This window comes from Zophobas morio, unplaced genomic scaffold, assembly GCF_036711695.1.
Source record: "Zophobas morio isolate AGI-343-1 ecotype UQ-CSIRO unplaced genomic scaffold, CSIRO_AGI_Zmor_V1 ptg000023l, whole genome shotgun sequence".
NCBI classification, from domain to species: domain Eukaryota; kingdom Metazoa; phylum Arthropoda; class Insecta; order Coleoptera; family Tenebrionidae; genus Zophobas; species Zophobas morio.
This window is the reverse complement of record NW_026972128.1, coordinates 8798564-9043982: the sequence shown is the minus strand read 5'-3', so window position 1 is coordinate 9043982 and position 245419 is coordinate 8798564. Positions and strand designations below refer to the sequence as shown.

The 245419-nt window shown below is 33.3% G+C and overlaps 25 protein-coding genes, 1 non-coding gene and 1 pseudogene across 37 annotated transcripts; 9 read left to right on the top strand and 18 right to left on the bottom strand.

Moving 5' to 3' along the window:
- Nucleotides 1–27139: 27139 nt before the first annotated feature.
- LOC135133974 (pinin-like) lies at nt 27140–28625 on the bottom strand. Its single transcript, XM_064062541.1, has 3 exons — nt 28071–28625; nt 27724–28018; nt 27140–27671 (listed from the first exon to the last, which is right to left on the bottom strand). The coding sequence occupies exons 1-3, from the start codon at nt 28557–28559 to the stop codon at nt 27247–27249; spliced, it is 1209 nt and encodes a 402-aa protein (XP_063918611.1). The 5' UTR covers nt 28560–28625; the 3' UTR covers nt 27140–27246.
- A 193-nt stretch (nt 28626–28818) lies between these two features.
- Nucleotides 28819–30060, bottom strand: LOC135134184 (optic atrophy 3 protein homolog). The gene is made up of 4 exons (XM_064062810.1): nt 29819–30060; nt 29601–29769; nt 29282–29424; nt 28819–29227 (listed from the first exon to the last, which is right to left on the bottom strand). The coding sequence occupies exons 1-4, from the start codon at nt 29958–29960 to the stop codon at nt 28923–28925; spliced, it is 759 nt and encodes a 252-aa protein (XP_063918880.1). The 5' UTR covers nt 29961–30060; the 3' UTR covers nt 28819–28922.
- Nucleotides 30061–30216: 156 nt separating this feature from the next.
- On the bottom strand, nt 30217–48637 carry LOC135134747 (ral GTPase-activating protein subunit alpha-1). 4 transcript variants are annotated; one of them, XM_064063555.1, is made up of 20 exons: nt 48374–48637; nt 48165–48275; nt 47945–47962; nt 47304–47882; nt 47052–47261; nt 46485–46840; nt 46259–46419; nt 45974–46208; nt 45618–45917; nt 44526–45554; nt 44180–44479; nt 39887–40222; nt 39458–39835; nt 39153–39411; nt 32946–33118; nt 32628–32891; nt 32410–32568; nt 32232–32359; nt 31928–32181; nt 30217–31143 (listed from the first exon to the last, which is right to left on the bottom strand). In XM_064063555.1, exons 1-20 carry the CDS (start codon nt 48477–48479, stop codon nt 30938–30940), a joined length of 5562 nt encoding a protein of 1853 aa, XP_063919625.1. In that variant the 5' UTR covers nt 48480–48637; the 3' UTR covers nt 30217–30937. The 4 variants fall into 4 exon arrangements, with proteins under 4 accessions (XP_063919625.1, XP_063919626.1, XP_063919629.1 ...); XM_064063556.1 differs by having other exon boundaries at nt 30217–31137; XM_064063559.1 differs by having other exon boundaries at nt 30217–31071.
- Nucleotides 31342–31552, bottom strand: LOC135134764 (small nucleolar RNA U3). Its single transcript, XR_010281377.1, has one exon. It is a non-coding gene; the product is annotated as a small nucleolar RNA U3 (small nucleolar RNA).
- On the top strand, nt 40323–44155 carry LOC135134748 (uncharacterized protein). Its single transcript, XM_064063560.1, has 2 exons — nt 40323–40358; nt 42623–44155. The coding sequence occupies exon 2, from the start codon at nt 42640–42642 to the stop codon at nt 43993–43995; it is 1356 nt and encodes a 451-aa protein (XP_063919630.1). The 5' UTR covers nt 40323–40358; nt 42623–42639; the 3' UTR covers nt 43996–44155.
- A 521-nt stretch (nt 48638–49158) lies between the features above and the next one.
- On the bottom strand, nt 49159–54828 carry Yata (yata). The gene is made up of 9 exons (XM_064062788.1): nt 54626–54828; nt 54306–54569; nt 54034–54257; nt 53357–53984; nt 52886–53306; nt 52670–52834; nt 52467–52618; nt 50282–50425; nt 49159–50228 (listed from the first exon to the last, which is right to left on the bottom strand). The coding sequence occupies exons 1-9, from the start codon at nt 54737–54739 to the stop codon at nt 49938–49940; spliced, it is 2403 nt and encodes an 800-aa protein (XP_063918858.1). The 5' UTR covers nt 54740–54828; the 3' UTR covers nt 49159–49937.
- An 83-nt stretch (nt 54829–54911) lies between these two features.
- Nucleotides 54912–56974, top strand: LOC135134103 (DNA polymerase epsilon subunit 2-like). The gene is made up of 8 exons (XM_064062710.1): nt 54912–55058; nt 55115–55277; nt 55328–55719; nt 55771–56032; nt 56080–56315; nt 56365–56551; nt 56598–56774; nt 56823–56974. The coding sequence occupies exons 1-8, from the start codon at nt 54985–54987 to the stop codon at nt 56898–56900; spliced, it is 1569 nt and encodes a 522-aa protein (XP_063918780.1). The 5' UTR covers nt 54912–54984; the 3' UTR covers nt 56901–56974.
- On the bottom strand, nt 56895–67839 carry Hph (HIF prolyl hydroxylase). The gene is made up of 4 exons (XM_064062711.1): nt 66695–67839; nt 57693–57863; nt 57479–57641; nt 56895–57425 (listed from the first exon to the last, which is right to left on the bottom strand). The coding sequence occupies exons 1-4, from the start codon at nt 67436–67438 to the stop codon at nt 57415–57417; spliced, it is 1089 nt and encodes a 362-aa protein (XP_063918781.1). The 5' UTR covers nt 67439–67839; the 3' UTR covers nt 56895–57414.
- A 3475-nt stretch (nt 67840–71314) lies between these two features.
- On the bottom strand, nt 71315–72792 carry LOC135133979 (uncharacterized). Its single transcript, XM_064062547.1, has 4 exons — nt 72570–72792; nt 72119–72517; nt 71708–71886; nt 71315–71655 (listed from the first exon to the last, which is right to left on the bottom strand). Exons 1-4 carry the CDS (start codon nt 72705–72707, stop codon nt 71331–71333), a joined length of 1041 nt encoding a protein of 346 aa, XP_063918617.1. The 5' UTR covers nt 72708–72792; the 3' UTR covers nt 71315–71330.
- Trs33 (TRAPP subunit 33) lies at nt 72726–73442 on the top strand. The gene is made up of 3 exons (XM_064062548.1): nt 72726–72912; nt 72962–73023; nt 73079–73442. Exons 1-3 carry the CDS (start codon nt 72823–72825, stop codon nt 73404–73406), a joined length of 480 nt encoding a protein of 159 aa, XP_063918618.1. The 5' UTR covers nt 72726–72822; the 3' UTR covers nt 73407–73442.
- LOC135133978 (cystathionine beta-synthase) lies at nt 73424–77207 on the bottom strand. The gene is made up of 9 exons (XM_064062546.1): nt 76740–77207; nt 76582–76688; nt 74757–75106; nt 74621–74707; nt 74284–74569; nt 74052–74229; nt 73836–73970; nt 73599–73786; nt 73424–73548 (listed from the first exon to the last, which is right to left on the bottom strand). The coding sequence occupies exons 1-9, from the start codon at nt 76907–76909 to the stop codon at nt 73463–73465; spliced, it is 1587 nt and encodes a 528-aa protein (XP_063918616.1). The 5' UTR covers nt 76910–77207; the 3' UTR covers nt 73424–73462.
- A 4865-nt stretch (nt 77208–82072) lies between these two features.
- Nucleotides 82073–84857, bottom strand: LOC135133950 (microsomal glutathione S-transferase 1-like). Its single transcript, XM_064062517.1, has 3 exons — nt 84574–84857; nt 82483–82559; nt 82073–82430 (listed from the first exon to the last, which is right to left on the bottom strand). The coding sequence occupies exons 1-3, from the start codon at nt 84703–84705 to the stop codon at nt 82184–82186; spliced, it is 456 nt and encodes a 151-aa protein (XP_063918587.1). The 5' UTR covers nt 84706–84857; the 3' UTR covers nt 82073–82183.
- Nucleotides 84858–87559: 2702 nt separating this feature from the next.
- Nucleotides 87560–88425, bottom strand: LOC135133949 (microsomal glutathione S-transferase 1-like). Of its 2 annotated transcripts, XM_064062515.1 has the most exons (4): nt 88126–88425; nt 87986–88065; nt 87683–87932; nt 87560–87574 (listed from the first exon to the last, which is right to left on the bottom strand). In XM_064062515.1, the coding sequence occupies exons 1-3, from the start codon at nt 88255–88257 to the stop codon at nt 87686–87688; spliced, it is 459 nt and encodes a 152-aa protein (XP_063918585.1). In that variant the 5' UTR covers nt 88258–88425; the 3' UTR covers nt 87560–87574; nt 87683–87685. The 2 variants fall into 2 exon arrangements, with proteins under 2 accessions (XP_063918585.1, XP_063918584.1); XM_064062514.1 differs by lacking the exon at nt 87560–87574 and having other exon boundaries at nt 87592–87932; nt 88126–88424.
- A 3043-nt stretch (nt 88426–91468) lies between these two features.
- LOC135134014 (uncharacterized) lies at nt 91469–96715 on the bottom strand. Its single transcript, XM_064062581.1, has 5 exons — nt 96244–96715; nt 96104–96183; nt 95814–96054; nt 92307–92510; nt 91469–92001 (listed from the first exon to the last, which is right to left on the bottom strand). Exons 1-5 carry the CDS (start codon nt 96370–96372, stop codon nt 91666–91668), a joined length of 990 nt encoding a protein of 329 aa, XP_063918651.1. The 5' UTR covers nt 96373–96715; the 3' UTR covers nt 91469–91665.
- Nucleotides 96716–103003: 6288 nt separating this feature from the next.
- Nucleotides 103004–148804, bottom strand: LOC135134140 (lutropin-choriogonadotropic hormone receptor-like). Of its 4 annotated transcripts, none has more exons than XM_064062757.1 (15): nt 148643–148804; nt 141431–141747; nt 135777–135851; nt 135650–135727; nt 129189–129263; nt 128466–128531; nt 128348–128416; nt 111808–111882; nt 111396–111513; nt 111128–111330; nt 110814–111068; nt 110466–110761; nt 104298–104526; nt 103771–104142; nt 103004–103422 (listed from the first exon to the last, which is right to left on the bottom strand). In XM_064062757.1, the coding sequence occupies exons 1-15, from the start codon at nt 148655–148657 to the stop codon at nt 103284–103286; spliced, it is 2382 nt and encodes a 793-aa protein (XP_063918827.1). In that variant the 5' UTR covers nt 148658–148804; the 3' UTR covers nt 103004–103283. The 4 variants fall into 4 exon arrangements, with proteins under 4 accessions (XP_063918827.1, XP_063918826.1, XP_063918829.1 ...); XM_064062756.1 differs by lacking the exon at nt 148643–148804 and adding an exon at nt 148374–148507; XM_064062759.1 differs by lacking the exon at nt 148643–148804 and adding an exon at nt 143591–143766.
- A 3941-nt stretch (nt 148805–152745) lies between these two features.
- On the top strand, nt 152746–154353 carry LOC135133967 (NAD-dependent protein deacetylase sirtuin-2-like). Of its 2 annotated transcripts, none has more exons than XM_064062532.1 (6): nt 152746–152981; nt 153030–153278; nt 153327–153683; nt 153729–153927; nt 153978–154164; nt 154213–154353. In XM_064062532.1, exons 1-6 carry the CDS (start codon nt 152897–152899, stop codon nt 154297–154299), a joined length of 1164 nt encoding a protein of 387 aa, XP_063918602.1. In that variant the 5' UTR covers nt 152746–152896; the 3' UTR covers nt 154300–154353. The 2 variants fall into 2 exon arrangements, with proteins under 2 accessions (XP_063918602.1, XP_063918601.1); XM_064062531.1 differs by having other exon boundaries at nt 153027–153278.
- LOC135133961 (bifunctional glutamate/proline--tRNA ligase) lies at nt 154342–172428 on the bottom strand. Its single transcript, XM_064062527.1, has 19 exons — nt 172243–172428; nt 171847–172191; nt 171530–171797; nt 170645–170964; nt 170423–170594; nt 170140–170373; nt 169692–170084; nt 169433–169637; nt 169161–169376; nt 157250–157549; nt 156999–157202; nt 156485–156949; nt 156253–156432; nt 155754–156200; nt 155587–155704; nt 155261–155527; nt 154969–155210; nt 154611–154915; nt 154342–154560 (listed from the first exon to the last, which is right to left on the bottom strand). The coding sequence occupies exons 1-19, from the start codon at nt 172277–172279 to the stop codon at nt 154398–154400; spliced, it is 4881 nt and encodes a 1626-aa protein (XP_063918597.1). The 5' UTR covers nt 172280–172428; the 3' UTR covers nt 154342–154397.
- On the bottom strand, nt 157998–160220 carry LOC135133963 (heat shock protein 70 A1-like). The gene has a single exon (XM_064062529.1). It carries the CDS (start codon nt 160067–160069, stop codon nt 158135–158137), a length of 1935 nt encoding a protein of 644 aa, XP_063918599.1. The 5' UTR covers nt 160070–160220; the 3' UTR covers nt 157998–158134.
- Nucleotides 161971–164187, top strand: LOC135133965 (heat shock protein 70 A1-like). The gene has a single exon (XM_064062530.1). It carries the CDS (start codon nt 162119–162121, stop codon nt 164051–164053), a length of 1935 nt encoding a protein of 644 aa, XP_063918600.1. The 5' UTR covers nt 161971–162118; the 3' UTR covers nt 164054–164187.
- LOC135133966 (heat shock protein 70 A1-like) lies at nt 166414–168604 on the top strand (annotated as a pseudogene).
- Nucleotides 172429–172520: 92 nt separating the features above from the next.
- LOC135133962 (methionine--tRNA ligase, cytoplasmic) lies at nt 172521–176648 on the top strand. Its single transcript, XM_064062528.1, has 12 exons — nt 172521–172728; nt 172788–173065; nt 173118–173485; nt 173536–173856; nt 173912–174194; nt 174250–174634; nt 175052–175265; nt 175319–175555; nt 175612–175749; nt 175799–175991; nt 176043–176222; nt 176276–176648. The coding sequence occupies exons 1-12, from the start codon at nt 172626–172628 to the stop codon at nt 176423–176425; spliced, it is 2850 nt and encodes a 949-aa protein (XP_063918598.1). The 5' UTR covers nt 172521–172625; the 3' UTR covers nt 176426–176648.
- On the bottom strand, nt 176567–206993 carry LOC135133968 (uncharacterized). Its single transcript, XM_064062534.1, has 4 exons — nt 206975–206993; nt 199994–200203; nt 177234–177376; nt 176567–176918 (listed from the first exon to the last, which is right to left on the bottom strand). Exons 2-4 carry the CDS (start codon nt 200201–200203, stop codon nt 176759–176761), a joined length of 513 nt encoding a protein of 170 aa, XP_063918604.1. The 5' UTR covers nt 206975–206993; the 3' UTR covers nt 176567–176758.
- A 43-nt stretch (nt 206994–207036) lies between these two features.
- On the bottom strand, nt 207037–216199 carry LOC135133960 (leucine-rich repeat-containing protein 49). The gene is made up of 7 exons (XM_064062526.1): nt 216067–216199; nt 215515–216017; nt 215187–215465; nt 213744–214535; nt 213431–213693; nt 207398–207999; nt 207037–207345 (listed from the first exon to the last, which is right to left on the bottom strand). Exons 1-7 carry the CDS (start codon nt 216094–216096, stop codon nt 207151–207153), a joined length of 2664 nt encoding a protein of 887 aa, XP_063918596.1. The 5' UTR covers nt 216097–216199; the 3' UTR covers nt 207037–207150.
- Nucleotides 216200–216261: 62 nt separating this feature from the next.
- Nucleotides 216262–219954, bottom strand: LOC135134587 (KAT8 regulatory NSL complex subunit 2). 2 transcript variants are annotated; one of them, XM_064063293.1, is made up of 7 exons: nt 219924–219954; nt 217695–218200; nt 217476–217647; nt 217261–217424; nt 217076–217212; nt 216760–217026; nt 216262–216710 (listed from the first exon to the last, which is right to left on the bottom strand). In XM_064063293.1, the coding sequence occupies exons 2-7, from the start codon at nt 218197–218199 to the stop codon at nt 216336–216338; spliced, it is 1620 nt and encodes a 539-aa protein (XP_063919363.1). In that variant the 5' UTR covers nt 218200; nt 219924–219954; the 3' UTR covers nt 216262–216335. The 2 variants fall into 2 exon arrangements, with proteins under 2 accessions (XP_063919363.1, XP_063919362.1); XM_064063292.1 differs by lacking the exon at nt 219924–219954 and adding an exon at nt 218502–218587.
- Nucleotides 218912–231587, top strand: LOC135134586 (cyclin-T). Its single transcript, XM_064063291.1, has 6 exons — nt 218912–219060; nt 224459–224671; nt 224724–224891; nt 224943–225225; nt 225280–225355; nt 227318–231587. The coding sequence occupies exons 1-6, from the start codon at nt 218912–218914 to the stop codon at nt 229459–229461; spliced, it is 3033 nt and encodes a 1010-aa protein (XP_063919361.1). The 3' UTR covers nt 229462–231587.
- Nucleotides 231588–232816: 1229 nt separating this feature from the next.
- Nucleotides 232817–243893, top strand: LOC135134380 (angiotensin-converting enzyme-like). Its single transcript, XM_064063038.1, has 7 exons — nt 232817–233001; nt 241667–241963; nt 242014–242260; nt 242306–242612; nt 242708–243161; nt 243215–243498; nt 243551–243893. The coding sequence occupies exons 1-7, from the start codon at nt 232900–232902 to the stop codon at nt 243828–243830; spliced, it is 1971 nt and encodes a 656-aa protein (XP_063919108.1). The 5' UTR covers nt 232817–232899; the 3' UTR covers nt 243831–243893.
- On the bottom strand, nt 242640–245153 carry LOC135134381 (transcription initiation factor TFIID subunit 8-like). Of its 3 annotated transcripts, none has more exons than XM_064063041.1 (5): nt 244782–245153; nt 244441–244727; nt 244237–244387; nt 243895–244184; nt 242640–242796 (listed from the first exon to the last, which is right to left on the bottom strand). In XM_064063041.1, exons 1-4 carry the CDS (start codon nt 244918–244920, stop codon nt 243898–243900), a joined length of 864 nt encoding a protein of 287 aa, XP_063919111.1. In that variant the 5' UTR covers nt 244921–245153; the 3' UTR covers nt 242640–242796; nt 243895–243897. The 3 variants fall into 3 exon arrangements, with proteins under 3 accessions (XP_063919111.1, XP_063919112.1, XP_063919110.1); XM_064063042.1 differs by lacking the exon at nt 242640–242796 and adding an exon at nt 243710–243842; XM_064063040.1 differs by lacking the exon at nt 242640–242796 and having other exon boundaries at nt 243844–244184.
- Between the last annotated feature and the right edge of the window lie 266 nt (nt 245154–245419).

Sequence of the window (245419 nt, the reverse complement as noted above, 5' to 3'; positions counted from 1 at the left end):
CTTTTTTCAGGTACCTACTTATGTTGTTAAAAATAAGTAGCTACATAAAAAGGAAGTGCATAATTCGTTTAATATTTTGAGTAATAGAATAAGGCATACATGAAACAGAGTGAATAAAACTATGAATAACACGAAAAAAAACATTGACACGATGACACGGAACAACAACACAAGCTGTAAAAATTTGACCGTTCATTGACGATAAACCAAAAAGTATTCATTTCTCGTGGATGTTTTTGTAACTGTGTCCTGCACTTATCGCACATGTACTTATAGCGTTTTTGCTGTTATAGTAGTCTCCGAGATTGCATGAAATCTTACACATTTTTTACTGATCTGCTTCTACTGCTATTCATTTTCTAAGTTCTAAAATTTCAACTGAAATTTTCTGAGTAACTTTAGCGAAAGGAGTCTAAATTAAAATTTTCAATAAAAAAACAATAGCAATGTCTGCATTGTTTATTCATACTTAGGTATATAGTTTTTGCATTTATGTAGTTATATACTGAATGAACGCTTTTTTAGAGGTTCAATAATTATTTATATGGGCTTTCAGCAATGATATAAACAATAATAATAGCATCAGTTCAATCCATTTATGTAGCCACGGTTTTTCTAACGAATAATTCCATCCAAAAATTTGATGACGTCATCTCAAAACTCCCTTAACATAGATATATACTTACAGAAATATACCTACCGACTACCTACTTAACTTAACTTAAAAATGCATACAAATTTATTTGTTTTGAAAGTTGATAATGTTATCTCAAAAAATTAAATACTTAAATCTTTATTGCAAAATCACTACAGTGGTTGAAACGACCTTATGGGCCGTTAATTTTAGTGCTGAAGTTTGTAATTGTTTTACATTATTTCGAATGTGGCATTAAATTTTACAACTCATTTTAGAAACGTGGCAATTTTTGATATTTATTGCCATTTTTACGAATTACTTTTTTCTAATTTCTTATGGACCTTCGAACAGTTGTCAAATTATTTTTAGAAAATTAGAAGCTTAAAAATTAAACCTTTGTCGGACACGAAATTTTTGATAATCATTCTAAGTTTATAGTTAACATACACCTACGTGTGGTAATAAAAAATGACTGCTATGGGTACAAATTATTTATGTTACACATAAAAATATTGTAGTGATGTCTTGGTTAAAAGAGCTTATTTTAAGGTAAAAATTCTATAACCAGAGTAGAAGTTCAAAAAATCAACTACCTACTCTAAATGGAACATTCAAAGGCATCATACCTATATAGGTTTGGGCACAAGCTAAAAACAATGGCGTTTACAAAATTTCAATATTTCTATTCGTTCTCAATACATAAGAGACATCTTGTATATCAAAGTTAATATATTTCACAACTTCAAATTATTAAGTAAAGAGAAATTTTGCGTGAAAAGTAGAAGAAAGAAACTGAGGAAGATCACCGAAACGTCAATAAATCTAGATAAGATAAAGTTTTAACTTGGTGTTAACACTAATCTATCATTTATTTTCAATCCGAAGGACAATAATCTGGGTGTTTTGAAATAAGTAGTATATATAGTGAACCAAGACCTATAAGGTTATATGGCCATCATAAAAGTAGTTGATCGCAAATAAATACCCCCTTTGTGTGGTTCGCACTAAGCTTACCGGTTGGCAATAAATCATCTTCTAAACATTTCTTGCTCATATTTAACAGGGCCGGCTTTCAAAGCGAGTGGTTATTTCGGAACCCTCAGCGGCTGCAGGTAGTAAAGAAATAGTGGAGTGGTGGATTTTCATATTTAGTGAAAGCCGCCCCTGAACGAAACCACAAGAGCCGGTCGAGCTGCAGTGGACACGTTATTTACGACCCTAAAACCTTTTCTATTGTAAACAACTTAACTTCGACACAATGGGATGATTTTATGATGGCCATATAACCTTATAACTCTTGGTTCACTATACCTACTTTGCTTTCCAGTGTTCTTCACACATTTTATCACTGACTGCAATCGATTTTTACCTCTAGAGATTAGCTGTTATCTATATAATGACAGTCACTCATGTCATAAAAATCGTCACACTTAAGCACTTTGTGTGTATACGTTTGAAAATTTATATTACATTTTTGATACACTTTTACTTTTCTCAAGAGAATTACAGTTACTCACACCTTGTGGGTGAGACACCATGAAAATTGCTCGACTAAAATGACATTTTTTACATATTACTGTGGACAAAAACTATCCTTACCTAATATATTCAAACATGCCTGAATCATGTGTGTGCTTGTGAATGTAGGCGTGTCTGCTTCTTAAAGTATACTAAAAAAATATACAACAATATATACAATCCAGTATATGAAGTTGCACAGTCAATTTACTTTCGTTATGTTCAAATACAACAACTTTTTTTTCCTTATTTAAAACCTGGATCAGTTGTCGTGTTACTTACAGCAGTAACCAGATGTCATATTTTATCATATGTCATCTCATCAGTGTACATATCCAAACTGTTCGGTTCAATTTCACTGCTGACTTAAGCGATATAGGTAACTAGAGCAGAAATACAAAAAATCACCCGATATCATGTCAGTTCCCAACCTCAGATAAACTTAGCGTCAAGAAATACCCTTATTAGGTACATTAACCTCTGTAAGTGTCAATTAAACGACTAGCTCACTCTAACGAAGTTTTTAAAACGATCAAATGAGAACAAAATTAGTTTTCAAAACTAACACTTTAAATTATAAAAACTTATTAAAAATTAAGAAATATAGGTACACTGAGGCGAGGCTTCACTGGTACTATTTTAATAAATTAATTTCCAGTTTTTTCCTACTATATTTAAAAAATGGAAAAAACTTTAGACCAGCTTATTCTCCCTTATTAAAAAAAAAATCACAAGAAAACGAATTTATTTTTTTGTATACCTACCTATGTATTTTCAAAAGTTTTATAGTTATTCTGTAAAAATGGGGTAATCCGTTCTTGATTTGATCAACAAATCATTAATTTTTTTAAGTCACCCTGTATAATCAATTAAAAACATGTGAATGTATTAATAAACCGCGCAACTATAGACTCAATATTTTGGATTATTAAAACGGATAAATTTTGATTAATGATGTTGTCTTAAAAATTTGCAAAATTTCAAAGCGTTCCCTTTTTCAGTTTTAAAGTTAAATTGTAAAATGTTGTTAGGGATATACAGGGTGTTATTGAAAGGTACGTACAACAAAATTGACAGTTATTCGTGAAATATAAGAAGTCTGAAAAACTTTTATTTTGTGTTATCAAAATTATAAGGGGAAAATTATAACCCTTATCCAACCTTTTTAGACCCTACTGAAGGATAAATAGGTAAAATTAATTTGTTTTAGTAAATCCTAGCAACTGTAACAATAAAACTTTTGTCAAGACTAAATTTTGCTATAGAAATGGAAGATGATCTTTTTATCAGAGGGGTACGGTCGTGGACAGTGAATTTCGTCCACCCATTTTTTTTTTTTTAAGTCTATTTTTCTTTTTTTGTCATTTTGACATAAAGGGGCAAACATTTTTTTATACGATAACTAACACTAGTCCGCGGTAAGCCGAAAAGTGTAGCGACATCCCGTCTTGGAAAAGGGATATTAGTTTACCTTCATTAAAATAACTAATCGATGGGAGGTTCGAAGCTAAATTAAATTTGACAATACTTACGCCAGTCATCATGATAATAAAGCACCGACTACAGTGAATTTTTGTGAATTCGCGTGAACTGTGTGGAACTGTGGACGAAATTCACTGTCCGCGACTGTACAACGAATTTGGACATAAATTTTAATAACATTTATCTCTAAATGGAGAACACTTTTACCTGAACTCTTTTTTACTTTTAGCACACATACTTCGAGACCAATTGCCGATTTTATTTTTTACGTACTTTTCAGTAACACGCTGTGTTTTTTATTTATTTTTTTTTCAAAAAATGTTTATATTTTGGATAAACAAATTAAGACGGATTCATCTGAGGGAATATGTTATTAGATATTTTTTAAATTTTAATAATCTTTATTCTAAAGATTTTGATTTTTTAAATTCTGGTTAGCGTTTTACCATCTACACAAAATTCCTATAAAAAACACATACAAAACGGCAAACCTATTTTTTCGTACTCTAAACGTCATGAAACGTCAAGAAAACGTGAAAGTGGCGATTCATTAGATGTAAAAAGAAAAATTTACAATTTTTAGTTAACTACGATTCGGTCCAAGGTAGCCCACACCATTTTGAACAATTTTTTCCTAAATCATTTACATTTTTTTTTCCAATAAAATGAAGTTTGTTTTACATTTCATTCTACGTGAGCGTAAAGTTTAACTAAATGAAAATGAACAATCGGTATTATTGTTTTTGTTTATTAAATTTTCAGTAATTGTGTTACTTGCTACACGTAATATACAGGCTGACTCACAGCTTTGGAGACGTAGAAGAGTCACACACTGAAACGAATTTTAATTTAATATTCTGATACTCTCTTCAATACCTAATCTGCAAAACTTTTGACAAAACTTGCCACTATTAGCACTTTTATAAATAGGCATTGGCTTAAACAATTGAAATGATCTGATTATACAAAAATTATAGGTCAGCGGGTTCATGTGAGTCATCTCAGCTGTAATTATGGTCTAGAAATAAATTATTCAAAATATTCCCAGTGGTTTCATTAACTTTCAATGTCATTTTAACAGTTGCGATAGAAATAATGTAAATCCTATCTGTCATCTAACAAGAGTTGTTTCTAGACACCACTTTGAACTTTTCTAAACACAAATATTTTCAGTCTTTAATTATAGACAGTCCTCAAATCCTTTTAAAAATGTTTGAACTTAAGTTAACGGATATTCTAGTAGGTACAGCAGATAGAAATGAAAATATTTCCTTCCCTTTACCCAATCGAAGAACTTGTTTTTCATATTTTTTAAATCTGTTTCAGAAAGCTTAACTGCTCAAGGTATAAATCTAGAAAAATATAACTTAAATACCTAATCAGGACAATAAAAGTTCGTCCAGCATGTATTTTTCCACATTTAAAACTAATGAGTTATTCAATCTATTAAGCAATAAATTAAAGATTAAGAGATCTGCTTGCCCTGACGAAGTCCCGATATCTACTTACCTATTCTCAAAAGATCCCTTTCAACTATAACCAGCTAAATGACTTTTTTAGTAAATTGGTCTTTTGAAGTTGGAGATTTAACAAATTGCAGGATAGTACCTAAGATTATGCCGGTATTTAAAAAGAATACCTAATGGCAGTGGCGGCTCGTAACTGTCTGATGTGGTGAGGCGATGATAGAAATTTGACAATAATAACATTATTAATAATAACATTAATAATCAAATTAATTATATAAATTAATGTGATTAATGCATATTACTTGGTCTTACTAATTAGTAATGATAGAAGTCTTTTTTTCCGGGTCAGTGGTAGGTCCTAATAATAATAATAATATTAATAATAACACCTATAACACATTTAATCAGCAATGTTTTTACAAGTCAAAATTTTGTTCAAACTAGGACTTTCTTGGAGGGATTCGGGAATAGTTGTTGTGTTCCTTTGTAAAGGTTTTAGGCCCATGAAATTTTTAATGTGTACTTTGGAACTTTCATGTAACTTTGCACTTCGGATGAAATTATTTAAATCGTTATATCCCGGGACGTCAAATATTAGGGCAGAGCTATTTATATGTTTCGTACCAAGTTGATTTAAAAGACTTGGAGTACTGACGATTCTGTCGCTTATCAATGGAAGTTACATGAATTAACGGTTTTGACCGCTCGATATTTAGCAAAATTTGCCGACGTTCTAGCTCGGTTCGCCGTGAAAACGACGTTTCAAAAAGGAACATGACGATATTGGTACTCGGGATTCATTTTTCACTCACCTGTACCTATGAAAGAGACAAAAGCACGAAACATCAACACGCGGGCTTTTACTCACGTTCATGTTAATTACCCAGTACCCACGCACCCCGCAGCCCTTCCGTTCTGTAAAATAAATGGGAAAATGTTTTAATAAGTACTCCGAAAATGGCCGAGAAGCACCGAAGATATCGCCTCAGTTCCGAGCAAACGCATGTATAGGAGTATAGGAGCTGAGCCATGGAAATCCTTGTCTGTGATTGGGCTTTGTTGGTTCAACTGAACCGACGTTCTGGCCGCTTCAGTTAAAGAACTAGGAGCATAAATCGTACGGTATTCAACCGAAATTGTTAGCAGAAAGCGTAAAAAATAAAAAATCATCTACAGATTTGCCATTTCAACATATTTTTGTAACTGAAAATGCATTGAAAGCTCATTTTTAATTACAAATTAACTCAATCTGTTCTTAAGATATATGCTGTGAGGCGCCGCCTCACTTGCCTCATCTGACGAGCCGCCACTGCCTAATGGTATAAATATATACATATATACTTTCGATTTAATCTTCTTGATTCCATGAATAACACAGGAGCTTCCACCATCCTATTCCACTTTTCTCAGTCCTTGACTACGCTTTTTATTTCTCTTTCCAGCAGTTTCTATTTTGTCTGTTTTGTGATCTCAGTTTCCTCTTTTTTTCTCATTATCGCTTTCTCTGCAGGTTCTTGCTCTGTTTTTCTTCACAATTTGTCATGTGGTATTTTATCTAGCATCAACACATTTTGAATATTCGTCTTAGACACTTAGGTATTCAAAAATGCTTCAACCTTTCATAACCCCTTCTCTGATTTCTGTCTCAGATTGTCTTCAATGTATAAAATTTTATGTGTGCTTTATTTATTATTGATTTTCTTTCGTCTTTTATTCCTCCATTAGGTAAGTAGATATTATGATCTACTACGTGGCCCAGTTAAATGTTTCGATTTCTCCTCTAAATAAAACCCACTCCACTCTATAAACACAAGGAATAATTCTAAATTTGTAATTCCTTATCCTAAATTAATTTAATGAAAAACTCTCCTAGTTAAAAGACACATTGCGGGAATATTATTACTCGTGAATCACCTTGTACAAAAATAAACGACCTAAACAACATTCAAATACTTGATAAAACATCTAGCATCATAATAATGTTAATCTCAAAAACAACAGATTTTTTCACACCATTAATTCACGTCGTGTAACATGGCAAATTTAAATGTTTAAGCAACTAAAACTGACATACGCTGGTATTAAACCTACCCACTATATTTTACAAGAAACCAGGCAAGGCAGAACTAGTGATAGTGAGTGATTTCGTGCACGGAAGCACTCGTCAGGCGTATCTAACGATCTCCGTACTAGCATCATTTATATCGTGACGAAATGCGAGTATCACGAAACCGCGATCAACAAATATTTATGCCGTACTTTATGTATTTTGCATAAAACACTGCTAAAAGTGACAGAGTTGTTTATCAACAACCAAAACCCAACCTATTTTGATGCATCGGTTCTCTTACATCTGAACAATCGCTGATATTTTCTGCTCCACAGATGGTTTGTTCCAAGGTCGAATTAAAATAAAAAAAGTCTAACATAAGTATATAATTCTTGAGGCAGCCAAAACACTGAATAGGGTTGTTTACATTTTATTTTAACAAAGAATACTATTTTTCTTAATACTGAGAAAATAATAGTTTTTTTATAACTGCATTTCATGTAACTATAGTTAAAAATGTCATAATGCTCTGAACCGAAAACGCAACAGTGAAAATAAATCATGCCATGAAAATTCAGTAAAGGTGGCTAGGTATACGTTTTAATGACGATACCAAGCATCTCGAAGTTGCCTCGTAGGTGTGAATTCGAATGTTATTGTATTGTAACTAAATTTTAGATAACAAAACACAATATGTAAATATATGGTAAATTAAGTATTTATTATTATTAAATTGATAATTTGATACTTAAATCGATAATTGCAACACCTGCTTTGTAATGAATATTCCCTTCAGAACAGAATGGTTGTTTATATCTAAATGTGTAATAGTAGCTATATTACATAGCGAGACGGAAAGTATTTTATTCCTGTCACCGGGAGGTACAGCCTCTAGTTCTCGAGACACAGGAGTGGTACTTTTGCCGAGATTTGTCTACTATTTTATTCGCAATCATTTAACAATACAAGCAACAATACAATAATAAAAAAATCTGTCTCCATAATAATACATGTATACTTAGTAGTTTATTTTGGTAAAATATTAACACTTAGTAGGCGGTACACGATTAAGATTTTGTTAAATTAGTTAATACATACAAATCACACCATATTTGTAACCAAATTTGCATTTTCCCAGTTTTTTTAACAAATAAAATGTCTGATAGTTAATAAATATTTTCATTTCACATTTATAGTTCAAATCGACAGTTGTACCGTAATAGGTGGGAAAGTGGGTCATTTCTGATCGATTACGCGTCATTACTGACCGCTTTCAAGCTTTTTCGATTCGCTGAAAAATGTATCCGTGGAATCGCTCACTTTCTAACCTTTCCAGAATCAGAAAATCTGTATGTTACTGAGTGATTGTGATTATATTACGACTTCAACTTTTCGAAAAATTGCTGCAGGAATAAAAAAAGATATTAAGGTGGAACGCTAAACGACAGGCAAGTTTGAATTAGGCGCCATTTCTTGTCCTAAATGCAACCAGGAATTCTTCCTAAAATCTACCTGAGCTGAGATGAGTAAAAGGGATAGACAATTACAAAACATGGGTCATAAAAACATCGTAAGTTGGTATTGAAGAGGATTGATTTATGACAGTCTTTTTTTGACATATTAGAATTAAACTTAGATTAATATAAGTCTATTAATTATATTTATTTTGCAAGTATATGTATAGCTACCCAATTTATATATTTAAGGAAATTTAATATTTTTCTCTTATTGTTTCTTACTATTGGTTAAGAATGTGTCATTATTTTTTCTGTAGGTAAATACAATTATTCGGTTGGGCAAATAAATCATTATTTATTTTTATTTAAATATTTATTTATGCAAACTGTTGTTCTGTGTATTGCATTATATAAAAAAAGACACATCAGTGAAGTAAAATTCTGTATTAAAAAAAAATGCAAATTTCTACTAACTACTGTTGCAGACCGCGCGAACAAACTCGTCTCTAAAGGGGAGTAGGCAGACACCATATTATTGATTATATTATTAATTTTTTCAAAAAAAAAAAAAAATACTTATTTAATATTGTTCTGTTGTTCAAATGTGTAGTTCTAACAATGGGTCTTCCGTTTCCGTCTGTCTGTCCGTCTGTCTGCCGTCCCGGATTTTTATTAGACAAATAATCTCCGAAAATACTGGGCCGATTCTTGTCAAATATTGTATTAGGAATATCATGTAGATGGCAAAACGCTAACCACAATTTGTCTAATCATCTCCACCAATAATGTGATGACGTCACTTGAAAATTGTACATAGTAAATGGGTTTTAAATTATATGAAATAACATAGTCCTACACATGTACCTAAGTAGTTTATGACTCCATATTGACTTTTTTACCGAAACGTCCAAATTTTTGGAAAAAAAAATCAAAATTATAATTCAATATTTTGCAATTTAATTTTGAATCTGCCAAACCGAATGCTTTGAAATGTTGCAGATGTTTTGAAGTTATTGTAAGCATGGTAACTTTTTAATCAAAATGTATCTGTTTATCAACCCCAAAAAATTGATTACGTCTTCTCAAAATTTTTCCGAATATATCCTTTCGAAAATGTGCAAAATATGATCAGTCGATACTTCATTGCATTCATATTTTGTAGATTTACTTATACAGATGACCCAAAAAAATTAATGAATCAGTCAATTTATTATTGATCAAATTGAGAACGAGCCACCCAATCTTCTCGAAAAGATGAAAATACGCTCGACTTTACAGCAATAAAATAATGATAAGGTAAGAATTATAATATACCTATAACATTCAGGATATTTTGTTCAATTGAGGCTTATGATTAATTTTAGTCATCTGTTTTGATGCGATAAACTTATTCAAATCAAACAAATGTCTACGTGACATTCTTCCGATGTATAAACATCAATATTGTAAATACTACTCTTATTGCTCAGATACTACTATTCCCGTTGATAATGTGTTGTAAATTACTATTACAGACAATGTCCGTACTTTTACAGAGACGGTTTTATACGGATATGCTTGTGATGCTGGACCATCAGGCCCCCGAAGTTAAGAGACCCCGATAAGTACAATTTATTTGTTTTTAATTTGGTTATTACAAAATATGATTTCGTCTTCGACTGACCGTTTGTTAACACATATGATCTCGAGATTGTGCAAAATGCAAAATTGGCCGCTTTCGGGCGTTCCACTAATTTATGACTTGCAGCCAGGCAGTCACCTACACAAAGAGCTGCTGCCTGAATTGTGTTTGCAGTATTGTTTCTCATTCTTATTTTGCTTTGTTTTATCGTTCAATAAAGTATACCGCACACTTTTGAAATCATTGCATTTGCATTCATATTTTTTCGATTTGCTTATACAGGGTGATGCAAAAAAAAATAATGACTCAATTTATTTCATTGATTAAATCAAGAACTGCAAAACCAAATTTATAGAATAACATACACCTGCACTTGTGGTTTATAAATCTGTGATGAATTGTTATCGTAGACATCCAGATTTTTGGAAAAAAAATTAAAATTGTATAGCAACATTTTACGATTTAACTTTGAAATTGCAAAACTGAATGCTCTGAAATCTTAAAGGATTTTAAGGTAATCGGAAACATGATAAATTGTTCAAAATTTGAATAATAAAAAATCATGTTCGTCTATGAAACAAACTTGTTTGGAACAGAATATTCGTAAAAAAATGTACTGAGATTATGATTTAAATATTTCAGATAATCCTGACATGGAAACTTGAAGTTACTGGACGTATGGTTTTCAACTTCCTCAGTAGTCTCAGCTACCTACTAATACGTCTTAAACAATCACTATGTAGTTTTATTACTAACAACGGAAAATAAACATTAAAAATATTACAATGAATTTGTAGTAATAGTAAAATAGTGCATACATTCTTAATCTGCCATGGACCAGAAATATTAACAATTATAAATATAACTCCACATCTACCAGTTTCTAATATAATAATCGACACAATAGCATTCATTCTTCCGGACGACTTGTATAAAACCGAATTCGGTTCCTTTTGGCTGTTCAGTCCGCAAGTTTAAATATCGTCGCGCTCCTAGCGGGAGGACCTTGAACTAACCACTCAAATTGTGTTGAATTCTAATATTTTTCCATACCTTAATTGTCCGTTTTTGTTAAAAAATCTGACCGAATCACTAATTTTTCACTAATATTCCTGTTAGTCATTCGACGTATTTTCAATTAATTTATGGTATATTTTGATTTTAATAAAAACAACATTATTTAAATAAATTGTACTATCGTACTACTAATAAATATTTAATATGACAGGGGCCTCCAAAATATATTACTTTGTCAGTGTGAGGATTTTCAAGCGATTACATGATGTTTAAAACACAAAAAAGAGGAAGAAAGAGAAGACAATGGTGCTTTTTTACGATATTTCTCTGTCACATTTTTTTGATTGATTGAACTGTTTTCAGGGGCTTAGACCATGAAAAACATTGCAGTTTGATGTATTTATCATACATTTATATTAATATTATTTTATCATAGAAAATATTGGTCCTACGTTACTTCGACGGAACTTCTCCCGTCCTTGAAGTACAATAAAACTTTTCCAACTTCTTCGAAAAATTATATATAAATTTAATTTTCCGAATTTTGTTTTTTTAAACTTTTTAAGTTAAAATAAAGACATAAATGTAATGTTAAAGTAAATGCCAAGATACGTCCTACGCATGTGTTTCAAATGAGTTCTTCCTCAAAATTTTGTGATGACGTCCTTAATTAAGCAATAAAATAAACTGCAATAACAATTTTTTTGGGAGACAGACAAATATATTTTAATTAAACATTTACCATGATTACCGCAACTTTAAAACATCTGCGTGATTTCACTCGGTTTTACAGATTCAAGATTAAATTGCAAAATGCAGTTTTGATTTTTTTTTTTCAAAAATCTGGATATATCGGCCAAAAACCGAACACGGATTCATAAACTGCAAGTATAGGACTATGTTATTTGATACAATTTAAATCCCATTTACTATGTACCTACAATTTTGATGTGACGTCATGGCATTGTTGGTGGGGATGGTTAGATAAAGTTTTGTTAACGTTCTACCATCTACAGACAGACAGACAGACAGACAGACGGAAATCGGAGATGTTTTTGTGCTCTAGGGGTCATGATACATCGAGAAAATGTGAAAGCCAGTCGACCGATGGACTCGATTACAATACTTCCTTAGCTTACGCTCGGGAAGTAAAATGGAAAAAATTGTTATACCTCATCTAACGATTCCCCTTATTAAGTAGGTATATAACAACACTATTAAATATACTATTGCACTACAAGCAAAATTTTTTTCTCCCCAATTTACTTTTATACCTAATGGATTGTATAGGTAAGTAGATAATCCATGAGTATTTGCCATTCCACTTACCCTAGTAACATTTCCAATCTAGGGTTAACGGGAAGGTTACTTTTACTTTACTTTAACGTATTATTAAAACAACGTCAGATGAAAACCACCTCTTACAATTTCTCTTCACCTTTTCCACCGAGGTAATCTTCTCGACTCAATTAAGTTATACACCTTATTGAAATACATGGGGGCAAATCTGTTACGGGTAATTGGTTATAGTTGGGAGCTCGTAAAAGTTTTTTTTTTGCCTCAAAAGGCCCGTTTTTTAAAAAACCTCAAAGTTTAAGTGTTAAGTGCCTCTCAGGTTCTTTAATCCAATATCGCGCTCCAAGAAAAAGAAAGTTGCGTTTGCAATGGCGAGACGAGACGCGCAGTCTACATCATTAGCGAGTGAAATGGGCCGTTACAAATACTGAAGGATATCTCTGAGACGCCGCCGCCGTTTTCTGACAACATGCGCCTGACCCTCGAATGACAGATGAGGGGGTACACAGGCTCATAACGCAGACACACTATACAAATTAGCCGCAGATGATTATTATTACACGGAGTAGAGTACATGCACAATGTGTCTTCGCAACTTTCAGAGGTAATTCTGCCCCAAAAACAATGAAAATGTTGTTGTTATAATCTTGGAATCCAGAATGTTTAAACCAAATTAAAAGTTAAATTATAAGGGTGAATTTTTAAACCATGAGTAAAAAATCGTGTTTATTAGTTTATTATTCTTATAATCTTCTCAATATTGGAAAATGAGTTAGAAATCAAAAATCGAAGGATATTTCTTTTAATTTTTCACATCTTGATCGTAGTGAAACCAACCATCTCTTACGTGTTTCATTTTTACTACTCAAATAAGGAAGGTCGCACATTCGAACCACTCATGGGAATTTTTTACTTACGCTGTGACTGATGGTACTATCTAATTTGTGGGATTTGTCGGGCTGTTCTTATTTTTTAATAATAATCACCAGAAAATGGGTGTACCCATCACCTATTGGGAACAGTGACTGTATTCAATGAAACTATAGTTGTTTAGAGGAAATGCAGCCGAGAAGTGGTCGAAATTCGAATCCGTGTGAGTCAGTCACCTGCGAGTTCTGCAATCGAAGAAGTCCTAAACCATCTTATTCGACATTCATGTTAAGTCCATAATATGTAATCTTCTCAAATTCTTGCCTTGATTACCTTCCAATGACCCATTTTCAAACTGGTTAATTAATGCAAATTTGTGACTGTTTTATTTGATTGTAAACAAGTCGTTTGGTGCTAAGTATGTGACAAATTTAATTTGCAGTAGCGCAAAATCAATTTGTAATTGGCCTTTACACGATCTATGAATAAAAAAAGGTTAATAGTAACTCTGTAACTTCAGACTCATGCTTGCTTATGAACTTTATAACTTTCAATTATTCAGTAAAATAAATAATTAAGATAAAACAATCGGGATTAAAACAAAAAGCTCAAATTCTAGGACTATAGGTAACGTTGAAATTAGCTTCACCAAAACGTGAATGAGTTTCGTTACCAAAAGTGTTAAGAAAGAATTACATGACAGGAAAAACATATATGTAAAGGGTATTGAGATAATCATGTCTGATGGAACAAAAGCAAAGTTTGACATTTATGCGACATTTACATAGATGAAAACATCTCATTTTATTAGTTTTACAATTACATAGCAAAGCATAAAATGGTTGTCGTAGGCGACTCTAGTTATGACCATGAGGTTATACCGTGGTTGCTAACACCAATTTCAGATTCACAAGCAAACCACTACCATTAACATCGCAGTAGTACCTACACGTTATAATAAAAATATATAACGGTTGTCTTTAGTTCTAATGGGTACTCCGAACAAAATAGTGCATGTTGTGTATTTTTTAAGGATGGGTATGAATATGGGCAACTAGGGGACGAAATTGGAGGTCATGATGTAAATGGAACTGATTTAGGAATATCTCCTGCTGATGAATTTAGGTGTACCCATAGAAAATAAACTTAACAAGGTGCTCATTTTTTTTTGTGTATTTTGCAAAGAATGCAATATATAATTAGAAAAAAAAAATTGAATAATGGGGTTATCCAGACGTTATAAGATCGTGAAATTTACGCCTTTGTACTAATGCCATCTTTCTGTAAATGCTGGAAGCGTCTCTACTATTTGTCAGTTATGAAAACCACTTTTTCTACATACTAATAAAGATATGAAAACACCGAGCAGAAATTTAAATATTTGATTTTGTTTTTTGAAATAATGAAGTTAATAAACAAGTGATCGTTCATGAAGAGGTTTCTCAGCAACGAGTGTTGTGAATTAAAATAGGAAACAAATAAAATTCATTTCACCCAGTTGTCCAAAGTCATTCTCTACTTTGACATGCAATTATTTGATATTTATTGTGTAAATGGTACAGTTTACAAAAAAAAAACTCGTGTTATCAAGAATGTTTATTTTATATTAAAATAGATTTTTGAAAGTATAATGTAATAGCACATTTATAAAAAAAAGCGTGGTGCAATAGAAAATATGAATATGATCCAATAAGAGCAGAAGCATTTTTGACAAGACGACGTGAGTTTTTTGGCATACACTACCAAAAGTGCAGCCAACTGCTTTATGTTTATTGGCATAATGGAACGAATGGTGAAAATTATTAATGAAGTTAATTCGGAACACAGTTGAACACAGTGTCGGATTGTACCGACGGGACACCGGGAAATTTCCCCGAAATAGTCCTTTTTTTATACAATAATTATACAATACATATTTACATTTTTCACGTATGCAGGATGTTACAATTACAAATGCAATAAATCTTCCTAAAAATATAACAGACACATAAAAAACGAGATATGTAAATATCAAATAAAAGCATCTTTTTACTTTCAGAGCGTCTGTCTGTGTACCGTCTTTAGGGATTTTTATTAGACAGATAATCTCCGAAACTACTGAACTAGTTGTTAAATTTTACATGTGTACCTATTACCAATATCGTGTAGATGATCTAAATTCAGCTAATCATCCCTATCAACCATTTGTTGACATCATCTCCAAAATTTACGGTAGTAAATATTATTTAAATTTTATAAAATAAGATATTCCTGCACATATGGTTTATGAACCCCTGTTGAATTTTTATGCTAGACATCCAGATTTTTGGAGAAAAAAATCAAAATTACAACATCTTGCAATTTAACTTTGAAACTGCTCTCAATTTTGGAAACGTTTTAGGTTATCCTAAGCATGGTAACACGTTAATCAAATTGTTTTCGTTTATGCCCCTCTAAAACAATAATGACATGATTTTACAATTTTGCCAATTTAATCTATATTTACCACATATAATCTTTGGTGATTCCAAAAGCATCGTTTATTATTTCAAATCCAATTCTCATCTGAATGACTGGAATTTAAGGATTGGGTTATCGGACGTTTTAGATGATTTCTACACTGAAATCAGTAAAAAGTAAAATGGTACGTTTAACCCCACATTTTTTTTTTTCATCTAGGTATTTTATCACGTTTTTAGGCAAACATACTTTTTTATAAAATAAAAAAAGTCAATTTTTGTCGGTTTTTTGAATGCATTTTTTAACATTTCACTCTATTTTTAAGGTTTTTTTTAAATTGTGTATTTCTAAAAATTTTGACCATGATTCCAGCGGATCCATATAAAAACCGCTGACTTTAAGATTTTTATATAAATGAAAAAAAAAACACTTTTAAACATCTGAATTGGCCTGTTAAAAATGATAAAGCACCTTATAATAAATTAAAAAACAAAATGTGGTGTGAAACATACCATTTTACGTACTATTGCACCTCTTTTTTTGGTGTTATATTTAATTTTATAGAATTGCTTACTCCTGCATATATGATTCATGAATCCATGTCGAGTTTTCATCCTAGACATCCAGATTTTTGTGGAAAAAATCAAAATTGTTTAACATTTTGCAATTTAATTTTGAAATTATAAAACCGAATGCTGTAAAAGCTTACAAGTTTTTTAAGATTATCGTAAGAATAGTAAATCATTAATCAAAATTTTTTCGTTTAAGCCTCCTAAAATAAGAAATAATGACGTCATCTTAGAATTCTACCGAAATTTAAATTTTATAAAATAACATATTCCTGCAAGTGTGATTTATGAATCTATGCTGAGTTTTTACTCTTAGCATCCAGATTTTTGGTAAAAAATCAACATTGTATAACAACATTTTACAGTGTGACTTGAAATTGCAAAAACCGAGTGCGGTGAAATCGTGCAAATATTTTAAAATTATTTGATACATGGTAAATCGATAATTAAAATTTGTCCGCCATCTTACATTTTTGCCGAATTTCTTCAAATTTACGAGTGTTTTTAGGAAAAAAACAGAGTATGAATTAATCAATCAGTCCCTTCCTCTACGTTGAAGACACAAAATCAACTAAATTTCATTCAACATAAACAGTTAAACTTAAGCATATACTGAGAAATTGAAATTCCCTACATTTTTTCCCGTTAGTTATCTGCTTTAAACATATTTCATATTTAAAGACGTAGGGGTTGCGGGGATGTTAATTATGTAAAGCCATTTTATAGAGGTTAACAGTTATCACAAAATAACCTTCCACAATTTTTTTTACTAGCTTTGTCTTTCTTGGTAGCGTCATCAAAATTCCAAAAACTGAAAATAATAATAGTAATAATAATACCCAAACAACATCTGTATACAATACCACAGGGCCCCACTTTGTAAATTTCCTGGTGAACCCCCATGTCCTCAATCCGACATTAGTTGAACATGATATTTCATTATCTGCACATTGGGCCACATTTAAAAATTCTTCCAGGATGTGAACACCGAATGACGAAAAAATGTAGCCCAGGTTTTCATGTTAAAATATCCAATAGACTATTTATCCTCTGATACTCCAGAACACCATGAAATTTACATTCACACCAAAACCAAATTTTAGAACCTTTTGGAAACTACTTTTTCTTAAACTTCATGTTTACAAGGAAAACAAAATTCTTAATCGCTGCCTTCATGCCAAGTGAATTCTTCTGTAATTCCTCAATTCAGCCCTAATTGTCGCCTTCATTCCTACTCTGAGAAAGTCAGGAAACAGTTCTTTATTTTAAAACGCTTCTATAGTTACATCATTCACGTTTCATTGACATACCATAAATTTGCTGCCGCCGTTACGGAAGTGATGTTCTGACTTAAGTTGATTTCTGTTATGTCGGTACGATATTATAATTTATAATCTTACTGGATCACATCACAACATTTCACGTGCAACTAAATTGTACGTGTTCAAACTAATTTATTATGGTATGATAAACCAATGTAATTCTCATAAGGGCGTATACGCGGACAATAATATTCTTTATCAAGAAAAAATGAAAAATCAAAATTTTATAAAGTACACCATCATTAAAATTAAGTACCATATCACACATCACATAAATAATTTATTAAACAGTCAAAAAATCATTTACATTATATTATTGCAGGAAAATTACTTAATGGAGCAAAGTTGTTTAAAAACAGAATTTTTTCCCGTTGCTTAAGTTTTATTTCTTGTCTTCGACTAATTTAAATTTACGCTTAATTTAATTTGGAATTTAGATGGTTGTGATGCTATAAATAAGTTCGTTCTTGGGAACAAAACCATTAACTTAATGTGTCAACTAAATTATTTTTAAATTCACCTTTCACGTCAGCTGAAAATTTATGAAAATTGTAGATCAGCAATAGTGAAGTGCAACTCATTCATATCCGTGTTATTTTTTATATAATAAATGAATAAATAAAGGAAAACTGTAACTGTCATAAATATTTATTTAACAAGGGCACAAACACTGGTTCACATACTTCAAAGTAATTTCTTTCGAGGGATGGTGCGAGTATAATGATAAGAAACACTGAATTAAAGTATTTTTTAATATACCTATGTAGATAACTTAACTGTCGCTAGTTTTATCCACAGCATATTTTGGCACCATTTTCTGATGTACGGCCACATGGCAATATTTTTGTTTTGTTGACAGTTCCATACAATGTTTATTTCACACAATTGTTTATGCAACAAGTAGTCATTTTTTACTTCTTTACGTCTTATTATATTATTATAGTAGTTGGTCTTAACAGGCGTGGATTGAAAAAATTCAAATATAGAAACTGATAATACAAAAGTCAAAACAGTAATGACTATTAGATCCTAAAACCAACATTCGACGAATATTGCCGGTGATGATTGCAGGTAACTTTCCATCAGCTTTGAGAATATTAAACGTAGATCATATTTGATTTTTTACAATGTAATATGTAGGTATGGAAGATGTTAAGCTCAAATAAATTTAACAATGTACAATGGCAAATATTCTTTGAGGTTAAAAACAGTCTTTGTACGTCACAAATACAGGATTTTTGCTTCTAAATTCGCCTACTTGTCCAATAAAACACCGCTTGTCGAATTAGTATCATAAATAAGTATTGTATGATTACATTTGAAATAACCCATTCCAAATCAATCAACAACACAATAATAAAAAATTTAAAACCTGTGCAGGCAATAAATTTTGATAAGATGATCAATCATTTTACTTGGTATTTTCAGAAGATTTTTTAATCTTAACTAAAAAGGTTTCGAAAAATACTGTTAATAAGAGGTGTCAAAAACCCAGACTAAGTTTACTTATTTCTTTATATTTGTATAAGAATATAATTATAATAAGCTTCAGCTTATCACAGAAATATAGTGATGTGTTGAACAAACTTTTTAGTTCCCGAGCGTAATAAGCTGTGCATGCAGCTAATGGTTGCTTTCATATTTCTCGACGTGTCATCACCCCTAGAATATGAAAAATTAGGTCCCCCGTTTCTGTTTGTCGTCTTTGTCTGTCTGTAATATGTAGGTAATAATAATATATAACAACTTACGTATAACTTTAGCATCTTGATTATAAGATGCAACTTTTCCGCTTTACAATAAAGATCATTGTGGTTGCGGCATTCAAGCAATTCATTTCAAATTAACTCTGTAATCTAATAGTTACTGCTGGAAATTTGTAACGAAAGATACATAAGATTTATCACATAATGGGCGCAATATTAAAATGAAATCTTCCATGATTATGACTTTAGCATGTTGTTAATTTCTGTGTTCTATAAAATTCTGTCGATATTGGCCGTGCTGCTAGAAGATCAATAAGCAGTGAAATAAAATTGCTATAAATTTTGATGGCTGTTATTTCAATTTCGTAAATTTTAACTCCTATCACTAAAAAAAATTAATCAAAGCGCAATGATCCGCTAAGAAGCACTGAAGTAAAAACAGAATTGCATTACATTAAAAGTATTTTCTAAATGACTGCTTTACGGATGTGGATTACCCAGAGTAAAAACGGATTAATCAAATTTTGCAATTTATCTCAGAAATTACAAATAATGACTTAATTTTTAAATGTTAAATGTTCCTGCTTGGAGCTTTGTCATTTCATTTCTTAATATTTTATTTGCAGCACCCTTACATCCACTCTGTCTCAGTACACTAAAAGAAAAGATTTCTCAGAACCAATAAACAGTTTTTAATTTTTTACTTGCGAGTTTTATAAAAAAAAAATTAACAAAGCCACAGAGTTCAAAATTTGATAACCCAAGTTGAATATTTAAAACGAATTTTGATGCTGCTGTAAGAACATCAGAAAACCTTCCAAATAGTAACCAATAATGTCAATTTAAATCATTATTAAAAAAATGAAGAAACTGGTGTTGGCTTTCCGTTCAAAATTGCTGTTGGTATTTCTACTTTGTATAAATATCATCTTTTAAAACTAGCTAACGGTGTTCGACGTGATTAACGTACATGTCACTCATGAAGCAGAATTACCAACCCACAAGCGCTTAATAAAACAATCGAAGCATCCGACACTGGTGGACGGGAACAAAGCGTTTACGTCAAGAATCATACGACAGACTGGCAAATGATTTTAAATAAATGTAACCCACGTATGAAGGTTTTTAGTAAATCCGATTTTAGATACAGTAACATGTTAACACGACAGCCAAAAGACAGTTGTGTTTAAATTCAACACTTGTAACATTTTGTTTTCCAAAATTTCACGGTCAGATCGGCATTTGTAATATTTCTTGTAAATTTACGTAAAGTTCTGAAATAAAGTGTACCGTACAGAACAGTAATGAAAATTTCACAATGACAAAAACTTTATGACCGTCGTAAATAAAATGCATATCAAATACATTTGCTCGGAACGCCATTTTCAACATAGTTGACAGAGTTATTGGAGTTTGTTTGAATAAGTTGTTTTTTTTTATTTTATGGCACTGTTGGATAAATTCTAAACATTGTACTTCGTTTTGTCTTATCCTTTCCCATGGGAATTTGTTTTATCGTTTGTGCTGAATTGCTTTAAAAATATATGTGATTGTTTCCAACGAGCCATAAATTATGTTATTGTAAAGGATAAAAATGCTTTATGGCTTCAGCTTTGGCTGTAGCTAGAAAGAAAAAGTCAAGTCTTGTGTGTCATTTAATGGTTTATTTATTTATTATCTTTTTTATTGTTTAATAATATTGCTATCAATCACTAACCAAAAGTTCCGTATTTACCCGTGTGAAATTTTTTTACACAATATTAAATTCGTTCAAATTCTGTCAAAAACAAAACACCAGGAGCGCCAAAGTTCTTATCTCTTAAAAAAACCATAAACGGCCCCAATATTTCCTTAAGCAAAATTTCGACTCGTTCAGTATTTGTGGTGTTTTCGAGGCGAGGTATTACTCAAAAATTTTAAATTTGATTTTTGCAGTTGTTTTTCACGGAGTAAAATTTGCGATGGGTTATGTTTATTAAAATCTATAAAAGTCGGTAATTCTTGGAAAAAACCTCTTGGGGAATTTCTTGGAAATATCGAACTACTCTGTTCTTGGAATTCGCGGACTCGGAGATGAATCGCCGAGGGGTCGGGAGGGTGTGTAAGCTATTGAAACCAGTCTTAACAAGTGTACAGAATCGGAAGTATGTACGTCTTCGATTGTTAATTAATTCGATAAATTTTGAGTGATTTTAGAACAAAATTGTTTTGGTTTTTGGTGGATGACGGGTTAAAGTCATGTTTAAACAGTTTTTGAAAAGATATTTTTGTTTTCTGGTGGATAAAGTGTTAGTGTAGTTCGTGATAGAAAAGAGTACGTATACTTTGACCAGAACTCTTGTGCGGATAACCATCCACCGTTGTAAACTTGTCTACTTACCCTGAGTAAAATTTTCATTACGGTCCATCTTCACAAACCTCCTCCCAGCCATTTCGACTGCGGCAAGTTTATACTAAACGCAAACATTTAGTGCGTTTATGGCTTCACACCATTTTAACTAACATTATAATTCAGTAGGCCGTCACACCCGTATGTCTTAAATCCGCTTATTGATACCTACCTGAAAATACACAGGGCGATATTGGGTTTCGCACTTACCCACAACTGGATCTTTGGAATTTTATGACGAGTCGGCTGTAAAGTACTTTAAACGTCAAAGCCATAAACGCACTAAATGTTTGCGTCTAGTATACAAGAGTCTTTAGTTAAGTCCTCATAACAATTAGTGGAATAGACGCCTGAGGCAGACTGCGCACAAGAGTTCTGGTCAAAGTATACCTACCAGGATTTTTGGAGGTTCTGTTAGTGGTGAGTTTGTACCTACTGCCTGTGTTTTATTGCGGTTTCTAAAATTACGTCACATTAACAATTAAAAAGGGAAATTATATGGATTTCACCATGTTCAAACTTGTTTTCTTTTACTCTATCTGTTTTCCCGTATTTTTAATAGATATGACAAGTAAATGCTTTAATATATATCTCAATTGTCGTTTTTTAAATTGATTGACGTAAACTAATTATCTCATGTTTTGAATATTTTGACGATCCATTGCATATTTTGTCGGTTTGAGCATAGGGTGTATAATTGTCTATGTTTTACTTTATCGGTTGAAAAAAAAAAATCGAAACTATTTCTTTTCCTAAAATCCGAAGTTAAGCCTGCTGTTGTCATAGTCACCACTACTTATGATTTCCGTTTAGGGAAAATCTAAGAACATCTGAAGATCTATTAAAGTTTTTCTGGTATTTTTCTAAATAAATGTACCTGAAAATTTGTTTGAAACTGTGTACATTAGCCAGTTTGATTTATAAGGATGGTATGTCTTAAGTCATAAAAGTTTAACTAGGTACATGTCGACTGCGCATACAGTATTTCATATCTGATATTGGCAAGTATTTTAAGTAATTTATTCATAATTAGATATTGAACAAGACGGTGGTAGAAAGTTTTGTGAAAAATGTCCAAAATGAAAACAACTTTAATAAATTCATGGATAAAAGATTAACCTGAACTTATTTTAACTGACGAAAATATTTTCTGTAAAGCATGTGGGAAAACGATAAGTGTTTTTATCTTGAAATAAAAGAATACTAATTTTATTTTTAATCACAATATGTTTCAACGCAGCTTCACAAAAGGAAGTGTTAAATTCACTACAAATCAAAACCGCAAATTTCCTTTAAAAAATCTCTTGCCCTTACTTCAAAGAAAAACGAACAGCAAGTATTTAATTCAGATTTACCTAAAGCGATGCTTAAAAAGTTGCAAGATTTTTATTGTTTCAAAGCATCTTCAAAAAAATGTTGTAAAAATGTTGTACCGGATGAAAGTATTCTGAGTAAAAATTATGTACCAGGTATTTCCAATGAGATAATTTCTGACATTAAAGAAATAGTAAAAAAACAATTTATATACAGTTATTTATATAGTGGACAAAACTTCTGATGCTTGTGGGCTTATATTGCCATTCTACTGGTAGTTTATTTAAATGATAAAGGACTAGTAAATCTTATTTAATTGTGTACAAACAATTGAAAAAAAAAAAACATCTGACTGTATTAAGATTTATAAATGAAACTTTCATGAATTTCTTCTTCCTGATGTTTTCCAGCACAGAAGATTTTAGTTATGTTACAATTTAAACTTCTATATCCTAATTTGAATCACGTTACATTTTTGACTCACCGATTAAAATGACTTGCTCAATAAATTAGGCAATAATTTCCAACTGTAAATTATGTTAAAAGATATTTGTAATGTCACCTTTGAGGGTGCAAATATCTAAAGACAAGTTGCCACCACTTGAACAAATGCAAAATTTGATTTTAATTAGAATTTTCAAATGAGAACTGCAGTGCTATCCAATGTGTCATCAAATTTTCAAAAAACTTTTCTTTGCTGAACATATTAGCAGTGTCGGATTGTGCCGCCACGCAAGGACACCGGGAATTTTAATTAATTAATAATTATTCATATTTTTCACATTTGCAAGATATTCAATTACAAATGCAATAAAAAATATAACAGACACATAAAAACAATATAATATGTACTTAAATATTAAATAAGAACATCTTTTTACTTTCAGAGCGTATACTGAGTACGAAACAACAGGTCCCCCGTTTCCGTCTGTATGTCTGTCTGCCGTCTGTCCAGATTTTTATTAGAGAGATAATCTGAACAAGTTGTTAAATTTTATGTGTATTACGAATATCTTGTAGATGATCAAAATTTGGCTAATCATTCCTATCAACAATTTGTTGACGTCATCTTCAAAATTTACAATAGTAAATATTATTTAAATTTTACAAAATAAGATACTCCTGCACATGTGGTTTATGAACCCCTGTTGAATTTTTATCCTAAACATGCAGATTTTTGGAGAAAAAAAATCAAAATGACAACATCTTGCAATTTAACTTTGAAAGTGCTCTGAAATTTTGGAAACATTTTAGGTTATCGTAAGCATGGTAAATCGTTAATGATTTTTTTTCGTTTATGCCCCTCTAGAACAATAATGACATGATTTTACAATTTTGCCGATTTAATTTATATTTACCAAAAATAATTATTGGTGATTCCAAAAGCATTGTTCATTATTTCAAATCCAATTCGCATCTCAATGACTCAGGTTTAAGGATTGGATTATCGGACGTTTCAACCCACATTTTTTTTTCATTTATAAGCGTTTATTTACGTTATTTTAAGGTACTTTATCATGTTTTTAAGCAAACAGGCCAATTTTGGCGTTGAAGTTTTTTATTGCTTTTTTATAAAATAAAAAAGCCAATTTTCGTCATAAAGTTTTTTTAATGCATTTTTTTAACATTTCACTACATTTTTAAGGTTATTTTTTAAAAAATTGATTTCTAAAGATTTTGAAAAATGATAAAGCACCTTATAATAAATTAAAAAACAAAATGTGGGGTGATACGTAGAACCATTTTACTTACTACTAATTTGTCCCTGTTTTTTTTTTGATGTTATATATTTTTTAGGATTTCATAGGTACCTACTCCTGCATGTGTGATTTATGCATCCGTGTCGAGTTGTCACGGTAGACATCTCGATTTTTGGGGAAAAAATCAAAATTGTAACATTTTACAACTTAACTTTGAAATTGTAAAACCAAATATTTTAAAAACTTACAAGTTTTTTAAGATTATCGTCAGAATAGTAAATCGTTTATCAAAATTTTTTCGTTTATGGCCTCCTCAAAAATCTTAAATTAAAAAAAAAATTACATAATGCATGTACCCTAGACATCGAGCTTTTTGGGAAAAAATTCAAAATTTGATTTAACAATTTAATTTGAAAATTGCAAAAACGAATGTACCTACTGAAATATTACAAACGTTTCAGAGTTATATGAAAGATGATAAATCGTTAATCGAAATTTATTCGTTTAAAGCCTTCCCAAAAAAAAAATAACCATCTTAGTATTCTGGCGACCAAATGTTCTTTAAATTTTATAAAATAAAGTAATTTTGAAATTGCAAAAACCGAATGCTGTGAAATCGTGGAAATATTTATTTTAAGATCATTTGAAACATGGTAAATCGTTAGTCAAAATTTGTCCGTCATTTTACATTTTTGCTGAATTTACGAGTCTTTTTGGGAAAAAACTGAGCATGAATTAATCAATCAGTCCTTTCCTCTGCGTTGAGGACACAAAATCAACCAAATTCCATTTTCTTTTAATCGTTGATGTTTTTGTTAGGAGTCGAATTCGGTCGAACTATAAACATAAACAGTCGAAGTTAAGCATATTATACTGAGAAATTGAAATTGCCTACACTTTTTCCCGTTAGTTATCTGCTTTAAATATATTTCATATTTAAAGACGTAAGCGTTGCGGGGATGTTAATAATAATAATAATTTTATCATTTTTTAAAGAAGGGGAATTTATCGGACCATACTTCAAAAGCGAGGGAAACTCTGTCAAAATCACTTTTCACATTTTTTTAGGTTTGTAGTGACTTGGTAGTGTCATCAAAATTACAAAAACAACATAATTTTTCCAAAACGCCAATGTAGCCAACAAAACTGAAAATAATAATAGTAATAATAATACCCAAACAACATCTGTATGCAATATCACAAGGCCCCACTTTGTAAATTTCCCAGTGGACTCTCATGTCCTCATTTCGACACTGCATATTAGCATTTATTAATGCGAATTATCAATTTGTTTTGGCGACGATTACAAAACTAAAAACAGAATGCATACCCTTAACCAAGTCTGTGCATTTACCTAATTAAAAATTTTCAAAGCAATACTTCGAATATTTCAGGAAAAATAGGCGATTCTATAAATAAAAAATTAAAAGAGGTAATTAATAAAAATGCTGGTTGCATATGTGCATAAAACTGTGTATATTTAACAAAAATTGGGTATATTTCAAAGAAATTTTGTGCATATAAATCCGCTCTTTAAATAACTTTTAACTATAATTTTTTGTTTTATTTTTATACTTTGGCGCCTCTTCCAAATTTCACCCCTCGTCCTAGTCTCTCTTTGGAAAAAAACTGGTCAATTCTGGGATTTATTGAAGATTCGAAACACCTGAAAATTACCTGATATATTGATATAGATATTTAAATTAAAAAATATAATGGGCTGTGCGGGTGACCGATTTACTGTGGTCAAGAACAATCTACCTTTTTAAACGAATTTTTAGATGTAATCATTGCTCTACTGCCTTGACTGATTCTCTCTTTCTACATCTACGTATTTGTATCTTTTTCTAACAGGAGTCCCGAAAACTTTCGTGAAAATTGTTGTGTACTGACCAAGGATAAGGGTCTTGGGAGTTCTCTGGTAGGTACTATGTGTTTTGAAATGGGAGCGGCTCACTAATCTCGATGAACGACGGTACACAATAATATAAATTCCGTATCGGGCGTTTTATGACTGGATCTGGTTATAAAACAACACCGGCCTCTTTGAAGGAATCTGAGATCGTGTAATTATTTTTGTGGCATATAACACAGACGGATCGTTCTATATTCGTCACGGATTTGCATACACAGACGTAAAATTGAAATTGCATTTTGTATTAAAGGTAAACTTATCCGCAAGGTTAAAGTTTAATATAAAAGTTATTCTTATGTTATGTGCTTGTCGTCACGTTCATGAGTTATGGTCCTACACGCTTCAGGGATCATAATGGATAGCCAACCTTCCTTGGACACTTTTTTATTATTTCGGCCATTCGTTCATAACAAAGTTTGATACACCTATCTATTATACATTATACAATCTTAATTATATAAATAAAAATTTACAATCAAAGACACTCATCATCATCTACTTCCATTTTTGAATCTTCATTTACATTACTTTTTTCAGTTATGGGATCTGAAAGGTTTTCATCTTTATTTTCTTCTGGGATTGCTTCACCATCCCAGTTCTCTCCCTGAGTACTTTGTTCATCACTAACACGAACTTCCTCAGTTCCATTACTTGGTTCCTCTAAAATAGGATTCTTTTCTTCATTTGAAGCCTCATGGAACATGTCTGTGTCCCCATCTTCATGCTTTTCTTCTAACGTGGTATCTAAGTCACCGTTTTCCTCAGTTTTGTCAGTTTCCTCACGAATTTCGCCTTCATCTTTCGGTTCTTTGTTCTTTCTTAATTCAAAATTCTTTTTCATTCTTTCTTCTATATGTTGCAGCTCATCAAATACTTCCTGCCTCTTTTTATCAATCATTTCTAAAATAAAAATAGGTATTGCAAAAATAAATCACTTGAAACACAAACTTACTCTCAATGTCTGCTTTACACGTTTCCAGCAATGCTTTACTTGCATCATTCATTTTTCGTGGTAGAAAATGTATATGTGGTTTAGCCTTTGTCTGTATGAAATTCATCCTTGGTTTTTGCCTTTCCTCCCAAGCTGCATATTCCTTCATCCTCATCATTTTTAACTCTATCATTTTTATTTCCGCTTGTTTCTTTTTTCTGTTAAAGAATAGCTCTTGCCGCTCCTTTTTAATTTCCTCTTTTTCTTTGATTTCATGTTCTTCGATTTTTTTCTCCAGTTGCGCCCTTTTCTCTTCCTAACGAAACGCAGTTATAACCACGATAATCAAAATTTCATAAGACACTTACCTTCTGTTTTAGTTTAGTCTCCTCCTGTTGGAACTTCTGCAACGTACCCAACAACGCCCCAAACATTCTCCTGTTTCGTGCTTTTGATTTCTCATCCTTACTTTGTGCTGCTAGTGCTTCCTGTCGACTTGGTAACTCTTTAGGTGTAACAATAACCTTGCTGATCATTTGTTTTTGTGGTTGTTGGTGCAGATCTTCTTCATAGTGATTCGGTCGCTCTGACAAACGCTTAAATACAGAAACTCCGCTGGTCCTCCTTTTGTTGGGTGGTTCATCGTTTTCGTGGTTGAAGTTTCGGGTGCGTCCAACCCTTATACGGTTTCTGTCCTCTGGTTGTACCCCCCTTTTGAGGTTCGCTCGTGGAGGTAAATCTGACGGATCTCTGCCTATTAACCTCTTTATATTTTCGTCCACACCTTTCAAGCTGTTTTTCGCTTGTTCCAATTCGGATTGTAGAGTTCCAAACGATTTTAAAATTTCTGTGCCCATTTTTATTTAATAAATCGATTTGAAGTTACAAACACTAACCTGTCATGATGCTTACATCAAATGTCACCTGTCAATGCAGATGAATTGGTAGCATTGACGACGCCACTTTTGAAATGATGTTTACTCTTTTTGATACCAATAAAAATTTTCAAAGAATTATAGTGGGTCTTACAGTTTGTGTAATTAAGGAATCATTATTAGAATTTGGATTAAACAACATGCGGATTTAATTAATCCGTTCAATAGTACCAACATCACAAATACTTTAGCGCACTTTATTTTTAGATCAGCTTACAGTAAAAATGTTTAAACTTAAATATATTTTAAACTTAACAAACCAAAGACGATTAGAAATTAACTACATCAGAATGTCAACCTACTATGGTACACGTCTTTGTACAATAAGTTTAAAGCCGTCATTATTACACCAGGTTCTCTTTTTCCATGTGGATCAAACAACATTGTGTTTTCCACAGAGCTTATAGCTTTAAATATCACGCCTCGTAATGGTTTAAAATTAGAATTTACTAACAAGTCTGTATTTTCTACGTTTTCTTCAACTTCTTTTATTTTTCTAGATGGAGGAATTAATTGTGGAGGTCCCTGAGGTGGTTCTTTTTTGGGAGGAAATTCTTCAGGGTGTTTGACTTTCGTTGTTCCACCCCTGTCTAAACAAATAAAAACCATTTTAAAAAACTCAAATCTACTAATAAAATACATACTAGAATATCCTAGCTGTCTAGTCAATTCTCGAATATGAGCTCCTTGTTCCTCTGTTTGTATAAACAAATCCCTTAAAGAATCTTTCAAGTCCTGTATCTCTTTTAATCGAGCTTCTTCTTTTGCAGCTTCTTTTTTCGAACTCCTATAATTAACAAAAAGCAAACATAAACGCTCCATACTTTGTGAATACTGTACCAATTTATGTATTTTTATAACAGTTCTTTAGTTCCACTCCCAATATTATGGTTACAAACAAGTGAAAATATCTTAGACCTACATTTTGCTTTAGTTGAAAAAATTGGATGCAATTGTACAAACCTGTTATACTCTAATACTAAAATCCCTGCAGCAATGGCAAATATGACTGTTTCTCCTAATAAATTTGCACCTAATTCTATAGAAGCAGCTTCATTTAATACTGTAAGGTTCACCGGTTGTCCTAGATGCAAAAGCCACATTTTTGTCTTGGTTTCGCACCAGTTATAAACTAAAATATGCACTTGATTACTATTTTGTAAACTGGTTACCGAACTTACATTGTGCAGGAGGTAGACAGACATATTTTCTAAAAACTGGTGAACTCTTCGCCCCCTGTTTAACAGCGTTTGCGATGGGTTTACTTATTTGTTTTATTAGAAGGGCTCCGAGTTTTGCTACAGGAAATACGTGTACTACCATTTTTAACAACTACTTTATTCTATAAGAAAAAGGGACACCAAGGACACATCCAAACGTCAAATCAATCCGATCAGTCAGCTGTCATGATGTAACGTGTTAATAATTTGGGGTTATTAGGTGACATATTAATACCAACTCTGCAGATTGTAACTACGTCATTAAAAACAACTAAATTCAAATATTCAACTGCTTTTCATTTTTACGTTCATTTCGGTTGCTATATTTTAGCTTTGATGTATTTTACAATGATTACGAATAAAGTTTGTAAAGTTTATTAATAAAGCTTTAAATATAAGTACATTTTAAAAATATTATCTACAAGTTTACAAAAACCATTCCATGGTTTAAAAAAAATCTGTAAATGTAAAATAAAAATTAATACTGAATTAGCTCCAAACACAACATGTTTACAATCATTTTTTGTGTTTCACTTAAACAAATTAACAAAAATGGAAAATTTCTACAGACAGCAATACTGCTCAAATGGAACCTCGTGAAGCCTTTAAAAAATGATTGCAATACTGAAAAACCCAACAATAACACAACAAGGAATATTCACAGATTTATAAATGCAGAGATTATATTCAATTAGATAAAAATAAAATAAATAACGACGTTAATAAATATATCTTGTACATCTATCATAAATTAATACCGTTATTTTCACATTAATAAATAAACATAAAATTAATTTACACAAATGTCGAATTAATAAATAAAACCTGCAACTACTGAATATGTAACCTAAAACATTTTTCAGGCCTTATTCTCTCTTCCGCTTCCCTACCGTTTGTCACCACACTATTCAGTAGCTATAAAAAATATATCTGAGACTTAATTTTGGTGTTTGTCTTAATTCGAAATTAGAAACATCTAGTTATATTTTACACGACTAATTGCGGTGCTTTGCACGAACTAGTCATTTTTCCTTAATCAGCTAGTACAACATCAAGCATTTTATACAGCTAAAGAAATCTTTACTTCTTTCTTGTCGACTGCTGAGGACTTTCTGGGGGAGAGTCTTGCGCTTCTTGTCGAAGGGATCTACGTGGCACACTTTTCAAACTTGATGAGATTTTCTTTAAAGGACGAGGCGAAATACTGGTGGACTCTACATTTTGAGAGACGTCGGGATTATTATTAAACCAAACACCCCTGGCAGCATCAGATGCTGAAACTACTTCTACATGTTAATATTTTCACGTTTTCATTTTAGAACAAATTTCAATAAAATTAGTTGAAACATTATGATTTTGATTTTTCTAATGCATAATAAATTTGATCAGAGTTTAACCATTTTCAGAAAACATAAATCAGATCACAGTCATCCTTCCCACAGTATTTGATGATCTCTTTTTCTTTCATTTAATAAAAAAATACAACCACTCAGACTGCTCTGAATCCATCACACAAACAATTGTTTGTGCTGAACGATCATCGATGACTGAGTTTGACCTGATTAGATCAAAAATAGTCTGCCTCACGCTCAGGATACAAAGCTGTCCCACATCATCGTGGTTGCGTCAACTCCACAATTGAATGTGGAGTATGTGAAGATATACTACAGAAATGATCCTGTGAAGTATGATCTTGCCAGCACCAACAACCCTGATAACTTTTATTAAACGAGAACCGAACGACAGTCGTTACTTCTAACTTGCTGCGCCATCTACCAGATAAAGTACACACTATTTCCCTTGCCAAATATATTCATTGCGACTGTTTTTTTTATATTTTACCATTCAGTCATTTTTTTAAATAAAAACTTATTTTTAAACTTGACACATCTACGACAGTGGTGGGGATGAAACTCCCTCTGATGATGTCAGATCAAAATCAGAAACTGATGACTGTCCAGTGTGGATCAATTTCTAAATAAGCCAGTATCACGTTCAGGTTTTAAAAATGAAAAAAATATAAACATACCAATACTCACACCAACACAAAATTGTTTTTAATCAATTTACCTCTAAATTTCGAATCATTTCTTTGATTTGGTTTATGGGAGTGTCCATGAGAGTCCAGAAGCGCTGCTGCTAGCATTGATGGATTTCCTGTACACGCTGGACCATCTCCCGCTCCGCTGGAGGTTGAACCGCTTACACAAAACGGACTTGGGGTAGCTATGGGACTGTACACTCGCGATATGAAATCTTCATAAGTAGTATTATGTTTATGTTTTGTTACGACCGTCTCAAGTGATAATGCCCGTTCCTCATAGCTGCAACAACAAAAAATAATAAATATACATTACTTAAGTAATTTACTTACTATTGCTGATAAAACGTCAAAGTGGTTCTTTTGGCACGACTAGCGCAGATTGCAGTTGCTCTAACTAAACCAGCTAGAATGTTATTCTCAACGATAGCTTCGTGGAACAGGATTCCGAATTGCGGTACCTAAGATCCAAGAAATCAGTTATATCGTTGTACCTCTCTTCCATACTCACGTCAGGCTTGCAGTTAACTGTCACCCTATTTAAGTTATTTCCTAGTGGGTAGATTGTTATCAAAATATCACAGAACTCGGTGGGAATGATATCACGTCTATAATCCCGACAGTGCTCTGACCACACTATGTGAACCTCATCGTTCCCCAAATGTTTTGTCTACAAACACGTAATTTTAATAGATCAACTAAATTCTATAATTCACTGAATTCGCCTACTTTGTTTAGAACAGTTTCAGGTGTATCTCCTGGCATTCTTGTTGCAACATGAAAAATTGCCTCCGAAAAACTGGTTGCTACGTATGGAGCTGTTAAACCCGTAGATCCTTGGCGTTGTAGGCCACCTAAGAAACCCGTGTGTCCTTCTAATTCCACTTCCCATGCTAAAGCTGCGAGAAATTGTTCATAAGCAGCACTGCCGCCTTGGTTTGACAGAATGGAATTTTTGTCTTCTTGGCCAGGGGCGACGTAAATTACGGCAACCTAAAGAATTGCAAAATTATATTAAAAATTAAATTCGACATGTATTGGTACCACCTTGTGCGTTTCTCTACATCTCTGGCTATCCAAATTTCGCAGTTCTCTTAGTAGGCGCTCAGTCTTATTGAGAAGGTGCAGTTGTTGGCGCCGCTCCCATCCGGCCAGACCTAGTTGTGAAAACAATAGGCGACACTGTTGGAAAGCATTTTGCTCGATGATTCCACTAGAAGCTGTAAAACATAAAATTGTGCGTCAATGAAAAATCTGTTATGATTTATTACAAAATGGTTGTAGACGCAGATGGCTGTGAAAACTTTAAATAAGTTGGTAGTAGAAGTAAAGTAATTAAATATTTTTAGTTCCTGGACATAAACTAAGAAGTATTGTAATCAAGTCCATTGTTCGACAGGTTACTTTTTTCCGTCTCTCTGCCGTCTGTCCGATTTTTTATTAGACATAAAATCTGAAATTACTGGACCGACCGACTGTTGTCAAATTTTATATATATTAGGAATATCGTGTAGAGTGTAGATGGCAGAACGCTAACCAAAATTTGGCTAATCATCCCCACCAACAATACGATGACGTACGTCATCTCTAAAATTTTCATTAGTAAATATTATTCAAGTTGTTTAAAATCGAGTTTTTACACTAGAGATCCAAATTTATGAAAAAAAAAGCAAAATTGTATAACAATTTACAAATTAACTTTAAAATTGGAAACTCAAATGCTTTGAAATTTTGCAACGTTTAAGGCTATACATTAGGGTGATTCAAAAAAAAAAAATTATTTTTTTTTTCGTGTCAAAGAGGTTCAAAAGTTTCTTTTCAACGTAAAAAAATACCAGTTAAAAGTTGAGCTCTTAATATTAATATTAAGACCGTCCGCATCGCGTTTTTCTATTTCCCATAAGAATAACATGGGAAAATTTTTGTTTGCACCTTCTGATTTTTATTGCTAGCCCGTCGTGTGTCGTGAAAAAAATTCAATCACATATTTTTATAGAGAATTGAACGCTCTACAAAAAGTGTCTCCTATGATTTTGCGAGAAACCTGACTATGATTTTTTAACCCACTGATGCTGAAAATGTTCGGAAAGAGTTTTACTGGCCTTATTATAGCATAAAATTATAAACAATTACTGTTTAAAAAACTAAATTTAAAATGTGTATAAATTTTTGTGGTGATTTATTCCAATAAGACCATCAAATTTATTGTAATGCATCAAAAACGTCAAAATTTGGATAAATTTAACTTTAGCCTAAAATAACTCTTCAACTATCAGGTTTCTCGCACAATCATAGGAGACACTTTTTGTAGAGCGTTCAATTCTCTATAAAAATATGTGATTGAATTTTTTTCACGACACACGACGGGCTAGCAATAAAAATCAGAAGGTGCAAACAAAAATTTTCCCATGTTATTCTTATGGGAAATAGAAAAACGCGATGCGGACGGTCTTAATATTAATATTAAGAGCTCAAATTTTAACTGGTATTTTTTTACGTTGAAAAGAAACTTTTGAACCTCTTTGCACGAAAAAAAAAATTATTTTTTTTTTTTGAATCACCCTACTATACATATAGGAAGCAGGGTAAATCGTTAATCAAAACTTATCCGTGCATGCGTGCCCCTAGGAATTGATGACGTCATCTTACAATTTTGTCGAATAAATGTTACTTAAATGATAAAAAATAGCATAGTCCTGAACTTGTGGTTTATTAAACCGTTATTTTTGGAAAAAAACAAAATTGTAGACATAACAATTTTTGGAGTTTTCTTTCTCAATTTTTCGATATTTCAATTTTGAGATTTTTTAGGTTTTTTTATTTTTCAATGTTTCTTCCATTTTTCAGATTTTCGAGATTCTAGTTTACGGATTTTGAAATATTTCGATTCTTCGATTTTTCAATTTCTCGAGATTTTACTTTATGGATTTTTAAATTTTAGATTTTTCACTTCTTCGATACTTTAATATAATTAAAGTATCAATTTTTAAAATTTTAGATTTCTCGATTTCCCGAATTTTAGATTTTTCAGTTTTTCGATGTTTCGATTTCTCAATCTTTTGATTTTTCGCATTTTCGGTTTTAGATTTTGCGATTGACTTCAATTTCTAAATCTTTTGATGTTTCGATTTTAGTTTTTAAATATTTCGATGTTCCGATTTTCCAATTTCTCGGTTTTTCGACGTTTCGGTTTTCCAATTTTTCGATGTTTCGATTTTTCGATTATTCAGTTTTCCGATTTTTCAACTTTTCAATCATTCGATTTTTGAATTTTAGATTTGTGAATTCTTCAACTTTTCGATTTTTTTTTAAGTTTCGATTTCCCGATTTTTCAATTGTTCGTCAATTCAGTTTTGGGATTGTTTCTATTTCTCGATTTTTCTATTTTTCGATTTCTCGGTTTTTCGACTTTTCGGTTTTCCAATTTTTTGATTTTTCAATTTTACCGATTTTTTTAAGTCTTGGATTTTCGGTTTTTCGATTTTTCAACTTTCAATGTTTCTATTTTTAAATTTTGGATTTTCGATTTCTCGGTTTTTCGATTTTTCAGTTTTTTGATATTTCGATTTCTCAATTTTTTGATTTTTAAAATGTTTGATTCTTCGATTATCCAATTTCTCGATTCTTCAGTTTTTCGATTTTTCAGTTTTTCGATGTTTCCACTTCTCAATCTTTTGATTTTTCGCATTTTCGGTTTTAGATTTTACGATTTTTCAATTCTTCGTTTCTCGACTTTTCCATTCTTCAATTTCTAAATCTTTTGATGTTTCGATTTTAGTTTTTAAATATTTCCATGTTCCGATTTTCCGATTTCTCGGTTTTTCCACGTTTCGGTTTTCCAATTTTTCGATTTTTAAATTTTAGATTTGTGAATTCTTGAACTTTTCGATTTCTTTTTTAAGTTTTGATTTCCCGATTTTTCAATTGTTCGTCATTTCAGTTTGCGAATTTTTTCTATTTCTCGATTTTTCTGTTTTTCGATTTCTCGGTTTTTCGACTTTTCGGTTTTCCAATTTTTTGATTTTTCAATGTTAACAATTTTTTTAAATCTTGGATTTTCGGTTTTTCGATTTTTCAATGTTTCTATTTTTAAAATTTTGCATTTGCAATTTCTCAGTTATTCGATTTTTCAGTTTTTCGATGTTTCGATTTCTCAATCTTTTGATTTTTCGCATTTTCGGTTTTAGATTTTGCGATTTTTCAATTCTTCGATTCTCTACTTTTCCATTCTTCAATTTCTAAATCTTTTGATGTTTCGATTTTAAATTTTAAATATTTCCATGTTCCGATTTTCCGATTTCTCGGTTTTTTTCGACGTTTCAATTTTCCAATTTTTCGATGTTTCGATTGTTCAGTTTTCCGAATTTTCAACTTTTCAATTTTTCGATTTTTAAATTTTAGATTTGTGAATTCTTCAACTTTTCGATTTTTTTTTAAGTTTTGATTTCCCGATTTTTCAATTGTTCGTCATTTCAGTTTTGAGATTTTTTCTATTTCTCGATTTTTCTGTTTTTCGATTTCCCGGTTTTTCGACTTTTCGGTTTTCCAATTTTTCGATTCTTCAGTTTTTTGATTTTTCAATTTTACCGATTTTTTTAAATCTGGAATTGTCGGTTTTTCGGTTTTTCGATTTTTCAGTTTTTTGATATTTCAATTTTCCAATTTTTTGATTTTTAAAATGTTTGATTCTTCGATTATCCAATTTTTCGATTTCAGTTTTTAAATATGTCCGTGTTTCGATTTACCGATTTCTCGGTTTTTCGACTTTTTGGTTTTCCAATTTTTCGATTCTTCAGTTTTCCGATTATTCAATTTTAATGATTGATCTTGGATTTTCGGTTTTCCGAATTTTCAACTTTTCAATTTTTCGATTTTTAAATTTTAGATTTGTGAATTCTTCAACTTTTCGATTTTTTTTAAGTTTTGATTTCCCGATTTTTCAATTGTTCGTCATTTCAGTTTTGGGATTTTTTCTATTTCTCGATTTTTCTGTTTTTCGATTTCCCGGTTTTTCGACTTTTCGGTTTTCCAATTTTTCGATTCTTCAGTTTTTTGATTTTTCAATGTTTCTATTTTTAAATTTTGGATTTTCGATTTCTCAGTTTTTCGATTTTTCAGTTTTTTGATATTTCAATTTTCCAATTTTTTGATGTTTAAAATGTTTGATTCTTCGATTACCCAATTTTCGATTTCAGTTTTTAAATATTTCCGTGTTTCGATTTTCCGATTTCTCGGTTTTTCGACTTTTCGGTTTTCCAATTTTTCGATTCTTCAGTTTTCCGATTATTCAATTTTAATGATTGATCTTGGATTTTCGGTTTTTCAATTTTTCGATCTTTAAATTTTAGATTTGTGCATTCTTCATTTTTTCGATTTTTTTTAAATTTCGATTTCCCGGTTTTTCAATTTTTCGAAATTTTAATTTTTCAATCTTTTAAATTTTAGATTTTTCCATTTCCCAATTTTTCGTCATTTCAGTTTTGCGATTTTTTCTATTTCTCGATTTTTCTATTTCTCGATTTTTTTGTTTTTCGATTCTTAAATTTTCCGATTCTTTAATTTTAGCGATTTTTTTAATTTTGGATTTTCGATTTTTCAATTTTGGATGTTCCGATCTCTCAATAATTTGATCCTTTGACTTTTCGGTTTTAGAGTTTGCGATTTTTCAATTTTTCATTTTTTAAAATTTTTTATTCTTCGATTATGCAATTTTTCGGATCTTAAATTTTTCAATTTTTCGACTTCTCGACTTTTCCATTTTTCAATTTCTTGATCTTTTGATATTTCCATGTTTCGATTTTTCGATTCTTCAGTTTCTCGATTTTTCAATTTTAACATTTTTTTTAAATCTTGGATTTTCGGTTTTTAGATTTTCAACTTTTCAATTTTTCGATTTTTAAATTTTAGATGTGTGAATTCTTCAATTTTTTGATATTTTAATTTTTCAGTTTTTTAAATTCAAGATTTTTCAATTTCCCAATTTTTCGTCATTTCAGTTTTGGGATTTTTTTCTATTTCTCGATTTTTTGTTTTTCGATTCTTAAATATTACGATTTTTTAATTTTAGCGATTTTTTAAAATTTTAGATTTTCGATTTCTCGGTTTTTCGATTTTTCAACTTCTCAATTTTTGATTATTTTAATTTTTCGGTATTCCAGTTTTCAATTTTTAAAATTTTATATTTTTCGATTTTACTAAATTTTAAATTTTTGATGTTTCGATGTCTTACGATCACCGTTATTCGATTTGTAAAAATTTTCCACTTTTGATTTTGGATTTTTGGATTTTTCAAGTTTTCGATTTTTCAACTTTTCAATTTTTGATTATTTTAATTTTTCGAATTTTTTTGCTATGTCGATTTGTCAATTTTTTTATTTCTCAATTTTTCGATTTTTCAGCTCTTCGATATTTTTACTTCTCAATTTTTCAAAATTTTAAATTTTTGATGTTTCCATTTTTTTATTTTTCAATTTTACGATTTTTTGATGTTTCGATTTCTTACCATCTGGGTTATTCGATTCTTAAAAATTTTCGACTTTTGGTTTTAGATTTCTGGATTTTTCAAGTTTTCGTTTTCTCAATTATTCAATTTTTGGATATTTTAATTTTTTGATGTCTCAATTGCTCAATCTTTTAATTTTGCGGATTTCGATTTTTCGGTTTTTCAATTTTTCCATTTATCGATATTCCGATGTTTCAACTTTCTGTTTGTTCGATCTCTAGATATTTCGATTTTTCGAAAAGCGTTTTTTAATTTTTTCCAGTCCGCACTTGTACGGACCGCATCTCCTTGGAATTTGCGAGGGCTGCGGTGTATTTATGCCACTGGTCTTGCGGGATTTGTTTTGTTGCACTTCAGGGGCGAAGGGAGTTCTATCTAAATAACCTTCGACCAATTTTTTTGAGATTTCATTTATCTTGCAAGAAACACGTGTCAGTCCGTGGTGTATTTTTCGATGTTTTGAATTTGCTTATTTTACAATGTTTTATAATAAAACCAATCCTGCATTTAAATGAAAGGAATCACAAACTTCTTTTTTTTTGCGGTTTTCTGAAATCACAACCTCAAACTGATAAAATTGACAACTTGGTTACTTTTTTTGTCACTAAATTAATGTGGGTTTGCACAATCATGACCTGCTGCGTTGACAACTATTTGGAAAGACCTATTATATGCTCAGGGTTGCATCAGAAGCACTACTTTAAAGTAGACTCTAATTGCATAATTTTTTTCTCATTCTTTCTGAAACTTACCCTGCTGGATGCTGTTGTCGTAGGCTGGACTCGAAGCGCCCTCACTGCGACTACTAGGCCTAGAAATGGGTTGCCCCAGCATAGAATCAGCGAATTGCATAACCCTGTTTTCCTCCACTTCCAAATTCCTCTGATTTATAACAGACGCAATCGCCTCTTGTTCGATTTCAATCGACAAAGGTGGCGCTGCCGGTTCATTCAACTTCCGGTCAAAATTCTCCAAACATTCCGGACTCGTGTGTCCCAAATATTGCAACAACTGAAATAAAACCCCTGCAAAAATGAAATCCCAAAAAATCACTTACATCATCCAGCTGATCGAGGTCTTGAGCGGAATTAGTGATATCAGGCAAAACATTAGGAGATCGATGTCTCATAGCCCTCTGAGGTAAATTCGTTGAACTTCCGACCAGAAAACTCTCCGGTTGAATACTCATAGGCCCCCATTTAGTTTGATTTGAAGTAGTTTCAAAATCAACTTGTTGATTGTCATCAGAGCTGTCACTTTCGGGAGATCGATATAAAATCGACGCATCCCAGCAAGCTTTGCCTGACAGATCTCTCAGTAACACCCTCACTTGTTTGTCGGCTGTTGACAGTCCGGCGGTAACTCCGCCCCCTGGGAGATCCAGCACAGGCAACTCGATTAAGCTTGCTATGACATTTTCCGTAAACATAAAAAGCTAAAAAACACAGATTGTGAAAAAATCACGACTGAAATCAAAAATTCGCACTTGAATATTTGGTGCTGAAAAAATACTAGCGGACAATTCGTCCGAAGTTAGATTAGGAACATCGTCGTGTTCAACAACCATCGAACTAAGTCTAGCTGCCCCTATGGCCATTGGGAAGTGGCCTAGGTGTGTTACGAGGTGGGCTAAAACCGTTTTAGCACACAGGGTTATGGCCTTTTGGCACTGATGATTCTTGGATGGAGATAACGAAGGCGACGACCTGTCTGCTAAATCATCGGATAATATGTTGGGGTCGAAATCTTCATTCAAACTGGGTTGTGATAAACCTCCGGGGTTATCAGCAGAGGCTTTGCCCATCGCAATTTTGTACAAAACCTAAAATGTGAAAAATGGAATTGAATTTGGCGCGGTTTGTTGCTCAGCAACCAAAATATAAACAGCTGCGAATCACAACAGTGTGTTGATGTTGGAAACGCGTGACTGAAGGTCAATTATATCAAAAATAAAAAAGGTACTGTACTATACGAGGTATATTATACCGGGTGACTGGAAAATGGCGCATTAACTCTCCGGTACGCTCTTAACAATCAACTGGAAAAAATAGTAAAAAAAATCCTTTTCACGTTTTAGTGGAGTTATAATGATTTTAAAACTGGTTCTTTTGCTACGTAACAACCAAACAACATATTCATACTCACAATAACTAGTAATAAAACTTTTAGTTAATATTTCTCCCGCCCATGACTATGTTTAATTACCATTTCAGTTAGAATATACAAAGATATGGTTGTTTTGTTTTTGTAATAATTTGATAAAATTCTACTTGACAACAATGTTTGCCTGATATAAAGCGAAGGTACAAATCAGAAAAAATCGAATAAGCAGTTAAAAATGTTTGATTGATTTACAGGAATCTGGTGTTTTGTTGCTGGATGAACTTGAAAAAATCTTTTGAGTTTGTAGTGTTTTATTTTTTACGAATTTGAAAAAGTCGTGAGGGCCGCAGTGTCTTCTTTTTTAATTCGGGAGACTTTTGAGTACCCATGGTGATTATTTTGGGAGCCCATGGTTTTTTTTTTTTGTAAATTATTTAAAACAATTTTGGGGAACTTTGGTGTTCTATTTTTGGAAAATTCTGACTTGACCTGTTTTTGAGTTAATTTTGGGACCCCGTTTTTGTTTTTTTTTGAAAAATTTGAAAAAACCTTGAGATTCTAGGTATTCCTGTTTGGAAAGAATTTGAAAGTGCTTTGGAGCCTCTGGTGTCTTTTCTTATAATAATTTTATTAAATTTCTTAGAGGATACGTCATTTGATAAAATCAGTCTTATCTGCAGGTACTAGGTCCACCCGCCCGCCCTCTATTTTCTTAGAGAATATGTCATTTGCCAAAATCAGTCTTAACAGGTACTATTACCACCCACCCGCCCTCTCTTTTATTGGAGTGTATGACATTTGCCAAAATCGGTCTTATTTTAGCAGGTACTAACCCCCCACCCGCTCTCTATTTTGTTAGAGGGATCCCAGGTACCAGCCCAGTCCACTCGCCCTCTCGCTTCTTAGGGGGTATGTCATTTGCCAAAATCAGTTTTATCTTAGCTAGCCGCGCCCACCCTCCCTCTCTTTTCTTAGAAGGTATGTCATTTGCCAAAATCAGTTTTATCTTAGCAGCTACTAGCCCCGCCCACCCACCCTCTCTTTTCTTAGAGGGTATGTTATTTACCAAAATTAGTCTTATCTTAGCAGGTACTAGCCTCGCCCACCCGCCCTCTCTTTTCTTAGAGAGTATCTCATTTGCCAAAATCAGTTTTATCTTAGCAAGTACTGATGACTAACTTTTACAAAAAATGATCAAAATTTGAAAACATTACGAACTTCTTTATATGTACAAGGCAGGAATTTTGAACATCTTCTCTAGTGTTTAGTTGGTTATGCTTTGATGGATTTTTGTTTTGTTGGTTTGTTTATAATTTATATGTCTTATTAAATGTTTTTTTTATTTATTAATGAAAATAACAGCTTGTTTTATTAATAATAATGGACAACGATTAATGACTGCTGGTTGTTATGGTTATTGCCCTAAAAAAATACAAAGTGGATTTCAGTCAGCATCGTTACTAAGAAGTCAGAGAATAAGCTGTAGGTATTCACGCATTAGGTGCGTGCAGTGTTGCCAATTTTACTTTTTTTTAAATTAATACATCATAAAGATTTTTTTTATTATTTTACATAACGTACTGGAGAGTTAATCCGTCATTTTCCAGACACCCGGTATATCAATTATTTCAATAATTTTGGTGAAGTATAGCTAAACTATATTGTACAAAGAAAATTAAAAGCAAATGTTACAGTTTGCCAAAGTTTTTTGAAATTTTGACAAGATGTTAATAATGATTTAAAGATTCCAGAACAACGATTAATTTTTTTGCAATAATACCCTCTAGAAAGTTAGTTACGTCACCTTAAAAAATATATTAAAAATGTATTTCGACAAACTAACATTTTACAAAGATAGCAGTATTTTTTTATTTTAATATTTAGGCGTTTTCACACAAAAAAAGCAGAATCAGTTTTTATAATTTATGTAAGAAACCCGATTTCGCGAAATATTTTACCTGAAAAGTCATATAATATAATGTCAAAGTTACATCAAACCATTTTGACATCCTCTCCATTAGATTATACACATAGATGAAATAACAAACTAAAATTGATAAATTTCATAACAAATTATTTATATTACCATAATAAACCAGTATCTTTTTCACACCAACAGTTTAAACTACCTCAAAAATGTTGGAAGTCAGCTCTCCTCTTCGAAACAACTCAAAAACAACCGTCAACTACAGAGACACTCTCAAAAAAGAAGCCCAAGAACGCAAAAAGAACATTCTGCATTTAATACTGAAATATCTCCTCGATAACAACTTGAATTCAGTAGCTGAGGTGCTACAGACTGAAACTCAAACGGGGCTCTACCATCAAGTGTGTGAGAACATCGACTTGGACATAATTCTTCAAGAATACCAAAGTTATTATTACACAAAATTCCAAAAAAACCCGAAAATTCTGCGCAAGCTTGGGGAAAACGAACAACTAATAACGATAAAAAAAGAAAAAAAATCGGCACCCAAGGAAAAGCAGCCGGTACCGAAACCGGAAAAAAGCGAAGACGCTTTCCAATTTGAAATAGTAACTTTATCGAAAGAACCAAGTTCGAGTAGCATCAAATCAAAACCACTGAGTGATTTCGAAAATTATTCACCAGAATGGCGCGAGATGGCGGATCAAGTAGTCAAACAAATTGTTCCTAGAAATCTCGGAGTCACGTTTAAAGACTGCGTTAGCTTGAACACTACAATCGAAACACTAAAAGAAGCCATTATTTATCCTCTTACTTATCCTCAACTGTTCGAAAAAGCGTGCACGTGGAAAGGAGTTCTTCTCTATGGACCTCCCGGTACTGGTAAAACTTTACTAGCGAAAGCTTTGGCGTGTGAAACACCAACTACGTTCATAAACGTCACCAGCAGCGCTTTTGTTAGTAAATGGAGAGGAGACTCCGAAAAACTGGTCAAAGTCCTTTTTGACGTCGCCAAATTTTATTCTCCGACCACGATTTTCATCGATGAAATTGACGCCTTGGCATCTACAATGCACGATTCCAATCACGAGGCTTCACGGCGGTTTAAGAGCGAACTTTTAACACAAATCGACGGAATCGTCAAATCTGAAGAAGTTTTTATTTTAGCATCTACCAACACTCCGTGGGCGATAGATCAGGCGTTGTTACGGCGCTTTGAGAAAAGAATTTTAGTGCCTTTGCCCGATAAAGACTCGAGAAATGATATCCTACAATATTATTTTTCGAACAACGGGCACAACTTCAAAGACGAAGAAGTAGCAACGTTTGTTGAAAAGACGAATAATTTTTCTGGGTCTGATTTGAAAAATGTTTGCAAAGAAGTGGAAATGATCGTCGTTAGGGAAAAACTGCAGCAAATCAAGAAGGGTGGTAATAGGCAGAACGTCGGTAGGCATGTAAAAAGCACCGATGTTATAAATGCGTTGAAAAAAATAAAACCGGTCATTGAAGAAAAGGATTATAAAAAATATATTGAATGGGGAGCGAAACATGGTGCCGTGTGACCTGGAAGAACTAGATTACTTTTATGTGCACGTACTTGTTTTATTTTAAATACAATAACTTAAAGTGCTTGCGTTTTCTGTATATAGGAAAATAATTTGACAAGTTTTAAAAAGTGGCTCCCTCTTTGGGTTTAGCTGTTATACTTGGTAGAACAATAAAACAATTTTAAAATAAAATACTCACCGTAAAAACTTGCAGCAACAAACAGCTTCCTCTTTCTTCCCCATATTCTGATACCTCCAGAAGCCTCTTAGGTTCCAACTTCATGCACCATTCACCTAAACATAGTAGAAGAGCTGTTCCGAGTGCTTTATCGCTTTCGCCCGCAGTAGACCCCAAAGGTGCGTGAAGGAACAAAGCAGCACAGAGTGTATGAATCACAGCATTCCCAAGTCTTGGATACTGCGTCCAAAGTAGAGAGGCATGATCACACAGTAAAAACAAAATATTGCTCGCCAAGTGTGCAATAATTTTATTATTAAACTAAAAAAAACTATGAAATATATGTACCTACACCATATAAAATTACCTTAAGAGCCAGCAATAAAACATTAACTGCTTCAGAGACCTTTGGGTGGAAAGTTTGGTTTGTCAATTCCTTGTACACAAACATACCCAAGGCCGAGAGAGCTATACAACGAGCTTTACCTTTAGGCTCTCTTCTACCCGCTCGCAATAAAAAACTGACGACGTGTTCTTTAATGTCGGGGCAGAACATTACATGAATATTCTCTTCAAGTTGAAGCACAGACATGTTATTAAGATCATCAGGTAGGCTCAATAAATTCGCGATAATTGAGATAGCTTCCGTTCTCGGTGTTCCTTCGAGATTCTCCAAGGAGTTCAAAACGGTGTTACAGGCATGAATAAGATCAAACAACAACAGAGAAAACCCTGGTAGTTGCAAAGATAAAAATCTAGGTCCCAAAAACTTCAACGTTGTATTAAGGAACGGTTTAGAATTACCAACCAAAGCGACATGTAAAAACCTATAGAACTGAGGTAAATAGTTTCTATGTTTATGATCACAGTTTAAGGTGACAGTACAAAGTAGCCGCAACGCGCTCAACTTCCCAGACTCGAAATCATCTGGAAGCATCAAAGCTCCAAAGCACCACGGCAAAATTAGCGTCAGGGGCGGAATCAACTCTGGAGCTGGTGGCGTGCTTTGATTATCCACAGAAATTCCTTGATTTTGTTTGATTTTGATCAAGGTGTCTATTAGTTTGACTAAATATTCAAACACTTGTGAATGCAACTTTGGATCAGTTATTGTGTTAACGTCGCCTAGCGCCCCCAACATACGTCTCCACAAGATGACAGCGACGTCTGGCAGCCAGCCTCGAATGGTACCACCACAAACTACCCCTCTGTGTTCACCAGAGGATTCAGAAGTGGAATTTTCGGTAGAGAGAACATCCAGTTGAATGGGAGAGTCTTTAATAGAGTTACTTTCGAGGCCGCTGGATGGCGCTGGACTGGGTGAACGGGTTCTGTCCGTTGATTCGGTGTCTAATTGTGGGATATTATCCAAAGATAAAGAACGGCGGTGTTTGCTCTAAAATAAATTTTTTACCGAAGATGTACGTCATCAAATTTCTAATGAATGCGCTTAACTTACGTTTTTCTGCCTTTGTGACGACCTCCGTTTGACGTTTAGACTAGTTTCACTGTAACTTCTGGTTAATCCGTGTTTAGCTCTCTTTCTTAAGACATTTCCATCTGGCAGTGATGAATCTTGTCGACACACTGTGCTATGTACATGTTCACTAATATTACACTGAGTGTTGCTTTCAGGCCTGCTGACAAGTCGTCTTCCACGTTTCGATTTTTGTTCCATAAGACGATCCAATGGTAAATCCGTTAAATCTAAATTATATACATGACGAGCCAAAACTCTTGTCAAAGTTTCCATTGTTTTCTAAATCACAATCGCACATCAAACACGAAGAAAAAATTTTAAATTGTAGAACTTACCGCCCACTCCTTGATCAATTCTTCCCAGTTAGTTAAAGATGTGAGAACTAACAAAAATCGATCCCACAGTTCCCTTGAAATCATTACGTTCAAATTAGCTTTAATCCAGGTAACAATTAGCGTTTGAAAAATCGCAGGAGCAAGTTTGCCACCTAAAGAGCTCATTTTTTTTCTTGGGGGGTTTTCTCCCAGCACTAGTGAAGTTATCTGCAATAGTACCAACAGCAGCTGCTCCCTATAATCCACTTTTAGTATGCAACAAGATACATTTAATTTCAAGCAAACCATGTACTACTATCCATCCTCGTATTCATAACCATATACCTATAAATATTAAGTACTCTTTTACAAGCATCAGTCTGTTCTTCCAGCAATTTTGGAATGTGTGGGTTCACTTCTAGCAAAAATACGTTGGCAGCATGGGTCATAAACAACTGCAGCACGTTCTATCAAATGCAAATATTTTTGTTATTTTTGTAGTATAATCAACAAACACTTATTTGTGTCTCACCTGCATGCCAGCCTTAACCAATAAATTTTCCTTATGTATCGCTCCTAAGTAAGAGTCGTTTCGTAACCTTGGAGGCCGAGCACTTTCAGGATTCATGTCTTCCATGTATCTAGGACAGTCCTCTGGGGGTTCTAACATGTAAGAAGGTATCTCAGGTACGTTCAACTGAATCAAATCTTTGTAAACCGCTATAATCTTTCTGATTGCAATCACGTGACTAAAGTTAATTAGGAATGCCTGTCTGTAGATTTCGTGAACAAAATTTACGTTGTCTCTGGAGCTACAGAGGACTTCACGTACGATTTGGGCTGAGAGTTCCTCGTCGCTGGCTGTTTTGTTGGTTTGAAGGGATATTGCTGAAATGTAGAGGATTTGATTGGTTGGATAAAAGAATGACGGTTTATTTCTGCTATGGAACATGAGTATTGAGTGGTAAGGTGTTATAATTTCAAAACAATGTTTACTTTTAATATACGAAATTTAATAAGTTGTATTGGTTGCGCGCGCATTGTCATTAAGTAAACTGAGTGCTGAAACACCAATAAGTACAATAAAGAAAAAACTCACTTGATTCAAGGCTGGGGTGAGCAGACTCATGCTGGGTTTCATCCTCATGAGAGCCCACAGGGGCACTATTTGTGGAATGTGTCATTGAAGCAGGTCCGCCATCAATATTTTTCCTTGTCTGATGCAAGTAACTCGCTATCCACATAATCAAAGACACCCGACAGTAAATAAACTCACTTTCAGCTTCAGGTTTCCTTAAAACAGGTAAATCTAACCAGACACTAACATTCCTCACTTTAACATAACATTTACCTAAATTTGGCGTGTATAATGAAGTGTCATAACTAAAATTTGGAAAAATCTTCATCAAATAAAATGTCTTGAATTTCTCTAATAAAAAATGAAAGCACCTATGATGGTGGGCAGCTTTATCTTGCCACTCCAATTTAACCACTGTATGTACCATGTGCTCCAGTAGTGCTTCTAAAAAGAATTTACTTGGATGGTCTGGCGCCTTTTCGCCGCCTGAAGGTGGCAGCACTGCCAACAATTCTGTGGGAGTCACAGGATGCTGGGCGCTGGTGTCATGAAAAATGCTGCCACTGATTTGCGTGGCGACTGTAGCTGGATTGTGGAAACCTGGCACCAAAGTTTGAAACATGTTGTGGACATAGTCAGGGGCGTTGTCATTTAAAGCTTGGTACCACATTAGGAAAAAACGAATTGCTTGTCTGCGCAGTTTTATCGAATTGCCGGGGTGGAGAAGTTTTGACAGAATTCGACCAAGTGAGTGAAGTTGCCACCTTTTATGAATCAGCTCAGGGAGTAGACATAAAACCTGTTCCAGGATCCATAGCGTGCATTCTAATTCTTCTTTGTGGGCTTTATGAACTGAAATATGTATAGAAGTTTTATAAAAGTTAAGCTAAGTGTGATACCCCATCCAAACTTACCTAAATGAAAAGAAAGTTCTGAAGCAACAAAAAACAAGTAAAATTAGTACATACGGACACAACACTACATTTATTTACAGTTGAATCTGTTTGAGAAACACGTGAAAAATAATTTACAAGTGGGTTAATATAACAGAAAAACTGCCAGTACAAAACAACAGAGCACACAAGCAAACAGATTCAGGACAAGTTCGTACACTGTTAAAAGACAATGATTTACCTCGTTGTCGTAAGTTTCCTTCGGCTTGTATAAAACTGTCATAGAGGATGTTATAGACATGGCTAAAATTGGCTTCAAACAGCCCCTTCGCTTCCGCAATATCCACATTTTCTGCAAACATAAGCAAACGTCAAGTATGACAACTTAACCTAAATAAAACTGTCAAATGTAGACAGTTGTTTCAATCGTTTTTAATTAAAATAACCCACCTAAGATAACTTTCAGGTGTTTAATTCTTGTGGGCAGATCTTTTTTCGGATCCTGTACTTTGGAAGTGGATTTTTTAACATCAACGAGATTTCTTTTGCTAAACATTTTCGTGAACTATTAAAGCCATAACACCAAAGATTTGCACTTGTATTTATTGCTCAAGTGTTGCTGAACCATCGTACGCGAATACAATTAATTATAAAAGTAAATATCACATTTTTTAAAAGAAATTTCTGTGTTGACGTACATTGACATCTAAATGACGCACTGCCCCCTACTGGATGCAGATGAAATTAACTTGTAAATATACAGTGGCGGCGACTTCAAAATTTTATTTTATCAAGATGTAGAAATTAATTTAGTCGATAGTTTGTATTATCATTATTATCATCAGTCATCGCCAACTTGAGAGTTATCTAACGTGACTATGAGTCATTCAAAAACTTTGACCAACTGAGGTGGAAGGATAGTTCACAGAATACTTCCACGCACCTTCACTTGACAGGGTACTTTCAGTTTTACCAGGTTTTACGAGGGAGTTTGAATAATTACTGGGGTCTGTCGAAAATTTCTGATGACACCAATGGTTTCCTCTGTAAATTTTTTTTATTGTTAGTTATTTTAGCGATCTCAGCATTAAATTATTATTAAGGGACATCTGGCATAGTTTTACCAAGTGTAGGCACCATGAAATGCTCATTATGATAAAATTGATCTCGTTCCAAGCTAATATTTAGTTTCGCGCTGTGTTTTCTTAACTAAAAGAAGAAATATATGTCCTCCATTGCCACTTCAAATAAATTTATTTAAGACAATTCTAATAAATACATAGAAAAATATATATCAGGTATAATAACCAAAGTAAAATATTAACGGTAAAATATACTTACATCAAATATTTAATTAATTAAACTTGAAACAATATCATACATATTTTCATAACTATATAAAAATATTTACATAAATACAATTAGCATGCAACTATATATCATTTATAAAAGCTATAAAGGCCAGGGAAGAATCAAATATTCCAACTCTGCTTCCTGTCCACATGGAATATAAATATGCATGTAAATTTCCTTCAGTAGGTACTGACCACATAATTAGGCTTTAGTTCAAAATCTGTAAATTCGTAAGAAAAACTTTTCTCTGTCATATAAAAAGCGTAATCACTTATTAGTAGATAAAATCAACAAATATCATGACATCGTTGAATTAAGGTTTAAAATATTACCCAAATAATAAAATAAAATAAATCTTGTAAATCGTACCATACTACATACAAACACTAAATGGTTTTATTATTCATCATTAGTTTATAATATAGCCGCTAATGCTACACAAAATTGGGAATGAACGCTTAGGATATGTTTATATAGAATATTCATCTTTCTCAAATTTGGTGTATATTTTAGTCTGTGTAATTCCATTTATAATTCGAAGAAATGACTGAAGTAGGTACCTTCAACTTGTCATGATAACCTGTACATTTACACAGCGTTAATCATCCGAAAAAATTTCCACGTCATTGCCCTTTTTAATGCCAAAATTCCAACACTTTAATTATAATTTTTTAGCGCCTAGCTTCATGGGACCCCCTGTAGTTCTTGTAGCACGTCGTGCTTCTAACTCTTTCTGTCTCATCAACTTCCGTTCTTCCCGTTTCTTCTTAGCTTCTTCTAATTTATGATTTGTTGTGTTTGCTTGCTCATCCAAGGGTTCAAATTCCGTATCACCCCAATTGTTTACAGATCTCCTATTGCTAACACCATGTTCTTGCGTTTCTGATATAATTGGAGTCACTTCAGTTGGACTCCAAGCCTCTGAAGGACTAGTCATTTCAGCTTCCGCTTCCTTTCAACATATTTTAAACTCAAATAATGCGTCGATTTTAGGTGAAAACTTACCGGTTCTTCTTCTAAACTACCCCATTCTTCGTTGTCCCAACCATCTGTGATTTTATTGGTACCAGAACCAGACGGAGGGCTGGCAGCGTCACTAGTGCCACCTCCACCACCGCTGCCGCTACTACTGGCCATCTGACCGCCCGTCTTAAATGAAAATGTTGTGTTAAGTTTTTCATAAAAAAAAAATCATATATACAGTTAATAGTCGATAAAACTTAAGGAAAATTGAATATAATTTGAGGAATTTCTATTTTTCGTTTGCATTTAGTTAATTTGGACCCCCGAGAAGGTTTCACATTAAAAAAGATATTTGTGACTCCCGAGAAGGTTTTACATTTTTAAAAAAGACAATTGGTACCCCCGAGAAGGTTTCACATTAAAAAAAAAGATATTTGGGCCCCCCGAGAAGGTTTCACATTAAAAAAAAATATATATTTGGGGCCCCCGAGAAGTTTTTCAATTTTTAAAAACGACAGTTGGGACCCCCGAGAAGGTTTCACATTAAAATAAAATGATATTTGGGGCCCCCAAGAAGGTTTCACATTAAAAAAAATATATTTGGGGCCCCCGAGAAGGTTTCACATTAAAAAAAATATATTTGGGGCCCCCGAGAAGGTTTTAATTTTTAAAAAAGGCAGTTGAGACCCCCGAGAAGGTTTTACATTTTTAAAAAAACATATATTTGGGGCTCTCCAGGTTTTACATTAAAAAAAAAGACAGTTGGGACCCCCGAGAAGGTTTTACATCTTTAAAAAACACAGTTGGGACCCCCGAGAAAGTTTCACATGAAAAAAAGATATTTGGGCCCCCGAGAAGGTTTTACATTTTTAAAAAAGACAGTTGGGAGCTCCAAGAAGGTTTCACATTAAAAGGAAAGACATTTGGGACCCCCGAGAAGGTTTTACATTCTTAAAAAAAAAACATATTTGGGGCTCCCGAGAAGGTTTTACATTTGTAAAAAGGACAGTTGGGACCCCCGAGAAGGTTTTACATTTTTAACCAAAGAGGAGCGTATTCTCACCTTTAAGATAAAGTCGGGTAATTTCATCAATAAAAAATTTGTTACGACTTAATAAAAATAGATACTACACAATGCGAGAGAAAGAGAAAAAAAAAAAACGAAAAACCCAAATTTGGAATCGAACTGACTCCATACCACTAGACCACGACTAACGCTAATGATAAACTGTTATTATACCGTACATTATGTTTTTGCAAAAATTTGGGCAGTTAGTGAAAAAGTCAAAGCGGATTTGTACACCACACTTATAGGACTATATTTTTGTTAAATGGATACAGACATCAGACAGACAGACAGACAGCCAGACAGACAGACAGACAAACAGACGGAAATGGGAAACTACTTTTTTCGTACATTAGGGATCATGAAACGTCGAAAAAATAAAAAGTGGCCATTCGTCCGATGAACTAGATTCCTATACTTCCTTAACTTAGGCTCGGGAAGTACAAATTCCTAAATTTTTTAAAGTATACCTACAAAGTGATGTTTCTATCTTGATATTATAATTTTAAAAACTCTGCAGTCGCTGAATATTTAGTTCTTTGCGAGTAAGAAAGGGCTTTTCTTCGCCCAACTATTTACATTGTTCCTATGGTGACGCTCAAACGTCATCAAATTGATAAAATCATTACAATTTATAAATATAGCACATATATCACGACTGTCTCATAAAGTTCAGAACAACATTCAGGCGTATTTTTAAATACTGAACAAGCTTTCTTAATAAAATTTCTTCATATTTCCAATGCGAATCAAAATATGCAGATTTCATAGTAGTCGGGTGTTGAAGGCGAAATACTGTTGAAATATTTTCAAAAAAAAAAATTAAAAGACATCTACATGTCACAAAAATTTCAATGCACTTTGTTAACAAACAATGGGAATTAATGGGGTGTAGAACATTTTGTTTTTGAGTCTTAACATACAACTTTTTTTAACAGCGTATGTATTTTTAGAACAGTCTATATATTTTGACATAGTTAGTTTTTTGAATTCTAATGCGAGGTTGCCACATTATTCCAATTGTCTTGAAGTTATTAAAAAATCGCAATAGGGTTGTTTTTACCACCTGTGTGGCAATACTGTATAAACAATAAAAAACTGAGGAAGATGCCATAAAAATCTGAAATATCGATATTTTCGCTAATTTCGTAATAAACTTACCTCCATATCTCCCCAGTTGTCGTTATCACCCCAATGGTCATAATCATAATCAGAAACTGACTCATTTCCTCTACTTCCTTCTTCATGTTCTAAAGACGTCATTGAGGTAACACTCGACGTAGTTGTCGAAATGCTACTACTAGAAGGTTGCTCTAAATTTATCCAATTAGTAATCTCATTTAACTAGAAGACCGATACATTACCAAGGGAAGCAGGTTTAGTCAACATCTTACTAGCCATCGGATTCATTGACTTCACTGTGTCTGATTGACTTCGATAGAATTTCGCCGTAACTGCCGTAACAGCCCATCCAGCCCAAGTTGCTGCAGCATTGCTAAGACTTGGAGTCGCGGTGTTTACGTCGGCCTCTACGATTAATCCACCTGTTTACAACAGTCTGGACACACTTTTACTCTTACCCATACTCTCCCTAAGACTAGGATCCTCTGAAACTTTTTCTAATTTCCCTAAAAATCCCTTGATCGTTCTAAACACTGAATCTCTCACGGATTTCTCAGGATCCATTGTTAATTGACATAATGCCGGTAATATCCTTGAAGATACTTCATTTAAGAGGTAATACTGTTGCGTGGCTGCCAAAGCTAGAACTCCTGCATTTCGAGCCGGCGGAAATGGATCTCTCATTGCTCGTATAAAAGCTGATATTAGAACTTTTTGTCGAATTTGTGGGTGTAAATGCTGTGCTATCTTTCCTAAGCAAACTGTAGTATTAGTGCGGATGCCTCCTTGGTCATCTTTCGACTGAAGACGAGCAAAGTGACGCAAAACTTCGACATTTAGATTGTTATAATTTAATTTAGGTGCTAGATGTATCACAGACTGGAAAAATAACACATAATAAAGATTATTTTTTAAGGAGGAGAAAATACTTTAACAGTCTGTTCTCGAATTGTAGGGTTGGTATCCATAAACCCGTGAGCAATTTGGGGAAAGATTTGATCATTAACCGTTGCAGACTGCAGATGTCCAATGAAATATTCCAATTGTTGTAATAATCGCGATCTGGTAGCTCTGTCATTGCTAACAAACAATTTAACAACACAAGGTACTATCTTTTTTTGATATTCTGCTTCATCTAATAGTCTCCCTAATTTGAACATGGGAGCTAGAACAGCTGAACCAGCGTCGCCATAATCAAAAGCCGTGATTAATTGTGGTAATATTTTATGTTTACACACGTTATCTGGGAAGTTGTCTAGATGTGGTGTTAAATTTGAGAAAAATCGATTCTTCTCGTTTTTGTCCTTAATTTGAATTTCTTCTAAAAAGAGTAAGGTATCTACTAAATCGTTCTTAAAGTAGCCCCCAAGTTTTCGACATCTAGTTATTATATCGGCAGGATTAGGCCTTGATGACGGATTTGCCCCAACCAACTCACAATACAATGGACCCAACTGTTTAGGTATTTTATCTAAAACTTTCAAAGAAGACTGTTGATATAAAGGACCGTTGAAAACTTCCCATATTAAACAACCTAAACCCCACATATCTGAAGAGCTAAAATTCATGTAAATAAAAAATGTTTTGTAAAAATAACAAAACTGACCATTTTGTAATTGACCGTTGTTTACTAGGATCATTCTTTTCTGGAGGATCATACATTTCTAACGATGGTATAATTTTGATAGTAATATTAGTACTATCTTGAGCATTTAAAACATATTCAACACCACCTAATTTCCACTCACCAGAGGAATTAACAAAAACCGACCAAATATTAACATTGTTATGGCGAAGGTTGCCATCATTATTCAAAAACGACAACGCCCTCTAAAAAAACGAAATCCAAACAATATTCAAAATCATACACAAAAGTACCGTAATTTGAAAAATTCCCCATGCAATATACAATTCCTTTTGGGCCCCTTCTATCGTCAACTTCTCCAGATGACTAGCCAACGGTTCAATATACTCTGTAGCTAAATACAAAACCTTGTCCGACTCAAAACTATCTAAATACGTTAAAATACTAGGATGCCTCAAAGTTTTCAGCCGCTTCACTGCACCTTTGGCGATTTCTTGTTGAGTTTCTGATCCACTTTTAATGTCAAACACAAACACAGACACCTCCTCCCCAGTGCCCTTAAATACAAACACGCAACTTGCTATATTATTTTCAAAACCCGAGTTTACTGTACCTTTCTTTTGCCCTTATGAAGGGTCCATACACTCTTTTCATCGAGTCCCTTGACTAGTTCACCGATTTCAAAGTTGAAATCTTTGGAAGGATCACGAGAGAAAAATGACCACATGGCGCAAATTATTCGCACTAATTGCAGCTATTTTGTAGTAATAAATTTGTACAAACTTTTAAAAACCTAACCTAAACGTCTTGATTTGACGTACGTGAATTTTTGAAGATAATGCAGAAAATTGTTTTAGCAACCTGGTTTGCGTCAAAATCGTCAAAATAAAAGGCGGGAAAGTTGTGTAAGGTTATGTTAGAAATTCGACATTCGAAATAATTTCGCTTTTACGATTAATAAAAGGAAAAACCATGCCTCCGAATTATGAACAGATTAAGAAAAAATTACACACCGCTTTGAAGCTGGGTGGTTTCATGGTGCGCAGGTAATACTACTTGAAAAACAGTTATTTTTAAAACATGACAATATGTATCTTTTCAGAGAATTTTGTGCCTTAATTGTTGATAAATTTTTGGAACAACGCATAGATTTGGACAATAAACATTATCTGGACAATTGCATAAAAAACTTATGTACCAGTTTAGAGAACCAGTGCCTTATAGATCAAAGTATTGAGCGAGAGCACATCGAGCGAGCTTTAGAGGTAACTATTCATAATTGGCTCCTAAAAATTTGTAACTACTTCATATACAGGTATGTTTAAATTCTGGCTATGACAGGAACGAAACCGTGATCAATGTTATAAGTGCGTTTGAGTTTCCAAAATTCGCCTATAATGTTGACAGAAAACAGTATTTTTTAAGTGGCCATAAGCCCAAATTGTTGTCCTCGCCGACCTCAAAAACCCAGTTGTTTCTTGACAGATATACCGCAATTTTACAAAGAACGAAAAGGAATTTTCAGCAGAAAATCACTGAAGATAACTCAGTTAAATTAGAACTACAGACAGTGGATTATTTATTGACTCTGTCATACGTTTCTTTGAACCATACTTTAATATTAGGCTCACTACTACAGGTTTCTGAAGGCAAATATTATTTAGAGGATCCTACAGGAATCGTGCAGTTAGATTTAAGTCACGCTGTGTAAGTCTTCAAAAGCGTCTCAACCCACTTTCCAACTACCAATTGTTTTAGTTATTATGGCGGCCTATTTGTTGAAAACTCTTTTGTACTAGTGAATGGACATTATGAGGACAGGATAATCAAAGTGTCTACTATTATTCTCCCACCAGGGGAAGAATATCAAAATTCTAGACCTCTGTTCAATAAGTTAAATTATTTTGGTGGACAATCATTAACCCCTCTGAAAGACTCAATAAAATTAAAAGATCATTTACAAAGGAATAGAGGTGCATCATTAATGTTTTTCTCCAATGTGTGGCTGGACCACCCAGAAGTGAGTAAAACGCTAATTGTAGGCGGCAATTTCAATCGTTTTTTTAGACTTTTGAAAAACTGGAAACGCTGTTTAATGGTTTCAACCCAAATCCACCAGTGGCGTTCGTATTTATGGGAAACTTTATGTCTGAATGTTACAGTAGCGAGAAAATGGACACTCTGAGGAAACTGTTTAAACAATTGGCTGAATTAATTAATCAGTTTACTAATTTAGTCACCCATAGTCATTTTATTTTTGTACCTGGATTGGAAGATCCATGCACATCATATGTAGTTCCAAGGTACATTGTTAGAAGAAAGGAAATCATGTTAACAGTGACGATTTTTTAGGTTACCTATGCCAAGTGTAGTAACTGAAGAGATGACCAAAACCATACATGATAACGTGATTTTTACAACAAATCCGTGCAGAATTCAGTATTGTACAAAAGAAATCACCGTTTTTAGAGCAGATATACTCCCTAAATTATTACAAGCTTCATTGCACAAGCCATCTAAAGCTGAGTTAGCAGATAATGTGAGAATAAGGCTTGTTTTGATTGTTTTTTAGTTACTACTTTTAGTTGACAAGAACTATAATAAGCCAAGGACATCTTGCGCCACTACCTCTAAATGCTTTAACTGTACATTGGGACTTTGATCATGCTTTAAGCCTTTATCCTTTACCAGATCTGGTTGTCATAGGGGATAAAGCTGAATCCTACCAAGGGAAATACAAGGGATGCCAACTCATGAATCCTGTAAGTGGATTTTCAACTGTCAGTTCGTGTTGTAACACTCTTTTCCAGGGGTCCTTTTGTGAAAGTGGTTTTCAATTTAAAGCCTACACGCCCTTTTCCGACAAAATAGAAGACTGCATCTTATAAGATGAAAATATAATGTATATAAATTTATTAGTTAGGGCTCAAACATAATCCTAAATAAATTGTACACTTGAAAATTACTTTTACATTATATACAACTTTTGTATTAAATTGTAACTTAAAAGAAATAGCCTACCGGCAACAAAGCACCAACGCATGCCGTCTACTTTTTAGTCATATTAGTGTACCCATGAAGACCAACTAATATGCTAAGAAGTGTAGCCAACAGATCAGAGCTTCAAACTGAATTAAATAAACTTAACAGTTAATACCGCTAAGACAATACAATACGTATCAGTGAACTTCAGTAACGGTCATCAACATAAAACATAAATATCACACTGTCAAACTTAAATAATCATACAAAATTAGTTCCAAGAAAATACACAATATATACAGGGTACGCAACGATACTGTTACCAATTTTTAACAAACATATTAAATATCACATAGTTACTAGGTTTGTCTGTTTTAAAACGGACACAGTTGATCGTTCTGAACGTAAGCCAGTCGAACGCTATGAATGCCCTGAAACGAAAATAAGTAAAATCAGTACACCAAAAATCTTGCAAAATTCTTACGTCCGGTTTCATATCTCTGGCGTGCTTCTTTCCTTTCAATAGCATCAAAATACCACAACGTTATCGCGTATCTTGTGTCAAAGGCAGGTTGAACTTCGTGCGGATTTCTTCGATCTGACCAGAAAAATAAAAGTCTATCAAACACCGGCTCTATATCAGCCACCTAAAACGAAAACGATTTTAGTACCATAATTAAAAATCGAGCTGAGACTACCTTATCGCCTAGCCACCCTTCCGGGAAAATCCTAAGTAATCCTCCACTTTTTTTAACATTCCAATTTAAATTGAGGTAATATATTGCTGTTATGCACCGGCCGTCTCTATTCGGATTATCTACATGTTTGACGTAGTGAGAACCTAAACCGGGGTAGCACGCCACCATAGCCTGAAAATCAAAATCCATTGATCAAACTTTGACGATTTTTGGCATCGAGTCAGTCAAGCGATGTACTCATTCCGCTTATCGTCGATTTTATTTATAACTTTTGTTTTCCTTTCACACGAACTAAATGGACTACTATGTACTATGGCCGTCCTAATTCCCGCAACACAAGTCACTTCAACTTGTTCATAAAAAATGCAATCAACTTTATTTATTGACCATTTAGATAATGATTTAAACCCATTAAACATGTATTTATTGAGCGATAGCGTCCAAATGTTAAAGGTGATATACAGAAACGTCGATCTTTTCCACTTAAAAAGAAAAGGTCTTTCTATTCAACTTTTACATGAGTTCGCTGTTTCAACATACAGTTACGTATGGCGACGTTTTAATAGAGAAACCGAGATTTCGCCGCTTTCATTGATATTCTATGTTCAAAATTACCATAAATTCGTGACACCGTAATTTTTGACACGTCTTTCTACATGTGTGAGGGGCCTACGTGCGTATTCGCTTGTGCGAATACAAATTTAGGTCGCACGTTTTCACTTATAGATAAGAAAAAATTGCAATAATAGTAATAATAACAAGGTTAATGTTATCTAAAACTTTCCTGATTCATCGGAAGCTTTTCACCAAATTGTTTACTATAGAGTGCTGATTTTATGCATTTATCGTTTTAGGAATGTTATTATTTTATTAGTTATTTGTTTTGTTGTGTGGATTTAGAAAAAATTTCATCCACTTACTTCATTCGTCAGACGTCTGGAACGAAACCTTGACCTCCCTCCCTCACAGATGTTGAACACAACACAATGAAATCTTGTCAAATATTTATTACAACTTACTTTATTTACTTTATACCTGCACAAATTATTTTTTGGCAATTCAGAATCATCATATAGAGGTATCCTACAGTTTTTTTACATGCATACATTTTGAATAAACAACCCGTTCTTCTCAACATTCATCGATCATTATTTACATAGTGTTAAAATGTTATGCAAATAATTACATCAGCTTGGTACAACAAAGCGATAATCATTATTCTGTAAAATTAAGTAAATTACCATGAACAATTCAATTAGATTAAAGTGCAAGTGCATTGTTTAACAATGAAAACTTGTCTTTAAAAAGAACCCGGCGTTCTTGAATGCATCCAAATCAAGGGCATGTATGCAATGAAATCAACTTTGTGCGCGTATGTACATTACTTTATTGATTTTGACAATGTATCTAAGTGGGGATATTTGCGATAAAACTTGTTTTATGCAGAAATTTCACAGCTGAAAAAACGTTGCATAGGTACATACAAAAATGGCATATTTTGTTGCAGTCATCTCTTTTCGTCAAGGTTATTTAAATACTTAATAACTGCAGTGTACTTTAATGCACACTACCAATTATCTGTTTATCTTGTTCTAGGAATATAAATTAAATTAGTGGTCAAATATTTTTATGAATGATAATTTGTTTTGTACGTTATTATGTAACGACACATGTGACTGTTAATTTTTCCCAACGAAAATTTTACGAACTGATGCAGTTGGGAAAAACAGAATGATCCATTGAATAACTATTTGTTGTGTAGAGATATGCATAATTATGATTGACGTAAGTCGTAAGTCTTTGTTTTGACATATACATGAACATTAAGGGCCGGTTGCATAAACGCAAATCAAATTTAATCGCTGATTAACTCCATAGTAACGATTGTTATTATCATAGTTACAATTGTTCTTAATCAGAGATTAAATTTGATTTGCGTTTATGCAACCGGCCCTAATATTTTCAACAGTAGTACCAAGTGCATGTAAAACAACCAACATTTTTTTTTTTAATTATCTTTCCACGAAGTAATTCTCATAAGGAAAATAACATTAACGAGGATTCGGCCAGCTAATTTTGTTATGCAAAATATTGCAATGAATCTGTTTGTCTTGTCCAACTGATTAACATCAATTTATATATGAAGATTTATCGTTGAAACCACATTATAAAGATTAACAAACGGTAGAGCGGAATTTTTGGGTTTAGAATAGAACATAAAGTAAAACTGATTACGACGTCAACTGATGGAGTAATAAATGTCATTGTTTTTATTTATTACTTATTAATTAATGTTAACATCGCCATTTGACATAACTGCGAATTGCTATCTTCAATGAATATATTAAAAACTAAAAAAAAAAACTGCAGTTGCAACATAGCTAAAATTGACACTCATCGTTTCCGAAAAATGTAATAATCTGAAGATGGAAAAAAAAAACAATTCTTTAATCACCAAATTCGTGTTTCGCTTGATTATAATTTGGCATCGCCGCACTTACGAGTACAAAATACTTGGCATTTACAACGAAAACCGCAGGTGTTAATACAGTCTTCTTTTTAGAGTGTGTTGAAAATAAATAAATTACATTTATATTATACAGCAGTTTTAGCATGTAATTAATGCAAAGTGGAAAATTCTGATTTAATATAAAACATAAGAACTAATTGAAAACGGCAACAATGTTGACGGTGACACGGTGTTGCGTTTTTTTGACACGCAATGAAAGAAATTAGTCTCAGTCGATAAAAACGACCATTTCGAAACTGTAATTTAATAAAAAGCTTAATAAAGTTTGCATTTTATGCAATCGCTACTCTGAGTCTGCGTAAAGTAATATCAATGTCAGTGTTAAATTTGTCAAATCTTAGGAATCTTATGATAATATATGGTGTGTTTTTCCTGGTGATTATAGATCATTTCCCACTGGTTTTTACGGTATTTATTATTTCCTGTGCAAGATAATATTTTACTTTGGATCGAATTCCTTATTCAGAAATCATGTACACAATATAAATTTTAATATCCGAATGGTATTGGTCAATAGTAAATTATGTTTACATTTAAAATTTTAAACAAGCATCCAGCTAAAAAGGAGTAACATTGCAAATACAGACGTTCTCATTTCATTTAACCTAAATATTTTACAAACGATGCATGTATCATTTCTCAGCTCAAAATAAAACAACAATTTAGGGTATTTTGGATCATTTTCTAGCCAACAAGGTACTATAAATGTATTATCAGCATGCCGAATATTCGGATTCTAAATACATAAATAGATGGACAAGTATCGTAAGAAGCAATGAATTCATCCATAAAGTTGATATATTTATTGGGCTGTAAATCATTATTTATAATCATGACGCTATCATTATATTATTTCAGATCAAAACTGCAATATTTGTATTTCGTCATACTACAATTATAGGATCCGATACGCCAAGCTTGAGTTATGGAAGGCGGCAATACAATAATCAATAAAAGTGTAAAGTTATTAAATCCACTGCACATTTATGTTCTTGAAATTAACCAAATGCACAAGAAACCTAGGCTATTGTTGAAGTAAAAGTCAATATTTGTGAATTATGATAGATTCATAAATTAGTTAAGCATGCATGTTAATGGCTTAAATACTCTATGTGGGTTGGAACAAGAATAGCAATTAATAAGTTATCGATTCCGCACAGCTCATACATCATGTATAGACAATGACTTTCTAGCATCTTTTTTCTTTAGAAATCAAGAGTAAATTTAAAAACGTTATTGTTAGTTTTTTATTTTCGATGGACCAGAAAGTATGTATGTATGTATACAGGGTGTCTCAGAAATAAGTACATTAATTTTAACCAGTTATAGAGCTCATTGAACTCAACAACTTTTTTTAGTAGAGTTTTGTCAAGAACTTTTTAATTATCAAGTTAAAAATTGTTAAAGTTATACCCCAATTAAGGTTACCCGCCCATGGATCCTCAGTTACCCATGGACACTAATAATTATTATAATTAATAATTTATGGTCAAAAACAGTTACTAGGATACGTATTTTCCTAATCTTGTCAATGTGACAAACATTTAGAGAGAAATTGAAAATCCTGCTCCCTAATGGCGTACGGAATTTCATCGGCCCAAATGTGGGTGTTGAACACCTTCCCTCGTGTAACCGACCTCATCAGTTGATGGTATAAGTGATACAAAATTTGCTTGTTCGTTTATTTTTCTATTAACCCACTCACAAAAGTTTTGCCTACGTGGTAAGTCTTTTAGTTTCAATAACTGAACTTTCTGGTCCTGAAAGGGGTACATTTGTTCTCTGAGTATCCTCCAAATACTACTCTCCGAAACCTCACACTAGACAGTGTTGCATGCTAGTGCCCGGTCGAGCTACGACACTCTTCAAAACAGCCTCTTCAATATTAGCAATTCTATTACTACGTAACTTACCCCGATCAAGAGGTGCCGGATTAAAAGATCCGTACTCTCGAAAATGCTGCAACGTTCTTAAAACTGCGCACATTTGGCAGACGATTTGGGAGGTTTTCTGAAAAAATTCGTTGGGCGCGAGCGCCGTTTCCCCAAGCTTCACCGTACGTTAAAACGATATCGGTGCATTCCAGATTTGAAAACAAAGCCATTTCAACACATTTCGTCTATAAATTAGAAATCTGTGCCAAACAAACTTTAAAGAGACAACGTTTAATAAAAACATTGACATAAAAATGATTGTCAGTGTCAAAACGGTTGCTACGGTACCTTCTTCATTGTTGTAGTGTTGCTATTATTTAAGTTATTATTTAAGGTGAACATAGACGGCTCGTGAATATATGGGTGGGAAAATTCGAAATTCGACTTGAGTTTTCGAAAAAATGCTAGATAAAAAAGTTGTTCCGTTTCACGAGTTCTATTACTGGTTAAAATTAATGTACTTATTTCTGAGACACCCTGTATAATCGTTATACACATGAAATTCAAAATTATACTTAATCTACAGCATCTGCTTACTATTGATATAGTGGTAAAAATTACAATTAATGAATTTAAGTAGTAGTTAATTACAAAATTATCTTCATTTTAAGATTAAAATATGCTTTTATAAATGAAAATTGTTATCAGCAAATGTTTATATTTTGTATCTTTTAGTAACACTTATTTTCTTAATTACGCCTGACAACTTTCAGTTCATAAGCATTTTACAGCGGATCCCTCATAAATCCAATAAATATAAGCAGTGGCACGTTATACTGAGTGTCTGGAAAATAGCGGATTAACTCTTCAGTACATTATGTACGGGGGTTTCGGGAGTCCCAAAAAAAAACACGTAATTTTATAAAAGTAAAATTGCACGCACCTAATGCGTGAATACCTCTGGATTACTTTCTGATTTCTTAGCAATGATGGTGACTGAAATCCACCTTTTATTTTTTTAGGACCATAAACATAACAACCAGTAGTCCGTCATTAAACGTTGTGCATTATTATTGATAAAACAAGCTGTTATTTTTCCTTAATAAATAAAGCAAAAACAAAACATTTAATAAGACACTTATAAATTATAAACAAAAACAAAACCAACAAAAGAAAAATCCATTAAAGCATAACTAACTAAACACTAGAGAAGATGTTCAAAATTCCTGCCTTGTGTCAGTCATCAGTACTTGCTAAGATAAAACTGATTTTGACAAATGACATACCCTCTAAGAGAGGGTGGGTGGGCGGGCCTAGTACCTGCTAAAATATGATCGATTTTGGCAAATGAGATACTCTCTAAGAAAAAAGAGGGCGGGTGGACGGGGCTAGTACCTGCGAAGATAAGACTGATTTTGGCAAATGAGATCCCTCTAAGAAAATAGAGGGCCGGTGGGCGGGGTTAGTACCTGCCAAGATAAGAGTGATTTTGGCAAATGAGATTTCCTCAAAGACAAGAGAGGGCGGGTGGGTGGATCTAGTACTTGTTAAGATAAGACTGATTTTAGTAATAACGTATCCTCTAAGAAATGTAATTAAATTGTCATAAGAAAAGACACTAGAGGCTCCAAAGCACTTTCGAAGTCTTTCCAAACCGGAATACCTATAACCTCAAGATTGTTTTAAATTTTTCAAAAAAAATGTGGTCCCAAAATTAACTCAAAAATAGGTCAGGGGTCTGTTGCACAATACTTACAAGTCTAATAATATTATTAGACTTGTATTAGTCTTGTGAATTGTAATTTGTGTATATTTATTGCACAAATTACAAGTTATACAAACTAATATTATTAGACTTATAAGTATTGTGCAACAGACCCCAGGTCAGAATTTTCCAAAAATAGAACACCAAAGTCTCCCAAAATTGTTTTAAATAATTTTCAAAAAAAAAATTCCATGGGCTCTCAAAAATTATTTATACATCATGGGTATCCAAGAGTGGCCCGAAGTAAAAAAAAAACACTGCGACACTCAAGACTTTTTCAAATTTGTAAAAAATACTAAAAGCTCAAAAGATTTTTTCAAGTTCATCCAGCAATAAAACACCAGTTTCCTTTAAATTTAACCAAACATAAAACACCAGGGGACCTAAAATTAACTGCGAACATTTTAAACGTAGGGTTTTGAAAACTTTGACAATTTTTGATACGTCAAACATTTTTAACTGCTTACTCGATTTTTGCTAATACACTAAAACAACACAACCTTATTTTTGTATCTACAAATATATTCATATATATAACTGAAATTGTAATTTAATTAAACATGGTCTTAGGCTAGAAAAATATTAACTAAAAGTTTTATTATTAGTTATTGTGATAATGAATGTGTTGTTTAGTTGTTAAACGTAGCAAAAGAACCAATTTTAAAATCATAACTTCACTAAAAGGCGAAAAGGTCTTCCCGCGCATACGGATTTATTACCCCCGCGGAACTAAGGATTAACAAAAAATAATCCAATGGATTCAGGATTCGGTACTTCTTACTTTATTATAATATACATACAACTGAGGTATTAAGATACTAGTCTAAAATTTGTTACTGTGTCTCTTATTATTATTTGTTTCGCTAGGAGTGTCTTTTCATGTTTATGCCAAATACTATGAAGACCACAGTTAAATGGTTTCAAAATATGTATATGTATACAAAGATTTCAAAATCGCAAAATAATTTTATACCGAGAGAAAAAATAAATTAGTATCACATTTCGTGGTTTTATCAAATTTAATTGGCAGTATTTTTGCTATTTGAAACAGCGTTCAATGCTACGTAAGTACTGTTGATAAAATAGGAGCTCACACCTACTACAACCAACAAAAAGAAAAAAAAAAAAAACACAATCTAACACAGTTGAACTAATTATCAGCTCTGAACATAATTAAGGAATAAAGCTAGTCACCGACAAATTGTTATTGTAATAAAACAACAATCTACTTAAGTTATGTGATAAGCAGGCATTTACATTATACAAATAAAAAAATATTGATGAAAGTAAATTATGTACCGTTACCACAGAATGCACCACTATGTATTTAATACAGGATATGGAAAATTAGAGCAGTGCATGAGAGAAATTTCCAATGGATTTAAAAGTTCATTTATAAAAATTATTTACTTACAAGATATTTTACTCTTCCATGTTACTGTACAAAACTAAAATTATTCATTGATAACGTGTAAATGATATTTTTTTTACCAATAATTTACTTTTATTTATGAGCTATTACTTAACAATGTTCGTTGTAAATCTAACACTTCCGTGATTTTCATTCAGTTTGTATTCCTAACACTTATAAAACCGTATGAGGTGTGTCAGTTGGCCATCTGATAGACTTAAACATGTTTAACAATCATTATAAAACGCAAACACCACCCGATTTTAACATCACCGCCTGAATAAACAAAAAAAGAAACTGCGCATGTGCAGAGATTCCAAAGCCCGCGAAAATCTCACTGGAACTTGTTTACTTTCTAGATAACTCTCGTATATCGCTCATTTTTGAATCGAAATTAAAATCTAAATTTTAAAACTTAAATAACTTCTATCAATTATTCTGCACCTAAGAGAGGTTGTTGGCAAAAAACACCTCGTCATTTCAAAGTCGGCTTGCAAGTAACCTTTCATAACGCAAACAAATCCACATACTTCTCGGGTCACAGTCTTGCAATTAAGAAACTTGTACGTAATGCATACTTCAAACCTTTTACAGCATAATTCCCAATAAAATAGTAATTTGCACTCTGGATCTCCTTTTAAGATATATAATTTCTTGCGAATTGATTGTTGTTGTTTATGCATATTTGTAACAACAATACCGACTTGTGTGGTCTCGATAAACAAAGTTAAATCTTATTGTTATGACAGCAATGGTTAGTAGGAGGGTGTCAAGGGAACGTTTACCTCTCACCAAGCATAGAAAGTGATCAAGTTGCATAATTTTTGTGTATCACAGAAAGTGGGATTTTCACACTATGTTATAAACACTTTACAAAACGCATATTAATCACCACCACTAGCTGAGTAACAGTAGCATTACTTAAGCAATGTTCCCATTAGTCAGGCAACGATAATATGATTGGAGCACGATCATTCCTTCTTAAGACTCATAATTAATGATCACCTGTCGCCAGTCCTAATGTGTAAATAATGAGTATCGGTTGTCGTGGACAATGAAATCACCACCTCGGCGTTCCTTTAAAAACCGGCGCCGCAAAAGTCTTTAACACGACTTATCTAATCTATAAATATTTCGCATTTTGTGGAAACAATACTGCGAACGAAATTTTGCGTACGTGACCGTCCGCATGCCGCGACCTGTGTTATTTTAAAGAGACGGAATTCCCACGTGCTCCACGAGCTAGAAAGAGATAACAGGATTCTATGTTTACTTTCCGCGACAGTAGATTTGTTTATAAACATAATAGCGACATCGCGTAGGATCGATAATAAGGGATAAATGAATGAAAAGTTATTACTTGCGCCCACTTCCTATTAAACAGACTCTGAAGTGGTTCAAACTGGAGCCTTCCAAACTAACCTTAGTCCTGCTATCGATGTTGTACATCCCTAACTTGCCGCTACTCGCCATTGCCATTTTATTAGCCCTGACTACCACAGCATCGACTTGACTAATTAGTTGTTTGATATTATTACAATACTTTTCAGTCCCGTTAATCCAGGTGATCCTGTCGCCCCGAATAGTCTTCAAGTCACCAGACCCCTTCCTAGAAACCAACTGTCCATCTTTGAAAACACCCTTCGTGTTGTACATCCCTAGAACCTCCCCCAGCACAGCTTTACCCTTTTCCTCCCCTAGGAAATTATCAACAACACAAACTCCATACGCGTCCATATCTTGCACTAGATTCTGGCAGATCTCGTCGAGATCTTTCCTTTGTTCGAACACATTACTCCAAGAACTATGCTGCAGGGAAATGTCCGAATCTTTAACTCCGGAGTTCTTGGGGTGGACGATGTTTTCTCCGCTGATGGGCATTGCGGTTTTCGCGGACTTCAGAACCTTTTCCGTCGAGGTCTTGTCGAAGTCTAGATGGGGGCTCAGTTCCTGCGGCAAAGAGTTGAGGATATCGCTTTCGCTGCTGCCTTCTGCGGGCATGGAGTTTTTTTCTAGGGTTAGGGCTAGTTTGGCGCACTCTTTGCGGTGCTCTTTCCAGTCCTTCTTCTGGTGCTCGCGTGAACAGTAAAATTTTGATTTACAACGTGAACAACGTAACAACTTTTTTGTCGATCCGCACACCGAACAACTTGAATTCGCACTCATCCTAATCACCGGATCGACAGACAGCCGCCATGATTTTCGTCGCGATTTCACCTTGAGGATTCTTCACGGCAGGGGGCGGCACCTACCAACAGCTGATGGTGATGAGTCGAAGAGAGTTGAGTAAGTTGAGTTAATGCACGTTTGCTAATGTTACAACTACTACAACAAATTCACTGAAGTTATAGAACTGCTGAAGTCGTCGAAGATTCGAACATAAAAATGTGTTGTTGAATGTAGTGGTATACTGTGTGGGGGTGCACAGAAATCAGAAAAAATTCTCCCAGTTACTGGATTACTGCACACAATTGTAAAGTGATTTCGCTACTTCTGGTTGCACCATTGGCTAACAATTATGGTTTATTTGTTTGTGGAGTTTTTGAAAAATTTCTGTTGTACTGCCAAGGGTTATAATATAAAAAAATAATTTTGTGGACATATGGCTGACATGCACAGTAAACAGCGTAAAGAGAGGTTATATTGGTTGCCTAGAGATCGCGGATGGCGAGTCTACAGATAGACGGCACTTTTTACTTCCTAAGCGTAGACTGCCTGTCTGTGGTCTCTATCAATTTTAATCTCCAAAACTACAGGACCGCTTGTTGTTAAATTTTGTATCTATATTAGGAATACATGTAGATGGTAAAACGTTGACCAAAATTTGACAAATCATCCCCACCACCGATGAGACGACGTTATCTCCAAAATTTGCAATATATTTTTTTTTAATTTTATAAAATAAGATACTCCTGCACATGTGATGTATGCATGCGTGTTGAGTTTTCACCGTAGCCAACTAGATTTTTGGAAAAAATCAAAATTGTATAACATTTTGCAATTTAATTTAACTTAGAAAGTGCAAAAGCGAATGGTCTGAAATCTTGCGAACGTTTCAAGGTTATCGAAATCGTGGTAAATCGCTAATCAAAATTTATTCGCTTATCCCCTCCACAAAAATTGAGACGTCATCTCAAAATTTTGCCTAATAAATCCACTTGTAGTTTATCAATGCACTCATAGTTTCTAGAATTACTTATACAGGGTGACTCAAAAACATTAGTGAATGAGGCAATTTATTTTAATAATTAAATCAAAAGCGACTCCATTTTTCGGAAAATTTGAAAATTAAGTACTGTTATTATTTGTAGTTCACTGCATCCATTCAAATTGATATACGTGTCTTTGCAAAAATGTTGATGACCGATGACGTCTTCACAAAATTTTGTAATGGAAAAACTCACTTAAAACAAACGCTGAGCATGCTTCTCTACATCTTAAACATTACATATACCGGGTGTCTGGAAAATGGCGTATTAACTCTTACTTGCGTACGTTATGTACGGGTGTTTCGGGAGTCCCAAAAAATAATAAAAAAATTCTTTATAATGTAGATTACGAAAAAGACGTAAATTTATAAAATGCGGCTTACTTTCTGATTTCTTAGTAACGAGTAGTCATTACTTGTGCAATATTATTAATACAACAATCTGTTATTTTTCTTTAATAAATAAAAAAAACATTTAATAAGACATTTATAAATCATAAACAAAAACAAAATCAACAAAAGAAAAATCCATTAAAGCGTAACCAACCAAACACTAGAGAAGATGTTCAAAATTCCTGCTTGTGCATACATATCAACAAGCTCGTAATGTTTCCAAATTTTGATCATTTTTCGTAAAAGTTACTCATCAGTACTTGCTAAGATAAAACTGATTTTGGCAATGATATACCCTCTAAGAAAAGAGAGGGTCGGTGTGCGGGGCTAGTAGCTACCAAGGAAAGACTGATTAATTTGGCAAATGTGATACCCTCTAAGAGAAGAGAGGGCGGGTGGGCGGGGTTAGTACCTGATAAGATAAAACTGATTTTGGCAAATGACCCTACCCTCTAAGGAAAGAGAGGGTGGGTGGGCGGGCTAAAATAAGATCAATTTTGGTTAATGACATACCCTACAATCTGGATTTATTTACGCTATCGTATTTTCTTCGATTTTACAATTTTTTGATATCACAATTTTTCGTTTTTTCGTTTTCTTCCATTTTTTGATTTTGGATTTCATTAGTTTGCGTTTTTTCAACATTGATTTTTTCAATTTATTATTTTCCGGAGCTCCAAGTTTTTCAATTTTTCGTTTCTTCAGTTTTTCGATTTGCAATTTTTCGATATTACAATTTTTCTATTTTTCAGTTTTCCAATTTTTAATTTTTCTATTTTTGACAATTTTTCATTTTCTCAGTTTTTAAGTTCTTGATTTTTATTTTTCATTTTCCGAATTTTTTAATTTTCATTTTCTCGATTTTATATCATAGTGTTTCGTTTTTCATTTCTTTAATTTTTTTTAATGTTTCTTTCGATTTTATAATTTTTCGTTTCAAGTTTGCAATTTTTCTGTTATCCGATTTTCCGGTTTCTTTAATTTTCAATATTTCGATTTTACAATACATATTTCGTTTTGCGATTTTAAAATTTCTCTATCGGTTTTTGAATTTTTTATTTCTTCAATTTTTCGAGTTTTCAAAGTTTTCATTTTATACTTTTTCATTTTTAATTTTTCAGTGTGACAATTTTTCCATTTAGTTAGAAACTACAAATTGAAACGTTGAAAAACTAAAAATTGAGAAATTTAAAAATCGAAAAAAATTAATGAATCGAAAATTTTGAAAATAGGAATTGAATATCGGAAAATTATAGAATCGTCAAAATTGTAAAGTCGAAAAACTAACACTGAAACATCAAAAAATTGAAAAACTAAATATCGAGACTGAAAAATCGATAAAATGAAAAAATTTAAAAATCCAGTAATTGAAAAATACAAAAATGCTTAAAATCACAAAATTTAAAAAGTGAACTATTTTTAAAATTATTATTATTATTATTACATATTTAAAACGAACACTAGAAAAATTCCAAAAATCATGAAACCGAAAAATCTAATAAAATTGAAGAAAGGAAAAATTAAAAAATCTAAAAATTGCAAATCGAAAAATTTTAAAAAATTCTTATTAAAAAAAATCATAAAATCAGAACACTGAGAACCCGAAAAATTGAAAAAACAAAGAAACTAAAAAACCGAAACGACAAATTGCAAATCGAAAAATTGAAGACATGAAAAATTGAAAAAGTAAAAATCGAACACTCGTGAATTGCAAATCTAAAAACTAGAAAATCCAAAAGTTGGAAAATCGAAAAACTGAAAAATTTAAAAATCGCAGATGGCAAAAATTGAAAAAACAAAAAATTAAAAAAATCGAAAAATTGTAAAAATAAAGAGATTAAAAAACCGTAAAATTAGAAATTGAAAAAACCAAAAAATTATAAAGTCGAATAATTAATTGAAAAAATTAAGAAAATTAACCAAGAAAAAATTGCAAAACCTAAAAATTGAAAAATTCAAAAGTTGGAAACCCGAAAATCTGAAAATTTTAAACTTAAAGATTCAACTAATTGCAAATCAAAAACTGAAGAAACAAAAAAAAATGGAAAATTGAAGGTTCATGGAGGTTATCAGAACAAAAAACACGAACAATTTTTGTAATTTTTCAAGGATTTCTAGATTTCTTGAACCATACTTCACGGGCGAGGGAAGTTCTGTCGAAATAACGTTCGACCAATTTCTTTTTAAACTGGTCTTCAAAACTCGCAATAATTCAGAAATTATATCAAAGCTCAGACTATAAATGAAAAAAAAAAGAATGGAGTCTAAAAATGACAGACGGAAACGAAAAACCCACAATTTCGTATTCCACAACCTTTTGTAACTACATACTACATCATATAGAGGCTATAGTGTACAGGGTATTTCAGTGAAAAAAAGCCACTCAAAACTGTTGCTTAATTTTGAGAACCATGGAAGTTAAAAAAACATACACCAATGAATTTAGTTCCACTTTTTTTAATCTCGAAAACTCTGTGAAAACAACTGACTATCTTCATAACAACTGCTAAATGTTTTTTGTAGTTTTGATTTCCAAACGGACTTATGTCCCGAAATTATGTGCCTGAGAGGTTTCTCCACATGTACTATATTAGGTCCCAAAACTTCAACCACCTTCATCAATAATTTACCAAAATTCTTGTCCTTATCACGATCTTCCGCAATAGTTGACAGCATTTCAACAAATTTGTTCAGAGCTTCATATTCAACCTCATGATTGAGTAAAGTTCCTACTATCACTAAACAATTCTCATCCAGTTTTTCAACAGCAAGTATAAAATTTCTGGAAATTCGTTTTGCTAAAATGTGGGTTTACACATATTTTAAATACACACCTCACTAACGTAGCTTGGAACCTTGAATTTAGCTTTTTCATGTATTCTAAAAAAATTGCGATTTCGTCTTGAGATAAAGTTTTAAGAACCACGAGACATTCTTCTTCCAACACTGATGAATAATTTTGACTAAATTGTTCTAACAATATTAGTAATTTATCGCAAAACTCTTTCCTTATCTAAAATAAAAAAATCTGAAATTATTGTATACCTAGATTTATGAGGATTATTTAAACATAAGAAACCTGAAAAAAATTTAAAGCAACCATAAACATATATTTATTATTATTACTACTAGCTATAAAAGAATAAATAATCCATAAATAATAAATAGATTGAAAGATTTATGTATTACTGGTTGCGTTCAAAACTGTTTCAAGTTCATGATAAAATAATAAAGTAACAAATTACTTTTGGCATTAATAAATGATGACACAGAGGAATTACTAAAAGATTTGTAATTATGCCCTGCAAAGCAACTCCAAAATAATAAACTTCTTCATTAGTTAAAGTTTGATCCAACAGTTTAAACAGCAAGTCTAAATCATTGCTACAACACTTCCCAATATATTCTTTAGCTGTGTCTGACACGTCATTCTGCGTTTGCAGATTTTCTTTAATAACCAAAACTATATCACTTATGGAAGATTCACTACTGACACTTAAATTTATTTCTCCTTCATTTTCACTCTGTAATGGTACATCCGGTACATCTACATCTTGTGGTTGTGGTTCTTCATCAGAACACAAATCAATTATGGCCACTGGTGGAGTTTGAAATTCATTAACTTGTTTAATTAACGTCGGATCCTAAAGAACTCTTATTAAGGACTACATTAGCGCAATAACTGACAGCACTTACCAGTGGTAATAATTTTTTCCATACTTCGTAACTCTCCAAATTACAATTCTTGTGTGATTTTTGCTCTGTTGCAATTTTTAGAAACTGTAATAACTGTGGTTCTGCTTCTTTAGAAAATTTGTAACGCGGTAAATTCATTATGGGTGTTATTTAATTAACAATTTTCAAAACAAATGATGACATATGTCATATTTGACGTACATCATACGTCAACAATGTCAAACCTGCCACAACAACTAACTCTAACCTCAAAATGTCAGACGATGCTGTCTTCGAATTTCTACATTCCGAACTTATAAATTACATAATAAGTCAAAATGAAGGCAAAAGTAAAGAAGGAAAGGTAACAGTATCACGACTGCTAAAATCGATGATCATTTAGTTGTTCGTAGGATGAAGATTTATCCAACATCGAGTACATTGGGTTTTCAACAGGGTACAGGATAATAGAGAGGTACATATGAAATAACTGCGTGCGCTATAACATTCTAACGTTACAATTTGATTAGGTTAACAAAGGAGATGCCTCGCTTTAAAGACGAGCTTGATACGATGAAATTTATTTGCACTGATTTTTGGTCTGCTCTTTACAAAAAGCAGATTGATAATTTAAGAACAAATCACCAAGGGGTTTACGTGTTACAAGACAATAGCTTCAGGTTTCTAACAAAATTGTCAAGTGGGAAACAGTACTTAGAAGTAGCCCCCAGGTTTGTGGCGTTCACGTGTGGGATTATTAGAGGTAGCTTAGCAAATCTAGGGATTGGATGTCTGGTTACAGCTGAAGTGCAGAATATGCCCTCATGTAAATTTCATATACAAGTGCAAAGGACATAATTAGGGAAAAATAAATGTTTTCAATTTTATATAAAATGTATTTTTTGTTTATTTATTCATTTGCGTTTATCAGACACGTACTGTAACAGATCAACTGCTGTTATTATTCCAACAGGCTTTTCTATTGTTGATTGTTCTGTAGCTGAAATAAATATATTAATAAGTGATTATTTAATAACTGTATTGAGTTACTTTGTTTCTCCAGAACTATGAGATAATTTTCGCGTTCCAAAATTCTTGAAACCAGACCTAAGTTGGCAGTGATCATAACTTTAGGGAAGACAGTAACAGAAGCACGTTCTATTGAATCGCTGGGTTTAGCGTTACCACTGATGAGCACATTTAGTAGTTTTTGCATGGTCACAACACTCAAGATACCGCTGAAAAATTTAATTGATTTTATGGTAACTAGAAATTCGTAAGATTTACCCATTTTTATCTACTATGGGAACTTGGTCAAAACCTTGCTTTTTCATTATATGGAGAATTCTTTCACACGGCATACTCACAGTGGCTGTCACTAGGGGTTCAAAATTCAACATAGACACACTGTCATCCCACCACCTATAAAAGTTTCCATTAAATTAATTTATCAAACTAACCGTTAATAAAAAAATTATCACTTAAGTAAAATAAAATATATACCAGTGGTTGTTAACATTAACGCATTCTTTGAACCCTTTAGCTTCCATCCAGTGATCTGACACAAATTTCGTGAGATAATTTCTGATGCTGTCAGGAATAATAACAACGACTCTTTGCCCTTTTTTGTAGTTGCGGGCTGCTTTTATCGCAGCGACCATAACAGCACCAGCACTGCCACCTATAATCCAAATATGGTAAATATTAAATTAAAAAGTAGACAAGAAGAATTTACCGCACAATAATCCCTCCTCTTTTATAAGTCTTCTAGCCATGGTTAGTGATTCCTGATCAGCAACCTTCACCCACTTATCAACAATAGTGCGATCAAACCCTGTTGGGATAAAATCGTAACCTATACCCTCCACCTCATAAAAGTCCACATCAGTCTCATTCATCTTTTCTGGTTGCGCTAGAATTGATCCATATGGGTCAGATCCAACGATCACCGTGTTTGGAGACACTTCTTTGAATTTTTTGCCGATACCGGTAATGGTACCGCCTGTTCCAGCTCCAACAACCTAGAATCAACATTGTAAAAAATACAGACACCTGTAAACACAATAACGTACAATCATGTCGACTTGTCCGTCACACTGGTCCAAAATTTCTTCCGCTGTGGTGTCATAGTGCGCCAAGGGATTCCCCGGGTTGCTGTACTATTACAAAACCTATATATTTCACCTTTTCTTTTTTTTGGTTTCTTACCTGATCCAAAATAATCGAATTCGGGATTTCTTTCTTGAGCTTGTAACTGACTCCGAATAATCCATCTGGAGAATTCGAGTCGGCTGTGATGGGCGTGCGCACAATTTCAGCCCCAAGTGCTTTCAAAACATCAACTTTTTCATTGGACATTTTTTCAGACATTACTATAACACAGCGATATCCCTTAACCGCTGCGGCTAAAGCTAATCCTATTCCAGTATTTCCGGAAGTGGGTTCGATGATGGTAGAATCCGGTGTTAAGAGACCGGCTTTTTCAGCATCTTCCACCATGCGAAATCCAATACGGTCTTTTACCGAACCTCCAGGGTTGAAAAATTCGCACTTGGCAACTATGTGGAAGAAGGAAATTGTGAATGTATGCAAACTATCAAGTGATGCGTTCACTATAAGCGATGAATTTTTAAATACCTACAATCTTGTTTTTTTTTTTTTGATTCTATAAATGCTAATAATCTTATGAAGTATTGTTATGTTTTCCTTTTAATAACGACTCTTATATAAGATAAGATTTTTAAATGAACTTTTAAACACGATATGGTTTACTAGTGTCACATTCAAGTGTAAAATAAACAAATTCGTCATTTATGTTTGTTTAGTTTTCAAATCACATCTATCTTACTAGTTTTTTATGTAAAAATCTTGCTACTTCACATTGATACAACATTAAATGACAACTTTGACGTTAAAATTATTCATAATTGTCAATTTCTGTTAATTTTTCTCACGGCTTTTTCTGACAGTTGCTTTATACGCTGATTTTTCAAAAAGTACCAACATAATTTCGTTTGACATTAACAAATGTAAATGCTAACACGTATTTAGCACAAGATTCAATTTTTAGTCTTAAACGAACTCTTGTTAAAATTAATTGTCTGTCAATGTATGATTTATATGTAATTGATAGCACTTCTCAAACATTATTTTTAAGTGACCACCTTTTGACCCTATTATATCTAAAAAAAATGACACAGCCGACAGACAGACAGACAGACGGAAACGGGAAACCACTTTTTTCGTGTTCTAGGGGTCGTGGAACGTCGAGAAAACAGGAAAGTTGCACATCTCCCGATGGACTCGATTACAAAAAGTTTAAATATCGTATGCTAATACATCTTAAAATTGTTTTGTATTTTTTTTAGCAACCTCTGATAACTACAGCACACCTTTTTAGTATAATTAATATTTAAACCTCAATGTGGTTACAATAAACTGGCTAAAAAATACTCTTATCTTATCAATGTACACAAAAACCGCAAATTTCCGGTTATATGCGTAAAAAATCACGACATTGGACTTTTACGTTAATCTCATAATCAATAATTAGTTACTACATTTGACTTTTGACATTTAATTTAGAAAATAAAACGATAATTAATTTTAAACGCACTACACGAGGTTGATGCATTAAGTTGACGTAAGTTTTAGCATCTTGTGCTTCTTGTGGAATTTTGGCGCATTTTCTTTATCAAAAAATTTAAATTCGAACGAAATGTCTTTATCAGAACGAACTATGTATTTTCAAAACTAGAAGTACACTGACTTTAAAAATTAAACACGTGTCTAAAAATATAATATATATACAAGTAGGTATATATAGTGCAACTTGCGTTTAATTTTTTTTTAACGTAACTACTGGAATCTGTCTGTAAATTAATAAATAATTCAAAGAAGAGAGAAGTAAGTTTAATTAATTTAAAGTAGACTTTTGTTCTTTAAAACAGGACCAGATATTCAAAATATGACCAACTATATGTAGTAGTCTCAATTATTTATTACTCCTTATACTATTTTCTAATATACTTACACACATCACATTCCAATCCACAACTCTTCGGAATCTTAGTAAGCCTCACAAGGGGAGTATTCCCTACAGCCTTTGTAATATCAGGCAAAATTTTATCTGTCACCTTCCTGCAAAATAAAAAACACAATCATGACCATTTGCAATTTTTCACCCCATACCAATCAGCCCTTCGATGTGGAGACGCCTCCGGTAATGCATTTTTGTGCCACGTGCACTTTTTAGGTGCCTGATCAGGGGTAGAAAAATGGTCGTTGAGGGTAGAAACGAACTTCAATTCGGACTTCGTGCACTGGAGCTTTTTACTTTGTCCATTTATCACTTCAGCCATTGTTGATTGGTCTGTACTTCTTGGAGTTCCAGTAAAACACAGGTTTAGGTTAGGGTGAGACTGAGTTATTGCTTTTGTGACGAACGACTGTGTAGTGTAGTCTGTAAATTATTACGTCAATGGAATTCCAGCAGCGCAAGTGAACTATTGGTGAAGTGCAGCTGCGAATCTCGGCAAAGCGTGCTTGGTTAACTACCTGTTGGATACTGGTTTACACCTGTTGTGGTAATATTTTTTTTTTGGTCGGGATATTGTCGGCTCTCGAAGTAAACTGTAGGATAGGGCAAGAAACAGCGCGTTCAAGAGATAAAATGATGGCAATTATCGTTAAGACGCGATATTTTTTATTCAGGGTCATGCGAGATTGCTAAACGCGGATTTATTTATTTTAGTCTGGAAATAACATCGATTGCAGTGATTTACTTAAATTGGGTTATCAGTTATTTGCCATAATTTTATCTTTAAAAAGATAAAAATATTATTTAAATCAAGGGATAAATCATTTGTGGATTTTTTATTGTGAACTAAGTTAAGACTACGTATGTTCAGTAATAGTATAATCGAATATAGAGGGTGGTAATTTTTTTTGCCGTGATCTGTTGAGAGATGTCAGCATTTTTTTTATTTAGTTGGATAAATTGACGATTGCAATTTTTCACTTCGTATTAGGAATGATAGTTTCTTGTATTTTCAAAGATATTCTGAGACATCAGAATTTTGTCGTTTGATTAATTTAAAGATTTTTATTTATTCTTTTATTCAAGACAGTTTAAAGGGTTACTTGTGAGCGAACTCATTTATAAAAAGAGGACGTAAATAATTTGATTGTGCCCCGAAACTGTCTTTTTTTGATACAATTGTGGGGGCTGGCAAGTCCCACAAAATTGTATAGCATTTGTATATTTGTACTTAATCTGTTTTTAATTACTTCCCAGTATCACCCCGAAACTTTCTCTTCGTCCACCTGCATGTCGTAAAACCTATCTTTTGTTCACCCTTCTCAGTAATACGTATCCTTTCCCAGATTTCGAATACCTTCCAAGAACCCACAATTGTTTCCACCGCTTTCTACCGACCTTTCTTTTCATTTCAATTTCACAAACTCCAAGACTCTTCCTATATCTGCCCTACCGACAACATCAAAATAAATACGCCAAAACGCAAGTACTGTTTCAATCACCTGATAACCCCACACAATGATTTACATTTTTCACATACAATACATATTTCTAAAAATATAACACACATAAAAAATGTTAAATAAGAATAAGAGCATCTTTTTACTTTCAGAGCGTAAATTCAGTACGAAACAATAGGTCGCCCGTTTTCGTCTGTCTGTTTGTCTGCCGTCTGTCCGGATTTTTATTAGACAGATATTCTCCGAAACTACTGAACCAGTTGTTAAATTTTATATGTGTATTACGAATATCGTGCAGATGACCAAAATTTGGCTAATCGTCCCTACCAAGAATTTGTTAGCGGCATAAATATTAATATCTACTACTGTAAATTTTGGAGATGATTTTATAAAATAAGATACCCCTGCACATGTGGTTATAAACCATTATAAATTACAACAACTTGCAATTAACTTTGAAACTACTCTGAAATTTTGAAACATCAATTAATCAAATTTTCTTCGTTTATGCGCCTCTAAAACAATAATGACATGATTTTAGAAGTTTGTCGATTTAATCCATATTTACCAAATATAATTTTACGTGATTCCAAAAGCACTGTTTATTATTTCAAATCCAATTCTCATCTGAATGACTCAGGTTTAAGGATTGGATTATCGGACATTTTAGATGAAATTTCTAAACTGAAATCACTAGAAAGTAAAATGGTACGTTTCCCTTCACATTTTTTTTTCGTCTATTTTACCTGTTTTTTCATCTATTTTAAGGTACTTTATCATGTTTTTGCATGTCCAATTTTGACGTTGAAATTTTTTATTACTTTTTTATAAAATAAAATAAAAAAGCAATTTTTGTCGTGAAGTTTTTTTAATGCATATTTTTTAACATTTCACCCCACTTTTGAGGTTATTTTTTAAAAAATTGTGGATTTCTAAAGATTTTGACTATGATTCGAGCGGATCCGTATAGAAACCGCAGACTTTGACTTTTTATATAAAAAATAAAAATAAAAAAAAAACACTTCATCGTCAAAATTAGCCTGTTAAAAATGATAAAGCACCTTATAATAAATTAAAAAACAAAATGTGAGCTGAAACGTACCATTTTATTTACTACTAATTTGTCACTTTTTTTGGGTTATATTTAATTTGCATACTCCTGGATGTGTGATTCATGAATCCGTGTCGAGTTTTTACCCTACACATCGAGATTTTTGGGGAAAAATTCAAAATTGTATTTTACAATTTAACATGAAAATTGCAAAAGCGAATGTACTGAAATATTGCAAATTGCAAGAAAATATCAAAACTTGTTCGTTTAAGGCCTTCGCAAAAAATTATGACGTCATCTTAGAATTCTGCCGAACAAAAATGTTCTTTAAATTTTATAAAGTAACATATTCCTACATCCTGCATGTGTTATTTATGAATCCGTGTTGAGTTTATACCCTTAGCATCCAGATGTTCGGAGAAAAATCAATATTGTATGACAATATTTTACAGTGTAACTTTGAAATTGTAAAAACCGAATGCTGTGAAATCCTACAAATATTTTAAGATTATTTGAAACGTGGTAAAAATTTATCCGTCATCTTAAATTTTTGCCGAATTTCTTCAAATTTATGAGTGTTTTTGAGAAAAAACTGAGTATGAACTAATCAATCAGTCCTTTGCTCTGTGTTGAGGACACAAAATCAACCAAATTTCATTTTGTTTTATTCGCTGATGTTTGTGCTAGTAGTCGAGTTCGGTCGAAGTATAAACATAAACAGTCGAAGTTAAGCACATACTGAGAAACTGAAATTTAAAGACGTAAAGGTTGCGGGGATATTAATTACGCCACTTTATAGAGATGTGTGATATCACACTCAAACGTGATAACTGACTTAAGTTATTCCAAAAATTGGTAGTTTTTAAATGTATGTATAAACTATCGAATTTTGATGTAACATTAACAGGATACTTTTTTATCCAATTTCTATATTCTCTTGTTACAGATGAAAATATCCTTGCAAAAGCAGATGTAATCGAAAACTCCGTTGCCACTTACTTAGTTAGCTGTGTGTCTTTATAAATATAAATCCCTCCTCCACACACATAAAAATAAACGCAACAGTCTTATTTAACAGAAAAGAAGACAAATGAGCAGCAAACACCCGATAATGTGTCATTATGAGGAGGCGTCGCAGACTTACATTTTCTTTTTCGGAAAACCATAAAAAACCTTTCTTTCAAATCACCAAAATCCAGTTCATTGTAGTACTGACACTTTTAGTACCACCCACTGCTTGCACAACAGCTGGCATTGTTCTAATAAGATCTCTATGGAATGTTGATACCTCATCATGCACCATTAGTTTTTGAATTTAGTAAAAACTTAGCTTATTATATGACACAGTTTGGCTTGGAAAAATAATTTTCTAGTAATGTCGATGAGGCGTGAATTTTTACGGAAACTACAGGCTTTTTCTTTCCCTCTGTCTTTATTTATTTATTTTTTGAGACATATTTTCAGAAACTAAATAAATACGAAATACGTATGTAGCATAATGTGATTGTTTGTGAATAAATTATAGAAATGCAGTTACGTATTGATATTACAATCTATCTATCCAAATGAATAGACACATACATAATTTACTAACCCAGCAATCAATTTATGTACATTGTAAATTTATTTTCGTTGCGTCTGTTGCAACAATTTATTTTGTTCTTTAATCCTGAAGTTTAGTAATAAATTTCCCAATATCCTGGATAATAGTAACAATATTATTGTTACAACACTCGAACTTTTGATAATGCATTTTATAACTCATTTTTCTGTTTTGTTTAGATAAATTTCACAACACTATGTCGAAAATTATAGGAATTGGATCTTATTTAATTTTAGCGTCTTCTATATGTACACATTTTAAAATTTATTGAATTTGTAGTATATATACCTACCCTTCTATATATATATATATATATTCATCTTCACGTGGTACGATGTATTACCACGTACTGTAGAGTATATGTGTATTTATTAGGGATGTACCGACTGTAGGTTTGGCCGACTAACCGACTAGCCGATTGTTCGGCCAGTAAAAACCGACTAGTCGGCCGACTGTTCGGCTTTGCCAAAACCGGTTTATAAATGCGACAGACAGTGTGTTTTTTTCTTATTTCTCTGACTACCTCAAAGATTTCTTTTATTTTAATAAGAAGAATAACTAAATTTCCTTCGTTTTCCAAAAAATGTGTAAAGTTTGTTTGGATAATTTTAACATTTAATTTTTTTGTAGTAACTCTGTAGAAAAATAAAGAATGACACAATTTAGGGCCAGTTTATATAATATTTTAACTGAGATTAAGTTGATCACGCATTTAACAAGACCATTAGCGACGTCTGATTGGCGTAGAGTCGGTCACGTTGTACTTTAACGCCCTGTTAAAAATTTAATAGCAATTAAAGATTTAATTGAGCTTCTGTAAACTGGGTTTAATTGTGTTCTATACTATTTTCATTTTAATAAAAAAAGCCGACCGATCGGCTGTTTTGCCGACTAGTCGCCGACTGCCAGCCGACGATGAAAAACGGCCGAATAGTCGGCTTATCCGACCGGTCGGCCACTAGTCGGTACATCCCTAGTATTTATTTATTATTTGAAAAGGTTTTTTTCCAAAACTAACCAAGCCCACATTTCATAATTTTGAGATATACTTATGGGCATAATGTCACATTCAAAATAATCTCCAAAACTGTAGTCATTAATAAAAAAAATCCAAAATTTCTGTTTTATTCCAATCATGTATTAGGTTCAATTAAATTTTATTCCAAAACTAATTTAAGTCCACTTCCATATGGACATAATCACATTGTAATTGATAATTACAAAATGTAATGAGTATTATTGGGTCTAATACCTCGGTGAGATCGCAGAGGAAGGGATCACCGAAAATTGTTCATAATTTAACATTACATGTTATGTGTAATAAAAAATATAGGAAAAAAAACCCCTTCATTTATCAAATAACTAGTCGTGTACCTATACAACAAAAATTTTATTCTCATAAATGCAAAACGTTAGGCACTTTCATAACACACTGTGATTACTTCAACGTGGAGTGCACACTTACATTAAAAAATATACACGTTACAACAAAAAGTACATTATAGATTGGAACGCCATGTAGCCAGTTATAAAGAAGCCAGTTCCCCAAGCAAACGCTCTGGCGGGTTGTGGTATGACAAAAATTGCATAGACGAACGTATGGATGAACCTAGCAGCAGTAAATATTCTAAACAGAAGAGTCGCCCACGCCACTGATGGATTTGTCAAGCAGAAGATAAATGCAACAATGATGAACAAGGGAATATTTTCAACATCATTTAAGTGTGCCCTAAAAAAAAACAATGTACTCGAATAAAAAATATTTCATTATGATTTTCTACCGTCTAACTCTTTCCACATGGTCGTCTACACGGGGTTTCAGCTTCAGGCTCGCTCCATCTTCAGGGTTTGCAAAGGCCTATAAGAGAAAAGTTTAAGATTAAGAAACTATTATGATGGTGATCAACATGTCTTAAATATTTTTTCGCTAGTCGTCTCAAGACTCAAAATACAAATTATACGTTTATTCAGTAATTACAACAACGCTTTTACAACAAGAGCTACAGCACTAATTAAAAGACTAATCTGTCCAACTTCAATACGATTAGCACTATTTCCTTTATCTACATCATTTTCGCCAATATCAATAGCCCTTTCGAACTCCAGTCCCGTTCCATTTATTTCTAGCGCGCCTGTTTTCTCGATTTTGAACTTTGGAAGAATTGTAGTCAGCGTAGTTAACCGCATGGTACTATTTTTCATAGAATAAGTCGTATGCATTGTAAGGTCTTCAGGTTTCTCAGCTAGTTCACTCGGCACTGATTCTGTAAGCTTTGATTCATTCCAAGTATGGTTTGGGTCAGACACGTTTTGAAGATTTTTAAATAATACGTTTTTTGTATCGTTCAGACTTGGTGAAGACGTCGTATTTAGTGGATCCTCACCAAAAGAACCAAGAAATACTGAACATAACACAAAATAGCCACACAATAAACGATTCATTGTTTGCAATTCTGACGTGGAAATTGTGTTCAAAAACGTTTAATAATAGAAAATTTATAAACAAATTTTGTTTTTTTAATTGACGGCACACTATGTTATTCAAAGTACTATGGCTTACCATGTTTCTGAACCTTTCGAACATGGTGTAAGCGGACAGTGCCAACACTTTTGCCACAAGAAGAGACGAATGGTATAAATAACTTTGAAAAAGTATATTGTTATGATTTAATATTTGCACCATGTTGGGATTGTTCGAGCTTTGTTCACCTACTAGACCAAATTTTTTGCACAGGTTAATTTTTACCTGTTTAGCGATAAATGAAGTGTTAGAACACCCGAATGTATGTTTAAAGTGCAAGTGGGTAAATAAGCATAACGATGATAACAAACGAGCGAATAATTCAATCAGGTTTAGAACAGGAGTTTTTTATATAGGTATTATATAGTATAAGTATAAAAATAAAAAACGGATCAATGTTAAAATTGATCAAAATTAAAAATGATAATGAATAATCATGACCTGATTAAAAAAGGACATTGTTCTTTATATCGTTGTTTTGCCATGTTGTATCTATGACTTAAACACATTTTTATCTTTACAACAAAAAAATGGTAATTTCATGGCTTTGAAAACAACGGTCAAGTTCTCACCATTGTTTTTCGTTAACGGCTGTGTGAAAAAACATTTCTGGTATTCAGATGGTTTTGATGAATTACTTATTATAACTGATTTTTCTACCTATACCTACTTGACAAAGCAAAGTGTATACGATTACAGAATTGCAATTTGTGACGTCATAATTTGGTAGCCCCAATTAACCAACCAAACATGTTTACAATTGTTCCAGAAGCTAGCTTTTGTAATTTTATTTTTTTTATCAAAGTTGTTCTATTTTTAGTCATATTGTATAGTACCGGAACTTACTTGGCGATTCTTCCAAAATGGCACATAGGAATGTGTTTTCCAATTTGCTGTTATCGTATTATCGTCAAAAACACGCCAAGATAATATAATTACAATAACTTTTTGGTAAATTATCTCTACTTTAGGTAATACTTATGAGATAATATAAGAGATAACCAAGAAACATATGAAACAATGTCCAAAAGTCAGAAATTATGTAATACCTATTACATTTATCTGCGAACTCTAAAAATGGTAAAAATTTCAACACAACAACATACAAAACGTATTTAAAGGAACGCTAATGTACAGTAATACATATTCAAAAACATTTAACACTTAATGGTTGTGGTTTCCCTCAACTTATTTTTAGAATAAGGACAGTGCATGATTTTGTATACATATTATAAATAAAGATTGGTGATTTCCTACTTGTTCCTCTATTTGCTTCAAAAACTGAATAATTTTCAAAAATGCAGTGTTGCCGAAATTCATAAGCCACAGTAATTAGTGCAGAAATACTCACCTTGAATTTGAATCTTGTAAATCCTGTCAAAGGCGACATCACCAGCATTTTAACAGCTAAAATTGATACATACAAAAAGTATGCACGAAATAATGGGCTTTCGACAAACGCAGCATCAATTGTTTGCGCCATTTTTGCAAAAAACAGGAGATGCGTTCAAAAATACAACCAGTAATTACCACCTAAGCGATACAACTACTGCTTATCACATTGTAGCCGGCTCATAACGATGACAAGTCGAAAACCTACTTGAACTTTAATAATGTAACGTGACATAACCTATATCAAGGGAACATAAACAAAATTACGTAGCATTTTTGAAATTTGATGTTAAAGTACAATGTTTCTATGTAGAACAAGTTTGAGAGTCGATTCCTAATTGGTCGATTGCACCATAAAAAAAACACGAAAATTTGGATTTGTTAGTTTCGTATAATGGGTTGCCTACCCCAAGTGACTTGAAACGCATAAAATACGAATTTCGATGGTATCAGAAAAAAATGTGTACAATCATCGCGTGTAATTTTATTTGTATTGACCAAAGTCCTATCATAATGTTGTTACACAATACAAAACTTGATAATCATGCAATAAATCAAATGAGTTGTATTTCTGTATAATTTTTATCAGTATCTACCTACCTATATTAAAAAATTGCTATTGTGGAAACGGGAACAACAGCAGCGCAATTTGCACAGCAGGAACAAAAAAGAGGGACTCGATTACAATACTTCCTTTGCTTACGCTCGGGAAGTAAAAAGTAGTTATAATAACTTTAACTGTAAGAGAAAACATGAAGAGGTTGAAGTTTCCAGAATTTAGAAATTTACGACGAAAATAAATGTATAATTATCAAAATGCACTTTACCCACACATTAGAGCATACCTAGAATTAATAATGAATTGAAGCAAAAGTTCGCTAACAATTATCAAAATTCAAAAATTGGTCGGTTAGGCACAGTCTGATCGAGTTGATTATGACAATGTGCTACATTTATTTACATTTTATAACAATAATTAATTTATCAACAGAAATGTACACTTCTTTGCAAGCTTCTCCTTTTTTATTCCGTTATACGAAGTTCCTGAATTGGTCACGTCCTCATTCACATTGCTTGATCGGACGACATCGCCTTTGTGTGAAAATTGTGAAAATTCACGCTCCTTTCTTCGAACTATTCGTCGACAAACCTTTTTGTTGCTTGTGCATAAGTGCCTTATGGTCCTTGTTGTGTTCTATTGTGAATCGCTCCATTGATCCTTCTGTATTCATTGTCCCATGTGAGCGACTGTTAGCGTACGCTACAAGTGACTGGCGTAACGTGCAAATATTGATTTAAAAGTTGTTTAGACAGAACTTCCCTCATCTCTGAAGCGCAATCAATTAAAAAAATCGAATTCGTTAGATTTACTATAAATTTACCTTTTAGACTATCTTTACAATTACTTTGAAGTGTGTGTAAGATTTCAGAGCAGTCAATGTCGTAGGGTCGAGGTTAAATTATAAAATGTTGTTGCACTATTTTGAATGTAATGGGAAAAAATATAATAGGTATGCAGTCATCATGTTTCCGACAGCGAGGGAAGTACTGTCTAAACTCTTTAGACCAATTTTTTTAATTTAGATGTCGCAGGTAAAAAATGAAGGCAGATTAATAAACCACAAATATCCAACGTGACACAAAACCAAAACTGCACCAGAATTTGCATGGCGGTTTGAAGCATTCGATTCCCTGACACTCGAATTAATAAAGTTTTAAACACTTTACGACGTGGTTGTAGGAACGAACATTCTAATTTTTTATCGTAAGGTTATATACTTATTTAAATAGACGCAGTATTGTCAATACCGCAGATAAAAAAATATTTTACATTATTCAAAATGACCACGTATGCTTTTAAATATTTGGCTGCATTCTTGACCAAACCTGTACCAATTACTCTTAAATATTGTAATAAAATAAATTCGTCAAGAGATCTCAACCGCTACTATTTATAGCTTGCGACTACCCAAATTTAATGACATGGCGTAAAATAAAATTCCATAATTGAAATTATTTTATTACCTATTCTTTACACCTCGTAGGTACATACTATATTATTCCACTGAGCGGAGTTATGAGCTCAATAGCATTAAAAAATGTTGGAAAATAATAATGAATATTTATTATGGAATATATCCTGAAAAAAATAATATAAAAAAAAAACTTGGAATCTTTATAGAAGCCAAGGACAAACGAAAAAGTGCACCAACAATTCATAGAAGGTAATAAAAATTCTGTAAATAGTTGCATTAAATTGTTAATTATTATTAACCGCTTTTTGCAAGAAATTGTTATTTCTGAACTCTCTGGCAAAAAATACGTAGAAAAATTGCATCAAATAACCCAGTATTTTATTCGTCTTCGGAATTTCCAGTTATTGCAGCTGTTTATCCATTAATAACAATGTAAAAATTAACATAAATATTTTTTTGTTTTCACTATTCGTTTCTGTGCAACTGCCAACACTTGTCTGACAAAGATGCTTTAAAAAAAAATTGTATTATCATAAAAAGAACAATGCAATTTTCTTTCACAACTCTTCGTCAGTGCATAGATAGATATGAGGTTTGAGGAAGATGATCTGCTGTAGGTGAATGTCGGCAAGTCAAACTAGTACTAGATCTGACTAGATCACATATTGCACATTTGCTTTAACGTTGATTGTATACATTTTAATTAAGATCCTGTAATCCGTAAATCAATTTTACTTAAAGTCTATTAGCTATGTTTTTAAACAAATCTTAAACTTTTCATTCTACATATATTATTATAAAATAAAAAAAATCAAAGAAAATTTAATAAACAAAAAAAATATAGTACTATTTCACCATACTCAAGACTACTGAAGTGCACTTAAAGTTTTAGAAGAAATATTAGAATAGTCTCGGAAAGTACATTTTTGAAAAAAATCCAGTCGACAGATCACAGACTGACATACGAAAACGGGAAATCTGTTACTACAAAACAAAGATCATTAGAAAAAAAGTAACATCTTTAGCAAAAATATTATTTTAACAGTTTTATAATATTTATAAATATAAATGCAACAATAAATACCTACTCACGCTTCAATTATAAAAATAAATCAGCGTTTTAAGTGCCATATAACCCATGATAACATATCCAACCAACCACGATAATCCTCTGGCGGGTTGAGGTGTAACTACAATAGTATAAACAAATGTATGAATAAATCTGCCTACTGTAAATAACAAAAACAGCGAATTCGTCCACGCAGGATCTGGGTTAGTCCAAATATAGGCAAATCCAGTTAGAAGAAACAAATAAATCGTTTCCATATCATTGCGGTGACCTCTAAAAATTTGATTCAATGAAATCACCATTTAATTGTTGTAAAACACAAATACCTGCGAACTCTTTCTACATTTTCATTGGTCCTCGACACTACTCCGCGCAGGAAGACGGCATCTTCTTCGCAAACGAAGGCCTGAATTTATTTTTATTGTACACATAAAATTCTCACCATTTCATCAAATTGTTCACTCACGTTATTTAAAAATCTCTGTCTGATCGTTAACAACGTCATTAGCATCATTTTCAGTGCGAGTACTGCTGTGTAGAACAAATAAATCCGCAGAACGGGATTAGTTCTCAATAGATGTTCAAACGACACTTCCATTTTTCAGCGAGTATCTTGAAAAACTAATTTGTTGTTTGCGAAACGCATGAAACATATCGGTCTTCCTTGGGTTTCCTGTTTTGAATAACCGAAGGTAAATATGTAGTGCTACAAAATACTGGTTGCTGTATTTTAATCAGGGTCGAAGCAGTTTAAGAAACTACAGTTGACTTTGATCTTTAAATTCTTGACGTAGGTACATATTTGTGTCAGTGTTTGATGTCATAGCTTTACGTCTGGCGTGCAATAATATTTAATAAAAGCTTTTGCTGGTATGGAATGCAAACGAAAATGCTTTAACCTTTATGAAAAATGTGCATTTACCTATTTGATCCGCTGTTCTGTGTATATATATTACCATAATTTTTCCCTAATCTCTAATAGATAAGTAAAGAAGTGTTGTAAGATCACGACTTTAAATAAAAATTCGTTTGCGTGTTTTCGTGTGTGTTGTTCAGTTTATTGTGTGAATTGTAAAAAACGAACAAAAAAATCTTTTTCTAAAAAATTATTTAAAAGATATTTACTAATAAATACACCCTGAAATTAGGCATGTTTTTTTTAATTAAGTAGGAGTTTTTTTTTGCAGTACAGTATCGTTATTATTGATGTTACATAACGAAATTTGTTTATACTTATCAAAAATTAATGACATCAAAAAAGAACACCAAAATTTTATCTATGTAGCTTGGACATGTGTGATACTGAGTGTTTAAAACACCCAGGTAACTTGTCCACTAATGATTTATTCATTTAACATAACAAGCAATTAATAAAAGTATTTGAAAAATCTCTATGGTTGCATAAATTCAAATTTATGCCATGAAATTCCAATAATTTGAAAATATAATCAAAATAATTAGCACAATTTGTGCATCCTTTCTAAATAAATTTCTCGAAATCAAAGTTGGCATACTTTTGTTTGTTTAATATACAGACTGATAAAAAATGGCGCAATAAGTCGACGAAACATTATTAGATAGACGACTCCAAGTTCGGAAAAAAATATTTAAAAAAATTGTACTTTTATTCCTATGTATTCTGTGTATTATAAAATAAAGGAAACGATGACTACACCCCAAAATTATATTGAATAATGAAAGTCCGATCGATTTCGTATACCCAAAACAATCAAGTGAATTAAAATATGTTGTGCCATTTCTTGATCACCTGTATAAGTATTTAAGTTTATTTCGAGTTTTTTATTATTTTGAAATACATATAATGAAATTATTATTTACCTTGTAAAAAATATCGTTAACTTTCTCTACTACAGGGTGGGGAATTAAGTGTCGTAAGTTACGACCTTCCAAATAAAGGTAACTTCAAAGTCAAGTCCGAAACTAAGGAGGAAATTAGTGTCCACTTAAATTATTGCTGTTATAAGCAAAACATGATATTTACTTATTTTGAAGAAATTTTTACAAATCGCTTTATGGTGGTAAATATTTTTTTAGAGTAATAGGGTGGTAAATATTTTTTTTGACTAAGAAGTATGGGCTTGATCTCTATGTTCAATTTTTAAAAACACACATCAATGCATTGGAAGTACGTAACCAATGTTAAGCCAAAAACACCGCACGCGATTTTGTAGAACAAGAAATTATAAAGTAATTGGAATGAAGTTAATGTAGACATTGGGTTTTAGATATTTTTTAACTTATTTTCTTCAGTTAAACCATCAAGTAGTTTGACGTAATATTGGCTGCATAATACCTACTTCTAATGCAGTGATGTGTGTTTTTTAAAACAGATGAACATAGGGATACGTGAATTAAAAAAAATATATTTAATGGACCAAATTGTAGATAATTATAGGCTTAAAACCATGATTTTACATAGTGGTTAATCCGCCTTGACATTTTTCCGAGGCATCGAATTTTCGCAAAAAAAATCGAAATTATTATTTATTATTCATAGTTATATAAGTTCCTACCATACGGTTATTCATAAACTTATTATTGCTTACAGCGTGGTTTTTATTATCTATATTTTTTAATTGATCAAATCAATTGCTTTATTATTAGTATTACATGCGCGTGTCGGAATTGACATACGTGTCTTTGCTGAAATGTTGATCGGAACATTTTCGAATGGGGAAATTCACTAGAAATATAGACACAGCTTTGCGTTTTATCAATGCATTCATATTTTTGGAGCAGTTGGTAATCCGTTTCCTATCAAGGAGTAGAGAAGTGCACAGATTAAATATAAACAGGTTAACATTGTGCGTTCGAAATTTCGAATCAAAGGCTGTGGCGGAGTATAGGTGATAAAATTATGATACATTAATGAATTTAAAAAACAAGCTCTACAGAAATTAAAAAAATATATATAGGTTGTTATTTAGTTTATTATACTGTTACTGATTTTGTAATTTTTCAAAAAAGTGGGATCTAAAAACAGAACCTCCATCTCTTTAAAAGGAAGAGGATAAATTTAATTGTTCTCTCATATCTATATTAAACTTGATCTTGTTTTTGATGCGTTTGTGATAATTGATAATTAAGTATTAGAAATGACCATAAAGACAGACATCAATTGTCAGGGTAGTACAGTTATTGTCTCTACACTTATTCTGATCGTTTACAGTCACATATTCTAAAATTCTGTATTATACAAACGTCAAACATGCCATGTTCAGCTCTTCTGTCACACTGTAACAACTGCACAGACAAAATTTGAGAAAAAATCACGACAAATTAATTTGCATTCATGTTAAAAATTACAAAAAATAAAAAATAACAATACTTTAGAATTTTCTCGATAGTTATTTGTCATTATACCGGAAATGTTCTGCTTCTTTATCTTTTCTATTTCACCCCATCCTATAATGTACTTCTGATTTTAAGTTAACATATGCGGATTTTCTGAAAAGTTTTATATATTGATTGTGATTCCACGATTATAAAAAATGAACTAAATTTTAAATACGTTATTGTGCTTAAACGACGTGTTTATAAGTTTTCCATTGCTTACAAAAGTTTAATAAAAAACAAATATATGTAAATTTGTACAAGTCAAAAGTAATATATTTATCCCTACCAAACAACTGATGATGTCATCTCAAAATTGTGATCTCGCAGGAAGTGCCAGCCTGACGTGGTTCATTTCATTCAAACAAATTTTAGCAATTATTTTGTAAATAATACGATTGTCTAAAACTGGTTTGTTCACTCTTTCTAATTTAGTTCATTTTATTTATTTATATTATTTACTATAAAGTAGGAAAAAGCGCCATTTAAATATTACATGTAATATTATAAACAATACAACAGAATAATATATACAGTACCTCATAGACCACGCTAACAAGTATTAACGAATATGATTATTTAATTACACACACATTTAAACAAAGTTAAATTTCACTTAAGAAGATAAAAACACATCGTCCATTTACAATATTCACGTCACTAAATAAATAAACACATATATAGCACTATGTATAGCCATGTATCCAGTTATCAAAAATCCTCCAAGCCACAACATAGCCCTTGTGGGTTGAGGAAGAATGATCAAAGCATAAACAATTGTGTGAAGGACTCTGAGAATCGTAAAACCGATATATAAAATCGAAGCCAACCATACGTAAGGATGAGTCCAAAGGTAGGCAAAACCAGCAGCCAGGAAGATCGGAATATTTTCCAGATCATTTTGGTGTGCCCTTCGTATTCTTTCGACGGTATCATTAACAACGACCTGACCTCGTAACCATTTGGCATCCTCAGGACATATAAAAGCCTGTAATAACACAGTGATGAAATAAAGTTTAAAGCCGGATTTCTTGTTTTTAATGTCTTATTAAAAAAATATAAACTGAAATATGAAATGCAAAAAACATATAGGTGTAATTTGCAAAATATTACGTTTTTGTTTGAATGATACAAAGTAAAAACAATACTTAAGTAAAGTACATAAGTGAACTCGTAACATTTTAACTATCTGGGTTTTTCTTTACAAACGAGTCCACAACTGCATAATTACAGATTAACATATTTTCGTTTAAGTGATACAAACTACGTGTAAATTTTCAAAAATTACTTTACCTTGTGTCTAAATCTGTTGTAAATGGTCAACAAAGTCACTCCCATCATTTTTAGAACTAATAAACAGGCGCATAATAAATATACGCCAAATGCTGGGTTACTTAGAGTTAGTATAAAATTTTCTACAGGTTTTACAGAACCCGTTGTGTTCACCATACTATTTAAGTAAACTGATAGGTGTAGATAACTAGAGGAAACTTTCACTTATTTGACTTCTTCACGTGTTATAATGCAACTACTGGTTCAAGCAGCCGTAAACATTCGACGTTAAGCACGCATTCGGTGTTGTCCTCAACTTTGTGGCTGTCCTTAACTTTGTTGACGTCCTTAAGCAGGTTTTCCTCTTCTATTCATCTCTGACATACTTGTTTATTTGTTACTGCAGCCGGAATGTGGAAATACTAGATAATTTTGCAAAAAATGATTTGTGTCCGATCAAAACAAATACCCACATGACGTAATGGTAATTACTTGCGTTGTGATTTGACTGTAATTCAAACATCGAAATTCATTATTTAATAATCAGGTTCAATTTATGTACAGAATAAATTAGCTACGAAGTTTATCACAACACTAAGATTTTCGAAGTATCATCAAAGATTCCGTAGTGATATTGATATAAATTGTGGGATTACATATTTGTGCGAAAAAAAATCTGAATCTTTTTTAGTTAATTAATTATAAAATATGGGATAATTGCGAGTACATTTTGCAAAATTTTGATATTTCTAACTGCGTTTCCACAACTTCAGTAAATTTAGAACGATGCGTTTGGCATCTGCTTATGAATAAATTTAGAAATAAATTCAAATTATTCAGTTATTGTCGGCAAATTTGCCTGTTTTCATGGTAAAAGTCGTTTTAATTTGTGTATTAATAAATTTAATGTCTTGTCAAACGTGTCGAAAATGCAATAGCGAAAGTGATTGCAAAAAAAATAAAGGAGGCATCTAAAAATTATGTAATTATTGCAAACACTTTATAAAAAAATTCCACAGAACCTCCCTCGCTTCTGAAGTAGACAAATCCCGCTTCTTTGAAAAATTAGAAAATTAGATGTTGCGATGTTTGTTTTGTGATAACATCTATAAAGTAAAAACCAGCGGCATAAATAACACCCCCGCAGCCTCGGTGCCGTGGGGGTGCAAATTGCAAGAGATTGTACAAGTACAAGTACGGACAATGTAAAATAAGTACATATATTTAAAGCACCAACGGGAAAAATGGCCTCTCAGCAGTAATAACAAGCTGTAATTTTGTTTGATTTGAATGAGTTTGTCGCCTCAGAGCAGAGTACTAAAATTATTAATTAAGCCACAGTAAACAGAATGTTCTGAATATTATTATTAATATTATTATAATGCTTATTAAATAAAGACGTGCGTATTATTACCTTTTCGAGAAAATTTGATCAATAAAAAATTAGTTATGACGTCATAAATAAAGATAATATACAGCGCTACAGAAAAACTGATTCGTACACCACAAGTATAGGAAAATATTACTGTATAACATTTAAATCATATAAACATAGAATTCTTTGTAGTAGTCAAATTGTTGGTAGGAATGATTAGCCAAATTTTGGTTCCGTTTATCCATCCACATGATATTTCTAATAGGTATAGTTACAAAATTTGACAACAATAGGTCCAGCAGTTTTGGAGATTACGCGTCTAATAAAAATGGATACAGACGCTAGACAGACAGACAGACAGACGGAAACAGGAGATTACCGTTTTCGTACTGTAAGGGTCATGAAACGTCGAAAAAATATAAAAGTGGTCATTCGTCCGATGCACTCGATTGCTGTACTTCCTTAGCTTACGCTTGGGAAGTAAAAATGTGGGGTAAAAATTCTTAAAACAATGTTGTAAAAAATTGCTTGTACTATACACATTTAAAAAATGGAGCTGATATACCTATCTATGTATCAAAGAAATCTTTAAATGTTCTTTGGGCAAGATCAAGGAAATGGAATAAACATCACAAAAATAAAACAATGAAACTAAAAAATCTAGGTAGGAGTAAAACGTTTTCTGATGCTGCATAAGTTATTTTTTGATTTGTTAAGGGGGGAGTTATTGAAAGGTACGTACAAAATAAAATCGGCAATTGGTCTCGAAGTATGGGTGGTGAAAGTAGTGTGTTCTCCTTTTAGAGGTAAAAATTTATGTCCAAATTCGTTGTACGCCTCTATTAAAAAGACTTATGACGCAAACCATTTTTTAATTCCTGAAGGAATAAACATGCTCTGAAATTTCTAGTTAAACAAATACAATTTTTAGTATTTAAAATTTTATTAAAAAAATTACAACTTACAAATTTTGCATATAACCCTGGACCAAAACTATTTTCTTTGACTCGATACGACGTGGCAAGAAAAATACACTTTTCTCTCTTAAAATGTGGATACCAGTCATTTTTGTTTTCACAAATTGTTGCCGATTTTTTTTCCTCTCGTACTTCACGTTTTTTATTATATTCTTGCTTTATTCTTTTTTTTTCAGATTAGTTTGGTTTTAAATGACATAACAGTATTTTTGATCTAGCTTTGTTTCAGAATATCTAATGGTATTATTTATAAGTTTATACTTAATAAAGATATAAAATGAGAAACTACACATATTGATTTAATGCAATAGCAGGAGATAACACACGACGTTACCTCAAAGTTTTTCAGTTTTGGATATTCGAATTCTATAGGTATTTTTTGCAGTGTATATGATTCAGATTAACACTAATATTATCGGACGCAATTCTGGTAAGAAAAATGTTATATCATATGAAATTGTTCTGCAAAAACTCATATAAAACTATGTTATGTATAATGAATTACATAATCTGTTTATCAGATCCCATAAAATTAATGACTTATGTTCCAAATTGAAAATATGTTAAAGTCAGTATAATGCGTCCTTACATAAAATAATTTTTGTTGTTGTTATTGTGAACTAAAAAAATGCAGTCTTACGTGGGATAATCTTCCAGTCATATTTATAGCATTTTTACACAGTTTATTGGATTTAATAAAATGTGTTTGCTAACTTTTGCAGCTTAACTACATACTATAAAAATTACGACTAAATAAAATGAAAAAAAAAAAAAATTCAATACAACAGTATTTTTTTGTACTTTGAATTTCGTAACATTACCTGGTTGTAATTTCTTATTCAGCCTTGTCCTACAGAAATGAGTTCAATACACTGAAATTGAAACTCAGATTTAAGTAAATTAGCAGACCATGTTCTATGTCAGATTAGAAAGTCGTGCTAATGGATAATATCGTTGCTATGTTCAAAATTTTCCATTATGTTGGAAATGTCAAGCCGGTTTTTTAAATAAAAATTACCTAATTACTGTAATATTTGAATAATAACAGTTATATAATTGTGATGCAGATCCGCATCAGTTCACAATTTCCTAGTAACTAAGGAAGCAATCTATAATTATAATAAATTTAACAATAACAACAACAGAACATCGTAATTTTTTACAATTACTGTTTTAACAAAAGTGGAGTAATGTTCTAACAGCCATATATCCAGTAACAAAGAAGCCCACAAGCCAAGCTCGTCCTCTGATTGGTTGAGGCATAATGACAACAGTGTACACACACGTGTGGACAATTCTTGCTACAGTAAAAGCAAAAAACAGGAAATTCGCCAAAAATGGATTTGGATCTGTCCAAATATAGGCAAAGGCAATCACAAAAAACAAGTATATGTTTTCCATGTCATTCCGATGACCTCTAAAACAAAATATTATATAATTCGGTTAAAAGCGGTAAGTGTACTTACCTACGCACTCTTTCTACGTGTTCATTCGTTCTAGAAACCATTCCCTTTAAATACATTGCATCTTCTTCACTAACGAATGACTAAAATGACATAACATTTAGTTAAATAAAATTTGTTATAGTAAATAACTACTTACTTACGTTGTTCATGACTCTTTGCCTAATCGTCAACAGTGACATAAACATCATTTTAATGGTTAGAATTGCGGTGTAAAACAAATAACTTCGAAACACCGGATTTTCGTACAGTAATTTTAGTTGCACATCCATCTTCACTAATTTCTTTGGCTCTGTTGAAACAAATCTGGCTGGATAAACACAAGAAACCTTCACAAAATTTTATGCGTTGCTTTTAATTAGACGATATAACGGAAAGCTGGCGTAAAAAGTCCGGTTGCTAGACCGAAGACTGGATCGTCCGACACGTTCAAAGAACCTATACGACTGACCTTGCTTAGTAAATGCGAAGTTCAACATTTGAAATCTCTTTTGACCTATTTTTTTGCAGGTAGTCAAAATAAACGGTGAATGTTACGTAGTGTTGTAGATCTGATATTTTTACGTAAAACTGGACAACCGGTAACGAGGAAATGTTTTTATAGAAGAAAGCCTGCGGTTGGTTACAATGACCGAAGAGGTGGTGGGTGCTATCTCGGTTCTTCTGGAGGAACTTGTAGGTGAAACGTTGCATTTCACTGATTACTGGATGCTCACGACATCGGCGATTATGTCATGTAGTATGTTTGCAGAGAAATTTGTGAATTACAATGTTTTTTTTTTTTTGATTTTGCATAAGTAAATTCTATTGATATCGATTATTTTATACTCTCTATATTATATTTTCTCGATCTTTCATGACCCCTAGAGGACGAAGAAATAGGTCTCCCGTTTCCGTCTGTCTGTCCGTCTGTGCGAGAGCAAGATTTTTGAAAATTTTGCTTTGAAAATGTTTTTTTTTAATATTTCGATATTTGTCATTTTTCATTTATCGATTCTGGAAAAATTGTTGGAATTTTCGAAAAAATAAAACCGAAAATCACTACAACTCGCTACAAGAAAATGTCTATGAGTAAATTTCGAATGGTGTTCGAAAAACAGTCAAAATATTCATAGTGTTGAAAAATTGACGAGCTGATTCGAAAAACATAAAGTGTTAATGGTTTTGAACCACGATATTTGAAAATGACATTTTTTTGCCCCAAAAACTATTATCTTTCATTTTGTTGATTCTGGAAAAATTGTAGAAATTTTCAAATAAGTGAAGCCGAAAATAAGAAACAAGAAAATGTCTTGAGGTAATAATTTCCGAAAGTGTCGGAAAAGTTTAATTAAAAAAGTGATCAAGTTGGCCTTGATTTTTGTAAACATTGTAACGTCTAAAATAAATTTAAATTTATTCTGACAACGCGGAAATGTCAGTTGTACACAACAGTTTGGGTTAATAAAACACATGCGCCTTTTGTTACATTTTCTTCTATCTAAAAATTTTTTTCGAAAATGATTTTTTTTAATATACAGGGTGTTATTGAAAGGTACGTACAACAAAATTGACAGTTCTTCGCGAGGCCTAAGAGGTCTGAAAAACTTATTTTGTGTTATCAAAATTGTAAGGAGAAAATTGACCCTTATCCAACCTTTTTAGACGCTACTGAAAGATAAATAGGTAAAATTAATTTATTTTAATAAATCCTAGCAACTGTGACAAAACTTTTGTCAAGACTAAATGTTGCTATAGAAACGAGAGATGATGTTTTTATCAGAGGCGTACAACGAATTTGGACATAAATTTTAATCATTTTTATTTCTAAAAGGAGAACACTTTTACCTGAACTTTTTTTTACTTTTGGCACCCATACTTCGAGACCAATTGCCGATTTTATTTTGTACGTACCTTTTAATAACACGCTGTATAAAATATCGAAAATCGGCATTTTACATTTTATCGATTCTGTATAAAATCTTGGAATTTTCGAAAAAATGAGGCCGAAAACATCTGCTACAAGTCGAAATATACAACAAAATGTCTTTAGGTAATTATAATCAAAGATCGAGCACTCTCACAATAATTCATACGTGAAAAAATTGAGATTTTTGAGAAGTTGCCTAAAAATCCTAAAAAATTCGGGAATATAGATCTAGACGAGCTAATTCCCAAAATAAAGTCTTGACAGTCCCGGATCAAAATTTTCGAACAACTCGGTTTGAAAATGGGACTTTTTAAATATTTCGAAAATTGTTATTTTTCATTTTATTGATTCTGAAAAAATTGTTAGAATTTTAGAAGAAATGAGGTCGTAAATAACTTCTGAATCTCGAAATAGACAAGAGGTAGTTTTCCAAGGGTGTCGAAAAACCGTCAAAAAATTCGTGTTGAAAATTTGAGATTTATGAAAAATTGTGGAAATTCCACAAAAAAATTCTGGCTTACAGATCTCGACGAGCTGATACAAACAGTTTTATATTGACGATTCGGTACCAAGATTTTCTAAAAATTCGGTCTCACAATGAAAGTTTTTCTGTCTCGAAAATTGTGATCTTTATTTTATAGATTTTCAAAAAATTGTTGGCATTTTCGAAGAAATGAAGCCAAAAATAACTTCTACTAGAAGAGAATGTCTTTAGGTAATTTTTCAATGGTACTCAAAAAACAAAAAAATGTTAATGGTTCTGGAATATATTTGAAAAATTCGGTTTGAAAGTGATTTTTTTTGTTCCAAAAACTTTTCATATTGTCGATTTTAGAAAAATCGTAGAAATTTTGGAATAAATGAAGCCGAAAGTAACTTCTATAAGTCGAAATCTACAAGAAAATGTCTTTAGCATAATTTTCGAAAATAAGTACTAAAAACGATAAAAAAATTCGTACGGATGAGAATTGAAAAATTTCCATAAAAATCCACAAAAATTCAGGAAGATAGACCTCGACGAGCTGATTGGATAATTTAAGTTTATCGAATGTTTCAATGATTCCGGTACAAAATTTTCGAAAAATTCGGCCCGACAATGACATTTTTTTTTGTTTCGAAAATTGTAATTTTTTATTTTATCGATTCTGTAAAAATTGTTGGACTTTTCGAAGAAATGAAGCCAAAATAACTTCTATAAGTCGAAATCTACAAGAAAATGTCTTTAGGCAGGGGCGGCTGGTGGTGCCAGAAATTTGTGTCATAATTATCAAAACTAATTTTTTTATTTCGCTCCACTTGTATAAGATGTATCAAAACTTACATTCACTTACATCTAAAGATGTGTCTTGGATATATGATATGTTATTTCTGATGAAAAGCTGATAAAAGCCGGAACAGAGACCGAATCATAGCTGATTTTTAGACGTTTTGTTTACACCGTTGCCATAAACCAAGGAAACCTCACGTTCTAGCCGCCTGATTCACCTGGACTGCGGTCCTGTTGCGACAGTGCTCGGCAGGACTGAGTTACTATCGGTTTTAATTTTCATTCTGTGCGAACACGTATGATAAATATTCTTGGATAATCTTCTCGGTAATACAGACATTTGGAAACAACTACACACCGCTTATATTAATAATATTCGGGCACATAACGCAAAGATCGAAAAAAATCGCCATATATTACGCCGATTAATAATGTGCATAAAATTTTATCGAGTGTTTGAATTTGCTTTTCGTGGACATGAAGGAAATCACAAAATCCACGTATATTTCGAGGTCTGATTGATTCTATGGTTGAATTGGACTTTATCAGATCATTTGAAAGAAGCAACAGTTTTTAAAGGAATGCCTAAAACTGTCCAAAATGAACTTTTAGACGCCATGAACATAAAATTTTGACCGAAGGCAGAAAGGTATGTGGAGAAATCTTTTTTTTATTTGTATTGAATGTATTTTTGTATTTATTTCCGTCACACAATTTCGTCTATTAATTGGTAATAACAACCAGTTTTATGTCTTCATATTTAAGTCATCAATCAAATTGTGTCTCCCCATTTCAAAAGGTCACGAGCCGCCACTGTCTTTACGTAATAATTTTCGAAGAGTGTCAAAAAGCGGTCAAAAATTCGTACGGAATATCGGAAAATTAAGATTTTTTTGAAAAGTTGCCTAAAAATCTTCAAACAATTGTGGGACATAGAATTGAAAATGAGGCCGAGTATACGTCATACAACAAAATGCCTTTGGGTAATTATCAAAGAGTTTTCGAAAGAGTTCACACCGGAAAAAAATGGAGATTTTTGAAAACTTGCCTAAAAATCCTCAAAAAATTTTGGAATATAGATCTCGACGAGCTGATTCCAAAAATAGTCTTGACAGTCCCGGAAGAAATTCTTTTTAAACATTTCGAAAATTGTTATTTTTCATTTTAATGATTCTGGAAAAATTATTGGAATTTTCGAGGAGATGGAGTCGTAAATAACTTCTGATTCTCGAAATTTACAAGAAAGTGTCTTAAGTAAGTTTCGAAAGGTGTCGAAAAACGGTAAAAAAATTCGTATCGAAAAAATGAGATTTTTGAAAAGTTGTAAAAAATTCCACAAAAAGGGCTGGAATAACAGATCTCGACGAGCTGATTCCAAAAATAGTCTTGGAAGTTGCGGATCAAGATTTTAAACAACGGTTGAAATTTTCAAAGAAATGAAGTCGTAAATAACTTCTGATTCTCGAAATTTACAAGAAAGTGTCTTGGGTAATTTTCGAATGGTGTCGAAAAACGGTAAAAAAAATATTGAAAATTTGAGCTTTTCGAAAATCTGGTATATACAACAATAAAAGCATCAATGATTCGGGACCTAGATTTTGAAAAAAATCGGTTCCATAAGCAATATTTTTTTATCTCGAAAATTGTGAGTTTTTATTTTCTCGATTTTCGAAGAAATGAAGCCAAAAATAACTTCTACTAGCCGAAATATAAAATTGTAATTTTTGAATGGTACTCAAAAAACGGTTAAAAAATTGAGATTTTTTAAAACGTGCCAAAAAATTTTAGGATATAGATCTCGACGCGCTTACTCGAAAAACATAAAGTGTTAATGGTTCCGGACCAATACATTTGAAAAATTCGGTTTGAAAGTGACATTTTTTTTCCAAAAACTTTTCATTTTGTCGATTTTAGAAAAATCGTAGAAATTTTCTAATAAATGAATCCTAAAATAACTTCGATAAGTCCAAATCTACAAGAAAATGTCTTTAGGTAATAATTTTCGAAGAGTATCAAAAAAGTCAAAAAATTCGTACGAATGAGTATTGAAAAATTAAGATTTTTGAAAAATTGCCTTAAAAATCCACAAAAATTCGGGAATATAGACCTCGACGAGCTGATTCTATAATTTAAATTTAACGAATATGTCAATCATTCCGGACCAAAATTTTCGAAATATTCGGCCCGATAATTGCATTTTTTTTGTCTCGAAAATTGTAACTTTTCATTTATCGATTCGGGAAAATTTGCCTAAAAGTTCTCAAAAAATTCTGGGAAATATTAAATCTGGATGAGCTAATTGAAGAAACATAACGTATCAATGGGTCTGGAACAAGATTTTCGATTGGGTTTTAAATTGAAATTCTTTAAATATCTCGAAAACTGTGATTTTTTATTTTATCGGTTTTTTCGAAGCCAAAAATAACTTCTACGGGGGTATTGGAAAATTAAAATTCTTGAAAAGTTGCCTAAAAATCATCAAACAATTCTGGGATGTAGATCTCGACCAACATATCAAAATATTTAAGTAAATTTCGTTTTAAACATACAGCATTATATGCGCTTAATAATCCTAAAAATATGATTATTTAAACATTAAATAAACACTTGATTTGTAGAGGGTGACCCGTGGTTTAATAACTCCCTTTAGTTTGAGCTTTGCGCATACATATAGGTTATCCAAAAACATAAATCTGAACCATATAATTCATAATTATTTCAAAAATTACACTGTTCTATAAAAAAAGACAAGAACTACCAAATTTTACAACTGTTTTACGAATTACAAAACATTGACTAAAATTTGCTGCTTTGTGGTCGTCAAATGCTGGACAGGGCCGGCTATGATCTACTCTACAATAAATTTAATTGAGGCGATTTTAAGAAAATATTAATTATTAATTAACTCAATTTTTGTATTTGTATGTAGTAGAGTTGTACCGACTGTAGGTCTGGCCGACTAACCGACTAGCCGATTGTTCGGCCAGTAAAAACCGACTAGTCGGCCGACTGTTCGGCTTTGCTAAAACCGGTTTATAAATGCGACAGACAGTGTGTTTTTTTTTCTATATCTCTGACTACCTTAAAAATTTGTTTTTATTAATAAAAGGAATAACTAAAGTTCCTTTGTTTTCCAAAAAAATGTGTTAAATTTGTTTGGACAATTTTAACATTTAATTTTTTTTAGTAACTCAGTACAAAAATAAAGAATAACACAATTTAGGGCCAGTTTATACAATATTTTAACTGAGATTAAGTTGATCGCGCATTTAACAAGGCCATTAGCGACGTCTGATTGGCGTAGAGTCGGTCACATGGTACTTCAACGCGGGGTTAAAAAGTAAAGCGCAATTAAATATTTAATTGAGGTTCTGTAAACCGGGTTGAATTGTTTTATATACTATTTTAATTTTAATAAAAAAAAGCCGACCGAGCGGCTGTTTAGCCGACCAGTCGCCGACTGCAGCCGACGATGAAAACCGGCCGAATAGTCGGCTTATCCGACCGGTCGGCCACTAGTCGGTACATCCCTAGTATGTAGGTATCTAAACTGTGAAGACGTCACAGTTGACATACTCGTGATCACCTCATATTTAAAGCTTCCATCTTAAAAGTTTCCATCTCATCCAAATGTTCTTCCTATTCTTCTTCCTTAGTCGTGTATCATTTTAAATTGTTATATTTAGTTTTATTTTGTTCAGAGGTAGGTTTGTGTACAATAAAAATATTTCTTAACTAGATTTTTCGACAAGTTCAAATGTTCTTTATTTACAAAACAAATATAAAAGTAATTAATACAGCCGTACAAAATATAGATTTATTGTCTACCTAACTAACAGTTATAACAACAAAACATTCTTCATTTGAGCTGAGCTAGTAGGAATGCAAGAGAATTAACAACTAATTTCAATAATCTGTAAAGCTTACAGTAAAAAATCTATTTACAAAAGTAAATCTAATAACTAATTACTCTACAGCATCACAGCGTTTACGTCGCTTGGAACATTCTAAATTAATGTATCATCAGTATGGTTCGCTTTGATTATTTGGCACTGTCCATTGGCTCTTGCTAGTAAAGGAATAGGATGGGAATGGTGTGATCCATTAAGTGTGTATTTTCGTGCTTTCTTCTTAAATAGCCCACATCTGAAAAAATAATTACAATAAATACTAAAATTTTTCGAACAAATTAAATTTAAAAACACAATCCCAGAAATAATTCTTTTTGGAACATATTTTTAATGTTAAAAAATTGAACATGATTTATTTTTATGTCTAACTACAGTAAAATTGGCTGAATTTTATTATGTTTGAAAGTTGGCACAAAATTACGTGCCGTTGCACATCCGTGTGCTTATTCCACTCGAAAATGTGTATTCAACCGAACGCAGATAGGAAGACTCTTTATTGAGCGAAATTAAAATTAACTTGTCAAGCGCTTAGTCGTTATGGAAATGTCCCATTTTCGATTTAAGAAAACATTTAAATGCTTACCTAGAAAGCAGAAGAAAGAAGTCTTTCCTGTACTGAGCCGTCATTACAGCATACAGGTACGGATTAGCACAAGAATTAATAGGATAGAAGAATACTAGTAATATCTTCGATTTGGTGACCCCAATCAATGGATAGCCCGCCAGGGCCGTAATGCTGAAAAATGAGATCGGGGCCCAAGTTGCAAAATCTGTAAAAACGAGTAACGCAAATTTCTTTGCTACCGCCATTTCGTGACGTGTATCTTGATTGAGACTTAAATAAATCTGTACATAGCAGAATACTATTAAAGCAAACGCCAGTCCATTTACTATTATGATGGAGAAGAGGTAGGCTCGATCTGCTACTCTGTTCACTTCCATGGGGAGGCAAATGCTGGAAATAATGGTTGTGTTAAGCTTTTCGTAAATGACTTTCGTAAGATATAAGCAAATTATAATAATTATTACAGTGTATCCTTCTAGTTTTGCCTCGTATATTCAATAATGTTAATGATACTGACTGTGTAAGCATTTGTTGATGAAACTTACCTAGTGCTGCTGTAATTGCTTACACCCACCAAGGGTAAAGCAGCAACGAAAATGGAATATGCCCAGCCAAAAAGCATAGCTTTGGTCGCAGATCCTAGTCGAATACGTCTTGTTAAGTAGATGGCGTACGTTATAGCAAACCAGCGTTCCAGTGTTATTACTGCCAGTGTGAATATTGAAAGATGACTAGCAAATACTGTGAGAAATCCGGCCAGTTTGCAACCGAAACCTGTAAAAATAGAATACTTAACAAATAGAAAATTCAGAAAAGAATGAATTTTAATTAAAATTCATGGCGTTTATTTTACTGTCAGAATCACTGGATACAGCCAGAATTTCATATGACCTTTATTGCAAGAATGCGACAAAAGGATAAAGCTTAAATTCCAATCCTTGTCTGTAAATATCTGGCTTAATTCAAGAGATTCTCTGTTACTGTTTGCCAAACGCAGGTTCGAAATGTTAAGGTGGTAGACAACTGAATAATCTTATGATCTAAATTAACATATTATATAACTTCAATTAATAAAATAAGTTGTATCAAATTCTGTAATTGCTCTTGTTAAATCAATATTGACCCACCACTCGTAAGAAAAATCCTTGTATTAACTTTAACCTGTTTAATTAAGTAAAAGTCACGTCCGCCGACTGGAATAAAATAGGTTTTTATGCCCAAGCGCTCGCTTGTAGAAAATTGTCAAGTAGACATCTTCTTCACTGTTAGGTGACAGATACAAGCAACCGTAGACAAAAAATAAAAGAACGTCTAAGTTTCAAGTATTTAATTTCGCTGTTTTATTTTTAATAACTGCTGGCACTCTATTGGGATTTTTTTTAAATATATAAGATAATTTTGATTTGTACGATTGAAAATAAAATGAATTAGAGTTGGCTGTGAAACTAACTGCAGCTAACACATCACATCACAAAAAATTCATTTACGTCAAGAACAGCACTACCGTCCAAAATTTGCCAACGCCAACTCTAATTCCGTTTGTTTTCGGTATCAATGTACCACTCTATGTACATGTAATTTAAGAGCTGGGGTTAATCACTTGGAAGAGCTTTAATACGCCTGATAGAATCTCAAATGAATTGTCCACATAACGAAATTATGCGGGTAATTTAATCTTTCTTTGTGCAGTCAATGAGTTTTCCGATTATATGTGAATTACCTTCAACAGCACCATTAACAAGTCTGTTTGGGTAATAGCATTTTCATTCTGTTTTGGAATGAATTATTGAATGTTTAGCACACACAAAGTGGCCTTTTTATAGTTGCGTTTATTGGTTTTACTATAAAATCTGACTTCTGTCCTGTAAAAAATATACAACACGCGATGAGTAACTTATTAAAATTATTTATTGCCGTAACAAATAGACTACACCACAAAAAAAAAATGGAAAAAAAAACACTTTTCTTTTAGTTTTCAAAAAACTATGCCCCTCTTCAAGTTCTAGATTTTTTTTATTTTAAAATAATAAAATCTCACCAGATATTTCGCTAAGATATTTTTATAGATTATTTTGACCTTAACTAGTCTGTTTATTGTCGAAACGAACTGAACAAATAGTGAATTAATTATATGTTTTCTGATTCGACCTGTTTAAACAGTTATTCTAGGATCTCATCTCTGCGTAGTTTTCAGTTTTTAATGACACAGTCCTGTTTGTTGAAAAAATTTGGAGGATTTTTAGCCAACCTACGATCTAATCAGATTTCCTAGCACGTACTTTAGCAGGTCGATCCCTGTCCCTCTAAATTGCCTTACGAACGAACTCACATTTTTTAAGATATCCTTTATCCGTAAATGTTTCCTCGTGCAGTTTTACGCCTGGTTTGGTCTATCGTCATGTATTTTGTATCACATAACTAGTTCGACTGACAACTATATTGTCTTGCATTGTTGCTTTTATTTTTAATACGTACGTTAGTTAATATTAGTAAAAGAATTTTTGAGGTATGTATGTTGTAAATATTATAGTTTATTCAGAAACTTAAAATACTGAATCCCAGTTTAAATACATCTTTCATTGCCGAGCGTAATGGTCAAAATATGCAGCTAATTTCACAACGTACCGATTTTATAAATATAATTGACTTCAGTGCGACTTTACTTTTCAGCTGAAAAGACTAATCAAGTAGTGATTTTATGGTTCATCGTTTCATTCATCGCAGCACTTGTGAAAGAGTTAGAAACTATGTGACATCAATGAATCTGAAAATAGAAGCCAGAATGGGCAAAGAATTTACGAAAAGATCTGAATCTTGTACGATGAATATTGTTGCTTTTAATTTTTACGTTATAAATGATGACGTTTTTTAATGTTACGTTGTGGCGACTTATATTTCTGAAATTATTACAACTTTGTTATCCATCTTTTCAGCAAAGTGTATGCTGATGTTATTACACACGAATGGTCATGTAAAAAGCGGAAGTCACCGACCCGGAAAAAATCCTGTAATAAAAGAACATAATTTTTTTAGCTGTACAATAAGTAGGAAGTAACTAAAAACTGTATTCTTGAGTAGTTGAACGTTGTAAAACAATATATAACAATACAAAATAAATAAACAATAAAGATTAAAGGAAATTTTGTTTTCTAGGGTTAAAAGAAAAAATATGTACACAAATAATGGGAATATAATAGCTGTTATTGATTGTACAGAATAGTTTTAAGGGCATTTAATAATTTGTTTTATTTTCAACGTCATTGGAAAAAATAATATTAGTCTCAAACTTTCCTGAACACTGTTAACTTTCCTTAGGCTATAACAACGTGAAATTTAGATCAAATAATATTACAAAACTTCGAAGTGAATTCCTTTGAACAGTAAATGACGCAGTTTTATGCATTCAAAGATCTCTCCGATAGTAGTCAATTTACGCAGTTTTTTATTTCGTGGATACACACCTTTATATTTACTTCAGCTGTTAACTTCCACAGAAATGAAAAAATTGGTCTAAAGAGTTTAGACAGTACTTCCCTCGCTGTCGGAAACTTGACGACTGCATGCCTATTGTGTTTTTTTTCTCATTACATTTTTGTAGTGGGAATTTAAAAAAAAATTGCGATGACGTCATCAACATTTTTGCAAGGACACGTATATCAGTTGGGATAGATGTAGTGTAATACTAAGAATAAAATTATTATATTCTCAAATTTTCGGGAAAATGAATTGGGTCGTTTTGAATATTGATTTGTAATAATCAATAAAATAACGAAACAATTTACTCACGTTTACGTATCAGAGGCAGCTGAAAATCGTGTATGTATAAACATTCTTAATTTAAGATGACAGGCGTAACAGCATACGTGAGAGTCAAACAGAGAAACTGTAAACAAAACGACCATCGGTTTTATTGCTTCGACTTCCGCTTATTATATAAAACATTGGGTTTTATTTTAATTCTTGACGGTGAAATTCACAATTGGTTGATTATAAACATGTCTATTTCACATTCGCGGAACCAAGTGAACGCATAAAACAAATGCAGGTCTGTAATGTTAAAGTCGATGTAAATAAGCGTGCTACCCTTATGTTTCAACCGAGTTTTTCCTTTAACAAATTTTGTGTCTACCAAATTGGGTTGGTTGGGGTGTAATACTAATAATAAGTGTTGCCTTTAATTTAATCAATAAAATAAATTGACTTCATTAATTTTTTTGAACCACCTCTTAAGAAAATCTAAAAAATATGAATGGAATGATAAATCACAAGTACAAACCCATCATATTTTTTGCATTTTAGATAGGATTTATTCAGCAAAATTTAAGGGTGACGTCATCAATTTTTTTAAGGAGGATGAACAAATACATTTTGAACAAAAGTTTACCATGTTTATAATAACTTTAAAATATTCCCAAGATTTCAAAGCATTCGGTTTTGTAATTCCTGATTAAATCGATAAAATAAATTCACGCCTTCATTAATTTTTTTGAGTCACCCTGCATATGCAAATCCAAAAATATGAATGGAATGATAAATCACAAGTACAGACTCATCATATTTTTACAGTTTAGATAGGATTTATTCGGCAAACTTTCGAGCTGACGTCATCAATTTTTTGGAGGGGATAAGCAAATATATTTTGACTAAAAATTTATTATGCTCTTTATAACCTTAAAACATCTGCAAGATTTCAAAGCATTCGGTTTTGTAGTTCCTCATTAAATCAATAAAATAAATTTATGCAATCATTAATTTTTTTGAGTCACCCTGTATATGCAAATCGAAAAAATTTGAATGGAATGATAAATCACAAGTACAGACTCATCATATTTTGTACATTTTAGATAGGATTTTTTCAGCAAAATTTTGTGGTGACATCATAAATTTTTTAGGGGGGACGACCAAATACGTTTTGATCAAAAATTTACCATGCTTATGATAATTTTAAAATATCTTCAAGATTTCGAAGCATTCGGTTTTGTAGTTCCTGAGTAAATCAGTAAAATAAATTTACGCTTTCATTTATTTTCTTGAATCACCCTGTATATGCAAATCCAAAAAATATGAATGGAGTGATAGATCACAAGTACAGACTGATCATATTTTGTACATTTTAGATATGATTTATTCGGCAAATTTTCGAGCTGACGTCATCAAGTTTTTGGAGGGGATAAGCAAATATATTTTGACTAAACATTTATTATGCTCTTTATAACCTTAAAACATCTGCAAGATGTCAGAGCATTCCGTTTTGTAGTTCCTGATTAAATCAATAAAATATATTTACGCATTCATTAATTTTTTTGAGTCACTCTGTATATGCAAATCCAAAAAATATGAATGGAGTGATAAATGACAAGTACAGGCTCATCATATTTTGTACATTTTAGATATGATTTATTCGGCAAACTTTCGAGCTGACGTCATCAAGTTTTTGGAGGGGATAAGCAAATATATTTTGACTAAACATTTATTATGCTCTTTATGACCTTAAAACATCTGCAAGATTTCAGAGCATTCGGTTTTGTAGTTCCTGATTAAATCAATAAAATATATTTACGCATTCATTAATTTTTTTGAGTCACTCTGTATATGCAAATCCAAAAAATATGAATGGAGTGATAGATCACAAGTACAGACTCATCATATTTTGTACATTTTAGATATGATTTATTCCACAAACTTTTGAGCTGACGTCATCAAGTTTTTGGAGGGGATAAGCAAATATTTTTTGACTAAAGATTTATGATGCTCTTTATAGCCTTAAAACATCTGCAACATTTCAAAGCATTCTGGTTAGAAAATAAAAAATTAAATTTCAAAATGTTGTTTTATAATTTTGATTTTTTTTCCAAAAATCTGGACGTTTCGGGTGAAAAGTCGATTCAGAGTTGTAAACTACATGTGTAGGACTATGTTCTTTTATACAATTGAAAACCCATTTACTATGTACAATTTTGAAGTGACGTCATCGCATTAGTGGTGGGGATGATTAGACAAATTTTGGTTAGCGTTTTACCATCTACATGATATTCTTAATATAAGTACAAAATTTCACAACAATCGGTCGAGTACTTTCGGAGATTATCTGTCTAATAAAAATCCGGGACAACAGACGGACAGACGGACAGACGGACGGACAGACGGACAGACGGACAGACGGACAGACAGACGGAAATGGGAGACCTATTTCTTCGTCTTCTAGGGGTCATGAAAGATCGAGAAAACGTAAAAGTAGAGAGTCGGCCGACGGACTCGATTACAATACTTCCTTTGCTTGCGCTCGGGAAGTAAAAAGATGTGTTGAAAATTTTGTTGCTACACTTTCTACGAAAATTTATGAACCAGCTTCCATTTATATTCATGGAAAGGTTTTATCCTCCACAAAGAGATTTAAATTCCTCCGTACACATACATAACATACGTACTGGTAAGCTGTTTTCGAGCAAACTTTTAGTATTGAATATCGTGGGGATACAGGGTCACATATAATCACTACATCTGTTACCAAACTGTCATAAAGCAAATAAAACTGGATTTAGATTACATGATTTTTTCGTACTACAGTAAATATTTGGCTAAGCAGGATGTGTTAGTATTACGAGATCTTCGATATCCTATAGAATACACAAACAGAACTTGTTTCTTTTCATATATACAGGGTGTTTCCATTGCAAATGTTAAAAATAATCTTTCTAATTGTACAAACTTACCGTATTGCCAGTCGAACGCAAAATTGAAGTAAGTCCCTACGGAATGAAGATCCATACTTGCAATCAGCAACAAATATAACCCCATACAAAAGTCTGCAAACGCGAGATTACATATTAAAAATTTACTGACAGTCAGTTCGCCACCACTAAACAACACAACCACTATCACTGTTAGATTTCCAACAACCGCCAACACTACGACGAACCACACTGATATTCTGAGCCACGAGAAACCCATTATGTCTTCACAAGGGTTAAGAGCATTGGCTTCAGGATAACACTTCACAGAAGGTGTTCTGGAATAGAACAAAAGTTGACTTAAATTCTTTGAGATGGTTAACTCATCACCTGATCGCCAAATTTCCACAAACCGCAACTACACTCTGTCGGCCTGTCATTTCTGCAGATTTAGCATGAAAAGTCCCAAAGTCCTCGTCAACTTCCATCGGTCTCGCCTCTTCATGTTGAATTGTTTTTCCTCGCAAGGGGTTTAAGTGCGAGTGGTCAGTCCTATTTGGATGACCTTTAAAGTGCTCTAAATTTGGAGTCCAGTCCTTGGGCGGAGACGGCACCCGTTCAATGTTTTCATAGCCCAAGCCACTCCTTGGAGAAAATTAAAGATTTAATACAACTTGGAAGCTTTCTCCTTGTCCAAGACTTACGACTCGGAATCGTAGTCCTCGTGAAACCACCTCTTTCTCCGTTTGTGCTCGGTAGTCTGCCCCGTGTCAACTGCAAACGTGCCATCCTGACACATTTTTTTAATTTTCTCTTGATATTGGGCATGCCGCTGCGGGTCATGTTGTTCGGGATATTTGAACGCACAACAATGGAAAGGATGCGTCAGTCTTGCCACCTTTAAGTGCTGAATAGAATCAAAGCGGAGATTAATGATTAAAGAACCTGGTTGCTTCACAACATTACCATTACCTCTAGATCGTAGATGCTGGGAATTACTTTCATTGAAGGGGTATCTTCGATGCGAAGAGTTTCAAGCTCTCCCAATCCGACGATTGGAAGCTTTTCGATTGAGGTACCAGATAAGTCTCTACAATCAAGAAACTGCTGCGGTTTAAAAATGATAAGTGTATGTGGTGGATTAATCGATTTGGGAACCCTCTCCTTGAATTCGTATTAGAGATGTTTCCCTACATTTTATCTTCGTTGTGAAGTCTAGACTTAATGCGAGCATTTTAGGAAATGAGAAAATAAAACTCAAGTTTCGCCAAAGTAAGTACGTAATATAAAACTTAATCAGCGTACTAGATATTTTTTTATAACTAAACTGAGCTAAGGAGGAAGAAAGTTCCCAAACACTTGCGAAACAACAAAGTTTACTTACAATTCTCTCAAACTTTGCAGTCCTTTGAAACCATTGGATTCTATTTTTGTCAGTCTTTTATTGCCTCTCAAGTTTCTACGGGAAAAATGATTTATAAATACATTACGGCGCTGACTTCCGTCACATAATATCTTGTTTGTAAGTAAATTAAGTTAGTAATTTAACATTTTATTTTTTCTTGAGAAGCTATTATGTTCAATTTCCTCATTTAGGAAATTTATTATATTGCTGTTGTAAAACCAGGATAAACCTGTAACTCAATACTTGAAAATTTTGTTTTAACCTACTGAATTTAAAAAGTACACCGGAAATCAGGTGGTCTACATTTTGTGTTCGTGAAATATAATTAAGCCCACAATTTATAAGCACAGTAGCGATGATATAACTAAGCGCACAGAGCGTGGATACGTGGAAGGTACTTTTTATACGTAATAAGTATAGATTAAGATGTTTGGCAAATGGCGCTACGGTTCGATCTCATCTCTAATGAAATTCTGACTGAGTCTATTAAAGCTTTTATGTTTATTTGTATGGTTCAATTTACGATTAGTCTGCAGCATCATAGATTAGATACACTTGTGTGAGACGGCTTTTAGAAAAATTTCTAAAGCCTAATGTTGATATACATATGCATGTTTCTTGTACAACAGACAGTTTATATGTGCTAAAGTTATACGATTTATTGTGTGTTTTATTATCATGTATCAAACCGGATTAACTATCAAATACATTATTATACTTTATTTGCACATAAAATCATTTGTGGAATGAATTCACATGCATACAGTGTGTATTTTATCAAAATTATTAATGCAAAAAACGCAGGTTTTTGCAGCTCAATATGTACAGCATGTCTAAAGGCGGAAAAATAAATAACAAAATAAATTCCAGAGCCACTCTTAGATCCAGAACCATTTATGGACATGTTGTGTACCTTTATAAATACCGGGTGTCTGGAAAATGGCGGATTCACTACGCTCTTGACAATCAACTGGTTAAGCAGTTAAAAATGACTGACGTATCAAAAATTGTCAAAGTTTTCAAAACCCTACGTTTAAAATGTTTTAAGTCCCCTGTGTTTTATTTTGAGATAAATTTAAAGGAATCTGGTGTTATGTTGGTGGATGAACTTGAAAAAATCTTTTGAGCTTTTGGTGTTTTACTTTTTATGAATTTGAAACAGTCTTGAGTGCCGCAATGTTCTTTTTTTAATTAGGGAGATTCTTGGGCACCCATGGTGTGTTATTTTGGGGGTCCACGGAGATTTTTTTGTCAATTATTTAAAACAATGTTGGGGGACTTCGGTATTCTATTTTTGAAAAAATCTGATATGACTTGTTTTTGAGTTAATTTTGGGACCCAGTTTTTGTTTTTTTGAAAAATTTTTAATTTTGCAATTTTATCATTTTCTGGTATCACAATTTTTTTATTTATTCAGATTGTTTCATTTTTCAATGTTTCGGCTTTATGATTATTTTGTTTCCAACTTTAATTTTTTCAATTTTGCAAAATCTTTACTACAAATTTTCCAATTTTTCGTTTCTTCAGTTTTCATTTTTCGATTCTTCAGTTTCTCAATTTTTAATTTTTCGATTTTTCAATTTCTTGTTTTCTCAATTTTTCAATTTCTTGGTTTTTATTTTTCATTTTCCCGTTTTATAATTTCCATTAGCTCGATTTTATATCACAATTTTTCGTTTTTCAAATGGTTCAGAAGTTTCAAAGGACTGAAAATTCTATGGATTTTAATTATTCCAAGGATTTCAAAGATCACAAAAATTTTAAATATTCTAAGGGTTCTAAGGATTCAAAGGTTTCAAAGCATTCAAAAGATTCAAAGCATTCCAAGAATTCACGCGAGTTTAATGATCATGATTCTGTGGATTCTAAGAATTCGAAGGCTTCCAGTGATTCCAAAATTGCAAAGATTCAACGACTCAAATTATTGGAAGGATTCGAAAGAATCATAGAATTCAAAAGATTCTAAAGACAATGAGGATACGAGGATTGCAAGGAGTCAAAGGATTTCAAGGATTAGAAGGATTTCAAGGATTAGAAGGATTCCCAGGATTCGAAGGATTAAATTCTGAGGATTAAAAGAATTCCAAGGATTTGAACGATACGAAGTATTCTAAAGATTTTAAAAATTCAAAGAATTCTAAAAAATTCCGTGGATTCCAAGGATTCTACAGATTTTGAACAATCCAAAGGTTTGAAAGTTTTTAAAGATTCTAAGAATTTAAAAAATTCAAGATTCCAAGCATCCAAATGATTAAAAGGATTCAAAACATTTCCAAGAATTCAAAGAATTCATAGCAGTCAAAAGAGTGAGTGGATTCAAAGGAATTTAAAAATTATGAAGATTTTGAGGATTGTGATGATTCTAAGGATTGGAAGAATTCCAAGGATTCCAAGGATTAAATTCCAATTCCGAATGTTCTAAAGATTCCTAGGATCGACGGGTTCCAAGGATTCCAAGGATTATACAGATTTTAAAAACCTAAGGATTCTAAAGATTCCAATAGTATTAAGGACTACATTTCAAAAATTTCAAAGATTCGAAGGATACCAAGAATTCCAAGTACATATTCCGAAGATTCCAAGGATTCCAGAAATTCTAAAGAATCTAAAGATGCTAAAGATTGAAAGAATTTAAAAGATTCAAAGAAATTAAAAAAATTCAAAATTAGGAAGATGATTAAGATTCTTTTTCTACGAATTCGAAGGCTTGAAAGGATTGCAGGAACGGTGAGGATTTTAAGGATTTCAAAGATTCCGAAAATTTCAAAAATTCTAAAAATCTATGGATTCTGAAGATTATAAGGGTTCACAATATTCAAAGGATTCAAAACATTCCAAGGGTTATGAAGATTCTGACGATTTTAAAAATTTGAAGAAGAATTCAAAGGATTACGAAAATTCCAAGAATTCGCTTTCGAAGGTTCCAAGGATTCCAAAGATTCGAAAGGTTCTAGAGAATCTACAGATTCTTAAACATTCTAAATATTGTGACTATTCAAAAGATTCATAGGATTGAAAGCAGCCAAAGTATTCTAATAAATATTAGGAAAATTCTGAGGATTTTAAGGATTTGACGTATTCGAAATGACGTATCTTCTAAGAAATTTTATTAAATTATTATAAGAAAAGACACTGGAGGCTCCAAAGTACTTTCAAATTCTTTCCAAACTGGAACATCTATAACCTCAGGATTATTTTAAATTTTTCAAAAAAAGGAGGGTCCCAAAATTAACTCAAAAACAAGTGAGGTCAGAATTTTCCAAAAATAGAACACCGAAGTCCCCCAAAACTGTTTTAAATAATTATTTACAAAAAAAATCTCCATGGGCTCCCAAAATAATACACCATGGGTACCCAAGAGTCTCCCGAATTAAAAAGAAAAACATTGCGGGACTCAAGACTTTTTCAAATTTATAAAAAGTTAAACACTAAAAGCTCAAAAGCTTTTTTCAAGTTCATTCAGCAACAAAAAAAATATGATTTCTTTAAATTTATCCGAAAATAAAATACCAAGGGACCTAAAATTAACTGCGAACATTTTGTAGGATTTTGAAAAGTTTGAAAATTTTTGATACGTCAAACTTTTTTAACTGCTTACTCGAGTTTTGCTGATTTGTACCTTCGCTTTATATCAGGTAAACATTGTTGTCAAATGGAATTTTATCAAATTGTTACAAAAACAACACAACCATATCTTTGTATATTCTAACTGAAATGGTAATTAAACATGGTCATGGGCGAGAGAAATGTTAACTACAAGTTTTATTACTAGTTATTGTGATAATGAATGTGTTGTTTAGTTGTTAAACGTAGCCAAAGAACCAATTTTAAAATCATTATAACTCCACTAAAATGTGAGAAGGAATTTTTTACTGGTTTTGCCAAACTCACCAGTTGATTGTTAAGAGCATAGCGGAGAGTTAACCCGCCATTTTCCAGACAACCGGTATAATTATTCGGGGATTAATTATTTAGGCAGTTTTTTTAAACATCTGGGCGGTTACACTGAACAGTTAATAATTTACATGGACAGTATTAAATTTTTTAGGCAGTAATTAAATAAATGTGGCAGTAAAACTTGGCCAGTATTATAATAGAATTTGATCAGTTATTTAATCCTACATGGGCAGTGCAATTATTATTTGAGTGGTAAAATGAATTTGAATGGGCAGTTAAATAAGAAAATATAAGTAAAAGTAAAAGTTAAATTTTATGTTAGGATAGGCGAAGCTTACGCGACAGTTGATTAGTTTCGTTCATTAGTGCAGTTCAGAGCATCGATTTAACGTACATTTGTGTTATTTTTAACTTCTGATCGCCAGTATTATGGAGAAAAACACTCATAGCGAGTACACTGCTTCCCTCAATAGTTGTAACGGGCGGAACCTGATTTGTTAACTGCTTGCGTGTAACTGCCCATTTATTTATTCTACCACCCAACTAGATTTTCACGCATTCAAGTATTTATTGAGGTAGGTACTCATTTCAACATGTGTGTCTCCCCGTTTTTATTTTTTTGCTGCTCAGATTTTACCGCTCAATATGTTATTGAACATACAATTTGTATTTTTAATCTCGCCCAATCTGTAATATATTACTGACCGTTTAAATGATGACGAGCCTAATTATTCTTAGCAGTTAACATAAAATAATGAAAGGAGTAAATAACTAAATAATGTCTACATCGCTTCTGCACGCTTCTTATGCTACAGGAGTGTTCAGCCTAATTTATCCAACATGAAGAAAAAAAATTTTGTCTAAAAACTAAAAGCATTTCTATTTCTAACCAAGTTCAAAATTATTCGTGTGTTTACACTGGATAACAATCGACCAGAAAATTTCTTGCCTCAGTTATCAATTTCAGTATGTTAAAAAATCCGATTTCGTATCATTTACAGCGAGGAAACCAGAGAATCTCAAAGAGATCAAAGAAGTCTCATACAAAAATTGCCTCAATAAAAATCCGTCTTTTGAATCATTAATCGCCCTTCTGAAATAATTTCGTTTAATAAAACCATTGCGCTCTGAAAAAGTGTAAAAAGCGATTGCAAGCGTAAGAACTTTAAACGGCTAACTTACAGCCCGGACTTAAACTATGGCTAAACTTTCTCGCACCGGAAATTAAGTTCTACTCGAAGAAGCGAAATTATTTTTAAAAGTTAAACATACCCTTTAAATTTTAAGATGTTTACATTTCTCACTTCATGAAAAAAATCAAATAAGAAATTTTCTTTAGAAAAAGATACCGTTGCCGGGGAAGGGAGTTTTAAGTGACATAAAGCGGTAGCTACATAATGATTTACACTCGCTGAAATGCGGAGCGTTGCATCAAAGAAGATTGTATTCTAGCGTTCCTAATATTTCAGGTGAATTGTATGGGGGTTTTGTAACTACTGATGTTTTCGAGTGAAAAGGCGGTCGGTTGTGCAACTCTACATTTATGACACCCGTCATAATTTAAGTGTCTCTTCGAGTTCAAGAAATTTTTATTCGGTTGGTTGCGTTGCTGGAATTGTCAAACGGGGGCATCCTTTTATATCCTGCAACGAGAAATACTGAAGTGTGAATGTGGAAACTAAAGCACCGTGTTTTGTTGTGTTCTGAAATAACAAAATAAAAAGAGACGTACCTAAACAGCAAAGTATAAAACGTTTAATATTTTTTTTACGTAACTGTTACAAGATATTAAATGATGATGTTAACAATTTGCATGGTTTGATTTGACTTATTTCTCTTGCCTCTCTTTCACGTTACTAAAGTGAGCATCTAAAGATGGATCTATCTACTCTATAGAACTCATTAGTGTGACTGATGGATGAATATTAGCTGCTTTTCCAAAAATTGCATGGCAAAATGTGTTTACCAGAGATTAATTAAAATGATAGATTGCTTGTCGGAATGTATATTTTGTCAGTTACTTAATAGTAACGTATGAGATTTAATAATACGATAAAAAAAATATTTTTTCTCTGGAAAATCTTATTACCTAAATTTTTTGTTTTAAAATATAACGACTTACAAACTTGGCTTGAATATACGAGGGTATTTTTGTGCATTTAATAAGGGGATTATAAACAAACAGGTATATGACTGTGGTTTTTTGTTTGTTTTCTTTTAAATGGCATCCTGTAAAAGCTTTTCCAATAGAATGGGCTGAAGTAAGGTTAATGCTTGCAGTTTCTACTTTTTTTTTTGTAAATATAAGTTTGTAATCGAAAACGAGTAGTATATTCGCTCACTTCGTGATAAACACATAATTATTTTTCTTGTTGGAGGTACGAGTGAACGAAAAATGATTGATTTCTGCAGATATAATTTATTAATTTTGAGAAATATCTGAGAATTCTAACTTTGTTTCGTGTTTCAAGAGGCCAGCTGAACGTAATTCGTTTGTTGTGTTTTAAGCGTATTACACAATTTAATTTGTCTTTCAATTTAAAGGAAAATTACTTTGAATAAAATAGACAGAATAACGAGAAAAGTCAGATAACAAAGGCATCTTACGACAATATCGTTAACCATGAAATTGTTTCGCATATGGCACCAAAAGGGCTGTAAATTATTCCTCAATGTATAAAAAATAAATTAAGAACACATGTAGTTCTTTCGAGCGTAAGATACTGTGAATCTTTTTAGAAAGAGTCATTTGGAAAAGGTAATAAGCGTTTATGTAATCCTTTTTGAAACAAAAATCTATCTAATTTATTTTCAACTTAAGCGCTTTATAACAACCGACTAACTTTTAAATTGTTAACATCTCTTAATTACTTCGGACTACACAAGTTTCCAGAAAATGTAATTAAGTTCTATAAACAAGAGGAAAAGAGAATATATTTTTCGACGTGATTATTACTTTCGTACATTTTTTATGGAGTTTGGTAAGTGGTGTAATTATGATTAAATTCGCTGATTTACTGTTAATCGGACTTAAGTACTCTTTCCTGGATGGAATTTTTGTATAGCATACAGTTTCCACCTGACAGCGGAGATTGCCCTCTCCATGTTTTAAATTTAAATAAAACCCTACGTAAAATAAAAGTATTGATTATTTTCTGTTGAGTGCAGTTTGTAGGTTTAATTGTAATTACCTTTGATAAGAAATTAAAAAGCACGAATTAAAAAACGATGGCGCTATAAAAAAAAAAATTGGTCGAAGGTTATTTAGACAGAACTTCCCTTACCTCTGAAGTAGCAACCAACAATCAATTACTTATTCGAGTTATTATAAAAATTTGTTGTGGTTTTTGTTTTCTGATTCAACCTTCTTGACTTGATTTTTTTCAATTTTTCAGCTTTTATTTTTTCGATTTTTCACTTCTTCAGTTTTTTGATTTGCAATTCTTCGTTTCATTTTTTTATTTTCTCTATTATGTCAGTTTTTCCGTTTTTCAATGTTCTGATTTTATAATTTTTCTTTTCTTTAAAGTGTTTTTTTTTAATTTCGCGATTGCCATTTTTCGGTTTTCAATTTTTCGGTTTTTCAATTTTAAGTTTTTTTAATTTTTCGATTTTTCAACTTTTAAACTTTTAAATTTTTTATTTTTTCGTTTTTCAATTTTAGGTTTTTCAGTTTCTCGATTTTTCAGTTTTTCTTTTCTTCAACTTTTGATTTGAAATATTTCTAGATTTCATTTTAGATATGTAATAATAATTATAATAAAAAAATCACTTCTTCAATTTTACGATTTTAGAATTTTTTCGTTTTCACTTATTAAAATTTAGAATTTTCCATTTATTCGATTTTCAAAATTTTTTGGTGTTTCTGTTACAGTTTTTCCACTTTACAATTTTGACGATATTATAATTTTTCGATTTTTAGTTTTTCAGTATTTGAATTTTGCATTTCTTTAGTTTATCGATTTAAAATTTTTCAATTTTCTAATTTCTCGTTTTTTCAGTTTTTCGATTTTTCAAATTTTTGAATTCTTAAGTTTAAATTTTTCAGATTTTCAGGTGTCCAATTTCTAAATTTGCAATTTTTCGTTTCGGTTTTTTATTTTCTTTATTTTTTCAATTATTCGATTTCATAATTTTTTTGTTGATTCAGTTTTTAATTTTTCGGTTTTTTGAGTCTTAAAGTTTTCATTGCATCAAATTTTCGATTTGAATTTTTTCGTTCCGGTTTTTTAATTTTTATATTACAATTTATTACAATTCTTCAGTGTTCTGTTTTTATAATTTTTTGTTTTTTCTGTTTCATTTCAATTTTTCCAATTTTGTTTTGTTTCTTCAATTTTACGATATGCAACTCTTCAAGTTTTCATTTTAAAATTTTTCCGGACTATTGGATGTTTCAGTTTTTAGATTTTGCAATTTTTCGATTTTTCAATTTTTCATATCTTCAATTTTGTTCTGATTTTATAATTTTTCTTTTTTTAATATGAAATTTTTAAATTTTTTAGTTTTTCATTTTTTCAGTTTTATTAGATTTTTCAGTTTCATGATTTTCCAATTTTTCATTTCTCCAATTTTTGATTTGGAATATTTCTAGTTTTCATTTTGAAATATGTAATAATAATTTTAAAAATATTTCAATTTCTTAATTTTTTGATTTCAGAATGTTTGCATTTTTCAATTATTGGATTTTAAAACTTTTTCATTTACTCGATTTTTCAGTCTCGATATTTGGTTTTTCAATTTTTCGATGTTTCAGTGTTAGAGTTTTTCGACTTAACAGTTTTGACGATTATACATATAATTTTTCGATTCATTAATTTTTTTCGATTTTTAAATTTCTCAATTTTTAGTTTATCAACATTTCAATTCTTGATTGCAATTCTTAGAGTTTTTATTTTTAAATTTTTCAGTTTTCCGATTTTCCAACTTTTCTGTGTCAGTTTTTAGTATTTCAATTTTTCGACTTGGAGTTTCACGAGTTTTCAATTTTTAATTTTTCAACTTTTCACTTCTTCAATTTTTCGATTTGCAATTTTTCATATCGATTTTTATTTTCTTTATTTTTCCAGTTTTTCAATATTCTGATTTTATAATTTTTCTTTTTTCAATTTAAGATCTTTCAGTTTCTCGATGTTTCAATTTTTCGTTTCTTCAATTTTTGATTTCCTATTTTTCTAGTTTTCATTTTATATTTATAATAATAATAATTAAAAAAAAACTATTTCAAACTGACAATTGTAGAATTTTTCTATTTTCAATTATTGGATTTTAAAAATGTTTCATTTATTCGATTTTTCAATTTTTCGATTTTTTATTTTTGAATTTCTCGATATTTAATTTTTCAAGTTTTCAGTCTTTCAATGTTACGTTTTTTCGTCTTTACAATTTTGACGGTTCTATAATTTGTCGATTTTACAATCTTTGGTTTTTCGAACTTTTCTATTCGATTCGTTTTTTTTTTCTTTCCAATATTTCGATTCATTAATTTCTTTCAAGTTCAATTTTTAAGTTTCTCGATTTTTTTTTCAGTATTTCGTTTTTTACTGCTTCGATTTGAAAATTTTCGATTTTCCATTTTTTCGATTTTGCAATTTCTCGTTTTTTCAGTTTTCCGATTTTTCAGTTTTTGGATTTGTCAACTTTTCGAAATTAAAAAAATAGCAAAACTGCAAAATTGTAAAACTGAAAAATCAAAAATGTAAAAACGAAAAATTATAAAATGAAAATTAAAAACTGAGAATCTTAAAACTCGAAAAAGTGTAAAATCAAAAAAGCCAAGTATTATAAAATCGAAATATTATACATTAATAAAGAAATCGGAAAATCGGATAATTACAAAATTCAAAAATTTGCAAAATTGGGAAATTGAAAAATTGGAAAATTGAGGAATTGAAATTTTGAAACATTGAATAAGCGAACAATAATTATAACATGGAAACAAACATTGAGAAAATAAAGGAAATAAAAAAAAACAAAAATTGTGATAAAATATAGAAAGTGAAAATTAAAAGAATTGCAAAATGAAAATAAAAATCAAGAATTTGAAAAACCGGGGAAACGAAAATTTGAAAAGTTAAAAAATTAAAAATTGAGAAACTGGAAAATTGAAAAATGAAAAACTGTAATATCGAAAAATTGCAAAGCGAAAAATTGATTTTGCACCTTTTAATTTTTTACTTCCCGAGCGTAAGCAAAGGAAGTATTGTAATCGAGTCCGTCGGCCGACTCTCTACTTTTACGTTTTCTCTATCTTTCATGACCCCTAGAAGACGAAGAAATAGGTCTCCCATTTCCGTCTGTCTGTCCGTCTGTCCGTCTGTCCGTCCGTCTGTCCGTCTGTCCGTCTGTTGTCCCGGATTTTTATTAGACAGATAATCTCCGAAAGTACTCGACCGATTGTTGTGAAATTTTGTACTTATATTAAGAATATCATGTAGATGGTAAAACGCTAACCAAAATTTGTCTAATCATCCCCACCACTAATGCGATGACGTCACTTCAAAATTGTACATTGTAAATGGGTTTTCAATTGTATAAAATAACATAGTCCTACACATGTAGTTTACAACTCTGAATCGACTTTTCACCCGAAACGTCCAGATTTTTGGAAAACAAATCAAAATTATAAAACAACATTTTGAAATTTAATTTTTAATCTGCTAACCAGAATGCTTTGAAATGTTGCAGATATTTTAAGGCTATAAAGAGCATCATAAATGTTTAGTCAAAAAATATTTGCTTATCTCCTCCAAAAACTTGATGACGTCAGCTCAAAAGTTTGTGGAATAAATCATATCTAAAATGTACAAAATATGATGAGTCTGTACTTGTCATCTATCACTCCATTCATATTTTTTGGATTTGCAGGGTGACTCAAAAAAATTAATGAATGCGTAAATTTATTTTACTGATTTACTCAGAAACTACAAAACCGAATGCTTTGAAATCGTGCAGATGTTTTAAGGTCATAAAGAGCATAATAAATGTTTAGTCAAAATATATTTGCTTATCCCCTCCAAAAACTTGATGACGTCAGCTCGAAAATTTGCCGAATAAATCATATCTAAAATGTACAAAATATGATCAGTCTGTACTTGTGATCTATCACTCCATTCATATTTTTTGGATTTGCATATACAGGGTGATTCAAGAAAATAAGTGAAAGCGTAAATTTATTTTACTGATTTACTCAGGAACTACAAAACCGAATGCTTCGAAATCTTGAAGATATTTTAAAATTATCATAAGCATGGTAAAATTTGATCAAAATGTATTTGGTCGTCCCCCCTAAAAAATTTATGACGTCACCACAAAATTTTGCTGAATAAATCCTATCTAAAATGTACAAAATATGGTGAGTCTCTTCTTGTTATTTATCATTCCATTCAAATTTTTTCGATTTGCATATACAGGGTGACTCAAAAAAATTAATGAATGCGTAAATTTATTTTATTGATTTAATCAGGAACTACAAAACCGAATGCTTTGAAATCTTGCAGATGTTTTAAGGTTATAAAGAGCATAATAAATTTTTAGTCAAAATATATTTGGTTATCTTCTACAAAAAACTGATGACGTCAGCTCAAAAGTTTGCCGAATAAATCGTATCTAAAATGTACAAAATATGATGGGTCTGTACTTGTGATTTATCATTCCATTCATATTTTTGGATTTGCATATGCAGGGTGACTCAAAAAAATTAATGAAGGCGTGAATTTATTTTATCGATTTAATCAGGAATTACAAAACCGAATGCTTTGAAATCTTGGGAATATTTTAAAGTTATTATAAGCATGGTAAACTTTTGTCCAAAATGTATTTGTTCATCCCTCCTAAAAAAATTGATGACGTCACCCTTAAATGTTGCTGAATAAATCCTATCTAAAATGCAAAAAATATGATGAGTTTGTACTTGTGATTTATCATTCCATTCATATTTTTTAGATTTTCTTAAGAGGTGGTTCAAAAAAATTAATGAAGTCAATTTATTTTATTGATTAAATTAAAGGCAACACTTATTATTAGTATTACACCCCAACTAACCCAATTTGGTAGACACAAAATTTGTTAAAGGAAAAACTCGGTTGAAACATAAGGGTAGCACGCTTATTTACATCGACTTTAACATTACAGACCTGCATTTGTTTTATGCGCTCACTTGGTTCCGCGAATGTGAAATAGACATGTTTCTAATCAACCAATTGTGAATTTCACCGTCAAGAATTAAAATAAAACCCAATGTTTTATATAATAAGCGGAAGTCGAAGCAATAAAACCGATGGTCGTTTTGTTTACAGTTTCTCTGTTTGACTCTCACGTATGCTGTTACGCTTGTCATCTTAAATTAAGAATGTTTATACATAAACGATTTTCAGTTGCCTTTCATATTACTAGACAGCGGATTTTTGTCGGGCTACGTCACGATTATAGGTGGGGACGCGCTGGATCGCCGGGACTGAGTAGCGGGTGATAGATAATCACTGAATTTAATCAGTACTAATTCCATAAATACAGGGTTAGTCACGAGAGAATTACTTCTGAAAATAATTTTTACGCAACCCAAAATACTAATACCTTGTATCACTTGATATTATCTAAATTTAAAATGAAATGCCTAATCCATGATTGCTTTGACTTTGGCAGTGTCACTTTGACGTTAATTAATTTTTAACTTTTTTTTTCACCGTTGACTCGCCTCTAGAGCCCCATTGGATCGACGACATACAGTCAGATCAATCTGGGCTATACTGAAGCCGTAAGTGCTCTACCAATGTTGTTCGCCCTAATGTGCATGTGTTAATTCGCCATCTCTGCGTCACCTAGAGCCTCTTCGAAGTGCAAATCTGCAACCTCTGGACTTCTTCGGCCATCCATTTACAAAAAAGCCGTAGCATCCCCCCAAAATGCCCAACACTTTCAACAGATTAGTAGTTAAATTATTTACTTACTTGTTTGAGTTTGTGTTGTAACCTTTGAATAAAATGCCGTAAAAGGAATTTTTAGAAATAATTTTCTCGTGATTAATCGGTTGTAAAAGATCAAGAGGCACACAAATTTATTAGCGGCGCCGGAGGAGATTTCCGACTGGCTGCGGTACCACCATGGACACTCGCGTAACCTCATTTTCCACAATTGTCAAAATGAGATTGCCAAACTCAAAGCAATCATGGATTAAGCATTTCATTTTAAATTCAGTTAGTATCAAATGGGACATGGTATTCGTATTTTGGGTTGCGTAAAAATAATTTTCAGAAGTAATTCTCTCGTGACTAACCCTGTATAATTAACGATTTATTAATCAAACGGCTAAGTAAATGAGAACGGGAATTAACATCAGAGTGCAACGAAACAGCGTTATTCTAATCTCAAATAAACGAAGTGCAGTCCACAACCGCAATGAATTCGCATCCCGTACGAGCCGTACCGAGTTTGGCCTTGCCTAGCCCGACAGAAATCCGCTCTCTACATATTACACACCGGCGCCGTATACGTGAGTAAATTGTTTCGTTATTTTATTGATTATAAGAAATCAATATTCAAAACGACCCAATTCATTTTCCCGAAAATTTGGGAATACAATAATTTTATTCTTAGTATTACACTACATCTATCCCAACTGATATACGTGTCCTTGCAAAAATGTTGATGACGTCATCACAATTTTTTTTTAAATTCCCACTACAAAAATGTAATGAGAAAAAAAAACACAATAGGCATGCAGTCGTCAAGTTTCCGACAGCGAGGGAAGTACTGTCTAAACTCTTTAGACCAATTTTTCTTAGTATTACACTGCATCTATCCCAACTGATATACGTGTCCTTGCAAAAATGTTGATGACGTCATCGCAATTTTTTTTTAAATTTCCACTACAAAAATGTAATGAGAAAAAAAACACAATAGGCATGCAGTCGTCAAGTTTCCGACAGCGAGGGAAGTACTGTCTAAACTCTTTAGACCAATTTTTTTGTTTTTGATTTTTCAACTACATATATGGAAATATTGCAAAACTGTAAAACTGAAAAAAAAGAAAAAACGAAAAAGTATAAAACAAATACTTTGAAAAATCGAAAAATTGGATCAAGAACTTGAAAAATTGAAGAAACAACAAATTGAAAAATTAAAAAGATTAAACACCGAGAAATTTAAAAATCGAAAAAGTGCAAAATCGAAAAAACGAAATATGTATTGTAAAATCAGAATATTGAAAATTAAAGAAATCGGAACATCAGGAAACTCAAAAATTGCCAAACTGAAAAACTGAATAAACAAAAAACTGTAAAATCGAAAGGAACATTGAAAAACATTAAGGAAATGAAAAAGAAAAACTGGTCGAAAGTTGTTTCGACAGAACTTACCTCGCTCCTGAAATACAATGATATTTTTTTTTGGGTCACCCTGTATAAGCAAATCCAAAAAATATGAATGGAATGATAAATCACAAGAACAAATTCATCATATTCCGTGCATTTTAGATAGGATTTATTCAGCAAAATTTTGGAGTGACGTCATCAATTTTTTAGGGGGGGGGGGGCAAATACATTTTGATCGAAAATTTACCATGCTTCTTTAAAACATCTCCAAGACTCCAAAGCATTCGGTTTTTTGTAGTTCCCGATTAAATCAATAAAGTAAATTTACGCATTCATTAATTTTTTTGAGTCACCCTGTATATGCAAATCCAAAAAATATTAATGGAATGATAAATTACAAGTACATACTCATTATATTTTGTACATTTTTCATAGGATTTATTCGGTAAACTGTTTAGCTGACGTCACCAATTTTTTGGAAGGGATAAGTAAATATATTGTGATTAAAATTTTATCATGCTTATCATAGCTGTAAACCATATGCAAGATTTCAAAGCATTCGGTTTTGTAGATTCCAAATTAAATGTCAAAATGTTATTTCCTAATTTTGATTATGATTTGAACGTTTCGGGTAAAATCTCAATTCGGAGTCATAAACTACATGTGTAAAACTGTATTATTTGATAAAATTTAAAACCCAAGTACTATGTATAATTTTGAAGTAACATCATCACACTAGTGGTGGGGATGATTAGACAAATTTTGGTTTGCGTTTTACCATCTACATGATATACCTAATATAAATATAAAATTTGACAACGATTGGCCCAATATTTTCGGAGATTATCTGTCTAGTAAAAATCCGGGACGGCAGACAGACGGAAACGGGAGACCTATTTCTTCGTCCTCTAGGGGTCATGATAGGTCGAGAAAATGCAAAAGTAGAGAGTCGGCCGACAGACTCGATTACAATACTTCCTTTGCTTACGCTCGAGAAGTAAAAATTGTGATATTAAATCGAGAAAATAGAAAAATTAAAAATTGGAAAACTGAAAAATGGAAAAATTGTAATATCGAAAAATTGCAAATCGAAAAACTGAAGAAACGATAAATTGAAAAATTTGAAAAGTTGAAGTTGAAAAAATGAAAAATTATGGAAACCAAACATTAAAAATAGAAAAATAGAAAAAAAATTAAAAAACGAAAAATTGTGATACCTAAATATTGTAAAAGGCAATAGATCCAGATTTTTCGAAAAATTATAAGATTTGATTTTGCGTTTTCAATTTTTGTTATGATAACGCTTTTAAGTTAAAATAAATGTAAAGACGGGTGCGTGTATGTATATCAATTTGGATAGATGCAGTGTAATAATTTTCTGTATAAGTAATTCTAAAATCGATGAGTGCATTGATAAACCACAATGCATGTCATTATGGAGTCATAATATTTTGCATATTTAAGGAAGGATTTATTCGGCAAAATTTTGAGATGACGTCATCAATTTTTTAGAACGGGATAAACGAATAATTTTTGAATAACGATTTATCATGGTTACGATAATCTTAAAACATTTACAAGATTTCAGGACATTCAGTTTTGCAGTTTCAAAGTTAAATTGTAAAATGATATACAATACAATTTTGATTTTTGTTAGCTGAGCTTGCGCTCAGGCACTAAAAATCACTTAATTAGTAATTTATAAATTACAACCTATATTTTCTGGTATTACCTTATTTACCGTACTTTTTCATTAATATTTGTTCGAATTGTTGTTTAAATCACCATTCATTACACATGTACAGTAAATACTATCGAAACCTTATTTTCGATTCCGAGAATAAAACAAACATATTACACAAACACCTAAATTCTATGCACGTTCCGAATCGGTTATAGTGGTGTTTACCAAACATGAAATTGATTAATCATACCTCATTGAAAACAAACAAGGGACATCAACAACCCATCATATTTCAATTTATATTAATAAAGAAACGACTTTCTTTTGAAGTATCGACGTATGGAACAAAGTCCGTTATAATATAACAAATCTAAATTACTCTCACGAAAACGAAGGAATTTACTTATTAACAGTAAAGAAAGATTCCTCAGAAAATTAAACACCAAAACCGGCGCATCCACCAATTTAATATCTTTGTCGGAAGCAAGAGAGTTTGATAATTTTTTATTATCAATCCTTAACCAATCAGTCTGAAATCAGTCTGAAGTGAGGCAATATTGACTAAATTAATTGCATTGTACGACGTCACTAGCGGCGACAAATAAAAAACTTAATTATGTATACTTACAGTTTGCCTATTTGTGAGCCGTTAAACGCCAAGTCTTCGACAACCGTGATTTCATTGTAATTTAAGGTTCTGAAAACGGCTTGTAACATAAGGCTAATTACACACACCATATACTCACACTTGTTCCGCTATTACTTTTAACGAGTTGCGTGTTAATTTCGTTATTTTATTCAAATCCAAATCACTGAAAGAATAACAAACCAAAATCAACACAAAGGTAAAGTTTGATAATGATAATGAACTTCGTGGGTATGATTTGCGGTTGTGTTTGCTTTCGAGTGAGGTAACTTTGACCCAATATCACAGATGGGAATATTCAAACAAGTCTTGACATAAAACCTGCTTACTCAAAAATTGTGCTCGGGAAATTAAATTATATTTTCATTTGGTAACGAAATTGAAACATGATTGAGTGTAAAAATCCGCGTTTTATCCCCCACTTGCAACGTTGCAAACACGATAGATGATTGAAAGATAATATGAAAAGCTGTACAGAGAAATCGCACCTCTTCAACCATAAAAGACCGAAGATAAACTGAAATATACATCAGAACAAATACAATTTATTTTAAGAATACGGAGCCAGACTGAAAGGAAGGAACAAAAAGAAACGAATGTCACTTGTGAAGTAAAACAAACTTTCAATTGCAGCCCGAGCTGCGAGATTAAGAAGTCAATCTTTTCCTAAACTAACAGAGTTTCATTGTTTGTCTTTTTTCTATGTCTATGGTTCAATCACAACTCTTTTCGCCGAACCCTTGAGACTCTATAGAGTTAATAACATTTCTATTGGCATACACTGATTTGTGGGATTGATTTTTATGCTCCAAAAATTACTTACAGTAGTTGCATGACGTTCTCGGAAGGTAGCAGTGAGAAATCCGGCACTTCATGAAGGCCAGTTTGGACGATTCTTCTGTAAAGAACAAACAAGTTATATAAACATTTACGATCAAATTTCATTGGGTCACAAGCGCAATGGCCTAAACCAAATATTAGCAAAATTCTCGTCAAAACAGAGGCGGTCTGGCGGTGAATTTTATGTAAACACTTCCTCTTGAGAACATGCGTCATAAATGCAATAAAATATATGATCGATGGCTTTTCCATTAAATACGTGGATGTTCTTCGCTTGCTCTCTGTGCTATTTGTTTTTTATTGGAAATGAGAATTACGAGCGATTTCAACCTACTCAATAAAATTAGAGCTTATTCAAGGCGCTCAAAGGTTTAATTGCACATAAAAAGAGCGCTAATTAAACTGCTGAGTCTATCATTAAGGTCACGGTAACCGGAATCAAGGTGTTTTTTTTTTAAATAATGTGGAATACTTTCAGAAATGGTTTATCTCGACACTGCAGATTTTTGTACGGGATGTGAATTTTATTTTATCAGGAAGAATAAATTTTTGTTAGATTTGCATTTTAAAAGTAGACAAACTCATTCTGGCTACGACTGTTACGAAAAGTTTATCTTTCGCATATGATTAAAATTCACGTGAGTCGTACGACATATAATCTCTAAAATTAGGAAGTGAAGTGTTCATACTCCACGCTTAGAAGCCTCATTATCAGTAATAGTTGACTCATTCTAATTGCGTTATGTAAAAATATGAGATCAACGAAAACCGTCTTCTAGTGAGTGATAAAATTAAGCTGTTTTTTCCTTGTCGTTGCACAACAGAGGATGAGAGACAGGTGATTATTCACTTCACGTTAAAATATACCTACCATCGTACAAATTATTATGGACACTCTGAAATAAATTCAGCCTATAATTGGAAAAAAAGTAACGAGCCCCAAAATTTGTTTTAAATTTACTGTCGCCTTAAATCAGCCTTTAAAAATCTTTTCACCCATTTAATTTCATTTTTGTTTCTAGGAATTGGTGAAAATGTTCGGTAATAATATGAAAGAAACGTGGATTAAGGGTATATTGTTTCGCATTTATTTTGGTCTTAAAACTGATTATTTTTTCCTGTATTTGTAAATCTTTAGGTGGCTTAATTTTTACTAAATTTTTGTATTAAATGTGAAAACGAGCCAAGACCGATATTACGAATATTATTTAAGATCGAATAATAAAATGCTTACAAAAGCTAAGGAAGTATAGTAATCGAGTCGATCGGACGAATGACGCTTCATGACCGATTGTCAAATTTTGTATGTATATTAGGAATATCATGTAGATGGTTAAGTACTAACCAAAATTTTGGTAATCATCCCCACGAACAATTTGATGACGTCATTTCAAAGAATTCTATGTTTATTTGATTTAAATGTTATACAACAATATAGTCCTATAAGTGTGGTGTACGAATCCGCTTTGACTTTTTCTCTAACCCTCTAAATTTTTGCAAAAACATAATGCACGGTATAATAGTAGCTTACCATTACCGTTGGTTTTTTTTGCTTTTTTTCTTCACTTTTTTCTCGCATTGTGTATTATCTATGTTTACGACGTCATAACAAATTTTTAATTAATGAAATTAATGAAAATCCCTCGGGGGCGCCAAATGTGTTTTTTTTAATTGACACCTTCTCCGGGGTCCAAACTGTCTTTTTCAAAAATATAAAATCTCGTTGGGGGTCCCAAATATATTTTTTTTAGAATGTGAACCATTCTCGGGGGTACCAATTGTCTTTTTTAAAAATGTAAAACCTTTTCGGGGCGCCAAATGTGTTTTTTAGAATGTGAAATCTTCTTGGGGCCGCTAAATGTTTTTTTTCGAATGTGAAACCTTCTCGGGGGTTCCGACTGTCTTTTTTAAAAATGTAAAACCTTCCCGGGGGCGCCAAATATCTTTTTTTTAATTGTGAAACCTTCTCGGAGCTTCAAACTATTTTTTTTTAATGTAAAACTTTCTCGAGGGTCTCAATGTCTTTTTTTTTAATGTGAAATCTTCTCGGGGATCCCAATTGTCTTTTTTAAAAATGTAAAAGCTTCTCGTGAGCCACAACTGTATTTTTTTAAGAATGTGAAACCTTCTCGGTTATCCCAGTTGTTGTTTTTAAAAATGTTAAACCTTCTCGGGGACCCAAATGTCTTTTTTTTATGTGGAATCTTCTCAGGGGTCCCAATTGTCTTTTTAAAAATGTAAAACTTTCTCGGGGGTCCCAACTGTTTTTTTTTAATGCAAAACCTTCTCGGAGGCCCTAACTGTACTTTTTTTAGAATGTGGAACCTTCTCGGGTGTCCCAATTGTCTTTTTTAAAAATGTAAAACCTTCTCGGGGACTCCAAATGTCTTATTTTTTAATGTGAAACCTTCTCGGGGCTCCCCTTCTCGGGGGCCCCAACTGTATTTTTTTTTTAATGTGGAACCTTCTCGGGGGTCCCAATTGTCCTTTTTAAAAATATAAAACCTTCTCGAGGGCCGCAAATGTATTTTTTTTTAGAATGTGAAATCTTCTCGGGGATCCCAATTGTCTTTTTTAAAAATGTAAAAGTTTCTCGGGGGCACCAAGTCCCTTTCTTTCAAATGTGAAACCTTCTAGGCGATCCCAGTTGTATTTTTTTAAAATGTAAAACTTTCTCGGGAACGCCAAATGTCTTTTTTGAGAATGTGAAACCTTCTCGGGGGTCTCAACTGCTTTTTTTAAGAATGTGAAGCCTTCACGGGGTCCCAACTGTTCTTTTTTAAGGAAGAGTAAACCTCCTCGAGGGCCCCAAGTGTCTTTTTTTTAAGAATATTAAATATTATCGGAGCCCCCCAACTGTCTTTTTTTAAGAAGGTGAATCCTTCTTTTTTTATTACACTGTGACTAATACTCTGTATATTATTTTTACTCCATAGAGGTTATCACGAAAAAATAAAATTCCGCAAAATCAAATTTTATCATTTTTTACAAAAGCAGTACATATTGGTTGGACTCTACTTCAGAAGCGAAGGAAGTTCTGTCGAAATAACTTTCGACCAATTTTTTTTCAATGATTCAAATGCCAAGTAATCTATTATACTCTGATCCAAATTGCTTAGAGCTAAGCTAACTAGTGAAGATTAAACACAAAATGGCTGTTCTGATTGCTATAGAACAATAGTTTCTAGCGTTTTTTGTTAACAATTATACTTTCATGAAGTTTAACAGACTCTCGAAAAACAGCAAATTAATTTTTTTCTTGATATGTTATTAAATGTCAACTTTACTTTGTCGATTATTTTAAATAACAAAAAGTTGGTTTCAGATTATTTAGACACAATTTTGCTCGCCCCTTAAATACCCTTGAACAAACTGAAAAAAAAAATTGAATTTGTTATGTCAAGTGGTTGATTCTACGCTCCAAAAAATTTAAAGTGGCCCCCACCCATCCCGTGTTCTTTTTCATACTCATTTTATTAGATGAAAAGTGGAATTTATATTGATAAACAGTCGAATCTAGATAAAAAAGGTAACCCCATCCACCTCTGCTTTTGAATTTCATTGGTTCATTTTTTTATTGTGAGGTAAAAACTGGATTTTATTTTAGCAAGTGGTAAAATCAGCAATTAAAAAAAATTAGGTGGTGCGCCCACCCACCCCGCGTTGTTCTTGATCACTTTATTGAACGAAAATGAATTTTATATTGAAAACAGTGGAATCTAGTCTAAAAAGACAAAACTAACCCCAGCGACTTCCGCTTTTGAGTTTGATTGGCTTATTTTATTTACTGTGAGATGAGTATCGGATTTTATTTTAGCAAGCGGTTAAATCTACTATTAAAAACCCCCGTGATATTTTTAATCACTTTATTAGACAAGTGCAGCGGTACTTATAAAAGGTTATTATATAGTTTGGATTTTTTTTCGAAAATTTGGATGCCAAGGAGAAAAACTCAAAGCGGATTTATAAACCACAAGTGTAGGTGTATATTGTTTTATAAAATTTAAATAATGTTTAATGTACATTTTGAAGTGACGTGATCAACTTGTCGGTGGGGGTGATTAGACAAATGTCTAATAAAAATAAAACACAGACAGACGGCAGACGACAGAAAACAGACAGCGGACAGTCAGATAGAAACGAGGTTTATTCGTACTCTAGGGGTTTTGAAACGTCGAGAAAACTTAAAAGTAGCGATTTGTCTGATGGGTTCTTTTACAATACTTACTTTTTAACGTCATAAACTTAAAAACGCAAAGTTTAGAACTTACGAAAGAGCTTGAAACTTTAAACAAAACCTCAGAAAAAAGTTAACTGTTCTAATTTGTTTGTAAAATATTACTAAGCATTTTCTTTGAAGTAATTATTAATTATGTTTCTCCAGTGAAAATATTTTTCTTTGATGTTTTTAATAAGTAATGAATAATTAAAAATCTATAATAATCAGAACATTATGGGGAAAATGTTCAAGTTGTTAAACATTTTGCTCGTGGTAAACACCAAACATTTTTGTTTACCATTATGTTTTAAAGTCATTATGTGAACAACTGACTGACAAAAAATGTTTAACGTATCTAATAATTTAAATTTAGCTCATACCTACCATATCTGAATAAAATAATGTACTCTAACCATGACATTTGAGCGTTTTTTTACGTCAGACTTTTATATTAAGCAAAATAATGTGACTTTTTGATATAAAATTCCATTAAAAATTAGTATATTATGTACCAAGAGACTAAAGTGCACGATTTAATCCCGAAAGTGGAGATTAGTGCCCGAGCGTTAGCGAGGGCAATAACTACTTGAGGGATTACATCGCACTTTAGTCTTGTAGTGTATATGTATACTATTTTTTGCCGTCTCGGGATTATAGATACCAAATTTTAAATTGGAAGAAAATATTCGAAATTACCTATCATGAATCGCGATAGTAACCCTCGTAGGGTAACTAAGGCTATAGATGTAAATAAGATGAGCCACTTTAAGTTAAAAAGTGTTTGGTTGTTATGGAAACACTTTTGATCCCTAGGGTTAAAAAAGCCACTTTAGTCCCGATTTACAGGGACTAAGATATCAATTTTAGTCTCGGGAGGGCAAAAATAAATTAATTGTGGGGATAATTCAAAAATTCGGCAGGCTAATAACATCAACAAGTAACAACAGATACGTCTATTTTCAACCATTCGAACAGTTATTTTCTGTTTCAAAGGAAAACTGGTCATACATAACAAACGCTTTTACTCGGTCATGCGTTTTTTGCTTTGAGAGAATTATCAACGCACAAAAAAAAAATAATGGCGACTAAACTGAATAAATTAGTTTTTACGTAACGTCATTAAAAATATGTTTATAACATTCACATTCAGTTATAAATCTTGATTCCTCATATCATTATTTGTGGAGCAAAAACACGAAATATTATATAATCAGGTGTTTATAAACCTTGCTATTCTTGGAGAAAAAACACGAGAAATTACAAAGAGCAATGTTGACTTTTCGATTTATTTAATTTACGGCTTAATTTTGGTTCCTAGTTATTACAATTTTTTTTACAGAAACACTAAGCAAGATTCTCATTTAAAAATCTAATATTTAGTTAACAAACACATACGAATGTCGTTTTGTATTCCGTCTAAAGTATTCTGATTGTACATCCGAACCACAAATTGAAATCTGACTCATTTATTCGTGTTTTTTTGTCAACACAGTTTAGCCTCAGAAACATAAATTCTGGCTTTTTGTTTGTTTTTTTTCTGTGGAAACAACATTGTTTGGCAAATTATTCGAACAAAAATCGTGATAGAAGTAAATTACGTCGTGACAGCGAGAGAGTGCAAATCGAACATCATTTTCGTCCAACAAAATAGCTAAACATCGTTGTAGTTTTTATAAAACAAACTAGATTATGCACGAAGTACGAAATTGTTGCCAACAAAGTTCCTTTATTCATATAAGAAACTTGTGTAATGTCAGCCACACTACATTTTTAAATCCATTCAATTTAACTTTATATTTCCAGACAAATTATGATTAAACCGGTAGCTAAGTGTATTTAATTCCAGGCAAATTGAGAACATTTCTGTCTTTCTTCGCTCTAACTCGCTTTCATTTCTTCATGAATCAAACAGGAATTCACGCAAATTTAAATTATACCACTTTAAAATCCCGTTAATAACACCGCAAACGTTCCACAAAATTTTTTGCTATAGCTTTCCGCTGTCCACTTAATTTCTACTTTCCATAGAAATAAAATTGGAGAGCTCGGAAGCAAATAAAATCCTTTTCAGATCTCCAGACAGTGTTTACGATAAAGACAGCGATCGAGCTACTCGTATTTGCAAACCCAGTTCCGGAAGCAGGATATATTAAACCCGGCGCATCCACCATTAATTAAAATTAAATAAGAACAAGGCTGATATCATGATACAAGATTTTACTTACACGGAGTAAAATTTGTTCGAGGTGACACCCATTAGTAAACCATGAAGGAACTTGAGTTGAGGAGCATGTGATATGTACCTAAAAAACGCCGTTCTATACTCGTTTACTACATATTTTATTGACTTACAATGTTCTTAAATTAGGTATGTCAGCAAAACTTCCGTCTTCAATCACTCGCAGATAGGGGAGATTACCCAGGGTTCTGGAAATAAAAGAGGTGCAGCAATCATAGAAGCATTCAAAGATGTTTTATTCAGTCAAGATTGTCAGAGTTTTATTAAAAGCTTCGCTTTGATATAAAATGTTGCGATTCGATACACGAAAGTTGTCGGGATAGATAGTGTTATGTAGTTGACAGATGCCATTATAATTCTGTATTCCGCACACAATATTCTGTGATCGAGCACGATTCAATCTGAAGTTATTTTTTTCTATAGCGTTTAGTTATAAATCTGCCCGATTACCTCTATTAACAACGAGCAGAATAAGCTATAAAAGTAGACAAGTTACGTCTCCTACATAAAAAGAGCTTTAATGTTGTTATAATATTAACGGCGTATTGATTAATATTATTATTATTACTTAGATGAAGGACAAAACTACTAAGAACTTATCAAGCAGGTTAATCGTGGCTGATTAAGATGCAATGGTAGTAGCACTCAAGATCCTAATCTCATTACTACGAAGTTGGATCTGTTCGACATATTGACTCTCTGCAATCTCTATTAACATTCTTAACGTAGACGCAGCGAAATTAGTTGCTTAACTCCAAAACAATACAATTTTCTCCAGCGTGTCTTGTTTAAGAAGCTGTCTGAAAGTTGGAAACACTCGGAACGTCTTTGTTTGCTTAACACTGTTCCCGCCAATTTTGTTACGTACTAATAAATTTCTTCCAAGATGAATGGGGTTCATTTGCCTAGTCAAATTTATTTGGCCACACGAGATACTACAATGCTGACTATATTGGTTTCATTGACCCTTCCCTTGTGACTACTTTTCTCTGTCAATACGACTCTGGCGTAATACGATCTGGCGCGTTTCGCAGCTTTCGGCAATGAAAATGGGAGCAGGCTTTAAAAGTAAAGTGGATAGGTCTCAAGCAAATTATCTTGGTAAAAGTTACAAGCTGAGTAATATTTTTCCGCCTGATAATTTTATTTTAAACTGGGTTCGGAACACTTCAGCTCTAACCTTTTATTAGCGTTTTCAGCTTTCAATTTTTACCAGTAATGTGTCTCTTATTATCTACAATTCTCATTTACATAAAAAAAAATCGTAATGTCGGTAAATCTACTGAGATTAAAAAAGGGAAAAATTACCTAAAATTTTGGTAATGTAAAAATGTCTCCATCGACCAGTAAGTTTTTGGACAGTTTAATTTTTGTTATCAGGTGATTCAAATGTATCAAAAAAGATTAGCGTTAAGGCAATAATGACACAATAAATTTTTACCTACAATAAAAACAACGTTGTCAGAATTTGGAGATAAAGCACAATATTGGTGTACCTCTAAAATCGGAAGAGGCCCAATTACTTTTAACATATGAGATCTGCACGCAGTTTTAGGCACTCATTATAGAAGAATAAGAGTTAGATGAGGAAATATGAACTATTGTTGTTTAAAAATTCGTTAAATTCATCTAAATCAAAGTTATTTTTTGTCGTAAGATTGAAAATTTTAGAAAATCTGGTTCCGATGCAGCGTTGACAAATTATTTCAATCTTTCATTCAATTCAAACGCTCACAAAAAGTCGCAATAAAGTTATTTTTAACATCTGTATTGCAATATTTTGTGGATGGATAAACAAAGGTATGCACTTTGTTATAGTAGCAATAAAAGTTAATCTTTTTGACTCCTTAAAAAAATATTTCTAAAATACGTATTATAATTTTCGAACGGTCATATCTTAGTTTTTTGAAATAGAATGAAATATGTTATTAAATAAGCAGAGAATAGAATATTTTATTACTACATTTTACGATGTTTCAGATTCAACTTGCTACAAGTTAAAATAATGTTGAAAATTCTATTTATATTTTAAACATTTAGAGGAAATCTATTTTGAAATATTTTTGCAAGCTGGTTTTATCGAATACAAGGATAAAAGTAAATATAAACTTAAACATGTTGAAGAAGAATCAGTTCTATTAATCAATTTTACCAATACTAGTTTTTAAAACAAAAGACAATTAGCTGCATTTCGCTAAATCTTTTACAACTTTTAGCTCACAATTGTTAGGTATCGATACTGCTGGCAAATTAGACAGCAAATGACAACAATAATAGATTTAAATATTAAACATTTGCTAAGAACGTAAACGAATCAACTAAAACCAGTGGTTTTTTTTTTCAGAAATATCAATTAATTTACAAAACTCAAAAAAATCTGTATATATTTTGAATCTTAATTCACAAAAAATCACGATGATGTAAGTTCCAAAAGTGCCAAACCATTTTTCATCTACAGCAAATTAAAAAAAGTGTTCGGGCGAAACCTTGAAAGGTGTAACGTCATCGATATTTTTTAATGGTAAGCGTACTTTTTAATTAGTATTTTAAAAGAATACCTGAAACTAAATATTATGGTGTCACTTTTGAGCTTCATAATTTTTGTGTTATTAGTAGTAATCGAAGAATTTTTTATTACGACTTGATAGCTTTTAATGTCATTAAGAAGTTCTTGCCAGTTTTCAAATTTAATTTTTTAATGTACTTTTTCCTGAGTTTGGTTTTACCACAATGCGTGTTTTCAAAAGTCGCAATTTCTATCAAAAACATAGCTTTAATAAATTATAGACAGAAAAGTTGTGAGGATTAAATGAATTACTTATGTCTTAAAGTGGCGTTTATTGAATTATTTTTGACATGTGAGGTTCCCCTATGTGAAATTATCTACAATTTAAAATGAACACCGAATCACAGTTTAAAACGTTTTTATAGTTGATATCGTTATCTTTACACGCTAAATCCAAAGAATGAATGCCCATATCACACAATTGGGTGCTTTCGGTACGTTTTACTAGTACAAATATGTTTTAAAACGTGTTGTTACTAAAATTTTATTAATGATTTTCTTTATACTGCCTCTCTGGAACCATTTATTAAGAAAGTATAAATCAATTCGTATCACACTTTTGAAAAAACTTAGCCTGCACTTAACAAAGCAACTGAATTTTCCACAATTTCCCTAAACCCCACCTCCCTGAATAAAAATCTCACGTTTTGAAAATTCATAGCCACTGCTACGTAATGTTTATCGTACAAAAGCACTCATGAATCACACTCTTTTAATTTTTCCTCCCGAAAAAAACCTCCCCATTGTCAACAAATCCATCCTTTTTCAAAATGTGAATAACTTAAACTTGGCATATAAAAAATCTATAAACATTGTAAATTTGATACTAAAACGTAGTTCAGTTTGTTTTGGTAACCATTTTTACTCACTCCTAATTTCTTTTTACAATGTTTGAATACACCATGGAGCAACGTGATAGACCATTGTTTAGTGTTTTCTTCTCTCATTTAGATTGGTTAATACTAAGCTGTAAAAGTTGAATTAATTTACAGGTAAATCAAAACAGAAACAGAAAACTGCCATCTAAAAAGCATTTATGTTTATTATAAATTCACACTAGATTTGTTTGTATTTTTTATATGAAAAGATACAACAAACCACTTGTTATTTTTAGATTTACGTAGCATGTCACATGGATACTCTATAATCAAAATCGATTCACATAGTATTAATGTACATACAAATTATACGAGTCAAAAATAAAGTTCTTGATTTTACTACAGTTGTTTTCGCTTGTTATTAGTAGCAACAAAAAGTAAGTTTGTTGGATATTCCAACCAGAAATTGAAATAATCATATTGACTGAAGTTTTTAACTAAATTTAATTTTAAACTATCAAAAGTATTAACTTGCTTCATTTTTATAGATAAGCACGTACTTAAAAGGATTTTAGCGAAGTAATTTTGTCCGCATGTCCACCAATAAAATTTTGTATAAGCTTCTCTCCACTTGGTAGAAAGTTTAAGCGCGTTATTTACATATATATGGGTTTTCTTAGGCTAATTTATTCATATCATTTGCATTATTATTATTTAAGAGCCCACATGTGAGATACATCTTTGACAACTTACCACCTGTTATTCGCACAATACCAGCTGTTTTGTTTATGTTGTAAAGTTCTGCACCCTCGCAACTATGTACCGCTTTCAAACAGTTTGACAATTATTAGTATAAATCTTTCAGATTCTGTCAAAAATGCTCGCTTTTATGAGAAAATCTTAAAGAAGAATTTAGTTTCAGTTCATATTTTTCAGCACGAAGAAAAATTAAATGAATATTGATTTAAACATATTCTGATGTCTACGTTTAAAGTAATGAATGACGAATACCGTATATAAAAATACGAAGATAAAATTAAACCAATAACAATCGTCAAATTAATAAAATTCCAAGTCGGTATTGATTAAGACGAATCTTGGATTATGAGAACGTTTTTATAGTCGGAAGGAATGCTTATTAAATTTTATTCTCTACTAAGTGTATTTTACGTTTTACTGTTTTGTTTTAATTCAGTTTTACATGTCCAATCACAAAATTAAAATAAAAAGACAGATTTAATTAACTTTTTTATGGAGTTTCAAAGGAAACCGAAATTTAATACCTGAAAAGGTTTTAATCAAGCACAGATTTCGGTCGAGTGTGTAGAGGTAAATACACTTAAAAATTCATTATGTTATATCGAATAATTAAGCAAATGTTGCGTTCTGATGTGCTTTTTGCTTACTTGCTTCAGGATTTTATTACTGCTAAAATAATATTAATAGACGTAATTTATCTGGCACGTGTGGAGAAAATTTGAAAAAATCTAATAACGCGAAATATTCGCAAGAACCTCTGGTAACGAAAATCAATGCAAAAGACGTGTGTGCAGTGAAATTGGGCGCTAAACTCGTCGCTTTATCCCATTTTTTATAAGCAAAAGCAGAATTTTTTGCTGCTATTCGGGGCTCCTTAAGTACCAGTAGATGTTTACGGGTAGCCTATTGTAAGAGCAAAGGTTATTGTGGGGATTTCGGGGGAAAAACGGTGTTTCTATTCTATAATAAATGAACAGGAACATTTTATTCCGGATTTAACAATGACTTAGGCTTAATTAATGTACACATTATCATTTATTATGTGTACACTTAACTAATCTCGCATTAAAAACTTGTCACAAATAATTCATCAATCTGAACGAAACAGTAAATACAAACCCAAACTCAGGTGTAGAATGCTCACCGATTGTTGTGAGGCTTTTCCTGTTAAATATTTACTTTCAATCGAGTTTTTTTCCCGATACCACATCTTGTGCAAACAATAGTTTTTTCTCTGTGGCTGTCGATTTCAGCAGTGGTTTTTAAAATTTCATAAACTTAATTTCATTTATAACGATGTCAGTGGCTGTTCAGCTTCAATATTAAGACCCGAGTGAAGTTAAGAGACACGAAAATAATAGTGAGAGTTTGACGGGTTCAATCCTCAAAATAAATTACATGTTATTGTTAGAAGAAAAACCGCAGTGTTTATTGGATTTTAACGATGAAGTAATAAAGCAGTCGAAAGGAAAATAGCGTTCGGTAATAAAATAAAATATTTAGGTGCAGTGGTTTTCAAACATGTAAAAATACACACTCAAAGTGTAACAGGAAGGAGTATTCATTTACATATTAAAACCGAATTAAACAATCTTTAGTTGTATAGAAATTAAGTCGTACTTACACGTCTCTTAATTTGTTCTTGTAGGGGTTGAACTCGTTCTTTGTAATGTACCTGATATCCGAATCCGTCACAATTAGTTTCGTTAAAGTTTTGTTAAGATAAGCAGGGATGTGTAGTAATTTCTTTCCGGAACATTTACATTCAATGTCCAGTTCGTAATACTCTGTCGTGTCATACCAGTCACAGATACATGGTTCAACTTCCTGATGAGGTTCAACTTTTGATACAAAAGCGGTTTCTTCTGGGAGTCTTGTGTTCATAATGTCCGTACCATCCACTACACTTACGAGCACAACGAAGACAAATAAGATCATGATCTGAAACAAATATCCTTGCTTGTAAAATTTTCATAATAATTTTTTTCTCCTAAACTAGCGCAAGAATGAGATAACGTCATCAGTTTCGAGAGGTGGGGGGTTAAATACTTATATGTGAGGCGTTGCGTTTTAAATTGATTATAAAACTTTCAACTTTCATTAGTACGTTGCGAGAACATTTGGCTTTTCTAAAATTAGACGGATTTATGCTCGCACTTGTGTTGTGAGTGTTAGTACTTTTAGATTTGAAAGAGAGTCGACTAAGTGTTCAAACTTAGGGAGAATCGTAGATAATTAAATTCAGACGTCAGTGAAAAATCGACCCTCGGTAGTTTTGGAATATGTAATTGCTTTTTTTTTTTTACAGGTAGTAGGTAAGTATAATTTCACGAAAAAAGAAAGTAGTCTCATGTTATCAGATATTTTGCGCAAATCTGCATGAAAACCCAAGACGAATTCATAAACCACAAGTACACAAGGATGTTACTTTATAAAATTTAATTAGGTAACATTTACTATTTGACATTTTGAGGTGACAGACAGATCATGAAACGTCGAGAAAACGTGCGTCAGATTTAAAAATATATACAAAGTTAAGGTAACTCATTATTCTTTGAAAAATTCCGCACGCTTCACAAAGAATTTTGGTCTAACAAATTTTCTTATTATAACTCGACCAAACCTAATGTGAGCAAACCTGTATTCCTTAATATTAAATTTCTTTGAACTTCATACAATATTCATCGATGCCACACTTTCCAGGCGGTTCTTTAATCTCAAATCTTGGAAGATCATCATCGTTACTTGACAGACATTTTAAACAATTTATCACCACACAAAAGTTAACACGGAAATATTTTCATGAATATGTAAATTAATATTTTCGCTCTAACCGAGGTAGAATTTGCACTTACTCTACTGTTACATACCTGTTTAACAAATTTTTTATATAAATGACCACGTTTCTATATGTAATTTGAGAGACTTGGCAAGGTTGGTAGTTTATTATTCTTGTTTTCAAAAGACTAATTATTACAAAGTAAAGACGAACATGCTAAATTTAAAAGTTCCATTGTTAGAATCAATTCTCACTTCAGTGATAAAAACTATAAATAAATACTCCAGTGCGATTGCAAAAAAGTGATTTTAATGAAAAATATGTGTTACAAACAAGTGTCTATGTTATGTAGATCACAGTAAATAAATAATCACTTTTCGCGACTGTAAACATAAAGAAAAATAGTGTAAAACGAGAAATGTGTAAAAGTACGATATAGTGCGCAAATATTCAGCTAAGTTAAGGAATTTAATTCAATCTTAACGTTCGAATTTAACACTGTGCCTGTTCACATAGGAAAATCTTTGTCTTTTCAGGACCGTTATTTTTTATTTGTAGAACTGAAAAATACATTGATAAAGGAGAAAAAGCAAACACTACATATTGCGCACAATTGCGCTTTTTACTGATTTATAATGTCGACAAATATTGGCGAATTCGTTGTGTTTTAGACGCTACTGTCTTACCCGTTGTGCTTCAAACAACAAATTAGTACAATTATTTCTTCAAATAAAACGCATCAACACCACTGATACAATATTTGTGTAAACCAAACAAATATTGACCTACAACGTGCCAAGTCTGTTTCTATACTCACTAGAAAAAATCATTTCGTAATATTTTATCAAAATCTTTAACTAGTTCTTGTAATAGGAAAAAAACGATAAGATGCTATCGGCTCTACAGATAACAGCATTTTGAAATTAGGTGACCAATTGAGTCGGCAAAAAATTGAAGCCAATGGAAGCATTGACTAACACATTTTTATTTTTTTCTGACACCTACGAGTGGGGTATTTTCATTTTTTCACAACACTGACATCACTAACAGGCTGCATCGTCCGCACTTGAGCTTGTCACAACACATTGTATTTTGATTGAGTGTATAATAAAAATAAGAGCCCAGCTAATTAAGCTAAACACTTCGATTAAATTATCCAGCAAATATTAGTGTTTGACATGTTCGGAAAATTACTGGGTTCTATCACGCTTCTCGACGTTTGATTATCGCGATAAGATAATCAATTATAATACGTGGTGGTTTTATTGCACCTGGATTTCCGATAATCAAGAATTAGGGGAGGGTTAAGGTTTTCTTTTGCGTCTGTTAGTGTCAAACTACATTAGCGGATTAAGTTAATGGAACTATATAGAAGATTATGTTTTAATCACTAATCAGACACACCTTCTCAGTGCATTAACACGATATTCGATTATCTCTCTAACTCTTCATCTATAAATAGGTGGTAATTTGCGATGGAATTTTCATTTCGTACAATGATTTGACGCAATTATATCTCAAGAATGAAATCTAGATTAAAGCGTCTTCCTTATTGTTCACAGATTATTAGTTAAAAGTGTTTTTTTTTTATAATAATGGGCGGTCTAATCAATAAGATTACTCGAGAAAGAGAACATTAATTTTATTAACAATATACGCGCTGACGTCATGGTATTCATCCCTGTTTTATTACGGCAGAAAGTGAATTTCAGCTCAATACAGCTCTTAGAAAACAAAAATCTGAAATTAGAAAAATGTCTCGTAGATTGAAAGACGTGCAAATCTCTGGAATCATTCCCACCAACAAAGAAGAAATTTGCATCGCAATAGACAATTAAAACGTTTTTTTTTTTTCAATTTTCAAAATGTATGCTTTTGTCTTATTTGTTAATCGCATGGCTTGAAAATTACGGTTAGTTACAATATCAAACTTTTTAATTAGTGGACAAATCCATATCTTTATTGTGTGCTTTTTGTAATTTTATTGCTTTGTTTAATACGTTTTCATAATTGTTAGCAACTGTTTAAGATTTATATTCGATGACGCAGGATATAACACTTCGACTTTTAAAACTTATTCAAAGGATTACTAACTAATTTTCCATTAAAAAATCGACTACAAAAATTGTTTTTGTTTTTCTCCAAAAAATCCTGTCGAGACTTTCGCTCATACACTCTGTAGATATATCCAGGATTTATTCACTAATTTAGAAAGAAACAAGACGTAATTATATGCAAATTAAAGTCATATTCGTCTGTACAAAGTTTTGAAATATGTGGATAGTTTATAATTGTAACAATAATACTAAATACAGAAACGTAATTAAATTAATTGTAGTAGTATTTCGTCACCCGTATCTTTTTAAAGGCGTGTAGTTGACATCAAAACAAACATCTCGTAAAAGTATCGTAATTAAATTACACGTTTATAAAAACGCAAATTGAATTGACTGAGACAGTTTCACCAGTGTTTTTAAATTTTTATAAAACATTTATAATGAAATAATTACAAATCTCTACATCGCTCGTTTATTTGTATAATTTACTTTATATCAAATTTGAACAAAGAATATTATCCTTGTTTTTATAAAAAATACCCCAGATGAATAAAATTAAAATATTTCTGCATTTGTGTCTCTGAAAATTCAAAGTTAATGAGGTTTTTCAATTTAATAATATTACTGTTCCCATAATTTTAAATGATCAGTTTCATCCATTTTTTGTACCCAGATGTCCTATCGGCACGTTTTTTCGCGTGTTTTTTCTCTTAATGCAATTTACCGACCTATTTTAGGAGTGTTTTCTACTGTTTCAGCAAGGGCAAATATCAGGAAAATTCGATAGAACTAGTGGGTTATACAAACGTAGGTAAACATTATCACTACTATTTACTCTAAAGCCGTAAACTCGACAAAATCGTTAATCGAAGTATTAGTGCGCCGTATTTAACATATAGGTATGTATAGATTTTCTGTTGTTTAACAATATCATATAATAAAATAAAAAATAATTGTTGAATTTGATATTGTACACAAAATCAAACAAAAATTGATCCAAGGTTATTTAGATAAAACTTCATTCATAAACCACAAGTGTAGAGTCTAGTTGACAGACAGACGGAAATGGAAAACATATTTTTTCATACTCTAGGGGTCATGAAATGTTGAAAAAACATAAAAATAGCCATTCGCCGGATGGACTCTATTATAAAACTTCCTTAGTTTACGCTCAGGAGGCAAATACATATTTGTGAACTAATTATACTAAACCAAAATAATGTCATATTTGTCGGTTTTAAATCAACCATAAACAATTCTTCCACAATTCAAAATTATTTTACAATTCTTGTATCGGGAGATTTTTTAAATTTCTACTCTAGTTGACCATGACGCTTACGTCAGCCGTTTCAATTGCTGACGTACGCGCCATGGCCAAGTAGAAACTCACTTGGAAGCATTTAAGTAAGAGAAAAAAATATTTAGTGCAAAATAAAAGTATTTCAACAAAAAAAAAACTATAATTATGTGAAAAATAAGGTTAATCGGAATGTTTATAATAGCAAAATATGGGTGGAAATGTTCATGATTATGTGTTATTGTTTGTAACTTTTATGTAAACATTCACTTAATATTACCATTTTTGAATTGTTATTTGGCGTATGTATTTAACCACTTTAGGTAGTCTAGACCCAGATAAATTTATTACTGTTATAAATACCTACAAAAAAGCTTATAAATATTTATATTTTCTGAATACCTACTGAAATGCTTAATTAAAATTTAAACATTGTTTCTACACAAAATATTGTGTATGAGAATCCAGATAAGAAATGTTCTGTTGCTCTACTAGGGAAACTTTGACCATATGAGTTTAAAATGAACATTATCAAAATATCAATTATCCATGTTAACAACAATTACTCAGATCTCGTGAAACGTCAAATCCAAAATAAAAACCAAAACTTTATGTTACCAACATGAAAAATTTCGTCAAATATGACAAATGTTTTTAAGCATTTTTTTTTAATTAGGCGACATGTAGAAGTTTATTGTATATTTTTTAGGTGACCATTACAAATGTAGTCGTTTTATGTCCCCAGTCACGTCGATGAAGTTTGACTTTTTTGTATTGAAATGTCAAAATTACTTTTTTGGACTCACTTGTCACTTTAGCGTCAAAAAAAAAAAGACGCCGTTATTTGAACTCCACACCTTTACTAAATGTCGGTATAATTTTTTTTATCAGTAGAGGAGCGAAGTAGCACTTTGATTTTTATCAGATTATTTTTCTTTATGATCGCCTAAAAAACGTTGTGTGTACCTCGGCTAAAGAGAACTTCTTCGGCATCTTCTGATTTGCAGATCTCGGCTGTCTGACGACAGAATTTAAAAGCAAGATTTATTTTAGAGTAGACGTTTTCTGCTTCATAATAACACCTTTTTTTCAAAAAATTCATTCAATATAAATCAATTTTACGAACGTGTTGCAGATCCTCGAAATATTGTTTTTGTTGCCTGTTCTAAAGGCTGTTCAATAACAACAAACGACCATTTAACAACAATAATCTACTGTTAATATCAGACCGTACTTTGTAATTGTTGTCAAAATTCAATGTTTTCAATTGTAACACTTAAAAATTAATACACGCGTAAATTTAAATTTATCATCAGATTTTTTTATTCGCTATGTTTCTACCAGTTACAAAGTATTTATAGTTTTATGCGAAAGAAATAAAGTTATTAATAAGTTGTATCAAATTTTAGATAAGTAGTTCTCTCATAAAACTCATAAATATTTAATACTTCGGACGATTTTAGTATTTTTCCAGGTAGTTACTATTTTCTTTATTTTTGTTTTTCACAAAACACGCAATATTATAAGGTACATTAATTACAAAAGTTGATTCTGTGTTGTTATAAATGAGAAACCAACACTGTGGCAAAGCATTGATAATTTTAAGGATGGTGTAATGTCATGCTGCGAAATGAAAACGTCAACATTAGTTTCATCAAGAAGATGTATGAAATTCCTGACGAACTGGTAAAGTTTTCTGAATTTAAACAAGTTCGTTAATTTTTAAGTAATACCACTAAAAACTTTTTAAAAGTCACGTAAAACAACAAAGGATACTATAAACTGTGTATAAATAAACAAGTTTTGATTTAACAGATCGTTACTAGGTGTTACTTCTAATGTAATCACACTCTTAAGCCATATAAGGAAATCTAGCTGATAGATATATCGTGCCCTAAAATTTTTATTCTGGAATAAAGTTAGTTAATTTACTGTTGTTTGCCATGTTGGTCTTGTTAGTAACTTTCAGCTAATTGAAGCAATTATCTGGTTAAGCATTTATACACTGTTTTGTAAGAATATTCCGTCAATACTAATAATACCACTCTAAAAGTCGGGTTGTAAATATTTAAACACTTCATTAACCCGGGAATGTTTCAATTGAAACAAAATTTACATAACGTTCAACTGAAAGACGAAGTGAAAATGAGAAGTTCTTGTACTTTATATGTTTTATGATATGTCGAAAATGTTTATTCCACAAATAAAACTACTGTCACATATTTACATGAGAAGCGGCCAAGACAATTAATAATAATTTTGCACGTGGGTGGGTCGCCAAATTACTGAGGAAAATATTAAGTCGCTTACTGAACCTTGTACGACCATCGTTGCTTGGAAAAAAGAAAAAAATGACAACCGGCACTAGTAAATAATAGAATTGTGTAATTTTCGCTTAACTGCTTCCGACTTTTAGATTTTTGGTTTGACCTACCTGAATCGATGCCATAAAATTACAGTATTTTTTTTTGCTGCTGTCCGCCGCCACGAAAAAATTAAGTACACTAAATTACAGTTGTTACCACAATGTAGTTAGATAATGTGTTTTACAATGTTTAGAGGATGCGCTTCGCGCGCGAACTAAGCTGTAGAGGAATCGTATTGTGCTTTTATAAAATGAAACGTGCGCCTGGCATTTGGACCTTTTTTAATTTTCTGTAAAATTTATAACAATTTTTTTGGAAAATGTAAAAGATAAATTACCTGTGGTATGTACATCAATTCGTGTGCCCTAAATCCCGTCTAACACTTAAAACGTCGCACATGATTCACTCCACTTTGTATAAATCAGATCATTTATTTTTTGTTATTATTTAGTTTTTGGTTTTGTGTAGTAAGTAACAATAACAGGATGCATCAGTAAAGCACTTTTAGTTAGTACGTTTCTCTTTGTGATCTTGCGAAACTGTATACACAAGTTTTAAATTTGTATGTAATAGTATCTTTTATGTTTACAAATCAAATTTAAGTAAATTTGCACATGTCGTTGGGCAATTATTCAAGTCTGTACCAAGGTACTACATTATGGGGTTGCAAAAAAAAAATACTAATATATGTACAAGCGATTAGATTAGAATAGTAGAATTTTCAATCAATATAACAATTGTTTTAAATGAGTTTTACTTAAAAATATTCATTACATGTTCTTAGTCATTAATAAGAAAATATTGATTTCCTGTGTTCAGTTGTAAAATGATTTTGATGGCACATGACATCAGGCTTTCAAAATTGCACATTGCATCTGTAAAAAACTACTAAATTTTGTTATCCAGGACGTTAACCTAGATTTATTTAATATTCTCTGAAGATGCGGTCAATTTAATGGGAATAAATATAACGTCATTTTTTACTGTTGACCAATGTCACTTTTAACAATTTTTATAGGAATTTAAAAAGACTGTTAATTAAATCCACGTTAAAACATATCAGAACTACAAAGTTGATTCTCCAACTTTCAAGTTTAATATTTTCTAAAATTGGTTCAAGGACTTTTTTAACCATTTTTTTTAACCATTTTAACAATGTACCATCGAACTTTTCCCTCATTTTTTGACCACCCTGTTACTTTTAAGATATTTTATTTTCAAAGCGAGTTCTTACGTTCCTTTTTTTTTATTGTTAGTCAATTTTCCAAAATCTCATTTTTTCAACGTATCAGATTTTTGGCCGTTTTTCGAGCAGTCTTCGAAAAATACCTCAAAATATTTTCCTGTAAATCTGGACACATACGACTTACTTTCGGCTTCATTTTTTCGAAAATTTTAACAAATCTTCCAGAATCAATTAATGATATTTTGCCTTTTTTCCTTAACATGCGTAGTAATCTGTTCGTAACAAAACCTTACAACAGATGGCTACGTATTTTAAGAAAAAAAGGCATAATATTAGCCCCGCCCACCCGCCCTATCTCAATCGTGATGATTTTCTTACCCGCAGTAAGTCGTGGAGGGGAGCTTAATTGTTTTCCTATGAGAAACTGCTATGTGAAGTATCTTCTTGAATAATCACGTTGTTTAAAGCAAACTATATTATGTATTAAGTAAAAAAGAAAGCCAAAACATAAGCCCCATCCATCCCTATCGATCCCAATCTGGCTTTAATTTTTAATATACATTGTATTTTTTGAAGAACACGATGCTCAAAAACATGTCTTACATGGTAATTTTTTGTAGAGAAATAAGGATTTTGCGATTAAGCTCCGCCCTCTTGGCTCACGACGAATGAAAAAAAATCATCACAATTGAGACAGGGCGGGTGGGTGGGGCTTATATTTTCCTTTTTGCCTTGATATATACGCAGTCATCTTCTCACAACAAAAACTTACAACAGATGACTACGTATTTTAAGAAAAAAGGCATAATATTAGCCCCGCCCACCCGCCCTATCTCCATCGTGATATTTTTTTTACTCGTCGTAAGTCGTGGGGCGGAATTTAATTGCAAAGTCCTTGTTCTCCTGCGACAAATTCCTATATGAAATATATTCTTGAGTAAACGTGTTGTTTAAATCAAACTATATGTATTAAGTAAAAAAGAAAGCCAAAAGATAAGCCCCACCCATCCGTCTCGATCCCAATCTGGCTTTAATTTTTAATATGCATGGTAATTTTTGAACAACACGATACTCACCCGTTTCGAAGATCTCTCACCGATATTTTAAACACCCTATATTTTCGAATTAGCACGTCGAGATCTATATCTCAGAATTTTTTGCGAATTTTTGAACAACTTTTCTAAAAGCTCAATTTTTCAAGACTCGTGAAATTTTCAACCCCTTTTTGGTCATTTTTGAAAACTAACCAGACATTTCTTTGCAGAGTTGGAACTCCACAAATTACTTTCGTCCGTATTTCTTCGAAAATTCTTACCATTTCCAAAATGACCAAGATAAAAAATCTCAATTTATTCAGTAATTCCAACAAATTTTCTAGATTTCATAAATAAAATATGACATTTTTGAGATGTTTCAAAAATTTTATTTTCAAACCGAATATTTCAGAAAACCTTGCTTCAGGACTGTCCACAACTTACGTTTTCGAATCAGCTCGTCCAGATCTACACACAATTTTTTTTTGATGATTTTTAAGCAACTTTTCAAAAATCTCAATTTTTCGATAGCCCCCCATTTCAAATTTTTGACCTTTTTTTGAATACCCCTCAAAAAATACTTGAAGACAGTTTTTGTAGATTTTGACTTGTGAAAGCTATTTTCAGCTTCAGTTTTTCGAAAATTCCAACAAATTTTCTAGAATTGATAAATAAAATATGACATTTTTAAGATGCTTCAAAAATTTTATTTTCACACCGAATATTTCAGAAAACCTTGCTCCAGGACTGTCCACAACTTACGTTTTTCGAATTAGCTCGTTCAGATCTACACACAATTTTTTTTTTGATGATTTTTAAGCAACTTTTCAAAAATCTCAATTTTTCAATAGCCCCCCGTTTCAAATTTTTGGCCTTTTTTTGAATACCCCTCAAAAAATACTTGAAAACAGTTTTGGTAGATTTTGACTTGTTAAAGTTATTTTCGGTTTCAGTTTTTCGAAAATTCCAACAAATTTTCCAAAATCAATAATCAATGAAATATGGCATTTTCATTTTCAAGCCAAATGTTTCAGAAAACTTTCCTCTGTGACCATGAACAAGTTATGTTTTTCGAATCAACTCGTCGTGATTTACATTCCAAAATTAGTTGTGGAGTTTTAGGCAACTTCCAAAATGTCAATGTTGCAATCTCGAATACGCGTAACAAATTTTTGACAGTTTTTCAAGTACTATTCCAAAATTACTTAAGACATCATCTTGTAGATTTCGTTTTGTATAATTTATTTTCGGCTTCAGTTTTTCGAAAATGCCAACAAATTTTCTAGAATCGATAAATAAAATATGACATTTTTGAGGTATTTCTAAATTTTCATTTTCAAACCAAATATTTCAGAAAACCTTACTCCGTAACCATCAACAAGTTATGTTTTTCAAATTAGCTCGTCGAGATCTACGTACATTCCAGAAATTGTTGGGAATTTTTACGTAACTTTTCCAAAATCTCAATTTTTCAATCGCCCCTGTATCAAATTATTGAATATTTCTCAACACCCTTCGCAAAAACCTGAAGACATTTTCTTATAAATTTTGACTTGTAAAAGTGATTTTCGGCTTCAGTTTTTCGAAAATTCCAACATTTTTTTCAAAATTGATAAATAAAATATGACATACACCCTGGCATGTTTTTGTATTTGTTGCGCCTCAGAAGCAAAGAATTTTTGTGTAAATAAAATATTTATGATAAAATACTTTGTAACATTAAATTAGCATTTGAATATTCACTACTATCTGTTCTTGCACAGGGAGTTGAAGACGATGATTAAATGTGCTGATAAGTCAACAATTCAGAAATGTTTTCCAAATTACGACAAAAATAATGTGATGAAGACTTCTTTTCGTGATTTAACAAAACTGAAACAATGCTACTGTAATACTTTTTCGAAAGAAAATTGGTATATATCACTTGGGTTTTTTTTTCGTCTTCAAAATGTATGTTTTCGAATTGATGAGGACTTACACTTATTTAAAAGAGTATGTGGACGTTTTACATTAAATATGAAGTCCACAAAAAAGATGTGTTTATGTAGTACTAAGATTAAACTGATAAGACTCCATGAACCTTATGAAAAAAGTCGATATAATACCAAAATGTTCCAAAAAATTTCAAAAATGCCACACTCTTTGCTTTCTGTGTGATAATGCGCAGAGTTCTGCGCAAAACCATAGAAATTTTAAGCGCATGCGCAGATTATTTTTTTGACGACAGGTGTTGTGATCGTTATGTTGTGATTTGATGTAGAGCAAACGTCAAACGACACAGGTGAATTGACAGAATTTGTCAACATGATACGTGAAAAATGATAGATTTGTTGTACGTACAGTGTTTTAAATAAACTTTTCTAACTAGTGCATGTCAAAAAAGCTGCAAGCCCTTTTAAATTCCTCGAAGAATTTATATAAAAAAATATTCAAAATGTCTGGAGAAAAGGCAGAAGGTAACAAATTTCATATTTTCCAAATTGATTGATTATTAAACAAAGTAGGAGTATCACCCAAAGAGAAAGAAGAACAGGAAAGTGCAGCAGAAGATACCGCCTCTGGAACATCCGACATGAGTATTGAGTCTTTACGAAAGTACCTCTCAGAAAAACTTGGTATATCTGACAAAGACAAAGATGAAGAAAAGACTGTCAAAGTGCTTGATGCGGTAACGCTCGATGGGGTCGTAGACTACATTAATAAAAATAAATGCAAAAATATAGTGACAATGGCGGGAGCTGGCATTTCAACCTGTAAGTATTGGTATTTTCCAAACTTTTAACAATAAGTTGTCGTTTTAGCTGCTGGAATCCCAGATTTTCGCTCACCTGGAAGTGGTCTCTACCACAATTTGCAAAAATATAACTTGCCCCATCCACAAGCAATTTTTGAACTGAGCTTTTTTCATGAGAACCCTAAGCCATTTTTCGCTTTGGCTAAAGAGTTGTACCCTGGCTCTTTCAAACCCACAATTTGTCATTACTTTATTAAATTATTAATTGAAAAAGGTGTTCTGCTTAGACATTATTCGCAAAATATTGATACTCTGGAAAGGGTGGCTGGTATCCCAGATGACAAAATTGTGGAAGCCCATGGAACCTTTTATACCGGTCATTGTATAAAATGTAGAAAAGAGTACACATTGGAGTGGATGAAAGGTTAGCCTACTGCAACTCTCTGGTCTTTCTAACCCATTGTTTTAGAGCGCATCTTTAAAGATGAAGTCCCAGAATGTGTGGAAGAAGACTGTAAAGGGGTTGTTAAACCAGACATAGTTTTCTTTGGTGAACAGTTGCCATTCAAGTTCTATAACTTAATAGAACACGACTTTGAAAACTGTGATTTACTCATTATATTGGGGTCTTCCCTAGCAGTACAACCTTTTGCTTCACTTGTAGAACGGTAAGATTATAGTTAGTTAAAAAAAAAAATGGATGTGATTTGGTGCTCAGAGTTCCAGATACATGCCCACGACTCTTAATAAACCGTGAAAAAGTAGGGCACAGATCAGGCATAATGGCAATGCTAGGACTTGGTGGTGGGTTAGATTTTGATGGCAAAAACAACACTAGAGATGTTGCCTGGTTGGGAGATTGTGATGAAGGGTGCCAACTTTTTGCTGATAAATTGGGCTGGGGGGTAAGTAATCGTTTTAGGTGAAAACACAAAACAATATAAATTTTGTAGGAGGAACTAAAAAAATTACGAGCAGCAGAAATTGAAAAGATTGAGACACTAAACAAAGCTAGTAAATCTGTAAAAAGTTCTATGTAAATTTTAACCCTTGTTGACTTTTAAATAAATAAATAATCCCAATAATTATTATTATTTATTGTGTAAAAAGTTATTCCAACACGCTGCAAACAGGCAGTTTAATAACTTCGACCAAACAAAGTATATGCCATTGGCTTCCTTGTACAATCTGGATGGATACATTTATCACCATCTTTGACAGCTTCAGGTTGTTCTAATGGTATACACAGAGACTTGGCACCCATGGAAGGCGCCCCAGGTTCAGCACCATCACCGTCGTCACTAAAAATTAAAAAATAATACAAAAAATCTACGACTAAAAAAAATCATACCGAGTGCTGTCTGCTTTAATCTTATTCTCGCAATTCTCGTCGCCACAAAATAGAGCTAAAATTATATTTTTCTTATCCAAATTAACGGCAAATTGGGACCAATCTTTCAACAAAACAGTGTGACTATTCAAATCGTTGGTAGCCTTTTGTAACAGATTGGTTTGAATATCATCCAATAAATGTTTCAACTTTTCCGCTGCGGAATCCCGCGACAATGTTATTTTCTCACCGGTGTCTCTTCTCACAGCAACGATTTGTCGCTTTTCGATATCTTTGGGTCCAAGCTCCACACGTATAGGTACCCCCTGAACAAAACGAATTTAAAAATTATTCTGAAAAAATCGCCATAATTGTTTACCTTCAATTCCCAGTGGTTAAATTTCCAACCTGGAGAATAATTGCCACGATAATCGCCTTTAACTTTAACACCTGCTTTAGCAAGCTCTGCTTCCAAAGCATCACAGGAAGACTGAAGTTGATTTTTTCCTTGGTCTGACAACGCTACAGTAATTCCACAGGGTACAATGATGACTTGAATACACGCCGCTCTAGGGGGCAAAACCAGACCTTTATTATCGGCATGTATCATAATCATGACACCTAAAAAAGTACTTAATTAGATCAATCAAAAATCACACAGTCGTCTTAACCTATTGTTCTCGTAGTGAGACCCCACGAATTTTGATAAACGTATTTCTTCTCTTGCGTTTCTGGGTCCTCATACACTATTTCAAACATTCTTGAAAAGTTTTGTCCCAAATGATGGGACGTCGCTCCTTGAATTGCCCTGCCGCTTGCGGAAACAAAAGCTTCAACGGTTAGTGTGTAGTTACCTCCAGCAAACTTTTCTTTCTCGGTTTTACGACCTTTCACGACTGGGATTGCTAATATGTCGGTGTAGATCCTCGCATATAAATCTGAAGTCAGATATTTAATATCAATTGGTGTAATCAAAACTGACAGTAAACTCGCTTACCTAATATAGTTTTGACTTCATTACAAGCCTCCTCCTGAGAAGCGTAAGCTGTGTGACCTTCTTGCCACAAGAACTCTCTAGTTCTTAAAAATGGTTGTGGATGTTTGAACTCCCACCTCTAAACAACCTCATAAGATACAAAACTACGATTAAAATCACCAACATACCACTACATTGTTCCATTGGTTCAGTTTGATGGGTAAATCTCGGTAAGACTGTATCCATTTAGCGTAAGCTGGGTACATGACAGTTTCCGACGTTGGTCTTACAGCAATGGGTTCTGCGAGATCCGAGTCACCCGATTTCGTCACCCAAGCAACTTCAGGAGCGAAATCGGCAATATGTGTTTTTTCCTTCTCCAAAACATTTCGTGAAACGAAAATCGGGAAGTAACACTCTTCTACACCTAGTTTATCAATTTCGCTTGTAAACCACTCTTTAATAACCTTCCACACTGCAAAAGACCATGGTCTGAATATATAGCAACCCGAAACGTCATAATATTCAATCATCTCGCTTTTGGTGATAACTTGGGAGTACCAGTCGGCCAAGTTTTCCTCTTTTTTGGCCTCCAAACCTAAACGTGTTTGTTTTTTCACGCCGCTTTCGTCGGACTACAACAAAGTTGTTACAATTTCAAATGATGATAGCGTGTGGATTAATTACTGGTGCTGGAACAACAGCAGCTTTCTTCTCTTTTGGAGCAGATTTTTCCTTTGCACTTTTTGGTTGTGGTTCTTTGGGTTTAGATGGAGTTCTTCCAGCTACTGGAAAGTCAGTCCCAGTCAGAGCTTTATATTCAACTTTTAAATCCAGAAGAACTTTAACGGCTGCATCGATTTCATCCTGAAATTTTCACATAACACAAATTGAAAAAAAAAAACAAAGTTTTGTATACTTTGGCAGCTTTCTTGGCTTTCAAGTCTCGTACAACATTTCCTTGTTCCGTAACTTTAGCAACTAGGATATCTTTGGAAGCAGAAACGTCTCCACTTCCTCCATTTACTGAAACGTTATTAACTTCTGGTTTCATGTTGGGCTTCCACTCTTTTCCAGTAAGATTCTTAAAATCGACTTTCAACTGCAGCAAAACTTTAACTTCGCGATCTACTTCACTTTTTGCAGCTTTGTTTGTTTTTAGTTGTCTAACAACATCCCCTTGTTTAGCGATTGCTTCAAGCAATTCTGCCTCCGTTTTAGTGGACGCGGTATTGTTTGCTGCAGGCTGTGGTGTTTTAGAGACTGGCTGTGCCACCCAATCTTTACCAAATTGTTGTTTATATTCTTGTTTTAAGGCTAGGAGGGCTTTCACTTCAAGATCTATCACACTTTTGTCCGCTTTCTCAGATTTTAATTTTCGCACCTACGGTATACAAATGGGTAAAAATATAACACTATAACAAAAATCATACCTTATCTCCCTGTGCTGCAATCTTATCACCTAAACTTCCAGCGTCAGAAATTTCGACTTTACTAGGGGTTGCTTTTACTGCAGGAGCACCTGCAACCCAATCCACCCCAAATTTCTTCTTGTATTCCTGCTTAAGAGCTAGCAGAACTTTAACTTCAATATCAACTACGCTTTTTTCGGCTTTTTCGGACTTGAGTTTACGGACCTAAAACGTAGGTTGGTAAGTTCTTGCAATAACAAAAGAAGTTGTACCTTATCGGCTTGTGACGACAGTTTTGCGTTTAAATCATCGTCAACATCCGTCGCGTTTGGTGACGCAGGAGTTTCAGCTGGTGGCACACACCCCGGTTTCCAATCGGTGTTCGTTATTTTCTTATAATCAGTTTTTAAAGTTAGAAGAATTTTCACGGCGTTGTCGACTTCGCTCTTTGCTGCTTTTTGGGACTTTAAATTTCGCACTACATCACCTTGTTTTATAATTTCGGTGTTAAGTTCAGCTGCTGATTTGGCGGTTTGGGCAACTGGTGGGGTACTAGTTGTGGATTTTTCGGCCTGAAAATAACACGAGTTGGCAACACGTGGAGGTTTTATGGAACACTAATTGTTTGATTATAGTCTGTGGAAAGTATTAACTATAAAGATAACAACTGGCGATTAATGTAGTTTTTTTTTAAGATTGTACAGTTTATAGTGAAAAATGTGACAGGTATCCAGATTGAAAAGAACTGAAAAATGAAGAACCGCATACGTGATTCACGAGTAGACAAGATTTGACTTTCTCTTTGAAAGAAATCGCTTCGACCGGGTTATTATATAAAAAGTAGGCCAGTTTACAATTCTTCAAAGAATAGTGTTGTTAGAAATATTGAAGAAAATAGTCATTTATTCATTAATTTCTATAACCCACAAGCTATGAAACGTTATGATAACGTACAATTTAACAAGAATTTTCAACGCTTTTAAACTTATTTATTTTATTATAAACAATAAAACACAGTAATATAAAAAATAATATATTATTAAAAAAATATCACATCTTGTACAGCCACTACTGACTAAAAAAAAGAATTTCTTTAACAACAGCATACTTATAGAAAAAAACAACTAAACTAAAAAACTACGACAAACTGTCTTAATTTAATCAACTTCTTCAACTGTGGGTCCACCTTGCCTCTGTCCACCAAATCCACCAGCTTGCTGACCACAGTTACCCGGCATGGGACCACCCTGGGCAGCTCCTTGGTAGAGTTTTGCCATAATAGGACTACAAACAGAAGTCAGTTGTTTCTGTCTGTCTTTATACTCTTCTTTCTCCGCCAATGTGTTGGTATCCAACCATTGCAAACAACTGTCGCATTCGCGTGTCACAGTTTCTTTATCTGAAGTTGACAACTTGTCACCGCAGTCGGATACAGCTTGCTTCAGTTGGAAGATGTAACCTTCCAGTTGATTTCTACTAGCTATCCTCTGCCTTTGTTTCTCATCCTCGTCTTTGTATTGTTCTGCTTCTGCAACCATTCTGTCGATGTCTTTCTGCGACAATCTACCTTTGTCATTCTTGATGGTGATGTTGCGAGAATTTCCGGAACTCGTGTCTTTGGCAGAAACGTTAAGAATGCCGTTAGCGTCCAGGTCGAAAGTCAGTTCGATTTTAGGAACACCACGCGGTGCTGGAGGAATTCCCGTCAAATCGAAGGTTCCCAACATATTATTGTCCCTCGTCATGGCTCTTTCACCCTCGAAGACTTGAATCGTAACGGCTGGTTGGTTATCAGCGTAGGTGGTGAATGTTTGCGTCTGTTTGCAGGGAATTCTTGCATTGCGTTCGATGATTTTCGTCATGACTCCTCCAGCTGTTTCGATACCCAGAGACAAAGGAGTGACGTCGACCAGTAACACGTCTTGAATCTTGGAATCGGATTCTCCATTCAAAACGGCTGCTTGAACGGCGGCACCATAAGCCACAGCTTCATCCGGGTTGATGGAAAGATTCAACGGTTTTCCGTTGAAGTAGTTCTGGAGTAGTTGCTGGATTTTGGGAATGCGTGTCGATCCACCGACTAAGACGATGTCGTGGATCATTCCTTTGTCCATTTTTGCGTCGTTGAGGGCTTTCTCGACGGGTTCCAGAGTTCCTCTGAACAAGTCTGCGTTCAGTTCTTCGAATCTCGCTCTGCTAAGTTTCGTGTAGAAATCGATTCCGTCGAAAAGGGCGTCGATCTCGATGCTGGCTTCAGTACTCGAAGACAACGTTCGTTTCGCTCTTTCAGCGGCGGTTCGTAAACGCCGGAGGGCTCTTGGATTGCTTCTCAAATCCTTCTTGAATTTGCGTTTGAATTCGTCGGCCAAGTGACTTACTAATCTGTTGTCGAAGTCTTCACCACCTAGATGGGTATCACCTGCAGTGGCTCTCACTTCAAACAACGACCCTTCGTCGATGGTTAGAATAGATACGTCGAATGTACCACCGCCCAAATCAAAAATTAAAACGTTCCTCTCACCCTTCAAATTCTTATCCAATCCGTACGCCAAAGCTGCCGCTGTGGGTTCGTTAATAATTCTCATTACGTTCAAACCGGCGATAACTCCGGCGTCTTTGGTGGCCTGTCTTTGCGAATCGTTGAAATATGCAGGGACAGTAATGACGGCATCCCTCACTGTTGTTCCTAAATACGCTTCAGCGGTTTCCTTCATTTTCGTCAAAACCATCGAGCTGATTTCTTCGGGTGAGAACTTTTTAATTTCGCCTTTGTATTCGACTTGCATTTTCGGCTTCCCACAGTCGTTAATTACTTTGAAAGGCCAGTGTTTCAGATCTTGTTGAATTTTCTGGTCGTCATATTTTCGGCCGATTAGTCGTTTGGCGTCGAATATCGTATTGCTGGGATTCATCGCAACTTGGTTCTTGGCGGCGTCTCCGAGGAGACGCTCGGTGTCGGTGAAGGCAACATAACTTGGCGTCGTTCTGTTACCTTGATCGTTGGCGATGATCTCGACTTTTCCGTGTTGCCACACTCCTACACAGGAGTAGGTTGTTCCCAGGTCGATACCGATGGCTGGAGATTTCACCATTTTGTCACTGTTTATTTTCTTTTGCGATAAAAATTCACTTATGGACACTTTTACAACTTAACTTGAAGATATAAAGTTGCCGTGCACTCTTGTTCACTTTTCAGGTAGTTGTTTTCTTGTCGCTTGGTTTGAATTGACTGAACACGCGCCACGAGCGATCGTTTATATATGAACATACGATTTCGTCTCGAATTCTCCCGAATGCTCTCGAATATTCTATCAACTTCTGGCACCTTCCTAACGAAATAAACGAATATTTTCTGTTGAAAACGGTAATTATTGACAGTCTACATAAAAGAAAAAAATATTAACTGGTATTCACCAAATTTTGGATGTTAATAAATTGACTTTACGACGTTAAATTTTAAAATCCGTGTTGCGTTAAATTCGTTCCAAGGTGGGAATGTTCGCGAAATGCCGACTTCTACCAAAGTATTTTCTTATTTAAAATTCATCTTTATTTATTATTTTTTGCGTTTAATTGTTGATAAATTTTTCCAATCTATTATTTGCTTTTTGTTGAAGGAAATAAAGCATTATTCTTACAATTTTTTTTCTAATATTCGATTTCCTTGTGATATCAATTAGATATTTCTCGAATTTTCCTAATTATCCGATTTATTTATTCAACAGTAATTGTCGCAATATATTTCATTGATTAGATTAATTCACATCAAAAACAACTACCAACGAATCAATTAACTGCTGAAAGTACTGGAAAAATTCTGGAAAATATTATTGTTTAACATTAACGCACCATTTTATCTGGAAGCTTCCACCACGATTACAATAGTTTGTTAAAATTATTTATACAAAAATTACCAAATCAGACAAAATACTTGTTAATTTTTTTATTAGTTTTTTTTTAACTGGTACGTTATTCAGTTTGATGCAAAATATATTTTACAAACAGTTTTAATTCATATTCTGATTCATTAATTCCTTATTCCTTGTTCCTTATAAAAAAATGATGTGCTTTCCTTTAGAACGTTGGAACAGTAACTGTCAATTATGTTGCGGAATTTTAAAATGGAGTAGAAAGTTCTCGAAGCTTCTAATTTTATCAACAGAATTTTACTCTATTTTATAGAATTTATTTTATTAGATGTAATCGTAAGTTTTAAGATCTTCAAAGCATATTTGGTTATAGTGTAAATATTACTTTTGTCCTCAAAACTTTTTTATTACAAAAATACAACATTTTTAAGGACGTTGTTTAAATTAGTCACAAAGCGAGAAGTTCTAAACTGTACACAATTTTGTATACTATCTATAAAAAAGTGTGGACTACCATGCAGTAAAAATGTAAAAATGTGAATTAGGTAATTCACACTTGAAATAATATTTGGCAAAACGTTCATACAAAAATAGCATTGTTACGTTTGTTACGTTGGAAGCTACGTTAATGTATTTGACTCGATTATTCGTTTACCTTAAAATAGTGAAAATTTACTCTTAACTTAAAAAATACACGTTCATGTGAAAATTAAAATTACAGTAACACAACCCGAAAACATTAAAATACGACTTTTTATGAATATCTATTGTTTGTAATTTACGTATAATTGGGGTTTTAACAAAAAAGTTCGTTTAATGCAATGTATCAAATACATAAGTTGACCGAACATTCGAGAATCTCGGAGAACTTTCTCACTGGGAAGATGATGTAAAGAAGCTCGCTCTTTAAAATTTAACGCGATAACGTCAATTTTTTAGAGTCTAAAGTAAGGTGTACAGCAGTTAGTATTTTCTTCTTTTGTGTGGATTGTCAATATTTATTGTTTTCGACAAAAATTATTAGTTTATTTCGTCGATTATGCCAGAACTTCATAGAATATTCGAGAACATTCGGGCGAATTCGCGACGAAACTATCCGTTCATATATAAACGATCGCATCTGGCGCGTATTCAGTTCATTCAAATCAAGCGACGAGAAAACAACTACCTGAAAAGTGAGCAAGAGTACACAACGACTTTATATCATCAAGTTAAGTTGTAAAAGTGTCCATAAGTGAATTTTTATCGCAAAAGAAAATAAACAGTGACAAAATGGTGAAATCTCCAGCCATCGGTATCGACCTGGGAACAACCTACTCCTGTGTAGGAGTGTGGCAACACGGAAAAGTTGAGATCATCGCCAACGATCAAGGTAACAGAACGACACCAAGTTATGTTGCCTTCACCGACACCGAGCGTCTCCTCGGAGACGCCGCCAAGAACCAAGTTGCGATGAATCCCAGCAATACGATATTCGACGCCAAACGACTAATCGGCCGAAAATATGACGACCAGAAAATTCAACAAGATCTGAAACACTGGCCTTTCAAAGTAATCAACGACTATGGGAAGCCGAAAATGCAAGTCGAATACAAAGGCGAAAGTAAAAAGTTCTCACCCGAAGAAATCAGCTCGATGGTTTTGACGAAAATGAAGGAAACTGCTGAAGCGTATTTGGGAACAACAGTGAGGGATGCCGTCATTACTGTCCCTGCATATTTCAACGATTCGCAAAGACAAGCTACCAAAGATGCCGGAGTTATCGCCGGTTTAAACGTGATGAGGATTATTAACGAACCCACGGCGGCAGCTTTGGCGTACGGATTGGATAAGAATTTGAAGGGTGAGAGGAACGTTTTAATTTTTGATTTGGGCGGTGGTACATTCGACGTATCCATTCTGACCATCGACGAAGGGTCGTTGTTTGAAGTGAGAGCCACTGCAGGTGATACTCACCTAGGTGGTGAAGACTTCGACAACAGATTAGTGAGTCACTTGGCCGACGAATTCAAACGTAAATTCAAGAAGGATCTGAGAAGTAATCCAAGAGCTCTTCGGCGTTTACGAACCGCCGCTGAAAGAGCGAAACGAACGTTGTCTTCGAGTACTGAAGCCAGCATCGAGATCGACGCCCTCTTCGACGGAATCGATTTCTACACGAAACTTAGCAGAGCGAGATTCGAAGAACTGAACGCAGACTTGTTCAGAGGAACTCTGGAACCCGTCGAGAAAGCCCTCAACGACGCAAAAATGGACAAAGGAATGATCCACGACATCGTCTTAGTCGGTGGATCGACACGCATTCCCAAAATTCAACAACTACTCCAGAACTACTTCAACGGAAAACCGTTGAATCTTTCCATCAATCCGGACGAAGCTGTAGCTTATGGTGCCGCCGTTCAAGCAGCCGTTTTGAATGGAGAATCCGATTCCAAGATTCAAGACGTTTTACTGGTCGACGTCACTCCCTTGTCTCTGGGTATCGAAACAGCTGGAGGAGTCATGACGAAAATCATCGAACGCAATGCAAGAATTCCCTGCAAACAGACACAAACATTCACCACCTACGCTGATAACCAACCAGCCGTCACGATTCGAGTCTTTGAGGGCGAAAGGGCCATGACGAAGGACAATAACCTGTTGGGAACCTTCGATCTGACGGGAATTCCACCAGCACCGCGTGGTGTTCCTAAGATCGAAGTGACGTTCGATCTAGACGGTAACGGCATCCTTAACGTTTCTGCCAAAGACACGAGTTCCGGAAATTCTCGAAATATCACCATTAAAAATGACAAAGGAAGATTATCGCAGAAAGACATCGATAGAATGGTTGCAGAAGCAGAACAATACAAAGACGAGGATGAGAAACAAAGGCAGAGGATAGCTAGTAGAAATCAATTGGAAGGTTACATCTTCCAGCTGAAGCAAGCTGTATCCGACTGCGGTGACAAGTTGTCGGCTTCAGATAAAGAAACTGTGACACGCGAGTGCGACAGTTGTTTGCAATGGTTGGACACCAACACATTGGCGGAGAAAGAAGAGTATGAAGACAGACAGAAACAACTGACTTCTGTGTGTAGTCCCATTATGGCAAAACTCTACCAAGGAGCTGCCCAGGGTGGTCCCATGCCGGGTAGCTGTGGTCAGCAGGCTGGTGGATTTGGTGGACAGAGGCAAGGTGGACCCACAATTGAAGAAGTTGACTAAATGTATAAAAATAGTGATTCCTTCTTCTAGTTTTTATATAATACCTTACATATTCTATTGTAAAACAATTTCTGTTCACAATAGTAGCTGTACAATGACTGATTTTTAAATAAATTATTATTTTTTACACACAATAGTTAATTGTTTTATCCCGAACTCATTGTAAAATTTTTGCTGAAGAATTTACTACAAAAGAAAAATAATAATAAAAAAAAACATCAAACCACACTCCTAAACGTTCGAAAGTGCTCAAATTTTCTTAAAAATTTGTCAAAATGATTTAACATGAAACAATTCAGATAAAGTGTGTCTCAAGAACTTAACATTTGATGATTGAACAGTAACTGTGGTGTGGAGAAATATATTTAAATGATAAACTGCACAAAGTAAAAAATCTCATTATCTATGATTGCTGAATACTTTGACTGACCTTACATCATACTAAAAATTGCAAGAGTATATTTACTACATTTCCAAAAACTTTGAGTGGTATCTTATCTAATACTCCCACTTTAACTGTTAACATATTTTTTATTATTACAAAGGAAAATGTATTATTTTTAGCGTTTAACTCTTGATAAAATTTCTAATTTATTATTCGCTTTTTTTGAACCAAAAAAACATTAAACTTACAAAATTGTTTGATAATATTCGGTTTCCTTGTGATATCAATTAATTTCCCGAATTTTCGCAATATTTTATTGTCATTGATTAGATTAATTCATGTCAAAAACAACTGCCAGTGAATTAATTAACTGCTGATGGTACTGGAAAATTTCTGGAAAATATTATTAACATTAATGCACCATTTTATCTAGAACCTTCTACCACGATTAGATTACATTGTTAAAATTATTTATACAAAATTATTATCAAATCAGACAAAATAAAAAAAGGTTTTGTGGGTTTTACTTTATATATTTTTTCTTTGAATTTTAGAAAAAAATTCTTGTTCATATTTTTTAACAGTTATTTGAACTGGCACGTTTTTCAATTTGATGCAAAATATACTTTACAAAAAGTTTTACACTCATATTCTGATTCCTTATGCAAATCATAAACCCTGCATTGTGCTGTTCGGAATTATTTCGAAAACTCTCGAATGTTCTACTAATGCTTTCCTTTGGAATGTTCGAACAGTAACTGTCTGTCTTCACATTAAAAAAATTATGTTGCGGTGTTTTAAATGGAGTAGAAACTTCTCGAACCTTCCTATTATACTGGCAGAATTTTACTCTATTTTCTAGAATTTATTATTTTATTAGATGTAATAATAAGTCTTAAGATAATGATCTTCAAAGCATATTTGTGCTATATGTGTTTCTTGATTTAATAAAGAAACAACAATCTAAAAATTAATTTAAATAAATGAATAACAAGGTAGTGTTGTACAAATGCAACCAAAAATATGATATTTTTGAACTTTAAAATATGGATGATTATTCTTTCTTAATATTCCTTCACGTTCTCGAATGTTCTATTTATTTCGGGTTAGTACTTTGGCAAATATTAATTATACTATCCATTAGACTACAAAATTTAAGAGAATGGTACCCGTGTATTAGATGATGATAATAATAGAAAAATTATAGTGTATTACTTTTATCCTTAAAATTTTTTTAATAACAAAAATACAACATTTTTAAGCACGTTGTTTAAATTAGTCACAAAGACGAGAAGTTCTAAAATGTATACAATTTTTTATACTATCTATAAAAAAATGCGGACTGCCATGCAGTCAAATTGTAAAAAATGTGAATTACATAATTCACACTTGAAATAATATTTGGCAAAACGTTCGACACACAAAAATAGCGTTGTTACGTTTGATGTTACGTTAAGGTATTTGACTAATGAAAATTTATTATTAATTTAAAAAATAGAACATGTTCAGTTCATGCGAGAGTTTAAATTATGTACAGTAACACAATTCAAAAATATTAAAACAAGACTTTTTATGAATATGTACCTACTCATTTTTTGTAATTTACGTATAATTGCTCGTTTTTGGCACAACAGTTCCTTTATTTCAATGTATCAAATAAATAAGTTGAGCGAACATTCAAGAACATTCGAGAATCTCGGAGAACTTTCGCACTGTGAAGAAATCTGTTCTTTAAAATTTAACGTCATAAAGTCAATTTTTTAAGGTCTAAAATATGGTGTCCAACAGTTAAAATTTTCTTCTTTTGTGTAGATTGTCAATAATTATTGTTTTCGCAAAAATTATTAGTTTATTTCATCCGGAAGGTGCCAGAACTTCATAGAATATTCGAGAACATTCGGGAGAATTCGCGACGAAATCGGTCGTTCATATATAAACGATCGCTCGTGGCGCGTATTCAGTTCATTCAAATCGAGCGACGAGAAAAGGAGTACCTGAAAAGTGAACAAGAGTACAAGGCGACTTTATATCTTCAAGTTAAGTTGTAAAAGTGTCCATAAGTGAATTTTTATCGCAAAAGAAAATAAACAGTGACAAAATGGTGAAATCTCCAGCCATCGGTATCGACTTGGGAACAACCTACTCCTGCGTCGGAGTATGGCAACACGGAAAAGTCGAGATCATCGCCAACGATCAAGGTAACAGAACGACACCAAGTTATGTTGCCTTCACCGACACCGAGCGCCTCCTCGGAGACGCCGCCAAGAACCAAGTTGCCATGAACCCCAGCAATACGATCTTCGATGCCAAACGATTAATCGGCCGAAAATATGACGACCAGAAAATTCAACAAGATCTGAAACACTGGCCTTTCAAAGTAATCAACGACTGTGGGAAGCCGAAAATGCAAGTCGAATACAAAGGCGAAATTAAAAAGTTCTCACCCGAAGAAATCAGCTCGATGGTTTTGACGAAAATGAAGGAAACCGCTGAAGCGTATTTGGGAACAACAGTGAGGGATGCCGTCATTACTGTCCCTGCATATTTCAACGATTCGCAAAGACAAGCTACCAAAGATGCCGGAGTTATCGCCGGTTTAAACGTGATAAGGATTATTAACGAACCCACGGCGGCAGCTTTGGCGTACGGATTGGATAAGAATTTGAAGGGTGAGAGGAACGTTTTAATTTTTGATTTGGGCGGTGGTACATTCGACGTATCCATTCTGACCATCGACGAAGGGTCGTTGTTTGAAGTGAGAGCCACTGCAGGTGATACCCACCTAGGTGGTGAAGACTTCGACAACAGATTAGTGAGTCACTTGGCCGACGAATTCAAACGTAAATTCAAGAAGGATCTGAGAAGTAATCCAAGAGCCCTTCGGCGTTTACGAACCGCCGCTGAAAGAGCGAAACGAACGTTATCTTCGAGCACTGAAGCCAGCATCGAGATCGACGCCCTCTTCGACGGAATCGATTTCTACACGAAACTTAGCAGAGCCAGATTCGAAGAACTGAACGCAGACTTGTTCAGAGGAACCCTGGAACCCGTCGAGAAAGCCCTCAACGACGCAAAAATGGACAAAGGAATGATCCACGACATCGTCTTAGTGGGTGGATCGACACGCATCCCCAAAATCCAGCAACTACTCCAGAACTACTTCAACGGAAAACCGTTGAATCTTTCCATCAATCCGGATGAAGCTGTGGCTTATGGTGCCGCCGTTCAAGCGGCCGTTTTGAATGGAGAATCTGATTCCAAGATTCAAGACGTGTTACTGGTCGATGTCACTCCTTTGTCTCTGGGTATCGAAACAGCTGGAGGAGTCATGACGAAAATCATCGAACGCAATGCAAGAATTCCCTGCAAACAGACGCAAACATTCACCACCTACGCTGCTAACCAACCAGCCGTCACAATTCGAGTCTTCGAGGGTGAAAGGGCCATGACGAAGGACAATAATTTGTTGGGAACCTTCGATCTGACAGGAATTCCACCAGCACCGCGTGGTGTTCCTAAGATCGAAGTGACGTTCGACCTGGACGCTAACGGCATCCTTAACGTTTCTGCCAGACACGAGTTCTGGAAATTCTCGAAATATCACCATTGAAAATGACAAAGGAAGATTATCGCAGAAAGACATCGACAGAATGGTTGCAGAAGCAGAACAATACAAAGACGAGGATGAGAAACAAAGGCAGAGGATAGCTAGTAGAAATCAATTGGAAGGTTACATTTTCCAGGTGAAGCAAGCTGTATCCGACTGTGGTGACAAGTTGGCGTCTTCAGATAAGGAAACTGTGAAACGCGAATGCGACAGTTGTTTGCAATGGTTAGATGCCAACACATTGGCGGAGAAAGAAGAGTACGAAGACAGACAGAAACAACTGACTTCTGTATGTAGTCCCATTATGGCAAAACTCTACCAAGGAGCTGCCCAGAGTGGTCCCATGCCGGGTAGCTGTGGTCAGCAGGCTGGTGGATTTGGTGGACAGAGGCAAGGTGGACCCACAGTTGAGGAAGTCGACTAAATACTATATAAAAATAGTAATTCCTTCTTCTAGTTTTTATATAAGACTTTAGATGTTGTATTGTAAAACAATTTCTATTCACAGTTGTAGCTGTACAAAGACTGATTTTTAAATAAATTATTATTTTTTACAATAGTAGTTAATTTTTTTTATCCCGAATTCATGAAATTTTAGCTGAAGAATTTACAAAAGATAAATAATTAAAAAAGAACTTCATCAAACCAGACTGCTAAACTTTTAAAAGTGGTCAAACTTTGTTAGAAATTTGTCAAAATGACATCACATAAAACATTAAATTCAGATAAAGTGTGTCTCAAGAACTTACCATTTGATGGTTGAACAGTCACTGTAGTACGGAAAAGTATATTTAAATGATAAACCGCCCAAAGTTAAAAATCTTTCATTATCTATGATTACTGAATATTTTCACTGACCTTTCATCATATTAAAAATTACAAGGCTATATTTAATATATTTGTGGAAAGTTTGAGCGATATCTAATACATTACAAAAAAGCTCTATTGATATCTATGTTTTTAGTTTTAATTATTGATTTATAGAGAGTTAAATGTAATTTACGACCTCCGCTAATGTTGTAACTTTGAAAAGAAATAAAGACAAAACGTAACTTTGAACTTGTTTCTCTGGTCACCTTATTAAATGGTTGATATAATAAATAATGCGAACTTACCGGTGGTGATGGAGCTTTGGTATTACTCGCAAATGGACTTTCCTTGGTATGACCGTCAGGAATATAAAACAAAATGACTGATTGTTCTTTACAGGTGATTAAACTAACGGGTTCATACGCCACATCTACTTTAAAGAAACCACGCCTTTGCAGCTGAATTATGTCTCCTTTTTTAAGGTTTTTCAGTTCTGGATCACCAATCATTTGAACTTCTTTCTAACAAAAGCAAACTCACATGTTACTAATTTTATCACTCATAAATTCCAACTTACTCTTGTTTCATGCCCAATGTATTGTTTAAAATCTTCATCCTTTCCAAGCAGTGGTTTACTAATTATGTGATCAAAATAAACACACCAAGTTGGTGTGAATTTACTTTGCTCTGTTACCGCTAACCATGTCAATTTTAAGGTTTTTTTATAGTCTTTATTCTCTAGGTTTGGTTCAGCCTCAATTGACGTAATCACATTATTTTCTCTACAAAAAATGACTTTACTGACTGTCGCGCTAAAAATTTGTGCACCCACTCACCGATTAATTTTCTTTATCAAGAGATTTCCCCAGTTAATAAAAGTGGCATTTTCTCCTTCTTTCAAACAATCTGCATCAACTCTATCTATAATAATCTTTGGACTAGTCCAAACCGACTTCATCCCAACGTCACCGTTTTTAGGATGTTTAGGTACAGAAAGACATTCTTCCTTAGCTCCTATCACATTAATTGTCACTGGATCATCAAAATCGAGAGCTGTATACCGCGGCGCAATTGGATCAATAACTTTTTTATTAAAAGCCCAAATCTTATCCCACTCCATGAAGACCACTGATCTGCTGGACCCTTGAGCAATAATAAATTCTTTCAATCCTTGAACAGTCATCCCTCTCCTTAGTACACCCCGCACCGTTGGCATTCTAGGATCATCCCTTTAAATAAAAAACTTATACATATACCAGAAGTCTAAAAATAAAAACACACTACCATCCATCCACAAGACCTTCATTCACAAACCAGGTCAATTTTCGTTTACTAAGAACAGTATTTGTCATTGATAGTCTACTATATTCCCAAATATGAGGTTTCCGTAAACCCAACGCATCAATAAACCAATAAAATTGTGGGTCGCGATCATGGTACTCCATGGTACGCAGCGTATGGGTTACTCCTTCAATAGCATCGACGATGGGACAAGCGAAGTCGTATGTTGGATAAACCCTTAAATTTAGAACATGACTCAACTGTGTTTCTGAATTTAATTAATTACTTGTATTTGTCGCCTGTTCGCGGATGTGGCTCATTTTTACATCTGTATATTGTGGGATCTCTCAAGCATCCGTTTGGCGACTGCATGTCGATTTTAGCTCTAATGCAACACTTTTGCCCCTTTTCAGTGCCTTTTTTCATTTCTTCCCAAAGCTTCAAATTTTGTTCGTACGCTTAAAAAACGAAATATAAAAAAATAATTAGGTTGTCATTTAAGTCTTACTGTTGTTTCTATTTGATGACTCTATCCTTTGTTCACGCTGTGTTTTCATTGTTTCGGGATCAGTATCGTCTGCATAGGCTTTATTTTCTTTGAGGAGCTTCTCACAATATTCAAGCATTAGGTCAAAATACTGGGAGGTATGAGTAAACATATCAGGCTTAATTTCTAGTAAAGCGACATCCTCCAATATGACTTTTTCAAAGTGGGGATTTTCCTTGGCAGGGTTGGTATCATCAAAACGCATAACCAGCTTCCCTTGGAAAGCTTCTTGGTAATACTGGTTGAGCAAAGCAGCTTTTGCATGACCAATATGAAGGTATCTGAAAAACAAATTGTACACATAACATTCAGAAAGTAAAAATTGTTTAAGAATTGTGTTCGTTTCTTTACTTTCGTTTATTACCAAATTTTATGACTATGTGACTTCAGGAGTCATTCGGAAATCTTCAGATTGAATTGTATCTTCCGTTAGAAGACATATAAAATTTTGAAAGAAACCGTGCATAAAAAATAAACGGAAATATAGAAAATATTTCCACACCGATAACAAAGTAAAATTGACGCAAGGTTAAACACCCACATTTCTCGTGATCATTCAATGTAGCATAACACTCTAAACTACATTTACAACCAGAAAATTTTGTTTGATTACCAGAAAAAACAATAACTACAAATATGTACTATTGTTAAGTAAATAATAACTGCTAGATCATAAAGATACTGTAAAATAAAAAACTGAGTGTTTTATATAGTCGTTCTAAAAATAATCCTTTTTAAAGTGAATTTGCCTACGCCACTGTTCAAGGGTTACTTCTTAAACTATTTCACCTCTACTAATTAAAACGTTTCAGTTTCTACATCTACTAGTTAGAAAAACTGACATACCCAGATGCTTCAGGTGGGAATCTAACAACAACTTTCCCCATTTCCGCCCCCGGTAATTCCACAAATTTACCCTCTTGGGCTCTGTTGCCAACATTGGTCTTCTCTGGGGATATTCTATGAGCAGTAGGTGTCAAAGCTGATTTAACATCATCAGGTAAAGCTTCCAAAGTTTTGGAAACTGCAGGCTGTGACTTAATAAAGTTGTACCACCTTAGTACATTCACCGGTACTTCTTTTTTTGAAACTCGATCTTGCCAAAGTTGTGAACCTAAAAAAATTAATTAGAACAGTACAAATAACTAGTGACCATAACTCACTATAAAGAACTGCAAAAACTGCAAAATCTGCAATAGTTAACCGTTTGCCTGCCAAAAAAGTAACTGCATCCAAAGACTTGTTGAGTAAAGATAAAGTAGAATCGAACTCATTTTTGGAGTTTTTCAAAGTCAGTGAACAGGTCAGCCAATGATCAACTTCCGTCTTCTCAATTGGCGTGCAACCATACAATTCAGTCTCCGCAAATAATCTCGCTACAGCCCTCAAGAACTCATTACTGGTTTCACAAATAATTTTTTTATTATTAACAATACTGTTTTCATCGCCCCATTCGATGACTATAGAGTTCAGCGAAGTCTTTAGGTGTTCAGCTGCTAGTAAACCTCCTAGAACAAAAAAATCTATTTCTGTACCACAAATAAAATGAAAATTCTAACCTAAAAGGGGGTTTGTTTTGCTGCAAGTCAACTTCATGCCGGCTCTTCCACAAAAACACTGCACCAGAAAATGATGAAATTTATGTTTTAATTGAACAATTTCAGAAATATTGCGCAAGTATTACACCACGTGCGGTTCCAACAATACGCCACACATACACATTACCATCACATAGGTGCCATATAATAGATACAGATGACAGATGCCACACTACACCACACATCCTGCCAATTTAGGGAATTCCACCCAAAACGTCACGGAAAACCGCGGTTGGTGGACATGCGTGTCAAGTATCGCCACATGTGTCAAACAAGTCAGTGTGTGAAGGTTATAATTGTGCATCATCTGCAAAAACTAATTTCCTCACAGAAATTTAACAAAAATGTTGATTTACACTAACGAAAATAACCCTGCGGTGTTAAAATTATTAATAGCCGCCAATTTCTCCGGGAAGAATGTGAATATAAAGGTTGTTAACGCTAATGGTGAGTTGCATCATTTTTCCACAAATTTGCATACACGTGGACTAATTTTATTCGCACAGATCGAGCTATTCAAGAGCCGAAACATTTACCCTATTTGGAGGTAAATGAAGATTCGATCATCTTTGTACCAAATGCCGCCGTTTGGCTCCTTATGCCACCTTCACAGGAAGTTGCAACAGTTGCAAGCGAATGGTTGGAATGGGAGTCGACAATTTTAGCACCTAATTTAGCACACGTTTTTGGAGCTGGCTCCAAGAACGATAAACTTAAGTCTAGTCTCATTTCTTCATTAGACAAATTAAATAAGACCTTAGGGAGTAGTGCTTATCTAACTGAAGTAACTATAATTACCTAAATTCACTGCCAATTTCTTAATAATGAGGTTTTAGAATAAGCTGAACGCAAGTGACGTTGTGGTTTGGTCTACTTTATATCCGCTTTTTATTGATAACGCGCTATCAAAGGAATTTTTGAGTGGACATTCCAATGTAGTCAACTGGATTCAAAATATTGAACAAAATAAACAAATAAAGGACGCTTTAAGTACTTTTAAGATATCTTCAGGGGGTGTGGCTTACCAGGCATTACTTAATGGAGCTAAATACTCTCTAGTGACGCCCCCTGCACCTGAAAATGTTAGTAATCAGTCTCCACAACACCAGCCTGAAGTTGTCACCAGTGAAGAGTTAGAAGCCGCTAAAAAGGCTTGGTTTAAAGGAGGCGAAATTCCTAAAGTAAAAACTCGGCCAAAAGTAGTGTAAGTATACTTGTGGATTATTGTCATTTTGATACATAAGTTGTTTTCAGATTACCTCTTAATACTGAGAAAAACGTTTTAATCACATCTGCGCTACCATATGTTAATAACGTCCCTCACTTAGGAAACATTATTGGTTGCGTTCTATCCGCTGACGTTTTCGCCAGATTTTGTCGTGTTTGTAATCACAACACTCTTTTTATTGCCGGTACCGATGAATATGGAACAGCCACTGAAACTAAAGCTTTGGAAGAAGGATTATCGTGTCAGGCTATTTGCGACAAATATTACACAATACACAAAGATATTTATGACTGGTTTAATATCAGTTTTGATTACTTTGGTCGCTCTTCAACCCCACAACAAACTGAGTGAGGTTTTATCACTACTATGTAAAAAGTCACACCACTATTTACTTTATTTTAGACTCTGCCAAGATTTATTTTTACAACTGAACAGCAATGGTTTCATGTTTATTGAACCTGTTGAACAGTTACATTGTGAAAAGTGCAATCGCTATCTAGCTGATAGATTCGTCGAAGGAGGATGTCCTCACATTGGCTGTAACTATGAAGATGCCCGTGGTGACCAATGTGACGGTTGCGGCAAACTAGTAAACGCTGTTGAACTCAAAAACCCTCGGTGTAAAATTTGTAGCAGTACACCAAAATTGAAAACTTCAAAACAGTTTTTTATTGATTTGCCAAAGGTTTTAGTTTTTTTTTTTTTTGTGTTCTAATTAATAACTAATGATTGTTTTATAGTTGGAACCATTGTTACATCATTGGATGAAAAAGTCGGCTCCTGGTTGGTCAAATAATGCCCAAGTTATTGCAAAAACGTGGTTGAAGGAAGGTTTAAAACCTCGTTGTATCACTAGGGACTTAAAATGGGGCGTTCCCGTACCTCTTAACGATTTTAAAGATAAAGTATTTTATGTGTGGTTTGATGCACCAATTGGGTATATGTCGATAAGTAAGGCGTATACTGAGAATTGGGAACAGTGGTGGAGACCAAAGCCTGACTATAAAATAACGTTGTACCAATTTATGGCTAAAGATAATGTACCTTTCCATTCTGTAATGTTCCCGGCTTGTCTTTTGGGGGCGAATAGGGGATATACTACAGTGTCGCATATAATGGCAACAGGTAATGACTGTTTTTAGAATTAACCATTTATAAATATTTGGTACGTCTGTTTTTGACAATTGTGTGCACCTTTCGTAAATATTCTAAAAGATGGCGCTCAATTTGACAACTAACTAACCTCAACAATGTCATTAAAATGTCACTCGCACCCAAAAATTTAGTGATGTTCTATGTGACAGCCAGTAAAAGTGTTGAAAGTAACAGATTGACAAATTTTGTTCTTCAAAAAATAAGAATAATACCTGGTGCTGGATTGATTTGAGAATTATTCGAATAATTATTTTTAAAAATCAACTGGTGCCATCTACTGGAAATTTATAAAAGAGTTTGTTAAGTTTCATAAAATGAAGAACCCCGGTTGCTCTAGTGAAAATATTTAGAAAAAAGTTCACTCTGTAAATTAACAATGCCTTTCAGAATACTTGAATTACGAAGATGGCAAATTTTCGAAATCTCGTGGCGTGGGCGTTTTCGGAAACGATGCTCGAGACACCGGAATACCAAGTGACGTTTGGCGTTTCTACTTACTTTATGTGAGACCTGAATCTCAAGACTCGAGCTTCAGCTGGGTCGATCTCGCCACAAAGAACAACTCAGAGCTATTAAATAATCTGGGTAATTTCATAAATAGGTAATTTATGCTGAAACTGTCATAAAACCTGAAATACATTTTCGTCTCTTCAGAGCTTTAGTTTTCGCTAAAAATAACTTCAACAAAACCGTGCCTGAAATTAAACCCAACGACGACGATTTCACATTCCTAGCTTTATGTACCCGAGAATTAAAAGGTTACATAAGCTGTCTTGAGAAAGCGAAATTAAGGGACGGTATTAGGCACATCCTGTCGATTTCTCGCCATGGAAATCAGTATATGCAATCGAATCAGCCGTGGGTACTTCTCAAAGGAAGCCCCGAAGACAAGTATGTTTATTAATTTTTTTTTAATTTAAATAGAGCTGCATTACATTTAATTTCAGGATTCGTGCAGGAACCGTTGTAGGGCTTTGTTGCAATATTGCTTGTTTGTTGGCAACATTGCTTCACCCGTATTTACCTGACACCAGCGACGTACTTAAGAAGCAGCTAAATATTGCCAACATAGCTCTCACACCAGAGTGAGTTACAACTCGACTATTAGTTTAGTATTAATTTATTTTTTTTTAGAAACATTGAAATAGCACAGTTACTACCAACTGGTCACCAGCTGGGAGAACCAGCACCATTATTCGCCAAATTAGAGCCTGCAAGAGTCGAAGAATTGAAAAAGAAATTTGCAGGGAAGCGGGGTGACAGCCCTCTTAAAGAAAACGGGATTAAAAGCGACCTTAATGTTTTACAGGCGGAAATAGTTAAACAGGTAGCTTTTTCACATTTCTGTATTGTCCCTTTTACTATATTTAATGTTTAGGAAAATAAAATAAAAAAATTAAAATCCAGTGGTGCCGAAAAAAAAGTATTACAAGCAGAGGAGATGCTTTTAGCTAATTTAAAAAAAGAAGTACAAGCGGGGCAGAAACCTTCTGGTGACAGTAAAAATAACGCTGATCCGGTGGAAGTTAAGAAATTGGAAGAAGAAGTGACCAAACAAGTGAGTGGTACCATGTGGTTTGTACTTAATTAGTAATGTTTTTCTTTCTGCAGGGGTCGCTTGTGCGCAAGTTAAAAGAAGGGGGTGCTAATAAGACGGAGTGGCAACCGGAAGTGTCTAAATTACTCGAATTAAAAACAAAATTGGCGAGTTTGTTAGGAAATCCTATTGCAGATGGTCAAAAGGGAAAGAAAAAAAAGTAATTATTTCATTTGAGTTTCAGTTTTACTTCCAGTGAATAAGGTAGTTTTTGTAAAGTTGTACATCTAAATTATTTATTTCGGTATTTGGTGCGTACCTATTAGAATTATTTATTTCGGTAGGTAGTAATTTAAAAGCGAATGTTTTGTGGTTGTGGTAACGACAAGAAATTTTTATTTATTTGATATTTATGTATGACTGGAAATACACGTACTCCAGGAAAAACGAGTTTTATTTATATTGTACTCGCTGTATCTGAAGTTCTAATTCAACAACACTACTTGGTCCTATCCTTAAATAATACTTTAACAGTAACAAAAATTGGTTGATCAAACTCAGCCGCCGAAGAGTTTGAGCAGAGTTGTCATCGTCTGACTTGTGTACGGACAAAGTTTGTACATTTTCATGCATTGAGTTGGATGCGAAACGGTCTCTCCATATTTCAACGCTTCTAACAACTGTTTACTGGCCCAAGAGTCTTTTTGAGCAGAGGATCTGTAAAATATTTTGAAGTCACAGTACATGTGATCGGAAAAATAAAATGAATTAGAGCTGATATAGCCTATTAAGGTTTAGTTGGTATCACTGTCAACATAATCTTCAGTCGCTCTTTGTTACTAGGTGTTAAAATTGTTTCGGACTTCTCAAAAAAATGCGCTTGTATAATTTTTGACAGCGACAAGTGACAGACCTGTAAGCTGCTAGATTGTCAGTTGTACAGTAGTACCACCTAAACAATTAGTCTTGCAGCTAATTCTAATTCGTTTTATTTTCGTTGATACGGTGTAAACAAAACGAAATAAGACTTACCGTGTTAAGCTAAGTATCTTTTTTCCAACTACGTCCAGTCGGTCTTCGTCTTGGGCTGCTAACTGACAGATGAAGCTCCTAGCGCAGCGCGCTGGATCTCTTGATAAAACAAATTCCCAATTTATATTGTATTGTGTTTTATCCTAATAAAAAAAAACCTCAGGTAAAACGTACACCTAAATTAATGGAGAAATATGTGTGTTAGTCCAATGGTGACGAACGGCAATTAGGTGAAGTCGCTTGACGATATGCAACGTAATATTGTTACGATGAGCGGGCGAATAAAATCGGCGTAGGTTAAAACTCAACAATTTATTTCTTACTAACTAGAATTAAGAATTTACACGTCTAATGGCGGTAGGATATTTCGAATTGGGTATTCGCCATCCGTCCTAGAAAGTTCTCGATGGTCCATAGGCGTCGTACCGAAGTGGCATATGGGTTTATTTCGTAACATTGCCCCCTCCTTAGTTCAGGTCGTCCCGATCAGAAACGTCGACGGTGTCACTGTTGTATTTCATGCGGCGGTCTAAATGAACGATCTTCGTCTTCGGCCTTCGTCGAATTCTGTAAACGACATCGTTGATTCTCGTCTCGACAGTATATGGACCTTCCCAGTCTGGTGACAACTTCGGACAATGACCTTTCCTTCTTCGGGGGTTATAAAGCCATACCAAATCCCCTGCTTGGAATCCTACTGAGTTACCCTTAAGGTCGTAGCGTGTTTTCATAGGCGTTTCTAATTTGCAGACCACAGTTTATCTTGCAGACTGGGGGTTAAAAATGCTCCAATCAAGTTGAAACTCAACAGTTGCTTATTTCTCAATACGAAGATTATTGACACAAAATTTCAACCCGATCGGAGAAACCGTTAAAAACTACCCCCAAAACAACCTTGCAGACTGGCACTTAAAAATACTCTAATCAGGTTAAATTTTGACATTCGCTAGTTTTTCAATACGAGGATTATTGATGCAAAATTTCAGCCCATTCCGAGAAACCCTCAAAAATCACCCCCAAAACAACCTTGCAGACTGGGGGTTAAAAATGCTCCAATCAAGTTAAAACTCGATATTTGCTTATTTCTCAATACGAAGATTGTTAATACAAAATTTCAACCCGTTCGGAGAAACCGTTACAAACTACCCCTAAAACAACCTTGCAGACTAGGGCTTAAAAATACTCCAATCAATTCAAAATTTGACATTCGCTAGTTTTTCAATACAAGGATTATTGATGCAAAATTTCACCCCATTCGGAGAAACCCTCAAAAATCATCCCCAAAACAACCTTGCAGATTGGGGGTAAAAAATGCTTCCATCAAATCAAAACTCGATATTTGCTTATCTCTCAATACGAAGATTATTGACACAAAATTTTAACCCGTTCGGAGAAACCGTTAAAAACTACCCCCAAAACAACCTTGCAGACTGGGGCTTAAAAATACTCTGATCAAGTTAAACTTTGACAATCCCTAGTTTTTCAATACGAGGATTATTGATGCAAAATTTCAGCCCATTCGGAGAAACCCTCAAAAATCACCCCTAAAACAACCTTGCAGACTGGGGGTTAAAAATGCTCCAATCTAGTTAAAACTCGATATTTGCTTATTTCTCAATACGAAGATTGTTAATACAAAATTTCAACCCGTTCGGAGAAACCGTTACAAACTACCCCCAAAACAACCTTGCAGACTAGGGGTAAAAAATACTTCAATCAAATCAAAACTCGATATTTGCTTATTTCTCAATACGAAGATTATTGACACAAAATTTCAACCCGTTCGGAGAAACCGTTAAAAACTACCCCCAAAACAATCTTGCAGACTGGGGCTTAAAAATACTCTGATCAAGTTAAACTTTGACAATCCCTAGTTTTTCAATACGAGGATTATTGATGCAAAATTTCAGCCCATTCGGAGAAACCCTCAAAAATCACCCCTAAAACAACCTTGCAGACTGGGGGTTAAAAATGCTCCAATCTAGTTAAAACTCGATATTTGCTTATTTCTCAATACGAGGATTGTTAATACAAAATTTCAACCTGTTCGGAGAAACCGTTAAAAACTACCCCTAAAACAACCTTGCAGACTAGGGCTTAAAAATACTCTAATCAAGTCAAAATTTGACATTAATTTATTTTTTTATTATTTTATTGTTAATTATTAATTAATTTATATTTAAATTTAAAAAATATATAAATTACGAATACATATAGGAGTATTTGTTACAGATACGTGAATTGTGATAATTTGAGTTCATGTTTATCGCTGTTAGATAATTGTTGCTACTATGTAAGAATGCATAAGTTGGGCATTTTTTCGTCCAATCTCTCATTTTTTGTGCGTTTTTACACGTCATTTTTGCTGTTAACTTGGTTCATTCAGTACATACTATATGCTGGTTTTGAGTTCTTTGAGATATAATTAAACTTTCATTATCAGTCAAAAAATACAAAGTTAGTGGTGTCCAAAAGAGAAAATTTAAAATTCAGAGGAAACAAAATCTTAAACATATTTTAAAGAAAATTAGAGACATTTTTAATTTCCGAGAAAACTAACGTAAAAAAAAAACGTTTTGAGAAAAAATTTAAATTAATAATAGGAAGGTCAAACTTAATTTTATTTGAATTTCAAAACGAACCCAGAAATATGCTTAATTTCTTAATTAATTATTATTAATGGGAAAACAAATAAAGATTCGTTATATTCAATACGACGCAAAATTGTCTTCATATGTAGGTCTTACAGCCTTTGGATGGTGTCCACGTCCATTTCTCTAACTGTCTGGTAAATTGTTCTTTTTAATTGTTCTTCTAAATTGGCTTCCCAGCCGTTGTTGTAAACCTTTCTACTTAGTATTCCCCAAATTTTGTTTTCGATTGTTCGCACTGGGGGCACTATGGGGGGATTACCTTTTCTTAGGTACAAAACTTATATTATTGCTTTCTAACCAATCCCTGGACGTTCTAGTATAATGGCAACTTGCTAAATTTAGCCAAAATATTACATCGTCGTTATTATGGTGTTCCCATATACCATATATTGTTATGTATTGACCGCGTCACCTTTAGTACGGCCAATGAATTGTGCTGAAACGCCGGCCGGAGATATAGCCCATCAAACCAAAATTTTATCTTCAAATTTTGCCTTCGACTTAAATTTTACTTTTAATTTCTTCTATATTGTTTGTATAAAATCCATCGTTACCTTCCATCTCTGAATGGGCAAATGTAAAATATTTTTCATCGCCTAGCACAACCACACGATTGTCCAGAAAATGATGAATTCTCAATAGCCGGCAACATCTAAGAATTCTCTCTAACTGCGATGCTGTATGTTTTGAACATATAGCTCTTTTGCTGTATTTTAAGTTGTTTTTGCCTATTTCTCTAGAAACTATTATATAAGAACTCTAAACAATCGAGCCAATCTTCTTGTTGATGTTCCAGGCTCTTGTCTTTCTTCTTAATCTTTCTAAACTTATTGTGGTATTGCTACCTCGCAGTCTTTAATTGTTCTGTATATAGTTGCGCGTGTAATATATTTGGTCCAAAATATATTCACAATTTCACTTTTAGATGCTTGGGTAACTAACTGGTATATGGCTCTTTGCAACTCTATTTTGTATGACATTGTTTAAGCGTTAATTGACATAAATCTATGACATAAATTGTATAACATGGGAAATAAGAAAGTTTGTTTGGTTACGCTGTTGTAAATGTAACTTGATTCGATTGCGTTTTAAGTTCAAAAAAAGATAGGAGTATATGTAAATTTTTCTCAAAACTCTTTTACGTACTAGCGGTAAAAGTGACATAGAATTGGAAAATCTTAGTAAAAGTAAAGACGACGACAGTTAAGACTAATCTAGTTGAGTGCATGTATTTAGGGAAATTTTAGTTGTATTGATAAATTAAATTCTTAGATGGAAATAACGATATAGATATGAAAATTCGAGAAAAAAAATATAGAATTTGAAAATATACATGATTTTAATGGCACTACATACCTTATTTATAAACTGTTGACACATGATGTACAAATTAACAAAAAAAAAGAAGACAAATAAACCCAAAATTTAATTTAATTTAACAAAATAACAGAAACAGACCAACTAGGATATTTTCAAAATTAAAATAATAAAGGAGGCTGTTGTTGTCAACAGTGTTTTTCATCATTTGATTATAAGTTTGGAAGTTAATAAACGTTTTCACGCGAAAATAATGCCGTTAACTCTTACAGACGTCTCCCAAATTGTCGCTCTGTTTCTGTTATTTTGTTAAATTAAATTTAATTCTGCGTTTATTTGTCTTCTTTTTTGTTGCTAATTTATACACCATGTGTCAACAGTGAATGGTTCTTTAATAAAACAACGATCACTAGTTAAATTAACAATTTCTAAAGTTTGGTTTCGCGAAATTTTACAGTGTGGCAGGTTTTTTGCCGGTCAGTGTATGTACATTAAAATACAATTATAAAAGGTAACAAAACAATATTTTTCATAATTAACAATGCATATTAAGATCATTAGGTGATTAATTATTGTAGGAATTAGCTCGGTTTGCGCAAAGGTGGAGATAACACAACGACCGTAGCAACGAATCTTAACCAATTAAAAACTCAAGTAAATTTGCTGCTGCTGCTTTTATATGCTTTCTTATGAAATTATTTTTGTTTTATGCCTAGTATCCCGCAAACGCTTTCGAGCACGCCACTGGAACAACCAGTTTCTCGGAGGACCTGGAAGAACCATTTATGACCCTAGTAGAAAGCGCGGTACCAGGCATTTTTTCAATCAATCTTCCCTCCTCTCATTCTACCTCTATGGTGCGCACCTACTTTAGACATAATGTACTGTCTCTTTATGTGTGTCTGAAATTTTTCTGCTACTTGTACTTTAAATGAATGTCAACTATCAATCATTTTTATAAGTTGCTTCAAGGTGACTAAAATTTGACATGATAATTTTTTTGTGTAAAGAACTCAGCAAGTGGTAACTTTCGACTCAATTGGAGTATTTTTAAGCTTCCGTATGAAAGATTGCTTTGGGCTACTTGTTAAGAGCAGCTTAAAAAAGACTGTTTTTTTTGCATTATCACTTCTCGTATAGATAAAAACTAAACACCAAGTTTCGATTTGGTAATAATATTTTTAAGGCCCAGTCTTCAAGGTTGTTTTGGGGGTAGCTTTTAACGGTTTCTCCAAACGGGTTGAAAATTTGCATCAACAATCTTCGTATTGAGAAATAAGCAAATCTCGAGTTTTGACTTGATTGAAGTATTTTTTACCCCCAGTCTGCAAGTCTGTCTGGGGGTAGTTTTTAAGGGTCTTTGCGAACGGGTTAAAATTTTGTGACAACAATCTTCGTATTGAGAAATAAGCAAATGTCGAGTTTTGACTTGATTGGAGTATTTTTAATCTCCAGCCTGCAAGGTTGTTTTGGGGGTGATTCTTGAGGGCTTCTTCAAATAGGCTGAGATTTTGTATCGATAATCCCCATATTGATAAACTGGCGAATATAAAGTTTTGACTTGATTGGAGCATTTTTAATCCCCAGTCTGCAAGGTTGTTTTGGGGGTGATTTTTGAGCGTTTATTCGAATAGGCTGAAATTTTGTATCAACAATCTTCGTATTGAGAAATTAAGAAATATCGAGTTCCGACTTGATTGGAGCATTTTTAACCCCCGGTCTGCAAGGTTGTTTTGGGGGTGATTTTTAAGGGTTTCCCCGAACGGCTTGAAATTTTGTATCAACAATCTTTGTATTGACAAATAAGCGACTGTCGAGTTTTGCTTTGATTGAAGCATTTTTAATCCCCAGTCTGCAAGGTTGTTTTGGGGGTGATTTTTAAGGGTTTCTTCGAATAGGCTGAAATTTTTGTACCGATAATCCTCGTATTGAAAAACTAGCGATTGTTAAATTTTGACTTGATTAGAGTATTTTTAAGCCCCAGTCTGCAAGCTTGTTGTGGGGGTAGTTTTTAACGATTTTTCCGAACGGGTTGCAATTTTGTATCAACAATCTTCGTATTGAGAAATTAAGAAATATCGAGTTTTGGCTTGATTGGAGCATTTTTAACACCCAGTCTGCAAGGTTGTTTTGGGGGTGATTTTTAAGGGTTTCTCCGAACGGCTTAAAATTTTGTGCCAACAATCTTCGTATTGAGAAATAAGCACATGTCGAGTTTTGACTTGATTGGAGCATTTTTAATCCCCAGTCTGCAAGGTTGTTTTGGGGGTAGTTTTCAACGATTTCTCCGAACGGGTTGAAATTTTGTATCAACAATCTTCGTATTGAGAAATTAGGAAATATCGAGTTTTGACTTGATTGGAGCATTTTTAACCCCCAGTCTGCAAGGTTGTTTTGGGGGTGATTTTTAAGGGTTTCTCCGAACGGCTTGAAATTTTGTATCAACGATCTTTGTATTGAGAAATAAGCGACTGTCGAGTTTTGACTTGATTGGAGCATTTTTAACCCCCAGTCTGCAAGGTTATTTTGGGGGTGATTTTTGAGGGTTTTTTCGAATAGGCTGAAATTTTGTATCGATAATCCTCGTATTGAAAAACTAGCGAATATCAAATTTTGACTTGATTGGAGTATTTTTAAGCCCCAGTCTGCAAGGTTGTTTTGGGGGTGGTTTTTAAGGGTTTCTCCGAACGGGTTGAAATTTTGTACCAACAATCTTCGTATTGGGAAATAAGCAAATGTCGAGTTTCGACTTGATTGCAGCATTTTAAACCCCCAGTCTGCAAGATAAACTGTGGTCTGCAAATTAGACAGGCCCTGTTTTCATTCTGTCACTCGCCACCGGGATCTTGTGGCGCACCTTTTCGTGAACGCTCAGCAATTTCTCCTTCAAGTCATTCACGTGATCTATGACTTCCTTTGGTTCTTCAATCGGAGAGCCGAGTAACATGTCACAAGGCAGACGAAGTTCTCTTCCGAAAACTACCCGCGCCGGTGTCTGACTCGTCGTGTCATGGACAGCTGATTGATGAGCCAGTAGGAACACTGGAAGATGTCCATCCCAATCTTTCTGGTGTTCGGCCACCACTTTCGAAAGATGTTCTTCCATGGTACGATTGAACTGTTCTTCTATTCCATCTGACTGCGGGTGCAACGGTGTAGTCCGTGTCTTCCGTATCTCTAGTACTTCAGTAACCCTTTGGAATAGGTTTGACTCGAAATTTCTGCCTTGGTCCGAATGGAGTTCCATTAGAACCCCAAACCTTCTGATCCAGTTGTCAATCAGCGTTGTTTCAACCCTCATGGCTTCTTGGTTCCGTATGGCATAAACTTCGGGCCACTTGCTGAAGTAATCGCTGACGACCATTCCCATCCTCGGTCACTGGGAAAGGACCTGCTATGTCCACTGCAATTCTTTCGAAAGACGAACCGACGTTATATTGTTGCATCGGCCTTCTCGCTCTAGTCCTCGGTCCTTTGACCGCCGCACAGGTCGTACATTTCTTGCACCAGTTCTCGACATCTCGACAACGGACCCAGTAAAATCTCTCTCTGACTTTAGACAGCATCTTGTTAATTCCAAAATGAGCACCAAAATCACCGTTGTGCATTTCTCGAAGTACTTCCTTGGTTCTAATGGTCGGAACCACCAACTGCACGGTGGTAGGTTTCCCATCCGGACTCAACCAAGCTCGCTTAAGCAATCCGTTCTCGACACGCAGGGGTCCCACTGAGTCCATAACGCTTTGAAACAGAGTGACTCGTTAGATATTTCCGAACAAGCTGGTCGGTCTACCCCATCTTCTTTCCATTTGAGCAACGGCCCGATATCCACGTCCTCTTCTTGGTATTTTCTAAGCTGGGCTGTAGTCCATTCTTCGTCTTCGGTAACTGCTGACCTCCCACAGTTGAATGACGTTTCACGCTGCTCGATCTTATCGCAGTGTTTGCAGTTCTTACACGGTCTTCTCGACAAAGAGTCCGCATTATTGTGGAGCTTACCAACTCTGTGCCGAATTTTGAAGTGATACTGCTGGAGTCGTTCAAGCCATCTAGCCACTTATCCTTCGGGATTCTTCATCTTAAGGATCCATGTGAGGGCTGCGTGATCGGTTCTAATCAGGAATTCGCGTCCATAGAGATACTTATGGAAATGTTCAACAGCACTGACAGTCACCAGCAATTCCTTCCTCGTAGCACAGTAGTTCTTCTCGGATTTCGAAAGTACGCTGCTAAAGTACTCGATGACTTTTTCTTCCTTGTCCTGCACCTGTGACAATACAGCACCTATTCCGATATTGCTCACGTCCGTGTCCAAGATGAACAATCCCGATGACTGAGGATAGGACAGAATAGGACTAGAGCATAGTGCGTTCTTCAATCTTTTAAAGGCTGCTTCACATTCAGCAGTCCAATTGAACTGAGACTTCAAATCCATCAGCCGGTGCAGAGGAGCAGCAATATCAGCAAACCCGTTGACAAACCTTCTGTAGTACGTGCACAATCCCAAGAAACTCCAGACTTCGTGTTTATCTCTTGGCCTTGGCCAATCACGAAACGCATTGATCTTCGTTTCCGTAGTCATTCCACTGTGTTTCTGCAGAAACTCTCTTGCTACTTTCCGTTGATGATCGGTTAGATGACCAAGCTCTAGGGCAGGAATTTCTAAGCTGATGTTTCCTCCTTCATCAGTGTTGTCAGGTAGTCCTCCGTTGTGATGAGTTTATCTTCGTGACTGGTTCACAGACGACAAGAACCTCCCCACTCTTGATGTTCCTGGGTTTGGGAAAAACATTTGCGACGCGTACAGGTGTGTCATTTTCGGTATTGATTAAAGCACTAGCAATCATGAGATTCTTCTTGGGGGTGTGTGGTGGTTGAATAATGCCGAGGGCAAACCCGGGTTCGATTTCTGCTCTAACTGGAACAATCGTCTGTGCATTCCCTCTGACTTTGACCATCTGGCACGCGATCAATCTTACAGGTTTGGATTCAATACTGCGTTGATTCAGGTTAAATTCTTTATTGCCAAGACGTAGGACTTTCTCCACTGGATAGACCGTCAATACAGGGTTAGTCACGAGAGAATTACTTCTGAAAATAATTTTTACGCAACCCAAAATACTAATACACTGTACCACTTGATATTATCTAAATTTAAAATGAAATGCCTAATCCATGATTGCTTTGACTTTGGCAGTGTCACTTTGACGTTAATTAATTTTTAACATTTTTTTTCATCGTTGACTCGCCTCTAGAGCCCCATTGGATCGACGACATACAGTCAGATCAATCTGGGCTATACTGAAGCCGTAAGTGCTCTACCAATGTTGTTCGCCGCTAATGTGCATGTGTTAATTCGCCATCTCTGCGTCACCTAGAAGCCTCTTCGAAGTGCAAATTTGCAACCTCTGGACTTCTTCGGCCATCCATTTACAAAAAAGCCGTAGCATCCCCCCAAAATGCCCTACATTTTCAACAGATTAGTAGTTAAATTATTTACTTACTTGTTTGAGTTTGTGTTGTAACCTTTGAATAAAATGCCGTAAAAGGAATTTTTAGAAATAATTTTCTCGTGATTAATCGGTTGTAAAAGATCAAGAGGCACACTGACAAATTTATTAGCGGCGCCGGAGGAGATTTCCGACTGGCTGTGGTACCACCATGGACACTCGCGTAACCTCATTTTTCACAATTGTCAAAATGAGATTGCCAAACTCAAAGCAATCATGGATTAAGCATTTCATTTTAAATTCAGTTAGTATCAAATGGTACATGGTATTCGTATTTTGGGTTGCGTAAAAATAATTTTCAGAAGTAATTCTCTCGTGACTAACCCTGTATATGGCGGCTAATCAAATCCTTCTGCCTGGCCCATGATTGGCGCCGGCTCTCCAGTGACTGTCTTCAATCTGATTCTTTCGGATGAAGTCGCTAGGTCTTCAGCTCTCACGAGTCCTCGACGTATAATTGATACCTCAGCGCCAGAATCGATCGTGATTGCTGCAGGAGTTCCATTAATCTTCCCCGGTATAGTTGGACTACTGCCTCTGATGAAACTTTCGATCTTCACGTCCTTGGGGGTCTTATTCACACCAGCCAGCACATCCCCCAAAGTACTGGGTGTTTTTAGTTTTCCTGCAGATTTCTTTGAGGACATCTCTAGCGCTGCACCTCGCAAAGCTATAGCCTTTTGTTCTTCTTCCCAAAGGTTCGCCATCGTTGCTGCCTCAAACTGCTTTTGTACGATGACCAAGGTGTCTGACCATCATATGTGGGTGGCTGACTCGTTCTGGAGGCCGACGTCACATAACATGAACCAGTGGTTGCTGCATTTTTCATTATCTGTTCAAATTACTTCATTTTACTCTTCACTCGATCTTCTATACATTCCACTGATTTTTCTAACTCACTCTTTAACTGATGTTCCATTGAGACCATTTTCCGTCCTACAATATTTTCCATATTTTCCAAATTTGTTTTTACGTCCCTCACTTCTTCTTTGATTTCTTCTATTTCATTCTTGTTTGCTTCCACTTCCTTTTGGAATTTTTCACTTAGGCTGGTGATTATGTCATCTTTTTGCTTGTCTATTTTTGCGTCCATCATTTCCATTTTTCCGTTCACTTCTTCTATTGTTGCCTTCATTTTCTCATCTGTTGCATCCATTTTTTCCATGCTTGCGCACATGCTTTCCAATCTTGCGCCCATTTTCTAGTCCATTTGTGCGAACATAGCCATCATCTGCTTTACTCGTTCGTCCATTTTCGCGGTTTGAGCTCTAATCTCGGCCTCTAGGCATAAATTTGTCAGAGTTCTTGTCCGATCTGCCCGGATGTCATCGTAATAAAACCGGGGCGTCGTACCGGGGTGGCATATGGGTTTATTTCGTAACAATATATGTTATATATTATTATTCACTAAGTACGAGTATATATATTGCATGAATAAATACATATTGCTTCCAATATAACAGTTGTTTATTTATTCGCAATTTTGTTTATAATTTTAAATTTTATAAAAGAAAATACAAGATGAACATATTTATTTAACTTCCCCTCTGTTCTAGCACTATACCGGGTGTCTGGAAAATGGCGGATTAACTCTTCAGTACGTTATGTACGGGGCTTTCGGGAGCCCCAAAAAAATTAATAAAACAATTCTTTACGAAGTAGATAACGAAAAAGACGTAATTTTATAAAAGTAAAGTTGGCAACACTGCACGCACCTAATGCCTAATGCGTGAATTACTTTGATTTAACGATGGTGACTGAATTCCACATATACTGTGTCACATCCACCTTTTATTTTTATTTATTTATTTATTTTTATTTTTTGTAGGACAATTATCACAACAACCAGTACTCATTAATCATTGTGCATTATTATTAATAAAACAAGCTGTTATTTTTCATTAATAAATAAACCAAAAAAGCATTTACTAAGACATCTATAAATAATAAACAAAAACAAAACTAACAGAAGACTACTAGTACCTACTAAGATAAAACTGATTTTGGCAAATGACATACCCTCTAAGAAAAGAGAGGGTGGGTGGGCGGGGCTAGTATCTGCTAAGATAAGACTGATATTAACAAATGATCCCAAAATTAACTCAAAAACAAGTCAGAATTTTCCCAAAGTCCCCCGAAATTGTTTTAAATAATTTACAAAGAAAATCTCCATGGACTTCCAAAATAATACACCATAGGTACCTAAGAGTTTTCCGAATTAAAAAAAAACCTGCGGCACTTAAGACTTTCAAATTCGTAAAAAATAAAACACTAAAATCTGAAACGGTAATTAATAGATAGCGGATTTCTAAGTTTAATGCTTTTTGTGAAAAATGTAAGCACTTCAAAACTTTTTTATATCTGTAACTGTCGAAGTTTGTATAAATGAATAAGACCAGCGAACAGTAAGATAAATGTATATTGCTAGTGACAAGTGTTAGGATAAATAAGAATGATAAGGATAGAATATTATGTGACCGTGCGGTCGAGATAGTTGAATGTTAGTTACGAATTGAGAATTGTGAATTGAATGTGTATGAATGAGTTAAGAATTAAGAATGAATGCTACCCTGTGTTCCAAGGTGGGGGTGGCTCTGGCTCCCACCCTTACGGGTGGGGAGGGGTGAAACAGGTCCCCGCCAGAGGCTCTAACATACCCCCCGCCTTGAAACAATTACATTGTTTTAAGACCAAAAATAAACTATATAGAACATTAGAATGAAAACATGATTTAGTAATGTTAAATACAGATGAAATTACATGAATTGGGTGGACATTGTTACAGAAAGCAATGAACCTGAAGAAATGCATTAAACTTTAAAAAAAAAGATATCTAAGACAAATTACATTGGTACAATATCAGCGAATACACATTATTTACAATATACCTAAAAATAAATTTACAACAATTATAATGTACCAAATCAATGAATAATACGACGAGTAAATAATATGGCGAATGAATATAACAATGGTACAAATATGAATACATAGAACATAGTAAAATAAATCAACAATGAGATGTATATAACAAATTGACAAGATGTATGCAATATGGTTAAATAGAATGATAATGCATGCGATTGCGAAATTATCTTTTGCACTTCACCGACACTACACACACCACCACTTCCTTTCCAAAATGATGTTGGAGGGCCGCGTCCTAACCGCCACTGTAGACGCGGAAATTTCTCCTCCTTCACGAGGGCCCATCTTGCCATTCCTGGAACGTTGGAAGATGGCCTTTGCCACCCTAACCTGCCTTTCAGTGTGGTCAAATATTCGAGGTACCACGACTTCCAGAAGTGTTGATGGTAAGCGTGGATGAGGTGCCAAGGGATGGCCTGTTGATGGGAACGACGGCGTGGTTTTTTCCTGAGGGACCAGTTGATGGCTGGCCGAAAGAGGCATTGGCCAGGTATAAATGCGACCAAATTATTGCGGTCGCTGGACAGAGGCTTCGAAAGGCGCGAATTCAGGACGGCTTTAACCCTGACAGTGAGCGCATACACGCCCTCGCCCTCAAGATGGTTTTTATCAGTAATTTCGTTATACTTCCGGCTATTCATATTTAAACTTTTTGAACTAAGATTTAAACGGTCAGCAACCACGCAGAGTTTAGTGGCAGAAATGTAAAGATTTAAAACATAATTGTGTTGCAGGTAAATGGAATTATTTAACGAATTTTCGTTAAGTACCTTCAGGTGCACAAGGTCTAGGTACTTCCTTTGAGAGACAATAAAACCCTCGTTATGTTTATGATCACGTCCCTCTGCTAACAATAATAGTTGGAGAGCGAGTTCTGGGGAATTTCCTAATTTAGGTAGATTTTCGAAATAAGGGACTGTGGAATGGCCCAACCTTTTCTCGACTGATAATAGCCAGTTTGGGTGCATTTCTGCAAAATTCTCTAATTGCGGCTGATTTTTCGAAAAGGGGTGTTTGACCATGAAATAGCCATCGGGTGAATGGCCTGTGGTAGTATACTGAAAAGGGGTTGCACAAAGATCGCTTTTAAACCCTTTGCTTAATGACCTGCTTCCGGTTTTGACGGTTTCAACTTCCAAAAACCGAGAAATAATTTGGGCTGAACTAATTTTGTGATGATGGGAAGTATTGTTTTTTAAATACGCAAAATTGCCGCTAAGAATCAACCCCAGCGCCGTATTTTGAAGCACCGGTGGGTTTTTACTAAAATGACTTATTATTTTGGGTATGGCATTTTCAGAATGTTTTTTCTTGTCGAGTATTACTTACTACGTTTGACGTATTGTCTTTAATATTCGAGTCTACGGATTTACATAAACATTGCGATCTACATTTAAATTGATTACAAACTAACAATAAGTCACAGTTTTTCGAATTAACTGTAAGACTTTTTACTTTGTCTAGTGCGGTAGATGACTCTGCATTAGAAGTTTTATCTAAATTAATTTGAGATACGCCTTCGGACTTGTAACAATCATTAACAGGATGATTTTTATCTTCATTCGGTGTTGAATTTGGAAATTTTGAACGATTTGATATTATACTAGGAGTTTTTGAAATAACGGAATCAAGAGGGGATTTTTTACCAATAGTGAACCTCAATTTACGTAGAGCATTGAAATGGGTTTTGTGAATTTTGATGGGTTCTCCATTTCTTAATTTGTGTACCTTTAAAGGCTTTAAATTTTGACAAGTTTTTTCCAGATCCGTGGTTGGTACGTTAGTGTTTATCTTACATGAATTCGAGAAAGTACACAATGGATTAGTTTTTTCAATGAGAACATTATATAATTCGGATATTTTTTGAATATAATTTAGCACGTCTCGAATATTATAAATTATAGGCTTGATCGTTTCCGTGTTACTCGTGTCATTCGGGACTACCATTGTTTCGGATTTTTGCTGAACTACCAGCATTTGTAATTCTGAATAAATTCGCTGTACGTCTTCATATCGACGCTTTAAGTGGCCTCTTTTTTGATGATTTGCAACATTTGATATAAAATTAGAATGTGAATCTATTTCGCTGAGAAGAATTGAAAATTTAACAAAAGTATTGTCTTGGATTACCACCATCTTGAGTACGAGAATAATGTATTACACCAACCAAACAGAATTAAAGCTTACCTGGAATCCTGGATTCCTGGATAGAATTATCTTGGCTGACGCTGAATGATACTTGAGGATTTTGCACAGCACTCGCGGTCGTCACCGATAGCTGAACACTGCGCGGATGATTTCTGGGTGATGTTTTGATAACTACTTTGCTGAATTCCAGCCGATGAATGATATGTTGAGAATTACACTTATCACTACCACTGTTATTCTGTCGCTAATCCGGCTCGAAGGACCATGTCGAAGTTTGTATAAATGAATAAAGACCAGCGAACAGTAAGATAAATGTATATTGCTAGTGACAAGTGTTATGATAAATAAGAATAATAAGAATAGAATATTATGTGACCGTGCGGTCGAGATAGTTGAATGTTAGTTACGAATTGAGAATTGTGAATTGAATGTGTATGAATGAGTTAAGAATTAAGAATGAATGCTACCCTGTGTTCCAAGGTGGGGGGGCTCTGGCTCCCACCCTTACGGGTGGGGAGGGGTGAAACAGGTCCCCGCCAGAGGCTCTAACAGTAGGGGAGACCTGTCCAAAACCGTATAGCTAAGCGGAAATGTATATATCTCTGTAATAATACACAATAAAATTGTCAAATCAACATTTTTATTGACCAGTCTTATCAGGTACATAATTGTAAGAACAAAAATCGAAAGATGTAACTTATCTACGAAATAAAAATATTAAAACAAAAACACTTCTAATTACGGTTTTACCCCGTGTACTGTCCAAAACCGTACACAATATACGATGTTGCCCCAACATTCACACCAAACATTTAGTGCACAAAAAATCATCAAGATCATCGGAATCGTAACCTGTACAACTTTCATGGCCCCAACCATTACAGGAAATACACTGTACCCAACCCTCATCCATGCGACTTTGACCATATTTTTCAAGACAGTACAGGCAAAGATCTTTACTATCTCCAGTTTTACTTTCTACTTTATCCTTTTTACTTCCCGAGCGTAAGCAAAGGAAGTATTGTAATCGAGTCCGTCGGCCGACTCTCTACTTTTACGTTTTCTCGATCTTTCATGACCCCTAGAAGACGAAGAAATAGGTCTCCCATTTCCGTCTGTCTGTCCGTCTGTCCGTCTGTCCGTCTGTCCGTCTGTCCGTCTGTCCGTCTGCCGCCCCGGATTTTTATTAGACAGATAATCTCCGAAAGTACCCGACCAATTGTTGTGAAATTTTGTACTTATATTAAGAATATCATGTAGATGGTAAAACGCTAACCAAAATTTGTCTAATCATCCCCACCACTAATGCGATGACGTCACTTCAAAATTGTACATAGTAAATGGGTTTTCAATTGTATAAAATAACATAGTCCTACACATGTAGTTTACAACTCCGAATTGACTTTTCACCCGAAACGTCCAGATTTTTGGAAAAAAAATCAAAATTATAAAACAACATTTTGAAATTTAATTTTTAATCTGCTAACCAGAATGCTTTGAAATGTTGCAGATGTTTTAAGGCTATAAAGAGCATCATAAATCTTTAGTCAAAAAATATTTGCTTATCCCCTCCAAAAACTTGATGACGTCAGCTCAAAAGTTTGTGGAATAAATCATATCTAAAATGTACAAAATATGATGAGTTTGTACTTGTGATCTATCACTTCATTCATATTTTTTGGATTTGCATATACAGGGTGACTCAAAAATATTAATGAATGCGTAAATTTATTTTACTGATTTACTCAGAAACTACAAAACCGAATGCTTTGAAATCTTGCAGATGTTTTAACGTTATAAAGAGCATAATAAATGTTTAGTCAAAATATATTTGCTTATCCCCTCCAAAAAATTGATGACGTCAGCTCGAAAGTTTGCCGAATAAATCTTATCTAAACTGTACAAAATATGATGAGTCTGTACTTGTAATTTATCACTCCATTCATATTTTTTGGATTTGCATATACAGGGTGACTCAAAAAAATTAATGAATGCGTAAATTTATTTTTTTGATTTAATCATGAACTGCAAAACCGAATGCTTTGAAATCTTGCAGATGTTTTAAGGTTATAAAGAGCATAATAAATGTTTAGTCAAAATACATTTGCTTATCCCCTCCAAAAAATTGATGACGTCAGCTCGAAAGTTTGCCGAATAAATCATATCTAAAATGTACAAAATATGATGAGTCTGTACTTGTGATCTATCACTTCATTCATATTTTTTGGATTTGCATATACAGGGTGACTCAAAAATATTAATGAATGCGTAAATTTATTTTACTGATTTACTCAGAAACTACAAAACCGAATGCTTTGAAATCTTGCAGATGTTTTAACGTTATAAAGAGCATAATAAATGTTTAGTCAAAATATATTTGCTTATCCCCTCCAAAAAATTGATGACGTCAGCTCGAAAGTTTGCCGAATAAATCTTATCTAAACTGTACAAAATATGATGAGTCTGTACTTGTAATTTATCACTCCATTCATATTTTTTGGATTTGCATATACAGGGTGACTCAAAAAAATTAATGAATGCGTAAATTTATTTTTTTGATTTAATCATGAACTGCAAAACCGAATGCTTTGAAATCTTGCAGATGTTTTAAGGTTATAAAGAGCATAATAAATGTTTAGTCAAAATACATTTGCTTATCCCCTCCAAAAAATTGATGACGTCAGCTCGAAAGTTTGCCGAATAAATCATATCTAAAATGTACAAAATATGATGAGTCTGTACTTGTGATCTATCACTTCATTCATATTTTTTGGATTTGCATATACAGGGTGACTCAAAAATATTAATGAATGCGTAAATTTATTTTACTGATTTACTCAGAAACTACAAAACCGAATGCTTTGAAATCTTGCAGATGTTTTAACGTTATAAAGAGCATAATAAATGTTTAGTCAAAATATATTTGCTTATCCCCTCCAAAAAATTGATGACGTCAGCTCGAAAGTTTGCCGAATAAATCTTATCTAAACTGTACAAAATATGATGAGTCTGTACTTGTAATTTATCACTCCATTCATATTTTTTGGATTTGCATATACAGGGTGACTCAAAAAAATTAATGAATGCGTAAATTTATTTTTTTGATTTAATCATGAACTGCAAAACCGAATGCTTTGAAATCTTGCAGATGTTTTAAGGTTATAAAGAGCATAATAAATGTTTAGTCAAAATACATTTGCTTATCCCCTCCAAAAAATTGATGACGTCAGCTCGAAAGTTTGCCGAATAAATCATATCTAAAATGTACAAAATATGATGAGTCTGTACTTGTGATCTATCACTCCAGTCATATTTTTTGGATTTGCATATACAGGGTGACTCAAAAAAATTAATGAATGCGTAAATTTATTTTACTGATTTACTCAGAAACAACAAAACCGAATTCTTTGAAATCCACTGCGAAAAAAAAAACATAATAGGCATGCAGTCGTCACGTTTCCGACAGCGAGGGAAGTACTGTCGAAACTCTTTAGACCAATTTTTTTTTCTTGGTTTCTGACAGATTCAACTTTGGTTTATTAATTTTCGACTGCGAATTACTTAGAAGCTCATACGATTTTACCCCGTACGGTTCTGCCCCAAGGTAACCTCAAATGAACATTTTGCTCACCACAACAAACACAAAAAAAAATCGGTTAAGACAAACACTGAAAATAATAGTAGAAAAACATACAATGACATCGTAAATTACGTACTTACATTGAATTCCGTTAACAGTATACACTTGCAGTGGTTATTTAGTTAATAATTAGATTACAGCACCCGAAAATCATTAAATATATTTAATTTTGTAACGAGCGTGGCAGCATTAACAAGTTTTTGTCGACAAATGGCTCTCATTGGTAGATCCCATTGACAGAAGTTTGAGCGGCAAATTCAAACAACCAGCAGTTCTAAGGGCACTATACGGTTTTACCCCAGTATACGGTTTTGGACAGGTCTCCCCTAACTATGATACAATTTGGAGTCATTTGACACATTTTTTTTATGCTTATTTGCTTTTTTTTCAATTTTATGCATATTAAAACTTATATGCTTATTTAATGCTTTTTTCGACGAATATGAGTTTTAATGCATATTTTGTTCAAATGCCGGCCTTGTCGGGATGACAAATACTTGTTAGTTAGCCGTATCGTATCGTATGCATTTTACCTAGACTTGACCATTGAAATACACTTACTCAAGACCCTTTCTGTGAATAGGTTCCGGTCGTTTGGGTAATAAAATTTTATTACAGGATTGGAAAAATACTCCATAGATTTTATGACTTTAAATCCTTACTTCCGTTGATAATAAATTAAAGCTTTTAACTAGATGTTCTTTTTCGGCATTTTGCGGCAAAACCGTTGAAGATTTTCTAGAAAAAAGGATTATTGTATCCAACTACCTACCTTAAAATTTTTCTAATGGAAACTTTTAAGTAAATGAACCGTTTATTTCACAACCATCAGTCTATCGTATCTGTCGTACATACTACAGTGTTATACGTGGTTCTCCCTTGTTACATGTTGAGTTCTTTTTGGTAATATTACTAATATTTTAAAAGAATGCCGAAAGTAAAATCGACGCCGGATGAGTGGATAAGGGATTTTCCAGAATTAAAATTAGAAAACAACAAAATATTCTGCAGAGCTTGTGTGAAAACCGTAAGCCCACTAATTTTTTTTTTATCTATTTTCCTTTGTTAATCCTGTATATGTACGTTGTTTTAGATTCAAAGTGATAAAAAATATAACGTGACGCAACATGTCAGAACGACTCTTCATGCAGAAAGGAAGAAAATGTTTGAAGTTTCTAAAATTAAACAGCAGACCATACATGAATCTGTTGCATCTACTTCCACAAAAGATGAGCAGTTTCAGTTTAATTTCGATTTATGTAAAATGATGATCCAGTCCAATATACCTTTAAAAAAATTAGAGAAAGGACCTCTTCAAGAATTCCTTGAAAAACACTGCAATCGACCTATTCCGGTTGAAAGTACTCTCCGAAAAAATTATGTAGGCCCAGTGTTTCAGCAAGTTTACAACGAAATTAAACATCGCATTGGAGATAATTATTTATGGTTCGCTGTCGATGAAACAACCGATAGTTGTGGAAGATACGTGGCAACTTTAATTGTTGGAATCTTAAATGAAAATTTCCCTAGTCGAGGCTATGTAGTAAGTTTGAAAATGTTAGATGAAACAAATGGCAATACGATTACCAGATTTGTAAATGACAGTCTTACGTCACTATTTTTGCTAAATGCCGTACCGGCGAATAAAATTTTATTGATGATCTCGGATGCAGCTCGTTATATGTTGAAAGCAGGGAATAATCTAAAAATATTGTACCCCAATTTAATTCACCCTACTTGCATTGCCCACGGTTTAAACAGAGTGGCTGAAGCAATACATTTGCAGTTTCCTACTGTTAATAAATTAGTGGCAAATGGTAAAAAGATTTTTGTTAAAACCCCACTAAGAGTGCAACATTTTAAGGAAAAATTTCCAAACATACCATTACCCCCAGAGCCGATTATAACGAGGTGGGGAACATGGTTACAGGCCACATTTTATTATGACAAATATATCAAAGAATTTGAGGAAGTAGTTACGGAGTTTAGCGAAGATTCTTCTCAATCGATTAAAGATTGCATAAATATTTTAGAAAACAAAGATTTGCGACAAAATCTAGCTTTTCTAAGAAGCAATTATCAATTCGTATGTGAGGTAATAGAAAAGTTAGAAAAACCCAACATGTTGTTTGTAGATGCCATAAACTTAGTGAAAAAATTTAAACAACAAGCAAACGCAGTAAGGGGTGCTATTGGTACTAGAGTATCTCAAAAACTTGACGATGTGTTAAATAAAAATGCAGGTTTCGGTGTTCTTTCCGACGTTGCTCGTGTTTTACAAGGCCAGAAGGTGGAAAATTTGGAGTTAGATTCAACATTAGTTGCAAAATTCAAATTTGCGCCAACAACGAGTGTGGATGTTGAACGCACATTCTCCAATTTTAAACACATTTTAAATGATCGGCGAAAAAATTTTACAGTGGACAACTTGGAACATCTTACAATCATAAATTGTTTTAAAGAAAACTGAAATACGTGTGTAAAATATAAAGTTTAGGATTATTGTAATAATATTTTATCCAAAGTTCTAAGAAGTGTTCTTTGATTTGTAATATGATTATGTTTTTAATGCTTTTTTGCTTAAAATAAAACTTTTTTAATGAAAGTGTTATGCTTATTTAATGCTTTTTTGCTTAAAATAAAACTTTTTTATTGAAAATGTGCTTATTTAAGCGCTTATTCTTAATTTTTTTGTGCTTATAAATCCGCTCTCTAGTAATTAAACATGGCATGGGCGACATAAATATTAACTAAAAGTTTTATTACTAGTTATTGTGATATTGAATATGTTGTTTAGTTGTTAAACATAGCAAAAGAACCAATTTTAAAATCATCATAACTCCACCAAAATGTGAGGATTTTTTTTACTATTTTTCGCAGATTCACCAGTTGATTGTTAAAAGCGTAGCGGCGAGTTAATCCGCCAATTTCCTGACACCCCGTATTTTTAACCTATTTTGCGGATCGCCTAATTTCCCGATCCTGCCGTTTTCCATTCTTCGAAATAGATAATGTACATTTTCTTCCCGTTCGGTACAAATGTTTTGTTTTGTAGAAAATCTCCGACAAATAAACTTATTATTATTATTAATGAACTTTGCCTTTTATATGTATAAGAATCTATATGCAAATCAAATTGTTACTCAGTTTTTCGATATTATTGAAATGAAACATCTGTTAAACCTAGTATGTATTAAAAGAAAGCTTACTGGGAAACCAGTTTTAAAACCTTGTAAAATATAGGATATCCCATTTAAAAAACACGAGGAAACTAACAATTTGCAACTGTAATGACCAGGTAGAAAGCAACTTAAAATTTGTTCGGTCGTTTATATGCACATAAAATATGGTAAAGTAAGATAAATAACTAAAAAGTTTTTGGTACAACTTCAAACCTCCATCTTTAAAAGTAGTGGAGCGAATTTTGAAGTATAAATATTTTTCTGAAAACTATTGCTCAAAAAACCTTTATACTATTTTGTTTCCGTTTTTTCATAAAGAAACTTCTGTAAAACTATAGCGATTACGTTTAAAATTTTTACTTCACTATATATTAAATGGTAGATCTTGTACATTTGAAAATGATTACAAATTGTAGCCCTAATTGAGTTCTATTGAGCCAGCATGAATAGGTAATTACATAAAAGTATGTATTAAATGACTCCTAATGCTGAATCTGATTATAAAATGAGAGATATTTAGAAATTACGGTGAAATTTAAAGATTCTTAAAATCAGTTACAGAGAACATCCCTCGCATTTAAAGCACAAGAAATACCGCATGTCGGCGCATACACATTAATGTTAAAAACGAGGTGAATAAATGAATTTTTATTAACGTTCTGCGACGAAATTTTCACAGCAAACTTTCAAAGAAAGCTGATGTGTAATTCCTGAGATAAGCTGAAAACTTTGGTAGTCCAAATTTTAAAGTTAAGAAGAAGTAATATGTGACAGATTTTCAGAATGATAATGCTACGGAGATGAAACACTCTGATACACATAAATATTAAATTTAGTTTGTGGCCACTGATCTACTCTTTAATCAACACTAAATTCACATGTAGCAACAAAATTTGAAGCTATAAAACGGTTGTTTTTTGCTGTTAATCCCAGCTAAAACACGCACACTTAAACAGAAATCAAATAGACGAAACCCAAAGCTAAAACGAGCCCATACTATTAGATATATTTTCTGCAGACAAGAACAGGTTCTCCTGTTACGCATATATACTATGCTAATAAAAAACGAGAGTTTCCAGATATGACGATGATAACATAGTCTTGAAATATGACTCAAACTTTCACGAAAGTTTTTTTTATGATTCTCGCTATTAAAAATCCTAACGTTTTATGGATCACTTTTAATGGAGTACAAATTATAAAGCCGGTTTAGTATTAAACACTCGTCGCGATTTATAGAAATAATTATAATTTAAATTCCAGGTTAACAACCTCCGGATTTTCCTTAATAGTAGCTGATTTTTTTGCGAGTCACGTAACTACCTCTAGTCACAAAATATCGTAAAATATGTAAATATATGGTAAACACTGAGACGCTTACATCAATAGACCGCTTTTCAAATGCTTTTCCGCCTCCACCGCCGCCGCCTCCCCCATGGCCAGATATGTTCCCATAATCCTGGGCTAAAGTGTGAACCATCCACAAGCCCGCCAAACCTAAAGCTGCCAAAATAACCAGTTTGATAAAACCATGAGCTTTGGAGAGACCGATCAGACCCAGAAGAATAAAAGTGTGGGAGAGGTAACCCATCTGGAAAAGTAGTTACTTCAGTATAATTACAGAGGAAATCAATTCCAATCAATTAAAACGGAAAAAAATAAAATTGCAATGAAAGTTTAATTATTGTCTACACGCAAGAAATAAGCTGCACGAGAGTAAAAAAATAAAGCGCAATTTGTGATGCGGGAAAGTGACTATTACTATTACAACAATTTCAATTTTTCTTGGATTGGCGTTACAGTGTTACACACTTGGGAGTCCGTTTCCGATACACGATTACAGGGGGAATACCACAAACTTGTTTTGCTAAAAGCCTAGGGCCGCTTTCCTGTAGAGTGCGAAAGTCCACATTCTTATAGTCTCGTTCTTATTACATTTTTAACGACACTCCTCACGGTAGACAATTGATTTATGTGTATTCCTTTCGATTTCGCAGTTCATGGAAATCAATAAGATTTTATTCTCTCGCTTGCGTGCGCTTTATTTTTATACAAATGAAAGAAAATTGTAAAAATACAAAGAAATAAAAAACGCGTAAGTACAAAAAAATTCGAAGATTGATCTCTGTGCAACTTCTCTTCAAATGGAAAATTATTTTGTACAAACAAGAGATGTTATTTCAAAACAACACTAATTAGTCAATAAGTAGACGATTAAAATTGTCTGGTTATTATTATTTTAGTGTCCATTAAAACTGTTTATTCAGAAATGTTTAACAGACAAGGTGTAATTCCCGCCAATTTTGCACAAGCTATTTTAAATCCTACTGGAACTATATTTGAATTCTTAGTATTGTTTTTATAAAAAGTATGAACAACTTTTAGAGTTTGTTGTTTTTACAAAAATTTTGACATTTGTGAATAGAGATGGACACTTTATTTTTAATTTTAATTTGAGCTAAATAAAAGAAGAAGAACGTCAATATAATAAAGATTTTTACCTTTAAACTTACACAGTTTGTACACTTAGCACACTTGGTAAATCAAGAATAACTTAAACTAAGTGATTCTTGAGATAAATATATAAACTCGGCGGGCAGCATAAGGGAAAGATGGGAAAGCAGTGAAAGTATTTCTTTATGTTTCGTTGCAACCACGTGCTTAGGTTACCCGCTCTCGTTTAAAGTTGTATAAAGTGCACATATTCAGGTAGAAAATAAGTAGCAGGATATAAGTTTATTCAAAAAATCATAACTAGATAAACATTATGCTTAATTATCGCACGTAATATCAAATGTAATTAGAGCAACAGTAAAGTAAGTCACTTCCTTCACTCGTTTTATTCATTCTTATTAATGCCCCAGGATAATATGAGTGTGAAAAATTTGTTGCGGCAGTAATTACAGAATTCCCTCTATAAGAATAATAATAATCCTATGACCCAAAAAATCTCAAAAATGGTATAATAGATCCTTTATTTTTTATGAAAAGTGTTGGTAGCATCATATTTTGAAAATGTCAGCCAACAGTTTCAAATTTGTTTTATCAGATTTTCATCACCTGTGTTGTTTTTGTTTGGTTATGCACTCAGAACTTTATAGGATTATAAAACTCAGAATATGCGCCAAATAATTTTCACTCATCCCAACTGATGGGAGAGTGCGAATACGATAAAATGCAAAGTTATCAAGAAAAGTAATAAAAATGTAATAAACGAGTCGATGTGCAATAATTTCATTGTTAAACTGTAATAAGTGAAATTGCTTGGCGAACGTAAAAAAACGGTTGATACGAGATACGATGTGCCTTCGAGGTGGTCGACAGTAAATTTAATTTGGGTAATCCTAACCGGTCAAACATTTTTATGTCTCATTCGCAAGGAAAAGTAAAACTCACATTTGTGATAAAATTTTAAATTTATTATATCGATATTTATGACCTCAACCAAAATGGAAATGAAATTACAATCTAAAATAAAAACAAATGACGAGTCAATGTTGGCGTGTTCATTACATTTCAGTCACATAAAACGAAATTTATTTAGATTAGATAGGACAGAAAATGTAGTTTTAGTTTTTTTTGCCTGTAAATAACTGTTTTCCATTTAACTATTCGAATGATCTAATAAATGTAGTACTAGTCTAAATTGCTTCCAGATATTTCGATAATTTTTATTTTTGAAGACTGCGTACTGGGTTAAAAATTTACACACAGTGAAAAAATTGGTCGAAAGTTATTTCCACAGAACTTCCCTAGCTTCTGAAGTACAGTTCAACAAACACTGCTTCGTTGCAAAACTATTAAAATTTGATTTTGCGAAATTTTACTTTTTCGTGATAACTTCTATGGAGTAAAAACAATATAGAAGGTACTAGTCACAGGGTAATAGAAAAAAAGACAGTTGGTAGCCCCGAGAAGATTTAATATTCTTAAGAAAAAAAGGGTTCCCCCGAGAAGGTTTCGCCTTCTTTAAAAAAGGACAGTTGGGACCCCTGAGAAGATTTCACATTCTTAAAAAAAGACATTGGGAATCCGGAGAAGGTTTCACATTCTTAAAAAAAGACAGTTGGGACCCCCGAGAAGGTTTCACAATCTTAAAAAAGCCATGTGGCGCCCCCGAGAAGATTTTACATTTTTAAAAAAGACAGTTGGGACCCCCGAAAAGATTTCACATTAAAAAAAGACATTTGGGCCCCCGAGAAGGTTTTACACTTTTAAAAAACACAGTTAGGACCCCCCAAGAGGGTTTCACATTCTAAAAAAAAAAAAACATTTGGGGCCCCCGAGAAGGTTTTACATTTTACAAAAACAATTGGGACCCCCGAGAAGGTTCCACATTCTTAAAAAAATGCATTTGGGGCCCCCGAGAAGGTTTTACATTTTTAAAAAAGACAGTTGGGACCCCCGAAAAGGTTTCACATTAAACAAAAGGCATTTGGGCCCTTGATAAGGTTTTTCATTAATAAAAAAGACATTTCGGATCCCCGAAAATGTTTCATATTCTTAAAAAAAGACATTTGGTACCCCGAGAAGGTTTTACATATTGAAAACAAGACAGTTGGGTCCCCCAAGAGGGTCACATTCTTAAAAAAATCATTTGGGGCTCGCGAGAAGGTTTCACATTCTTAAAAATATACATTTGGGACCCCCGAGAAGGTTTCACATTCTTAAAAAAGCCATGTGGCGCCCCCAAGAAGGTTTTATATTTTTAAAAAACACAGTTAGGACCCCCAAGAGGGTTTCACATTCTAAAAAAAAACATTTGGGGCCCCCGAGAAGGTTTTACACTTTAAAAAAATAATTGGGACCCCCGAAAAGGTTCCACATTCTTAAAAAAATGTATTTGGGGCTCCCGAGAAGGTTTTACATTTTTAAAAAAGACAGTTGGGACCCCCGAAAAAGGTTTGTCATTTTTAAAAAAGACATTTGGGATCCCCGAAAATGTTTCATATTCTTAAAAAAAGACATTTGGTCCCCTGAGAAGGTTTTACATATTGAAAAAAATTGGTCTAAAGAGTTTAGACAGTACTTCCCTCGCTCTCGGGAACGTGACGACTGCAAGCCTATTATGTCTTTTTTTGTATTACATTTTTGTAATTCTTGATTTAATCAATAAAATTAATTGACTCAGTCATTATTTTTTTTTTCAGACACCCTGTATAAGCAAATCTAAAAAATATTAATGCAGTGATAAATCACAAGAATAGACTCATCATTCTTTACACATTTAAACATTTTTTCAGCAAAATTTTGCGGTGGCGTCATCAAATATTTAGGGGGGATGCGCAAATACATTTCAATCAAAATTTTACCATGCTTATGATAAATTTAAAACATCTCCAACATTTCAAAGCATTCGGTTTTGTAGTTCCTGATTAAATCAATAAAATAAATTCTCACTTTCATTAATTTTTTTGAGTCACCCTGTATATGCAAATTCAAAAAATATGAATGGAGTGATATGTCACAAGTACAGACTCATCATATTTTGTACATTTTAGACAGGATTTATTCAGCAAAATTTTGAGGTGACGTCATGAATTTTTTAGGGGGGATGAGTAAATTTATTTTGATTAAAAATTGATCGTGCTTGTCATAACTGTAAACTATCTGCAAGATTTCAAAGCATTCGGTTTTGCAGATTTAAAATTAAATTGCAAAATATTGTTTCATAATTTTGATTTTTTTTTTTTTCAAAAATCTGGACATTTCGGGTAAAAACTCAATTCGGAGTCATAAACTACATGTGTAGGACTATGTTATTTTATACAATTTAAAACCCATTTACTATGTACAATTTTGAACTGACGTCATCGCATTAGTGAAAATTTTGGTTAGCGTTTTACCATCTACACGATATTCCTAATATAAATACAAAATTTCGCAACAATCGGTCCTGTACTTTCGGAGATTATCATAGTCTAATAAAAATGCGGCACGGCAGACAGACGGACAGACAGACGGAAACGGGAGACCTAGTTCTTCGTCCTCTAGGGGTCATTAAAGGCCGAGAAAACGTAGAAGTAGAGAGTCGGCCGACGGATTCGATTACAATACTTCCTTTGCTTACGCTCGGGAAGTAAAACATCATAATTTTACAAATGATTAATAGAATTATTGTTAACTTCAGACCAAATACAACTAGAAGTGATTTTTATTTCATCGTTTCAGTCCTCGTAGTTTCATAACCAGCCCGATTCAAGAATAATTGGCAATACTTCTTCACTTTCACCTTCACAATAAGGAACAACAATGAACGTTAATTTAACATATATATGTGTTTACAGGTTTTTGCAAAGGAGTGCTTACAATTTAATCAGTGAAATTACTTTCAAATATGCGTAGTAGAACCAAAACAAAACACCTCACAGACAGAGTATTAGAATTCATAAATAAAATAATAAGCGTAGATTTCTCATTCAGATGACAAGCTTTAAAAAAATTGGTCGAAAATTACTTCGACTGAACTTCCCTGGCCCATAAAGTACACCTTGTCAAATCCAGCTCTTTGGAAAAATTAAAAGAATTGATTTTGTGAATTTTATTGTTTTTATAGCAACCATTATAAGCTAGAATAAAAATATGTATTTAATGTTTGAATAAAGGTAAAGAAACGTGCTAATCGTTTGTTACAAGTGAGTTTTTCTATTATAAAATTTTGTGTTGATGTCATCTACATTTTTGCAAGGACGCATATATCAGTTTGCAGAGAGGCATTGTAATACTAATAATAAAAGTATTGTTTTATTGTTATTCTTGAATAGTGATTTATAATTATAATCGGTAAAATAACGAAACAATTTAATCACGTCTGCCATATGTAATAACAGAGGTGCGACTGAAGACTGACCTGAAAATCATGTATGGTACTCATAAATCATAATTTTAGAGAAATAGCGATAACACTTATCAACCTATATTCGTGAGCATACACAGAAACTAAACTAAAGATTTTTCTACGAATTGCAATAACCGGATCACAATGCCGACGGTCCAGACTATTTTATTGCTCTGACTTCCGCTTATTGAATAAAACACTACATTTTATTTTGATTTTCGATGTTGTAATTCACATTTGGTTAATTATAACTTGTTTAGCTCAGCATCCCCTAGCCTCCCCAACTACGGCCTTGCCTAGGGGTTATGAAATATCGAGGAAATATAAAAGTACCAAATTGCCCGACGGACTCCATTTCTGTACGTTTTTAAGTTATCCTCGATAAGAAAAACAACTTGAAAGTGTTTATGTTTATACATCGAAAGAACGTCACGTAGAAATTAGTTTCATTTGAATGAGTTCGTTCCCTCAAAACAGAGGATCAAAACTTTTAAGTAGTAAGATACAATCGACAAAATGTTCTGAATATCATTATTATAATTCTTATTAAATAAAGACGTTTGTATTTTCACATTTTCGGGAAAATGGGGTGACTCGTTCTTAATTTGATCAATAAAAAATATGAATGCAATCATGAATCACAAGTAAAAACTCATTATATTTTGCACATTTTAGATAGGATTTATTCGGCAAAATTTTGAGATAACGTTACTAATTTTTTGGAGGGGATAAGTAAATATATTTTGATTTTTTTCTCCAAAAATCTGGAACTTTCGGGTAAAAACTCAATACGTACCTAATCATAAAGTACATGTTATTTCATGCAATTGAAAACTCATTTACTAAGTATGTACAATTTTGAAGTTTCGTCTGTCTAATAAAAATCAGTGACGGCAGACAGACAGACGGAAAAGGGAAACCTATTTGGTCGTACTCTAGGGGTCATGACTCGATTACAATACTTCCTTCGCTTACGTTCGGGAAGTAAAAATGGTAATTTTAGATTTAATCGATAAATAATAATTATTTTTTTACATGCTGTGTACAGAACTTAAAAAAAAATATGCGCGAAGTTGCAACGCGTTGCTCATGTTTACATTTATGTATTTAATAAATTTTACTATGACGTCAAGGGGGGGGGGGGGGGTTGAATACATAAATTAGAATCGTTACACCCTATCATCATTAAATTAATGCAAACTGAAAGTGGAACGCACAACAGACAGTTGTGGGTGTTTACAATTTTAATTATCCACCATTTTTTAAATTTGTTATTGCTTTTATAAAGCTGTGTTTGCTGTTTTTGCGAAAACACCATTTAATGTTATCCTTATGTGGTGCTCTCTCTTACGTAACTGTTAATGAGTCTGATTCAGGTGGAAGGTTAAAATATTTGGAATATTACCGGTAATAAAAACAAGTTTACAAACCTCTAAAACTGCCCGCTCATATATCCATTTCCAAGAGATGCTTTCTAGCTTTTTCACCAGAAACAAAAAACTCACACCTGCTCTCGATACTTACCTCAAATCCATCACTTTCCCCGGTGTTTTATTAAACACGGGGCCACAAAAACACAAATAAAATAATAAAGAATAACAAATTTATTCAACAAATACAATAAAAACCGCTTAATAAAAAGTCAACATTCACAATAGTGCATAACAGTGTTAAATATTACGGCAGTGAAACAATTTTATTCATTTCAGTTCTAACATTTTCTGTTTCATGTACATATCTAACTGTGAGTAATCCAGAAGGGCATTTCTCACGAATTCGTGTAAAATCGAAGGCCACTTCTTATCTAATAACCTCAACTTATTCACAGAATTGCCCATTTCTTCTAACAACTGAGAAATAAAGTGCTTGGCCTTCTGCCTCATCGCCGCATCTTCCTACAACAAACATTGATAAATACATCTTCAAGATAATTTCTTCACCTCCTACCCCACCACCTTTCTTCCACTGCAATGCCTCCTTACTGACAACACTCTTCAAATCTGGATCAGCAGACATCAGCCATTTTTTCGCATTTTGCTCCGAAATTCCGTAACTTACGTCTAATCTCAATCTGACCAACAAAGGTTGCAACAGAACGTCTGGTAACGACCACAAAACTAAATCGCTTAGACCTTGGTATTCTTCGTTGGCTTTCTTGACTTCTTCCTCCGTCACTTCGGAGTCGTTAATTACAGATAAACCCCAGTGTGAAAGCCTGTATATTGCGTAACTTCGCCACTTTTTCTGAGTGACTGCGTTCCCTTCGGGATCGATGTAGAGTGAAGTTAACCCTTGGACCTCAGCTAAAGCGTTTATTTGACCTAAACAGTGGATATTGTTTTCTTTGAAGTAAAAATTATCGATATTTGGAAATCTCATTTTTAATTTATTTAAAATCCCTGTAATTCCGTTGAAATTGACGTAATTGAATTTAACGGTAGTTACGTCGTGTGCTTTTGAAGAGTTCCATGGTCTGTCGATAAAACGTAAGGCACATTGTCCATAAACGTTCAAGTATCGGCCGCAAATTTCAATCAAGTAGTCGCCTCCTGAATGAGAAAAAATTTAGTTAGACAAGCTTCAGACCGGGCCCGTAAAAGTGAAAATCGCTTAAGATATACGAGAGAAATTTTCATACGACAAAATAAATAAAGTGTATATTACTTCGTAGTGTTCTCGCTTTAATAACTTCCCTGACATAAAAAATTAGAGATTAAGAATTACAGGGTATTCAAAGAATTTTTGCTCTACCGGGTCTAAAATTCATATTTTAGTCCCTGTAAATCGGGACCAAAGTGGCTCTTTTTGACCCTAGGGATAAAAAGTGTTTCCATAACAACAAACACTTTTTAACTTAAAGTGCTAATAGAAACACATCAAAAAATTCAAAATGGCTCGTCTTGTTTATCTACACCTATAACCTTGGTTATCCAACAAGGCTAACTGCCCATTCACAATGGACATAAGGCATAACAAGTACATAAAGCTTACATAAATACGTATAGTTGAAACGATGGAAAACGTGTACCCCTGTTCACAGTGGACGAACGTAATTCTTATGCTTATGAACGTTTTATGTAATCCTTGTGTGCGTACACAAAGTTGAAATAAGTTCGAATTATGTCAAAATTATGTTAAAATCTAGGGACTTTTGAATGCTGCTATTGAATTCCCTTTGACAGTTGGCACTTGGTACTTCACACCTTTGATTATATTATATATATTATAATGAAAGCTTCACACTGCGAGTCTGTTGTTGCAAGTTGTCAAGTTCGAATATCGTATGAAATTGTAGGTTAGATATTTTGATTGACTCAGTTTGAGGTTAGTCGTTTCTATGTTTAGCCGGGAGTTATTCGGTTCTGCGTTTGCGCAGTTTAACAATTCTTACAGAGTTCACTCTGTCCACCTATCCACTGTGAACGTAGATAAGCATAAGCCTGACACAAACCAAAAACGTAAATTATGTTATGCGCTCGTTCTTATGTCTTATGTCCATTGTGAATGGGCAGTTACTATCGCGATTGATGATACGTAATTTCCAATATTTTCTTCCAGTTTAAAATTTAGTATTTGTAGTGCCGAGAGGGCAAAAAATAGTACAATCACCACAAGACTAAAGTGTGCTGTAATCCCAGAAGTGGTTATTGCCCTCGGGCACTAATATCCACTTTCGGGATTACATCGTGCATTTTAGTCTCTTGGTATATAATGTAACTACTATTTCGATTTGCAATTTTCCGAATTTTCAACTTTAAATTTTGCAATTTTCTAACTACCGAAGTTTTCATATTTTCGATTTGCAATTTTTCGTTTCTGATTTTATTGTCTTTATTTTTACAATTTTTCAATGTTCCGCTTTTATAATCTTTTGTTTTTTAATCTCATTTTTTTCAGTTATCATAAAAATTCACTAAAAAGTAGAACAGGTTAAATAGATGGTGTATCTATGAAATATTAATTTTTTCAATTTTTCAATTTTTCGATATGTGATTTTTATTTATTTTTTTTTTTTTTTCAATTTATGATATATAACTCTTCGAATTTTCATTTTAAAATTTTTCAGTTTTTCGATTTGCAATTTCACCAGTGTTTAATTTTTCAATTTTTTATTTTCTTTATTTGACTTAATTAAATGAAAAGTTTTTCGGCTTTTCAATGTTCCGATTTTATGATTTTCCTTTTATCCAATGCGAAAATTTTCAATTTTCCGATTTTTCAATTTCAGATTTTTCAGTTTCTTGATTTTTCAATTTTTCGTTTCTTCAATTTTTGATTTGCAATTATTTTAGTTTTCATTTCAAATATGTAATACGAATTATAATTTAATTTTTTTTTCACTTTTTCACCTTCACGATTTTAGAATTTTTCTATTTTTCAATAATTAAATTTTAAAACTTTTTCATTTTTTCGATTTCTCAATTTAAAGATTTTGAATTTTTCGATTCTTAATTTTTGAATTTCTCGATACTTAATTTTTCAGTCTTTCAATTTAACAGTTTTTCGACTTTGGAATTTTGAGGAATCATAATTTTTCGATTTCACAATTTTGAGTTTTCCATTTTTTCGATTTTTAAGTTTTTAGTTTTTTAATGTTTGAATTTACCGTTTCTGCAGTTCTTCGATTTACAATTTTTTCCCATTTTTCAGTTTTTTGACTTTTAATTTTTCGATTTTTCAACATTTCGAAAAATTGCAAGATCGTAAAATTGAAAAATCAAAAATGAAAAAACGAAAACGTATGAAATGAAGAACTTGAAAAATTCTAGAAACGAAAAATTGAATAATCGAAATATTGAAAATTAAAGAAATCGAAAAATCGGATATTTGAGAAGTTCAAAAACTTAAAAATTGGAAAATCGAGGAATTGAACAATTGAATAAACGAAAAATTTTAATATCGAAAGGAACACTGAGGAAATGAAAATTAAAAAAATTGGCAAAATAAAAAAATTAAAATCAAGAATTTGAAAAATTGAGGAAATGAAAAACTGAAAAATCGAAAAATTAAAAATTAAGAAATTGAGAAACTGGAAGATCGAGAAATCAAAAATGGTAATATCGACAAGTTGCAAAATTGAAAAACTACAAATCGAGAAATTGAAGAAACGAAAAACTGAAAAATCTGGAAGTGGAAAAATTTTCAATTTTTCATTTCGGTTTTTATTTCCTTTATTTTTTCACTTTTTCGGTTTTTCAATGTTCTGATTTTATGATTTTTGTGTTATTCAACGCGAAAATTTTCAATTTTTAGATTTTTCAATTATTCGATTTGCAATTTTTCGGTTTTACAACTTTCAGATTTTGTCATTCTTCGATCTTTCAATTTTAGATTTTTCAGTTTCTCGATTTTTCAATTTTTCATTTCTTTTTTGATTTGTAGTGTTTCTAATTTTCATTTTAAATACATATATAATACGAATTATAATTTAAAATTTTTTACGATTTTAAAATTTTTCTATTTTTCAATTATTAGATTTTAAAACTTTTTCATTTTTTCGATTTCTCAATTTTTCGATTCTTAATTTTTGAATTTCTCAATATTTAATTTTTCAGTCTTTCAATGTAACAGTTTTTCGACTTTTGAATTATGACGATTATATAATTTTTCGATTTTACAATTTTGACTTTTCCATTTTTTCGATTCGATTCGTTTTTTCTTTTTTTCAATTTTTCGACTCTTTAATTTTTCGATTTTTAACTTTTCAATTTTTCAATGTTTCAATTTACCGTTTCTTCAGTTCTTTGATTTACAATTTTTTGATTTTCCATTTTTTCGATTTTGCAACGTTTTTAATCAAAAACTAGAAACACAAAAAAGTATAAAATGAAGAGCTTGAAAAATTGCAGAAACGAAAAGTTGAAAGATCGAAAGATTAAAGACTGAGAAACTTAAAAATCGAAAAATTGAAAATTAAAGAAATCGAAAAATCGGATATTTGAGAAGTTCAAACATTTTGAAATTGGAAAATCGAGGAATTGAAAATTTGAAACATTGAATTAACGAAAAATTTTAATATCGAAAGAAACAAGGAGGAAATAAAAATTAAAAAATTGGGAAAATAAAAAATAAAAATCAAGAACTTGAAAAATTGAGGAAACGAAAAAATTGAAAAATCGAAAAATTAAAAATTGAGAAATTGAGCAACTGAACGATGGAAAATCAAAAATTGTAATATTAAAAAATTTCAAAATTGAAAAACTGCAAATCGAAAAATTATGAAACCGAAATACTGAAAAATGGAAAAATTGAAAAAAAAGAAAATGAAAAAACAAAAATTTGTGATATCAAAAATTTTCAGATTTTTCTCGAAGAATTATAAGATTTGATTTTGCGAATTTTATCTTTGTATAATTATAAGTTAAAATGTAATGGTAAAGTAAACGTACAGAGGAGTGCTATGCGTTTGTTTCAAGTGAGTTTTTCCACTACAAAATTTTCTGATGACGTCAAGGACACGTATATCAGTTTGGATAATAACAGTACTGTATCCCCAAATTTTCGGGAAAATAGAGATAGTTGTTCTTGATTTTAATCAATACAATAAATTTCCTCATTTATTTATTTATTTTTTTTAAGTTAAATTGCACAATGTTATACAATTTTGATTTTTTTCATATGTAAAGGAATACCTTATTTCATAAAATTGAATTAATATTTACAGATATAAATTTTGAAGATGATTTTGTTGGTGGGGATGTTTATGTAAATTTTGATTAGTGTTTTACCATCTACACGAAACACGATATTCCTAATAATTCTAATACAGACGGACAGAAACGGAAGACGTACTTTTTTCGTACTTTAGGAGTCATGAAACGTCGAGAAAGCATAAAAGGAGTCAGTCGTAGAAAGGACTCAATTACAATACGTCCTTAGCTCCGGAAATAAATATATATATATATATATATTTAATTTTCTATGCATAGAAGATTTCAAACCTCTTTACATTAACAACTAAAATCAGGTTCTCAATCACAAGGGGATACAAAAAATAATAATAAGCCTTTATTTTGACTTAAAATTAATATAAATTGCTATAATAACCTATGATCTCATTAGAGTACATAAGGATAAGTCCCAATTACCATAATTTATTCCACGTTTCAACGCTGTATTACAAAATTAGTCAAATAATTTTGTAAAACCCACTAGCATAAATAAAACACCACAAGGTACTGACACAAAAGTTCACGCATTATTGAACAAAACGAAACATTTAGAAAAGTGAATTCTGTATAATATTAGGGGATAATTTTTTTTATTATGATCCTCACCAAGTGATTAAAGTTGTTTCAGAAATCGTTATATCATGTTTTCAAAGTTTTGATGATTATAAGTTTGTTTCACAAAATTATACCACAGAAAAAACATGGAGCAGCTTCGATCGTTGCTTAACATGAATATCTTAAGAGTGAAAATCGAAGGAAATTAGACTTTAACACACCAAACAACCAACGTAGAATAAAGATAAATAATTCATGAATTCAAAGTGTGAGATCCAACGAAGGTCTACTATAATTTATGATATCACACCTTAAAAAATTAACAAAGTTGTCACAGTTAAAGTGAAAGATTTATTAGCTACATCTACAGAACATTCGAAGACTACTGAACTCTGAATTGAAAATTCGATAAAAACAACTACAAGTTATGACATCATCGATATATCCAAACCTACTTTTGAATGCAAAACAAAAAAAAAAAAAAAGGGAATACTTGCATGTATAAAATCGTTCAACAGTTTGCATTTAGCCCCCTGAAAATCAAGACCTTAATTGGTAATTTTATTTTATTTACCGTCGTTTGTACTAATAATGTGTTTAAACAACGGGAATTATTACGTTATCTTATAGCCACAAAATTTTATTCAGACAAAAAAAAAACATTTTTTTCCAAAAACAAAAAACTTTAAATTTCGACATAATTAATCCATGATTAAATTTAATTCAATAGTAAAAATTAAAAAAAAGGACCTACCTTGCTCCCTGTCCTTTCCCCCCGATGCTGGTGACCCCTGTTTCTTCGGTTTGGCAGTTGATGCCCGATTGTGTACTTTCGAATTAAGAGCCCGAGTGTTCGCTGCGCTTTTAACATTCCTTGCATTTCTCTCCGTTTTGGAAGGCGGATCACTACTTGAAGCGCTTGGTGCCGTGACATTAGTAATACTGGAAACGCTACTCGCAGTTTCAACGCATGAATTTTTATTTTCCTCCGTTTGTTCCATGACAACAGGTGTTGTCCTATTAAAAAAATATATGAAAACAACTCAATACTCCAAGTTACTGCATACCCCAGCACAGGCGTCTCCTTTTCCCGTTCTGGTTCTTTCAATTTCGGTTCCGGCTCTTCGTGTTCCGACTCCACTTCAGTGTCACTGGAGCTTTCAGAATCTGAAGACTCATTCTCGCTCCCAAGAGAACTCACTGAACTGTCGATGTTAGGGCCTATACTTGACAAACTCCCCGATAATTTAATGCTGTTCTCTTTGGAACCTGCCTCGTTTTTCTGTTCCATTTTCTTAATAATAGGTACCAAAATAGGGGGTAATCTAATAAATTCGTTACTCGAAGTGTTCGATGACGAGGTGTTTTGTGAGTTATCAGTATCTTGTGAGCTAGTCCTTATCAATTTTTTATTTGTAAAAAGAGGCACTTTGGTGGTAATACTGGCATAAGTCTTCGTTTTCGTTTTCCCAAAAGAAGTCAAAATCAAATCAGAATCTAAAGATAGATTATTGACGTTTTTCGCCAAATTACTCGACGATTTGGTCAGACATTTAGTTTGCGATCTTAGCAACTCCCAATTCGTTCTCGCGTTAGATATAATCTCTTCTCGTCGAACGTTCAAACAAACATCACTTGTTAGATCCATGAAAGCCGAGTTCGTTGATTCTTTATTCCGACGCCACGCCATCGCCGCTTTTCTCACTTGTTCTGTTATTTGCATAGTATTGAGTTTGTTTAGTTGGGGCAAATACGAAACAAGGAATGACACGCAATCACCAGACAGGAATACCGGATTGTTGTCTATGGAAATCTCTTTTAAGTTACACGACTTTGCCAAACTGCTTATATCTTCCACGCTAAAAAATATTTATTTCAACGATGGAAAAAAAAATCGCTAGTGTGGAAAATCGCAAGGATCGTATTAGTTTTCCCGCATAAGTGCGCATTTACATTTATAATACCAAATGTCGGAGCTCAAGTAGCGTGTTGAGATCCATTATTTCAAATTATAGTCATTTACAAATTATAGAGCAGTTAAATGAATGACTTTAGACTTAAATATATTTCACTGTCACACAATACCGCCAAATTCTCTATTCATAACTTCATTTTTAATTTATCTATACTATTGCAAATAATAGAAAATTTGCTCGCAAATACAAATAATGACAATTATGTTCAAAACTGACATTATGTAGGGTGTAAGAGTTAATTTACGGAAGTTTATTTCAATATTTGATTGCAATTAAAAGTTTTATTAATGCGGCATTAAAGTACCACGTGACCCATTCTACGCCAATCAGATGATGGAAAAAGTTCTCTAGTAGGCTGTGAATCTTATTTGCAATAAAAATGTTGGCATTGCAGCTGTTTGACAGTTATTTGGCCATCACTGTCAAACTGAAAACGTCATGAAACCCAACTGTATAGCGTTAATTACACCCACCTCCTATTCAATCATACAGTGGTTCACTGAAATAATAATTTTCTTTGCTTAAAGTACTTACCTTTGTAAATCATTGTTACTAATAAACAACTTTGATAAATTCAGGGTTTCGCCAAAACCCAGTAACTTCTTAAGTCTATTCCTCCTCAAATTCAACTCTTGCAAGGAAGCCAATCCTTGAAAATCACCTATTCCGATATACCGAATCTGATTACCAGCTAAATTCAAAACTTTTAATTCTGCAAGAGAATTCAACCCAGTGACATGTGTTATCTGATTTCCATGTAAATCCAACACTTCTATCTTTTTCAGAGTACTCAATCCTTCAATTCTGCGCAACCTTGGAAAAAAATAGTCAAACTTTCTGCCTCTGCTAAACATTAAAATACCTGTTCTTTCCAACCAATAACACCCTGAGATTCTCCAATGTATTTAAACAACCCATCTGTTCTAACTGGTTGTCATAAATATCTAAAAATACTAAATAAGGAAAACTTTGAGCTTTCAGCCCATCTAAACTACTGATCAGATTGTGTTGCAACGACAACAATCTCAATCTCATTTCTCCATCAATAACTGGGAAAGAAGTTAGACCTCGCCGATCCAGACTTATCCTGTCTGGACTGCACTCTTTCTCATTTTGGGTGCGAGTTATGTGAACTGAACCATCAGTGTGTGTTTGTAAATTAATTGGATCACATGGTATAAGTTTTGTACTGTGAGCTTTAGAGATGCTTGCAGCATTTAATGTACTATAAGATCTCTTTGTTAGTCTTCTGCGTTCATTTGACGGCAAAGCCGACTCTATAGTGAGAAAAGCTTCAGGCCGGTCTGCATCATTTCGTTCGATGCTCTTGACTTGAGTTTGCAATCGAAAAGCTTTTTGCTTGTCCTAGAAAAACAAAGCAGGGTGAGGAAATAAATTAGTGAAGGATGTTTACAGTCGCAGCAACACTACTGCTAGTTGGCATTTATATTCAATGCAGAGATACATTAGTGTTTTTAGTGTACAACTGCCATCCTACAAGAGAAAATATCAGGAAAATAATAAAATAATGACATTTGTTTTCTGTCATATACAAATGAGTTGTAGAAAACTGCAATACCTACATGGTTGTCAAAAGACGAATTTGAAATTTTTCAATTTTGAACAACTTTATTAAAGTTAACGTATTACAAAACATGTAACAAAAACTCTCATTACTATAAATTATATGTCGTTACTGATAACTTTATCTATAGAATTTTTATCCTCTGAACTATCTTCTTCCATCTTTGTAACAGAATTTACGTGATTTTTATTGTCTTCATCTGGTAAATCAATTTCTAATTTACCCTCTGGACTTGGTTCATCATCAACTTCTACTTGTACATCCTCATCACCCGTTTTATCATCATCAATATCCTCATTTTTCACACTAGCGTCCATACTAGACTCTTCAAACAAAACTGATGGCAACGTTTTCATTTCCTCCAAATTAGGTTTATAGTCTATTATTTCTGTTTTAACATTATCTGATACAGTCTCCATTAATAAATTTTCAGGTGATTCAAAAGAGTCTTCATAATCTGATTCAGAATTTTTCTAAAAAACACAAAAATGCACTCATGACAATTAACTAGAATCAATATACCCTTAATTGTGAATATGATTTAATTGGAGGTATGTCCATGTGGAGATTACAACAAGTATCTTCAAAAATTGCCTCAACTGGGGTCTGACACTCCACATCTGCTTTCTTTTTGCCACAAGCACGGAATAACACCTGATTCTGATCTTCCAAAATGTGCTTTCTGCAATGTCTTGCCAAAGGAAGTGTTCTTTCTCCACATTTAACACCACCTTCGGTGAACAAACACTTAGAATAACTGGGTGGCTTTGAAAATATGCCATCAGTAATCTAAAAAAACTGTTCATTAAGATTCAAATCTTATAATAATAAAAAACACCTTTGCGCGTGAATCATGTAATCTCTTGTTAAGTATGGCTTCAACACCTTGTGTTCTATGATATTTATTTAAAGCTTTTAATTTCCTGTACAGCCGCTGTTCTTTGGGATTTTCGCGTATTTGGTTGTGAATATTGCCTAAAACAAGAAATTCAGAACAAAATAAAAAAAAACGAGAATACTTACAGCAGGTGTCCTTCTCTCTTTTTAAATTATGGACATATTTTCTCTTACATTCCTTAAATACATGTTGGAGATGGCGATATTGTTCAATATACAGAGATTGTAGTTTAATTAGTTTGTCTCTAGTGATAGAACTAATTTCCTCTGCTGTGTAAACATTTGCATGTCTGTGAAATATAAATAAGTCATAAATGGTTTCTTTTATCATAATAACATACTTGAGAACATCCTCTTGATCAGAATCCACACTCTCATTATCAGAACTATCATTTTGAGCATCATGCCACACTGACGCAAAATTTGAAGCTTCAACATCACTGTCTGATTCACTACAAAAATCTAAAATACTGTTACACGACGAGTTATACACATTATTTGCATCAATGTCACCTAAAACAAACAAACTAATTAAAATCCTCTACAAATAACAAACATACGAAATGGGTCTAAACTTCTTGTTGCTTTTGGTTCAGCACTATCTTCAGCTGTAACTCTATCCGATTCATCTGTACTTCCAGACACACTCCTATTCCTTGGTTTTTTTAAATAGTGCCCCACAGAATATAAAAGTACTTCAGCAGTTTGCGGTGGTGGATATCTCGAGTTTTGTCTATTTTTCGCCAACGTAGCTCTAACTGCATGTTCATTGCAATAGCCGCAATCTTTCTTTTCGATTTTTGGAGCTGCGAGCTGACATCGCTTTCCATTGCTCGCGTAAATGTACGAACACTGTTTGTACGGAGCTGCTTTGTCTTGAAGAATGTGTTTTAGACAGTAGTTGAAACCATCAAGAGTCAACTGAGTGCATTCATATGGTTTGTACGTACACTGTTTTTTGTTCTTTAGCTCGATTTCCAACTCGGCTTTCAAAGCTGCCACATCTTTATTTCCAGCAGTGGCATACGTCGAAGACATCTTCATTTGCTTTTCTGGCAGCTGCATTCTAAAAAACAGAGAAATGGTGAAGTGCGCGTCTACGTTTCTGTTTACTGTTAGGTTATGTTTACTGGCGCGCAAATTCGTAAAGCATTGACCAATGAGAACGTTAGCGGAAGTTGACAGCCGCCATTTTTAATCAAGTTGATGTTTGTTGTTGACTTCAGGGTGTTTGGGACTTTACGGCACTTGACTGTTTGAAGGTGTAATGCTTTCAAAAATTTTTAGTGTATTAATGAGGTGTCAAGGGGTACGTTTCGGGGAGTTAGTGAAAATGTTTGTTTTGTGAAAGTGGTGGTCTTGCTTACCGCGGTTGGTCGGCCATCTCTGTGTGAAATAACATCAAATTCCAACAACTTTGTGTATGTATATTTTTATTTGCTGAAAAACTACCTCTTTCGCGTTAAAAACTTTACGAAACCGTTAAGTAAACTTTAAGTAATAATTCGTGTAAAAGTCGAGATTTGTAACCGGAGATTTGCCCGTGGAAAGACGACCCGATTCGCACCAGTGCCACTTCTAGGAAAACCCACATCGTAGTGACGCAACGGAAACCCTTCTAGCCGATTTTGTCGCCAAAAGTGTTGTTTGTGATTGAATTTCGCGAGAATGCACCCTCAAAACCCCCAATAACATAGCAAATGAGCTGGAATAGTCTGTTTGGCAGTCGTAGCGACACTTGCATTGCTCTAATCGCGAGTCGTGTCGAGTGCAGTAAATGGCTAATAACAGCGATAGATGGTACTTCACGAAAGAGCAATTGGAGGCTACGCCCTCGAGGAAATGCGGTTATGATAGCTTCAAAGAGCTGTCTTACAGACAGCAAACGGCCAACTTCATCCAGGACATGGGTCAGAGGCTCAAAGTGTATCCTTTCCACGTGTCTGTATTTTAACCGTTAGAATGCGAACCCTTTTCAGCCCCGAGTGCAGACGGCGGGCCCCACGACCCTTGTTTTAGGTCATTGTGGAGCTATTGCGCCATGTTTCGTAAGTGACGTAGATAGCCCCCTCTACTGCGCATAATTGACGTTTCACGCAGATAAGATAAAGCAACGTTCACACGACACGTGTGTTTTCAAACGCACCACTCGATTCGCAGAATTAATATTACAAATGCGCATTTATTTATTCTTTCAGGATTATTTCATCGAATGCTTTTTTTCAGAATATTACCTTAATTATTCTCTACATTTGTTGTAGGTTGTCGTTTGCTTCTTTTTAATTTTTTTTGTTTTCAACTCATTTCAAGATTGTAGTATTTCTGTCATACTACATCATTTTGATTTGCGATTTGTACAATGTAATAATTGTAATCTTTCTTCAAAGTAAAAAATAAAATCAATTTTTTATTAAAAAAGACGTTTATATTTCTTGCGATTTTATTTTTTAATCATTTGCTTTTAGATTTCCTTTAATTTTTTTTTATTCAAAGTATATAAAGTAGGTAAAGCTTTCTATCATGTTCATTTTGAGTTTTATGGAATATTAAACTTGAAGTGTGTGAGAAATGTTCGGGTCGCTTTTGTACTATAATTTTTTAATAATAAATTGATTTTGGCTATGCTTTAAAAAAAGTGATCTTAACTAGTTAATAGTGGTGGACGTTGGAACGTTCTGAGTTTCAAGCGATAAAGTGTAACAGTAAGTTGAAGTTTGAAGACATTAGAATCTATTGTATATTGTGTGTTACATAGACACGCTGTCATTATGTTGAAGTTATATATTTACCAAATTTTGCCTAATATCATATCGAAGGAAAGTAATAGGTTTGGTTTACTCGACAGTGAGTCTTACCGCATGTTGCACTGCACTTCCATAATGTGAGTGTTCCTTCCCTTTTATAAAAAATCTACAGTATTATTATCAAGTGTAAAGAAATGACTCAGTGTTAATATTGTTTTAATTGTGCATGAAATGTTTACCAAGTGTAAGATCTGATTGTGTATGATACTCGCTGTACTAAGTAAATTGAATTAAAAACCAAACTTTTGATAGTTCTTTGTAAGTATGTAAAATCACAAACAATTCTGATGAAGCGTTGTATAAGTATTCGTTCAGTTTTATCACAAATATAGAATAAAAACTGTAATTAAAAAATTTTATGGATTCCCAGAGTTAATTCGTTTTACAGCCGTTTTCGAACCGCAGCTTTTCTAAGAAATTTTTACCTGCCTGCCAGACTACCTGGCGCGGGGCAAACTTGGGTGCAGTAAACCTCTGCTTTCCACTGACAGCTCTTCAGCTGTGCAATAAAATTGACGAAAGGGATTAACTTTGAGAGTCCATAAAATTCTTATAATTCTAGACAAACTTTAACGTTAGATATTCCAGCACCCTGTGTGATTGATTTTTGGGATAAGGAGAGTTTAAAGCTTCAAGTGTTGGTTTTCATGTGGAACTGTTATCCAAACTGACCCTATGGCTTTTTTATATATTATGAATATGCAGGATCCTACGATAATCCTCTCAGGATTAAATGCAGTGCGCTTGATTTCAGCTATTTTATTTTTAAGAAGAGACAAGTTAAAGCACTGTTACCTGAAATTTTAACGACAGCAGGTTTAAAACAAAACAATAAAAATAAGCTACTTTTTGCGTATAAAAATTTACTGTGGTGTTAATTAAAGTTGCCATTAAAACAAAACGTTATAAGTACGTTTGCCACAAAGTGATATTTATCCGTGAAACAATTCTTATCGGAAAACATTATGTTTGAGTGTTGTCATTATACTTTATTTTATTTCTTCATCAATTATTTATAATACTTTTTTTTCGTCACGTTCTATAAAATGATCATAACATAACACTAAATACAATAAAAAAACGCATAACAGTAATGATAAAACAAGAACCCCTGTTAGAATATCGGAAATTTAACTTTCCATTAATTCACGTTGATTATTACCACAGATCAAACGTATTCTATATTTTGTGCGACTTTAACATGACGCATTGATTGCAATATAATTTTTCTAATGATGAGATTTGTCTGTCTGAAACTTGTTTTGCACTAATTTACTAATTATTTATATTCATAAATTCTAATAAAACGTTTGTAAAGTTAAGAAAAAATGCCCAGATCGTAACGATAGGTAATCTGTTTCCTTTTATTATATCTTTAAGTCTCACTGTATATAAATTAATTGGAATTACAGTTATTAAGATATTCAGATCGACACATACTTAGATAAATAAAATGGATAAGATGTTGTCTTAAGACTTGATTTATTATTGTTTTTATTTCAATGTTTTGACCTTAATCACACATTTCTTTTCATTAAATTACAAATAATACATTTCTGTGTACATGTAGGTCCCAGATGAGATAATATTGTTTTCAAATATTGGGACAACACTACAGTGGTTCCTAAATTCCATAGTCCGAGATATCTCACATATTTTGTAATCAGCCTATAAAACTTTTTACCCCGAATTATATAGATTAATCAGGATTAAAAACCAATCTTACACACTGGCAGCTCTTAATTTTAATAGATGCGTACTGCTAAAGCTTTTAAAACTGTTTAAAATGTATTCAAAAAGTGGATGAAGCAGGTAAAAATCTATGGGTATTGTGAGTTTGTTCACTCAGAAAGCTTTGGTGTGTTTTTTATTGTTAAACACTTTAAATAAAAATATAATAGAGTTTTTACTTCAACACGTAGAATATGAAAATGCATGTTTTTCATTTCTTTCCTCATCTGTTTTTAACTATGCGCATATACATGCAAGAATTTAGTTTGAGCAAATGGTTTCCTTCAGATTTGATAAAACTTGTTCAAAATTTTTAAAATTTCTTCATTTTCGCTACAAAAGACGTCCTCGTTTCGAAAAATGATAAATGAAAATGTGTTTCAATTATGTGGTTTTATTTTTAGAATGATTCACAGAAAATATGTTACAATAAATAATTCATAGGTATATGCACTGATTTAATAGATCTAAGGAAAAATTCTGAAATTTTAGCAATAGCAGCGTAATGCTAAATGTTACGTTGTACTATATGATCCAAAAAAAAACTTCTAGTGAGCCTTTTTTTTCTTTTCTTTTTTGAAAGACGTAGCGGAGTTAAAAAGTCATTCGATATCGACGCTTTTCGTAAACGAGTTGTATTTTTTCTGCAACTACATTTTAATAGTAAAATAAAAAATTCATTTGTTTCTCTGATTGTGGTATTTTTTTACTATTATTGATGTATAAATCTTTCAGAGGTTTTTTCTGTAGGTTTTTTATTCACAAAATTAATTTGTTATCGAATGCAGTGAAATAATAGCCATTTATGGTACAACTGAATAATGATGATTTTATTGATTAGTGAAACATTAATATATAAGAGATTTGTTAGACGCATTTGTATGAAGCTTTTACAGCATTTTTTAGCAAGGTTGGCCTTATTTAAATGAAGTAATTTTTTTCAAAAAAGCACTACTGCTTCAATTCGTTCTTTTTATTTTTAATTTTCTTTTCAAGTTACGAAAATGAAATATGATACATACAGGGTATTCAAAAAATTGCGCACCAAGCCTATTTAGTAGTTCAAAACCGTTCATATAGCAAAAGAAAAAATAAATAAAATAAATAAAAAAATCCTTTGGTCCAAATGTTGAAGATATTTTAATTCACTATTTTGTGTTGGGTGCCTGAAATCGATCGGACTTTCATTATTCAAAATAATTTGGGAGGTATCTTATTGGACTGATCGTTATTAAGTTTTATTTGTAATTTAAGAATGTTATATAGGTGATAAACCGGTAACCAATATTTGTCTGATTATCCCCACCAACAAATTGATGGCATCGCCTAAAAATTTCGCATGTAAATGCTATTTAAATTTTATATATGTATTAACATATCCTAAACTTGTGGTTTATGAATCCGCCTCGATTTATTGAACTTACAGGGATCATGAAAAAAAATTGCAAGTCAATTTTTTTTCATTTTCCGAAGAAACTCTTGGTTACACTCTACTTCAGAGGCGAGGAAAATTCTCTCTACTACCCTAGACCAATTTTTTATTTTAAGAACAGGTGTAAGAAAACATTAATTAGAAATATTCAAGTAAACTTTTCAAAGATGACACGGAGCTGCATACTGTGAATGTGTGTTAAAATACGTGGACCTGAAAATTATTCAACTCAATAAAATATAAAGTTCTATCAAAAACTGAATAAATATAATTAAAACTCAAAAATATCGTGATAAAAAAAATACACTTTCGTTCAGATTATGTAAATATTAAGTTTACAATTTTGTGTCTGCCAACTTTTAGAAAAATCAATATTTTAGATTTTGTTTCTTCAAACAATAACATCTCGATAAGCGATACAATTCAGTTTTAAAAACAAGTTATATATAATATATAATACACATAAATACAGTCAAAAAGGTACACCCACTAACTTTTCCTCTTCGAGTCAAATTGAATCATATAAAATTACCATATGATGTTTTCATGTCCAATATTTCTCACAGTAGTATAATGTAATGGAGCTATAGTGTCATTATTTTTTCTTTTAAGGAAACGTATTGTACAGTGGCGACCATAGAAAACTGGACCATTTTCATATACACAGGGTTTTAGTTGTATAATTTTTGGTCATACAAAACATGAATTAAAACTTTTTTTTTTTAATTTTCAAGTGGGTGTCAAAACCTAGTGGTTCATGTATAGTAGTTTTGCTCAGATTGATCTAACCATTAAAAAGTATGCCAGGAAAAAGTTGTTACCGTATTTAATAAAAACAAAAGACCGCGGTCGATAACATGGCGACGGTAACAACCATAACATTTTTGACTGTATTTTTTATTATTCAACTTGTTATTAAATTTCGTTTCTACTGTACTTCTGCTGAAACGCTCAACCAGATCATTTCATTGAAACAATGCCAAATAAAAGGTGGTTCATATAGTCGTGTAGGAATTGAATATTTTGTTAACATTCACAAATAAATCCACCTGAAAGTAAAGTAAAAAAAAGAACTTTGGAAGAGTAAAATAGTTACAACGTATGAGTTAACCGTAGTTGATGCTATACAATTTGGATTGTGAAACAGTCTGGCAGCCTGCCAGATTCGATTAATATCTGATGTGCAGAAATCGTCAGGACGCATGGAAAACCAATAAGTTCTAGAATCTAAACTATTATTTATGTATATTTATTTCTTTATGCCCTATTTCATGTATTTTTATGAAACGTCTATTTTACAACTTGTGGTGAATTTTTCACCAGAAATTTTGTTGCGTATTTCCTTAACACAGCTCAGATCACAATTATGTATCAACACAGCCATTGTATACATGCATCGATTCTACGTGTTCCACTCCTTCACAAATTTCCCCTGGCACCAGATGGCGGCGGCAGCACTGTTTCTAGCCGCCAAAGTAGAAGAACAACCTAGGAAATTAGAATATGTTATTAGAGTGGCAAACATGTGCAGAAATAACAGAGATACCAACATAGACGTGAACTCGGAAAGGTACTCCATCTATTACAAGAAAACCCCGAAATTACTTAACAATCATTCATAGGTATATAGCTCAATCACAAGATTTGGTATTCAATGAAAACGTTCTCCTACAAACTTTGGGTTTCGATGTTGCAATTGACCATCCACACACCCACGTCGTAAGGTGTTGTCATCTTGTTCGTGCCAGTAAAGATTTAGCACAGAGTTCGTATTTTTTGGCTAGTAACAGGTTTGTTCAATAGTATGTAGATTCGCCGCATTTTAATTCGTTTGTTTGCAGCTTGCATTTGACCACAATGTGCCTCCAATATAAACCGACTGTAGTAGCCTGCTTTTGCATACATTTAGCCTGTAAGTGGTCGAGTTGGGAGATACCGTTGTCCACCGAGAGGAAAGAGTGGTTTCTGTATGTGGACCCGACGGTAACTGCAGAACTGCTGCAACAACTCACTGCAGAATTTCTTACGATCTTCGAAAGTTGTCCCTCACGTTTGAAGGAAAAAATTATGTCTATAGGCGATAATGGAATGCATACTGTTGCGGCTATTACCAACTCACCTTTCGTAAGTATAGTAGTGTGGTAGCCGTACTGTTGATTGCATCCTACGTAATTGTAGGATACAGATCCTAAAAAAGTGCCCAGTTCAGACCAAAAAGAACAGCATCCTCATCGAACGCACGACGCTAAAGCAGGTGAGTTTTTTATTTTGTGTTTTAAATTTTTGATTAAATAAAATTGATTCCTTGAGTTGGGTGCTATTTGTTTCTGTTAGCAGTACAACATTTTAAAAGAGTGTAATAGTAATTTTTACATTTTTTCAAATGTACAAACAACACGATAGTCAAAAGTGTTTTAGAATTACTGCTGCCATTTAAAAGAGTGCTGAGATAACTTTGATCTGATGATTTTGTCCGTTTTCAATTGTAATTATTTTAAATGTAATTTATTTATTTTTATCATGTTAGGCGTCTTTAACATGGCGATTAAAATTCATATTTTTTGTTAAAGTTTTTGGTATAAATAATGAATAAATCGCAATGAAACGCGCCAGTTTATGCCGTTATCTTTATTGCGAAACTCATTATTACTTTAATGTGAAAACAATAGTATAGTTATATATATTTTTTTATGCAGGGTTATGATAAAGTAATAGCCAAAATTCATAAAAAGCGCAGCATTTGTTTTTGAAATAAATCAAATAACATGGCAAGTCTTTCATTTCACTCTCCATCTTTTGACATGTCAAAAAAAGTCAAATTTGTAAAAGTTATGACGTCATCAATGATTTATTTAAATGAGACGCTATAATTTTGAACGGATTATTTGATAAAGAATGGCCACCTAGGTCTCCGGATCTGACACTTCTTGATTTTTTTATGGGAACATTTAAAAAGTCGTGTTTATATGTTAAGACCCAACAATTTGGACGACTTGAAAGTACGAATTCGTCATGAAATGACTCGTATAAGAGTATTGAAAATTTCGTCGATCAGGTCTACCGTCATCTGGATTTGTGTCAGATAGTGAATGGGGGAACAGTTTGAACAATTTCTATAGGGTAAATTTTTACTCCAATGTATTGTTCAGTTTATTTAATATTTATCATTAAAATCAAGTTTATTTTGTTGTTATTAATTTTCTCAATTTTTTTTGTTATGCAACCTCTACATCAAACTACATTTTCATATACATAAAAATAAACTTTATCAAATAATGCAATCAAAATTATACCTTCTTATTTAAAAAAAATCATTGATGACGTACAATTTTTTTGACAAATGTGAAAAGATGAAGAGTAAAATAAAGTTTGACATGTTCTTGCATTTTTTTTTTTTCTCAAAAACAAATGCTGCACTTTTTGTGAATTTTGTGCATTACTTTATCATAAATTCCGAATTGTATTTAAGGCATTTAAACAACTGTGAATTAATGAATATTAATTGTTTCATGGGTTTTGTATGAAAACACTAAGTGAGGGTGATCATTTAAGTAACAAATATGAAAAACCGTCTTCGTTTTTTTTTTGTGTCACTTCCAAACACCAATGAATAGTGGGCTACTGAAACACAAGTTCCTGAATCATCATTTTCTTGGAAAAAAATGCTTGAAATTTGTAAAGTCTCAAAAATAGCCTATTTTGGTCCCTGAAATCATTATGTTAAGGAAAAAATACAAATCTAGAACTTTCAGGAAATATAGTCCCCACGTTCATCTTTTCAAGCCTTTTTATTCGGATTTGGTGCTTTGATATGGAAGGACCCTCACTAAGTTTTCGTTATTCGTGACATCTGGTCTGTGCATAGCGTGATATTTTTTATTAAAGTTTATTATATCAAGTTGTTTCGCCTAAGGCATACATTTTTTTTTTTTTCTTTTTTACTTCTCGAGTGTAAGCTAAGGAAGTATGTATAGTAATCGAGTCCATCGGCCGAATTTCCATTTTCATATTTTTTTTCCCTTGCTATACTTTATTTAGTTTTTTGTCTCACATTAACAAATCAAATTAATTTTATTTACATAAACCCTTTCTTTATACTGTTTCCTTCTTAAATTTTAATAAGACTGCTAGATACAGTTTCTTTAGAATCTTTAGACTAACAGCCATCAATTTAAGAAGACTTCGTAATATTAATACAATAATTTCCACATTTTAGGCGCCGAAAACGATCCCCACAAACATCGTTCTTCCAGACCCCACGAGTCAAGTAGCAGTAGCAGTAGCAGTAGTCAGCAACAGAAGGAACGAGAGTACCGTGAAAAGAAGGAACGAGAGAAACTAGCCCAACAGCACGGAATGAAAGCCCTACCACCCGGTAGCAGCAAACAACCGATACCTCACAGTCACCATCGTCCTCCTGTCGATCCTAAACTGAAGCAACCTCATTCAAGACCGCCTTCGTCTCATCCGCCACCGAACCGCGCGGAACCGCGAGACATCCTAAGAGAAGCCGCCAGAGACTCTCCATTCGGTATAGCGACCAAAGACTATAGCGCGTCACGTGAGCACCCGAACAAAAGTGATAACAAAGACGTTCAGAAAAGCCAACGCGAGTATCTCCTCAAGCCGAACGTGGCCGCGGAAACGAACACTTACGGTACGAATTATAATGGTGATAAACAGAATCGGCCGCCTTCGTCGCGTACGATTGACCCGAACAAGGTGCCGATAAAACACGAACAAGCGCGAAGGCACGAAGACAAGACGTTCGTCAAGCCGGAGAGTGGTGACGTGAAAAGACACAGTGTTCCCGGACACGATAGGAATAGTAGTGTTTACTTAAACAAATCGATGAACTCTACCTCGCAGAAAGTCAAGTCGCCTTTCCCAGACGCATCGAAGTCCGTCCCGAAGGCGGGCGCAGCGGCGACGGCGCCGCCGCCCCCGCCACCGAAGCAGCACCACCACAACGGCACCGCGACTGTTCCGTACGGTGCGCCGATAAAGGAGGAGCTGCTGGTGAAGGAGGAAGCGCTGCCCAAAGAGGAGCCGCCTAATCCCGTCAAGAAGCCTAGTCTCTTCTCACCAGAAAAGAGCCCCACGGATGCCAAGCAGGACAAGGTGTCGCCGCTGGCTGTCAAATCTTCAGACTCGTTCTCTTTTCCTGCACTGTCGCCGCTGGAATCGCCGACGAACAATTCGTCCAGTAAGAGAGCTAGGAATTACTCGACCGGCTCGGAACCCGAGTTGAGGCCGGTCATGCAGAAGATCGATCAAGTGGAAGGTTTCGAGAATCTGATGAGGGACTCGACGATAGGCATCAACAAACTTCACCAAATACCTGATATAATCACACCTATAACGGATGTCGTCAAACAAGAAGAACCTCCGCTTAGTTTTTCCAAAGACATGAAGCCTCCAGACATTATCCCGCCTCTGTGTTCCGACAACATATCTCAGCCGCTGGTGAACGGCATAGAGACTAACCCTATGCTGATCAGTAATCTCCTCAAAGAAACGCCTTCAGTACCTCAACTACCGGTCGTGGTCAACTCGGTTCAGAAGACCGAACCTCCTCCTCCGACCGACGTCAAAGATCACACACACCACAAAAGCAAAAAGAAAAACAAAGAGAAGCACAAGCACAAAGACAAGGACAAAAGTCGGGAGGATAAAGAAAAGAAGAAGAAACACAAAGATAAAGACCGCGAGAAGCATAAACACAAAGAGAAGCACGAAACGGCCACCGAACCAGCCGAACCGATCAGAATCAAGATACAAAAAGATAAAATCCAACCAGTGGCCAACCCTCTCAAGATCAAGATACCGATACCAAAAGACATTAAGACTGAGGCGAGTGGAGGGGAGAGCACCAACGTTCCGGCCGCTGCACCCATGGCTCTGAAAATCAAGATCCCGAGGGAAGTCATGAACAACTGCAACGAGGTAGAAAAGGGAAGAAAGAGGGAAAGGGAGCGCAGCAGTCCTGGAGAAGCTCCTCCGGCGAAGGTCGCCAGGAATAGCGCTCACAAGGACTCGAAACAGAACGGGAGACATTCGTACAATAAGGTAAGCAACTATAGTAAAAATAGCGCGCCGCCCCCGACGACGTACATGCCGCCGCCGCAGCTGTATCAGCCGCAAAACATGTATTACTATCCGGCGCAGATGGGGGTGGTGCCGACTGCCGGTCAGCCCTATATTTACCCAGACGGGCAGATGTACAATTATTACAATGGGGGATTTGCGTATCCACCGGAAATTTATCAACAAGCGCCTCCGCTGCCTCCGGGCGGCTCCAATCCTCCCTTGCCCATGGACGCCCCGCCTGATATTCCACCCCCACCGCCCCCGGAGTAAAGTGGTTGTGATTTGAACTGTTCGGATGATTTGTTCATTTGGCAGGGACGATACAGGGATATCTTAAGACGTTTCTTAGAAAAATTGTTAGCTTAAGTAGCAAAATGTCAGGTGTTTACCACGTGATTCCTAAAAACACAAAAAAATCAATCTTACGGAAATTTATACTAATTTTTTTTTGTAAATATGGCATTGTCGATTGTGATTAATGTAGCAGTGCAATTTTTTATGACTTCTTGTTTACTCTGTAAGAATGTATCGTGTTTGTTATTTTTTTTTCTTATGGTAGATATTATTTGTTGAACTTATGTCTGTGTAGTTTATTTTGTAATTTTTAAGCACTTTTTATAGTCTTAACACACTCTTTTTTATTTATTGTCAAATAAAATAAATCAACATGAACGATTCATTTTGCCTATTTTTTTCTGTACACGTGTTCGTAGTTTGTGCATGTTTCATTTCATTTCTGTCTTTTTGATGTTGTTGATTTTATGTTTCGTTGTTCACCACATGAAGGAACAATTCATATGTAGACTAACCATGAAATAAGTTGAGGAACGCTTTCGCTTTCCGCAACTGAAACTGGTTGGAGGACAGCTGAATTGTTTGATCGTTTTGCATGACCATGACTAACAGCTCCCTCTACTAACGTGACCAGCTTACGTGTGAATGTTGGACCTAACAAGGTCGATTACATGGTTATTTGGTGCTTTGCAGGTGACACAACTGGGTGATGGCGTCCATTCATAGGTTGGTATATCAACGTTCATCTTCGTAGTAATTGCGACAAACGTTAACAATCCCTTGAAATATTGTGTTAAAATCAGCCTAAGTATTTTGTAAATAGTAGAAACACTTTTATTTTAGAAAGAGTTTAGATTTTTTTATGTTTATATTATGTAATGGCTGATTGCAATACTGTTAACAAGTTACTTCTACTATTTTGTTAATTACTCAATTAAATTATTTTGTATGACCTCTCTTTTGTTATTAATAAACAATCAAAAAGTTCAACATTGTTTAATTTTATTTTCAAAAAGGGTGGAATCGGCTCTGCGGGATTCACAGGATATTGCAGTCGTGCCATTATTCCCCCTCATTTTAACACGTTTTTGTTTCTTAAGATCCGGTTCGGCCTAATCTTGTATATTAGATAGTGCCAATTGACTGGTCACAGAGTAACAATTGTACAGCATTTTTGGTCATTAGGTGATTCATGTAACATTTTAAACATCATTCTCATGTGGAACAATAACTTTCCGTGTGACATGTGTATGTGTATTTTTCTTTTGCTTTTTTTGGTTTATGTTGCTTTTGTCCGACTGAATTTTTTAAAATGAGAATCTAGTATAGCCGATACATAATTTTTCTCAAACCGATGGACTGAAATTCTAGGATGTGTCGGATTCTTGTATACAAAAGTTAAAACGAATTTAATAATTTTTAAGAGAAACTGTAAATAGTCAAATATTTATTTAATAAGTATTTATTATTTTGTTATTAGTATTAGTCTCCGATGTGGATACACGAGAAATGACAAATTTTAAAACTTGTACCTTTTATGGGAAAACGAGTGTGTTAGGAGCATTATTTTATATTGTATTAAATATACGTACCTAACTATATGAAATTAAAAATATATAAAGCATTCAAATAAATGAAAAAATATACACACGAATTTCATATTATGTAAGTTAAGTTGGAATGTTATACTTTGTTGGGCTTACGCAAATAATAAAATTTATTACCTAATCACTAAAAAATGTTCGATGAAAGTCTTATGTATATAGTTCGTTCCACACGTTTACTGCCAACAAATTTCCTGCAACTGTTAATGCATTCATTGTTATAATAATAATTAATATTATTATTATACCTTTTACTTACCTGATATTGTTCCGTTGTATTATATATTTTTTTAATATAAATTTTGCAAATACAACCCAATAATTAATTCTTAGTCACTGTTAGTTTACCTCCTCGTTTATTAATTAGGTGGTGAACGTGTTTAATATAAGTAAATAGACACGATTTATATACTTATTATACTTCTCAACAAAACATAGAAAATAAAACCTAATGCCTAACTGTCTCAATGTCAACAATAAATTTTTAAAACCTTGAAAGTGTCTTTCATTGTCACCGTTTTCTGGCAACTAATCAACAGTCTTGAAGAAGTAAACAAGTAAGTGCACCTTTTCTCTGTTAATTTTATTGAACTAACCCTGCTGTTGTTAGAAAAATAGTGGTCTGACTATACATTCGCTATTTCGAATTTGTCAACAAGTCTAGTGATCACCGTCAATCAACCTTGATTTGTGAAGCATAGCAGACTATTATATGGCAATCTTTTGACAAATTTCTTTATAACGCAAGCATACCAACAAAAATTAGTCCACTGTTCCACTTTGACTCACTTAAACGGTTACTTCCACAGTTTTGCGTTAAACTGAGTGTTATTTTCGCATCTATGCGTTCTGTGACAAAGATCAAAGTTGCTTAAAATAAGCATTGCTAGTGTCAAAACTAGTTTGTTAGATATTCTCTAATATTACTGTAAAACAAACAAAAAAAAAAAAAAAAACAAATTAGTTAACCCACCTAATAAAGATCAAACTGTTCATTAAGATATTAAAATATACAGAGATACCGGTGCTTATTTTAAAGCAACAAAACCTGTGTACATGTTTTTAAATTTTTAACGCTGGAGTGAGCCCAGTTTACACCACAATGAACATTTAAAGTTCGGATGTAGTGTTAATAAAAGTTGTCAAATTAATGTCTATATCGTAGCTTGAAAGATATTTATTTGTGTTATATATGTGCTGGAAAGCACGTGAACATTCAGTATAATTAAATTTGAAAAATAAATCATTGCTTTTCAAAATTAATTAAATGTATAATATATTTCATGTGACGAAAACCTCAAGCGGTCCGTGATTCAAGTGTAATAATTACATCCTTCAAATGCTGTTATTAAAATGTACTTTATTGCGTTCTTGAATGAAAAAATATCCAACTGGAACTAAAAGTCCCGACCAACGGATATACATCTTATTAAATCCAAACGTGTGCTCACGACTTAATCATTCAATCAAAATAAATATAAAAATGTCCTTACAAGACAAATTTAAATCATTTACTATACACGGTTGCTCACTTGGGTCACCTTCTACCACGTGAAGGAGTTAATTTCACTTCTTATTGGCACGCGTACACAACGGATTCAGTACGAAATGTGCCGTACACGAAGAATGAAGATTGCACGTTTGCGCGACATTGTTCCACTCGGACTGTCGTAACTGAAGAACAATTTGTCACGCCACTTTTCAAACACACCTCAAATCACAAGAACTGCCTTTTGTCTTAGTGTAATTCCAAACGGCGACGCGGAAACATGAAACGGTACAAACCTTTTTCGAAAAATTTGTGAACAAGATGATTTCGTTTTCAAAAATTCGGCTTTGTGTTTTTGTGATTTTGGCGGCAACTGGACGGTTCGGCGGTGTTCTGGGAACCACAGACGCTCGACTTGTGCAGGTAGGTTGATTATAGTTTTGGGTTTTGTATTTTTGGGTGTTTTTTGGTTGGAGTTGTCGATGAAATTTTGGCTGCAGAGACAGTTAGACTAATAATCGGTGCCCCTAGCTGTTGTTACGCCTTTTAAATTTGAACAATCGGTTGCGTGACGACCTACAATTAACCAATGGAACCAAGAAACATCTCATGCAAATTTTATAGGTAAATCAGATTACGAAAAATTCGTAAACATCGGAAATGCTTTTTATTGTAAGTGTTTCAATAGGTTGGAATGCATTTGAAATCGTGAGTGTAATTATTTCAGTTGAAATTAGAAAATTAAATAGATGCACAAATATTTTCAAACACATATTTTTGTTTATTTTCATAACTGACGTTTTTTTATTTTCGATTATAATAATCAATTGTACAAAAACGTTAAGTTTTTAAAATCCTTAATCTTGCGGTACGTGTGTATGATTTATTTAATTATTATGCACTTTCATTAATATTTCTGCAATACAAATTTAAAATTTATAAAATGTTTACAAACAAAAATTTTCGTTTTCCCGAAGAAAAAGCAAAAAAAGAAGTCCACACCTAGAATTGTTTTTGAATTACATACACACATCAACCAAACTATGCACATTTTTTTCAATAATATACCAAGTGATTCAGTTTAACTTTAATCAAGTCGGTGTTAAAAACTTGCACGTAGGTTTTAGAAAAACGAGGCGTCATAACTTCTCCCAGTCCCTACAGCAAATACAGCTTCGAAAAATTATCAAATTCAACTTTGAGATTTTTTTTCGAGTGAATTTTTCTATATAATTTTTATGACGTCATCAGCATTTTTACCAAATCAATTTAAATAGGTACTAATAACAATAAAACATGTCGTCTTAATTATTCATTAATTTTCTTTAATCCACCTTGTATAAGAAAATCTAAAAAATATGCATTTATTGATAAACCACTAGCAGAGGTATGGACTTTAATACTGTGCATATTTTAGATTTATTCGGTAAATTTTTGACATGACCTTATTAGCTTTTTGGGGAAAAACAATTTTCTTTCAAAAATCTGCATGTCCAAGGTAATAAATCTAGATGGATTCATAAATCACACATACAGGAGTATGTTATTTTATAATAATGAAATAATATTTATTCGAGAAAATCGTAAAATGATGTCATCAATTTTTAAGGGGGGCGTAAAAGGATAAATTTTGATCAGAGATTTTCCGTGCTTCCGATAACCTTAACGCGTTGCAAGATTTCAGAGCATTTGGTTTTGCAATTTCAAAGTTAAATTGTAAAATGTCGCTACACAATTTTGATTTTTTTCCAAAAATCCGGACGTCTAGGGTAAAAATTCAACACGGATTCTTAAACTACAAGTGAAGGAGTGTGTTATTGTAAAAAATTTACTTAAATAACATTTACTATTGTAAAAGTTGGAGGTGGCATCGTATCATTTGTGATGGGGATGATCAAATTTTGGTTGGCGTTTTATCAACGACCAAATCTTCATGCACATACAAAATTTGACCACAATCGGTCCGGTATCGTTTTTAATTTTTCTTACCCTTTCTGTTAATTTAATCAAAATGAAAGTAAACCTTCTGGGGGGTTGTTAAAGTTAATTTTAGATAGTTTTCATTGACCTTAAAGAAAAAAACAGAAGGTTTACTTTCATTTGGATTAAATCGGTCCAGTGGTTTCAAAGATTATTTGTCTAGTAAAAATCAACACAGCGCGGACAGACGGCAGACAATCAAACGGAAACGAGATACCTATTTTTCGTACTCTGGTGGTGGTGAAACACCGAGAAAACAAAAGTAGCAAGTAGTAGCAAGCTGACCTCGATAAAGAACTGCAGTGAGGATACTTTCAACAAGATGATACTAGGGCTCATATGGCTTGAACGTTTTATGTCGGTTGATTTATTGCATCGTAGATCCCCAGACCTGCCTCCTTTAGATTTTTTTCTATTCGACATATTAAAAATATCGAGTTCAAGAATCACATTAACGACATTAATGAAATAATGACTGACGAATGCTGTTATTGGACTTTATCAGCCGATATCACCTCAATGTTTAATACATGTTTTTGAAAATATGAACCGAAGAGTTCGACTTTGTTTAGAATATAATATGATGGAGGACATTTTGAAAATTTAAATAAAGTTTATTTTGAACCTTTTTCGAAAATTAAATTTATTTCCAACCTTCAACTACGTCAAACTACGAAAAACACTTAAAATAACAATACATATAGTGTATCCATAAGTAACGACAGATTGTTTATTTTTCCAAACGGCTGTTTGATGAAAGTTAATCTGAATCAACCGGTATAACAACAATAGCCCATTTTGTGTAAAAAAAGTTATGATAAAAATTAAGAGTGATCAATTATTGGAAAGCATTCAAAGAATCGCTCTTTAAAATGATTATAGAAAGAAATTTTATAATTTCGGTAATTAGGTATTATTTTGACCAGAAGTGCCCGTTTATCTTATAGTTTTGGTTGAAAGAATTCGACAGACCATTTGAGAACGCGAACATTCACCACCTAAGCGCTGATATAATTAATCAACCAAATATATTGAATATAAGTAAAAAGAGATACATATATGTGCGATAAGAAACAATGAGCACTGTAGAGATGGATCATCTTAAGTTCAACATGGTGAATCATCAGAATCTGACAACGGACTGTCAGTCAGTACCGTAACATGCACACTTCAAAAAGGGGTGTGGTTTTTAATTTTTTTTTATAAATCGCAAACATCAGTAACACCGGGAAACATAAACTTAAGTGAACTTGCCAACACGTTAGCACGAATGCAAATGAATCTATTAGGCACTAATCTAAACAGATACCCTTTCGCTATAAAATTCACTATGACAGAGAAACAATGACGGACGACTCTGAAGGTGCGCCCACCCCTTAAATTTGAAAGTAGACTTGGTCCGACCGATTTTATGCTTCTACGCAGTTTTACAGCTGTGTCAATCTTAGCCTCCTTGTGAAAAGTCTATAACTCGAAACAATAACTTGTTACAAAACCTTGGGTCTGACGGAAATTTCTCCAGTAGCACGTGGGTTTCTTTAGAACGAAGTGACTTTCGACCTGAACGCTAACGGCATCCTTAACGTTTCTACCCAAGACAGAACTTCAGGAAATTTTCGCAACATCAGCGGATTGGAGGACAAAGACAAAATGGACCCACAATTGACTAAAGATTGTAGATTTTTCCTTAAAAGACATCTTATTTCGCAAAATCAGTTTGATCTTAGCAGGTACTAGGTGACTTATAAAAGACTCTGCAGGAAAAAATTAAATTTAGCACCGCCCACTCACCCGTTCCCTCATTTTTTTCTTCTGAAATAAGAAATAAATTTTATGGCAAATAAGTAATATAACAAAAAAAATTACGATTGGCTCTTTTTTGCTTTTTTCACATCCCAGATTCTATTATTATTTTCTATTTCGACCCAACAGAAGAACATAATTAGCCAGGCGCACCCACCCCACCTCTGTTTCAATGATTGTTTTTATCTGGACTAAATGAAAGGTAGATTTTATATTGAACAGAAATAAAATTAATCGTTGGAATGAGAAGAGGGCGGGTGGGTGGGGATAGTAGTTGCTAAGGTAAGATTGATTTTGGCAAATGACATATCCTCAAAGAGGGATTCAGGTGATTTTTTTTGCAAGAAACGAAATTTTGGAAACATTAAGCTAGTCAAAAATGTGTCATTTTTTACACCAGAAATCAAATTATATTATATTGTGCCTTTTTTTTCTTAATATACATAGCCATCTTTTCACAACAAGGAACTTAGAACATGGCCAAAATGGTACATTTTTATAAGGAAATATGGATTTTGCAATTATGGAACGGTGCCTAATCGCAAAATAGATATTTCCTGATACAAATTTTCCATTTTAAACATGTTTTAAGTTTCTAGTTGTGAAAAGAAAGTAAGCCCACCCACCCGCCCTATCTTAATTGTGATGATTTTTTTTTATTCGCCGTTAACCAAGGGGGCAGAGCTTAACTGCAAAATACTTATTTCTTTACAACACAATACTCAAAACACGTTTTTAATTTCTCCTAGAGAAATAAGGATTTTGCAGTTAAGCTCCGCCTTCTTGGCTCACGACGAATAAAAAAAATCATCAGAATTGAGATAGGGTGGGTAGGCGGGGCTTATATTGTGCCTTCTTTTTTTTTATATACATGGCCATCTTTTCACAACAAGAAACTTAGAACATGGTCAAAATGGTACATTTTTGCAGGGAAATATGGATTTTGCAATCATAGGGGGGAGCCTAATTGCACAATGGATATTTCCTTATACAAATTTTCCATTTTAAACATGTTTTAAGGTTCTAGTTGTGAAAAGAAGTCTACACAAATTAAAACACAAAGGTAAAATGTAAGTAAGTACCTATTAAGATAAGAGTGATTTTGGCAAATGAAATACCTTCCAAGAAAAGAGAGGGAGGGTGGGCGGGGTTAGTACATTCTAAGATAAGAGTGATTTTGGCAAATGAAATACCTTTGAAGAAAAGAAAGAGTAGGTGGGTGGGGTTAGTATCTGCTAAGATAAGAGTGATTTTGGTTAATGAAACACCCTCTAAGAAAACAGAGGGTGGGCGGGCGGGGCTAGTACCTGCTAAGATACGACTGATTTTGGCAAATGAGATACCTTCCAAGAAAAGAAAGGGAGGGTGGGCGGGGTTAGTACCTTCTAAGATAAGAGTGATTTTGGCAAATGAAATACCTTTGAAGAAAACAGAGGGTGGGTGGGCGGGGTTAGTGTCTGCTAAGATAAGAGTGATTTTGGCAAATGAGATATCCTCTAAGAAAAGAGAGGGAGGGCGGGCGGGGCTAGTACCTAACAGTGATTTTGGGAAACGACATACCCTCTAAGAGAAGTGAGGGTGGGTGGGCGGGGCTAGTATCTGCTAAAAAAAAGGCTGATTTGAGCAAATGCCGTATCCTCTAAGAAATTTAATTAAATTATTTAAAAAAAAGACACTAGGGGCTCCAAAGCACTTTCAAATTCTTTCCAAACAGGAATACCTAGACCCTCAAGATTGTTTTAAATTTAAAAATAAAACAACAGGGGACCTAAAATTAACTGTAATTTGCCAAAATCAGCCTTATATTAGCAGGTACTAGCCCCACCCACCCACTCTCACTTCTTTTAGAGGGTATCTGATTTGCCAAAATCTGTTTTATCTTGGCAAGTACTGATGACAAACTTTTACAAAAAATTTGGATACATTACGAGCTTACTTATATGCACAAGGCAGGAATAGAAATAGTATTACAGAGGTAGAATGAGAGGAGGGAAGATAGTTTGAAAAAATGCCTGGTACCGCGCTTTCTACTAGAGTCATAAATGGTTCTTCCAGGTCCTCCGAGAAACTGGTTGTTCCAGTGGCGTGCTCGAAAGCGTTTGCGGGATACTAGACATAAAACAAAAATAATTTCATAAGAAAGCATATAAAAGCAGCAGCAGCAAATTTACTTGAGTTTTTAATTGGTTAAGATTCATTGCTACGGTCGTCGTGTTATCTCCACCTTCGCGCAAACCTAATGATCTTAACATGCATTCTTAATTATGAAAAATATTGTTTTATTACCTTTTATAACTTTACTTTAATGCATATACACTGACCGGCAAAAAAACCGGCCACCCTGAAAAATTTCGCAAAACCAAACTTTAAAAATTATTAATTTAGCTACTAGTGATCGTTATTTCATTAAAGAACTATTCACTATGGACACATGATATATAAATTAGCAAAAAAAGAAGACAAATAAGCACAGAATTAAATTTAATTTAACAAAATAACAGAAACAGAGCGACAATTTGAGAGACAGCAAAAGAGCTAAATGTTCAAAACATACAGCATCGTAGTTAGAGAGAATTCTCAGATGTTGCTGGCTATTGAGAATTCATCATTTTTTGGACAATCGTGTGGTTGTGCTGGGCGATGAAAAATATTTTCGTTTTCCTATTCAGAGATGGAAGGATGGATTTTGTACAAACAATATAGAAGAAATTACAAATAAAATTAAGTCGAAGGCAAAGTCTGAAGATAAAATTTTGGTTTGATGGGCTACATCTTCGGCTGGGGGTTCAGCGCCATTCATTGGCCGTATTAGAAGTGACACGGTCAATACATAACAATACAGGGTTAGTCACGAGAGAATTACTTCTGAAAATTATTTTTACGCAACCCAAAATACGAATACCATGTACCATTTGATACTAATTAAATTTAAAATGAAATGCTTAATCCATGATTGCTTTGAGTTTGACAATCTCATTTTGACAATTGTGGAAAATGAGGTTACGCGAACGTCCATGGTGGTACCGCAGCCAGTCGGAAATCTCCTCCGGCGCCGCTAATAAATTTGTCAGTGTGCCTCTTGATATTTTACAACCGATTAATCACGAGAAAATTATTTCTAAAAATTCCTTTAACGGCATTTTATTCAAAGGTTACAACACAAACTCAAACAAGTAAGTAAATAATTTAACTCCTAATCTGTTGAAAATGTTGGGCATTTTGGGGGGATGCTACGGCTTTTTTGTAAATGGATGGCCGAAGAAGTCCAGAGGTTGCAGATTTGCACTTCGAAGAGGCTCTAGGTGACGTGGAGATGGCGAATTAACACATGCACATTAGCGGCAAACAACATTGGTAGAGCACTTACGGCTTCAGTATAGCCCAGATTGATCTGACTGTATGTCGTCCATCCAATGGGGCTCTAGAGACGAGTCAACGATGAAAAAAAAATGTTAAAAATTAATTAACGTCAAAGTGACACTGCCAAAGTCAAAGCAATCATGGATTAGGCATTTCATTTTAAATTTAGGTAATATCAAGTGGTACAGGGTATTAGTATTTTGGGTTGCGTAAAAATAATTTTCAGAAGTAATTCTCTCGTGACTAACCCTGTATATGGGAACACCATAATAACGACGATGTAATATTTTGACCAGATTTAGCAAGATGCCATTATACTACAATGTCCAGGGATTGGTTAGAAAGAAATAATATAAATTTTGTACCTAAGATAATCCCCCCGTAGCGCCCCAAGTGCGAACAATCGAAAACAAAATTTGGGCAATACCACGATACACTTGTGTATCGTGGGCAATACTAAGTAGAAAGGTTTACAACAACGGCTGGTAAGCCAATTTAGAAGAACAAATTACCAGAAAGTTAGAGAAATGGACGTGGACACCATCCAAAGGCTGTAAGACCTACATATGAAGACAATTTTGCCTCGTATTGACTATAACGGATCTTTATCTGTTTTCCGATTAATAATAGTTAATTAAGAAATTAGCACTTTTCTGGGTTCTTTTTGAAATTCAAATAAAATTAAGTTTAGTTCTATTATTAATTTAAACTTTCTCTCAAAACGTTTTTTTTTTAAGTTAGGTTTCTCAGAAATTAAAAATGTCTCTAATTTTCTTTAAAATATGTTTAAGATTTTGTTTCCTATGAATTTCAAATTTTCTCTTCTCGACACCACTTGGTATTTTTTGACTGATGATGAAAGTTTAATTCTACCTCAAAGAACTCAAAACCAGCATATAGTATGTACTGAATGGACCAAGTTAACAGCAAAAGTGACGTGTAAAAACACCCCAAAATGAGAGAATGAACGAAAAAATGCCGAACTTATGCATTCTTACATAGTAGCAACTGATTATTATCTAACAGTGATAAACATGAATTGAAATTATCGCAATTCACATATCTATAACAAATACTCCTATATTCGTAATTTATATATTTTTTAAATTTAAATATTAATTAATTAATTAATAATTAACAATAAAATAATAACAAAATAAATTAAAAAAACTAAATTAAATTTAAATAATAAAACAATTTTTTGAAGTGATTCGTTAGGGACCCTGAGCTTTTAGGGCGATCGCCGGGTAGCCGGGCGAGCCAGTCCGACGCTGTTTTAATCCCTAGTTTGTTTCTTTTAAGGATTTTTCCGAATGTATTGAAATTTTGTATTAACAATCAATCCTCGTTTTGATAAATAAGCAAATGTCGAGTTTTGACTTGACTGGAGTATTTTTAAGCCCTATTCTCCGGATAGGCGGAAATTTTGCATCAATAATCCCCGTATAGAAAAACTAGCGAATGTCAAATTTTGACTTGATTAGAGTACGAGTATTTTTAAGGACCAGTCTGCAAGTTTGTTGTGGGGGTAGTTTTTAACGGTTTCTCCGAACGGATTGAAATTTTGTATCAACAATCTTCGTATTGAGAAATAAGCAAATGTCGAATTTTAACTTGATTGGAGCATTTTTAACCCCCAGTCTGCAAGATAAACTGTGGTCTGCAAATTAGAAACGGCTGTATCTTAATAGATATTACCCCGCCCACCCGCCCTCTATTTTTCTAGAGGGTATGAAATTCACCAAAATCAATCTTATCTTAGCAAGGACTCTAATCTGAAAACTTTTTGATCACCCGTTATAATTGCTTGAGTATTCTATTGACTGTAGTGACTGTACAATACCTACATTTTCATTTACCATTATTTATGAAAAGATGATTAAAAGAAGTTTTTAATTTAGCCTTACCACTAAAATTTAATATTAATGAGATCTTGTATATTTAGGGGACGAACGTGAATTTAGGTGAAGCCCTCCAGTTCTTGCGGGAATACGACAACGAAGCATCCGGTATATGTTTCCGGGTCCATTCTGCACGATGGACGTATTCAACCAATATGACCGACCACAACAAGCGAAGAATGATAGAAGAACAGATGTTACAGGCAAAATTTGATAAACTCTCTTGGAAGCGCGCAATGACGTTCGACTGGACTAGGCTTCCAGATCAAATGGTTAGGCGGCAGCTGAAATTTTTGGTAACCAACAGCAGGTCTAGCTTAAACGACGAAAAATACAACGAGGTACCATTTTCCCCTATCCCTCAATAATAACTTTATTAAATCATATTTAGATCCACCACCTTATATCAGAAATGAAGGACATCTACGGACACGTACGCATTTGTCCTTTCAATAGTCATGAAAGCCTTTACTGTGACCTGGAGCTGGATCCTGATGTAACCCGACTGATGGCTAACTCTCGCAACAACCTCGAGTTAATCCACGTTTGGCGTGAATGGCACGATAAAACTGGACCACCATTGAAAAATAAATTCATGAGATATGTACAAATAGCGAATCAAGCGGCACGAATGAACGGTGAGTAATAAATCAGGACTATAAGTGACTATAGGAATGTTTCAGGCTTTCTAGACGCCGGAGAGGAAATGCGCTACATTTACGAAGACCCGTCTTTTGAAACCGAAATTTCCGAAACCTGGAGAAATTTGCAGCCTCTTTATCGGGAACTGTTTACGTACGTTCGGAGAAAACTTCTTCAGTTTTATGGTCCAGATGTGATTCGTCAGGAAGGCCCGCTGCCGGCGCACGTTTTGGGTAACCTTTGGGCTCAAGACTGGAGTAAAATAATCGATTTGGTGGCACCGTATCCAGAGTATAAACCCATTGATGTGACAGACGAAATGCTACGACAAGGATTCACTCCACTTAGGTGAGTTGTCCTTGTCACGATTAATTGATGTTCAACTTTCCGGTATGTGGATACAAATTCAGATAGGTTTCCATACAAAAATGTATCACTTGCAGAATGTTCCAGATGGCTGAGGAATTTTATACATCTCTGGGTCTGAAACCAATGCCTCCGGAATTTTGGAGATTTTCGCTGTTGGACCGACCTAATGATAGAAAAGTTCAATGTACCGCTAGCGCTTGGGACTTTTGCAATAAAATTGATTACAGAATTAAACAATGCACTGAGGTGACCATGGACGATTTAGTTTCCACGCATCATGAAATGGCGCACATTCAGTACTACTTATATTATGCGGAACAACCCTACTTATACCGAGATGGAGCGAATCCGAGCTTTCACGAAGGTGTTGCTAATGCAATTTCTCTGTCAGTTTTTAATCCAGTACATTTACATCGTGTTGGTCTACATAACGAAAATACAGACGCTTATGAAACTAACATTAACTTTTTAATGCTTATGGCTTTACGAAAAGTAGCTTTTGCACCATTTGCTTTCCTCGTGGATGCGGTAATAGTTCGCATTTCTTACTGTTAAACATTTATTTTGTTTGTGTGTTCCAGTGGCGTTACGAAATTTTTCAAAATGGGGTACAAAACATGAATTCGGCTTGGTGGGAACTACGGATTCGTTATCAAGGAATAATCCCTCCCATTCCGAGAACTGAAAGTCATTTTGATGCGGCAGCTAAACGCCACATTCCTGCTGATATCCCCTACATGAAATACTATATTGCGTTGTTAATTGAATTTCAGATTCATAGTTCAATGTGTTTCGCGTCAGGTCATGTAGGGACTTTGCATACTTGTGATATTTATAGGTCTAGAGAAGCTGGGCGAATATTGTCGTACGTTTTTGAAAAAAATTAAAAATGAAAAAATTATAAAATATAATTTCAGTGATATACTAAAGGTGGGAAGGGCTAGACACTGGAAAGAAATAATCAAAATGTTAACGAGGGGCGAGTCTGACCGACTATCAGCAGATGCAATGCTTCAATACTTTCAACCATTAATGTTGTGGCTTAAAGTACAAAACAGAAACGAAAGTGTGGTTGGTTGGATGACAAGTTTGGAAGAAGAAGCTTTATTTCAACCATTTCTGTTTGGTCACAGTGACAACAACATCGTCAACGTTCATCTGATTGTATTAATTTTAGTACTCATGAAATTAATGTAAAAAAAAAGTTACCTATAACGTAATAACTTTATCTAGAAATAAATAAATTTTAATTTGTTTTTACATATTACGTAACATCCATTTCATCTTTCTTGGGGAGCTTAGTTGCAGCTAGATATGGATTGTCAATGTACACATTCGTTGTAGTATTTTCTTCACTCTTGACGGAATCATTCAAAGTTTCTTCATTGTCCTCTTCATCTTTATTTTCAGCTTCTTCTTTAGACTTTTGTTCTTTTGATTGCTGAATCATCTGACTTTTGTGATCATATTCGAGATCCTCAGGATCAAATATTTGATCTTGGGGGCTTAGTGCGCTCAGATATGGAGGGTATGCAGGTTTGCATGCAATCACTAAAATTTAACACTTGTAAAATGACTCATATTATTTGAACATAAAACTTACATGGGAAGATATTGGCTTCATCTGTGTCAAACAAATTATGAGTAGGGCTTGTCTTAGCCAAATATTTTGTCAAAGCCTTCTCGATGTCTTTTTTCTGTATGGCCGCCTTTTCTCTCACTGATTCGTAGTCAATTATTGGTTGTTTATGCGTCTGAAAATTCAATTTAAACAAATTTCGCTCATTCTTACTGAGTATTTACTTACAGGTGTTCTAACGTAAGCATGAGGATCTGGAAACTGGGGCAAATGCTGTGGAATGTATGGTGGCAGCGGATGTTTAGATCCGGCTGGTAACATGTTCAGTTGTTTTTGAGATTGTTGCGGTTGTAGTGGTGGCAGAACTGAATGTTTCATTCCTTTCGTGTATACCATTAAATCGTTAAAATTGTGCCCCATTTCTACAAAGGCTAGGATCACGTCTGCCACTAATGGTTCAGAGCGGCCACTAAGCTCACAATAATTTTTTGTGACCGATCCAACTTCTGTTAGAACTAAAATGAAAGTATTTTAGGATTATACGTCTCTTTTGTGGTGAACGAACGTACAGCATTGAATCATTTCTGTAAGTGTTCCGATGCAGTCCTTGTCCGCATTGTCGTATCCCGTTTCCATTAGAATGCTACATACTGATGCAGCCAACATTTTTCGATAAACGTTTACTTGTTGAGTTTGTGCCGACTCCATTGTTATTGTTTTAATTATTAAAATAAAAATAACAACATAACCTCAATCTTCTGTAATAAATTCACTACTTTCCACGAACTCCGGAATATTCACTGTACAATTAACAACTATTATGTGAATAAACTTTACTTGTGATCTGTATTTTTCACAAATTTTTGAAAAATACAATCGTAATTACTGCCATTTAAAAGTTTGACAGATTTGACACATCGATATGCACATTTGTATATTAGTCATCTACCAATCTACCACATGCCACATGACATCCACCACAGATCCACAGAACATTAAGTTTAAAGAAGCGCAGACTCCATGCATTTTGACGTTAACACGAATGAGCCACATTATGGTTCAGTGAGCGGGTAATTTAAATAACGTGTTGGGGGTTGCCGATTTTAGGTGCTATTGCGGGTTGCCTTTTTTAATATTAGAATTATTTTTATTTTTTAGGCATGAAATAAAATTCTTATAAGTAATATACATAAGAATATTAAAAAAA

Excerpts from the sequence above, each read along its gene's own strand:
- LOC135133974 (XM_064062541.1), bottom strand. The coding sequence starts at position 28,559 with ATGGGCACAGAAATTTTAAAATCGTTTGGAACTCTACAATCCGAATTG. Across the intron at positions 28,019-28,070 it reads AGACTAAACTAAAACAGAAG|GAAGAGAAAAGGGCGCAACT; the intron begins GTAAGTGTCTTA and ends GCGTTTCGTTAG. Across the intron at positions 27,672-27,723 it reads GTGTAAAGCAGACATTGAGA|AAATGATTGATAAAAAGAGG; the intron begins GTAAGTTTGTGT and ends TTTTTATTTTAG.
- LOC135134184 (XM_064062810.1), bottom strand. The coding sequence starts at position 29,960 with ATGGTAGTACACGTATTTCCTGTAGCAAAACTCGGAGCCCTTCTAATA. Across the intron at positions 29,770-29,818 it reads CTGTCTACCTCCTGCACAAT|TTTATAACTGGTGCGAAACC; the intron begins GTAAGTTCGGTA and ends TGCATATTTTAG. Across the intron at positions 29,228-29,281 it reads TAGACAGCTAGGATATTCTA|ACAGGGGTGGAACAACGAAA; the intron begins GTATGTATTTTA and ends TTATTTGTTTAG.
- LOC135134748 (XM_064063560.1), top strand. The coding sequence starts at position 42,640 with ATGTTGGAAGTCAGCTCTCCTCTTCGAAACAACTCAAAAACAACCGTC.
- LOC135134747 (XM_064063555.1), bottom strand. The coding sequence starts at position 48,479 with ATGTTTAGCAAAAGAAATCTCGTTGATGTTAAAAAATCCACTTCCAAA. Across the intron at positions 40,223-44,179 it reads TGTTGCTGCAAGTTTTTACG|GTTTTGTACAAAATTGCGAT; the intron begins GTGAGTATTTTA and ends TTCACATTTTAG. Across the intron at positions 32,569-32,627 it reads CTGAAACTGTTCTAAACAAA|ACAAAACATTTGGGGAACGA; the intron begins GTAGGCGAATTC and ends ACGTGTTTGTAG.
- Yata (XM_064062788.1), bottom strand. The coding sequence starts at position 54,739 with ATGTGGTCATTTTTCTCTCGTGATCCTTCCAAAGATTTCAACTTTGAA. Across the intron at positions 54,570-54,625 it reads TTCATAAGGGCAAAAGAAAG|GGCACTGGGGAGGAGGTGTC; the intron begins GTACAGTAAACT and ends TTTGTATTTAAG. Across the intron at positions 53,307-53,356 it reads TTCGAGAACAGACTGTTAAA|TCTGTGATACATCTAGCACC; the intron begins GTATTTTCTCCT and ends TTATTTTTCCAG.
- LOC135134103 (XM_064062710.1), top strand. The coding sequence starts at position 54,985 with ATGCCTCCGAATTATGAACAGATTAAGAAAAAATTACACACCGCTTTG. Across the intron at positions 55,278-55,327 it reads ACATCGAGCGAGCTTTAGAG|GTATGTTTAAATTCTGGCTA; the intron begins GTAACTATTCAT and ends CTTCATATACAG. Across the intron at positions 55,720-55,770 it reads TTAGATTTAAGTCACGCTGT|TTATTATGGCGGCCTATTTG; the intron begins GTAAGTCTTCAA and ends CAATTGTTTTAG.
- Hph (XM_064062711.1), bottom strand. The coding sequence starts at position 67,438 with ATGAGTGCGAATTCAAGTTGTTCGGTGTGCGGATCGACAAAAAAGTTG. Across the intron at positions 57,864-66,694 it reads ACATCGATAGCAGGACTAAG|GCTATGGTGGCGTGCTACCC; the intron begins GTTAGTTTGGAA and ends TTTGATTTTCAG. Across the intron at positions 57,642-57,692 it reads AAGGGTGGCTAGGCGATAAG|GTGGCTGATATAGAGCCGGT; the intron begins GTAGTCTCAGCT and ends TTTTCGTTTTAG.
- LOC135133979 (XM_064062547.1), bottom strand. The coding sequence starts at position 72,707 with ATGAATTTACCGCGTTACAAATTTTCTAAAGAAGCAGAACCACAGTTA. Across the intron at positions 72,518-72,569 it reads GGAAAAAATTATTACCACTG|GATCCGACGTTAATTAAACA; the intron begins GTAAGTGCTGTC and ends AGAGTTCTTTAG. Across the intron at positions 71,887-72,118 it reads ATCATTTATTAATGCCAAAA|ATAAGGAAAGAGTTTTGCGA; the intron begins GTAATTTGTTAC and ends TTTTTATTTTAG.
- Trs33 (XM_064062548.1), top strand. The coding sequence starts at position 72,823 with ATGTCAGACGATGCTGTCTTCGAATTTCTACATTCCGAACTTATAAAT. Across the intron at positions 72,913-72,961 it reads GCAAAAGTAAAGAAGGAAAG|GATGAAGATTTATCCAACAT; the intron begins GTAACAGTATCA and ends AGTTGTTCGTAG. Across the intron at positions 73,024-73,078 it reads GGGTACAGGATAATAGAGAG|GTTAACAAAGGAGATGCCTC; the intron begins GTACATATGAAA and ends CAATTTGATTAG.
- LOC135133978 (XM_064062546.1), bottom strand. The coding sequence starts at position 76,909 with ATGGCTGAAGTGATAAATGGACAAAGTAAAAAGCTCCAGTGCACGAAG. Across the intron at positions 76,689-76,739 it reads CCACATCGAAGGGCTGATTG|GAAGGTGACAGATAAAATTT; the intron begins GTATGGGGTGAA and ends TTTATTTTGCAG. Across the intron at positions 74,230-74,283 it reads AGAGGAGGGATTATTGTGCG|GTGGCAGTGCTGGTGCTGTT; the intron begins GTAAATTCTTCT and ends TTTGGATTATAG.
- LOC135133950 (XM_064062517.1), bottom strand. The coding sequence starts at position 84,705 with ATGGCGCAAACAATTGATGCTGCGTTTGTCGAAAGCCCATTATTTCGT. Across the intron at positions 82,560-84,573 it reads TTACAAGATTCAAATTCAAG|GCCTTTGCAAACCCTGAAGA; the intron begins GTGAGTATTTCT and ends TTTCTCTTATAG. Across the intron at positions 82,431-82,482 it reads CATGTGGAAAGAGTTAGACG|GGCACACTTAAATGATGTTG; the intron begins GTAGAAAATCAT and ends GTTTTTTTTTAG.
- LOC135133949 (XM_064062515.1), bottom strand. The coding sequence starts at position 88,257 with ATGGAAGTGTCGTTTGAACATCTATTGAGAACTAATCCCGTTCTGCGG. Across the intron at positions 88,066-88,125 it reads GACAGAGATTTTTAAATAAC|GCCTTCGTTTGCGAAGAAGA; the intron begins GTGAGTGAACAA and ends AAATAAATTCAG. Across the intron at positions 87,933-87,985 it reads AATGTAGAAAGAGTTCGCAG|AGGTCACCGCAATGATATGG; the intron begins GTATTTGTGTTT and ends TCAAATTTTTAG.
- LOC135134014 (XM_064062581.1), bottom strand. The coding sequence starts at position 96,372 with ATGGATGTGCAACTAAAATTACTGTACGAAAATCCGGTGTTTCGAAGT. Across the intron at positions 92,511-95,813 it reads GAACATTACTCCACTTTTGT|GTGAAAGTTTCCTCTAGTTA; the intron begins TAAAACAGTAAT and ends GAAGTCAAATAA. Across the intron at positions 92,002-92,306 it reads ACAACAGATTTAGACACAAG|GCTTTTATATGTCCTGAGGA; the intron begins GTAAAGTAATTT and ends GTGTTATTACAG.
- LOC135134140 (XM_064062757.1), bottom strand. Across the intron at positions 111,514-111,807 it reads CTGCAAAGTTTGAGAGAATT|AGACTTATCTGGTACCTCAA; the intron begins GTAAGTAAACTT and ends TCTTGATTGTAG. Across the intron at positions 111,331-111,395 it reads CCAGCATCTACGATCTAGAG|CACTTAAAGGTGGCAAGACT; the intron begins GTAATGGTAATG and ends GATTCTATTCAG.
- LOC135133967 (XM_064062531.1), top strand. The coding sequence starts at position 152,897 with ATGTCAAAAAAGCTGCAAGCCCTTTTAAATTCCTCGAAGAATTTATAT. Across the intron at positions 153,684-153,728 it reads CACATTGGAGTGGATGAAAG|AGCGCATCTTTAAAGATGAA; the intron begins GTTAGCCTACTG and ends CCATTGTTTTAG. Across the intron at positions 154,165-154,212 it reads CTGATAAATTGGGCTGGGGG|GAGGAACTAAAAAAATTACG; the intron begins GTAAGTAATCGT and ends TAAATTTTGTAG.
- LOC135133963 (XM_064062529.1), bottom strand. The coding sequence starts at position 160,069 with ATGGTGAAATCTCCAGCCATCGGTATCGACCTGGGAACAACCTACTCC.
- LOC135133965 (XM_064062530.1), top strand. The coding sequence starts at position 162,119 with ATGGTGAAATCTCCAGCCATCGGTATCGACCTGGGAACAACCTACTCC.
- LOC135133961 (XM_064062527.1), bottom strand. The coding sequence starts at position 172,279 with ATGAAGTTGACTTGCAGCAAAACAAACCCCCTTTTAG. Across the intron at positions 172,192-172,242 it reads CAAAACAAACCCCCTTTTAG|GAGGTTTACTAGCAGCTGAA; the intron begins GTTAGAATTTTC and ends TTTTTGTTCTAG. Across the intron at positions 170,085-170,139 it reads GAAGGTCTTGTGGATGGATG|GGATGATCCTAGAATGCCAA; the intron begins GTAGTGTGTTTT and ends TTTTATTTAAAG.
- LOC135133962 (XM_064062528.1), top strand. The coding sequence starts at position 172,626 with ATGTTGATTTACACTAACGAAAATAACCCTGCGGTGTTAAAATTATTA. Across the intron at positions 173,066-173,117 it reads GTAGTGCTTATCTAACTGAA|AATAAGCTGAACGCAAGTGA; the intron begins GTAACTATAATT and ends ATGAGGTTTTAG. Across the intron at positions 175,266-175,318 it reads CTGGGTAATTTCATAAATAG|AGCTTTAGTTTTCGCTAAAA; the intron begins GTAATTTATGCT and ends TCGTCTCTTCAG.
- LOC135133968 (XM_064062534.1), bottom strand. The coding sequence starts at position 200,203 with ATGGGTTACCTCTCCCACACTTTTATTCTTCTGGGTCTGATCGGTCTC. Across the intron at positions 177,377-199,993 it reads TTGAAAAGCGGTCTATTGAT|GATAAAACACAATACAATAT; the intron begins GTAAGCGTCTCA and ends TTTTTTTATTAG. Across the intron at positions 176,919-177,233 it reads AAGATACTTAGCTTAACACG|ATCCTCTGCTCAAAAAGACT; the intron begins GTAAGTCTTATT and ends AATATTTTACAG.
- LOC135133960 (XM_064062526.1), bottom strand. The coding sequence starts at position 216,096 with ATGCCAACTAGCAGTAGTGTTGCTGCGACT. Across the intron at positions 215,466-215,514 it reads TTATTGGTTGGAAAGAACAG|GTTGCGCAGAATTGAAGGAT; the intron begins GTATTTTAATGT and ends TTTTTTTCCAAG. Across the intron at positions 214,536-215,186 it reads AGTAACAATGATTTACAAAG|CGTGGAAGATATAAGCAGTT; the intron begins GTAAGTACTTTA and ends AATATTTTTTAG.
- LOC135134587 (XM_064063292.1), bottom strand. The coding sequence starts at position 218,536 with ATGTTATTTCACACAGAGATGGCCGACCAACCGCG. Across the intron at positions 217,425-217,475 it reads GATCAAGAGGATGTTCTCAA|ACATGCAAATGTTTACACAG; the intron begins GTATGTTATTAT and ends TATATTTCACAG. Across the intron at positions 216,711-216,759 it reads AATCATATTCACAATTAAGG|AAAAATTCTGAATCAGATTA; the intron begins GTATATTGATTC and ends TGTGTTTTTTAG.
- LOC135134586 (XM_064063291.1), top strand. The coding sequence starts at position 218,912 with ATGGCTAATAACAGCGATAGATGGTACTTCACGAAAGAGCAATTGGAG. Across the intron at positions 224,672-224,723 it reads ATAGACGTGAACTCGGAAAG|GTATATAGCTCAATCACAAG; the intron begins GTACTCCATCTA and ends AATCATTCATAG. Across the intron at positions 224,892-224,942 it reads TATTTTTTGGCTAGTAACAG|CTTGCATTTGACCACAATGT; the intron begins GTTTGTTCAATA and ends GTTTGTTTGCAG.
- LOC135134380 (XM_064063038.1), top strand. The coding sequence starts at position 232,900 with ATGATTTCGTTTTCAAAAATTCGGCTTTGTGTTTTTGTGATTTTGGCG. Across the intron at positions 233,002-241,666 it reads CAGACGCTCGACTTGTGCAG|GGGACGAACGTGAATTTAGG; the intron begins GTAGGTTGATTA and ends TTGTATATTTAG. Across the intron at positions 241,964-242,013 it reads ACGACGAAAAATACAACGAG|ATCCACCACCTTATATCAGA; the intron begins GTACCATTTTCC and ends AATCATATTTAG.
- LOC135134381 (XM_064063041.1), bottom strand. The coding sequence starts at position 244,920 with ATGGAGTCGGCACAAACTCAACAAGTAAACGTTTATCGAAAAATGTTG. Across the intron at positions 244,388-244,440 it reads ATGCTTACGTTAGAACACCT|ACGCATAAACAACCAATAAT; the intron begins GTAAGTAAATAC and ends TTGAATTTTCAG. Across the intron at positions 244,185-244,236 it reads TGAAGCCAATATCTTCCCAT|TGATTGCATGCAAACCTGCA; the intron begins GTAAGTTTTATG and ends GTTAAATTTTAG.